The 245661-nt window shown below is 42.4% G+C and overlaps 2 protein-coding genes across 9 annotated transcripts in view; one reads left to right on the top strand and one right to left on the bottom strand.

Moving 5' to 3' along the window:
- Positions 1 to 65876: 65876 nt before the first annotated feature.
- Positions 65877 to 199101, top strand: SACS (sacsin molecular chaperone). Of its 2 annotated transcripts, XM_033948683.1 has the most exons (11): positions 65877 to 66007; positions 82916 to 83480; positions 111880 to 112030; positions 112929 to 113019; positions 148915 to 149000; positions 156331 to 156442; positions 165935 to 166081; positions 169606 to 171088; positions 173255 to 173346; positions 177478 to 177504; positions 185800 to 199101. In XM_033948683.1, exons 2-11 carry the CDS (start codon positions 83458 to 83460, stop codon positions 197349 to 197351), a joined length of 13764 nt encoding a protein of 4587 aa, XP_033804574.1. In that variant the 5' UTR covers positions 65877 to 66007; positions 82916 to 83457; the 3' UTR covers positions 197352 to 199101. The 2 variants fall into 2 exon arrangements, with proteins under 2 accessions (XP_033804574.1, XP_033804575.1); XM_033948684.1 differs by lacking the exons at positions 65877 to 66007; positions 177478 to 177504 and adding an exon at positions 80586 to 80646.
- Positions 199102 to 211393: 12292 nt separating this feature from the next.
- The window catches only part of SGCG (sarcoglycan gamma), a 145141-nt gene continuing 110873 nt past the window's right edge, over positions 211394 to 245661 (bottom strand). For all 7 annotated transcript variants that reach the window (XM_033948988.1, XM_033948990.1, XM_033948987.1 and 4 more), the window contains 6 exons: positions 245210 to 245311; positions 241976 to 242063; positions 234045 to 234164; positions 232144 to 232216; positions 221518 to 221641; positions 211394 to 212237 (listed from right to left, as the gene is read on the bottom strand). In XM_033948988.1, the coding sequence (XP_033804879.1) occupies positions 212055 to 212237; positions 221518 to 221641; positions 232144 to 232216; positions 234045 to 234164; positions 241976 to 242063; positions 245210 to 245311 (690 nt within the window). In that variant the 3' untranslated portion in view covers positions 211394 to 212054. The remainder of the gene's footprint in view (positions 212238 to 221517; positions 221642 to 232143; positions 232217 to 234044; positions 234165 to 241975; positions 242064 to 245209; positions 245312 to 245661) is intronic.

The following is a 245661-nucleotide window of genomic DNA, read 5'->3' as shown; positions in this document are numbered from 1 at the left end:
TCCATGCTGTTTCTCCAGCCCCTTCCCTGCAACCATGCTGTTTTTCCAGCTTTCCCTCCATTCTGTTTCTCCATCCCTCTCTTTCCCTCACTCTATGCTTTCTCCTTCCATCTATTCTGTCTTTCCAGTCCTTCCTCCCTTCATTCTGTTTCTCCAGCCCCCTCCCTTCATCCATACTGTTTTTCAGCCCTCCCTACGACCATGCTCTTTTCTCCAGCCCCCCTCCCTCCTTTCATGCTGTTTCTCTCCTCCTCCAATGCTTCTTCCCCTCACGACCTCCTTAGCTCCCAACACCCCCACCTACCTCCTACCTGGGCCCAGCTGCTGTAAATGAATCTTCTGGCAGCTGGCAGCAGCAACGACGTAAGCCTGCTGCCACCCACCTACTACTCTTTCTGTAAAAAAAGTATTTCCTTAGATTACTCCTTAGTCTATTATCACCTCTTAACTTCACTCTGAAGTTTCCTTTAATTGAAAGTGACTCACCTCGTGCATATTTATGTCATGTAGATAAATATCTCTGATATATCTCCCCTATCCTGCCTTTCCTCCAAAGTATACATATGTTTGATTATCGCTGCAAGACATCCATGTCTAAACCCACCCTTGAGACCACCCAAAGCCAACCCATAACATGCCTCTACCATGCCCATCTTGTGCTCTGAACATACAGAGGCTGGAATACCTCACTAGACATACAAAAAGATGGTTTTGATTATCGGCACTTGGACGTCCTGACGATTAGGTATCCAAGTGCTGATTTAGGATGATTTTTGGATGTCTATGTTTTTTGATTATGAGCCTGATAACATACAGTTTAACAGGTTACAATTTGTCATAGTTACAGTACAAGATTTTTTTTTACTGGTACGAGTTTTATAGTATTTTATTTATTTCCACAATTTATACAGTCTTAGGTGGCTTACAAAGTCACATAATTATAACAAAATTTCTAAACACACAAAAAATAACTAAAAATACAAATATTACATAAAACAACACAAAATTCTTCAAAATACAATCAAAATGCTAGGGAGCGTCCCCATGCCAAGCTCCGTCAAATAATGTCACCCAGTTGAGAATATAAGCCACTTTCTGCCACGAGCTGACTGTTACCCCCCTTTATTTCTCAAATGAGTTCAATACTGTAAATGCACTCCTCCTCCATGAATCCTCTTTTGAAAACCATCTGCCTTAAGGGCATATAAATTATCATATGTATTCAGTTTTAAGCTCTTTCATTTTGCTGGGGCTCTTCTTTTGGCTCCATTATGAAAAAGATGCCCTGAATTACTGACAAGTTTCATGACTGAGTATAGTAACAGTGTGTTGAATTTTTGGTTATACTGTACCTGGATGGTTGTCTCATGGAAAAAAGAACGAGAAAAAGGTAAAATATATTTACTGTATTGCATATATGTCATGGACTTAAATATATTATGGTTTGGTTTATATTTTTAAATTGTAAGGATCCCTTAACTAACCCCCCCCCCCCCCCCGAATACTCTGTGCTGCTCCCGAAGCTCATAAGCAGAGCATTCAGTGCGCCAGCCTGCGCTAAATGCCACTATTGCGGTTTTGTAAAAATGGGGAGGTGGGAAGGGTTAGTTTGCCATTTGCAATACAGTCTTAAATCTGTATAAAATATACTGTACTGCATAAAATAATAAAATAAAACATCTCTGATGAACGATGTAATAGAATACTACCATTCTGACTACCAAATATGTGCTAAAGTTATTTCAGTTTCCACCATCTCGGCAATTTTGTTTCACACATCCAGAACTTCTGTGGCCGATGATTTTAACTCTTCCTTTAAAAAAGAGTCCGTCAGCACAAGTCTAGACAAAATTATGTATCCAGGAAAAATAAAATGAACCGCACAGATCAAAGGCATTTGGAGCACTGGGACCAAATGCCTGCAATTTAATCAGTGATCAGTTGCCAAACTTCAAAGGCAGTGACATAAATGCAGAAGTTTCATCTCCACAGGTTGCTTCACCTACAAAGTAGTATAAGTACAGCCTACTTATATTTGTTGTTGTTATAAATAGTTCTTTTTTTAGTCTTGATTTCAATTATGGTCGAGAGGCTAGATCTGTAGGTTTTTAAGTTCCAAAGCTGTGCTGTGAATTGTGTGTTGGAAAGCTTCCTTAACGCCAGCGGGTTCCACTTTAGCCCTTTCATCTTTCTGAGCATCAGATCCCATGACATCATTCAGTACTGTGGGACTGGTTAGAGAGCTATGATACAGCCTGTAGGGAAATTTCAGCTGAACATCAGCAAGACTTTGCATAGCTTCTAATCTTGTCTAAACCCGGTAACCAAGCCTCAGGCATGATACAGTAACAATTTTAATGTATACGTTTGATTTCCTGGTTACTATTATAAACATGACTTATAACCAAAAAGAGAAAGGAAGAAGAAATTTTGCCAGCCGAATTGCTTAATGGTTAGTGTTCTCGGCTGCCAGATGAGAAACTGGAGTTTGGCTCCTAGCTCAGACATCCTACTCATTCAAGCACAGAAAATCATATATAGGAAAGAGAATGCAGAAAAAACTGGAGCACACTACATAACGATTCCCTTTGAAAGCTAAATGAATCTAGCATATGAAAGAAACTGCAAGAGTAATCAAGCAGGAAAATACTAGAATTTTTATTTCTGATGCAAAAAAATGTAATATAATAGCCAGACAATTTTTCAAAAACACACATATTAAGCAAATTTAACAAGTTTCCCTAGGCTGGTGATCATGGAAGACTATAATCTACATATCAAAAATCCAGATACCATTGTGACTGACTTCCTGGACATAATGACAGCACTAGAATTCTCCCAGGGGATCATGGGTTGGAAAGTTGAATAGGGTCACATATTAGACTTGACTTCCTTGTAGAACACTGGGATAGTGGAGTTGCAATAACACCTCTATCACTTTCTAATCATATTTATTTCTAAGTGAATGATGTCTTCCTGAGTTTGGAAGGAGGCCTTGGACTATCTCCATGTGAATGAAAGGATATTCTCCTTTGGTTTTTTTATTGTGAAAAACTGACTATCAAATAGTAAATAAATAATAGAGAGCATATGGAGGTAGACAAAGAACTAAGGGACCCTCCTTTTACTTAAGCTTAGTGTGCACTAGCAGAATTAGCATGTGCTAAATGGTAAGATGACCTTTTTTTACTTATGGGCTTTTTAGCATTTAGGCCTGGATTCTGTATAGGGTGCCCGGTCTCAGAAGCTGCCTAAGCGGCTTTTGAGAATCGCACACAGGCGGCCTATATAGAATCGCCCTAAACTGCCTAACCACCACGACTCTGTAACTGGCGCCCATGTTACTGGTTAGAGAATCACATTGCCGCTTAGCTAATCATGGCAAGGGAATCTCCCTGCCACGATCAGTTTAGCGGCCACGACACACATCCACCTCCCACCCCCCCTATGAAGACTACCGACAGGAGGCCCAATCCTTCCTGCCAGAACCCCCCAACCCCACAAAGAATGTAGGCTGGAAGGATGCCTAATCCCTCCTGCCAGACCGCCCCACCCCCCAAAGATTGTCGGCAAGAGGGATGCCCAGTCCCTCCTGCCGGAACATCCCCCCCATGCAAAAATTGCGGGCAGGAGGGATTCCCAGTCCCTCCTGTCAGTCACCCTACCTCCTTGCAAACATCGTCAGCAGGAGGGATACCCAATTCCTTCTGCTGTAACCCCCACCCCCCAAAGATTGGCAGGAGGGATGCCCAGTCCCTCCTGACAGAAATCCCGCCTCTAAAAGTAGCCAACCTGGACCCCCTTCAAGCCCATATGGGGATGGCCTAAGGGATCTGGCCAATCGGAATCTTAGGCCACTCCCAATACATCCCAAAATGCACAGCGAGAAAGGCCTAAGATTCCGGTTGGCCCGGACATTTCATCACCTGGACATTCTATCACTGAGAGAATTCATCACCTAGACATTCCATCATCTGTACAATTCATCACTGACATTCCATCACTGGGATAATTCATCCATCACCTGGATACTTTGTCACTGAAACACTTCGTCACCTGGACACTTCATCATGGGACATTTCATAACCGGGACATTCCATAACTGGGACATTTCATCACAGACATTTTATCACTGGGGCACTTCATCACCTAGACATTTCTTTTCCTGGATATTTCACCTCTGAATTACTTCATCGCTGGGTCATTTAATCACAGGCACTTTATCACCTGGGCATTTTATCACTGGGATAATTTATTGCCTGGACACTTTATCACCTGTATTTCTTCACTGGGAAACTTCATCACTGAAACACTGTATAACTAAGACACATGAGGCTATACACTGAATCAGAATAGGGGAAGTGGAAATCTACTATACTCCCCATGAGTTCAAAGGAGGGTGACAATGGGAGGGAGACATAACCCCAGGTTCAGAGGGTTAGAGTTGGAGTTTGATGGAAGTGAGTTTTGCATTGCACAGACTTATATCTGTGCATTATAATAATAATAATAATTTTATTTCTTATATACCGCTGTACCGTGAAGTTCTAAGCGGTTTACAGTAGAAACAGAAGAAATGCAATAAGTAAGATTAATTAAGATGAAGAGAGAGTACTTAGAGTTCCCTGACTGTCCCAAAGGCTCACATTCTTGCTAAAGTACTTGAGAAAAATAAATTAGTTAGGTCATAAACATAGAGTAGAAGAAGGTAGGAAAACAGTTCATTGGAAAATTAATTTTGAATACATTATACATTATATATTGTTCAAGGCGGAATACAAATTATAGGAGATTTGGACATTACCAAAAGAATTGCGTAATAAAGATTATCTAGATAAATTACATAACAGTGATTCATGTACATTACATGGTGTGGTAGAGGATTCAATTATGAAAATTACATATCAGGGAAACAAGTGATAAGAGAATATAGTGGAGAATATCAGTATATACGGTTTACAGATTGGAAGTTACCTAATAATGTCATAAGAAGTTTATTGGATAGTGTGGAAAATGTTTATATAGGAATCAGAGTATGTATGATAGGAAAGGTTCTAAGAATTGATTAATGTGTTATTCTATAGAGGGAGAGCTTATGCATAAAGGGAGGATATTAGTTGGTAATGACTTGTTTTCTGAATAGAAATGTTTTGATTTCTTTTCGAAATACTTTGATGTCTGTTGTATTGATTATTAGTTTGGTGATTATGGGGTCAATTTTTGCTGCCTGTGTCGCTAGAAGGCTGTCGTATAGTTTCTTAAGACGGGTTCCATTATTAGGTGGGAAGGTGAATAGGTTTTGAGTTCTTCTTGATCTGGATGAGAGGTAGCGGTTTAGGCGGTTGTTTAGGTAACAGGGGGCAGTTCCATGGGTTATCTTAAACAGCAGACAATAGAACTTGAATTGAGTTCTTGCTTTTATCGGAAGCCAGTGAGAGTCTATATAGGCGGGAGTGATGTGGTCAAATTTGCTGAGACAGTAGATGAGTCTGATGGCAGTGTTCTGAACTGTCTGTAGTTGTTTTATCATATTGTTAGGACATGTTAGGTAGAGGCTGTTGCAGTAATCCAAGTTACTAATTTATTATACTCATTTAGTTAATCAATTTTCTATATCATTCTCCCAGGGGAGCTCAGAATGGTTTACATTAATTTATTCAGGTACTCAAGCATTTTCCCCTGTCTTTTCCAGTGGGCTCACAATCTATCTAATGTACCTGGGGCAATGGGGGGATTAAGTGACTTGCCCAGGGTCATAAGGAATAGCATGGGCTTGAACCCACAACTTCAGCTCTCTAGAAAGGAAAACCTGTTACTGGTTACTACAAAGCTCCTTTGAGAGCTGGTAGTCTGTGTACCACTAGAGATGCTCCTGAAGAAAAGAAGACCAGCAGCCTTTGGGAGCCAAGTTCAAGGCAAGTGGCCTTTGGAGCAGCTCAGGGAATAAAAAAAGGACCTATGGAGGCACTATTGGTGCCTAAAGGTCTCGAAAAGCAGAGGCAGCCCTCTAGAGGGAGCTCTGTTACTGGTGGTTTCAGAGCCTTGTTGGGGGCTGGTAGTCTGAACCCCAGCAGGGAACTACTCCAGAGGCTCCTCTTGAAGGACAAGGCTACCAGGGCACAGGTGGTACTAGTAGCCCAATGAAGGAATCATTCTACCGGGGTGTGGTCAGCACTAGTAGCCCAACAGAGGAACCAAGTTACTGGAAGGTGGTCAGCACTAGTAGCCCAACAGAGGAACCAGGTTACTGGGAGGTGGTCAGCACTATTAGCCCAATGGAGGAACCAGGCTACTGGGGTGTGGTCTGCACTAGTAGCCCAGTGGAGGAACCAAGCTACTAGGATGCGATTGGTACTAGTAGCCTAATGAAGGAGAAGGCTCCCTAGAAACAGCGGAGGGGGAAATCTTTTGGGAGGGCAGTGGTCCTCAGAGCTCAAGGAGAACAACCAGGAGTCTAGAGCCAGGAGAAGGCCTGCTGGCTTGGTAGAACTGCAGCCACCTACCCCTGAAAGCTTCAACGGTTGGGTGAGATCTTGGAGACTGGGTGAGGGTGGATTGGAAATGAGAGGAGGGATTTAGGCATACAGCCACGCCCACCTATTGACTAAACTGAGAAATTTGGGAGGAGCTTACAGCTGCAGTGTTGGCAGTCAGAACTGAAAGAGGTGTAAAGGTTCAAAACACTAAAATTGAAATGAGGCCTGGATGCACTAAAAGGCTTGCTCTAGCCAAGTGGGTCACTGTGAGCCAATTCAAAGTCCAATTTTAAAACGTCAATCAATGTACTACTGACTTTGCATGCAAATTAGTTTTGCAGAGTTTGGCTATAATCCTATCCTACCAGTTGCTAGAAAAGTGACCTTCACACGTGTAGAAGCCCTAAAGCAGCCTCCTGCCTCTCAGTTGTTCGGGGTAGGAAGATTTTTTATTTTTTTTTTTTTAATGGGCACAGATGCTGTGCGTGTGGTTTAATATTAAGACAAGTGTAGAGAGGGTTCATTAAAATGTTAAGTTTCTAGACTTTAGAACAACTAACTTTGTTTGGATGGGGGATTATGTCAAGGAATTTTCTGGATGGAAACATCTGGAAGTAGGAAAGCAGTGGGCAAAACTGAAAGGAGCTATTGTAAAGGCAACAAACCATTTTGTAAGGAAAGTAATTAAAAGTTAGAGAAAAGGAAGACCACTGGTTCTCAAAAGTAGAAACTTAGAAGGTAAAGGAAAAGAGGTTAGCTTTCATAAACTACAAAAAAAAATCACAGAAAGAGGAAAACTGATAAAAATATCTGGAAAAATTAAGAGAGGCTGGTTGAGAAGTCAGGAAAGTAAAGATGTAAATGGAAGAAAAAATTGACATGGTAAAATAGGGAGACAAAACATTTTCTAGAAATATAAGTTAGGAAGAAGTGCAAAAATGGCATTGTGAGACTCAAAGGTGAAGGGGAGAAATATGTAGAAGCTGATAAAGATAAGGCTGAATTGCTTAATAAATATTTCTATTCTGTGTTCACAGCTCTGGCCGGGAGTGGGGCCGCAGAAGACCAACTGACTTTCCTACCAAAATTCAAATTGGTGACCAACGTACTGCCCTGTTCCCAATCAGGTCAGTGGACCCACTTTTTACAAAGGCAAACTGCAGACCTCACAGCATACCCTGAAGAAAGGCACAGCATGGTGGCTGAAATGTCGGTTTCTATCTGACAAGATGCAGTGAAACCCGGAAACCTGCAACAAGCACAATGGCAGCTGCGAAAACCCTGAGAAAACATAACCCTGGTTCACGGGGAGAAACTCTTAAACACACCAGTGACTTTTTTATTAGGTAAAATAATTTATTCCTTTATTTTAACTTGCTATGTAATTGAAGCTTCTTCATGTTGTCTTGATGCATTTCTATGAGAAGTAATTTTTCAATGTATAGGAAGTATTTTCTTGCATTTTCTCGTATATCTTTGTTGGAGATGTACAGTATATTAAAATAATGTTAATTTTAAAAAAAGCAGACCTGCTATTAGTAAGATATACTGTAACTTATTCAAATTTGCAAATTGAAAAACATACCACTCCTTTTATCAAGTTCTGAAGCTCATAGAATTCCAATGAGTGTCGGAGCTCTTACCGCCACAGCTGGTGATTAAAAACCCTAACACGACTTGATAAAAAGAGGGGATAGTAACGTGAGTAAATGATACAGGGTCCATTCAGTCTGCCCAACAGTCACAATCACTATCAGTTCATTATTGAACCCACAGTTCAATCATAGTACTACATTTTACTCACTAAGTTCCAATTAACAAAGTCTTGCCCTCCCCTACTGAGATATACAGCACTTGCCATTCATAGCGTACAATATGAATGTGGTATAAAATACTCGTTCTTGTTCCTGATCTGTCCTTGCCATTTTCAAGGCTTAGACCATACAGATCCGTACAGCACATAGGGTAAAACCAGAAATCGATCAATGAATTGTAGAAAAATAGAGCCAGCTGCCAACACTTGTGATAATGCCCTTTTTTTTAAAAAAAACAAGAAATTTATTGTAGAAGCATACTGATAACACAGGGGTGTCAAAGTCCCTCCTCGAGGGCCGCAATCCGGTTGGGTTTTCAGGATTTCACCAATGAATATGCATGAGATCTATTAGCATACAATGAAAGCAGTGCATGCAAATAGATCTCATGCATATTCATTGGGGAAATCCTGAAAAGCCGACTGGATTGCGGCTCTCGAGGAGGGACTTTGACACCCCTGTGATAACATTACTTTCTTGTTGCTTGCTTTAAGCCAGGGATCTCAAAGTCCCTCCTTGAGGGCCACAATCCAGCCAGGTTTTCAGGATTTCCCCAGTGAATATGCATTGAAAGCTATGCATGCACATAGATCTCATGCATATTCATTGTGAAAATCCTGAAAACCCGACTGGATTGCGGCCCTCAAGGAGGGACTTTGAGATCCCTGCTTTAAGCAGTGGTATAGTTTTCTTGGATATTGCATACATACCCATACTCAGGTTGTTATATTTGTTTTCTAAAGCAGTTTTAGACAGAGTAGTATATTATAGTTAATTATAAAGTCTTTTTTTTGAGGTTCTGCTAAATTGAAGATACTCCTGCAGTTAAGATGCTCTAAACCCTATAATTTTGATTAGTTGCTGTTTTCATCAACCAGAAAAGTTAATTTTTAACAATGTAATTCAAGTCTGGACTGAAAATTACTTTAATGATACTGTAAAAGTAAAGCCAAATTTAAAAATCTACAGACTACTTAAATTGCTAGACTTGTCCTGATAACTAAAGGATTTTTTTTGTTTTTTTTTACTAAGCTGTGGTAAACGGGACCTTAGCGCTCCCTTACAGGGGTCTTTCCCAAGCATTATGACCATTTTTACTGCAGCCCTAAAAATGGCTTTTTAATTTTTTTTTTCCCCATTCATGGTCATGTGCTACTGTTACAATAAACAGAGATGAAAAGAAAGCCACTAAATAAAAATGTGTAACACATTCCAAACCTATAGTGGAACCTACACTGCTCACATAATCATTAATTTTTTTCTGTTTCAACATTTTACAACTGTATTTACTAGTCATCTTTTCTTAAGAACAACAAATGGCTATATTAGGGAGAAAAAGACCTCAGTGGGCTGAGCATACCAACTTAATTTGTAAATTATGGAGATGCTTCTACTAGCAAGAACAAAGACAGTGAAGGCTACCTCTGAGTTCTAAAGTATTTATTTGTTCCAATAGAGATTCAACACATGTTTTGGCCTACATGGCCTACATCAGTACACAGACAGCCCCAGCGAGAAGGCCACGAAGCAGCCTGTGAGTGTTGGTGCCTGACGCTCCTCTGCAGCAAGATATTTATGGTCGCGGTCGGTGGGGATCGGTTGGGAGGGAAGGATGGAGGGTCATCGGCGGTTCGACTGCATGGCGGTGGTGGGTGCTCAAGGGTTCTGCTGCACGAGGGATGGGAGGGAGGGATGGAAGCTGTGCAAAGGATTCTGCACAGGGGCATGGGAGGGAGGGAAGGATGGAAGCTGGGCAAATGGTTCTGCAAGGGGGATGGGAGGGAGGGAAGGATGGAAGCTGGGTAAAAAGGGTTCTGCTGCACATGGGATGGGAGGGTTGGAAAGATACTGCAGAGGGAAGGCACAAGGGGATGGGTGAGAGGGGAGAAAAGATGTTGCACATATGGGGGAAAGCAAAGAGGAAGAATTGGGGTGAAGTAGAGAAAGGGAGAGATTATCATGTACATGAAAAAATAAGCCCTACCCAAAAATAAGACCTAGTGCCTTTTTTGGGCCCCACATGAATATAAGACACTGTCTTATTTTCGGGGAAACACAGTAGTTATCTCCTCTATAAAATCACTACTGAGTCAACTACTTGTCTCCGTTTCAATCATGGGTCAAAAAACTCCTGTTTCACACAGGTACATTATGAATTTAACTCTTTTAATGATATCCAAACTCAACAATGTCCATGTCTTCTCGTAAGTAGTAACACAGCAATAGGTATCTATAGTAACCACAGCACTTATCTTGCACTCAATCCCAATAGGGATCTCCATTTCATTGACCATGGCATCTTCAGGGGATAGGAACATGCTGTTTTTCAAACTGCTGCCAATCAATTCCAATGCTAAAGACAGGCAAAGATAAAAATAAAACTGTGAGAAAAACAAAATTCTGGCATAAAACTAGTTCAAATCAATTTTCAACTGTATTATAGGAGCAGTCCTAGACCAGTTGATGAGGAATTGCAAGGCCTTTCGCTGAAATACGTTCTCCAAAATATGCTTGAACATATCACCTAAGACCTTTCAGGAGCAGAATGAGGTAGACAAAATATTTCCTACTGCTTTATGCAGTCTCTTTCTGTTTGTCAGTTGACCTGTGAGGTCGGCTTGCAGAAAAACTGCGACCAGTCGTGCTTTGAGGTCTGCAGCTGCTTACAAAAAACAACAACAAAAGAAAGCGATGTTTCCCAAGATTTTCTGCAGCATCTGACAGCAGTAACTGCGCTCTTTCCTGCTGATTGGGCCATGGTAAAATACAACCAACATGAAAAACATGGGCACAGCTTCAAGGCAGTTACTCTCTTCTAACCTCCCCCACCATAGAGCAAGCAAGTCCACTCCTCACACCTGGACTGCAGCAGTCGCATTATCTCCCCAATTCTGCATATAGCGCTCAAAATGGCTCGTGCCCAATTTGCACATGCAAATTAATTGAATAATGAGCCAATTAGCACTGATAATTGGGTGTTAATGATCAATTATTTGCACCAGTTGGCAACAGGTTGAATTTACATGTGCATCTTCCTAGCTGGTATTATGTAAATTTTTTATTTTGGATCCAAAAAAGGGGGCAAGGGCAAAGGTGGGTCAAGGGTATCTTAGAATTTTTGTGCAGTGTTATAGAAAGCGGTAGATCTGCTCCTAATTTAGGCACAAGAATTTACACTAGGTTTCAGTTGGTGTAAATCCTTGTGCTCGAAACCGGGTGTGGATCCCAGCATTAAATGCCAGTGATGTAGCGAGGGTGGGAGGAGCCAGGGGCAGTGACACCCCGTACCCCCTCCTCTCTGCCCCCTTGCTCCTTCCATGCCCCCACACCACACTCGTGTCCTCCCTTCCCACCCCCATACCTCTTTACATCTTTGCCAGTGCGAGCAGCTTCTCTAGCCCACTTCTTTCGCTGGCATTGGCTTTCCCTCTGATATCACTTCCTATCCCTGCGACCCGGAACTGGTTTCAGAGGAAGCCAGACCGGCGTGAGCAGCAAGCTAGAGTAGTTGCTTGTGTTGGTGAAGATTTTAAAGAAGTACGGGGGCGGGGAAGGGAGGGTGTGAGGGGGCATGGGGAGGGCGGAGAGGTGCCAGCGCTCCCACCAAGATGGCACCCAGGGCAGTCTGCACCCCCCTGCCCCTTTACTAGTAGAAGCAGCCACTGTTAAATGCTATTCTATAAATAGCACTCAATTCTGAGCACCATTTATAGAATAATGCTTAGTGCTTTATTTATTTATTTATTTTTTTGGATGACCATATTTGAGCAACATTACTAAATTTAGAACTAAATGGAAAGTGCCACTGAAAATTTTTTCTACTCCAGTACTGTCCCCATCTAATATTGGGGCAAAGTAAGGGTACACAGTGATGGTGTTTTGCCAGTTATAAAGAGAAGGGCAATATTCCATGGCTATTCATATAGCAGAGTGGTTTAAGTTAGGAATGTAAAAAAAGCAGTCTAAACCACTCAGACTTGCCATTATCTACTGTATATGGTGGTGGCAATTGATACTGTCCACATATATGAGACAGTGTTGCTGCCTATTAGGATAGTGGCCCTGAAAATATATAGATTATTTAAATGCTGCAGACTTCTAGGATGCTCAGCTCCCCCTAAATCAAAAGAGTAGTGAGGGAGGTCAACATCCTAGGGTAAGGAGTCACAAACTTTTTATCAGAAGGGAAAAATAAGACAAATTTTTCCCCGTCCCCATGGGAACTCATTTTCCCGTCCCCGCAAGTTCTTTTCCTGTCCCTGCCCCATTTCTGCAAACTCCATCCTCATTTGCACAAGCCTCAAACACTTTAAAATCGTAAGTGTTTGAGGCTTGTGTGGTTAAGGGAGAGCTTGCGGGAACGGGGACAAATTTTCCCCTGTGTCATTCTCTAGTGCTAACTCCCAAGGTGGACTCTAGCATCTGGTAATTGTGATTTGGGTTATTCTTCCCAATGTGTATCACTTTGCATTTGTTCACATTAAATTTCATCTGCCACTTGTACGCCCAGTCTTCCAATTTTCTAAGGTTTGCCTGCAATTTTTCACGATCTGCATGCGTTTTGACAAATTTTAGTGTCATCTGCAAATGTAATCACCTCATTCGTCATTCCAATTTCCAGATGATTTATAAATAAGTTAAATAACACCGGTCCCAGTACAGACCCCAATGGCACTCCACTGTTTACTCTCCTCCATTGAGAAAAATTACCATTTAACCCTACCCTCGTTTTCTATCCGATAACCAATTCCTAATCCATAACTGAACTTTGCCATCTGTCCCATGATGCTTTAATTTTCTCAGGAGCCTCTCATGAGGAACTTTGTGAAAATCTTTCTGAAAATCTAGATACATTGCATCAACTGGCTTACCTTTAATCACATGTTTATTTACACCTTCAAAAAAAGTCAAGCAAATTGGTGAGGCAAGATCTCCTTCCGCTGAACCCATGCTGACTCTGTCCCATTAAATCATGTTTGTCTGCTTATTCCACATTTTTATTTTTTATAATTGTTTCCACCATTTTGCCCAGCACTGAAGTCAGGTTAACAGGTCTGAAATTTCCTGGATCTCCCCTGGACCCCTTTTTATAAATCGGCATAACATTGGCCACCCTCCAGTCTTCAGGTACTACAGACGATTTTAGCGACAGATTACAGATCACTAACAGCAGGTCAGCAATTTCATGTATGAGTTCTTTTAGTACTCTAGGATGTATTCCATCCGGTCCCCTCAGGGATTTTTCTTTAAAGTGCTCTAAAAAGTGGCACTTAAGCAAAAATGAAATGATACAATAATGCACACCCCTAGATAGGAGAAGGATGAAAGAAAGATTTCATTTTGAAATCTATGGACTCCTTTTACTAAGTCAGTGTTTTTCAACCTTTTTACACCTATGGACTGGCAGAAATAAAATAATTATTCTGTGGACCGGCGGTTGAAGAACACTGGGCTAAGTCGTGGGCCAGACCCCGCCCATCTCTACCCATCTCCACCCCAGACCCCGCCCCCATAATAGTACTAATTGCACCTTGCACGTCCCATGCCTCATCTGGAAGCCTTCCCTCTGACGTTGCAACGTCAGAGAGAAGGCTTCCGGTTCAGGCGCAGGATGCCCGTAGGAGCCACTGCCCGTGGCTTTGTGCACTGAATCGTTGAGGAAGAGGGAGCTGGCTCAAAGATAACGCCACATCGATCGCACCGTGGACCGGCAGTTGAAGAACACTGTTTTGGGCCTGATGCACGTGCTGGTCCTGTGGACCGGCAGGAAATTTCTGTGGACCGGCACTGGTCCGTGGACCGGCACTGGTCCTTGGACCGGTGGTTGAAGAACACTGTACTAAGGTACGCTAGCGTTTTTAGCGCGCGCTGCATTGCCACGAGGGCTAAATCCGCGCTACGTGCCAAGAACTAACGCCAGCTCAATGCTGGCGTTAGCATCTAGCGCACATGGCAATGCAGCACGTGCTGAGCGTGCGCTAAAACCGCTAACGCAGCTTAGTAAAAGGAGCCCTATAGGTGCATGTTATAGTGAATATTTAACACCTTTGACAAAGTAGATGCAAAGTGCGTGGACACTTGTACTTTTTTTTTTTTCCAAACGGAAATTCCTTAATTTCCTTGTGTAAGCTGAAATATTTTTGAGACTTGGAACCCTTTAAAGTCTGCATAGTTCACTGTTTTTAGTATGCACAAGCGAGCCTTTCCATATAAGTTAAAATGTATTTCTTAAGCCTCTAGATCTTTTTTTTTATATATATCAATAAGATTTTTTTTCCTCTTTATCCACAGCTAAAACCTTTTCAAATTAGGCCCTGTTTAATGTAAAACATAAAATTAAATGCTATATAATCTACTTATGACATGTTGCCCAAATAGCATCTGCTCAATACAGAAAGGCAGCATAATATAAGAGGTTGTAAATGGGTTGATAAATCTCTCTGATTTGATTAAGTACTGCCAGAGCACGTCTATTGTTAAATCTTATATTTCCCAACAGATTGGAAGCTTTATCTCATGCTGCCCACCCATACTTTTCCAAGTCCCCAGCTGTAGCCCCAAACTCGATGCAACTATTCAATATTGTTATTTGCCGGCAGGATTTCCGTGAGATAAAAGCCTGAAGCTGTCAGCTGTCTGTGAATTAGAAGCATCTGCTGCTGCTTTAATGTGGCATTACAGAAGAGGGCTGAACAATTGTTCCTTGACTTATTTCAGAGATGTTCTGATCAAAATTCAGCAGGCAGTGGTCATTGTTTTCTTAAATTCTGGCTCTGATCAGGGCAGGATTAATTCGTCGAGGGCCCCTAGGCACACAAGTACACTGGGCCCCCTGCCCCACCTCACCATGCGCCAGGCCGAAACAGGAAGCTGCGTCAGAGGGAAGCTTTGGGCAAGCTGCACCGCTTGCACAATTACAGTTCTCGTTACCTTTCTTACCTGCGTTGCTTACTTGTCTTACTTTCCGTCGATGGGGGGAGGGCCGCGTTGCCGATCGGGGGTGGGGCTTGTGTTGCCGATCAATGCTGGAGGGGCCCATCGCCTTTTGGAAAAAACAATATGATGCCCTCCTTCATTGGGCCCTCCTGACCATTTCGGGCCCTAGGGACGTGCGTATTGGGCCTATTGGTTAATCCTGATCTGGCTGTGATTAACTAAAATAGTCACAGGTATTCAGGGACAGATTCTGTAATTGGGTGCCTAAAAAGATAGGCACCTAAAGTTAGGTCCTTATTTCATATCAATCACAGGCACCCATTACAGAATTGTGCCTAACTAAAACCTAGGCGCCTAATACATACCTAAAATATAGGCCAGGGTTTTAAAAACCTACATGACAGGTGCCTAAGTACTTTAGAGCACTGTTCTTCAACCACTGGTCTGTGGACTGGTGCCGGTCCACAAAAATTTCCTGCCAGTCCACAGGGCCAGCACGTGCATCAGGCCCAAAACAGTGTTCTTCAACCACCGTTCCACAGTGCAATCGATGCGGCATTATCTTTGAGCCAGCTCCCTCTACCTCACTGATTCAGTGCACAAAGCCACGTGCAGCGGCTCCTATACGCATCCTGCGCCTGAATCGGAAGCCTTCTCTCTGACGTTACAACATCAGAGGGAAGGCTTCCAGATGAGGCACGGGACGCGCAAGGAGCCGCTGTCCACAGCTTTGTGCACTGCATCAGTGAGGAAGAGGGAGCCGGCCTGAAGATAACACCGGGGGTGGCATAAAATGGCCAAGCGGGAGCAGGCCAGAAGGTAAGCATAGCAGGGAGGGAGGGAAACAACAAAGGTGTGGGGGGGGGGGGGGGGAGAATGATTTTATTTTTTTATGTAGTGATTGAATTATATCAATTTTGAGAATTTACATCTGCTGTCAGTGTGCTTTGTGTAGTTTAATTTTGTGGTTAATCATTATGTGTTGTTAATAAGATTATATTGTGTATCTGTGAAAAATGATTGTAAAAAATAGTGTTACAATTAGTACTATTATGGGGGCGGGGTCTGGGGTGGAGATTTGGTAGAGATAGGCGGGTCTGGCCCATGACTTAGCCCAGTGTTCTTGATGCCGGTGCAGAAAATAATTCTTTTATTTCTTCTGGTCCATAGGTGTAAAAAGGTTGAAGAACACTACTTTAGAGAATCACGCTTAATGGCACCTAACGCCTCCTTTTACGAAGCCGCGTTAACATTTTTAGCGCACGCAGCTTTTTAGCTATGCGTTAGTGTCTAGCGCAGCCAGCAGTTTAGCGCACGCTATTACACACGTTAAACCGCTAATGCGGCTTCGTAAAAGGAGCCCCAAGTCCTTCTCCACCCCTAAACACGTCTACTTTGGAGTTAGGCACCTTTAAGTCAGGTGCCTAACATAGGCATTTATTGGGCACCTATCTTTAGGTGCCTTTTATAGAATTTCCCTTAGTGCCACCACTTACTAGGTACTTCCATTAAATATCTGGGTGTTTGGCGGTGCCCAGAATTTGTAGTTTATAATTTATTATTTATATTCCGCCTTTAAACAAGGCGGATTACAACCATACATACATAATTAAAACTGACAAAAACAGAAAACAAAACTAAAAAGACATATCAAAATCATCAGCAGTACCTTCCAAGTGGCATGGTTAAAACCATATTGCAAACTGTTGTACTGTCTTGTTTTGACTACTGCAACCTTGTGCTCTTAGGAATACCAGCTTCGACTTTATATGCTTTGCAGGTGGCACAAAATTCAGTTGTTAGGACTAAACTAAACTAAACTAAGCCTTAAGTTTATATACCGCATCATCTCCACGGAAGTGGAGTTCGGCACGGTTTACAAAGCTTAAAAATATAAGGAGAGAGCCCCTTTAATGGCCCCTATAATGGCCCCTTTAACCTGGAACGCCTTGCCTTTATATATAAGAGAAGTTAGAGATCTCAGCAGATTCAAAAATAATTTAAAAACTTTTCTATTTAGAGATGCATTTAATGTTTAAATAATTCATTTTTAACAATCCCAATCCCATTCCATATGTTTTTCCCTTATTTGGTTTTTCTTTTCTTCCCAATTATGAAAAATATCAATATTGTAACTGTCTTCTCTTCCTTTCCTTGCCCTTATGTTTCTGAATCTGTTTGTTTTGTCAGTTTGTTTTTAACCCTTTTAAAGTTATAATGTACTTTAGATCTATCTTATATTTTAATGTTACTCGCTTAGTATGTAATAAGCGATTTATCAAATTTTAATAAACTTGAAACTTGAGAAAGATTTACAAAAGCATATGAACAGAGGGAAAATAAACAGGAGAAGAAATGTTATATGTTTTTAGACTAGGAAGGCACCGGCGAGGAAGAGAGGTGCCGGCGTCAGCTGACTGCCTAAAGAATGTGCCTCTCGCCACAAGAGGCACGTCTTGTAGGCAGTCAGCCGATGCCAGCACCTCTCTTCCTCATCAGCATCTCGTGGCACGCCTGGAATCTGCCACGGTACATTAATTCTGAAATGGAAAAATTAGCCATTTTTTGACTCCAGTATGATATGCCTTAGTGCACGGGAAAAATCCATGTAAGGGCACGCTAAGGTCATTTTTTACTGCAACTTAGTAGTAAAAGGACCCTAAAATGGTTTCACTAACAAATTTTCAGGTCATCCCTGTGCAAAATCCAAGAACAGAGCCGCAAGTTAGTTTCTTTTTGCCACCTGGAATTAATCCTTTGGCATCAGTTGTATGACATCCTTGCTTCACCAGTTTCAAAGAAAAAAAAGGATGTGCCTTTGTTGTTTGATCACTGTATTGACAAGAATTAAAAGGATTTAAAAAAAAAAAAAAAAAAAAATTACAATTAAGAATGGAAATGAGCTTTCGAGTGGAAGTGCACCCTGGGCCCAAAGAGATTGCTGAGTTTCACAGAAAATTAGCTTTTCCAAAATATCACCGAGTTCTTGAAAATCAAAATCTTTAAAATCATGCAACCAAAGATTTCTGTATAGAAAGGAGAAATAATTTCTATAGATAGCCTTTCATATCATCTTTTTCCAACCCTCTCCCCCCTCCCCCCCCACACACACAAGGCAAAGATTAGTGCATCTTCCAAACCAATCTTTTCTTTGAAAAATTAATAATGGAGTTATTTATACTCCCGTTGCCAGTTTTATCCCCATCTATTTTGAAGTGCAGCCATCAAAGAAAAAGATCTTAATACACTGTGATCCCGAGCTAGCTACAAACAAGTGGCATTTCCCAGTTCACAAACCATGCAAACAAGACAACCACTCATTTAAGACATCTTAGATCCATATCAGGTATCAAAGAGCATAAGAAAGTTTGGGAAAACTAGAGATGATCTTTTAATCTTTAATATATAGGGGGTTAGCTGAGTAATGGTTCTTTAAATAAAAATATAATTAAGGCTCTTGTTTTTTATATTCATGTTTTATTGAAGAATGACAATTATGGCATTTGCATATACACTTTCTTGGGCATATTAACATTTGAAGATATTTCACACATTGGGTCTTATTTCATAATAGGTCACCTATATGTGGTTCCCTCTCCGTGCTTTGCTCACCTGGAGTCCATCAGACACTTTTCTTCCTTTCTCCACAACTATGGAACAATCTTCTACCCACATTAAGCATGAAACAATCCTTCCCTAAATTTAAAGTCCTATTGAGGAGGTATTTTTTTAGATAAACTTTTGGAATGTGCTCTGTGCCCCTGCTTATATATCGCTCTCCTGGATACCCCTCTTCCTGTGTGTTATCTATCTAATGTATCTTCAAACTGATTTGCCTTTCCTTTTATTTAAATGGCATTCAGTTTCTTATTTCTTGTAACTTGGCTGTATAAACCACTTTGACCTGCTAGCCATATAAAGTAGTATATCAAGTACTCATAATAAATTATTTGTTTGAATTCTTTATTGATTTTTTATCAAAAACAGTGTCATACAAATGAAAGAACAGAAGGTATTACATACATTACACCAATATCCTTATAGGTACCATAAATATCATTCAATAATTTCAATTTCTTATATATAATAATATCTGAATATATCTTAATATATAATACAAATGAAGAATAAAGTTACCCAAATGTCGCTATCAATATTTATTCCTCACCTTCCAACCCCCCCCCACCGGATGTATAATGTATAAAAAGTCTAAAAAGGTATCTATGTAGTTTTAAACCTATTTTATAAAAAGCAACATAGGCATCCATGTATGAGTGTTTACAAAACAGGTCCCCAGATCCAGCCCCTGTAGTACACAGTTGGCCAGTGAACACCTTTAAGCCTGCTCTGAAATTAATGAAAATGTATGTGTGTCTCATAGATTTTACATCATATTGGGGTCCTCTTACTAACGCGCGCTAGCCGATTTAGCGCAAGCTAAATGCTAACGCGCCTTAGTAAAAGAGGGGGATTGTAACTTCATCCCTGCTCTGTTCATACCGCCTCCAGGGATACCATCACGCAGAACTCATATAAATATGTACCATCTCGTCAGTACATATACATACCTATGCCACCGTGCAACTTTACAAAAGGCCTTTTCATCTTATAAATCAGGCTTTACGCATAGAAAAATACTTGTACATTTTTAAAAACATTTCCATGGCTCCTGGATCCAAGATGGCCGCATACCTTTAGAGCTGAGGAACGCTCCTCAGAACTCGTCCGATATAAGGGAATTTTCGGAGAGAAGGGTTAGTACTCACAGGCATGCCGAAGAGATGAGGACGGAGTGCTGCTGCTGCCTCTCGGCACACCGGAGGAATCTCGGTCGGCACTATCGACGAACTACTGAGGAGGATACAAAGTGCCTCACCGGCGTCAGTTGTGGGCCCGCTGGAGACGCTGAGAGAAGGCGGGACCGCGGCGAATCTCCTTGGGCCGGACACCACCCTCAGCCCTGACGCTAGAGCGCCGCCCTCACAGCCTCGGACCACAAGCTCTCCACGGAGTGGGGAGACCCCGTGGATTGGATTGTCCCCTCCTCTGGAGGCAAGTTTACCAGCGGAGAGCCTGGGAGATGGGGAACTTCAGCAGGAGAGCCCCACTGGGGAAACCGAGGCAATATCAACTTTAAGTGAAGGACATGCCCAGAAGGGAAAAAGCCAAGTGGTTTTAACTGACGGTGAGCATTTTTTCACTAATCAAGGTGAAATTTCTATAACCAAACCCACTGAAGTGACTCTGGAATCATTATGGGATCTTGTGGCTAACTTAGGTAAAGCCATAAGTCCCCACTTTCAATATATAGAAGGGAAACTAATTGAACAAACAAAAGAGATAAAAGAACTTCAAAATGATATGCTTTTGTCTAAAGTGACTAGTGGGAAAATGGAACAGGACTTGATATCTTTTAAAAATGTTCAAGAGACATTAATTAAAGATAATATAAATCTTAGGAGAAAAATTGAGTCTTTGGAAAATAATGCTCGTGGTAATAACCTAAGATTGATTAATTTCCCAAGGGTCGCTATGGTGTCCCCTAGAGAAATGGTTAAACGATACTTAAAAGAAATACTGGGAGTTACGGAGGAGTGTTTGCCTCTATTCTCCCAGGTTTATTATTTGCCTATAAAAAATCAAGTTCAACAACATGTGACTAACAACCAAGAGGTATTAGATGTTTCTACTTTACTTGAGACATCAGATAAAGAATTGGCAACTCTGGCTCTTCAGCCAGATAAGGCATGGATTTTGAGACTATTCTTTAAAAACAGACAAAAAGAATTCTATGGACTTAAAATCCAGATGTTTCCCGATCTCTCACGTGAAACGCAGAAGCGCCGACGTGAATTTCTTCTTTTGAAGCCAGGTGTTCTAGCTTTAGGGGCTACTTTTTATTTAAGGCAACCTTGTAAGTGTATAGTGAATCACCGTCAGATTAAGTATGTTTTCTATGAACCTTTTCAGTTAACTAATTTTTTGGTATCATCTCGTCTGAAGGAAGAACATCATTAGCTCTTTAGATTAATATAGGCATTAGCCCTCAGTTCTATAGTTTTATATTAGTGATTATTTTCTTAATATTCTCGCATTTTGTTAATCTTGGATCCTAATCTAGGACTTGAGTAAAGTTAGCATACATATTTTTTCTTTTCTTTTGTTTTAATGTCAATCTGATGGAATATGTTCATATGTTAAACTTCTTTCTGTACAAGTTAATATGCTTGATATAAGTTTGAAAATGATAAATAAATAAATAAAAAAACAACAAAAAAAAACATTTCCATGATTAAAAGACTACAGAAATTAGTATTTATAAAATTATCCACCCAATGCGCCAAAAAACTTATATACTTACAGCTTGTTTGTGTACAAGTTATCCAGACAGAGCAGAGACATTCTTGGATGCATGGCTGGAGAGAGGCTTGTACTTATAGAATGGCTTGTATTTATAGAATGTGATACTTTTAAAAATTCATGGTTATGCATGTACATTAATCTTTAAAATTTGTTCATGCCAACAACTAGCTGTAAATTTAAGGGCATAGGTTCCCTGAGGTAGTTTTCAAAGCAGAAACCACTTTGAAATCTAATCTAATCTGCACAGAGCAAACAATGTGCATACTTTATCTGCCTTTGCAATTATTTATTTATTTTAACTATTTACAGTATATTCTACCTAGGACTAGGCAGATTACAATAAAGATGCATAAAGGAGTTATAAAAACATAAGTACCTTACTTAAACAACACATAAAACAGTACACAAAAAGCATGCTGAATGATCTTCTCCCACTCTGCTGACACAGCTGCCTCCCAGAGAGTTATAAAATTGCCCCCTTATGTACATATATATGTAATCATAATTCAGATTTTCATTATACCCAAATAAAACCAGTAACACCTACCTCTCTACCTCCCTGAAATGAAAATCAAAAAATGAGCCTGAGAGCTAGTCTCGACGGGCGACTATAACAGTGGGCTGGATGGCCCAAGTTGGTCACCCGTGGTGAGACTGCTGAAAAAGGTTTGGAGGGAGGTAATAGGAAAAAGTGGGGGAGATGATGTAGGTGAGGAGGAAGAGGATTTCCTGCCAGATGGCAGGAGGTGATTGGCTGCGAGACGGGAAGCAGGGCATGATGGGTAGGGGATATAGTCTTCATGCCTCCAAGGAACAGTGTGCTTCCCGGTCCCTCGGAAGCAACTTTCCCTCCCACCATCCCCTGTGTTGTTGGGTTCGCTGGGGAGATTCGGGGTTTTAGGGTTGTCGCATCAGCGGTAATCCCGAGCTACAAGGTTTTGGCTCATCGAAAGATGAGAGGGTATTTGAAGGTCAGCTCAGTTGAGTGGCGATGAAGAGGTTCAGGTGGCCCTGAAAAGGGGGAGCATGGAAGTCCATGCCTACCCCTAGGCTCATCAGGGGATGAGCAGTTAAGGGAAAATGAGCTCAGGTGAGTGAATCTGCATGGATACTGGTGGCATTGAATAGGGCATGATGGTCCATGCCACCCCCTAGGCTCTTGCTGAGGTGGCGGAGTCAGGGGTATACAATTTTGAGTGCTTGTCAAATTGCAATGTTTGTAGCTCAGGAGATGAAGCAATTGTTGATTGCTTATTGGTTGTCCCCAATAAACAAAGCTGCGGCCTGGTTTTGCCATCAATAAGGTGTCTGTGGTTTATTTATTGTCCACGTTATTGCTGTGATTATATGAACTTGAGTAAGCAAGTATAGCGAAGGGATTTGTGATGAGGGGTGTGAGGGGCGACAACTTATCCATTCCAAATCCATATGTTATTTACTATGACTAAAAATCAAAAGCCCTAACTTTCCTTGCTTTATAGCAAGGTGGATCAACTTGTCACTGCCGGCATTTGTCCTGCTTTTGTGAAAACAACCAAACTAAAATGGTTGGTGGTGATCCCCGGGCTCTGAAAGTCAAATACCCTGAGGGGTGTGCCTGATTAGTCTCTCAATGGCCACCAATTTATGCCCAAATGTTTGGTCTTGATGCTAACTGCAGTGTCTTCTATATGGGCAGCACCATGGAGTTAGGAGAGATCGAGATCGAAGAAGAAAAATAGGGGAGGAAAGAGAGACTGAGGGGAGGGAGGGATAAGAGGAGGTTGGAGAACTGCCTATATGTGTAGGGTTACCATATGGCTCCAGAAAAAGGAGGACGGATTGAGACATCCGGGTTTCACTTCCAGTGCTTTCAATGGAATTAAACCTAGATGCCTTAGTCTGTCCTCCTTATTTCCATAGCGTTCAATGAAAGTAAAACCCGGATGTCTCAATCCGTCCCCCTTTTTCTGGAGCCATATAGTAACCCTATATATGTGTGAGAGGCATGGTAACCCAACTATCCTAATAGTGGTTCCAGTGTTCAATCACAAAGGAGTGAAACCTGTACAAAATGGCAGGTGTGGCTCTGGCTGCTTTCTTGGACAGACTGGATAGACCCCCACAGGTCTTTGTCCATCATCATTTCTGTGGTACAGTGTTTTCCATGCTAAAGAGCTCCAATTTCTGTAGCCTTTCCTCATGCAAAAGCCATTTCATTCCCTTTCTCATTTTACTAACCCTTCTCTGTAGCTTGTCTAATTTCGATATGAGGCTCATTTAACCCCCCCCCCAAAAAAAAAAAATGGTCCAAATAACACCATAATGTGGAGATGGATGGACAAAAGCTGCCATCATGTTTCTATATTCTATAAATGGCACCTTAACTTAGGCACTGGTAGGTGTCCTACCCAGGGCAAGATTAATTTGTCGAGCGCCCCTAGGCACACAAGTACACTGGGCCCCCTGCCCTGCCCCACCCCACCATGCGTCCAGGCGGAAACAGGAAGCTGCATCAGAAGGAAGCTTTGGGCAAGCAGCACCGCTTGCACAATTACAGTTCCCGTTGCCTTTCTTACCCATGTTGCTTGCTTGTCTTACTTTTCGTCGATGGGGGGGGGAGGCCGTGTTGCTGATCGGGGGGGGGTCCACCTTGCCGATCGATGCTGGAGGGGCCCATCGCTGTTTGGAAAAAACAATGTTGATGCCCTCCTTCATCGGGCCCTCCTGACCATTTCAGGCCCTAGGCACGTGCCTACTTGGCCTATTGGTTAATCCTGCCCTGGTCCTACTAGTGCCTAAGTTAAGTGAAATCCAGTCCGCTTAGTGGAAAATTCTAAATTGTTCAACCAACAATTACAAAAGTCACAGAGAACAAACTTGTTTTGAATCAAGCCAATTTCACCACAAGACCGCAAACACCCAAGGCATTACTGTCGTATTTTTTTCATGCCCTTACTGGGGTGATGTATTCATCATCGATCTTTGTTTAAGGCATAAACATCAAGTTATATTGGTTTTTTTTAACAGGCTCAAGAAAGATAGTGTGTTACTCTATTCATAATAGAAGAGCACTTGGCTTATTGCCCGACGGCTGCCCAACCGTTTCACTCAGCAGTTTCATCAGGGGCTGTGCCTCCTCAAGTATCCACACTTATGAACCAGATTATACTAGCTTTGCTCTTAAAAGCCAGCTCATTCAAAAGTTATGGCCGCTCCGTGTGGCGTACCGGAAAGTATGTATCTTTCTTGAGCCTGTTAAAAACAATATAATTTGGTGTTTATGCCTTAAACAAAGACCGATGGTGAATACATCACCCCAGTAAGGGCATGAAAAAAATACAAAAGTAATGCCTTGGGTGTTTGAGGTCTTGTGGTGAAATTGGCTTGAATCAATACAAGTTTGTTCTCTATGAGTTTTGTAAGTTAAGTGAAAAACATCATTTAAAAGACATATTAAAATGATTTTCATGGCGCCACTGTAGGTGTGGATAACACTAGATATAGTATTAGGTACCATAAAGCACCTATGTAGGTGTGATTCACATCAAAGGTAGGTGCTGAAACTGTAGGCCTTGAAAACCCTGGCCTACATTTCTGTCGCCTACATTTTTCCAGAGGCATGATCTTCTAAACGACACACGATTTGCAGCCACTTTTAAGGTGGCCGCCGACAGCGGTGCCCTTTAGAGAATCCGGGCCACAGTTTATTTATTAGATGCGTGTGTGGAACTGTGGGACAATGCTGGAAAAGGGGCGGCATAGGTACAGAAGCCGGACAAAGAGGGAGGGATAGGGACAGGAACACAGGGGAGAAGTTAGACAGGACGGATAGGGGCGCAGAGGGAAGATGGATGCTGGACGCGGAAAAAGAAGAAATGTGAAATAGACCAGAGATCCTGGAAAGAGGTTTACTAAAAATTAAAAAAAAATCCGAAAAGAGACACTGGGATCAAAGGAAATGGAAAAATACAATGCTCAGACAACAAAGGTAAAAATAAAAATAAAAAAGCATTTTATTTGAAATTTGTCAGGTTTTGGAAATGTCCAAACAAAAGAGTTGAGCGTGCCTGGTCTTCAAACCCCTTTTTATTAATAGTAAATGAATTATATAAGTGAATAAAATAAACAGTCACATAAACAAATGGCAAATGATAGATTCAAATCATGGACGCGAACAGTCTGTGTTTCGACTATGGTGCCTGCACCAGGAGTCCCAAATGATAAAAACAAACCATTATTCAAATCCGAATGCTAAAAGATAAAAACAAACCACAAATGGCATCCAAATTCGGGATGTCAGCTGCTATCTCATACTGGAGTATAATTTGGATGCCATTTGTGGTTCATGAAAAAAGTTAGCCTGTTTCTATAATTCAAAGCCTGCAAAATAATCCTAGAACGTGTGGCAGGTTTTTTCTTCCGAGATGGCAACCTTAGTGCAGACATATGGTTGTCCAGGGGCAAGGTGGGGAAAGGATGCAACAGTAGGTGTGATAAGAGACCTGGGGTGGGGCATGGGGATGAAGCAAGGAACAGGCAGGGGTGGGGCATGAGGCAGGGCAGGTGTCAGGTTTTTTTCTGTCAAAAAAATGGCACTCAGTTACCACATATTAATTCAAGTGGCAACTGCTTACTGCCTGTTAGTAAAAGAGTTTCTTCATCTGCTGGTGACATTAATTAGGATTCCTCCCGCCTTTCCCCTTTCCCACCCATCCCTTGCAGTTCTCTTCTTATATAGATTGTTTCTCAGACAAAGGATTTCTATGCTAATTCACCTAATTAATTATAGAAGGCGGAATTTAAAAAAAGATGCAGAGAAGGGCAACAAAAATGATAAGAGATGGGACGATTTTCCTATGAGGAAAGGCTAAAGCAGCTTGGACTCTTTAGCCTGGAGAAGAGACAGCTCAGGGGAGATATGATACAGGTTTATAAAATATTGAGTACACTGGAATGGTTAGATGTAAATTGCTTGTTTACGCTTTCCAAAAATAGTAGTCCTATGGGGCATGTGATGAAGCTTCTTAGTGGTAGATTTAAAACAAACCAGAGAAAATATTTATTCACTCAACATGTAATTAAACTCAGGAATTCGTTGCCAGAGAATGTGGTGAAAGCAGTTAGCTTAGCAGGGTTTATGTAAAAAAGGTTTGGATTATTTCCTAAAACAAAAATCCATAAGCTGTTATTAAGATGAACTTGCAGAAATCCACTGCTTATTCCTAAGATAAGCATCATAAAATTTGTTTTACTTCTTGGGATCTTGCCAGGTACTTGTGACCTGGGTTGGCCACTGTTGGAAACAGGATAGCGGGCTTGATGGACCTTCGGTCTGTCCCAGTATGGCAACTATTGTATTCTTATGTGAGCCAAATATAGGACAATCGAGCCATTATGATATCGCTGATGAGGTTGGCTCTCAGGCATTGGTGGAATGAGGCATTATGACATCGCAAGCTCAGCTCTGAAATGTTGCTATTCTTTGGGTTTCTGCCTGGTACTTGGGACCTGCCTCCACCCACTGTCTCAGACTCATGGCCGATGCAGAAAGGCTCGTGGTAGAGCCACGTGCAGATGTCTGAGCACATGGCTTCTACCGCAAGTGTAAGACCACAGCATGCAAGAAGCTACCTGCATGCAAACTTTATGTTCAGCAAACCTGCAGCAAATACGGAAAGAGTGTGCTGGACACACGCGCACAAGGTTTTGCAGTAAGTGTGACTTTGTGTGTCCATTTCCAATTGAAAAGCTGAAAAGTGTTAGCATACATCAGCACTTCTGTTTCTAAATATGAGCCTCTCAAAAAATTGCTTACACATAAAATTGTTGCGAGGTTCATATTTAGGCACAGAAGAAAAAGCACCGATATGCGCTTTCACTTTTGGTTTTGTTCTGACGTGCGCACAAATTTGTTACTTTCCATCTGCCTTTAAAACTTGCAGGGGCTTCCTTCTGCTTGCAAAACAAGACAAAAACGGCAGTTAAATCTGAATAATTGGCAAGAAATCCTCTCCACAAAACCTTCTACAGAGGACTGAAAGATGCTCCTGAAGATAAATCAACAGTAAGAGCTTGTGGAGAGGCCACATCGGGTGTACTTATATTGGTGCCACTAGTCACAGGAGTAGAACTTTTAGTCTGAACCTTCTGTTTACCAGTTATACAAAAAAAAAAAAAAAAAATACCTTTATAATTCACTAGATCCAAACTTTCCTTGGGTCCTTGTGGCTCCAAGGTTTGTGCCTTAAGGGGCCCCTTTGGCCATGCCCTGCAGCCATGTGCTGCCGTAACCATGACTTTTTCATATGGAGCCAAAGGTCCCCAGTGACGCCTCATGTTTGTCTCTCTGGATGCCTGATGGAAATGGCACAGCAAAAACCACAGTCTCAAACAGAACAAAAGAAAAGCAGTCCTCAATTGGAAGCCACCGATGGTAGGTATCACCTCTCCGTACGCCATTATTCTAATAGTTCTATTTGAGCCCTTGGGAAAGAAAGGGAAAATGTTTAGAGCTCCTGATAAAAGAAATTGTACACTATTCTGAACTTCTCCAAGATAGGGCGATATATCAAATACCAATAAGCATAAACATAAACCTAATGAATTATGTGCAAAATTGGCACATAATTGTTAGCGTTTACTTACAGAACTGCTCTGCCAATGCACAGCACATTAAAGTCCAGTAGGTTGCTGTAATCTCAATAAAATGCATCAGCAGTAAAGAAAAGTAAATGTCAGTTTCTTGAACTAAACTACGGTAGTTCATTCTAGTGATGGAGAGGGAGGATTTCCGTCTCATTTTCTTTCAGCACTAGTACCAGATATGCCAAGCGGTGGCGTAGTAAGAGGGTGCAGGGGTGCGGACCACCACGGGTGCCAAGTTGGTGGGGGCACTGGCACCTCTCTGCCCTGCCCTGCCTGTTGCTCACACCAGCCTGGTTCCCCTCTGAATCACTTCCAGGTCACGGAGCCAGGAAGTGATGTCAGAGGGAATCCAACGCTGGCGCGAGGAGCATTCTTGTAGAAGCCACTCGCGCTGGTGAAGATTAAGAGGTTTGTGGGGGAGCACAAGTGTGGAATGGGGGGGGTGGTGGGAAGGAGAGAGGGGATGCAGAGAGAAGGGCAGAGGGGTGCCACTACCCCAGGCGCCTCCTACCCTTACTATGCCACTGATGCCAAGTCTTGCATATGGCGTGTGACCCATGTATCCACTCCATTTTCCAGCTCACACGCATAACTATAGCAATCTCATCCATTGCCGATCTCTGTGTCTCTCTTTCCTGAACCTATTTCTGCAGTCTGGCCTGGCATCTCCACTTTCCTGGCTCTTCTAGCCACCAAATGTACACGAGACCGCCACCAGTAGCCCTGAACAGACTCTACTTCCAGCCAATATTTATTTATTCATTCAGTTTTCTATACCGTTCTCCCAGGGGAGCTCAGAATGGTTTACATGAATTTTATTCGGGTACTCAAGCATTTTTCCTTGTCTGTCCCAGTAGGCTCTCAATCTACCTAATGCACATGGGGCAATGGGGGAATTAGGTAACTTGCCCAGGGTGACAAGGAGCAGCGTGGGTTTGAACTCACAACCTCAGGGTGCTGAGGCTGTAGCTTTAACCACTGCGCCACACTCTTCTGTCACACCTGCCTCTTCTGATGCTGCTTCTAGGTTCTGGAGGCAGAATCGGCAGAAGAAAGGTCCTGCGTTGAACAGAAGCAGCATCCGTTTAGTGCCACCTCCGGCAGTCTCATGTAAGTTTGGCCGACCACGGGAGCCAGGGAAATGAGAGATGCCAGCAGGACCACTGGGGAGAGTGTGTCAGGGGGAGGTGAGAGGAAAGGATGCCAGGATGGTGGGGGAAAGGGGGAGGTAGGAGGTGGAGTCGGGAGCTGGTGACGGGCCATGCTGCAGAATTCCGCTGGGGCTAGGGCGGAGCTTCTGGGCCCCCGCCCCCAAAACTAAATAGCATTCCACTGCCTATAGTCTGGGGGGAAGAGTGTGAGCACAGAGTTTAATGCTCTGCAAGAAACTTATTGAACAGATAGGTTTTTAAGCTTCGCCTAAAATGAATGTATGATGAAGAAGACCCTATGATGGGGGGTAGTTCCCAGCTTAAGTGAGCTGCGTGGTAGGATAACAGTTAATCCATAAACATCAATAAAATGCACCAGGAAGGGGAAGGCCTGCCATTCAGAAGAGGAAGGCCTGCCGGTCAGAGGGAGTGAGCATCCCTCTGGATGGTCTTCTATAAAAAGGTACAGGGGAGGATGCGGGTGGGTTTTGAGAGGTGGGGGTGTTAGGGGGATGCCAGCAGGAGGGATTGGGCATCCCTCCTGCTGGGAATGTTAGTGGGGGTTGGCGACAGGAGGGATTGGGCATCCCTCCTACCGGGGATGTTAGGGGAGGCTGCTGGCAAGAGCGATTGGGCATAACTCTTGCTGGGTGTGTTGCGGGGGTGGTGGCAGGAGGGATTGAGTATACCTCCTGCCAGGAATGTTAGTGTGTGTGTGGGGGGGGGGAGGGGGGGGGTTGGCAGGAGGGAGTGGGTATATCTCCTGCTGGCTGATTTGTAGTGGGATTCAGGGGTTCCCTGCCAAAGCTGCTCTCAGAATATCACTATAGATGTCTCCTAGTGCCTAACATTTTTTAAAAAATGAGTTCTTAATCAGTTTTAAACAATGCAGTCAATTACTGCGCCAATTAGGGCATCTACCGCCACCTAACTTATGGTACCATTTATAGAATATGGTATGTAGGGGGAAATTCTATAACCTGTGCCTAAATTTAGGGATCGGTAGGCGCCCTGCCAGTGGTCAGAAACGGCAGGGTTGACACGCCTACCGACACCTAAATAAAAGGCGGCTGAAATGGCCTCTGGAATCGCAACTAGGAAGCCACTAAAAGCCACGTAATGCAAAAACATTAAAATAGATATTTGTTGGATGAACCCCGAAGAAGCACCAATTCTCTCACTCCTTCACTGCCTTGTCTTGTATCTTTCACTCAGCTTTGGTGCCTTCTCTGTTCTGACATCTCATAAGTGAAAATAGCATAAGTTATAATTCTACTGGAAAAGGTACCCAGCACTGGTAGCTATGTTACACAAACATTGATAAAGACAGGTGTTTTGTTGTTTCTTTTTTTTACTATCATCTGTGGTCACTTAGGGGCTCTTTTACTAAGCTGCATTAGGTGTTAGAATGCGCCTGATGCAGCAAAGATGGCTTAACATGGGATGCACTAAAGCAGGGGTCTCAAAGTCCCTCCTTGAGGGCCGCAATCCAGTCGGGTTTTCAGGATTTCCCCAATGAATATGCATGAGATCTATGTGTATGCACTGCTTTCAATGCATATTCATTGGGAAAATCCTGAAAACCCGACTGGATTGTGGCCCTCAAGGAGGGACTTTGAGATCCCTGCACTAAAGCATTCTGTGTTAGGTTTGCCATGTCTGGTGTATTCTGGTTTTTATTATCATTATTTTAGATGTTAGTTCAACCTATAAAACCTAAACATGGCATGGTTAGTTAACATGTAAACTCTAGAAATCAGATTTTTAAAAATAGGAGTTGTAGCCTTAATTTAAAATACTCACCTTTTCTTATGTAGAAGTATGAAATGATAAGGAATAACATAGATAAGGACTAAAGAGAAATATATATTCAAGAATGGCAAAAAAAAAACCCCATGTGAGATATAGTACAATGGGTTCTCCCATATGCTGAACAAGTTGGAAGAGCTCTACACCCAGGGGGCAAACAGATGAAATCATTCTTTCCCTCGCAGGCTCAACTCAATACAACACCCCCTTCTGGGCTGGCCTTCTCTAGATTGCTGGGTGTGGGCATTGGGATTTTCATTGTACATAAGTCCTTAGGCATCTCTTGAACAGTTTGTGCAGGAACGTGCAGGATTGCATGTCATTGTCACTCCACACTGAAAGCACAGGTGGGGATGATGCAGTTTCCCTGCTGCTTTTTACTGTGTGTGTAATAATCTGGGAAGGCAGGACATGGCAGAGAGGAAGGCCCAATGCCAGCAGAGCAGTGAAGTTCTGTACCATGATGCCAATACTTACTCTGGGAGCACCCCTTATGGTCTGCACTTGGGGCAGACTGCCCCCCACCCTATCCCTCCCTTGATACACCACTGGCAATTGGTAGTATATTAAGAGTCTGCATGCAAGCATAAGTGTTTTTCCACCACAGAGGGAAAAATATCCTTTGCACAGTATACCACACCACCTGCTCTACTGCCATTCTAATAATTCCAGTAACTAGGTGTGGGGTTTGAACTCCATCACTAGCAATTAGCTAAATGCTATTTTATTTATAACTAGTCCTGACCCCTCTCCCCAAATTGATTAAACCTGGGTTCAGATTTCTTTTTCACTCTATTTCTCCTATCCTGACCAATTTCCAAGCTCCAAATAGGGAAGGAGTTATCCCCCAGTAATTTCTGCCCCCCCCTAATGGAAATGACAAATTTGCCTGTACACCCCTATAACAAACTTTGAAGTTGGCTCATTATGGTCATGCCACAATTGGGAGGCTTTCTCCATTCTTCAAAGCTAGTAGTCTCTGCATTGAAAGAGAGAAATTTACAAAATATCAACTAGATTATAACTAGAAATGGCCTCATTAGAGAGAGATAACACAATAGAATGAGTTCGACAAAGCTGACAGGACATATGTTCAATCCCTAGGGCTGGAATGTGGGAATGAGAATGAGACCTGAACCCCTGCAGGGTAAGCCAGCTGAGAGACAATCAGCAATTGAGATACCATGAAAGGTCAGCAAGGAGGCTTTGTGAAGAAAGCTACTGGAAGGAGAAGCTCCTGCTGTAAAAAAGAAATAAAGGGTGGAAGAGAACTAAGAGCAGAGCTAAAGGGATAATATAGATTAGGCCTGGAAAAGGCTAGGGGTCATCACTTGTGAGTACTGGAGGGCTGTAAGCTCCAAGATGAGTTCAATAAACATTGTACTGTGATTATGAGGGCCATGCATGAGGCAAGTTCCTGGTCTGTGCTGAGACAGATATAGGAAAAAGCCTTCACAAAAATCTGTGTCAAACAGGAGCAGGAGAAATGTATACAATCGCCACATCAAATTTAAATAGGCATGAAGGCCTCTCAGATCATAGGAAACCAGCTACCAGAACTGTTTTCAATCAGTGTTCAATATAACCATCCAGAAAAAAAATGACCAAACACAGTTGATATCCAAATCACCATCATCAGTCACTTCATGTCACAATCATGTCGCAAATATAACTCCACAAAAAAGGTGCACTATATCTGTAGTGTATATCCACATTCTCACTCCAGTCCAAACACAGCAATTATGTCGTTGTCCAGATGTTAGTAAAGAAGAACTAAAGTTCTTATGCAATGGTTCTTAACAATACATTACAGATCATCAACTGTATAATAGCTGTATTTATTTCAGCAATTAGCGTATCATCTGGTCCAGTAAAACATTCTGTTTCAAAGTCTTACCTCAGGAACCAGCATTCACAAAATGGCAGCCTTATTACCCAAGATGGGCTTATCATCATGACTGAAAAAACAGCTGGCATGGTCCTAAAAAATAAGGAAATTCAATGTTATATCTGTTTTGTGTTGTTTTGATAAAATGCATATATCCATCACTATAATAAAATAAAGCAAATTATCAGTTCCTTATTTTTGTCTAAAATGAAAGAACTTGAGCACCTCTATAGATATGTTTTTATAATGACTGAGAAAATAGCATTATATTTATGCTAGGCACTAAGGGCCGGATTCTGTATCCGGCGTCCAAGTTGAAGGCTCAGGCTGCCTTAAAAGTGACCATCGATTGCCTATTAATCATTCCAGGACGCCGGTTACAGAATTGCCCCAAGGTAAGCGGCTGAAATATAGCCTCGGAAAACCCAGGCCTATATTTCAACCGCTTATCTTGGCTGCTAGACCGCAGCAGGGGGATTCCCCCCTATCCCCCTATGGAATGGGCACCTGGGGCAATCAAGGCCTTAGGCCCCTCCCTGGTGCACGCCAGGATGCACCAGGAAGGGGAAGGCCTGCCATTCAGAAGAGGAAGGCCTGCCGGCCAGAGGGAGTGAGCATCCCTCTGGATGGCCTTCTATAAAAAGGTGCAGGGGAGGATGCGGGTGGGTTTTGGGAGGTGGGGGTGTTAGGGGGATGCCAGAAGGAGGGATTGGGCATCCCTCCTGCTGGGAATGTTAGTGGGGGTTGGCGACAGGAGGGTTTGGGCATCCCTCCTACCGGGGATGTTAGGGGAGGCTGCTGGCAAGAGCGATTGGACATAACTCCTGCTGGGTGTGTTGCGGGGATGGTGTCAGGAGGGATTGGGCATACCTCCTGCCAGGGATGTTAGTGTGTGTGTGGGGGGGGGGGGGGAGGGAGCGGGGGGTTGGCAGGAAGGAGTGGGTATTTCTCCTGCTGTGTGATTTGTGGTGGGATTCAGGGGTTCCCTGCCAAAGCTGTTCTCAGAATATCACTATAGATGTCTCCCGTGCCTAACTTTTTAAAAAAATGAGTTCTTAATCAGTTTTAAACAATGCAGTCAATTACTGCGCCAATTAGGGCGTCTACCGCTACCTAACTTATGGTGCCATTTATAGAATATGGTATGTAGGGGGAAATTCTATAACCTGTGTCTAAATTTAGGGATCGGTAGGCGCCCTGCCAGTGGTCAGAAACGGCAGGGTTGACACGCCTACCGACACCTAAATAAAAGGCAGCTGAAATGGCCTCTGGAATCGCAACTAGGAAGCCACTTTAAGCCACGTAATGTCAAAATAGGTGTGGCCAATCCCCGAAGTGGTGTTAGGCGATCTAAAACGGCTACCTAGCCACAAATCATGCCAAGATAGGCGGCTGAAATGTAGGCCTGGGAAACCCTGGCCTACATTTCAGCTGCCTACCTTGGCCTAGACTGTAGCAGCCGATTGCGGCAGGGAAATTCCTCCCTCCCCCATCAACTGAGTGGCAGGGACTCCCCAAAGCTGCGATTCTGTAACCGGCACCCAGAACAGGTCTGTAAGGGTTGGGCAGGGATGGATCTGACAATGGGGTTTTTTAAAATTGGACTCAGAATAGCATGTATCCATTGTAGAGAAACAACACCTGTTTTTAAGCTAAGATTGACCATTGTTAGAGGTTATAGAGGCTTATTGCTTCAGTGAAGAATTAGTTACATCTAGGTCTTGGCTCAACAGTGAAGTTACAGCTGAGAAGTGCCAACTGCAGCAAGCTGTACTTAGGAGGCGGAAATAAAGATTAAAGATACATGTTAAAGCACATTAGTCAGCCATAGTCCAGTTTCAACAAATAGTTGAGAAGAAAAATAATTTGTATATCATATCATAAACTGCTAGGTGATTAAAGCATCCTTCATATGGTAAGATCTCTGTTCTACTGATGTTATGTGGCAGGAGAGTGTGGCATACTGGTTAGAGCTCCAGCTCCAGCACCCTGAGGTTGTGGGCTCCCTGTGACCCTGGGCAAGCCACTTTATTCTCCACTGCCACAAGTACATTAGATAGACTGTGAGCCCAGCAGGACAGATAGGGAAAATGCTGAAGTATGTAAACCACTTTGAATGTGGTTGTAAACTTACAAAAAGGTGATATATAAGTCCCAATCCTTTTCATCCTGGCTCTCTGGGCAAATATAAAGGCCTAAAGTTTCGTATAATTGCAGACATCTAAGAGCACTATAGAAATTATGACCTGTTATAGTAGTAATTATTTGGCTGGTAGCAGTTTAGGATTAGATGCTATGAAATTCTCCAGATCAAAATAGGAAGAATCTAAAGGGGATATATAGAGGTTACAAGTGTTAATTGTCTTGTGGCATCATTCTGAGCAATCTTGATACTCAACATATAAGAGTTGTAAATTATTCTGGAGCTCCCCCTGGAGACTAGATGCTGCCATTACTGCAGAGTGACAACCTACAGAGCATTGATTACAGTATGCCCGTGAATTTCCATGGCTAATCCAATGAAGCTCCACTGATATAAATGGCATTGCATGCAGATTACATGTAGCTAGGCATGACATATCTGTAGTCTTGATGGATTTCTGAACCTTTTAAGTAGTCAATGCAGCTTGAAAGTCTAATATGCAGAGGCAGTTGCATCAGAATATATTCATTGCAGTGTGTTGTAGATATCCTTTAAGATACTGGATAAACTAAATATGCGTGACTGTATTTTTCCTGATCTTTTTATTCAGAACCAAGTTGTAAGATGGAAAATTCTCTTAAGGATGTATATTCAGGATAACTTTTTCATATATTGTAAATTTTGGTGGGAGAGGATTGGTCTTCCCGATTCCTAAATAAAATATGGTTACCCCTTTCTTAGTTGTATGGACCCACTTTCAATTAAGTGTGTGTTTGATAAAAGGAAATTCTTTCTGTGTGACAACATCAGGGGTTAAATAGTTTGCTCTTCTCAAGAGTCTTTTGGAAAACAACAGTATAGCGGAGAGGGGTAGCTTATGGTTAGAGTAGTGGTCTGAGAGCTAGGAGAAGCCAGGGTTCAAAATACCACTGATGCTCCTTATGATCTTGATCATTTCCTCAGTTATTAAAATTTGGCTGTGAGCCCTCCAGGAACAGGGAAATACCTGACATATCCAAATGTGGGAAGGGGTAAAAGAACACCAACCTCACGGACCTCGCGGATCTTAACTGCAGGTCCTTAAAAATCTTCATTTATTGACAGCTGAGGTTTCAGATTTCATTTTTGTAGGTCTGCATTTTAGCCCCTCATTTCACTGCTGTATCTGTTGCCGTTTCTGACTCCACGGATCTGTGCCATCAGTCTTTTATTAATAATTTTCTTATTATGACCGGGATAGCCATGCGAATGATTACTCGCAATTGGAAGAGTTGGGATCACCTTACTTTTCCTTTTTGGTGGGTGAGCTTATGTTTAACTTATAAATATGAGAAAATGAATGCTGACATGCTGGGGCATAATAAAATATTCAAATTAGTTTGGGGTCCATTGACATCTTTTGTAGATTTGCTATAGTTGTCCTTTATCTTTATTTTCTGTTGTTTTTCACCCACACATCCAGGGGGGGTGAGAGCGGGAGGGAGGTATATCTTTTGTTTTGGTATTATTCCTGATGGTAATGATGGATGGGGGAGGGAATCTTTATCTTTTGTATACATACTGATTGATTAAGAACATAAAAACATAAGCAGTGCCTCTACTGGGTCAGACCAGAGGTCCATCATGCCCATCAGCCCGCTCACACGGTGGCCCATCAGGTCCAGGACCTGCATATTAATTCTCTATCTATACCCTTCAATCCCATTTTCCTTCAGGAAAACATCTAATCCTTTCTTGAAACCCAATACCGTACTCTGTCCTACCACACCCTCTGGAAGCGCATTCCAGGTGTCCACCACCCTCTGGGTGAAGAAGAACTTCCTAGCATTGATTCTGAATCTGTCCCCTTTTAATTTATCCGAATGCCCTCTCGCTTGGTTGATTATTTGTACATAAATTGTATTGTACTTTTTGTTAGCATTAAAAACTAAATAAAGTTAAAAAAAAAAAAAATTAATTTGAGGAAACACTTCAGCTAATGGACCCTAATGCTTCTCTCTTCCTATGCTGAGACTAAAAGTGACACGGACCTCAGGGCAAATGTTTTGCCACTTTTAGTCTCAGCATAGGAAGAGAGAAGCATTAGAGTCCGTTAGCTAAAGTGTTTCCTCAAATTAATTGTTATTAATAAAAGACTGACGGCACAGATCCGTGGGGTCAGAAAAGGCAACAGATACAGCAGTGAAATGAGGGGCTAAAATGCAGACCTGCACACATGAAATCTGAAACCTCAGCTGTCAATAAATGAAGATTTTGAAGCACGTGCGGTTAAGATCCGCGAGGTCCGCGTTTTACCCCTTCCCCCCAAATGTTGCTCACCTTACCACTGAAAAATGTACTTTCAAATCCACTTTCAAAAGCATGTCTGCTATCCCATTAGAGCCCAGACTACTTCTTCATGATTATTGCTTCCAGTAGCACCCAACATTTATTTAGCAGACGTGAAATTATGAAAGAGCCAAAAATCTGCTTTCCATCTGCACAGACATCTCGTCAAAAGCACCAATCTGCAAGAAGGAATTTGAAATCTCTTTTGTCAGAGCTCAGCTGATGCAGGTTTTCATGCTGACTGGGCATAGTTATCAAGCTAGGCTAGTGTTAAATCAGATTATTTTATCACAAGTTGGGCTATTTTAGCACAGGGTCTCATTGCATAAAATAATATCTTGTGTTAAATTAAAGCCATCTTAATAGCAAGCAGCCCAGGCTAATAACTTCACCCTTTGGTGCGTCAGCATAACACAGTAGCATAGTAAATGACGGCAGACAAAGACCCACGTGGCCCATCCAGTCTGTCCAATGGTCTATTTTTTTTTCTTGATATTTCTGCCATAGAAGTCTGCCTGGAACTGTTATTAGGTTCATAAAAGTATGTTATATGAATAAAAGATCCTCAGTTGCAAAGAAATGAAGATTGTGCAAGCGCATGATTTAAATGTCCTATTTAAATTAATCAACAGGAAGTATTGAAACTGCCAGAATGGCAGAAAATCAGCCTCTAAGGGTCATATTTATCGGTGTGGGCTACTGTTAAGACTTATTATACTGCTAACCTGTGCTATTTTAACACATTTCCTGTTTTATGCAACGAAACCCAATTACCAAAATCTGGTGTTAACATCTTAATGCTAGCCCACATTGATAACTTACCTCCTAAATTTAAGAAGCCAATCTGAGGACCCATTTTCTGAGATGGCTAACTTTTAACTGACCAGAGCACAAGGGCGAACTCCGCCCACTCCACGTTGCACCCATACTCTGGACACAACTTAAGACCAACCACCTATTCGGAGATAATCACAGAAAAACAAACAAACAAACCCCAAATAACCGGTCATAACACAGGATCAACATAATCGGAAAACCTCCCTCTACCACAAATATGAAGAAAAACCATCATACACTCACCCAGGTTATCCTACTAATCCTCCTTATTACCAACTGGAAGGTAGTAGCAAATAACATATCCACTCCTCCCACTAGCTCAATCTCAAACAATATCCAACACCACAACAGGAGAATTCCGACAATCAGAAGCACTAACCACCATGCCAGCAGGCCTCACCCCATATCCACATCTTGGGAAAGAAGATCTACGCACCCCAAGACCAAACCTCAACACCTACCTAAAGCACTCATCTACCCCAAAACATCTCACAACCAACAAACAGAAATCACCACTCTAACATGTGCCTACCAAAACATCAGAGCCTTAGGCCCAAAAATAGAACATATTAAAAACTGGATAAAAAACGAGAACATAGACTGCCTCTTCCTTACAGAAACCTGGCTAACATCAGACTCAGATCCTAGAATAACAGAAGTCTGCCCTCAGGGATACAAAATAACAGTGTCTTGCAGGGAGAAAAAAAGAGGAGGAGGACTTTCAATCATTTTCAAAGACTCACTAACCCTAAGCATTCTCGAAAAAACATCCACCCCACACATGGACCTTCTAGCATGCCAACTCTCAAGCATCACACTAAAGAACACACTAAATTGTATGCTCTGCTACATACCGCCGGGAAACTGGTCCACAGTAAGACCTGAATTTGAAAACTTCATATATCAAAACTCACTCACAGCAGCACACAACCTTATCCTAGGAGATATAAATCTACATCTAGAAGACCAAACATCCAAACCAGCTGATAACCTTCTATCATTCCTCGACGCCTTATCCTTCCGAATCTTAAATCCTCAATCCACCCATGAGAAAGGACACCAACTTGACATCGCAGCCTTCATGACCCATCAAACATCCACTTCAGGGGGACTTCCGGTGACGTCACGATCCAAGATGGAGGGTTAGGGACTTTGCTCTGACTCTCCCCTCTTCAGTGCAAAACTTTCCCGTTGCGGGACGCTGATTTCAGAGCGCCCGAGGTCGGACGAGTGTGGGGGAAGCCCGGGGCACTTGCGGGATGCCGACCAAAAAGCGAGTGGAGTCCGGCAGATCGATGGAGCGTGGAGGTGAGCAGGGAGGCCTCCGCCACGTGCGCGGGACCTCGGGCATGTCCGCGCGCGAGTCGGGAGACAGCGCGTCGGAAGAGGAATCAGAGCGCGGTGCTTCCCCGAGGCTACGGCGTGCAGGGTCGGCGGCGGCTGTTACAAAAGCTGACCTGAAACTGTGGGCCACTGAAATTAAAGAGGAGGTGGCGGCTGTAAAAGGCAAAATTAAAGAGGCCGTAAAGGAGATAAGGCAGGACTTTGCAGACTTGCTGGGCAGAGTGGAGGACACTGAAAAGCGCTTGGGGGAGCAAGAAGAGACAGTTCAGGGACTCACGACTCAGGTGAAGGCAGTCCAAAAAGATCTTCTAGACTGCTGTGCCCAAGTGGAGGACCTGGAAAATAGGTCCCGAAGGAATAATGTCCGGATCCGGGGAGTTCCAGAAACAGCTGAATATGGGGACGCTGCGGCTGTGGTGCAGGAGCTCAGCCGGTTCCTGCTGGCGGATGGTGGGGCCCCTGACAACAATACTGGGGACCTGAGAATGGATAGAGCGCACCGAACCCTGGGTCCGAAGACTGGGGATTACCCGAGAGATATTATTGCTTGCATTCACCACTTCCCCGATAAGGATCGTCTGGTGAAGAAAGCTAGAGATTTGGGCGTTATCTCTTGGAAGAATTTGAAAGTGGAGATATTTCAGGATCTCTCGAGTATCACTTTGCAGAAGAGGAGGGAGTTTCGCCCGTTGCTGGAAGTGTTAAAGCAGAATAACTTGAGATATAGATGGCTGTTCCCGTTTGGTCTACTGGTTACTTTCAATGGAGTGCATAAGCGGGTGACGACCGTGGCGGAGCTGCAGGCGTTGCTTCTGAAGGAGGGCCTGGTGAAAACGGGAGATTCTGTGTTGAGCAGAGTGGCGGCGCAGAAGTTGGAGCGGTATCAGTGGAAAGCGGTGCCCCAGAGACGGAGAGGACGGCAAAGCGCTCGACAGGAGGGAGAAGCAGACGAGCAGAGGGCAGCTGCGGCCCCGGACACCTGAGCGGCTGGCTGAGGGCAGTTGCGCTTAACCGTTACTGGGTCCTGGACTTTGCTGCTGATCTAGTGGTGACTTTGGGAGTGTGACTGGGCATGTATGGGTGATGGTCTGGGGAGTGCTTGGGGGGGGGGACATGGTGAATATGAGGTGTGGATGTGGGGACGGGAGGTATCACAAAGGTGACATGGGGGGGTGGTGAAGTCACTTGAAGTCTTGGAGGGAGTGGGGAGAATGGGAGTGTGGGTTTGGTGGGGAGGGGGGTGGGGAGAGTTGGGGAGGAGGGGGGAGGATGGAGGGAGGGTGGGACTGGGAGGGGGGGGACTGGGTTACGAAGAGAGAAGGTGGGGGGAGGTGCAGGGGTGATGGATGTGCTGTCTTTAGTGGGGGATGGGGGGGGATAATGTGCTTAGATTGGGCAGTTTGAATGTTAAGGGGCTTAACATGCCACGTAAACGGCAATTGTTGTTGAAAGAAGTTAAGCGCCTACGTTTTGATATCTGTTTTGTTCAAGAAACTCATTTTGTAAAAGCTGGGGAAAAGCTGGTACAGTTTTGGGAATATCCCGTGAGGGTTTGGGCTTCCAATAGGGTGGAGCGGAAAAAGGCGGGGGTGGGGATCTTGTTCTCCCATAAGTTGAAGGTGGTCCCAGACAGGGAATGGAGGGATGAAGGTGGGAGGTGGCTTATCTGGACTGGTACTGTTGATGGAATTCGGGTAACGTTGGTTAATTTGTATGCACCTAACTCTCAACAGGGTCACTTTTTTGACCTCCTCCTATCTAAAATCTTGTCGGTTAAGGTGGGGCCTGTGGTGGTGGGGGGGGATTTTAATTTGGTTCTTAACCCAGAGTGGGATTCCACGGGCAAGGGGGGTGATAGACTTAAGAAGGATAGAAAATGTCTGGAGAGATTTCTGGAAGTCCTTAATGTGGAGGATGGGTGGCGGGTTCAACATTGGATGGGTCGGGACTACACGTTCTACTCCCCTGTGCATGAGGTATACACTCGCATTGATCTGGTATGTGTGAATAAAGGGTGGGGGGGTAGAGTGATGGATACCAAGATTGATACCATTGGATGGTCAGACCATGCCCCGCTATGGGTGGATCTGAAATGGGGAGGACCTCGGGGGGGAGATACGTATTGGAGATTGAACGATGCCCTGCTGGGAGATCCGAAAATAGTGCAAAAATTGGAAACGGGGATTTATGATTTCTTAGAGTTTAACAATGTGGATCAGTTCTCCCCCATGACGATATGGGAAAGTTTAAAAGGGGTGTTAAGGGGGGAATTGATATCTATAGCTGCCTATAAGAAAAAGTCCCGGCAGCAGGAGGAATTGCAGCTCCGGGAGACGCTCCGCACATTGGTGGATCAACATAAGAGGGGACAGGGGGGCCCGCAGTTGAGGCTCCGGCTTCAGGAAACCCAAATGGCCCTTGGGAAGTTGGAAGATGAGGTGATTAAGTTTAATCTTGAGAAGTTGAGGCTTAAATATTTTGAATCAGGAAATCGGGCTAGCAAACTTTTGGCTCAAAGGGTCAAATTGAAGCAGTCTAGGAGTAATATTCTGGCTATTAAGGAGCGCGATGGCACGGTAATTACTGACGAGGTAGGCATTCAGCGGCGGTTTCGGGAGTTTTACCAGGAGCTCTATACCCCAGAGCTTAAGGGCTCGGAGGTGGAGAGCCAAGCATATTTGAGGGATTTGGGGTTGCCTACCCTATCTAGCTCGGATGCACTGGGGCTGGAGGGGGATATCACGGTGGAGGAGGTGTTACATGTTATTAGACATTTGAAGCCGGGAAAGTCCCCCGGACTAGACGGGTTTACAGGGCTGTTCTATAAGAAACTTTCTCCATTGGTTGCACCCTTGCTAACTAGATTATTTAATTTTCTGAAAGAGGGAGAGCGTTTGCCTTTCTATATGCGCTTGGCAGGGATTACGATACTTCCTAAGCCAGGGAAAGATGTGTCTTTGTGTGGCAGCTATAGACCTATCTCTCTATTAGGAATAGATACCAAAATCCTGGCCCGTATTCTGGCTGATAGGATGGCGACTCATATACCGGACCTGATCCACCCGGATCAGGTGGGGTTCATTGGGGGGCGGCAGGCGGCTGATGGTATTAGGCGGGTGTTGAACTTGGTGTGGGCGGCTCGTAGATCAGGGTCTCCGTGGGTGGCGGTGGCGGTGGATTGCCGAAAAGGCGTTCGATCGGGTGGATTGGGCGTTTATGGAGGCGGTTCTACGCCAGATGGGATTCGGGTCGCGTTTTATTTCTTGGATTCTTACGCTTTACCACAACCCGATGGCTTGTGTCAAAGTTAATGGGGTCTATTCCAAGCCCTTTGAATTGCATCGAGGGACGAGGCAGGGGTGCCCGCTTTCTCCTCTGTTGTTTGCTTTGGTGATCGAGCCTTTGGCTCAAAGTATCCGTCTGTCTAGGCTTGTGAAGGGGGTGCGGGTGCAGGGGGAGGAACATAAACTGTCCCTTTTCGCGGATGATATTTTGGCCATAGTGGAGGGGTCGGAGAGGTCGCTTCTGGCTTTGCGGGATTTGATGCGAGATTATGGGCGGATTTCAGGCTTTAAAGCTAATTTGTCCAAGACGGAGATCTTGAATATTTCGGTACCAGCGGCGGAGGCCCTGGAACTGCAAAAGGGGGTACCCTTCCGGTGGGTGACGGGCCCTATTAAATACCTGGGGATATGGCTTGGGGTGGAGTGGGATACCCTGTTCCGCCTTAATTATCTCCCTTTGGGAGAGACATTGCGACGGGATCTTGATAGATGGGACCCTCTGTACCTTTCCTGGATGGGCAGAATGGAGGTGGTACGTATGATGGTCCTACCCAGATTTCTTTACCTCTTTCAAGTGCTTCCGGTTGAAGTTCCTAAAGCCTATTTTATTCGCTGGCATAGGACGCTTTTGCATTTTATATGGAGGGGCAGGCGCCCTCGGGTTGCGAGATATGCCATGTTCAAATTTAAGGAGGAGGGGGGACTGGGATTACCCAATTTGGAACTATACTATAGGGCGGCGCAGCTTAGGGCGGTTGTGGACTGGCATGCGAACCCAGCTAAATTGTGGGTTCAGGTGGAACTGGGCCTATTGGGGGATCCTAGGGGCATACCGGCTATGTCTTACCTACCGTGGGTGGGCTTGCGGGAGACGGATATTGCTTCTATCTCTAATCCTTTTATACGATGGACGCTTCGGATCTGGAAGGGGGCATGTAGTAAACTGGTGGGTAAGATGCGGGGACTCCATTTTTTGCCTATTCGGTATGCGGAGGATTTTGTTCCGGGTAGGGAGGGTGGAGTCTTTTGTAGATGGGAGCGAGGTGGGCTGAGATGGTTTGGCCAGCTGTTGGAGGGGGAGCGTATTCGTGGGTTTCCTGAGGTCCAGGCCTCTTTCCATTTGGAGCAGCGTGATATATTCCCTTATCTGCAGGTGAAGGATTATGTTATGCGCATTAAAGCGGGGGACCCGACCGCATATAAGCGCTCGAAATTTGAGTTAATGTTGGGGGACCCAGTGCGTCGGGGCTGCATTTCTCAATTATATCGCTTACTGCTTGCTGACCCGGATCGGAAGACTTCATATATGCGGGCTTGGGAGGTAGATTTGGGGATTACCTATACGAATGAGGAATGGGAACAAATAGCATTGCGCATACATCATGTGGCGGTGGCTGCACAATTGGTTGAAAATGCTCTTAAGCTCCTTGTGAGATGGTATGTTACTCCTGTGGTGCTTGCAAAGATGAATGCCTCATGTACAGGGGAGTGTTGGAGAGGGTGTGGTCTGAGGGGTACATTCTTTCATATGTGGTGGGAGTGTCCTCGTCTTGTAGACTATTGGACTCAGGTGTTCCGGTATGTGGGGTTTCTCTTGCAATGTCGATTACCGTTTGGAGCGGGGGCGGCTTTGCTGGGGGTACTCCCTGGGACAGTGGAGGCTACGCAGGACAGGTTGGCTAGACTGGCTTTTACAGCTGCTAGACTTGTACTGGCATCTCTTTGGAAGAGCCACACGATACCTACGGTGGCGATGATGCGAGTGAAATTGGGATGGGTTTGTGAGAAATTTAGGCTTTCTGCTCTACTTACACGCCAAAGGCAACAATTTGAGGACCTATGGGGAAGGTTCCTAGAGATGGAGGGAAACACTGAGTAATTTGTATTGCACTCTCTGACGGTGCTTTTTTGATGTGGGGTATCCATTGCCTCGTTTTCATCTTAGGATTATGTCCTGTTACTTCTTCCTTTCTGTTAATTCATGTGTGGGGGGGGTTATAGAAGATACCGGGGGTTGAGTAAATTAGAGGGTCGTGGGGGGGGGGTGAGGGGGGGAAGGGGAGGGGTGGGACGGGAAGGGGACATGTTATGTGGGGGGGAGGGGGGTATATTAATGTATACACTGTATTTCAGAGTGTGTGGTTGTGCCAACATGGTACATGCTGTACTTGTCTCGCAGTGTTTAAATAAAGAGTTACAAAAAAAAAACATCCACTTCAGAAATTCAAACTTCTAATGGAATCTGGTCCCCTTCCCTGTGGTCAGACCACTACACATACACTTTCAACTTAATCTGGACTAAAAACAAAACCATGCCAAAAAACAAAAAAATAACCTACACCTCACGCAAGCACATCGAGCCCACCAAATTCTGGACAAAAACAGATGAATCAATCCTGGAATACAACTCCAAGGACTTCATTTCACACTGGTGTAATTTGAGCGATAACATCCTTGATGAGCTAGCCCCATCAAAAACCAAAACTAGAACCAGCAGACGATCTGACCAATGGTTTGACAATGATCTACTCCTACTCAAAAGACAATGTAGAAGACTAGAAAGAGAATGGAGAAAAAATAACCTAGAACACACGAAAACCACCTGGAAAAAAAATTAACAAACAATACAAAATACAACTAAAGGATAAGAGGAAAACATACTACACCAACCTAATTGGGAAAGAAACCCAAGAATCCAAAAAACTATTCCAAATATTAAAACAACTAACAGACACAAACCCCTCATAACCACCAACATTGCCCCCCCTCCCTTAGCCACCCTCTTAGCAGAACACTTCAAGAATAAAATCACAAATGCCAGAGCTACCCTCAACTGCTCACCACCTCACCTAATTGAACTCACAATATGCCCCACAGAAAAAGAGTCAACAGCCGCAGACAGATCTTGGTCCCAATTCCCCAATATACAATGGCCCAAATTCAACAAACTCTACAAAAAGTACAGCCATGCATCATGTGACCTCAACCACTGCCCACCATATCTCCTAACAACGTCCAGTATAAAATTCCGTATTCTACTTTTTCAATGGATACAAAACATGCTCACAGATGGCCTTTTCCCAACTAACCTCAGTGAAATCATCATCACCCCGATTCTGAAAGACCCGAAAGGACCAACTGATCAACCGTCCAACTACAGACCCATCGCCTCAATCCCTCTATACGTCAAACTAATAGAAGGACTAGTAGCTAAACTCCTCACCACCTACCTAGAAAATCATAACATACTACACCCAACACAATCTGGCTTCAGAACCAACTTCAGTACAGAGACATTACTAGGTTCCCTTATGGACACAATTAGACAACACCTCAGCACTGGAAAAAGAATGCTTCTCATACAACTGGATCTAACAGCAGCATTTGATCTGGTAGACCATAACATACTACTGCAAATTTTAGATTCAATAGGTATCTCAGACAATGTACTCTCATGGTTCAAGGGTTTCCTTAAATCAAGATCATACAGAGTTAAATCAGATAAAGAAAAATCTGAATCTTGGTCCAACCCCTGTGGAGTTCCACAAGGATCTCCTCTGTCTCCTACTCTATTCAACCTATATACTGCCTCCCTCGGAACATACATTGAAAAACTAGGCTTAACCTCCTATAGTTATGCTGATGATTTCACCATCCTCATACCTTTTGATCAGCCAAAGACCACCATAACAGGCACTCTACACCGAACTATGGAAACAGTAGCGAATTGGATGGAAGACCACAAACTGAAACTCAACCCAGACAAAACAAAATTCATTCTCCTCGAAAATAACAAAACCCCCACTATTACCAATATAGAAATCAACTCGATCAATTACCCCATCCAAAACACCCTGAAACTACTAGGAGTGACAATAGACAGATGTTGCACTATGCAATCACACATAAACAAAACAATTCAGAAATCTTTTGCCGTAATGAGGAACCTAAGACAAATACGCAAATTCTTTGAAAGAGCACAATTCCAGCTCATAGTTCAATCCCTTATCCTAGGTATACTGGATTATTGCAATATCTTCTATCTCCCCTGCCCTGCAATAATGATCAAACAACTGCAAACAGTCCAAAATACAGCTCTAAGACTCGTCTACTCCCTAAAAAAACACGACCACATCACTGAAGCTTTCATGAGCTCACACTGGCTCCCAATCCAGGAAAGAATACTATTAAAATTTTACTGCACGCTATTTAAAACCATAAATGGTGACAGCCCAACCTACCTGAACAACTGACTCATCCATAATACCTCAACCAGACATAGAAAATCTCACACCCCATTCACACACCCACCAATCAAAGACGTTAAACGAAAAAAACTTTACGACGGACTCCTAGCCACCCAAGCAGCGAAACTGGATAACCAAATCTCCAATCAGCTAATTACAACCACGGACTACAAGCTATTCAGAAAAGAAATAAAGACCTTACTCTTCAAGAAATCCCTGCTTAAGTCTTAACACCACGATTCCATCATTCCTCCTAGCTTCTTAACTCCCTGAGAATACCCGCCCTCTCCACTAGTCATGACCACTGATCTCTTCTTATAACAGACCACTGTTCTCTTTATATAACTGACCAACCTTAATTATTTTGTAATCCGCCTTGAACTGCAAGGTAATGGCGAAATAGAAATCTCTAATGTAATGTAATGTAATGTAAATCTCTAATGTAATGTAATGTAATGTAGAATGATGTAAGGGTGAGGGCGTTCAGTTAAAAATCAAACCAGGTGCAGTCAAATAAAAATCAGCTTAACTTAGCTGGCCCAAATTTGGACAGCTAAGCTAGATGCTCAGGTCATTTTTAGAAATTGACTCTAGAGAGAAAAAGAAAAAGTCAAAGTCATGAACCAAGGTAAAAGGAAGAGTCATGCTTGGCAAGAGAAAAGGTCTCATAATTTCAAGCACCAGGGGAGAGGAAAAAGCTCTGAAAAACTAATTCCATATGCAATACTTGACAGACGTTAAAAAATAAATAAATAAATTTTAGCTTCCTCAAATGTAAATGGGCTGGGTCTGGGTGTAACAGGGACAGGCAGAGGTGTGGCCAGCTGTGAAAGCATATAGGTTGTTATTGTTTGCTATCTATCATGACTGCCATTAGCAAAGCTCAACTTACCAGTAAAAGCAGAGGCAGTAAATGCAGCTGGGGAACTGGTAGTTCATTAGTGTGGCCACAGCTCTTTCCAAAACATCTACCAATCCCCCGCCCTATCTGACCCACCCCCCAACATCCACCTCCCCTTGCCGGCACTCCCCAATCCAAGTGTCTGATCACCACAACCTCCCAATCACATTCCATAATGCTCCTCAAAGGCATACCCCTCCAATCCCCCTAATCTCTCCTACTACTTCTACTATTAATTATTTCTAAAGCACTATCAAATGTACGCAGCACAGTACAGAGTCACAAAGAAAGTCCCTGCTCGAAAGAGCTTAAAATCTAAACAGACAAACAGGATATCATGGATACAGTTAAGGGGAACGGTTAATCAGCTGGCTGGGTTGGAGGGCAGAGGGGAGTACAGTACAATCAATCCATTGTGACATCACTGATGAAGTTAGCCTTTATTGGTGGAAGGAGGCATTATGACATCACAATCTCAGCTCTGCTTCCCAAAGACTGAAACTCTTCACACTATTACTACTACTATGAATTATTTCTATAGCGCTACCAGACGTATACAGTGCTGTACAGAGTCACAAAGAAGACATAACATAAGATTTGCCGCTGCTGGGTCAGACCAGTGGTCCATCGTGCCCAGCAGTCGGCTCATGCAGCGGCCCTAAGGTCAAAGACCAGTGCCCCATAGCCTTACCTGCGTATGTTCTGTTCCAGTAGGAACTTATCCAACCTTGTCTTGAATCCCTGAAGGGTGCTTTCCCCTATAACAGCCTCAAGAAGAGCGTTCCAGATTTCTGCCACTCTCTGGGTGAAGAAGAACTTCCTTACGTTTGTACGGAATCTTTTCCCTTTTAACTTTAGCGAGTGCCCTCTCATTCTCTTCACCTTGATATTAAAGTTGTCATTTTCAATTTCATGAGCATAGTGGACTCGAAAGAACTTACAATCTAAACAGCCAAGACAGACAAACAAGATGTCATGAATACAATTAAGGTGAATGGTTAATCAGCTGGCTGGGTTGGTGGGAAGTGGGAAGTAGCAAAGCTAAAGAAACCCCTCCTCTGCCCACAGCCCTACCTTCATATTTCCATAGGAACCCTCCATCTCATTCTCCCAGCCCCCCTCGCCTCCCATCACTCCCAGGCCTTACCTGGAGAATCATCAGTGGTACAGTGGATCAGGGCATTGTACCTATATTCGCTGATTGTCCAGCTCTTCTTTATTGTAAACCGCCTCGAACTACTATGGCTTTGCCAGTATATAAGAATAAAATTATTATTATTATTATTATTCTATTCCTGCCTATCTGGGTTCAGTTCACAAAATTGCCACTATGACCCAGCCACGATGGTAACAGCTCCAACGCTTAAAGGGAGTGTTAGAAAGAAGATACCATGGGAATAAATGGATATACATAATGCCATTTAATGTAGAGATGTTCCTAAGAGCAGCGGTGGAGTTTGAACTTGCCACCTATTTTGGAAGTTTCATGTAAATTTTCATGTAAATTTTTTTTTTTTTTTTTTTTGTCAAGGTTTGTTTATTGAAATTTTTCAAAATACATAATATGGATGCATATAACAAAACATAGTAAATGTGAGGTACAGTCAAACAGTAAAGTAAGCAGATATATGTTCAGATGGCTATAAAACATACCATCAGTAATCCACTCATAAACAAGATAGTAGTGCACCTTATATCTAATAGTAACATCCAGAAGAATTGGTGGCAAGCATGAATCGAAGTAAAATAATAAAAATGTCTTACATCAATGTAGTCTGAAGAGATAAATCATCTTCTTTGAAACAATATATGTATAAATAAAATACAAATAGTTACGAAAGAAATGAAAAAGAAAATTAAATAAAAAGCATTGCTATATGGAAGCAAGAATATCAAGATTGATTGGAGTGCAAATATAGCTTTAATGAGTTCCATTTGGATTGGGAATGGAGAAACTTGTTAGAGGCTTTAGCTAAGTATGTTTCAGTCCGGTAAGTAAGGCAAACCAAGTTCCACCATTGAGAATGTGAGGCTTTAGATAAGTCTTTCCATGAAGACAAGAGAACCTTAAGTGCTAGGGTGAGTAGGAGGTCTAATAGGAAATAATCTGATTCAGGTATTATGTCGTGTAATGAGAAAGACTTCAGTAGAAGCATTTGATATGTCAAGGGAATATCTATATGAAATATAGAACGCATCGTATTCCATTTCATGTAAATTTTTAAGAAAATTTTGTTTGTGCTAAATAGCAGGAATAAATGTGCAGGTTTTTTTCCTGAGGTAATTTTTTTTCAAATACATTGTAAGTAATGGGACTAAAAGCTTAGGGCATGATATTCAGCTGATGGCGATCAGCGTTTTGCTAACTGATGCCATTGGTTAAACCTGGATATTCAATACCAGGCCATGTCTACGCTTTGGCATTGAATATCCAGTTTTGCAGAGCTGGCTAATGCATAGCAGGTTAAATCCAATATTCCACACATAACTAGCTAAGGATTATTGCATAAAATCCCCCTTTTATCAAGCCCTGGTAGGTGGGCCAGCAAGGTAAATGCTCTGATGCTCATTCAGTTCCTCACCAGACCGCACTAAAACGCTCTACCACAGTTTGATGAAAGGGGGCCAAAGATAGGACAACCTTTCATGTGGTCCCATGTATGTTTGCTAACCTGGTTGGTTAAGTGCTAAATATTGGAACTTAATTGCCCAAGTGCTGATCCCATCCTCAGAACACCCCCCAAAATACCGTGTTTCCCCAAAAATAAGATTGTCTTATATTCATTTGGGGCCCAAAAAAGGCATTAGGTCTTATTTTTGGGTAGTGCTTATTTTTTCATGTTCATGATCATCTCTCCCTTCCTCTCCTTCACCCCAATTCTTCCTCTTTCCATTCTCTCCCCAACATGTGCAACATCTTTCCTCCCCTTTCACCCATCCCCTTGTGCCTTCCCTCTGCAGCATCTTTCTATCCCTCCATCCCTCCCATCCCTCGTGCAGCAGAACCTGTGCCCAGCTTCCATCCTCCCCTCTCATCCCTCGTGCAGCAGAACTCTTGAGTAGAGAATGACACGGTGACAAAATTCATCACCATTCCCGTCCCCGCGGATAACCGCGGGAAATAATCCCATGTCATTTTCTAGTGTCTATTTCAACCTCAGTCCTTCTACACTAGCATTCTTCAAAGCAAAGCTTGCGGGTCAGTGGCTGTGGCCATTCATACTCTGATTCTTATGGGAGCCAAGGATAATGAAGCCATTGTGATATCACTGATGTGATTGGTTCTTAGGCACTGGTGGAATGAAGCATTATGACATCACAATATCTGCTCTGGATACCAGAGACTGTCATTCTGTAGTGTCTGTTTCAACCTCAGTCCTTCTACACCAGCATTCTTCAAAGCAAAGCTTGCAGGTCAGTGGTTGTGCCCAATTATACTCTGATTCTTCCCTCTCTCCTTAAAGAATGACATGAAGATGGTTTTCCGCGGTTATCCGCGGGGACGGTAACGGTGATGAATTTTGTCATCATGTCATTCTCTACTCTTGAGCACCCGTCGCCATCCCCGCCACGCAGCCAAACCGCCAAACCCCCGCTGACCCTCCATCCTTCCCTCCCAACCGATCCCCACCGACTGCGACTATAAATACCTTCCGGCAGAGGAGCGTCGGGCCAGCAGCACTCACAGGCTGCTTCACGGCCGTCTCGCTGGGGCCTTCTATATAGTGCATCTAATTTTTTTCAAATTGTGCTTAGCACTGCCCTAGTTGGCGCCTAATTTTTAGGTGTTATATATCGAATCGAGACCTTTATTTTTTATGACACAAAGAAACAATTTTATAATATTTTTCCTTTTTATCTCTCTTGTATGCTCATTTTTTTTTTCAAGAAATTTTTTCTATTTTTTCTTATGTACCATTAGTACCTAGAAAAAAAAAATAATTAAGGGCTCCTTTTACAAAGCTGGGCTAGTGATTCTCACAAAATATGATGGGCTTCATCGTATTTGCCACACAGGAATCACTAATATGGTTTTGTACAAGAAGCCCTAAATGTTTGTTGCATCCAACATGTTTGCTCTTTTCGTGGTTATTTTTCCTGCATTACCTTAATCTAGCTGAAGCTATATTTATATTAGCTATTTAACCATTACGCCAAGTAAAACATATGCAGTTTAGGAGAAATCTTATCTGAGAATGTATTTTATGTTTTTGTAACATTTAAATTCTTTATTGAATTTTACATATCATATCATAACATGAACAGATCTTAGACAACAACAAAAAAAAGAATCATAGAGTATTACATCTTTAGCTCATGGCACTGGCTCAGAAACAACATATTGTACTTATGATTTATTGGCAGTAACTAGGGAATGCTAGAACCAGTATTATGTTCTCGCCTGGCCTATTCATGCTCCTCCCCTGAGGCCAGAGTCATGCCCCTTCCATCTGACAAATGGAAACAGGACCCCAGCAGATGGCACAGAGTCGATGCTATTCAGCGTGCTTTCAGCTGTTGTCTGATAAATGCTGTAAAGGGAATGTCATGTTTCTTTGGACAATAGTACAATAATTAGGGTCTAAATGGACAAAAATATGATCTGAGAAACAGGGTTTACAGTATGTTAAGGATAAGCCCACCTAACAGTTAATGTAGATTTATCATAATAAGCCCAAATAAATGCACATCTAGAGATACTAGTTAGTCCATGCTAATGTCTTTAACACATGCTGTTTTATTGCAGGTCCCATTTTGCACAATAGGACCAACGAGGGGGTGATGAAAAGCTCTCATCCCACCCAAGGGAATGAGGTGGAGCACTGAAACTTACAAGTTATTCCACATATTCATCCCTAAGTTCAACACACTTGGCACATCATGTCTGAAGTTTGGTGACAGGTCAAAAGCGCGCGCCGACAAAGGCGCGCCGAGACAACTGAGCGCAAGGTGGAAGCCTGCGCCGAAGAAAAACACTGTTTTAAGGGGCTCCGATGGGGGGCGTGGGGGGAACCCCCCACTTTACTGAATACAGATCGCGCCGGCATGGTGGGGGGTTTGGGGGGTTGCAACCCCCCACATTATACTGAAAACTTCACTTTTTCCCTAAAAAAACAGTGAAAAAGTTAAGTTTCCAGTATAATGAGGGGGGTTACAACCCACCAAACCCCCCACAATGCCGCACAACGCCGGCATGATCTGTATTCAGTAAAGTGGGGGGGTTCCCCACCAACACCCCCCGTCGGAGCCCCTTAAAACACTGTTTTTCTTCAGCGCGGGCTTCCGCCTTGCGCTCAGTTGTCTCGGCGCGCCTTTGTCGGTGCGCGCTTTTGACTATGAACCCTGAAGTTTCTGTGACCCATTCAAAAATACTCTGAAGTCTGGTCACTGAAATACTGCTCTGCTGCTGCAATCACTTCTGAATTGCTCAAAACTTGTCGCCCTTTCAAACTCTTTTTAAGGTTTGGAAACAGAAACTAGTCAGATGGAGCAAGATCTGGTGAATAGGGTGGATGGTCTATGCGCTGAAACCCCAACTGCGTCAAAACATCCATCGTTTTGCCAGCCTTGTGAGCTGGTGCATTGTCTTGCAAAAACAGAACTCCTTCCCCCAACTTCCCCCTCCTTTTTCCTTTCAATGCCTCAGTGGCATTAGTATTCTGTATTAACAGTTTGGCTCCTTGGAAGACAGTCATCTTCCTGATCCCAAAACACTGTGGCCATGACCTTTCCTGCTGACTTTTAAGTCTTGAATTCCCTTGGCCTTGAAGAACCTGAGTGTCGCCATTGCATGGACTGCTATTTTGTCATAGTGGTGTAACCATGTTTCATCAACAGTAACTAGTCTTTGCTGAAAATGCTGCAAAATCAACTTGGAAGTATCCACTCAATGTCATTTCTCATCAGCATTCAAACATTTCAGCACTCACTTGGCTGACAATACGTTCCCTGGATATCTGTAGTGTCTCAGCAATTGCTTTAGCTCTATGGTCTCAAACTCAAACCCTTTGCAGGGCCACATTTTGAATTTGTAGGTACTTGGAGGGCCACAGAAAAAAATAGTCAATGTCTTGTTAAAGAAATGACAACTTTGCATGAGATAAAATTTGTTATAGTTTATAAATCTTTCCTTAATTGCTTCTGATAATTTAAACTATACACAGCTGAAAGCAGTGCAACATGCAGAAAGATGCAGGAAAGTGATTGCATGAGGTTACAGCAGTGAGGCGGGCAACGTTCCAGAACAATGGTAACATACCGAGGGCCTCAAAATAGTACCTGGCGGGCCACATGTGGCCCCCGGGCCGCAAGTTTGAGACTACTGCTTTAGCTGATATTCGCCACGCTGCCAAAATCAAGTCATGGGCATGGTGAACAATTTCAGGAGTTGACACTGTTTGAAGCCTCCCAGCCCTTGATGCATCTTCAGTCTCAAAATCTCCATGCTGAAAGTTTGCATACCACTTCTTCACTATGGAGTATGATGGGCATTTGCCACTCAACGTTTATAAAGAGTACCCTTGCATGATGGAAAAAGTAATGCTCAATGACCGAGTATATGTTATTTATTTATTGATATTTGCTACATTTATAACAAAAAATCAGGAAAATTATACAGTCACTTTACCAAAACATCCAGCAATAAAATAAATCAAATTCAAGTCCACATAACTGGAGCCGCACTTAACATTCAAACAAAAGATGTAAAAAGGAAAAATTTACTAACCTAATGGCAGGCAGAAAATGGCCTATTCTTTCTTATTAAATTATGCAGTAACACAATCTATACACTCTACAAGGGTCCTCAATCTATACTGTAACTCAAACGGTAGCACAACTTCACCACCATTAGAATACCCTTATTCACTAGAAACTTATAACCAGTTTCAAGGATCCTTAGCGGCACCACTTGGAGCTCACTAACATTTCATTGCTCCAAGCTTTACGTGTCTACTCGTCATCGGGTCCAATTATAATATTTAATCTCTGAGGACTGAGTGGTCTTATGTGCTGGCGGTTTACTATTGGGGGGTTATCCTTGATAAAGCTATTTACAGCGAAACATGTCGGTATGACAATCCCCTTGCCAGAGACCACATGAAAAAGCTAAGTAACAGCTTTTAAATATTATTTAAGTTTGAACTAAAAATTCTATAAATTCTAAAAAATGCAAGAGTGAAGAATAGGATTGAGTATTAAATATTATAATTTAACCCGATGACGAGTAGACACGTAAAGCTTGGAGCAATGAAATGTTATTGAGCTCCAAGTGGTGCCGCTGAGGATCCTTGAAACTGGTTATAAGTTTCTATTCTTTCTTATGTCACTAATTCTCTACAATCTCAAAATTAGTATCTGAATTTTTCAAAACTGGTTTATCTTTCAGGAAAGTATCCAACTGTAATGGGGCCACAAATACATATTTATCATTTCCATAAGTAGTGAGATATGTACATGGGAACTTTAGGAAGAAACTTGCTCCCACCACAAATACATTGGCCTTGGACAGTAGGAACTGTTTCCTCCTAGCTTGTATCTAGACGCATCAGGAATGAGAGCAGTATATGTTTTTACAAGCAGTTGAAGGAACCATATTAAAATGGGTCAAGAGAATAGGAACCTGACTCTGTAAGATCTAAAAAATAATACAAGAAGATTTGAACTCTTATATGACTATGAATCAGGGCTTTTGTAATTATTAAAAAGGAACATATAGAAATTACAAGGCATAATAGTAACAACCAGAATCCTCAGAGGCGTTGGATTTGCAGCTTTTAGGAATCTGATAGCTTCTCAGAACTGAGCCTGCTGGCTACCATGTTTCTTTGTGGCTAGAGCCCACAGATGAATCTGGATATAATATTTCTTAAAACACAAGCCATTTGTTTATACAAAAATAACATGAAAATAGGAAAAAAGAAAACTCTCCACATGCTGGGGCCAATGCAGAAAACCTTGCATTAAACTAGAGCTTTGCACTAAAGCTCAGTGCAGGGTTTCCTAACATATTTGTACATACAATAATTTTGCACATAATGCAGTAACTAAATATTATGCAATTAAGATGTAGGGGGGGGGGGGAAAGTGTCCTAACAGGGGAGGGCACACCAGATACATGAGTAAATGGGTCTACATTAGCAGCAGTTTTATTTTGTACACAAAAACAATTGTATTGGCATTCAGAATTGCATTCACATGTATCTGTGTTATGATAGAATGCTAATCTGTGCATTGAATCTTTGCAATACTGATGTATGCACAGAGTAGCATTCCAGCACATGCAACTCTGAATGCAGAAGCTCCCTTGTCATGCTGAAGCCCTCTTCCTACTCTACAGTATATTCCGTTTTCATTAAACTGAGCAGGAGCAGGAAAGGCCTGCTCTACTGAATATTTATTTATTTAAGTATTTATAGACCACTTATAGCCTACATTCAGGTACTCAAGTATTTTTCCCTATAGGGCTCACAATCTAATGTACCTGGGGTAATGGAATGTTAGTGACTTGCCCAGGGTCACAAGGAACAGACTGGGCTTGAACCTGCAACCTCAGGCCACTCTTCCGTGCCTATATGCTTGGTTTTTGTGCACACAGGGGGAGAGGAGAGATGGCATGGCTGAGGCAGACATGGAAGTCACTGACTGCCAGGTTGTGTGTACAGGACTGCTTCTGTTGGCAGGATATGGGGCCCCTTGGAGCGTGGGGCCCTGTGCGTCCATCCCTGTCTAAAACCGGCCCTGTTCCTGTTTGCTTAAATCACTTTGAAAATCAACCCCTCAAATCTCCTCAGATTATAGCTGTGTCTGCACCTGGAGAGCCTATTCCCTAATAACCTGCTACATTCTGTCCACACTTTCTATGAAGCAGAAGAGTTGCAAATAGGATCTACAGTGGTGTACTAAGGGGGGGGGGAGGTGAAACACCCCAGGCACCTCTCCTTCCCCCTGGCGATGAGAGAGGTCTATGAAATGCACTTCCCCCCACCTCTTCAAATTTTCAACAGTAGTGAGCGCCTGTTTCATCCCTCCCTCTGACATCAGAAGGGAAGCTCAGCTGGTGCGAGCAGTGGGTAGGAAAGCCTTCGGGCATCAATCAGTTCATAAGAGGTAGATTCATATTAAAAACACGGACAGAAAATCAGATTGAGATTATTTACTTATTACCGGGGGCCATATAGTGCTGCCAGTGGCGTAGTGAGGGTAGGAGGTACCTGGGGTGGTGGCACCCCCCATGTCCTCCTCGCCACCCCCCCTGCTCCTTTCGCACCCTCCACACCACACTCGTGTCCTCCCTTCCCACCCCGTACTTCTTTAAATCTTCAGTATCAATAACTCAGAAATAGTGAACTTCCCACTGAAGATTTTTACAATCTTCACCAGTGCGAGCAGCTTCTCTGGCCTGCTGCTCATGCTAGCATTGGCTTTCCCTCTGACATCACTTCCTGCTTCCTGGTCTCACAACCCAGAGGGAGCCAGGTCAGCATGAGCAGCAGGCCAGTGTAGCTGCTCATACTGGCGAAGATTTAAAGAGGTACGAGGGATGGCGGAAAAGGGAGGGCATGAGCATGTTGCTAACAGATAACCTACTAAATTAGATTGAAACAAACCTGAAGCCCTTATTATGGTGAGAGTACCACATAATAACCATTGGGTCAGATTCTACTGAATGTTTACCCTCTTCCTTTAATGAAGGAAGTTTGGAATTTGAACATTTACTTGGCAAACCATCTTTGGCATAACATGGCATGATATGATGGTAGATAGAAAGCAGCATGGGCTATTAGGATTGTCCAAAAAAATCTAAAGTTGGAAAAACTGTGTGAATTGAAGCTTTCTCCATGAAATTGATTGTGCTTGATCAGAAAATAACTTTAAAAAATTGTAAAGCCCACCCTGGGGTCCTTCAAAGCCACTGATTACATAAAGCTCCATTTTTCTCAACATTTGCTACTATTTTTGCATAATGGAGCAAATTTCATGGTATTATAGCTATACTGTATATACTTGAATTTTAACGAAGGTAACCTTTCCCCCCAAAAAAAGAAGAAAAAAAGGTTGACTCGACTATAAACTGGGGATGGGGGGTGTTAATATTCAAGTGCAGTGCCTTGCTCTGCCCAGCTCTTCACCCTGTTCCCTCTCCCTCGCTGCTCTGCATCCAGCTACCTCACTCCCTCCTTCCCCTGCCCTACCAGTCTCTGCACCCTTCCGTGAGACCTGGTGCTCCAGCGGTGGCCTGGACAGGAGGAATCCATCCTGCTTCCTCTCCTGGCCGATTCTAACTATTGTCATCTCCCTCCAGCCTCTTCTGTGTACTTTTAGTTTCCCTGGTGGCCCAGTGGTGAATCACAGCTGGAACGATCTTCCTTCACTCCTGCCTGTGCAGAGCCCCTAGCTAATTGGCAGAGTGAAGAATGGTATACGGCACAAGTTCTGTATCTCAAAAACTAGAACAGATAGGAGAAAACTGCTGCCATTTTTGGAATCAGCAGGTCAAATATACCCAGAAACAGATCTAGCATTTGAGGCACCAAAATGAGTGTTGGCTAGTGTAATAATTTGATTAACCCATTTTGTTCAAGATATGTTTTACTTTTAGAATATATGTTGATATGAAGTTATTTGATGATTACAAAGTATAATATATTTTATGATATTTATATTTCTGAAAATGGCACCCTGTGAAGAAAATTACAATGGCAATAAGAGTATCAACGAAGTCGGCTGTTCTTGAACACTTTACAACAGATGGGAAGCATTTTGTGTATTAGTGTATTATAGAAGATGATGGTAGTGGAAAAAAATATGAGATGCAAATAAAAAAAAAAATATGAGATGCAAATAAAAAAAATATGAGATGCAAAAAAAAAAAAAAAAAAATGCACCTTCAATAGCATCAAATTTAAAAAGACCCTTGCAGCATTTTCATCCTAAAGTGTTAGAAGCTGTGAATCTGAAAAATAGCAGTACAGTGGTGCCTCGCATAAAGAACGCCTCGCCCAGCGAACGCTGCACACAACGAACTTCATGTCATGATTCATACAACGAACTTCGTTTCACACAACGAAGTCGCCCGAGCTTCCACGATCGCTGCCGATGTATTGCATCCTTCCGCGCAGGCACTGCAGGCAGTCGTTAGTCACTGCGCTTAACTTAAGCACGTATCGCGGCAATCGTTCTTCGTTACGAATTAAATCACGCACGCACGCACGTATCACGGCAGTCGTCCTTTTAAGATAAACTCAATATTTTTTATATATCATGGCTTCTAAAAAAAGCAGGAAGGTGATTTCTGTTGAAATGAAACGGGAAATAATTAGAAGGAGTGAATGTGGGGTAAAACAGTGTGACCTCGTCAAAGAGTTTGGCCTCAGCAAGACCACCATTTTCACCATTTTGACAAATTTATCTTTTTTTATGTCATCTTAGCATATTTTATGCTGCAGAACGAATAATTTTTTTTAACATGTATTGTTATGGGAAAACGCGTTTCACATAACGAACTTTTCGCATAACAAACTTGCTCCTGGAACCAATTAAGTTCGTTGTGTGAGGCACCACTGTACTAACATTCCATCTATTTCAGGGCAAAAGAAAGAGCAAATATCTCCTGGAGGCCAAACGCAAATATCAAGATTCTTTGCCTCAGACAAAGTTACTGTAGCAATGACACCAGAAAAGTTCAAAACTCATTGAAATGGCAGTGAAGAATCGTGCCCCGTCAAATGCGTGTACCGACAAGTGCATGCAGGACAATGGCGCCCCGTCAATTGTACTCCATACAGCGGATACTATTTTGTCTTTTTGAGGGTCACTACACTTTAATCCTCATCTAAACTTTACCCTAACACTAGTGCAATTGACGGGGCGCCATTGTCCTGCATGCATTTATCGGTGCGTGCATTTGATCGGGGGCGATTGACGGGGCGCAGTTGTTCTGTGCTCATTTGTCGGTGTACCGTGAAGAATAGTGTACCTCTTTCCTTTTTTTTCACAACTACCCTTTTTAGGCTTAGTTGGAGAAATGGCTAGAAAACTTGGAGTTTCTCTAGAAAGAGGAAGTATAAGGAGAATGAAAATGGAAGAAGCCAAATGGAAGAAGAACAAACTCCAAAAACATTTGAAGGGACCCACTGTCTTTATTAAAATGGATGTATGCACACGTCACAGAGTCAATTATTTTGCTATTGATGTTAAGATTTGTTGATGAAAGCAATAGTGTGATAACTTGGACATTAGGAGTAAAGGACACCCAAGCACATCACACCAGTGAATATCTTCAGAAGTTAGTGGAAGGTGTTTTAGAAGATTTTGAAATTCAAAAGGAATAGGACGTATGTGTTGTAACACATAATGCTTCAAATATGTTAAACTCAATTGAGAAAATGAAGAAAGTTGATGAAGAAACCACACACGTATTAGAAGATGAAGATACCATTCCTACAAATGATCTACAAATGGCACAAATAGATGAAAACAGTGAATCTCAACTTTAGATAGCTATTGTTGAAGAAGCATCTAAGTTCATTACAATTCAACACATGCGCTGTGCTATACATACACTGCGACTAGCAATAAGAGATAGACATGCAGCTATGCTTATTGGCAAGTTGAGGCAAGTGGCTGCTGCAGCCAGGACTCCTAAAACAGATGCTATTTTGCAGAGATGTGCTAGAAAAGGAGCCATCTTGGATCAAGCAATACGCTGGGGAAGCACATAGTTGATGATCAAAGGGTTTGCTTTCTTCAAGATTTGGACAACATGAAATATTTCACTATCTCAAAGCTTGAGTGCAGAAGTGGTGGATTTAGAAAGTCTACTTTCTCACCCTTTTGCTGTCACCATGAAGCTGCAATCTGAGGATTTAATTCCTGGTAAATTCTTGTTGGAGTGGAAAAAGCTTGATGCATATCTTGAAGAAAAGAGGAGGATTAATTGCTAATGGCATTGTATCTTCAATGAAGAAAAGAGAGGGTCTCTTGCTGGATAATCAAATCCTGTTGGCTGCTCTTTACATTGAGCCAAGTTTTGTTAAGCAGTAGCTACAGGAAAACAGGCACTCTATGAAATAGCAGTTCGCATGAAAGGGTTACAAATACAACCTGAAACATCTCAACCACTGGATGGACAAATACGCATTGACACATCAGCCTCTTCAAATGAAGAATTAGACTTTGAAGCCTACTTGGATTTTATGTTTTAAAGTAAAGTGACGCCGCTTAATTACAGGAAAGCAACCAGCTGATGTCCCATTTAAGAAGTTTCAGAAGAAGTTTTTTTTTTTGAAGGATTAAAGGAAGTGGAAAAGTATGGCCGCTCATCAAAATTGACTATAGAAGCAGCCACCCTTGTTTATCCAGAGGTTATTAGTGATGTAGCTAGAACTGTAACAGCAATGCCACCCACCTAAGTCAGTGCTGAGAGACTGTTTTTGGCACTAAAAATAGCCAAATCAGATTTAAGGACTTCTTTGAGAGAGGATTCGGCAGAGGCAAATCTGTTTCCTAGAACAATATATAACCTTACCTCCCCACTCCGAACCTCAAGCTCCCTCCAACTTTTCCGCAAACACCTAAAAACCTAGCTATTCTCAAAACTGTAACACTTCCCCCTTCTTTGGCCTCTCCCACCCTTCCACACTCTCTTCACCTAATCCTTAAACCCTCCACTGGAGTTCCTTTCTCATCCTAATTCCTGTAAACCGTGCCGAGCTCTGCGTCTACGGAGATGGCGTGGTATATAAACCTAAGGTTTAGTTTAGTTTAGATTTAAATATTCAAACCATGCTCTTTAAGTTGATGGGTTGTACATTTTTGAATTAGTAACAAAAGATGATGCAGATTTAAAAAAAATAAAATATTCTATACACTTTATAGCCTTTTTGAGTTTCTATAATTTCTTAAATAAATAAAATAAAGCCACAATGGCATTGCCATAGCCTTTAGATGCCAGCTTTAACAGATTAGGGTTCTAAAAAGTAGCCTGATGATTCACGTTGGCAGCGATGAAATGCCTTGTAAGCTGCATGCTTGCAATCGATACAGAATATATGTGATTAGTATGAGGGCTCTTCAAAAAGTTTCTGCACTTTCATATTTTTGAGGGAAATGGTTGGGCAGGAGAAGTGATAAGAGGGCATTAGTAGGACGTTGGGAAAAATGTATCAGGAAACAGGGTGATTATGTGGAAAAGTGATATAATTTGCTTTTGAGATATTTAATAAATAGTGTTTATAAAAATAAAAGTGCAGAAACTTTTTGATGATCCCTCGTATATTATTCATTTCCTATATAGATATATAAATAAAGGAGTCGGAAAACAACTTTTGGCTCCTGTAGTCGGAGGTTTGATGTACTGACTCCACAGCACTGGTTATAGGCACCACAACTTGGCACTTACTTGCATTTGTGGTCGGTGCTATTCTGTAACTTATATGGGCAAATAAAATTCCTGCATATGTGTGAGGGGGGAGGGGGGCATACACAAGGGGGGAGCTTGGTCAGGCAATAGACAGGATCACCAGATTCTTGTGTGACTTCCTGAACAGTGTAAGTTACATATGAAATTGCTGCAAGATAGCTGCAAACACGTATGGCTGCCATTGACATGGTTAAGTACAGTATTGATGTGGATCCCCTTCCCTATTCCCAAATGGCATGTACCTTTGTATAGAATACTGCTTGGTGCCATTGTTTCTGGCGCTCATTCCTTGGGGCCCTGTTCAGCACTCTTTGCAGAATTGTCTCCATAGTAGTTCAGGCTACATCAAAATCTTTTAGCAAAACACTATAATAATAATAACTTTATTTTTCTATACCGCCAACATCCAAAAGAGTTCTAGGCGGTTTACAGATAAGAAGAACTGGATAATCAGTGATAAGAGTACAGTAAGCATAAGACAAATATAATTGCATAGTTCTTAAACAGATAAAAATTTCTTGAGCAAGTAAGTCTTCACTAGTTTCCTGAAAGAACAGTACGATTTAGTTTGATGAATCAAATTACCTAACCAAGACTGAGCTTTACCCGCTTGAAAGGCCAAGGTCCTATCAAAAAATTTCTTGTAGTGGCAATTTTTTGGATTCGGAAATATAGATAAGCTAATACAACGAGTAAACTTAGCTGGTCTATACAATTCAAAATGAAAAATAAGGTAACGTGGAGATAATCCAGACAACAATTTATAACAAATGTAAACAAATTTGAAAAGTATTCTAGCTTCAACAGATAGCCAGTGCTGGTAATAAGGGCTGACATGTTCTTGTTTTTTTCAACCCAAAGATTAAGCGAACTGCTGTGTTTTGGATTAGTCTCATTCTTCCAAGTATTGTTTTATAGGATCCCAAATAGATTATATTGCAGTAATTGAGAATGGAGAGAATTAACGCCTGTACTATCAATCTAAATGCAATTGGGTCAAAATATTTTTTGATGGTTCACAATTTCCATAATGCAAAAAAAACCATTTCTTAACAAGTATATCAGTATGTTCCACTAAGGTTAGATGGCGATCTAATGTAATTCCCAGAACTTTTAGAGAAGAGACTATAGGGTATTCAAGGCCTCTTAGATCAGGGGTGTCATAGTCCCTCCTCGAGGGCCGCAATCCAGTTGGGTTTTCAGGATTTCCCCAATGAATATGCACGAGATCTATTTGCATGCATTGCTTTCATTGTATGCTAATAGATATAACGCATATTCATTGGGTAAATCCTGAAAACCCGACTGGATTGCAGCCCTCGAGGAGGGACTTTGACACTCCTGTCTTAGATTAAGAATCTTGTCAGTAATTTTATCATTTGGCCTAGCAAGAAAAAATCTAGTTTTTTCAGTGTTCAATTTCAACTTGAAATTGATAGTCCATTGTTCAATCTGATTTAAGATGTAAGTCTTAATCTGCTCCTTTACCTTTACTGACCGTGAGTACTAACCAGGCTCCCCTCCTCTCTCTCTTTCTCTCTTTCCTTCTGGTTCCTCCGGTAATATTAAGAAATGTGTCTGGAATACCCACTAAGCTGCAAGTTGAAGGGAAGCAGTGTGATAGGCAAGCAGGCGGGAAGAGAATGGCAGCAAATGCAACCTGTATCCTTTACAAAGTACAGCTGTGGGGAAACTCCCACAGCTGCAGATCTAGAAGGGCAGTCACAGAAACAGGCCAAGCTTTGTAGGATCTTGAAAGCCACAGAATCATAGACAGACTGAGGAGGCAGGATAGGTGGCCAGCCATGAGTGTTCCCGACATTGAGTGGCGATTGCCCTCCTTCTTCAGGTCATCTCATATTATCTATCCTGAGCTCCACTGTGAAGTCATTACTTGGCTAGGGGTGATTTGGACAGCGTGGTAGACCTCCATGCTAGAAGATACAACCATATGGTGAAGCAGTGGGCTGGGTGGACCAGGCAGTGACGATAGAAATGCCTGTACCTGGACCACAGAAGGGGGCAAGGGGAAAGAATGCTGGTATCAAGCTCTGGAAGGGAGCAAACAATGCTGGGGTCTGGCTGAGGAAGAGAAGGCAAATATTTACTGAATTTTCAACAGGTCTCAGCTAGCTTTAAATGAACACATTCAATTTCTTTTACAAGAAATCTTCTATAGGCAGGGCCTATATCAGCAAGTCTGAATCAGAATCCCCTCTCTCCCCCCCCCCTCCCGGAAAATGTACTATTTCTAGTTTTAATATACATAAACATCTTGGGGTGATGATTGACAAATGCTGCACCATGCAACTGCAAATCAACAAGACAGTCCAGAAATCCTTTGCAATTTACCGTAAATTCTAACTCCTGGTACAGTCCCTAGTCCTGGGACTCTTAGACTACTGCAACATCCTTTACCTGCCATGCCCCATTGTCACGACAGAACAATTACAGAGTGTACAAAACACAGCCCTCAGACTGATCTATTCACCACTGCATACCTAGACACAGACTGGCTCCCAATACAAGCAGGAATATTATTCAAATTTTACTGTCTACTATTCAAAGTCCTGACTGGCGCTGCACCTACCTACCTGAAAGATCGCTTTATGCAGAACAACTCAACCAGACCAAGGAGAACTCAGACACCATTCACTCACCCTCCAATCAAAGGCACACAGTGCAAGATGTACAATGGGCTACTAGCAACACAGGCAGCAAAACTGTTCAACTTACAGATCAGAACTCCAAACTACAAAACCTTCCAAAGAGAAATAAATTAATCAAGACAAACTAGTGCTGTACCTTAATAATCCCTCATCCTGTGAATCTCTAAATAAGTCACAGACCCGTAATTAGTCCCTATAATCTGTTCCTGATCATGTAATTCACCTGGATATGTCCAGACTACCTCTTTTGTAATCCCCCAAGAACTGCAGGGTTAAGGTGGAATAAAAGTCACTAATGTAATGCCCACAGCTAAATAATCATATACTGTATAGTTTTTACAGTTAACACATTTCAGCAGATGCATTTTATGGTTCTGCCTTTAGATGTATAACGTTGAATTGTTTCCAAATTAAATTATCCGTGCTTTATACAAGCATGCTGCTTTGCTCCGCATTGGAAACTAAACAGTTAGTACCCGAGGCTAGCTCGTGTAGTGTCCCTTTAAGACAAAAGCTGTGCAGGGGGAGCTACAGCAACTGCAGTATTTGGGCTTGTATGGATGCCCTGAAGGTGCAGCTCCCAGCCACGCAGCATCCCTCTTTGAATTCTGCTGATTTCACAAAGGATTAAAAGGGAGGGGGAGAGAAAAAAAGGAAAGACCTGCCAGCACACCTGGTGCCTTCAAATCGTATCAGGCAGTGGCTACCTACATTTATTTGAAGATCACTAGAGCAATATCTGGAGTCCCTTTTGCTTGCTCATTCCAAGTAAGTGTTCTATTTTTAATAGGAGATGGGTGAGTGAACTCCCTGCAGCTGTTCATGAGATTACATCAGTCTTGCTAAGATGACAGAATTCATTGTTCTAGCCCTGATTATTTTTCCTTGTTTGATGGCCAAGTGATAATGTAGCTGGAATCATGTTTATTTTTAGCGTCGGAGTTTAGGGGGGTGGGGAGCCTCCAAAGCTGCACATTGCCACCAGAGTTGTTGAAACAAAGCAAACGGAGTGAAAGTTATTGTGGTAGTAAGTAGTGTGAATTTATTGCTGCAGTACTAATATATGAAGTGGCTTTACTGCATGGATCTGCTCCCAGCCCCAAGCACGGAGATTTCATGGTATAGCTGACGCAGCAACTTATACACAGTTATTTATTTATATATTTATTATTATTTATTTATAGTATTTATATACCACTTATAGCCTAAGTGGTTTACAGCTACTCAAGCATTTTCCCCATCTGTCCTGGTGGGCTCACACTCTATAATGTGCCTGGGGCAATGGGGGATTAAGTTACTTGCCTCTGTATGAAATATTTTGAAAAGAACTGTTGTATTATGAATGAGAGGACTCTATTATTATTTTTAGCAAAACCAAATAGGTGTCTTATAGAAGGAATCACAAGCCTTGCTAGTGATAGCTACATGTAATGCTTGTTTTGCTTATATTAAAGCGGCTCACAATGTAGCCTCCAAAAACTGTACATGAAAAACAAGGGAGTGGGACCGCAGAAGACAAATGTGAATAGGGATGGAGGAGTATTAGACTCTGATTGATTTTCAGAGGGTTGTGTTCGTGAGGAGCTAGCTAAAATAAAGGTAGGCAAAGTGATGGGGCCGGATGGTGTTCATCCAAGGGTGCTGAAGGAACTTAGGGAAGTTCTGGTGGCTCCGCTGATTGACCTTTTCAACGAGTCCCTAGAGTTGGGAGTGGTACCGGAGGACTTGCGAAGGGCGGATGTGGTCCCTCTCCACAAAAGTGGAAGTAAGGAAGAAGAAGGGCAAGTCTGACTTCTGTGGTAAGCAAATTAAAGGAAACACTTTTAAAACAGAGAATGGTCAAGTTTCTAGAATCCTGTGGATTACAGGACCGGAGGCAACATGGATTCACTAGAGGTAGGTCTTGTCAGACAAATCTGATCAATTTCTTTGACTGGGTGACCAGAGAATTGGATAGAGGATGTGCGTTAGATGTGGTGTATTTAGATTTTAGCAAAGCTTTTGACAGTGTTCCACATAGACGTCTAATAAATAAACTGAGTGCCCTTGGGATGGGTCCCAAAGTGACGGGCTGGGTCAAGAACTGGTTGAGTGGAAGGCGACAGAGGGTAGTGATCAATGGAGATCGCTCTGAGGAAAGGGATGTTATGAATGGTGTGCCTCAAGGTTCTGGTCTTGGGCCTGTTTTTTTTAACATTTTTATAAACGATATTGCTGAAGGGTTGTCAGGTAAGATTTGCCTCTTTGCAGATGATACGGAAATCTGCACTAGAGTTGACACGCCGGATGGAGTGAATAAGGGCGCAGATTTCGGGCGCAACTTTAAGGGCGCAGATTTCGACCACATGAGAGACTTTGTCCATCAGGAGCTGCAAAACCATGCAGTAACAGACAATCCAGAAACTATGTGGTCAAATCTAATATCCATCCTGAACGAAGCATCTAGCCGCTACATAAATACAGTAAGCAAACGCCGGAGAAACAAAAAACCACAATGGTTCAGCAAGGAAATTTCGGACCTCATAAAAAAGAAAAAAGAAGCATTTATCACTTACAAACATCTTGAGAAAAGAGAGGCAAAAGAAGACTATCTGGTCAGATCTAAGGCTGTCAAAAAGGCAGTCAGGGAAGCCAAACTTCAAACAGAGGAAGATCTGGCACGGAATATTAAAAAAGGGGACAAATCCTTTTTCAGGTACATTAGCGACAGGAAGAGAAACAAAGATGGGATAGTACGCCTTAGGCAATCAGACGGAAACTACACAGAATCTGATTATACCAAGGCAGAACTGCTAAACGAATACTTCTGCTCAGTATTCACCTGTGAAGCGCCAGGAGCTGGTCCACAACTACAGATAAGAGACAGCCAAAATGATCTGTTTCATGATTACGAGTTTACACCCAGTAGTGTCTACCACGAACTTTCAAGACTCAAAGTAGACAAAGCCATGGGACCTGACAATCTACACACCAGGGTACTCAGAGAACTGAGTGAAGTTCTGGCTGAACCACTATCCGTGCTCTTCAATCTTTCCATGCGCACGGGAAAAGTACCCCTAGACTGGAAAACAGCTAATGTAATTCCACTCCACAAAAAGGGCTGCAGAACAGAGGCAGAAAATTACAGACCGGTGAGTCTTACATCCATAGTGTGCAAACTCATGGAAACACTGATCAAGCAGAGACTCGACGAGATTCTAGACAAAGAAAATTTACGAGATCCACACCAACATGGATTTACCAGGGGAAGGTCCTGCCAATCTAATCTGATTGATTTCTTTGACTGGGTGACCAGTCGTCTGGATGCCGGGGAGTCCCTGGATGTGATATATTTGGACTTCAGCAAAGCTTTTGATAGCGTCCCACACCGCAGGCTGATGAACAAACTAAAATCGATGGGATTAGGGGACACATTCACTGCATGGGTAAAGGATTGGTTAGATGGTAGGCTTCAAAGGGTAATGGTAAACGGTACCCCCTCCAAAACATCAGCAGTAACGAGTGGAGTACCTCAGGGCTCCGTCTTAGGGCCGATTCTATTCAATTTATTCATAGGAGATTTGACCCAAGGGCTTAGAGGAAAAATATCACTGTTTGCCGACGACGCCAAACTATGCAACATAGTAGGCAAAGGCAGTGTTCCTGACCTTATGATGCAAGACCTACAGAAATTGGAACAGTGGTCATCAACTTGGCAGCTGGGCTTCAATGCTAAAAAATGTAAAATAATGCACCTAGGCAAAAAAAATCCACACAGAACTTACTCACTAAATGGTGAAACCTTGTCCAGGACCACGGTGGAACGTGATTTAGGAGTGATCATTAGCGATGATATGAAGGCTGCCAATCAGGTGGAGAAGGCTTCGTCCAGGGCAAGACAAATGATGGGCTGCATCCGGAGGGGTTTTGTCAGCAGAAAACCTGAAGTCATAATGCCACTGTACAGATCCATGGTGAGACCCCATCTCGAGTATTGTGTTCAATTCTGGAGACCACACTACCGGAAAGATGTGTTGAGAGTTGAGTCGGTTCAGCGTATGGCTACCAGGATGGTCTTGGGGCTCAGGGATCTCACGTATGAGGAAAGGTTAAAAAAATTGCGGATGTACTCACTGGAGGAGCGAAGAGAGAGGGGGGACATGATTGAGACCTTTAAGTATATCACAGGGCATATAGAAGTGAAAGATGATATCTTCAGTCTTACAGGGCCCTCGGTAACCAGAGGGCACTCGCTGAAAATCAGGGGAGGGAAGTTTCAAGGTGATGCTAGGAAGTATTTCTTCACCGAAAGGGTGGTCGATCATTGGAACGAGCTGCCTCAGCAGGTGATTGAGGCCAGCAGCGTGTTGGATTTCAAGAGGAAATGGGATATTCACGTGGGATCTATAGGGGAGTAAAAGTCAGGGAGTGGGTCATTGGTATGGGCAGACTCGATGGGCTGTGGCCCTTTTCTGCCGTCAATTTCTATGTTTCTATGTTTCTAACATGAAGAAAGATCTGGTGAAGCTTGAAGAATGGTCTGAAATTTGGTAGCCAAAATTTAATGCTAAGAAATGCAAGGTCATGCATTTGGGCTGCAAAAATCCGAAGGAATGGTACAGATTAGGGAGTGAAGAGCTCATGTGCATGACAGAAGAGCGGGACTTGGGTATGATTGTATGAGATGATCTTAAGGTGGCCAAACAGGTTGAAAAGGTGACAGCGAAGCTAGAAGGATGCTAGTAGGATGGCTAGTAGGAAAAAGGAGGTATTGATGCCTCTGTATAAGACTTTGGTGAGACCTAATTTAGAATATTGTGTACATTTCTGGAGGCTGCACCTTCAAAAAGACGATGGCTACTAAAATGGTATGTGGTCTTCATCACAAGGAGTATGGGGACAGACTTAAAGATCGCAATCTGTATACTTTGGAGGAAAGGCAGGAGAGGGGAGATAGATAGATATGTAAAATGTGCATGAGTCGAGTCTCTTTCATTTGAAAGGAAACTCTGGAATGAGAGGGCATAAGATGAAGTTAAGAGGTGATAGGCTCAAGAGTAATTTAAGGAAATACTTTTTTACGGAAAGGGTGGTAGATGCATGGAACAGTCTCCCAGAAGAGGTGGTGGAGACAGAGACTGTGTCTGAATTCAAAAGGGCCTGGGATAGGCACATGGGATCTCTTAGAAAGAGAAAGAGCTAATGGTTACTGCGGATGGGCAGACTAGATGGGCCATTTGGCCTTTATCTGCCTGCATGTTTCTATTTAAGGTCACTGTGTTTGCTTTCTTAATGAGATTTTTTTTTTTAAAAACCCTTTCATTGTAGACGCATTATCTTCTTTTATACTGTAGAGTACAGTTTTCAAATTATTCACCTGTCAGCTCTCTTAAAATGGACTGCTTTGGGAGTAGACAAATAGGATTATTCTGCAATTGCACAAAATATTAACAGTCTAGGGTTAGGTCCATCCTGCTTTTTGGGAGCTTAGGAGTGAATCTCTCAGATTATTTGAGTTCCTCCAAATAGCTACAGTAGTAATTAGCCCCTAATGCAAGCTTACTGCATTGATCCCTGGGTGGGGAGAAGAGACATAAGAGCACTTGTCAGGAGAAAGGGATATGGAGAGGGATGAATGTGTCGGGGAAGGAGGGAGGACTGGATGGGGAGACTGCAGTATTATTTTGATTCATGTTGAATATTAGTTGATCCACTACTGAATATCTCCTGATTAGCCCCTATTCAATGTGAACCAACTAATATTCAATAGCCAAACAGGGAATTCAGTCAGATAATTATCACTTCTGTGTGAATAAATACTTATCAAAACTTTTCAGGACTTCAAAATCTAATAGAATAAACTATACAGATAAATAAATATTCAACTAATATTCAACATGAATCAAAATAATAAGATCATGGGTGCACAAGGAGCCATCATCCTAGAAGGTGAGCTTCAGAAAAAGGGTAAGATTATTCATCTAGATCAGGGGTTCTCAACCCAGACCTCGAGACGCACCCAGTCAGTCAGGTTTTCAGGATACCCACAATGAATATGCATGAGAAATATTTACATACTATGAAGGCAGTGCAAGCAAATTGTCTCCTGCATCTCCTGAAAACCTGACTGACGTGGGTGTCTTCCAAGGAACTGATTGAGAACCCCTGATCTAGAGTGTGAACATCTATTAGTTACTTAAGGTATCAGGAGAACAAGAACAGGAAACTGACCAACAGGGGAGCAACCTAGAATAACCATCTTAGATGACCTGAAATCTACCAGTCAGATTAATAAGAGCATAATTTTCAAAGACATTTCTGGTTTAAAAATTGAGGTTGGGCAGCTTGTGTGATGGATGTGTTAGAGCAGTGTTTCTCAACACGGTCCTGGAATACCTCCTTGCCAATCAGGTTTTCAGGATATCCACAATGAAAATGTATGAAAGAAATCTGCATATAATGGAGGCAGTATATACAAATCAAAGTTTATGCATATTCATTGTGGATATCCTGAAAACCTGACTGGTCAAGGGGTACTCCAGGACCGAGTTGAGAAACACTGTGTTAGAGAACCCTTTATACTCAGTCACAAGTAGTGGCAGTGATCACATGAATCTTGATGCAGGTTTTCATTTGGAGCCCCTCCTCAGCACAAACACATCACACTCTCTCTGCTCAATTAAGTGCTGCCCGATTCAGGGAAAAATTTTCAATTCTATTCGGTTGTTGATTTTTTCATTCAATTCACTTTTCCTGCCCAATTCTGTGTTTATTTTCAAATGGCCAGGTGGGTTTATTTTTGTAGCCTCTTCACCCACTCCACTCCCCTTTGCCCTCTCCAACTCCATGCCAGTGCTGTGGTGTAAACAAAACAAACAAAAAAAGGCTTTTCCTCTCTCTGTTGTTTTAGCTCACACTTGCTGTCTAACAACAGCTCAGGCAGGATACACATTTCAAATCTGACATATTGTAATCACAAAACAGAAAATAAAATTATTTTTTGTACATTTTGCTGTCTAGTAATTTTATTATTCAAATCATGTTGGTTCCAGGCTCTGGTTTCCAAGTTTATTACCTTTTGATGAATCGCTTATACAAACTTTCTAAGTGATGAACAATTTAAAAAGCCACTAGTTAGTGGTTTCACAGATAATTGGGTATAAAAGACAACATACAAATTAAATAAACCGACTAACATTATTGCAGTCAGATTAAAGACAGACATGACTTCTGTTAAACTCACTCGCCAGGGTCTCCTACCCATTTGATGGTTTCTTCTTTATTTGTGCTCACCATCCATCTTCCATCTCTGTACCTTCCCTTCCACTGCCATATCCAACATTTCTGTTTCTTTCCTTTCATTTTTATAACTGTTTATTGATTTTGTAGAAACAGCTTATATAGAGTGCAACAATTAATATAATAACAACAACAACAAAAAAAATCATCAAACAGCACTTATATACTATGCTTAAATCATGAAACAACCCTCCCTTTCAACCCATCCCCTCCTCCCTCCCGTCCTGGATGTGTATGAAGAGTAGTAGAAATAATTCAAATCCGGTAGATATCTGAATATATAATATAACCAAAGCTTTAAAGGTGTTTGACAAATGAATCTAATGGACAAGTCTCTTTAAACTTCTGGAATGCACCCAATTGTTCTGCTAACATTCTTTCAAACTGATGATACATTCAAAGTGTCTCCCACCAAAATGGAAAATTTAAAAGGTCCCAATTTTTCCAGTTCCTTGTAATCAGTTGCAAAGCAACCCCAGACATTATAAGAAGGAGTCTATCCTTATGATCATCCAGTGGACTTTTAGGTATAAGCGAAGTACCGAATAGAATTGTTCCATATGATAGTGGTATAGGAACCCCTAGAATAAAATTTATTTTGCTCCATATGGATCTCCAAAAAGCAAGTATCAGAGGACAGTAAAACAGAAGATGATGTAATGTTCATGCTTTAAGTTGACAATGCCAGCATTTTTTGGAGCGTGTATTATCCAGTTTTTGTAGTCTCACCGAGGTCCAGAATATTCTGTATAGTAAGAAGTATAAAGTTTGTCTCATAGCAGCTGAGGCCATACACCGCACTCTTCGATTCCATAGTCGGGGCCACTGGGTTGCAGAAATGCTTTGTTGTATTTCCAGACTCCAAACATCACGTAGACTAGTTTTGGGATTTTTAGGTAGATATTCATATATTAATTTGTACCATTTAGAAGCCTGATGACCTTGAAAGTCCACTTGAAAACACAAGAAGGGAAAACTTTGTTAGAGTGCGCCATTCAGGAATTCCTTTTTGGATAGCTTGCTTTAATTGCAACCTTTGATAAGCCAAACGGCTGCTGTAATTGGAGCAAGGATACCATTTTATCTTGGAAAATTACATCGTCTAGTGTTTGAATTCCAGCCTGTAATCACTGTTTCCATAAAATTTTTGATTTTCCCACCATAATTTTAGAATTCAGCCATAAGGACTGATATTCTATTTTCTTAGTGGGGATTGGCAATATGAGATCCAGGAATCTCAAAGTTTTCCAAGATTTATGTTTCTTTCCTACTGTCTAACCATCTCTCTCTCTCTCCTTGTCTTATGTCCTGGGTCAAACCTCTCTATTCCCCTCCATGCAGCATCTCTCTCTTCCCACCTTCATTATCATGTGCAACATTTCTTTCTCTTCCCATGCACCATCTCTCTCTGCCCTCCACCTTATGTTCAAATTTCTTCCTCTCTTCCTATGCATGTCTCCCTCCCCTCCACCAGATGCAGGATTTCTCCTTCTCACCCCTTTCTACCACTTTGTTGTATCTCACCCTTCCTTTCCTCCATCCCATGTCCAACAATTCTTCGTCAGTCCTCTCTCCCCAAATGCACAGAGGCTTTCTATCTCTCCTATCCCCCTGTGCATCACCTTTCCCTCCCTCCCATCCCCCTGTGGAGTGATGTTATCAGAGATGCAGTAAAGGGAAGCCCCCAGTGGGGCAGGCCAGTAGCCTATTCACTGCCTGCCTCTGCTGCTGCTGCTTTAGGAGACCCAGACGTATTTCAGGACTCACTGAATTGGTGAGTCTGATTTAAAAAATTAAAAAAAAAAAAAATGAATCGAATCAAATTGATTCACCAAAGTGAATCAGGCAGCACTATCTAATCTAATATTTGTGAGCCGCACAAACCTAAACAGGCTTTAGGCGACTTGTAAGAGAAGAAGGGAAGCTAGGGGAAGGAGGGAGAATGAAAGAAAGTGGGTGGAGGGGAGGAAGAGCCTAGTCAATCTAAGTAAAAGAACATGTGCGAGGGAGATCTTGTAGAAATACTACATTCTCCCCTTCCAGTCCTCTCCCCCTTTCCTTACCCCCATTACCCAACACACAGTTACCCTTCTCTGTGCCTCTGCTTTCTCCTGACAAGAGCTCTTATTTCTCTGCTCCTCACCCAGGGGTCAATTCAGTAAGCTTGCATTAGAGCCATGCACTGACACTTAGAACATGGAAAATTTTAGCTCCTCGATGCAATAAGCAGATAGTATGCAAATTAGCATTGTGTTAAAACATGTGTGTTGTCAGAAAACAGCGTACACTACTGTGGCAATACATAGATATTTGCTGCATTCAAGAGTTAAATGTCTCCTGTCAAGATTTTCCATGCTAATTTGCTATTCCGCAAAGGATGCTCTATGCAGAACAAACTTTACAGAATACTAGCATAGCACGCATTTTGGCCTAGATTATCTAACCAGCGCAGATTTTTTAGGTGCCGATAGGCACCCAAACTCAGTTAAAAATGCCATTCAAATGATGTTTTAAACTGAGTTTCAATGTGCCTACTGGTGCCTAAAAAGTTGGCATCAGAATTGCTTTAGACCACCTAACACCACTATGGGCATGGCTAACGCCAGAAGTGGCATTAGGTGGCCTAAAGTACCTAGGTAGGCATGTTTTACGGCAAAGACAGGCACCGGAAATGTAGGCCCGGAAAACCCTGGCCTACATTTCTAGCATCTACTGTGTCTTTTGTGGAGGTGCAATTCTCTATATGTGACACGCGATTGGCAACCACTTTTTAGGCAGCTGCCGATATCGGAGCCCTATAGAGAATCTGGGTCTTTGTGCCTAACTTGGGGCACAAGCCTTTATGTTTGCCAAAAGATGGTGTACATGCTGGCACCCAACCAATATTCACCTCTTAGTAGTACACCGTTAGTGATTACGCACAAATTTAAGCAGATATATTTTTCATAAAAACCTCGGACCACCACTCCAGGCTCCATGCAGTCACTGCTTGACATGCAGGTTCGTCACAGGTTCTACATATACTTTTCTCTAGCTATCCAACTTCATAATTTCATTTTAATAAATAATTTTTATTTTAAAGTGCAAAGTGCAACAATTAAATCTCAACTCATTTTATCTTGAAGATTACTAGTACTTAAAACTCTACGAGTGCTTAGCTTTTTCATGTGGTCTTAACCATCGGGATACTCAGGCCCGCCGACATGTTTCACTGGAGCTTTTTCAAGGCATTATCCCAACCAATGGCAGGCACATAAATCATATTATTTAATAACATCAGGCCTAAAGTCTGGGAACACCCCTGACTCGCTCATTCCCCTCCCATGGACACCCTCTCTTTAAAGTTGCACTCTATAAAATTTAGATGCACATGTTATAGAACAAGGTGTAGGACAGATCTGCAATAACTCCTAATTATTGCCATGAAGTGTTTGTTAACCCCAATTGTTGCTTGCTAGCATCTAATTAGTTAGTTTATGCCCAGATCTGTGATTCATGCCCAAATGTGTATAACCTATGCAGAATTCAGAATTCAGAAACAACACGTGCGTGCAGGAGGTGATGTATTTAAGCTTATGGATTAGAAGCCAAAGTAAGTCAAAGCAAGAATTAAATGCTAAATGTTCAGTTACCTTTATCTTTCACTTTAATTTATTTGTAACATATTATAGAAAATCTCTTAATTCTCAGATGTATTAGCACAGCCCTAGAGAAGTGACTGAGTCATTAAAACAGCAAAGTCACTTAGGGAGTTCCTTGTAATGCACTGAAAGGCAAATGATCAGCCCTTTCTTCACTTTTACATTTAGAAATCAGCAAATGCATTAATATAGATTATTTAGAAATAAAGCATCCCACTATGGGTTTTTTTTTTGTTATGCTGAACTAATGAAAATTAAGATGTGTGAATACAGATGTTGCAATTCATACTTTCTGCTGCAAAAGCCTGCATGCGTTACTTTCATGAGCACTTGCATTACAGGGAGATGAAGTCAACTTTTTCATTAATGGATGTTTTCTTTCTAGCAGTGTATTCTCTTTCATTCTGACATTGAGAAGGGCATATATACTCATAGCAAGGCTTTAAAGGGATACTGAGAGAGACTTTCTATATGCAGTAAACCCAGTATGTTATTTAATTATAAAATCTGGGATTCCTTGGATCAGGTAGTGCAACAATTTTGGGTGGCATGATATGAAGTTATGAAGATTGACACTAGAGATGCAGTAATGATTAAAATTCTGCATCGTAAATAGATCACATTTGTAATAACCTTTTTTTAGAGGATGAGGCAAGCCTTTGTTTTTTCTTAGTTTATCTCAAATATAGGCTCTGATGCAGTAAGCTGTGCTGTTCTTCAGTACAGTGGTTTACTCCTAATTTTCTCCCCAGTGGAGTAAGGAAAATCAGTGACAAAACCATTGCACCAGAGGGCAGAACAGTGGGTATGCAAGATGCAAAAGAACAAATTGATTCCTGATGTAAACAAATGTGCTAAAATTTAGTGCAATGTTTTTACTCTTCTTCTGGGCCACCCAACATCCTTTGTAGGCCAAGTCTGTTTCCGACCCACCAGCCCCAACTCCGCAATTCCACACAAAAGGTCTCTGGTGGCTCAAGAAAGCCACTGGACCATCTGACCCCACAATAAAGTCCCTGATAACCCAAATGGCCTCCCCAGACCCTTCAACACCAATCTCTAAAGTTTGGGAGACAGAAGCAATGCTAATTTGCTCCTGCCTCCAGCATAGCCATCTTCTAAAAGGGCTGTGAGAGGAGTTTCTGTGTACTAGCAGCCAGCCCGGCTTCTTTCTACACGCGGCATTTGTGATTTGGAAACCAATTCCACAGTACCTGCGTATTATTTAATGACCAGACCCTTGAGAAAGGCTTTGTTAACCGAAACACGGTCCGTGTCGGGTCCGTTAATTTTTAATACGGTTGATGTAGATATTTTTCTTAACATTGACTGAAGAAATAAAGGAAGGTCAAGACCATTGTGTTTCGTCCACAGTTTGTTTTGTTGTTGGATTGCTCCTTTTTCTGTGGAACATTGGGTCTTCCCGTTTTTGCTTCTAACTCCTTCCATTCAGGGTCAGAAACTAAACTGCTGCTGCTTAGTTTCTTTAGTCTCCTCACATGAGTGTTAAGGGAATGGCCAGGGATTCTAAGGGCTCCTTTTACAAAGCTGCGCTAGCGGTTTTATCGCACATACCGGATTAGCACGCGCTATAGTGTGCGCTAGCCGGAAATCTACCGTCCGCTCAAAAGGAGGCGGTAGTGGCTAGCGTGTGCGGCATTTTAGTGCCCTAGCGTGGCTTTGTAAAAGGAGCCCTTAGTCAAAACCCTGGTTTCCTTGCATAAAGGTGCAGTTGCCAGAGATCTGAACCAAAGACAAGAAATTTTTCCCTGGGCTGAAATTTACATAGCTCTGGTTTTCCCTCCTTCCACCCTGTCAGCCAGAATGGAAGAAACAGTCTCTTTTCTGGAAACTGTGGGATAGGGTTGTCCAGAAAAACCTACAGCTGGAAAAACTGTGCAAATTGAAGTTTTTCCATGAATTTGATTGTGCTTGACAAGGAAATCATTTTTTTAAAGCCCATCGTGAGGTCACTCAAAGCCACCCGTCATAAAGTGCAGTTTTTCTTAAAATTTGCTATTAGTTTTGCTTAGTGGAGCAAATTTCTTGGTATCATAGCTATAACTTTGTTTTCACACTGAGCAATGATACATTAATAAAAAGAGATTTTATGCAAAAAAATCTAGCAGTATTTTATTAAATGAACCTTCAATATCTGTACTTTATTTTGGAAAATAACAGAAATGTAACAATGATTATGTGAGAGAGTGCATAAGTGCATTAAATAAATGTGCTGGTAGGCCAGTGTGCATTGCCTTGAAAGCAAAGATGAGGGTTTTATATCTGACTCTATAGGCTATTGGTAATAAATGATCTTCCTTAAAGAGAAGGGAAATTTGATTATTATATTTTAAATGATATAATAGTCTGATGACGGTATTTGAATAAGTTGCATTCTCCTGAGGGCAAGATGATAAATTCTATTATGATGAGAATTACAGTAATCTAGATGGCTGGTAATAAAAGCTTGAAGTGCAATAAGTAAGGCAGCTCTGTCAAGCAAGTAGATGCTGCACTGGCTGGGGGTTATGAAGGGAGGGAAAGAGAGGTGCTGCTGGTGGGTGAGGGAATAGGAAAAGAGAATTGTTGGATATACGTGAAAAGTGAGAGGGAAAGACATGGTGCACATGGGAAAAGGAAGAAAAAAGAAAATTAGGCAGAGAGAGAGAGGCATATATGCATGGGGGAAAGAAGGATGAAAGGTAGAAATGTTGGATATGGTGGTGGAGAGGGAACAGAGGGACAGATTGAAGGGGATGCAAGGTGGAGGAATATTGGACATAGTGATGGAGAGCCTGGAATGCGCTCCCGAGAGAAGTGGTGGAGAGTAAAACTGTAACTGAGTTCAAAGAAGCGTGGGATGAACACAGAGGATTTAGAATCAGAAAATAATATTAAATATTGAACTAAGGCCAGTACTGGGCAGACTTGCACAGTCTGTGTCTGTGTATGGCCGTTTGGTGGGGGATGGGCTGGGGAGGGCTTTAGTGGCTGGGAGGGTGTAGATGGGCTGGAGTAGGTTTTAACAGAGATTTCGGCAGTTGGAACCCAAGCACAGTACCGGGTAGAGCTTTGGATTCTTGCCCAGAAATAGCTAAGAAAAAAAATTTAAAATTTAAATTGAATCAGGTTGGGCAGACTGGATGGACCATTCAGGTCTTTATCTGCTGTCATCTACTATGTTACTATGTGGTATTGTAAGGGGTGATAGAAGGAGAAATGAGCATGGGGCTGGTGGGCAGTGGTGAAAAATGCTGCAAATGCTCCAGAGGATGAGAGAGAGAGAAATGTTGGATGTGGCAGTAGAGGGGGTGGGAGATTTGCCTGGATCTCTCAAGACAGAAGGACAGTGTATGTGAGAGAGAGAGAGAGAGAGAGAGAGACATGTTGCCAATAGGGGTGGAGGAGAGAGGAAGAAAAGTTGGACTCATGGAGGGACAGAGAGAGAGAGAGATGTTGGTTGGGGAAGGGAATGAGGTACAGAGATGAAGCAAGCAGGAGGCAAAAATAAATAAATATTGGATGCACAGTCAGAAGGAAGTGCAACCAGAAACTCATGAAATCACCAGACAACAAAGGTAGGAAAAATTATTTTATTTTCAATTTAGTGATCAAAATGTGTCTGTTTTGAGAATTTATATCTGCTGTCCATATTTTGCACTATATTTGTCTATTTTTCTATAGTTGTTACTGAGGTGACATTGCATATTTTAAAGTCATCTGCCTTGACCTCTTTGAAAACCTTTGGGAATGTTAGACTTAGGGGGTACTTGGCTTGAAGAATTTGAGAAACACTGATCTACACATTACATCTTATGAACTCTAGAAGGAAGTTCTCTTCACCACACTGCAAGTAATTATAGTGAGCATTAGCGGTAAATTTGAGTTTTCTGTTCCATTCTGGCAGGAGGGCAGGAAAGATGTGTAGATACAGCAACTTTTATCCTGTGTAGTATGTAGCTTTATTCTTCCTGAGTGTTTCAGTGGCATCGCGCAACACTGTGGCCAACATGATTTTTTTCCTCGCTCTCTTTCTTTTAAGGCAGTTAACTATTTCAGAGAATTAGTACTAAGTACAAAACAACGCCGTTATAACAGAAATTGGATGTCTAGGCAGGGAAAATGAAAACTGATTAAATGAACAGAACTGGATTACAGTGATTAAAAAAATAAATGTATACCAGATTTATAATCCACTTTAGCTGAAACCATCAGGTATGTGCAGCGTGATCGGTAATGCTAACCATTTATCAGCATCTCCCTCTCCCCTCAGCCTTCGCCTTGCTCCACTTGCCCTCCCCCAGTCGTGGTACAACTTCTGCTTTTCAATCAATTTTGGCTTGCATGGCGCTACTGATGACGTACACAAAGTGCGACGCATGCTAAGTTATAGCTAGGGTGGGAACGTGGTGGGGGATGCTCGATCGATAAAGAAAATGCACAGTAGAGACGGTTTGAGTTCAGTCTGGCTCAGTATCATACAGGCAAGTAAGTATACTCTGCGGGCAGTCCTTTTGCCTTGTTTCCCCACAATCCCGTCCTAGTCCAGTAAACAATAGAAAGAGGGAGCGGCGGCATCTGGGCACTGCATTAAATTATAATTTGGCTCGTCCATCGGGTAATTAAGCTTTTGTAATTCTGTTTCCTCCAGGAAACTAAATCCCATCCCTAACCTTGGGATAATTTTGTGTGCAGAATTCTAAAACTAGTACAAGAAAACATCAAAATGACTATAATATTATGACTTCAAAGGGCCACTGCCTGCATAGAGTTACCCAGGTCCAAATGGGAAATGTAAGACTAGTCCTGGCTGGCTGTCAAGCCTATCATGGGACTTGCAGCATAGATTTCAGTGGATAAAATCCAGGACTATACATCCCACACTGTAAATTAGTGTAAATCCCACACTGTAAATCCAGGACTATACATCCCACATTGTAAATTAGTGTAAATTCAAAAGCAGCATTGGCCAAAAAGACTCTCTCCTAGAGAATGACATGGGGACAAATTTGTCCCCATCCCCGTGGGATCTATCTCCACCACTTTCCGTCCCTGCAAGCTCTGTCCTCATCTGCAGAAAACTCCAATACTTGAGGTCATTCAATCTCTTGCCTTCCAGCTTAAAAAATAAAATAAAAATATAGATATACTGTATATATATATATATATATATATATATAGATAGATATATATATAGATAGATAGATAGATAGATAGATAGATAGATAGATATATAGATAGATATCAGTTTCCTATGACCTAGTGGGAGGCAAAGGCGAGGCAGGGTACTGTGGGTGGGGTTTGAGTTTAGGTGGGGCTGGAGTCATGTGTACTCTTTTTTTGACTTAACAAATCCTGTTTACCTTGGGTAAGTCACTTCATCCTCCATTGCATCAGTTGAAATTTAGATTATAATCTCTCTAGGGCAGTATCTCTCAAACTTTTTTTTAGCTCTGGCACACTAAACAGAGCAATTATTTTGCGGCACATTATAATTGAAATTATAAAATTGCAAAATCAACAAAAAATTAAATCAGTTATTTATTTAAAGTTTTTTAAGCTATGTGTGGGTATTTGTAACAATGATGAAACTAAAGTAAATAGAATAAAATTGCTAATCAATGGGTGTGCTGTTTTTGAGTGTAAATTAACTCAAAACATGGTTTGATAGTCGACAAGCAAACACACATTTCATCATACGCCATCTGCAATCATTCTCTTTTTTCGATTTAATTTCTGTCAGAGCTGAAAGTCTAAGGGCTCCTTTTACTAAGCTGCGTTAAGGCGGAATAGCGCACGCTAGACCTTAACGCCAGCATTGAGCTGGTGTTAGTTCTAGCCGCGTAGCGAGCGGTAATTTCCTGCGTGCGCTAAAAAGGCTAGCACACCTTAGTAAAAGGAGCCCTAAGTTTGCAAAGATAAGAAGATCCAAACGTTAACAAAATCTTGATTGCTTTGTTGCTCATGTTAGATTAACTACTGCTTAAAAACTAAAACTAAAATTACTTGCTCTTAGGTTTCAAGGACCAATCACATCAAAGAATGATGCTTGTCTGGGCAATTGTATCTTTATGCACACAGATGCTTATAACACTCTTGCGTACACTTATAACAGACTCTTGCATACACAAAATACATGTCATCTATTCTAGTGTATACTTATGAATGGAATTTTAAAAAATAAAATAAACTTCTGGAATCTCTCGGGACACACCCGGAATCTCTAGGGCACACCACTATGCCGGAGCACATAGTTTGAGAGAGATTGTTCTAGGGACAGGATATACTGTACTTGTATGCAACTCACCTTTAGCTACCAGTGAAAAACAGGATCCAAAGTAAATAAGGTGTATGATATGAATATCGGACAACATATTTTGCCCTAAGTTTTATGAAATGTAAGCCAGATATATGCTGCGTAGACATCTCAGAGGAGATATGTAAACAGAACAGTATGTAATTGTTTCCTGCAGCAAATGTGAACTGTTACTATCCTATATTTGAAAACATGTATTTGTATGTAAAACTGAACATTATATAGGAGTGTGTGCTTATCCTGCATAGCTGGAGATAGTGTGAGAGCTCCCAGCACATTAGATGGTGTTATTATTGTAACGCACACAGTCATTTATAATTAGAAACACAGCTAGATTCAAGCCAGGAACTGCTGTTACGCATTTAGAGGAAATCACTTTCCTGTGCACAGTTTGCTGCTTTCTTTTGTCTCCTTACTCTTTGATTTCTTTTTCTCTGTTAGAAGTGAGGCACTACCAGTGCATTGGGGAAGCAGATGCAAAAAGGACAGCAGAGTAAAGGAACACATCCAGCTTTGCTTTGAAAGCGGAAACAGGGGAACATTAAAATCTTTTTTATTGCCAGCAGAGCAAAGAAGCCAAAGGAAAGAGTGAAAGAACAAAATGTGAGACCGAATCAGAGCTCCTGACTGACTGAATACCATTTTGTTTACTTTTTAGTTTTGCTCAAGCTTTGTTTTTGGAATGCGAAGACAACATACTTTTTTTTGTTCTGGACAGCAATGATAGATAAGCAAAAAAGATGAGGAGCAGTAGAGGGAAATTACGCTGCATGAATCAGGATACAGTTATGTTTTCCATAAACCATGGTGAATAAAGAGTGAGAGTTATTTTTGTAACTAAGTTGGTAGAACTGAACTCTGATGTTGATATACGGATAAGAAAACACAGTGACCAATACTACAAGATGAAATGAAAGTTAAGTTTCTATGACTTCCACGGCTGCCGTATCTTTTTAGTAAGCACAGATCCAGGAAGAAAAAGAATGCATGCAAAAGGCGCTATCAGGTATGGTCTTTTTTTTTTTTCTACTTTTCTGCTCTTTTCTCCTAGATTTTTAATCATGGGTAACTTCTTTCGTATAAGAACACTAGCTTCTTGCAAACAAGGAAAGTGATTGCTACAGCAGTTAGTCATGCTAGTAATTTTCCATCCTGCTTTTTAAAACTAAGAAATTGTGGTTTGGCTTCAGCCTCTAACTTCTCTGTGGGACATTATAACATTCCAGTTAAGCTTTTTGTTGCAATCAGATTGCTGATCAGATGTATAATGGAAACATGGAGAAAGAGACAATGGACTTATTGGCCATTTTCATCACTACCAGTTAATTAAATTCAGATTACATTTTCCCCAAATAAAGATAGTTGAAAACATGGTCACTCCCTTTCTTCCTTCTCCCATAGTGCAATAAAGTTTGCCTTCCTGTTTGTGGCAAAATCTAAATTTGGCCATGGTTTTCTACCCTTGACATAGAACTGAACAGTCTTAGGAGTTTGCCCTTATTTGCCATAGAATAACAATTGTATTTATTTTATCATTTTTCTCATCTAAGTGTATATCCTTCATTCTTCACATTATGATTCACAGCTGTGGTTAAGAAAAAGTATAGTGCTCAAGCATGGAACATTTATTTCATCATACTGGGTTCTGAGAATTAAGCCTATTAGCTGGTCGGTAACATGCTCAAGCAATATGTTAACAGTGCAGGAACTGGAAGGAAGACAGTGAAGGGACCAGTGGTGCTAAAATGCTTTAATTCTTAAAATAAAAGACTCAAAATGAACGTGTTTTGGCCCAATGGAGTCTTGATGCAAATGTTAGAGAAAATGGTTCAACTACTATGGATATTGCCTTGTTGTAGAAAAATACCAAATCTATTGCCCCTTCCCTTGTTTAAAAGCAGACTGAAAACCCACCTTTTTGATATAGCCTTCAATCCATAATCCTACTCCCCACTGCCCACCAACCCAGCCAGCAGATTAACTGTTTCCCTTAACTGAATCCATGACATCCTCTTTGTCTGTCTTGCCTGCTCTTTCAAGCAGGGACTGTCTTCTTTGTGACTCTGTACAGTGCTGCGTACGTCTGGTAGCGCTATAGAAATAATTAATAATACAGTAGTAGCACTAGTAGTGTGAAGAGTTTCAGTCTTTGAGAAGCAGAGCTGAGATTGTGATGTCATAATGCCTGATTCCACCAATGCCTAAGAGCCAGCCTCATCAGTGATGTCACAATAGCTTGATTGTCTTGTACTCCCCTCTGCCCTCCAACCCAGCTAGCTGATTAACCATTCCCCTTAACTGTATCCATGACTGCCTGTTTGTCTTGGCTGTTTAGATTGTAAGCTCTTTCAAGCAGGGACTGTTTTTTTCTTCTTTGTGTCTCTGTGTATGCGTGTGTCTGGTAGTGCTATAGAAATAATATTAGTAGTAGATTATTTGCACTTAGGAGTTATATACACTCTTTCTATATAACTTTCACTTGGGTGCAAATAATAATCGTGGACAACGACTAAGGCATAAATTTGGTGTTTTTCTACAACAAGGCAGTATCCATAGCAGTTGAACTATTTGCACTAACCTTTGCACCAAGACTCTTGATGCAGGCCATTGGGCTGAAACACGTTCATGTTGAGTCTTTTATTTGAAGAATTAAAGCATTGTAGCGCCATTGGTGGCCTTTACGGTCTTCTTTCTATTGTCTTCCCTGAGAAGGTGGTTTCTCCTGTTATGTTGGGCAGTGCAGGAATCATCATAAAGCCCATCATGCTTAGGCCAAGGACATAACATGGAATTGCAAGAGATTTATAAAATATATTCTAATTTAGGTCTCCTTTTGTTTTCTTAATACTGATAGGGAGTTAAGCCAGACTTATGATTTAGGATTGAGCACAGTTTGGCTTGTCTATTTAACTGATATGGAATTTCTCTGACTCATTTGTATTGTTATCATGGATTAATGTTTCTAATTTTAAATATAGGTCAAATAAATATTCTTATGGTTCTGTTCTGCTGATCTGCCTCTGTCACTCTTTCTCTAGGCAAAACAAAAGCCACAAATAGTTGATGCATGGCAATGAATTAGAATTCGGAGTCCAATCAACATTCTTTATGGGATAATTACCGTAAGCATCATGATATGACAGGCAGTGATGAAACATCATAATCTATATATTAAAGCCAGTTGCATTGTGAAGGTCTAGTTATTCACTTCCACCAACCCATGCTGTACATGCACAGCAGAATGCTACATGCTTCCAAACTCTGGAAACCAGTGAAGCTACCTAACCTTTGTATTCCACTGTGTAGCCTGTGGGAAGACTGTCACTCAGGCTAAGGGAAACAGTTGGGCTGCAGTACTGTGCTAATAGCTTGCATGAAATTCAAACCCCAGCAGCCCACATACCATATATACTCGAATATAAGTCTATCAGAGTATAAGATGAGGAGGAAAAAAGGTTGACTTGAATATAAGACCCGTGGGGCGGATGTTAATATTCATGTGCCCTGCCTCCTCCCTCCCCTACCAAACTCTGCACTCAACCCCTCTCACTCCCTGCCAAGCTCTGCACCCAGCCCCCCTCCCTCACTGCCCTGTCAGGCTCTCCCCCCTATCCCCCCTCCCTGCCAGGCTCTGCACCCAGCTCCCCTCTGTCCCCCCTCTCTCCTGATGTCCTGCAGGCCTTCACAGGGCTTGCCGTATGACCTGGTGGGCTGGAACAGGAAGGATCACTTCCATCTCCTGTCCCGGCCAATTCTGTCAATTTTTTTGCCTCCCCCGCGTACCTTTTTGAATCCCTGGTGGTCCAGTGGTGTACCAGGCAGGAGTGAGTTTTCCATGCTCCTACCCCGTGCTCAGCCCCTCTCTGAATAGCTGCCTCGAGTTCTCGTGGCCCAGCGGTGTACCGGGCATGAGTGAGCTATCCTTGCTCCTGCCCGCTGAGCCGCTCGTTGAATGACTTGCAAGAAGTCCGGGAGGGGGGAAGGTGGGCGATGACCCCGAAGATAAGCCAAGATCCCTATTTTGGGCCCTTTTTTTGGCCCAAAAATCTTGGTTTATATTCAAATATATACGGTATGGTGCTGGCATAGAGCAACATGGGTAAGTTAGTGGGGGGAGGAGAGAAGATCACTCCAGTAGCCTAGAAGTTGAAGCTGGTCATGCTCTAGATTCCATCATTTTCTAATGGGCCTTTTGACCAGTGATAAAGTAAGATAGAATAAGTTTCTTGTTGAGCCATAAATAATATGATTCAATTAGAGAATGACAGTGGCGGTTACCCGCGGCTAGCCACATTTAGCCGCGGGTAACCTGCTGAAACGGGGAAGGAAAAATAGCAGTCGCTGCGGGGACGGGGACAAGGCCATTCACTGCCCTGTGGAGCAGTGAATGGTCTTGTCTCCGCAGTGAGGCATCAAGGATCGCGCGGTCCCCACAGCCCTCACCCGCCTGCCCAATCGATCCTAGTGTTTAGCCAGCTCTCTCCCTTCTCCTCACCTTAGTTTGTAGGCTTTCTTTTTTGGCGACCCGCACGCTATCAAAGAGCCGCGCACCCACGGCTGCTCAGTGTTCAATCTTCTGCTCTGACGCAACCGGAAATAGGAAGTTGCAGCAGAGCAGAAGATTGAACACTGAGCAGCCACGCGTGCGCGACTCTTTGGGAAAGCGTGCAGGTCGCCGAAAAAGAAAGCCTGCAAACTAAGGTGAGGAGAAGGGAGAGAGCTGGCTAAACACTAGGATCGATTGGATAGGCGGGTGGGAGCTGCGGGTGTTCCCGGCTCAAACTGGAAGGAGGGAGTGAAAGGGAAAAGGATTCTGGGCCAAGGGGATGAAGACGGAAAGAAAAACCCACAGCAGGAAAGAAAGGGAAGGACAGGCAGGTGAGCCAGATACTAGAAGCAGGGGGGGGGGGGGGAAAGCTAGATGGGGTTGAAAAGAAGAGACACACTGGTATGGAAGAGGAAGATGGGGGAAATCTGGACACAGGAAGGTAACAGAAAGAGGGGAAATTATGTGCATGGGGCATAGGAACAGAGACATAAAGGGGATATGCCATGGGGATGGAATATGGACACGGGGGGGGGGGCAATGGCAGATACATAGGGGAGATATTAGAAATGGGGAAAATAGGAGCACAGAAGCGAGATGGTTTGTGGGGATGGGACAGGGACCGAGCTCGCCGGCTCCAGTGGCTTGCACAAATTACATTGTAACGTGCCACGAAAATAAGAGGGAGGAAGGTAGATAGATGGGCCATTCGAGAGGAGCTGAAGGGTGGTAGAAAAGAACAGATGGTAAAGGAGGGAGGGAAGGGTGGTGGTGGAAAGGAATAGAACAGACATTGAAGGAAGGTGGAGAGGAACAGACCCTGAAGGGAAATGTGGAAGACAGAGTGGGAAGAAGACAGATGCCAGACTATAGGGGAGCGGAGGGAAGAAGATGGGTACTAGACCAATGGGGGGGGGGGGAAGGGAGAGGCACAGTAACAGCAAATGGAAGACGCAGAGAGAAGACACACAGTGGATGGAAGGAATTGAATGAGAAGATGTGGAAAGCAGAAACCAGACAACAAAGGAAGAAAAAAAAAATTCTATTTATTTAATTATTTTTTGCTTTAGGATAAAGTAGTATATTAGTTGTGTTGATAAAAATTTATAAACAAAGCCCTGCCAGCTGAACATCTCTTTCTCTAGTTCAGCAGCAGGAACTTTGATTTATAAGAAAGGAATAAGCTAAATATTACAGTACTAAGGCTTATATGGATGCAGCGGGGAAGGTGACTGGGCGGTGAATGGGATGGCAGTGGCGGTGACGGGGCGGTGAAAGGGATGGCGGTGATGGGGCGGTGAAGGGAACGGCAGTGACGGGGCGGTGCAGAGGATGGTGGGCCGGGGACGGGGCGGTGACGGGGTCAGATTTTTTCCCCGTGTCATTCTCTATATTCAATTTAAAAAAATCCAACCAAACCAAAAAGAATCAAAGTATTCACTAGCCACAGTTATTTAGATTCTGGGCTCCTTTTACAAAGGTGCGTTAGGGCCTTAACGCACGTAATAGCGTGCGCTAACCGCTACCGCCTCCTCTTGAGCAGGTGGTAGTTTTTTAGGTAGCACGCACTATAGCGCATGCTAATCCGGTGCATGCACTAAAAACGCTAGCGCACATTTGTAAAAGGAGCCCTCTGTTTTTCTTTCAGCTCTTTCAAGAAAGGGCTCATAAACCAGTATTTCTCATGGCCAGATATTAGTGTATGATGAATTTTGAATAGTCAGCCAAAAACTTAATTAAAAAAAAAAAATTCAAATAACAATTACAAGTATACCAGTTGAAGAGAAGTATTAATATACACTGTACATTAGAACATAATAACAAAAAAAATTATATAAGAGAATTTTAATGTCCACTGATAAGGAGGTGAAACATCTTTTAAAAATTGTTTGAACTTAAAGGAGAGTTAAAAAAATGAAATAAAAAATAAAGAAATAGCATCACATTAAGGCTGACTTCAAGCACAACTTAATTCAGATTGTAGGTCATAGTAAGTAAGAGGAGCATTTTAGAAAAGATGTCCAACTCAGAATATGGACATCCAAGTCAGTATCGTAAGAAACAGGAGAATCACCTCCACGAGTCAATACTAAACAAACAGTGGAGATGTCCAAGGATAAAGATGTACTGATTTATTTCAAACTCTGCTTTTATTAATTGAATGACTCAACACACACATGTTTCGGCTCAAATTGCCTGCATCAGGAGTCTTTTAATCAATGTGTCATACTTTGCAGAGTGACAGATGGTATTTGAACATCAACAGTGTATCAACACCTCATGTGCTCTCAGCAAAGTATCTCGAATCTTCCAGCTTCACTGTCACTGAAGAGAAAGCTGGCGATTTTGAGCCAATTGGGGCCTTTTGACCTTCCCACTGCATCCTAAGATGCATTGGGATGGGGAAGCCCTGTCTTTTGTAGCACGCGGGCCCTGTAGGCAGGAAGGAGTGAGCTTCCCTCCTGTGTTTGATCTTCCGAAGGTACAGGCAGTTTCTGGGGATGTGAGAGGGGGACCCATGAATGTTGGGGGGATGTGGGGGTGGGCAAAGATGTCAGGCCATATGGGGGGAGGTCCGGGATGTTGGGAGGATGTGGGGGATGTTAGGGGGAGGTCCGCAACTCAGCTGTTCCTGGCAGGGGGGAATCCCCATCAGTTGAGCTGCCAGGAATCCCCGAAATTGGCTCAGCTGATGTGGATTCCTACTGCCGTGATCAGACAAGGTAGTTGATGGGTACATCTACAAAACTTGCTTTTGTACGTTTTTTTGCGTGGATGTTTTTATTTTTGAAAATGGGTTAAAAAGGTAAATGTCCTAAGGACCAAAACTTATACCTAGCTCATTTTCAAAAATAAAAGATAGACTTTTGGCAGCTTTGAAAATGGATATTTTTCCTGCGCTGGGTTTGTGGAAGTCCTGCACAAAACGTCCAAACTCAGACTTAGGCACATCTTTGATTATGCCCCTCCACATGTCTGAAGACATCTGAACAGGCTCCTCAGAAGAAGCAGCAGTAGTTTTATCACTCAAAAACATTGTCAGCTTTGAGGGTTCAGAAAATATATATTTAACACAATTATGCCAAATAACATATTTACAAGGAAATCTGAATAAGAAACAGGCCCCAATCTGAAGGACCCTAGGACATAATATGAATAATTTTTCTTTCATTCCAATGTAACTCTGGAGACATCAGGGAACACCCAAATTTGAAGATTGAAAAATTGTTGATTTCTGTTCCTAAATAACACCTCAGAACCATATCTTTCTGTCTCTCAGGCAAGGACAGCAACCAAAGTAGCAGGAAATATACAGTATGTTCCAAGTTTATTGTCATTGTAGGTGAATTCAAGCTATCTGGAGCCACATCCAGAATTGTGAGATGTAGGAATTAGAATAGAATAAACCCTTTTTAATTTAGGCGGAGAATCTTCTGCCACCCCAAAATTTCAACATGGCAACAGCAGATAGACCAGTTAATCTTGGAAAATTTATAAACCGAGTATACTAAACTGGAGCTGGTTATGGGGGCATATTGGTGTTTTGAGTCTTTGGATTTTGTTATATGTGCCTGTGGTTTGTTAGGGTTTAATCATGTTGCTGGTTTGCCAATATGATATTTCTGATTGTAGCTTATTTAAGCAATGCAGTCTGACCATAATGCGTGGTATTTGCAGAAAGGCCCATTTTATACAGGAAGCCCTGTGATAAATAACATATTAACTGTATTAGCATGTGCATGACCTCAATAAGCAGCTGTGGTAAGATTCTGCAGTTACTTCTTAGTAATTGGCAAAATTAACACGTGTTACCTGCGTAATCTCTGCATCAACTGTTGGGGGCATTACCATCATTTTGCCGAGCAGGTATTGCAAAGGAATTTTTGTTACCATGCATTAACTGAATGACAGCAAGCTAAGTTGTTTAACTGTAATGGAAGTTTTCTATAGACGGCAGTATAATGCAAGTACACATTAGGGACAAAATTCTATATATGGCACAAAAAAATTGACACTGAAAAAAGTGAGCACTAAGCACTAGTCTAAAAAAAAGGCAATTTGAGTTGGGCACTGTTTATAGAATTGCTAGGCATGAGGATTTGCACCAAATGGAACTAAGGGCTCCTTTTACAAGGGTGCGCTAGCATTTTTAATGTACGCACTGGATTAGCGCGCGCTAGCCGAAAATCTAACGCCTGCTCAAAAGGAGGCAGTAGCGGCTAGCGCGCGGGGTAATTTAGCGCACACTATTCCTCGTGTTAAGCCCTAGCGCAGCTTTGTAAAAGGAGTCCTAAAGCCCCATGCCTAAATTAGGCACCAATCAGGTACACATATTCTTGGAATGCCCATGACCATACCCCCTTTTCAGATGTGCAAACTAGAATTTACACAAGCATCTTTTACAGAATGCGTCTAGCACGATTCACGCATCAATTCTAATTGTTGCCAGTAAGTGATTAGCAGTGCCCAATTATCGGCACTAATTGGTTTGTTATTCAATTAAATTGTGCACAGAATCTGGGCATTTGTTCAATTTTGAGCGGCATTTCTAGAATCCAGGAACGGATGGGATGCTGGATAATGGCTGCTCCCAGGGTCAACCTCCCTGAAGTTTGTCCCAAAGTGCCACTTCCAAATATGTACTTGGGACCGAGGATGGCCAGTGTACGAAACAGGATACTGGGCTTGATGGACCTTTGGGCCATTTGGCTTTAATCTGCTGTCATGTTTCTATGTTTCTATTTTTACAGAAAGGGTGGTAGATGCATGGAACAGTCTCCCAGAAGAGGTAGTAGAGACAGAGACTGTGTGTCTGAATTAGATAATGACACGGTGACAAAATTCATCACCGTTCCCGTCCCCGCGGATAACCGTGGGAAACCATCTTCATGTCATTCTTTAAGGAGAGAGGGAACAATCTGAGTATAATTGGGTACAACCGCTGACCCGCAAGCTTTGCTTTGAAGAATGCTGGTGTAGAAGGACCGAGGTTGAAACAGACACTAGAAAATGACATGGGATTATTTCCCGTGGTTATCTGCGGGGACGGGAAAGGTGATGAATTTTGTCACCGTGTCATTCTCTAGTCTGAATTCAAAAGGGCCTGGGATAGGCACGTGGGATCTTTCGGAGGGAAAAAGAGATAATGGTAACTGCAGATGGGCAGACTGGATGGGCCATTTGGCTTTTATAATAATAATAATAATAATAATAATAACTTTATTCTTGTATACCGCAATACCATGGAAGTTCAATGCGGTTAACAGAAGAAGAGACTGTACATTTACAGCAAAGTTACATACATGGCAATGATAAGGCATATAATATATAGGTGTAACAAGGACAGGCCATTTAGATAAACAGAGTCGATTATGAAAGGCCATACAGTGGCATGGCAAGGTAGGAGGGTTCAGAGATTGGAGGCATATCGAGGGCAGGGGAGGAGGAGGGGAGTTAGAGGAATTTGTCAAAGAGATAGGTTTTTAATGACTTCCTGAACAATTGGTAGGGCGGAGAATTGGAAATGAGGGCGGTTAGGCAATTGTTCCATTTGCCCGCTTGGAATGCTAGGGATCTATCGAGGAATCTCTTGTAGAGGCAGCCTTTTAGGGAGGGAAAGGTGAACAGGTAGGCGTTTCGTGTGCGAGAGGGGACTGCTATTTCAAGGTGCTCAGACAGGTAGATTGGAGAAGAGCCGGTTAGAGTTTTGAAGCAGAGGCAGGCAAACTTTTATCTGCTGTCACGTTTCTATGTTCTTATGACCTTACTGCCTCCTGTGCTGCAGTCGAAACCCCTATGTACCAGGTCATACTGGTTTCTATTAGCTGTGATCTAGGATATTCTGGAGAATGACTTTCCAGTTGCCCATTGTAGACTCAGCAGCAAAACTTAGCACCGCAGGATCTGTCAAAATGCCATTTTGGCTTTGCCTCAGCAATCGTTTTAACATTAATGTGGTTTGTGCAGTATAGTAGTTTGCTACCTGGGGATAAAGTTGCAGAGAAAAACTGATGAGTCACTCGTCATCAGTGTCTCTTGTTTTAAATATGCTACCCTCCCCCTAATTTGTACCTTAAACACTTGCCTGGCTAGATGCTGTGCTGTTTAGAAGATATAATTTTATTGTAAAGGGTATAATATCTTTATTATAGATTTAGATGCTGAATCATTGTTACTTGTCAACAAATACTGCAGAGCTGCAGCAGAAGCGCTCTAGTGCAGCACTTTTTTCAGGAAGTACACAGATGTTAAAGTCAGGCTGCTTAATTCAGGAATTTGTGTTGCCTTCTGGTTCCATTCTCAATCTCTTTCAGACTTAATACAGTATGGTACTCTTCATACACACTTGAAGGAGCCACTAACAAACTTACGTACAGAAATGTGTGTTATACTCTCAAACAGCAATTTCAGAGGAATACAGACTAGGCTGATTTTCAAAAGACTGTGGGCCTCTTTTATCAAACTGCGCTTGCAGTTTTTAGTACAAAAAGCCGCGCTGAATGGTCCACTCTGCTCCTGACGCTCATAGGAACACTATCGCGCAATGGTGCGCCCGGATCTGGAGTACTGTGTCCAGTACTGGTCGCCGTACCTCAAGAAGGACATGGCAGTACTTGAGGGAGTCCAGAGAAGAACAACTAAGCTGATAAAGGGTATGGAAAATCTCTCATATACTGACAGACTGAAAAAGTTGGGGCTGTTCTCCCTGGAGAAGCGGAGACTTAGAGGAGACATGATAGAAACCTTCAAGATCCTGAAGGGCATAGAAAAAGTAGACAGGGACAGATTTTTCAAATTATGGGGAACCACAAGTACAAGGGGGCACTCGGAGAAATTGAACAAATGCTAGGAAGTACTTTTTCACCCAGAGGGTGATGGATACATGGAACGCGCTTCCGGAGGCTGTGATTGGCAGGAGCACTTTTCAGGGCTTCAAAGAAGGTTTGGATAGGTTCCTAGAGGACAAAGAGATTGAGGGGTACAGATAAGAGTTGACGTAGGATGTAGGGATAGGAGTAGAGATAGGTTATAGAAATAGTCAAGGACCACTGCTTAGGCAATGGGCCTGATGGGCCACCGCGGGAGCGGACCGCTGGGCGAGATGGACCTCTGGTCTGCCTCAGCGGAGGCAACTTCTTATGTTCTTATTCTGCATTGTTTCAGGTACAAATGTAGATTGTATATATTCTGAGGACAGGGGAATATGTACTGTATTGGAATGTAACTCATTTTGAGCTACCAATGAAAAGGAATGAGTGAAATAAGGAAATATAATCTATCAGCTATATTTTTCATACTTAAGGAACAATCCTTACATGCTTTTAGAACTTGCTGTATCCCCAAAACAATGATTAGTAGTAATAGTATATTTTTTTGCCCATGCTGAAGTTAAGAGAATACAAGATACAGTACTCAAATAGATACAAGAAACTCTGAATAGTAAGGGATTACTCCAAATCCACTGTACAGATAAAAACAAAACAAAACTAGAACATGAATTCGTGAAGGTAAGTGCCCTTAACCTTAGTCTTCTGGGGGCAGAAGATACAAGAAACTCTGAATAGTAAGGGATTACTCCAAATCCACTGTACAGATAAAAACAAAACAAAACTAGAACATGAATTCGTGAAGGTAAGTGCCCTTAACCTTAGTCTTCTGGACTGGTCTAGCTGGAATCAAGGAAAGGAATTAGCAGCAAAACCAAAGTCATCTTCCTTATGGGCCATACCAAAGTTTTCAGACCATAGGATGGAAGATCAGGCCCCTGCACCAAAGGTGTTCTCCTTTGTTCCGTGTACATCCAGCCTGCCGTGTGTGACAAAGTGGCGGAAGTGGTGTTAGGCACCGTAATTCACATCAAAGGTAGGCTCCGCAAATGTAGGCCTGGAAAACACTGGCCTACATTTCTGGCGCCTATCTTTGCGGGAGGCATGATTCTCTAACTGGCGCTGTCGCATGATTGAAACGCGATCAGCGGCCGCCAACAGCACCGGTTAGAGAATCGGGGCCTTACTCCCTACAAAACAGATGGTGGTAAGGGCTCATGCACTAATGGCCATTAATTGGGGAAAATGGAAAATCCCCATTTTCTGGCTGCGGTAAAGATGGCCTTAGTGCATCGGAAAGACCTATATAAGGATAGACTAAGGCCATTTTTACTGCAGCTTAGTAAAATGACCTCTAAGGGTATTTTTTTTTTCTTTGAGCCCGAGAATGTGTCGCATACATTTTGAAAAGCATATTGAATCACTGAGCCTACAGTGATGTTTTACTCTTCCCTGCTGGGAGTGCTTTGGGCCTGTGCCTGAAGCTCTGGCAGCCTCTGAGTACTGGAGGTTCAACCTCGGAGGAAAGGAGGCACCTAAGTGGTCTCTGATGTTATCAAGAGCAGAATTGGCTATGGTACAACTAGGCTTTGTATTTTATTTATTTATTTATTTTTAATAAATGCCTGTTCTACATTTCCCAGTTCTCCCTGTTTTAGATCTACAGCTGATCAACTCTCCCTTCTATCTTCTTTTTCTTGGTGTGTTTCCTTTATCGGTCTCTTGCTTTATGGCTTCCTTATCATCCACCCACAAGTGCGCTAACCTCCTTTCTATCTTTCTCAAACTATCCTATTTCCCCGAAAATAAAACCTATCTTGAAAATAAGCCCTAGCATGATTTATAAAGATGCTCCTAATATAAGCCCTACCCTAAAAATAAGCTGTAGTTAAGATTGACCTCCGAAGCCCCCAACTCCATCCCTGACACTAGTGCTGCCTGATTTGCCGAAAAAATCGGACTGATCAATTCAGCGACCCCCCCCCCCACTCCGGTAAGACCTGACATACCTCCGCTCCAAGGCCTCCTAAAGCAGCAGCGCTTTGAACGGGCTGCTTCATGGTCTTCCCTACTGGGGCTTTCCCTCTGCTGCATCATAGTGGGAAGGTCAGTGGGGTTCTGCTGCACAGGGGGATGGGAGGGATAGAAAGATGCTGCACAAGGGGATGGGTGAGAGGGGAGGAAAGATGCTGCTCATGGGGGGGGGGGGGAAAGGAAAGAGGAAGAATTGGGTTGTAGGAGAGGGAGAGATGATTGTCGTACATGAAAAAAAAAAAAATAAGACATCCCCCGAAAATAAGCCCTAATGTATTTTTTGGACGCAAAACTAATTTAAGACACTGTCTTATTTTTGGGGAAACACGGTACCTCCCCACCAGTGTTCCTCTAAGTTGTGCAATAGTGCAGCTATGCACAGCAAATAATTCTTCTATGCTTACATTCTTAAGAGCCATGCAGAGCATGACGACATCATTGCTGACGTCTGTCCTGAAACTCCCCATGCCATCCCCCACTTCTGCCCAGCTTCTGGCACCTTTCCCGCTCTGTAGTTCATCACACTTCTGTCCATGGATGCACAGCTCAGATAGGGGAAATGTTCCTCCTGAGCTTTATAGGAGTCCTCCAAGTTCATTCCTGCCAGTAGGGGTGCTGCTTCATTGGCTTAGGGATAGGTGGGTTTTCTGGTGAGCTTGTCTTACCCTTGCTATTGAAAATGTGATATTGAAGACCCCCCTCACACACTGGCAGGAATGTAGATAGAGGACTCCCATACAGTTTAAAGGGAACATTGGGCGGTGGAGGGATGCATGAGGACAGGCAGCACAACACAGAATGGGCACTTCCCCAGGGGAAAATACAGTATATAGTTCCTATTTATATGCAAAAGAAGAAAGGTTACATCTTTAGTATCTATCCAAAGTGTAAGTCTTCTCAAAGGAGGAGAATCAAATCTTTCAAAAACTGCAGGTATAAAAAAAAAATTTTGTTGAAAGCCTGCAAGATGTGGCTGTGTGAAAAGTATGCTTAATAGCAATGAAAAGATGCTATTTCAAATGGTTAATTTGATATTTATTCAGTTTCAAGTTATTTTGTATAGTCATAATTTAAATTCTAACATTGTCTCACATAGCTGATGGTGCCTTTGGACTTCAGTACATTGTTATTCTGGTCACATAAGCTATGTGAGACAATGCACAGCCAGCATTTCCCTGATGTTCATGTTAATGCAGATTGGGTTTCCAGAAGTCTTCACTTATCATATACAGTTCTTTTATATAGACATCCTAGAGTACATATCTTAGTAAATGCATAACTGTCTTATCCTACTCATATATGATGTACTATACTGAGACAGACCAGAATGCTGTCTTTCTTCTACCCCCCCCCCCCCCAGCTGTGTGCATGTTGATATAGTGTATCTAAATTTTTACAAAGCTTTTGACAGAGTCCCTCATGCAAACTTTTTAGAAAACTAAAAAGCCATGGGCTAGAAGGCAATGTTCTGGTTAAAATTGGTTAAACTCGCAGCCCCCCGGCGGTGCTGCCGCTCCCACCCAGCCATCAGAGACATATTAGCCCGCCACTGTTGCACTGTTGGCCGCGTGGTACCAATCCAGTGGCGAAGAATAGGACCTATTTGGATTATTGGAGTTCCTTTTAGGGCTGGTTAGAGATCATGGGTGCACAGGGTGGGGGGGAGGGGGTGGAGGGGAGGGTTTCATTCAAAATTTGGATCTGCATGGAGGATGATATGCTGTGGATTTATCTATGTTTGTTTATTCTTTACCTGTACCCTTGATTATTGTACATGATGTCCTTGTATGGTCATAATTTGTATTTTCTCGTATGCATTGATCCTTTAATAAACATATTTAAAAAAAAAAAAAAAAATTGGTTAAACTGATTAAACTGGTGAAAACTGGTTAAAAGATTAAAAACTGGGTTAAATGGCCAGTTCTCTTATAAGAGGAGGGTGAACAGTACAGTGCCAAAATTTTTCTGGCAAGTCCAACTAATAAAATTAAAGAGACTTCTTTATCCAATCAATCCTGTTATTAAAATATTAGGAGTCTATTTAGATCAGACTTTAACCTTTGACGCTCAACATGATGCTTTAGTTTAAAAAAGTTTTCCACATTGTGGAAGCTTCGTACTATTAAATCTTATTTTGATTTTTTGTCCTTTAAATTGATAGTGCAATAATTAGTTTTGAGTCCATTAGATTATTGTAACATCATTTATTTAGGATCTTATAAGAAGATTATCAGGAGGATGTGAATTATTCAAAATATAGCAGTGCGTTTAATTTTCAATTTGAAAAAATCTGAACACATGAAAGTTATATTGGCTTCCGGTTGCGGTGAGAATACTTTTCAAATTTGTTTGACTGTTACAAAACATTATTTGGTCTTGCTCCAAACTATCTTATAAATCATTTTGATTTATCAGAAACTAATCACTTCAAACGTAGTATCACTTTGTTCTCCTTCCCATCAATAAGAGGTTGCATATATAAAAGATTTGTTGATAGGACTCTATCTTTTCAGGCAGGGTGATGGAATAAAAGCTTTGGTGGTTTGATCTTGATTTCTTCTTATCAGGCTTTTAGAAGATCATTAAAAACTTATTTGTTTGACTAATCTGATTATACAAATTTATCAGAATGTGATCTTATGAATTATGTATATTTGATGTAAAGTCAACTGTGAACCGCATTGAATTGCGAGGCACTGCGGTATAAAAATAAAATGCTTTTTAACATATTTAAAAATAATCTAGAAATGGACTGCGAGAAATTGTAGGATGACCTTTTGAGGTTGGAAGACTGGCCATCAGATGGAATTTAATGTGGACAAGTGCAAAGTGATACACATTGCAAAGAATAAGCCAAATTATAGCTATACAATGCTAGGTTTCACATGAGAAGTCACCACTGAGAAAAAGGATTTGTGTGTCATTGTGGACAGTGCATTGCAATCTTCTGCTCCCTGTATGGCAGATGCCCCCCAAATAAAAACAAACAGAATATCAGGAATTATTAGGAAAGGAATAGAGAATAAAACAAAGAATATCATGATGTTTGCCCCATGGTAAGATTGCAACTTGTGCAATTCTGGTCACTGAATCTGAAAACAAAAATTATATAGTGAAAATGGAAAAGCTGCAGAGAAGGGTGACCAAAATATTAAGTGGATGGAATGACTCTCATATGAGGAAAGGCTAAGAAGGTTAGAGCTCTTCAGCTTGGAGAAGAGATGATTGAGGAAAGGGAAAGTGAATGGAATTTGATATACAGTACTCCCCCGATATTCACGGCGTTCCATTCCAGGAACCCCCGCGAATGTTGAAAAACTGCAAATATGGTTTTTAGCAGGGGAAACAGGAGAGGGCAGCCGGAGAAGCAGGAGAGGGCAGCCGTGGCACCAGCGAGTGAAGGAAATCACTTGCGGTATGCTCCGACTGCCTCTTCCTGTACTAAAGCTGGGCCTCACCAATCAAGAGCTGCTTTGACAGAGGATGCATGGCCCCGCCCCATTCCGCCCACCACCCCGGCCCCACACAATCCTCATCTGTTCAGGGCTGTGTCTTGAGGGTCTCTGCGCATGAGTGGATGTGATGACATCACACGCATGCGTGTGACATTGCATTGCATCCATTCATGCGCAGAGGCCCTCCAGGCGTGGCCCTAAAGAGATGAGGTTTTCAAAACCCGAACAAACGTCTGGGTTTTGAAAACCCATCCGATCACTTGGACAGTCCTCTAAAAAGAGGACATGACTGGGTAAATCCGGAAATCTGGTAACCCTAGTCATGAGGTCAGCACAGCCTTTGGTAGTAGCCAGTCCAGATCACTAGTATTATTTTGGCATTCAAAGAGACACAAAGCAAAGCTGTCCTTTTTACAGATGTGTAGAGCTAAAAAATTCTTTTGAAAATCAGGTTAGAAAGAGTACTTGCACAAATTTGCATCTGCATATTTATGTGGATACATTTTCAGGCAATGCTTATGAATATAAAACAACAGTATAATATCAGTGGATTAGTATTAGACTAATATTAAAAAGTTTTCATAATCTTGCTGCTTTGTCATGATTACAGTTTTGATTGATAGCTTTCACTGCATGCAGTTGTTCTCAGATTTCGTCAGTGGACATTTTTCCACATAAGCCACTAGTCCTTAGAGCAGTGGTTCTCAACCCTATCCTAGGGGACCCCCCAGCCAGTCAGGTTTTCAAGATATCCCTAATGAATATGCATGAGAGAGATTTGCATATAACGGAAGTGACAGGTATGCAAATCTCTCTCATGCATATTCATTAGGGATATCTTGAAAACCCGACTGGCTGGAAGGTCCCCTAGGACAGGGTTGAGAACCACTGCCTTAGATGGAACATGTTCTATTCCCCATCACTAGCACAACCAGCCCCCTTCATTTATGCTAAGCTCTTCCATCTTCTCCCTATACTTTTTTCATGCTCTTCTTTCACATTTGTGCTCTCTCCATAGTACTATTTCATTTCCACTGCTCTACACATCCTTTGTCCATAACCTCTACCTATTTGCAAAGGCCCGGATTCTCAAAAAGCCGCCCAAGTAAGTCGCCTGCAGGTGCCTAGATTGTGCCTACCATTGACTAACTTAAGGGGTTTAATTGGTTCCAAATGGCATGATAATTGGATGTGCCATTAAAAAGCAATTAAAACCTAATCAACACAAAATATTAGGTGATGCTAGGCAGCCTCCTGGACCAGCACCTAGGTCCATGGTGCCTAGCATTGCCTAGTGACGTTGAAGCCTTGAAATGTGCATTTAGGGGCAGCGCCGGGCTTCAGCGACACTAGCCGCAATTCAGGAAGGACCCTAGGCCCTAGAAATATAGACCTGTAAAGTGCTGGCCTACATTTCTGGTGCCTAGGTCCTTGGGAGCTGCGATTCTCAAAGTAGCACCTGTCAGTGATTGAGGCAGGCGCTGCCCTGTTGTGCATATCGGGAAAGAGATGGTGCATATCGGGATATGAATAATAATAATCACTTTATTTTTATACCATAGTACTTTGCAGTTCAATACCGTTCACAATAAGAAGAAAACTAAAATACAGTGACTTTATATCAAAGATACATAATTCATAAGATCACATTATGATAAATTTGTATAATCAGATTAGTCAAACAAAATAAAGAAAGAGGAGAATTGTTGGGACCATTTAGTTGCAGGGAAACATTCTCAGGGCTCCCAATGATTATGCTTTATGGTGAGTTGTATTAAAATATCGTATATATTACAATATAATAATAATAGAAAGTGCATAATATAAAATGTAATTATATTTACATTATACTGTATATATAATAATTAAATATTATGCTCTTGAATCCCCCCCCCAATGGAAAAATAGTTTTGCATGAAACCGGTCCCTGGTGCAAAAAAATGTTAGGGATTGCTTCTCTACATCTCCAGCTACAAAGCTGCTTCTGCCGCCTGAGACGTCTTGTCTGCTCCTTCCTCGTGATCTCTCCTGAACAGATCATAGCAAACGTTTTGATCCAGTCCTTTGACTGATAAGTGCCTGCTGCAGAAGTGGGTTAGAAGCCCTGCCTAAACATCATCAGCTCTCTTTCTCATCTCTTTGGAGCCTGTAGCCGGAGCAAAAAAACCCGAGAGAAGTGCGGCTCTGGCATCAGAGGAGCGTCCCAACAGGCTGCATTCGTGCACGAGTTGGGGGAAGAAGGGTTGGCCTTTTTTTTTTGTCCCATGGTCCGCACTTTAAGGCATTACGCCGGACCACTACCATTTTATCTTTCTACTAGCACTGACTGGCATGCCTGACGGGGTAACCTCTCCCTTTCCCCTCCCTCACCAGCTATGCCTATGAGTAATAGCGTCTAACGGTTCGGATGTGAATGTAGATTTTTTTTTTTTGTACTGAATTATCACTGGCCAGGCCTCCACTCTTCCTCTTACGACGTAATCCCCCCTCCCCCTTTAGTTCCTGCTGCCGGTAGACTGGGCTGCGCGGCGCGAGGAAGCGCACGAGCCGGGATAGAATGTGAGTAGCAGCCTCGCGCGATCCTATAAATACCGTTGTCGAACTAACCGCCAGTGATGAAACAGGGGTGGTAGAATAATAGCACAGAGACGATTTAAGATTCGTGCGTGATTGACACGGGCTGCGGTTGCTGCTGCAGTACAAGGGAAGGAGGGGAGGGGAGGAGAGGGGGGCAGACATGACTCGGGGCCCGGGAAAGCGCCGCCTTAGCAGTCGGGTGACTCGGAAGACAGTCGTTGAGTCCAGCGCTCAGACCGCCAATTAGCCCACTTTCTGCTCAGAAAGACTATAACGCTTCTTTTTTTTTCAGTAGCATAAATGTTTTTCTTATGCAGATTGTTGGACTCTGCTGGTTGGTGGCAGGTAAAGGGAGCTGCGAGGGCTCTAAGTTTTCAATATGTTGCTTGAAACCACTGGTTTGTTGAATTGATGACGAGTCTGTGCTTTTTTGGGGGTGACACGGTTGTTTCTGCTTGCCATTGAAGTGGACAGTCCTCTTCCCGTCTAAACGGATCTCAAGAATCAGAGTGGCAGCTGTTCATCTAAAAGAGTCATTCTGCATCTGAAACCTGTTGCCATCCCTTAGATTTCACAACTATGGGACAGGCGTGTGGGAGCTCTCGGAGAGGGCAGACTAGATGGGCCATTTGGCCTTTATCTGCCATCATGTTTCTATGTTCTATTTGACTAATGTAAATTGGTGCCTTTACCAGTCCTTGCTCCTTGCTCTGTGGCCTTCAGTAGGGTTTGTGCCTCTCTGTTATCAGCTGAAAATAAATGGAACAGAATGCTATATTAATTGTATTGCTTTTGTATACAGTATATGTAACCCTGGTCCTACCTCTAGCCCAGTGTTTCTCAATCTTTTCAAGCCAAGTCCCCCTAAGCCTAACAAATACCAACTGAGTAGCCCCGGCCAAACTCCGCCCCAAACCTGCCCTTGACTCCACCCTCATAATAATAATACTAATTGTAATGCAATTTCTTCCATCTGTTGTTCATATACACACAATATAATCTTATTAATACATAATGGTAACCACAAAATAAATAAAAAAAAGCCCAGAAAGCACACTAGCAGAGAAAATGTTAATTATTTATATTTGGGGGGTTTTCAAAGATGTCAAGTCAAATGACAACTATAGAAAAATAGACAGTGCAAAATATAAATTCTCAGAACTGACACATATTGATCACTAAATTGAAAATAAAATCATTTTACCTACCTTTATTGTCTGGTGATTTCATGAGCCTCTAGTTGCTTCTTTCTTTCTTTCTTTCTCATCCCCCAGATTACCACTGCCAATTTCTCCTTCTATCATCTGTGTCCAACACCATGCCACATCTCTCTCTCCATCACTATGCCCAACATTCCTTCCCCTTCAATCTATCCCTCTGTTCCTTTTTTACCACCATATCTAACATTTCTCCCTCTCATCCTCTCTACCTCACTTCTCTCTATGCCCAATCTTCCTTTTTCCCATTGTGCACCATCTCTTTCCCTCTCACTCACACACTCAGGCCCAACAATTGTCCCTTTCTATTCTCTCCTTACTCTATCCCAAGTTAGTGCCCTCTTCCTCCCTCCTTCCTATGTCCTGAGTTTGTACTCCCTCCCCCTCACTGCCTTCCAGCCTTTGTCCTTCCTCCCTCCCTCCCGTGCTGAAGCCTGCTTCCCTCCCTTCTTCCTGCACCAAAGCCTGCCTACCTGCCACCAATTCCTCCTCTCCCCAGTCCGCTGCCACGCTGCTCGTTGCCTGCCCGCTGTTGCCGCAACTCCGGGAAGGGAAGGGCCAGGTGTGTGCAGCGATTGCACGCCGCCGGCCCACAAGCCTTCCCCTGACATCAATTCTAATGTCGGAGAGAAAGTCCGGGTCAGCCAAGCAGCGACTGGCTGGCCCAGACCTTCTCTCTGACGTCAGAATTGACGTTGGGGGAAGGCTTGTGGGCCGGTGATGTGCAATTGCACGCGCCTGGCCTTTCCCTTCCTGGAGTGGCGGCGGCGAGCAGTGGTGGTGAGCGGTCATCCCGTGTACCCCCAACAGGCAGTCTGCGTACCCTCTAGGGTACGTTTACATCAGGTTGAGAAACCCTGCTTTAGCCAGCTCAGCAGGTCGGTCACAAAAAAAGAATTTCTTTTGTGGGGCACAGTTCCTAGAGTTCACTGAGCTGTGCGTAGGCCAGGATTGGACTGAAGGATCACAATCCCAGGGTTCAATCATATTCACTCAGTCCTTTGCTTTATTACTTGCCAAGGAATCAAGCTGAGACCAGGGTGCAATTGCTAACTTGAACTTTTAATCAAACTTGATTGAAGAGTCAATGCAGAACTATTTACAACTTCTTCTGGTATACAAATTTAATCTGGTCCAAAATAGGCAGAAGTTAGAGTCCTTTCACACATTCACACTCTGTCCTCTCCTGGTAATCACTTCTGAAAAATAAAGTCTTTTTCTCTTCTTTTTGTTGAACCTATTAGGCTCCCTTTTTCTTCTCTCTGGTGTCTGCTCTGCTGCAAACGTTTCTTTAAACTTTCTCCCCACAATCGTTTAGCATTTCAGGAGTCTCCCTCTGTACTAGGTTTTGGCAGAGAATCAGGATAACCAAAAGCCTCGATATCTTCCTGAGTCCTAGGATTCTGGTGGGAGATCAGGTTAATCAAAAGCCTTAATTTTACTCCTTCCTCCTCTTTTATACCTCACCCTCTCCCACTCAGGCAAAGGGGTCTCCAACTCCACCCACCGCTCTTTACTATCCACACTCTCACACAATTCAGTGACTCCCTGAAAAATCCCATACCCTGCATTCTGCAGCAGAGGCATTCGTAAGAACGTTAGCTTTGCTAATCTGGGACAGACAGAAGGTCCATCAAGACCTGGCATTTCAATTTGGTAGAAAATTAGCTTGTCTATAGTGGTTTTTTTACATTACATTACATTAGTGATTTCTATTCCGCCTGTGCCTTGCGGTTCTAAGTGGATTACAAATTAGAAGAGATCTGGACATTTCCGAGAGAATTACATAACAAGGATTCATGTAGGTTACATGATACGGTAGAGAATTACAAATTAGAAGATATCTGGATTTTTCCAAGAGAATTACATAACAAAGATTCAAGTAATTACGGAGTACAGTGGAGAATAACAATACATTCGGGTAACAGAAGAAAATTACCTAACATTGAAGGAAGAAGTTTATTGGATACAGATGGAGGTGCTTATTTAGGAATCTGAGAATATATTGGCGATATGGTTCGAGGAGTTGACTAGTTTGGTATTCACGGGGGAGAAAGCATGTTTTTCTACTACAATGATAATTTCATATTTCCACAAGCAGTAGTACTGCTAATTGAAGACAGCTGAACATATTATACTTTGTTGTGAATTGAAAACTTTTATTTAGTATGTATTTTGGAAATGACAAATGTATTTATTTATATTGTTCTTTGGTAATATAATGTTTTGCATTTAATCTAGTCATTATTCAGCTGAGGTGGTTAATATTTATGTGCTGACCATCACTGGTAAATTAGATCTAAATATTTAATGCTAGGCCCCGGCATCGAGTATCCGGGTCTCACTAGGCATGTGCTGGTCACCAGAATTTATGCAGGTCATGGCTGATATTCAGCTGGGATCCGCATAGGATACCTATGTGAATCATGTCTGAATATTGTTTGGACCTTCATGAGTTCCAGTGACCAAGCACATGCCTAATGAGACCCAGATATTCAGTGCTGATTCTTAATGGTAGTATTGGGAGACTATTGCTAGAGATTGTAGTGGTCATTTTTTAGATAAGCAGCAAGTGTGGTGCTGTTGCCCAGTCTACCCCACTCTAGACCTCCAAGGTGCTTAAGGTAGGCCTGGGGGGGCATATAGGTGGCTAATTGAGAGAGAGTTGTTTTAGGGGGAGGGGTGCTGGGAGGGAGGTCTGCTGTTGTGAGGGGGGTCAGGTAATAAATAAGTCAGGGGGTGTTGAGAGATGTTAGACCTTGTTGGGGGGAGGGAGAGAGGGATCTGGCATTGTTGGCAGGGGGAGAGGGAGGGAGATCATATCTTGTTAGGGGAGATGGGAAAGAGGGTGAGTTATTTTCAGGATTCTATTTAGTAGTTATGTGGGTCCAAGCCAATATTCAGTGCCGGCACCCAAAAGGCTAATTGGGCAAAGTTAAGACTTCTGTGTTTGTGATCCTACATGCCCAGTTAGTTAGGTGGGCACTGGTGCCTGCATAACTCTTCGCTCCTCCCCAGTTCTGCCTCTGGAATGCCCTTCTCCTCAGTTTTTAGATGGATAGTTATACCAATATTCAGTGGAACTGTCTGGTTAAGTGCTGTTGAATATTGATGGGTGTCCCACTGGGCATAATTTAAGCCAGCAACTACTTCAGTCTACTTAAATCATAGTAACATAGTAGATGACGGCAGATAAAGACCCGAATGGTCCATCCAGTCTGCCCAACCTGATTCAATTTAATTTTATTTTTTTTTTAATTTTTTCTTCTTAGCTATTTCTGGGCAAGAAACCAAAGCTTTACCCGGTACTGTGCTTGAGTTCCAACTGCTGAAATCTCTGTTAAGACTTACTCCAGCCCATCTACACCCTCCCAGCCATTGAAGCCCTCCCCTGCCCATCTTCCACCAAACGGCCATACACGTGCAAGTCTGCCCAGTAACTGGCCTAGTTCAATATTTAATATTATTTTCTGATTCTAAATCTTCTGTGTTCATCCCACGCTTCTTTGAACTCAGTCACAGTTTTACTCTCCACCACCTATCTCGGGAGCGCATTCCAGGCATCCACTACCCTCTCCGTAAAGTAGAATTTCCTAACATTGCCCCTGAATCTACCACCCCTCAACCTCAAATTATGTCCTCTGGTTTTACCATTTTCCTTTCTCTGGAAAAGATTTTGTTCTACGTTAATACCCTTCAAGTATTTGAACGTCTGAACCATATCTCCCCTGTCTCTCCTTTCCTCTAGGGTATACATATTCAGGGCTTCCAGTCTCTCCTCATACGTCTTCTGGCGCAAGCCTCCTATAATTTTCGTCGCCCTCCTCTGGACCGCCTCAAGTCTTCTTACGTTTTTCGCCAGATACGGTCTCCAAAACTGAACACAATACTCCACGTGGGGCCTCACCAATGACCTGTACAGGGACATCAACACCTTCTTCCTTCTACTGATTATGCCTCTCTTTATACAGCCCAGCATCCTACTGGCAGCAGCCACTGCCTTGTCACACTGTTTTTTCACCTTTAGATCTTTGGACACTATAACCCCAAGGTCCCTCTCTCCGTCCGTGCATATCAGCTTCTCTCCTCCCAGCATATACGGTTCCTTCCTATTATTAATCCCCAAATGCATTACTCTGCATTTCTTTGCATTGAATTTTAGTTGCCAGGCATTAGACCATTCCTCTAACTTTTGCAGATCCTTTTTCATATTTTCCACTCCCTCTTCATTGTCTACTCTGTTACAAATCTTGGTATCATCTGTAAAAAGGCACACTTTTCCTTCTAACCCTTCAGCAATGTCACTCACAAACATATTGAACAGGATTGGCCCCAGCACCGAACCCTGAGGGACTCCACTAGTCACCTTTCCTTCCTTCAAGCGATTTCCATTAACCACCACCCTCTGGTGTCTGTCCGACAGCCAGTTTCTGACCCAGTTCACCACTTTGGGTCCTAACTTCAGCCCTTCAAGTTTGTTCAACAGCCTCCTATGAGGAACTGTATCAAAGGCTTTGCTGAAATCCAAGTAAATTACATCTAGTATATGTCCTCAATCCAGCTCTCTTGTCACCCAATCAAAAAATTCAATCAGGTTCGTTTGGCACGATTTACCTTTTGTAAAGCCATGTTGCCTCGGATCCTGTAACCCATTAGATTCAAGGAAGTACACTATCCTTTCTTTAAGCAACACTTCCATTATTTTTCCAACAACTGAAGTGAGGCTCGGCCTGTAGTTTCCTGCTTCATCCCTGTGACCACTTTTATGAATAGGGACCACATCCGCTCTCCTCCAATCCCCAGGAATCACTCCCGTCTCCAGAGATTTGTTGAACAAGTCTTTAATAGGACTCGCCAGAACCTCTCTGAGCTCCCTTAGTATCCTGGGATGGATCCCGTCTGGTCCCATCGCTTTGTCCACCTTCAGTTTTTCAAGTTGCTCATAAACACCCTCCTCCGTGAACGGCGCAGAATCTACTCCATTTTCTCGTGTAACTTTGCCAGACAATTTCGGTCCTTCTCTAGGATTTTCTTCTGTGAACACAGAACAGAAGTATTTGTTTAGCACATTTGCTTTCTCCTCATCACTCTCCACATATTTGTTCCCAGCATCTTTTAGCCTAGCAATTCCATTTTTTATCTTCCTCCTTTCACTAATATATCTGAAAAAATTTTTATCTCCCTTTTTTACATTTTTAGCCATTTTGAGTATTATAATCACTTTGAGTATTGTGCTTGTTATTTTTCCAGAATTGCTTAGTTGTTAACCACTTTAAACCTGTAATGAGGGATTTGGCAGTACACAAGAAACAGATAAGACAAGAAATGCACAAAAAGGGATTTATCTTAGATAGTTGGCTGCTGACATGCCACAAATCACATGATCAGAGAAATTAGTATATCAAGGCTTGATACCAATGGTTTCAAATAAACATATTTTTTATGTGCCTTGATAGCTCAGTGTAATACCTAGATTTGATTCATTAGCCCAATTTCTACTGGCAAGGTTTGGAGGTGGTATTGCTTGGCATCAGCATTCACAGCTGTTAGAGATTGGGAGTTCCTGCTTTTGTGTAACAGTGACACCTAGTGGTTGTCTGAGAATGCACTTGTTTCAGGTTCAGCTGTAGTCTGCCTTTCAACCAGAAGGCTTGCTGCAGAAGTTGGGCTAGTTGAGAGGGGATTAAAAATAGGGGAAGCCTTAGATATTGAAGGGATAGACCTGGAAGGCCCTCAACCAGGAAAGAGGGGCATCACCCAGAGGGTGTTTGAGGATTCTTCAAACAAGAAAGAATATTCCTAAAACCAATCCACAGAGTGAAACACTGAGATTAAAATAGAAATATTCCCAACTATGAAATAGAAATAACAAAAATCCAAGCAGATGTATTTTTCCAAATGATTTCAGCCAAATAAACCACTTTCAGAGTCTCCATAATGCCAGATTGGTTTTGTACTAGCAAGAAGAAAAATAAGTTGCGAGATTTAGAGATATGAAAGGGACCAAACAGGAAAAAACAGCTATTCACAGCACCGGAGTAAATACGGTTCTTACCAAGCAGCAAACAGTAACCAAGTGTCTCTGGGCAACCTGAAGCAGTCCAGTTCAAGGTCTCTAGCTTCCTATCCATTAATAACCAGTCATTATAGCAATATGTGAAAGTGTTTTATTAGTGCAGAGAATATGAATTATATTATAGCATGCAAAATATAAAATAGAAACAAAAGACAAAATAATATATCTATAGGGGATTAAAGGTGTTAGTCTACTCAATCCTTCACAGTAAGCTCTGACCAAAACAAGCTCTTATACAAAATGAATTGTACTCATTTCAGAGTGGGTGCAAAAGCCAATAGGGTGTTTGAACAAATGTATGTTCCCATTGTATAATGGGAAATACACATCAAAATTTTCAGGCTGTCTAAACCATGCCCACAGTGCATATGTAAATGCTTCTTTTTACACATGAAGTTATGCTTTTAAAATAACCACCTTAAGCTCTTAATTTTTAATTATTACATGGAGAGATGGTGAATACAAATGTCTCTAGCTGCTCCTATACATTTAAAGTTGTTCTAAATCAGTGGTCTCAAACACGCGGCCCGCGGGCCGCATGCGGCCTCCCAGGGACTATTTTGCGACCCGCGATCTGTCCTTGCCTAAAGCAGGGGTCCCCAATCTGCTTCCCTTCCCACTGCCTCCCCCAAGCCACCGCAATCGGGGAACAGGCCAGCGCCCGAGGTCCTAGCTCTCCCTGCATATCTTCCCCACCTCGGAGCCGACCAATTCTCGCCACCCGACGTTCAATTCTAATGTCGGGGAGGAAGTTCCGGGCCAGCCAATCGCTGCCTGGCTGGCACGGAAGTTCCTCCCCGAAGTTAGAATTGATGTCGGGTGGCGTGAATTGGTTAGCCCCGTGCTGGGGAAGATATGCAGGGAGAGTTAAGACCTTGGCACTGGCCTGTTCCCCGATTGAGGCGGCGGCAGCCTGTTCCCGGATTGCGGCGGTGGCAGCCTGTTACCTGATTGTGGCAGTGGCGGCCTGTTCCCCAATGGTGGTGGCTTGGGGGAGGGGAAGGAGAAGTAAAGAAAGAAAGGGGACAGAGAGACAGAAAGAAAGAAGGGAGACGGGACACAGACAGAAAGGGGCATGGAGAGAGAAAGGTCGGGCATGGAGAAAGAAAAAAAGAAAGAAAGAGGGCACAGAGAGAGAGAGAAAGACAGACATATAGAAAGAATGGGGGCATGGATAGAGAGAGAAAGAAAGAAGGAGGCAGGGTGAAAGAAATAAAAAGTTGGGGGGAGGGAAGGAGACAGATGCCAGACCAGGGGAAAGGAAGGAAGGAGGGATGAAGAGAAAGGAAAGAAAGAGATGTCGGACCATGGAAATAGGGACAGAAGAAGAGAGAGATAGAAGGGAAGGGAAGATATGGAAACATAGATTTTGAAAAGAAAGCAGAAAAATTGAATATTAAGTTAATGCCAAAGATGGATGCAAGGCAGAAAGTGAAGACGGAGAGAAAACCAGTCAAAGGACAAGAAGACCCTGGAAACATAATTAAATGCACAGAAAAATAAAGTCACCAGACAACAAAGGTAGGGAAATGATTTTATTTTTAATATAGTTATTGAAATGTGTCAGTTTTGAGAGAGGAAAGATATTAAACTTTAAATGTGAGGGCTGCAGAAAAAATAGGGTACTTGGAGGGCTGCAGAAAAAAATAGTTAATGACAATTTTGCTTAAGGTAAAACTCTTTATAGTTTATAAATCTTTCCTTTAACTGTTAAAGGAAAGATTTATAAACTATAAAGAGTTTTACCTCATGCAAAATTGTCATTTCTTTAAAAAGACATTAACTATTTTTTCTGCGGCCCTCCAAGTACCTACAAATCCAAAATGTGGCCCCACTAAGGGTTTGAGTTTGAGACCACTGTTCTAAATCATGTTTTTGTGAAAAGATGTATCCTGGTTTCTTTTGTTTATGCCATTTTAATAATTTGAGTCAATTTTTAACAAGCTACTGGATAGGTTAGTCACCTAAAGACTACTAGTGATAGCTAATCTAAGCTGTTTTACACAAAAAATTAATGTTATCCAGCTGCGTTCTAACTAGAGAATGACACGGTGACAAAATTCATCACCGTCCCCGCGGATAACCGCGGGAAACCATCTTCATGTCATTCTTTAAAGAGAGAGGGAAGAATCAGAGTACGAATGGCCAAACCACTGACCCGCAAGCTTTGCTTTGAAGAATGCTGGTGTAGAAGGACTGAGGTTGAAATAGACACTAGAAAATGACATGGGATTATTTCCCGCGGTTATCCGCGGGGACGGGAACGGTGATGAATTTTGTCACCGTGTCATTCTCTAGTTCTAACGATGCCTTGTGAACATTTACTTTTTAAGCAGCTAAATATCTGTCTAATAAAATATATTTAGTTGCTGTGTTTTGTTTTAAATTTTGTATTCATTTTTCATACTACAACAAGTGTATCATAGAAAGTTATGTGATCTCATAAAATATACACTTAATTTTCTTTCATGTACTGCTGTAAATACAATATATCATTCTAAATTCATGTACAATAATAACTGAAAATGTATGTATTACATAATATGTATAACAATTGTTACTAAAATATGTGTATATGTGTTTGTGAGGCAGGTTCAAGGCTGCTTAGCTCTTACTCATTTTGTGTATTATTTTGTTTCCCTCATAGAAAATTATTTTTCCTTTTGTTGACAGGTTGGTCAGAATTACAGTCCTACATGAATATGTTGGCTGCAGGACTTATGATTTGCCACCTTCTACAGCTGTTAAAGATGTTAAGGAGTTGCTCTATACAGAAACAGATTTTCCTGTTTCTGAGCAACATTTATGGCACAATAATAAAGAGGTAAACTAGTTTCAAATAATGAATTCTGTTTTGCATATTGCATGTCATGCAATTTCTTTTAGAAATAAATAAATCAGTTTAGTTTCATCATTATCCTGTTAAACCAGTCCAGACACATGGGTTTTGCTCCCTGACCTTCAGTTAGAGGCAGAGAACACTGTACTTTCAGTAATGTTTTTACTAGCATAACAAGTGGTGCAACACTGGAACTTTTCCAGTATTTTTTACCTCCAGCAAGTGGTGCAGATGGACTGGTGCAACAGAATAGAATGCCTTTCCTAACTGGGCCTGATTCCCCGGGGCACAGCCTACCGCCTGGGATCCAATGGTTGAGTACACAGCTGGAGGAGTGCTCAGGGATAGGTCTATGGACTTTTACCCTGACTGAACAGAAGGAGGTTATCTTTGGGATCCCCAAGCCTCAGCCTCTAGGCCTAGCCTTTGTGAGCAGTGGCTAGTGGTCTTGCAGAGCCATAACCAGCAACAGTGTCCTGAATCCCAGACCTCAGTCTCTGGTACCTGGCTGTGGGAGGGTGAAGCTAGCTGTGGTTCCATGGGGTCACTGTCAGCAGGGGTTAAGTATGATTTGGGGTCATCCCTCCCTTTGCTTCCAGTGCTGTGTTAGTGGCTGGGAAGAATTCTTTGAAGTTTCTTTGAAGAAAAAAAAAGATGAGGGTAGTGCAGAGCAAGCTGGAAATAATCTTGGTCTAGTTGTGCTTGGTGGGAGAATTCCCCTCTGCAGAGAGGGGAATTTTCAAATTAGTTGCAGATCTAAGGAAAAATCCAACAGTCCAAAACTCACCTGTTAGGAGTCTGACTTCAAATTGTATTCACATCTCTACTTAGCAATGTAAGTGGAACCCACATTTTAATGTTATCTTCACATTTTGCCTTTAAGCTGTGTGATTGGACCAAAATTGGAGACCTTATACATTCCCAGAATCATGATGTTTTCCTAAAGCTACAGTCATATGGATTAAAAGGAGGAGGTATAATATGTTAAATATTCATTCTCATTATGATTAAATATATTTCCATGTGTTTAACTCAAACTTCAGTGCTTTTAGGTTATTTTACCTTTTTGGTAACTTATCTGCTTATACTGTATATGTCAATAAAATAGTGAGTTTAGGTCATACCAGAAATATACTGCAGACAAGTTGCACTTGCACAGGTGACACTATTACTTGTGTATTCTTTATTATAGTATACTAGGGTGTGTGCTACATTTTGTGAATAAACCAATGTGTCCATATAGCTAATGCTAATAAATAATTACAAATGGCTGGAACAAAGGCAAGCTAAATCACTCTTAAACTGGGCTGTGGTGATCTCTGTCCATGTCCTAACTAGACATTTTTTCAATTACAAGATGTGTTTCTTGTACTCTAGAAAAGCTGCTGTGGAAAAGTACCATGTGACCTTTCTTGTGAGTGAAGGGATTCTTACTAGCTCTTTATTTATTTATTTTAGATATTCTGCCTCTTAGGGCTCCTTTTACGAAGGTGCACTAGCGTTTTTAGCACACGCAGCGGATTAGCGCATGCTATAGTGCGCGCTAGCCGAGAAACTACCGCCTGCTCAAGAGGAGGTGGTAGCGGCTAGTGCATGTGGCATTTTATTGCACGCTATTCCGCGCGTTAAGGCCCTAATGCACCTTCGTAAAAGGAGCCCTTAGGATAATAGATAATACTGTGCAGAAAAATAATGTACTGAATCTAGGAACAAAGCAAGAACTCTGGGTAGGATGATTGTACTTAAAATATGAAGAGTATATTGTGTACAAAAGTGATGCAAAATACATATAGCACTAAAATGAGAACAACTTAAAGGTGAACTAGAGGCCAATCAAAGCTGCTATTCTCAAGTTTCAGATGAAACTGGATTTGTGATCTAAAATGAGAATGTTGGCTCCTAATCTGGCATCTTCCTCCACCTTCTTCTCTTGAGTGGGAGTACCTCCCCTCCCCCAGGCCTACCTTACAAACCATGGTAGTTTACTGATATAGACGGGGCAGGAGCAATCCCTAGTCACTTCTGCCCCTTCCAGCTCTGCTCTCAAAATGGCTGTTGCGACCTCTAGCAGCAGTCTTGATTAACATAGAATATGATAACACAAAGATCTTACTTATCCATGCCAGAACATTTCAGATGAGTGGGTTATTTTCCCCTTGCCAGCAGATGGAGCCAGTGAAAAACAGCTTAGAGTTGACTTCACTACCCTTACAGGGGGTTGGTGCTGCCTTCAGCTTCTTAGTATTTCTCTGGCTCCAGCAGATGGTGCGTTCATGTGGCCTGGTGTAGCAATTATGAGTAGGCCAAGGAAGTCGCTTCCGAGAAGGTTATAGGCCCAGATTTTCTATAGAGCAGACACTGCAATCAACTACCCTGTGGAGATTGGTTCAAAATATGCTGGTTCTCTCCCCCTGTTCTTATTCTTGTGGGAGTTGTAATTGCAGTGCCTACTACCTTCTCTGCTCATGGGAGGAGAATAGAGAGATGTTTCCTGGGTACTGGCTAATTAAAGATTTTAGATAAGGAATTAAAAAAAAAAATCCTTCAATGCAGCCTCTTTCAAGACTTCATCCTGGTCTGCTATAGTGCTTTATTGGACTGGGACTTGATCAGAGGGTCTGAAGCAGGGTGAATTTGATTTAATTCACTAGTCAGAAAGGCTTGATTTAAATCATGGTTTTCTCATTGTATTCACTGCCACTCAGTACTGCCCCAAAAATGGAATATTTACTTGTTTTAACTCTATTTCTTCATAATAACTGTTTCAAAATGACTGTAACCTGCAGTAATAATAACAAATTTTGCTCAAATATGACAAATCCCGAAGACAGTCTTTTAAGAAATTTGATAAAATTAAAACATTTACCAACTTGAAGATCCTGCCTGTTCAAACATGTTCCTTTTGTTTTCTTCATCAAAGCACTTCTCATGATGTTGTTTTATTCGGGCCACCAGGCCTTGCATCTTTGTTGCAGTGTTTGCATTTTGCACGCATGCCTGCCTTACCCATAGGTAGAGGAACTTCATTAAAATATTCCCAAAATGGGTCTCTTTTATGGCCTGCTGCCATTATAGCTTTTCTCCTCCAAGGAGAAAATAATATGATAAACTTCAGGCTATACACACAAAGATCCCAAGACTTGTGGAGTATTCTGTTCAGAAGTTTTACTTTACCTATTCAGTTCAAGGTTGAATTGCATTACAAGAGGCTGGGTCAGTTATCTAAGAAGTTACAATGGACAGTTTGACAGGGACATTCAATAGAGTTGCTACTATTATCCCAGGACAAGCAGGCAGCATATTCTTGACTGATGGGTGACGGCACCGACGGAGCCCCGGTACGGACAATTTTAGAGTGATTGCACTCTAAGAACTTGGAAAGTTCTAGTAGGCTGCACCGCGCACGCGTGAGTGCCTTCCCGCCCGACAGAGGCGCGCGGTCCCCAGTTTCTTAGTTTCCGCGGAGCTAAGAAGTCGCACTTTTCAACGGCTGTTGAAAATATTTTTTTCTGTCGCCTTCCCGCTCGCGAAATCTTTTTGGAAATTATATTTCCTTTTTTTCTTTTATTATTTTCTTTAAAAAAAAAAAACAAAACCAGTTTTTTTCTTTTTTCTTCATTTCGTCGGTTTTGCCCCGGCGGGGCCTACTGCCGCCATCAAGGCCTCGGCCTTCGATTTGGCAGAAGCCGTTTTTCCTTTCATGCCCCCCCAGCCAGGTTTTAAAAAGTGCCAGCGGTGTGCACGGCCTATCTCTCTTACGGACCCGCACAATTGGTGCTTACAGTGCCTGGGTCCAGAGCATCAGGCTTCTACCTGCACCCGCTGTGCCACTTTGAAAAAACGTACATTAAAAAACCGACAAATCCAACAACGTTTGCTTTTCGGTGCCGATATGTCTGACCCTGCGACATCGACACCGGCATCGGCACCACCTCAGTCGGCACCCACTTCGTCGACGCCGCGCGACACCACGCCGGCGTCGCAACACTCAGGTAAGCCGGCTAAGAAGCCATCTCCGTTGGAGCGTCCTCCGGTCTCAGTAGCAGCGAGTCCAATCCTGCCGACCTCGAGGCGCCCACAGAAGCGCTTCGCTCCTATTGAGCTGAGCCCCTCGACATCGGGTTCCTCATCCTCGGAGAGTAGAGCGGCACCACAGGTACCGCAGAAGAAAAAGGCGGTACCGGTGCCTTCGCTAGACGAGCGGATTGCTGCTGTCCTGCAAGTGCAACTTAAGGAGCAGTTGCAACAACTCCTTCCCGCACTTTTGACACCGAGCCTTCCAGTCCCGGTCCGGTCTGAGCCACCGGTACCGACAGTGGAGCGCCCTCCTTTATCGGCATCCACTTTGTCAGTACCGGTTCACACTGCTTCCTCGACTTCGATGCCAATCTTAGCACCGGAACCGAGAGCTCAACACCAGGCGGTGCAGACTTCGGTACCGACGTAGCATGTCACATCTCCTGGTACCGTGTCTATGAGGTCGGGTAAGTCGGTGCGCAAAACCCGACACCTGGAACTCTCCACTCTGGAGTCTCAAGACCGTGGCTCTCAGATTCGGGACCCTGATTTGTGGGGTGACTCTGAAGAGCCCTTTCTGTCTGAGGGTGAGTGTTCCTCTGATGAAGAGGATCATCTTGTTGCTGATCCCTCTTCTAAGCAGGATTCCATATCTTTTACCTCTTTCTTAAAAGAGATGTGTGAATCTCTTTCTATTCCCTTGGAGGCTGAGTCGAAGAAATCCAAGGCATTCCTTGATGCTCTGGACTTTGACCAGCCTCCAAGGGAATTTCTCAAACTTCCTCTCCATGACATCTTAAGAGAGACTTTTTATAAAAATTTAGAGACTCCCCTGACTGTACCGGGAGCTCCTCGTAAATTGGACTCCTTATACAAGGTTATCCCTATCCCTGGTTTTGACAAACCTCAGCTCCCGCATGAGTCTCTTTTGGTGGAATCCACACTTAAGAAATCAGCGGGAGCTAATGTGTATGCCTCAGTCCTTCCTGGCAGAGAAGGAAAAGCCATGGACAAATTTGGCAAACGTTTATATCAGAATGCCATGTTAGCCAATAGGTCAGGGAACTACGCTTTTCATTTTTCATTTTATTTAAAGCACCTCATTCAAAACATGGCTGCTTTTGAAAAGTACCTCCCTGACCGCAAGAAATCTGCATTTCATGCCTGCTCTTCTTCTCTTCTCCAGTTACGCAAGTTCCTAGTTCGGTCAATTTATGACACATTTGAATTGACTTCTAGGGCCACGGCTATGTCTGTTGCCATGCGTCGGTTGGCATCGCTCAGAGTCTCAGAGCTCGATGTAAATCATCAGGACCGCCTAGCAAATGCTTCCTGCTTGGGTGATGAGCTCTTCGGAGAGTCCATGGATTCCACTACACAAAAGCTGTCTGCCCATGAGACTCAGTGGGATACTCTCCTGAAGACTAAGAAAAAGACTCCACCTGCTCGGCCTTTTCGCCAACAATCTGCCTACCAGTGCCGCTATGCTGCCCGTCCCTTGCCACCGGCTACTCAACAGCCTAGACGTCAGCGTCAGCAACAGCGACAACCACCTAGGCCAGCCCAGCAGCAACAGGTGAAGCCTCCTCCACCACAAAAGTCTACCCAACCCTTTTGACGTGGTTCTCCAAAGCATAGCCAGTATTCCACCATCTGCCAATCTCCCTCGACCCATAGGAGGACGTCTTTCTTGTTACACCAGCCGTTGGGAGAACATCACATCGGATCAGTGGGTCCTCAACATCATCCGCCACGGCTACTCTCTCAACTTTCAGACACGTCCTGCACAAAGTCTGCCAAGAGAGTCTGCTTTGAACACCTCTCAGTCTTCTCTCCTTCTTCAGGAGGTTCAATCCCTCCTCCTCCTGAACACCATAGAGGAAGTTCCTCTAGATCAGAAGGGGCAGGGATACTACTCCCGTTATTTTCTGGTCCCCAAAAAAACAGGGGATCTCAGACCCATCCTAGATCTTCGCGATCTCAACAAATGCTTGGTCAAGGAGAAATTCAAGATGCTTTCTCTGGCAACTCTTTATCCTCTTCTCCATCAAAGCGACTGGCTATGCTCCCTCGATCTCAAAGAGGCATACACTCACATTCCGGTCAATCTGGCCTCCAGACAGTACCTCCGCTTCATGATCAATCATTGTCATTACCAATACAAGGTGCTGCCCTTTGGTCTTGCCTCCTCTCCAAGAGTGTTCACCAAATGTCTGATTGTGGTGGCTGCCTTTCTACGCTCTCACCACATTCAAGTCTTTCCTTATCTGGACAATTGGTTAATCAAGGCCAATTCATCTCAAACAGTGCTCCTGGCCACCAACCAAACCATCCTGTTTCTACAGCTTCTGGGGTTCGAGATCAATCTACCCAAATCTCATCTCATCCCCACTCAGAGACTTCAATTCATTGGAGCGGTGCTGGACACAGTCCTCATGAGAGCATTCCTGCCGTCCAACCGTCTTCAAACTCTTCAATCTCTATGTCAGCAGCTGCTTCCACAACGTTCCATCTCTGCCAAGCAAATGATGATACTCTTGGGTCACATGGCCTCCACAGTTCATGTCACACCCCTCGCACGTCTTCACCTGCGCACTCCTCAGTGGACCCTAGCTACCCAGTGGTCCCAAGCGACGGATCCTTGCTCATGACACATATCTGTGACATCATCTCTTCGTCAGTCTCTACAATGGTGGTTGATATCCTCAAATCTTTCCAGAGGTCTTCTGTTTCATCTACCTCCTCATCAACTTGTCATCACCACCGACACCTCCCCTTATGCCTGGGGAGCTCATTTGAACGAATTCCAAACTCAAGGACTTTGGACAGCCCAGGAAATGAAACATCACATCAATTTCCTGGAACTCAGAGCGATGTTTTATGCCCTCAAGGCCTTCCAACATCTTCTCTTTCCTCAGGTCCTCCTGCTGTGCACAGACAATCAAGTTGCGATGTACTACATCAACAAGCAGGGTGGGACAGGCTCTCGCCTCTTGTGCCAGGAAGCCCAGAAGATTTGGGCTTGGGCCACAGATCACCAGCTATTCCTGAAAGCTATCTACATTCAGGGAGAACAGAATTCCTTAGCGGACAAGCTCAGCAGAATTCTCCAGCCTCACGAGTGGACACTCGATCCTTTAACTCTTCAGTCCATCTTCGCTCAGTGGGGCACTCCTCAGATAGACCTCTTTGCAGCTCCTCACAATCACCAGCTGCCCCTATTCTGCTCCAGACTCTACTCCCCTCACCGTCTGGCAGCGGATGCATTTCTCCTCGATTGGTCCAATCTGTTCCTGTACGCTTTCCCTCCTCTGCCTCTCATGTTACGAACCTTGTTCAAGCTCAAGAGGGAACGAGCCACCATGATTCTGATTGCTCCACGGTGGCCCAGGCAACATTGGTTCTCCCTTCTACTTCAACTCAGTTCCAGGGAGCCTTTCCTTCTTCCACTGTTTCCTTCTCTGCTTACGCAACATCAGGAGACCCTTTTGCATCCCAACCTTCCGTCTCTGCACCTGACAGCTTGGTTTCTCTCGGGCTGACTTCTCATGATACTCTTTTGTCTCAGCCCGTTCGTTCCATTCTGGATGCATCCAGGAAACTGGCCACTCTGCAATGTTACCATCAGAAGTGGACACGGTTTTCTTCCTGGTGTCTTCTTCATCATCATGATCCCACTTCCCTTGCAGTGGAGACCTTATTGGATTATCTTCTTTCTTTGTCTGACTCTGGCCTCAAGTCTACTTCCATTAGAGTCCACCTCAGTGCTATTGCTGCTTTTCATGAGCCAGTTCATGGGAAACTTCTCTCAGCTCATCCTTTGGTGTCCAGATTCATGCGGGGTCTTTTCAATATCAAACCACCTCTTAAGTCCCCTCCTGTAATCTGGGATCTCAATTTGGTTCTTTCTGCCTTAATGAAGCCTCCATTTGAACCTTTGGCTACAGCTCCTTTCAAGTTTCTCACTTGGAAAGTGCTCTTCCTTGTTGCTCTTACCTCTGCCAGGAGGGTCAGTGAGCTACACGCACTAGTTGCTGATCCACCTTTCACAGTCTTTCATCATGACAAGGTGGTTCTACGTACACATCCAAAGTTTCTCCCTAAGGTTGTCTCTGAATTCCATCTCAACCAATCCATTGTTCTGCCTGTCTTCTTTCCGAAATCTCACTCTCATTCTGGAGAACAGGCTCTGCATACTTTGGACTGTAAGCGGGCTTTAGCTTACTACTTAGACCGTACTAAGCCCCACAGATCATCTCCTCAACTTTTTCTGTCCTTTGATCCGAATAAATTGAGACGTCCTGTGTCTAAACGTACGTTGTCAAATTGGCTTGCAGCGTGCATTTCATTCTGTTATGCTCAGTCCGGACTGACACTGGAAGGTTCTGTCACGGCCCATAGAGTTCGAGCTATGGCAGCATCTGTAGCTTTCCTCCGTTCCACTCCTATTGAGGAAATCTGCAAGGCTGCTACTTGGTCCTCAGTTCATACTTTTACATCTCATTATTGTCTGGATGCTTTCTCCAGATGGGATGGACACTTCGGCCAATCTGTTTTACAAAATTTGTTTTCATAATGGCCAACCTTCCCTCCATCCCTCTTTTTGTTAGCTTGGAGGTCACCCATCAGTCAAGAATATGCTGCTTGCTTGTCCTGGGATAAAGCACAGTTACTTACCGTAGCAGGTGTTATCCAGGGACAGCAGACAGATATTCTTGTGTCCCACCCACCTCCCCGGGTTGGCTTCTTAGCTGGCTTATCCTAACTGGGGACCGCGCGCCTCTGTCGGGCGGGAAGGCACTCGCGTGTGCGCGGTGCGGCCTACTAGAACTTTCCAAGTTCTTAGAGTGCAATCACTCTAAAATTGTCCGTACCGGGGCTCCGTCGGTGCCTTCACCCATCAGTCAAGAATATCTGCCTGCTGTCCCTGGATAACACCTGTTACGGTAAGTAACTGTGCTATACAGTTAGGTCAAAGTTACAAATACATAGTTACAAGTTCAAGTAGGTCATCATTGGCTCATTGTTATGTCCCAGGAGTTTTTTTAGACAGTCTAGAAATGTGCTTTTACAATTTCTATTTTAGTTACTTCAGAGTTGGTTCCCTGTCTTAGTATAGAAATGCTTTTAAAAGTTTTCTGAATCTGAGATAGTGTCCACAAGATCATAGTGTAAATGGTAGTTAGTTCCAGCATTTTGCTAATTAATACTACAAAATCTTCAGGAAGGAAATAAAAACCAGGTTATTCAAGAAATATGTCAAGATAAACTCCTGATACAACTAATAACCTCACTTTATCACCAGACCATAAATGCTCCAACCAATAACTTCCCTGTAATCTTCTGGATAAGAATCTCATCCTTTTGTAATCTGCCTAGAACCGCAAGGCATTGGCGGAATAAAAGAAACTAATGTAATGTAATATTGATAAGGTAATTTGCCTGGTAAATGTTGAGGCTCATTTTCAAAACACAAAGACGTCCAAAAATGGCACTTGGACGTTTTTCTCACCAAAACGTCCAAGTTCCAATTTTCAAAACTGACTTTTTGGACGTCTTGCTAGGCTTTTTGTCTGCTGAGGATCCAAAGTTCAAGGAGGCGTGTTGGAGGCATGTTATGGTGGGCTAAGAGCATTCTTGGATGTCTTGCAGTGATAATCTAACCTTTCCCAAGACATCCAGGATGCAGCTTAGACATCCGGAGTGAGACCTGATTTAAAAGCATTTAAATGCCAAAAAGGTACCCAAACTGACCAGATAACCACATAAATTAAAAAAGGAAGTTAATAAATTAAAATGAGGAAGTTAATGAAGGCTCTGTGTCTACCTTCAGGCATGATTCAGCCTGCACATCTCCAGTTTTCTATTGAGTTAATATTTCATCAGGTGACATCACATACATATTAGAGTTCCTCTTTCCTCCCCACTGCTTCCCAGTTAGAGGAGCAATAGTGGACAGAGCCTGCAGAACTAGCTCTCTGCCTCTCTACACTTCTCAGAGTGCCTTTAAGTATAGATTAGGCTTGAGATTTATGAAAAATTTCTGCTACCTGAGAATATTTTAAAGATCCTGGGTGACCTACGTTGGCAGTATCTTTCGGTTCCGCTTTGAGCTCTTCCTCACTCCAATTTGTGTGTCTGCATGGAAGGAACCACATGTTGACTTTGGCAATGTTTTTGGGATGCTAAAGCATTTCACCAACTGGCAAGAGGAAGAAGAGACAGCAGACAGAGGGAGATTGCCACCGCCAAAAAGATAGTGCCTCATTGGGGAGTTTGTTTGGGGCAGATAAACTGGTGACCTTTATTTTTAAAGGCTTGATCTATAGATAGTTCTTGAATGGCCATGGGAGACATTAATCTGTAGGAAAATTCTCTATTTTTTGGTTATCATAGGTCTTACCTCCTGCACCTCCACCCCAAGTGCTTCTTGATACACCTGAGAGATGGAGATGGGATCTCCTTAAGCTGTGATACTTGTAAAATGCTGATTGTCAAGGATTTTATATTCTCGTCTGGTAAAGAGAAGAATAAGTTGTTGGGTCACTTGGGGGCTTATGCTTAGGTAAAACCATAATTAGAAGGGAGCACAGCATTCAAGGACCTCCATGGTAGAAAGATTTCAGCCACTGTTTAAATGATCTTTTTTTCTATAGCCTCTCTTGTTCCAGGCAGCTGTATTGGATCCAGCAATCCCTAAATGGGGAAAATGGCAACCATCCTACAGGTAACAGCATGCAGAGAAAAGAGGTCTTGATTAACCTAAGAGAAGTCCTATTAACTCCTGGATAGGATAAACAGCTGATGAATCTTGCATGATGGAGGAAAGTGATGGTAGGAGTTCCTTTGGTTATATCATCCATATTGCCTGGTTAGATTTAGTTCAAGGCGGGACCACAATGTTTCAGCCAGGCTTTTTGGGAGCTCCTGCACAGAATATTAGACAGAACAATCTTGAATGGGTTGAGCAGTTTCATTTTTTCCTACTACTACTTCCCAAGGGTTAATTGTCTTTTGAAAAAGTCCTGTGATTTCAGGGACCAAAATTCAGAAGCTGGCTGAAGGATTTCCTCATCTCAGGCCCTTCCATCCAATATTGGTCATTATGGGTATACATTCAAAGGACAAGAGTAATACTGTTCTAGCAGCTCTTTTCTTTCTTCAGGAATATAATCTAGACAGGTTTGACAGGGGTGGACACTTGCTTGTTGCAAACTGCTGTGTTCTGGCTGTTCTCTTTCTTGGAAACATGTGGAATATTCTCACTGGGTGGTCATACACCATTCAGGGTGATTTCCCTTTACTCTTGAGTATAGGTTTCAGGAGTAATGTTAGGCTGGAAATGAGCCACAAGATTTTGTCCTGAAAAGAGGGCTTTGATTATGTCTGCTTTAGGCATTCCCATGTAGAATGACAGATCTCTTCTCATGTAGTTCCCTGCATGGATTCATAGGGACATTCCTTTCAAGGGTTATCAGATATATGTCAAATTTGATATCCTGGATCTCTCACTGATGGCTTTAGGCTCTCTCCCCTTGGGTCTACCATGGCCACAGTTACCTGTCAGTCAAGGGATAGTAAATTAGATGTCTGGATATTTATGACTGAGTCAGCATAGGAAAGTGTGACAGTTGCCAGGGCTCTGCAGGTATAGAACCCCTGTGCCGACAATTATAAAAAACAATTTTGTCCTTCCAAGTTTCTGGAGCATAGGGGAGCCTTATTAAGAAAAGTATGTTTTTGTGACTTTGGTCATCCAGGGCATCAAGACCTTAGTCCTAGTACTCAGATCTCCTGTTTCCACATTCTCTTTGAAAATGGTCCTTCTGTGAGTATTAGCTTGCAGGTCAGTGAACTATATGTTGTACCTTGGGCTCAACCCCATATGTGTTTTTGCTGGTTCAGACTCCTTTCAGGGTGTCTTCCATTAGCCCAGTGTCAACAAGGCTACTTTCTTTTTCTCTAGGAAGGAATCTGAACTGGTTATTTTCACAGTTGTTTTTATCAGGGAGTAGATTGGAATTCACCTTCTTGATTATTTTGCATTGTAGAGGTGAACCTGATTAGCTGGGAGGGAAGCTGTGGTCAGAGGCAGCTGAAGTTGTGACATTGCTCCTAGTGGAGTATCAGCAGGTCCAAGTCTAGGTCAAGGGCCAGTTGACAATCTAGCACACCAGCAGTTCTGGTCTCTAGCTTCGGAGAGTGTAGTCCAGGAGGTTGCAGGCAAGGCAACACTATTTGCTGATGGAAACAAAACAGGGGAAGTAGTAGCCCTCAGGTGCCCTAATAACTCTGTCAAATTTGGCCTGGGATGGAATTTTTCTGCAGGATCTTGAACCTGCAGACATGACTGACACCCATATTGATGAGATGAATTTTCTGAGCCAATTGCCTTTGGAATGTACTAGAGGTGTTTGAGTGGACCTCATATCAACTCAGTGAAACTTCAAGGCAAGCAAGTTCTTCAGCTAAAGAAAGAAAAGCAGGAGCCAGGGCAGTTGGATATCTTAATAGAACCAGGACTGACGTACAGTCTCCTGCACATTTTCCTGATGGGTGCCTGAATATGTTGTGACTTCAGTTTTTTCCACAGTCAGATGATTCCTTCCTAGAAGATCCTTTCCATTCTAATTTATTTCTTTGACTGTTGGGAGAATAGGGCACATAGCAAAGATATTTAATCTCAGGTGATACAGCCTTGATGATGTAAAAGAAGACTGCATAGGAGACTTAATTTGGAGTTAGAAGCCTCTGTGAGATTATTTTTGGGAGACTACATTCCCCTTGAGAGATGTATTTTTCCAGCCATTTTCTTTCACAAGAGAGTGAGGTGAAGATAAACTCACAGCTCTTACAGAGAGCAGAGATTGGTTCTGGGCTACAGGAACAGAAGCTCCTTCGCTGCTCTTCCACATGGGATTCTCAGTGGAGTCAAGCATGCAAGAGTTATATTATAGAATCTGTGTTTTAGTCCTGAGGGCTGAGTACTCTCTTCTTTTCAAGGCTCTTAGTGTAGTAGTTCTTAGATCTTGGAGCACAGATTGGTCTCCTTGGGTAATTTTCAAGGAAAGTATATCTCTGTTCCCAGCACACTCCCTCTTATAAGAGTAGTGTTGTGTTTTGGCAGAATCAGAGTTTTTGTCTTTGATTATAAGTTATCAGTTATCTTTCGTTTGTAAGTGACCAGGTCCTTTTCAGTCATTCCAGGAGGTGTCAAAGAGATAATCCCCTTGGTCCACACTAACAAGTTGGTAAGTTTCAAAGGGCTGGCTAGCCCACTTGGTCAGAATACAACAGTCCTCATTGCCAGAGGTAAACTCTCTTCTAGAGGATGCTGGTAGGACAGTGCCTTACCTTTATTGTATCTATTCTCTAATTGCCTTGATGTGGGTTTGGAGGTCTGGAGATTCTACACATTAGGTATTGGAGTTCTGAGAAATATGTGGCTTCTTCCTGCCAGGTCTGGATAGAGCTTGTATACACCCCATTCATCTGAACTGATCTGGCATTGACAATAAGAAAGGAGAAATTTGGATTTACCTGTTAATTTATTTTCCTTCAGTCCTGCCAGACCAGTCCAGAACCCACTCATGGAAGCCATGGCAATCAAGAGGTTTTAGTCTGACAAATTCAGAAAGTTAACAGTAAATAGGTTGTAATCCACTCTGATAGTAATTGTTACCTTTTTGTGTGGAATTCTTATTCCTGGGTTAATGCTGATGAAATGATAATTTTGACTGCACTAGGTTTGGCTCTGGGGGTGAACTGGAAACCCAAAACTTAAAATTTGCCTTCGGAAGTCTTAGTTTTGATATAGGATACTGAGAAGCTGAATGTAGCACCAACTCTGAGCTGTTTTTTCTCTGGCTCCATCTACTTGTAGAGACATAACCTACTCATCTGGACTAGTCTTGCAGGATTCAAGGAAAGCAATGCTTAACAGGTAAGTCCAAAGTTCCCATATACCCTTTGTCGCCTACCCACCCACACCCTCTCCATCCGATCATCAAATATTTTCCTGAGCTCTTCAAAAGCTGCCATTGACAAAGACAGCAGAGATGGCCTTTGGGGAGTATTGGAAGCCCAGTCTCAGCTCCTTGAAGAATGCTGCACCATCTCTGATACTGAGGAGAATCAGCATTCCTCACATTAGAGGTGCTTTGAGGACATTGGTGACTTGAAGCTCTTGACACCATGTTCCAATGAGGTACAATGCTGCTAAGCCTCAATCTCTGTCTGGAGTTTGGCATCACAAGCCCTTAGCATCAATGAAGTTAAGAATGAATTTTTCTCTTCTTCAGGTGGGACTTGGATGATGGCCAATCCCAATATCTGTAATGATTCTTTATATTGAAAGTGAATGATGCCCAATATCAGTGCATCCCAGTATTCGATGTAGCTCTGGAACCCAAGGAGACTGGTGCTGAAGCTGATGGACAGGACTTAACAGTAAGAATGTTTGTAGTGCTACAAAGATTTCTCTTGGATATCTGTGAACACAATTTACAATGAGAGGGATCACAGGTGGACCTCAGCCATTGAAGGCATTAGTTATGGGTATCCATTATGGTAAGGTCTTGTTGAACCAGATACACTTAGCCATTAGGGGCTGTCTTCTGGGACATCTCATCAGAAAAATAGAAGCTGAGAAATAAAATGAATCAATTTTGAATGCATATTTCTCAAATGAAAAATTGGTGACCTAAAAAAACCTAGCTAAGATACTAACAAAGGAAAAAATACCATACAACAGTGTCAGGTCCCCAAAACTAGCAAAATGGTATTAAAATTTGAAAAGCATCCTTGAGGCAAGCTGCAGAAAAACAAAGACTGAGGTGGTCCCATGCATCATTGGCAGGAGGGAAATGGCATGCCTGCACAGTAAGGGGCCAATTCTATAAACGGCATCCCAATTGTAAGGGGTGGTAGGTGTCCTACTGCTGTCTAACCAGCCAATTGGGATGCATATTATCTTAAAAAAAAAAACACCAAACCCCGAGGCAGGCTGCCTACACTGTAGGTGTCTTGTCACAAGTGCAGAGAGGAGCCTATGGATACTTAAGACTTGCCCAAGGCTGGGCATGGGCATGGTTTCACCCTGAAGTGGCCCTAGGCCTAGGGCTAGGCATGGGCATGGTTTCACCCTGAAGTGGCCTAGGGCTTCGATAGGCACCTGAAATGTAGGCCAGCAAAATGCTGGCCTACATTTCAAATAGACATGGCTGCTGAACTGATCGTAGCAAGGAAATCTCCCTGCTGCAATCAGCTGAGCGGCCACAGCAGGGATCCCTCGAACCCCACCGCAAGTTGGTTGGAAGAAGGGATGCTCACTCCCTCTTGCTGGCATCCCCAGCAACATCCCAGGCAGGTGGAATGCCCACTCCCTCCTGCTGGCAACCCCCAAACACATGAATCCCCGAACACCCCCTCTCCTCGAAACCCACTTGGCCCTCCCCCCCAGTACCTTTAGCTGCAAAGCCGGTCAGAGGGATGCCTACTCCCTCCAGCTGTGGATGTAGCGAGGAGGTGGCAGCAGGAGGGATTGGCATCCCTTATGCCACGGGTTGTTTGGGGGTTCCTGCAGGAGGGAGTGGGCATCCCTCTTGCCAGCTGACTTGTGGTGGGGTTCGGGGGTTCCTTTCCGCTGCTGCTCAGCTGATTATGGCTGGGAAACTCCCTTGCTTACATCAACTCAGCAACAATGCGATTTTCTAAATGGTGTCTGTGACATGGATGCCAGTTTGAGAATTGAAGTGGTTAGGTGGGGTTTGGCATCTGTCTGTTAGGACAGATGCAATTCTGTATAGTACGCCTTTGTGCGTTTCTCAAAAACCGCTTAGGCGGCTGCTGAGACCAGGCGTCTTATACAGAATTAGGCCCTAAGTGACTCAAAGGCTGCTAGTATATACTAAGATGGCTTGTGGAAATTTGCTGCTTATTCCTAGGATAAGCTGCACAAAATCTGTTTTACTACTTGGGATCTAGCTAAGTATTTGGAACTTGGCCAATGTTGGAGACAGGAGGATACTGGGTTTTAAGGACCTTCGGTCTGTCCCAGTATGGCAGTTCTTATGCTTAAAAAAAGAATAGCTCATGACATACTTTGGGTAAGGAAACCTAATAGGTAAAGAGATTCATAGGAGAGGGAAAAAGAAAACAGAAATAATAATGGTTATTATTTGTCTGAACTTGATTTAACAGCTAATAATAGTAATTCATTGACTCAAACATAACTCACAGTCAAGCAAGTTAAACACCTAGAAAATCCTTAAGGGGATATTAGGGTGCTCAAAGTGTCATTCTGCTGATCCGTATTGTACCACTAAATGATGCAGTGTGCATTGGAGGGCTCCTGAAAGCAAAGAGTAAACTTAAAAGCCACAAAACATAAAATGAAAAAGAGGAGAAACAATAATGAAAACACCATGGTCTGATAAATAGATATTGTAAGCATACAGAGAAAACATGCTGAAAAGGTTCACCAAACCCTCCCCCCAAACACACATGTTAAACTGTTTATGTGTGCTCTGACTCAGCTAAAAACGGGATTTCATGCAACACCAACTGTAGCAAATAAAAAGAAAAGAAAATAGTAAAAGATACTGTGGTCTAATATAAAATAAATAAATGAGTAAATATTGCTACACCGTTGTGGGCAAACAGCTGATTCTGCTCAATAAACTCCCCAAAATGTATAAAACAGCAGCAACAAAATACAGTGTATAGATTATATGAATATTCAGGCTAGAAGGTGGAGAGTGTGATGCATAGACCAAATAGATAAAATTATCTAAGATATAGCCCCCCTTTTACAAAGCCGCACAACAATGGCACTGAAGCCCATTAATTTCCAATGGACTTCGGTGTGATTAACATGGGCTGCAGCAGCAATCGTCTTCGTAAAAGGGGGGCCATAGTAAGTCTCTACTACTACTACTATTTATTATTTCTATCGCGCTGAAAAGTGTACGCAGCGCTGTACATTTTAACATACAATAGACAGTCCCTGCTTAGAAGAGCTTACAATCTAATTTAGACAGAACATTTCTGGGTTGGGGAGATTATGGAAAAGGAAATGATACAGTGGGTATGGGTATCTGACAGCAGTGAGTGGGAGTTAAGAGTTGAAAGCAGTTTCAAAAAAGTGGGCTTTTAGCTTTGATTTGAATGCTGCTAGGGATGGAGCAAAACGAAAGAAAATTTAACAAAAAAACCCAATGTCTTGCTACTTTAAAAGTAAATAAAACATTTTTAAAAAGGGCAGATAAAATGAAAGTAAACACCATATCACTGTAAAACTAAAGAAAACAGATGACACGATATCCACATTGTAGCCTGCCAGAGCTGCTAAGAGAATGTCAAAACTTTTGGACTTTTTTTTTACTAAAGTGCATTAAGCTCTTAACTTGTGGTTAACACATGGAAACAGGCTAGCATGACCATGTTAACGGATCATGCGGTAGTTTGCCTGCTACCATGTATTAAACTGCATGTTACTGAATTTTTCAATCTGGCATAGGCAGAGAATGGGTGTGGAAGCATTAGTAGCTAATACATTACATTGATCATAAGCTGATTGGCTAATGCAGAGTTAAAGCACCTACTAAATAGGAATCGGTAAGTGATCCCATGTTAACTCTCAGCAGGTACCACTTACTAATGGGGACATTAACGTATGACCAGCAATTAAAAAAAAAAAAAAAAAAATTACTGGGAATTCCCCTTCTTAATGCAGTGTTAGTTTTGGGCTTGCTGCATGTTAAAATCCCTGTGTTAATATGCATTAAGCTCAGAAAGGCTCAAAATGTAACGCACTTTAGTAAATTAGTCCCTTTTGCCCAGATTAGGGCACTGATATCAGTGACTGCCTAAAAAGTAGCTGCCGATCAAGTGTCAATTATGTGATGGCGCCCCATAGAGAATCCTACCTCTGTGAAAGGCGCCGGAAATGTAGGCCAGGGTTTCCAGGCCTACATTTCTGGCTCCTATCTTTGGGCTCCTTTTACTAAGCTGCGGTAGCGTTTTTAGTGCATGCTAACCCCCGTGCTACGCAGAAAAACTAGTGCCAGCTCTATGGAGGCATTAGCATCTTGCGCAGCTTAGTAAAAGGAGCCCTTTGTCATGAACTGCACTTTTGGCAACTAATGCCATTTCTGACTTTAGCCATGCCCATAGTGGTGTTTGTCAGCCTACAGCGCTTATATAAGCACAATTCTGGCGCATATTATTTAGGCAATATATACAACTGGGGAAAAATTTCAAAAAAAGATTTGTTCCCAAAATATCTGAATAGGCAAACAACTAATAAAGGAACAGGCTACTTTAAATACCTTTTTAAACGAGTAAAGGTGCTCAGAATCCAAGATGGAAAAAAAACTTCAATTTGGTGCAATGATTGATTCTACAAAAAACGCTTTTTAGGGGTTTGTACCCCAAATTGAAGTTTTTTTTCCATCTTGGATTCTGAGCACCTTTACTCGTTTAAAAAGGTATTTAAAGTAGCCTGTTCCTTTATTAGTTGTTTGCATATTATTTAGGCACCTGTAGGCGCTTTAATAGTGCCATGTTTTTGCCGTTTTTAAAAGGTGTTTGTTACTTAACTAAGGCGCTGGTAGAATTTCCCCCTTTATCTGAATAAAACAGCAAAGAGGATGTCCACAACAAAGGTATACTAATAGCACTGTCAGCATTGCTGCCTGTTAATGCTTGTGTTTTCAGCTGATTAACAGCTGAAAGAAGTAACGTTAAGAAAAATAATAAAGAGAACTAGACAACTTCAGAAAAAGAAACTAAAGAAAAACATGAGATCTGTTTCAAAAGGGGCATTTTTTTAAAAAAGAGCTAGGGGCATCTCTTTTTATAAGTGATAAGGGAAGCAGAAAAAGAAAAAGGGGTGATAAGAGGAACTGAATACAGTGTATTAATCAGGATACATAATGTGATTTGATTATACTTAATGAACAGACCATAAACATGAAGGGACCATTAGACAAAAATGACTGTTTAACATTCAAAAGCAACAAATAATAAACTATATGCAAATATATAAAAATAAATTTAAAACTTTTTATATAAAATATCTTAGAAAATAATAAACAAGAAACACTGCCACATAATAAAACACAAAAACAATACAACAGTGTAGTAAGGTTGCCACCTCCCCCTAAAATATCATAAGAAAACACTGAAATCCATATCTTGATTCAGGCCAAAATGTTGCATTGTATCAATTGTCTTTTGTTCTTCACATAGGGGCAAGTGGTTCAAATCACCTTTCCATGATCTGGTGGGTACAAGGAGAGCACAGAATCTTAGATGTTCAAATTAGTGATTCTTATCCACCTTTAAGCATCTTTAGTAGCCAATTGTATAAGCAAGGATAATCGATTTCAAGATTTAAGATTCTGTGTGTTCTTTGTATTCATCAGATCATGGAGGGGAAATGATTTGTACAACAGAGTTCCCCTGTGAATTCACGGTTTGCGAATCATAGACCTGGTCATTCATGGTCTGCTCTGACCGCCTCTTCCTGTAATAAAGTCGGGCTACACCAATCAGGAGCTGCGTGTCAAAGCAGCTCCTGATTGGTGTAGCTACAGGAAGAGGTGGTCAGAGCAGACTGCGAGTGATTTCCTTCACCCGCCGGCACTCCAGCTGCCCTCTCCAGCTGCCTTCTGCCTCCCCTGCCTAAAAACCACATTCTCAGTTTTTCAAAATTCACGGGGGGTCCTGGAACGGAACCCCCGTGAATTTTGGGGGAGTGCTGAACTTCTAGATGAAGAATAAAAGATGTGGGGTTTTTTTTCCCCAGTGAATACAATACAACCTGGATTTCAGCATCAACTTATGAATTTTTTTTTTTGGGGGGGGGAGAGGGCACCCCTAATAAGTTGTTTTGTTTTTCTGTTTTACTATGTGCCAGTGCCTATTTTTATATTAATCACTTTATTTCTATTGTATTATTTAGGGGGAGATTATCAATCAGGGCTATGGTTTAGACAGGATATTTTATTACATTCTTCTATTTTAGCACAGGATCCTATTTTATGTTAAAATAGCATGACTTGTGGTAAAAGTTCTTAACGATAACCCACAGTATAACTTACCCATTATTCATTATTATGTTTATGTTTATTAAAACTTATTTACCCCGTTTAGCTATAAAGCAAGATCAAAGCGGTTTACAAAATAATCCAATCATGCGTATTGAAAAGAACTCTTAAACAGATAAAGTAAAATCCAAGTCATTTGAATGTTGAAAATCATTTTTATTTTTATGGTGGTCTCTTTTAGACATTTTGTTTAATTTCCCTTAAGGACCTGATTCTGTAAATGACACCTGCCTTTGTAGGCACCTGCAAAATGGTTGCCTACTGGTAAACGCCTTGTCCAGCATCGCGTTGATTTTTTCTAAAGATGTCTTAAATGTAGGCCAGAGTTTTATAAGCCTACATTTAAGGTGTCTGAGTCATGCCTACGGAAGCGCTTAGGCATGCCTACAGACGCCTAAGGCCACTTCAGCATAAGCCACATCTACGCTGGCCTTAGGCATCCATAGGCGTGCCTAGGCGCTTTCATAGGCATGAGTCAAGACACCTTAAATGTAGGCCTGTAAGACGCTGTAAAGGCGATTAAAAAAATAAACAACAAAGTGTGCCCTGATTGATCTGTTAGATGGTAGTAGGACGCCTACTGCTGCCTCTAATTGGGATGCCATTTTGAGAATCAAGTCCTTAGGGCCTGATTCTGGAAATGGTGCCTGCTGTGTTAGGCACCTGCAAAATGGGCGCCTGCCGCATGTCAATCACCAATAGAATCGCATCTATTTTTGTACAGACGCCGTAAATGTAAGCCAGTGTATTACAGGCCTACATTTAAGGCATCTGACTTGCGCCTATGGAAGTGCCTAGGTATGTCTACGGATGCCTAAGGCTACTTCTGGGGTAAGTCACGCTTATGTCAGTCTTAGGTGTCTGTAGGCTTACCTAGGTGCTTCCGTAGGTATGAGTCAGATGCCTTCATTGTAGGCATCATTTGCCGTATTGATTTTAAAAAAAAAGTGCATCCTGATTGGTCTGTTAGATGGTGGTAGGACGCCTGTCACCACCTACAATCCAGGATGCTGTTTTGAGAATCAAGCCAGTAATGTTTAAGGTCTGTTTATTAGGAATAATCACATCACATTCAGAAAGGGAAGTCCCCTATTTTTTTTAAAAAGAGGCCTTTTAAAAAAACAAAGGATGTCGTTTGTCTGTTTTTATATTGTTTATTTTTTGAGTTCCCCATTTCAGCTGTTAGTTGGCTGAACCAACAGAAAATACTAGCATTAAAAGGCAACAATGTTACCAGTGCTGCTAGCATACTGGTCTATTGTGGACATAGTTACTTTAACTTGTATCATAAAGGCAGCAGTACTTCTGGTGCTTTGGTAGACTACATTGTGGACACTGTCAGTTGTTTCTTCAGTTGTAAGGTAAAATCTGTGATGCTCATTTTCAAAGCACTTAGACACACAAAATACTATAGAAACTTATGGTACTTTGTATGTCTAAGTGCTTTGAAAATGAGCCCTAAGTGTTTACTTTCATGGAGTCAGAGATTGTGTCTAAATTCAAGAGGGCCTGGGATAGGCACGTGATTTCTCTCGGAGAGAAAAAGAGATAATGGTTACTGCGGATGGGCAGACTAGATGGGCCATTGGCCTTTATCTGTCATCAATGTTTCTATGTATCAGTTTGGTCAATGCTTCAGGCTAGGTATAAATAATATTGTATTATCTATATATTGGTATTTTGTTGTTTTGTACATTTTGGAGAGTTCACTGAGTAGAATCAGCTGCTTGCCCATAATAGTTACTTTTATTTATTTATTTTTATAATATTAAACCATTGTGTATAGTATTTTTCTTTTTTTACGTTTTGTAGGTCTAAGTATGAAATCCTCTCCCCCCCTGTTTATAGTCTGAGTCTATAATAATAAAACCCAAAAGCGCGCATGCGCTCTTGAAAATTAGTGATTCCTGGCGCCGTGAGGTGTGCTTCTGTGGCAGTATTCTATTTCACACCTCACGGCGCTTGCAGGGGCTGGAGGCGCGTGCGGTGTCTACAGGTACGCGACTGTGCTCTCTCCAAACCTCCCGGCTCTAGTGGGCGTAGGGCAGCACCAGTGGCAGCAACTGAGTGGTGGACAGCAGCCCCGCTCCGGCCGTTGACCCTCCACAAACCATCCCGGCTCCAACGGCCGTAGCAGCACTATAAACATGCTGCTTCGTGCTCTTCTACTGCCGATTTCCTCTGCCGCGTCTCTGATGACATCATCGGAGACAGACGCGGGAGAGGAAATCGGCAGTAGAAGGCCGCGAAGCAGCATGTTTAAAGTGCTGCCTACGCGGCTGGAGCCCAGAGGTTTGTCGGCGGTGGGAGAGTCAGGAGCAGGCCAGATCGAGCAGGACAACGGCAGTAAAAGACGGGGGAGGGGCCGAACAGAGCAGGGAAGGGTAAGGGAAGAGAAAGGAAAGGGGGGGCGGGGGAAAATATGCTGCTACTGCTACGACACAGGGACTTGGAGGGGAAGGGAAATACCGCTGCTGCTTCTGCACATGAAAGGGGGGGAGGGGATAGGAGGGAAATGCTTTGCTGCTGCATAGGGAAGTGGGATGGAAATGCTGCTGCACAGGGAAATGGAGAAAAAATGACAGACAGACAGCGGGAGGGAGGGAGACAGAAAGAAAGAAAGACACAGGGGCAGGGAGAGGGACAGAAAGACAGACAGAGAAAGGGGGCCAGAGAGAGAGAGAGAGTCAGCGGGAGAGGGAAAGGGGGCTGCTTTGGGGGGAGGGGTGTGCTTGGGGCAAACAGTTTTGCTCTGGGATGAAAGACAGAAGGGGCCATGGAGAGACAGGGAGAGGGAAAGGGGGCTACTTTGGGGGGGGGGGGGGGGGAGACAGAAGGATACAGACAGCGGCCAAGGAGAGAGAGATAAAGAAATACAGACAGACAGATCTATTCTAGCACCCGTTAATGTAACGGGCTTAAAGACTAGTGAATGAATAAAATAACAATTTTTTTGGTATTTTGGAGAACATTTTGAGCATGTATTTTTTGTGTGCTTTTACTACCTTTTTGTCAAACCATGGCATTTTCATTTTTCATTCTCCTCTCTTTCATTTTTATTTTTCTTATATTTGTCTTGTGGCTGTCTTTTAAGTTTACTCTTTGCTTTTTAGAAACCTCGTTGATGCAAATTGCATAATTGAATGGTGTGATAAGGAGCCATGACATGTCAAATTTTTGAGCACCCTAATTTCCCCCTTAGGGTAAGTATTGTATAGGTGTTTCTCTTTAATTTGCTTTTCTAGGGAGTATGACCGAGCTAGTATCCTATTTCTTTTTTTTTCTTTATTCATGTTTTCTTTTTTTCTTCTCTTTCTATCTGTTTATGAATCCCTTAATACATTAAGCATCCTGTCTCAAAATATGTCATCAGCTGTTCCTTTCTGTGCATCATTTTAGTAAGTCTCCTGATTCAAGCTTTGTGCAGAAATATGTTGAGTTTCTGATATTTTTAAGGACCTTTTATTTCATTTATTGCTTTGATACTGGGTTAATACATTTTTCCTGGGGGAATTCTATTCTGTTCAAATATTTGGAAAATTCATAGAGTATTTTATAAATTTGCACATTTTTTGTGAATTATTTTATGCAGAATTATCCCCCTCAATTCTTTCTCTAGCTACAGTTCTCTCCAATCACCCCTTAGCCTTCTCTACCCTCCTCTTGTCACTTCTCTCTCCTAACTCCCATCTCTTTCTCCTTTTCCTCAATCTCCAAACATCTATCTCACTTTTTCATTGTACTTCCCTTCTCCCACTCTCCCGCATACTCCTTCTCATACACTTATCACAACCTTTCCTTCCCTCCCGTCTCATGATTCCCCCACGACTATACATCTAGCTTGCATCAGAGATCCTCATCTCCTTGGCACAACCAACCCTGCCTCCTTGCTTCAGGTATCTGTATCCTTGTGGTATATCTTTGCCTCCTTGCTCTAGTTGCCTTTTCTCCCCTGTGCTCCCTACCTTATTTCAGTGACTGTAGCACCATGACATTGCTATCCACTGCTTGCTCCAGCTTCCCCCTTGCTCCCTATCTAAATCTGTTGCTCCTTCCTACCCTAATTATAGTAACAAGATGATGTGAATGACTGTTCATTGGGTTGAATTTTCTTCCTCTGCCATCTTAGGCCCAATATTTGCTCCATGGAGCTGTGTAGAGGCTTTCGTGATTTAAATGAACAGCCAGGTCTAGAGTAGCAGATGTTCGCCTTCTCTTGCCACTATGATTGGAGGGGGGAGGGGAGAACAAGTAAAGCCACTGATTCTGCGCAAATTCTGTATTATACTGTTGCACAGAATTTTCCCTAGGAGTAATATGTATGTGACCTATTGTATTCGGTTTTATGTTTAGCAACGTGTATTCCTGTATTTTGGTTTATCTTTTACTTATATAATTTATGTATTTATTTATTTTATGCTTTTTATCATTCTGTAATCAATTATTGTTTCATTATTGGTGTGATGGTTATCAGTTTGCCACTTGAGCTCGTTTTATTACTGGTCCTTTGCTTTTGCCTTTGTATTGTGACCAAAGAAATTTGTCAGGTTTGTCTGACAACACCTACCTCTGGTAAAACTACACTATGTTAGATTTTGTATGCTCTAACTGGTTAGTATAGTATTGTAATAATGCTAGTTCCAGTGCAAAAGAGAGGCGAGTCATGACAAAAGGGTTACTTCCCTTCACCTGTGAGGATTGCAGAAGGCATCATCTACATTTTCAACTCCACCTCCTTGTGTAACTGGGCAGTGCCTCAGCTCCTCAGTTTATCTTATCTAATCTAATCAGGATTTCTTAATCACACTTTTCCAGTACAGGTTCAAGACGATTTACAGGATAAGATGCCCATGTAGCAATATGGGGAAGTAGTTACAACATAGAGAAGAAGAAGGTTATATTGTTTCAGGGAGAAGAGTTACAACATATCGCAAAGGAAGGTTACATTTTTACAGGAGGAAAGTGGGTGCATTACACTGTGGTGGACTGCTGCATTGTCAGGGTGAGAGTGCAGAGATACTAAGTTGAAGGGAATTTGTCAAATAGGTAGGTTTTCAGTCTTTTCCTGAAGTTGAGGTAGTTTTGTTCTGTCCTTATGGATGTTTGGCAGGGTGTTCCAGGATCTTGTGGTGACATACGTGAAAAGGGTGTTGAATATTTGCCTGCACTTCACTCCCTTGGATGAGGAGATGATCTGCTGGTGGGTATTGTTTATTATTGTTGCGGTGCATTGGTGTCTCATACATAGTGTACCATGTACATGAAAGTTTAAACATGATTTGGGCCCTTATGGGGAGCCATTGAGGCAGTAGGGCAGAGATGTGGTCATATTTTTTAAAGTTGAATATTAGCCTGATCGTCTATTTCTACATCCAGGCGTTTGATCGTCCAGACTGCTAGTACGTCTATCTTTATACTACATTCTTGTCCAAAAAATCATCCAAGTATCAATCACCAAGAACAACACCTTTTGGATGTGGGAAGGGCCAGCAAAGTGATGGACTGGCTACCCAGACATGGCAACTATGTACTGGGGCACCTTACAGGGCACTGCTGTGAGCTTCACAAAAAGGGTACCTCATAAACAACTCACCACAACTCCCTTGCAGGTCATGGTGAATCCCCCAAAATCTGCTATACCCACTTGTCTACAACCCCAATAGCAGGTGCCACCTATATGGCAGTACAGTAGGGTTTGGGGTTTTGTTTTTTTTGGTCGACTCATATTATTCACCATGAATGCAGTGGTTAGAGTGGCTTATGGGCCTGTGTACTCTTCTCTATGGTTCACTAGCCCACCCCCCAGGCTACTTAAGCCACCTCTATGCAGCTCTACTAGACTTTCCTATATCAGGTGCTGATGTTCTGAAGGCAGGTATGTACGTTTTTATTCCAATTTTTATGGCGGTGTGGGGGGGGGGGGTCAGTGATCACTGGGGGAGTATGTGGGGGTCTGTACTTTGTGTCTGTAGTGGTTATCTGGTCACTTTGGATACCTTCTGGGCACTTAGACTTGTTTTTAGATTGCCTAAGTCACATTTCTTCAACCGCCGGTCCGCGGACTGCTGCCGGTCCGCAGAAAATTCCTGCCGGTCCGTGCAGGACCGGCGAGATCAACTTCTTCAATTTCCTGCCAGGACCGGCAAGATCGAGGAGCTGTCACTCGCGCAGGGCCGGAGAGATAATAGGGAGCCTCATACTGTGCTTTATTCCCTCCCAGCGGTTCTCCTTACATACGCAGCGATTCAAAAAGGAAGCCTTGGAGCTTTTGCTGAGTTGGGCCACCTCTGATGATGCAACTTCCGCTTTCCTCAGAGGCGGTGCGACCCAACAAAGGACCCGAGGCTGCCTTACTGAATCACAGCGCTAGCAAGTAAGGAGAGTTGCTGGGAGGGGAGAAAGCTGCTGGGCATGGTGAAAAAAAAAAAAAGGGACAGCTGCTACTGGACCTGGATAGGGAGAAGGAGAGATGCTGCTGGGAGGGGAGGAGGGAAAGGAGTCTGGGAAGCTGCTGGGTAAGGGGGAAAAAGGGACAGCTGCTACTGGACCTGGAAAGGGAGAAGGAGAGATGCTGCTGGGAGGGGGAGGAGGGAAAGGAGTCTGGGAAGCTGCTGGGTAAGGGGGAAAAAGGGACAGCTGCTATTGGACCTGGAGAGGGAGAAGGAGAGATGCTGCTGGGAGGGGGGAGGGAAAGGAGTCTGAGAAGCTGCTGGGTAAGGGGGAAAAAGGGACAGCTGCTGCTGGACCTGGAGAGGGAGAAGGAGAGATGCTGCTGGGAGGGGAGGAGGGAAAGGAGTCTGGGAAGCTGCTGGGTAAGGGGGAAAAAGGGACAGCTGCTACTGGACCTGCTGCTGGGATGGGGGAGGGAAAGGAGTCTGGGAAGCTGCTGGTTAAGGGGAAAAAGGGACAGCTGCTACTGGACCTGGAGAGGGAGAAGGAGAGATGCTGCTAGAAGGGGGGAGGGAAAGGAGTCTGGGAAGCTGCTGGGTAAGGGGGAAAAAGGGACAGCTGGTACTGGACCTGGAGAGGGAGAAGGAGAGATGCTGCTGGGAGGGGAGGGGGGAAAGGAAAGGGAAGAGAGTTACTGCTGGACAGGGGGAGGAGGGAAGGGAGAAGAAAAAAGGAAGGAAACAGCTTGCAGGGAGATTAGAGGAGGGGAAGGGGAGAGACAGGAATGAGATGGGAAAGGGGTCAGCAGAGAAATTGAGAGGGACAAAGATGCTAGATCTGGTGTAGGAGAGATAAAAATGAAGAGAGCAGTGAAGCTGGAGTGAATCGTGTAAAAAGGAGAGAGGGACATAGGCTGGATGGAAAGGGGAGAGGGGCATAGAAAGAAGACAAATACTATATGGAAGGGGGAGAGGTCAGACAGTAGATGGAAGGGGCAGATGCTGGATTGAAGAGACAGAGAGGGCAGACACTGGAAGGAAGAGAGTGAAAAGAAGATGAAAGCAGAAACCAGAGACAACAAAAGGTAGAAACAAATAATTTTATTTCTATTTTGTGATTAGAATATATCAGATTTGAAATATATATCCTGCTAGAGACATAACTGGGGACTGCAGTATTCTGTTAGCATGATATTTCTATGAACTTGGCTTGTTCAGTTTTCTTGATAGTAGAGGGGATATATGTGAAGGGGAGTGGAGACAGGGGTTTTGTTGGTCCGTGCTCTATATATTTGTATTTATAAAATCACAATTGTTCAGAATATTGTTTCTTTTTATACTTTAATAAAATACGTTCAATATAAAATCATAATTGCGGCTTGTGCATATGGGATCAGATGGTTTGCGGGGACCGAGCTCGCGGAGATGGGGCGTAAAAGGGGTATTTAAATTTTAGTCCTAGTAGTTTGCCGGTCCACAAAATAATTCTTTTATTTCTGCCGGTCCACGGGTGTAAAAAGGTTGAAGAACACTGGCCTAAGTCACAACGTATAAGTTCTGTCTAGGCAGTCTCATCAAACTTTTGATTATCCCTGCAGTACGACTAAGTCTAGGTCAGCCCACATCCTGCCCTAACCACTCCTTCAAAAACACCCCTTTCGGCTCTTTCGTTTCGATTATCAGCACTTGGATGACCTGCCTTTAGGTCGTCCAAGTGCCGACTTGGGCGGGTTATTAAATGTATTTTTCTTTTGATTTATGAGCTCCATAGGGTTTATTTGAGTTCTGCACGTGTGACCAAGACCTGGTGTTCTGGTAGGAATGAATGTCATGGCCCCAATTAGGAAGATATTTATCAGCTCTCCGTCAGCCCTTTTGGACCCAAAATGACCCTTGCTTAAAAATTAGCAAAGACCACTGCTATAGGAGTCGCTTAAATGTTAGTGCTGGTTGCACTCAGGTAGATGGCTTGTTTGGTTTTATTTTGTTTAGGCTATATGTCTATTGATTTGATTAAATGTTTTGTGTAGAACAGAAAATACTTTATTTGTCAGAGTTCCTTGTTCCCTCCTTGTTTTTTCTCCTTAGGGTTATCCATAGCTTTGGTATGAACTGAGGAGCTGAGGCACTGCTGAATGACACAAGGAGGCAGAGCTGAAAAATGTAGATGATGTCTTCTGCAAACCTCACGGGTGAAGGTAAGTAACTAATTTGTCAAGACTCACAGCTTTTTATACTGGAAGGAAGATTATCAAGGTAAGAACCTAATCTTCCCATTTGAACTGGTGAGTGAACTGGCATTAGTCGAGAGAGTTCAAAGGAGAGCAACACGTCTGATAATAGGTATGGAAAACCTGTCATATTCTGAGAGATTGGAGAAGCTGGGTCTCTTTTCCCTGGAGAAGAGGAGACTTAGAGGGGATATGATAGAGACTTACAAGATCATGAAGGGCATAGAGAGAGTAGAGAGGGACAGATTCTTCAAACTTTCGAAAAATAAGAGAACAAGAGGGCATTCGGAAAAGTTGAAAGGGGACAGATTCAAAACAAATGCTAGGAAGTTCTTCTTTACCCAACGTGTGGTGGACACCTGGATCTTTTGCTCACTAAATTTCTGGAGTCGGATGACGGCGGCGACCTTGGGAGACCCTTGAGAAAGCACGATTCACGAAACATGTCGGATCTGGCTCCCCTGGTTGGCTGAGATAAGTACCATTTGCACTTTTGATTATTATCTACCAATATAGCAGAAAGCTGAGGCACTGCAGGAAAGCATAAAAAGGCTAAAGCAAACTAATATTAGTAACAACACTATAGTATGAATAGACAGCCAATGATGAAGCACCACACTATGCTTCCCGCGAGATAAAAATTCTTTTTGCGGTGGAGTGGTGTTGCTGAGGCGTCTTGCACACCAACATAAGATTGCATTCTTTAAATAATATCCAGACCGCGTATATTGAAGGGGATGCTACTGTTTATTCAAGAGGCTGGATTAATATAAGTAATAATAAGTGGTCATCACAGTAGTGGCTATTTCTGAGGTTCTGGCATTGTAATGCATATTTGGAATCAATATGTGGGAGAAGTAATAGATAAACCCATGGGCCCAATATTCAGAGTGATTTAGTCAACTACTGACTGGTTAAATGACTTGGTCATTGCTAGCCGCTAATATTCAGTTGCATTTAACCAACTAAGTGCAACTGAATATTGCAGTTAGTGTCAAACTCAGCTTGTTATGTTGGGCAGGGGGGAGGTCTGGGGATAGAGTCAGCACTTAAGCAACCAGATTTACTGCATAAACAGGACCCTGCATAAAGGTTTGTCTTATTTTTATGCGGTTAGCCATGGCTGCTTAAGTGCTGAATATTGATTTAAGCAGCTATTTTGTATCTGGTTTAAAAATAATTGGATATTCAAAGCCAGAGGCTGCGCAGATCCTGGCTTTGAATATCCGCCCAATGTTTGAATATTGACCCTAAATAATTGAGAAAAAGAATATAATTTTGTACACAATAAATCAGGGGTGCCCAAAAGGTCGATTGTGATCGACCAGTAGATCGCAAAGGCAACGCAAGTTGATCACGGAGCCTCGATAGATTCGCGTTGCCTTTACGTCCTGTTCTCCCTGCTTCCCTAACACCAGGCGCGTACAAGCGCCAGGATCACAGCCTTCCACCCCGACGTCTATTTGCTGCCTGGCTGGCCTGGAACTTCCTCTCTGATGTCAGAATTGACGTCGGGGGGGGGGGGGGGGGGAGGGGGATGGAATGCTTGTGGGCCTGGCTTTGAATATCCGCCCAATGTTTGAATATTGACCCTAAATAATTGAGAAAAAGAATATAATTTTGTACACAATAAATCAGGGGTGCCCAAAAGGTCGATTGTGATCGACCAGTAGATCGCAAAGGCAACGCAAGTTGATCACGGAGCCTCGATAGATTCGCGTTGCCTTTACGTCCTGTTCTCCCTGCTTCCCTAACACCAGGCGCGTACAAGCGCCAGGATCACAGCCTTCCACCCCGACGTCTATTTGCTGCCTGGCTGGCCTGGAACTTCCTCTCTGATGTCAGAATTGACGTCGGGGGGGGGGGGGGGAGGGGGATGGAATGCTTGTGGGCCTGGCACTTGTACGCACCTGGCCTGGTGTCAGGGAAGTAGGGAGAAATCGGCGGTGGTAGCTTTGGCAGTGAGGGGGCGGAGGGGGGGCAGGGAAAGAGAAAGAAGGAGGGGCAGAGAGAGAGAAATAAAGAAAGGGAAGGGGGCATGGAGAGAGGAATAAAAATTGGGACTCATGGAGGAACAGAGAGAGATGTTGGTTGGGGAATGGAATGAGGTCTGGTGGAGAGGAAGCATGCAGGAGGCAGAAAGAAAGAAATATTGGATTTACAGTCAGAAGGAGGAAGTGCAACCAGAGACTCATGAAATCACCAGAAAACTAAGGTAGGAAAAATGGTTTTATTTTAAATTTAGTGATCACCATGTGTCCGAATTTATATGTGCTGTCTATATTTTGCACTATGGCCCCCATTTACTAAACAGCGATTGTGGTTTTTAGCTCAGGGAGCCTATGAGCGTCGGGAACAGTGCAGGGCATTCAGTGCAGCTCACTATGGCCCCCATTTACTAAACAGCGATTGCGGTTTTTAGCTCAGGGAGCCTATGAGCGTCGGGAATAGTGCAGGGCATTCAGTGCAGCTCCCTGTGCTAAAAACCGCTATCGCGGTTTAATAAAAGAGGAGGAGGTATATTTGTCTATTTTTGTATAGTTGTTACTGAGGTGACATTGCATATTTTAAAGTCATCTGCCTTGACCTCTTTGAAAAAACCCCCCTAATATAAATTATAATTAACATTTTATCCCAGGACAAGCAGGCAGCATATTCTCCACATGTGGGTGACGGAGCCCCGTCGTGGACAGCTTTTCAAGCAAACTTGATTGAAGATCTCAAAATTTGCTATTGCTGCACCGTGCATGCGTGTGCCTTCCCGCTCAGCTAGGGGGCGCGTCTCCTCAATGTGGTCCTCAGTTCTTAGTTTTCCACGGAGCCAGAAAGCCCTTTATCCCAGGACAAGCAGGCAGATATTCTCCACATGTGGGTGACGTCATCCACGGAGCCCTGTCGCGGACAGCTTTTCAAGCAAACTTGATTAAAGATCTCAAAGTTTGCTATTGCTGCACCGCGCATGTGTGTGCCTTCCCGCTCAGCTAGGGGGGGGCGTCTCCTCAACATGGTCCTCAGTTCTTAGTTTTCCGCGGAGCCAGAAAGCCCTGTCTCTCTTCTCTGCATCGAATTAAGTGCCTTTCTTGCACCGCGGCTTCTTTTATTGTTTTCTTTATGATCGGAATTCGCTGTACACCCCGTCTTATTGTTTTGTTTAAAAAAAAAAAAATCCTCGATTGTGACCGAGGGACCCCAATTTTTTCCTTGGCCGCTCGGCCTCGCATGGCCATGGCCTTTTTTTCCTGCCTTATGTCCCAGCCAAAAAGTGCACTCGGTGCGGTCGGGTGCTTTCTATCACTGACCCACACTGTTGGTGTATACTTTGTCTCGGTGTTGATCACCCTTCTGCTTCTTGCCACTCTTCAACCTCGGGCTCTTTGTCGACGGTGGGCCAAGATTGCTGAGCTCTTCGCCAGGGACAAGCCAGAGGATAGAACCTCGGTCTCGGCCTCGACCTCAGTCTCAGTCTCGACGTCGATCTCGAAGACCTCGGTCCCGAGTAAGTCTCCCTTGACTTTGAAGACCTCGGCAGCTCCAGCTTCAAAGCCCTCGTCCTCGGGTAAGCTCCTCTTCCTCCCTCAGGTTCAGCTCAGCTACCGAAGAAGCTGTCCTCGGAGTCTCTGGCCACCCAGGCGGAGAGTGTAGTCCTGCTGGCCTCTACGAGACCTCCTCCAAAGCGTGCCTCCACTTTAAGGGAATACTCTACATCGAGGTCGCCCTTGTTGGAGCGCACTGCTTCACCAGTCTGTCCAAACCCTTGGATCTTGGTACCCATGTTTGAGGATATGCTTAAGGCTATCTTGACCTCGCAGATCTCCTCTGCTTTGGCTCAGCTTGCCCCGGCCTCGACCTCGCTCGTTGTTGACCAGCCTAAGCGTCGCGTCAAGGACTCTCGAGGTAAGGTGTGTCGGTCCCACCGCTTATCCTCGAGTGACTCCTCGCCTACTCCCTCGAGGCAGATTTCTCCCACCGCCCAACTTCGCTCGAAGCACTGGCCTAAGCGTACCTCTTCTTTGAGGCAGCGGTCCGCGAAACAGTCCAGGGACTCTCCCCCGAGGTGGGGTAGGTCGCCAGGTACCCGAGAATATTTGGAGAAGATGGAGCTTCCTCACCCACCAAAGGAATCCCTTCGCCTCCCCTTGAATCCGGTTTTGCAGCCGACTTTCTTCTGGAATTTGGAGACGCCGTACGCAATCCCTGCCATTCCATTCAAGATGGAATCCCGATACAGGACGGTTCCGTGTAAGGGATTTGAGAAGACTCAGCTCTCCCACCAGTCCTTGGTTGTGGAGTCTTCCTTGAAGAAGTCTAATCCTTCCAGGGTCTACGCGGCTGTCCCGCCAGGCCGGGAGGGCCGGACTATGGACAAGTTTGGCAGGCGCTTGTACCAAAATTTGATGATGGCAAACAGGGTTTTGAATTACAATTTCAATTTTACATCCTATCTCAAATATTGCATCAAATCCCTGCCATCTTTTCAGGATGATTTGGCTGTCCATCGCCGGGCGGAGTTTCACCGGCTTCTGGATATGCTGTCGCAGATTCGCCTTTATATGTTTCAGACAACCTATGATGCCTTTGAACTTTCCTCCAGGGTCTCCGCTTTTGCGATAGCCATGCACCGCCTAGCTTGGCCCGCATCATTGACATGGACCCTAATCTGCAGGACCATCTGGCGAATCTCCCGTGCTTGGGCAATGAGCTCTTTGACGACTTCATCGAGGCAGCCACTAAACGCCTCTCCGAACATGAACGCTCCTTCACCTCCTTGGTTAGACCCAAGGCGAAGCCTGCTCCTTCTAAGTCGTACAAGTTGCCCCCCCCCCCCCCCGGCGCTATCCCCAGAAGTCCACGACGGCTTTTTCAAGGCCGCCACCCAGGTGCCAGCAGCAGCAGAGGGCCCCTCAAAAGCCTCAGACCCCTGCGGCGGCGAAGCTGGTGCCATCTTTTTGACTATCCCAGTTTGAGCAGGCCGTTCCCCTTCGTCCTCGATCTTTCTCCTCTCCCTATTGGGGGCCGTCTCAGTTCCTTTTGTCACCACTGGGAACTGATTACTTCGGACAACTGGGCCCTCTCCGTCATCAGGGAAGGGTATTCCCTTCATTTCCGGACGGCACTTCCGGACCTGCCCCCAAGAGAGTGTCTTTCCAACAGGTCTCATGTCCCTCTTCTTCTACAGGAGGCTCATGCTCTCCTTCGCCTCCAGGCGGTGGAGGGAGGTCCCTTTGTGTCAGCGGGGCACCGGAGTTTACTCCCGGTACTTTCTAGTCCCCAAAAAGACCGGGGACCTATGCCCTATCCTGGACCTCAGGGTGTTAAACAAGTTCCTTGTCAGGGAGAAGTTCCGCATGCTCTCGCTTCCCACTGGATGGACGAGGGGGACTGGTTGTGCTTGCTAGATCTGAAAGAGGCCTATACTCACATCCCGATTCATCCGGCCTCCCGCAGGCTTCTTCATTTTCTGGTGGGAGATCTTCACCTGCAGTATCGAGTCCTCCCATTCGGGCTCGCATCCTCCCCGCGGGTCTTCATGAAGTGCCTCGTGGTGGTGGCGGCGGCCCTGCTGTCGCAGGGTCTGCAAGTGTTCCCGTACCTCGATGACTGGCTCATCAAAGCACCATCACGGCTGGAGGTTATTTCAGCGACCCAATGGACTATTACATTCCTTCAACGTCTGGGCTTCGAAGTCAACTTCCCCAAGTCCCAGTTGTGCCCCGCTCAGTCTCTGCAGTTCATAGCAGCGGTGCTGGACACGGTTCGCCTCTGCTCGTTTCTGCCTCGGCAGGCCGCCCTCATTCACCTGTGCCGGCAAGTCTCCCTCCAGTCCACGGTTTAAGCCAAGCAGATGATGATTCTGTTGGGACACATGGCCTCCACCGTTCATGTGACTCTTTTTGCCAGACTTCACCTTCGAGTGCCTCAGTGGACCCTGGCGTCCCAGTGGAAACAGGACCGGGATCCCGCCTCCCAACACATCGCGGTGACTCCCTCCTTGAAGCAAGCGTTCCTCTGGTGGATGCTCTCTTCCAAACTTTTCAGAGGTTTTCTCTTTTGCATGCCCCCGCCGCAGAAGGTCCTCATGATGGACTCCTCCGCGTATGCCTGAGGGGCTCAACTAGACGGCCTCCGGACTCAGAGTCTTTGGTCAAGTGCCGACTGTCGCTGCCACATCAACCTGCTGGAGCTTTGGGCCATTTACAATGCTTTGGTAGCCTTTTGGCACTTGCTTCGGGATCGCATGGTTCTGGTGCGGACGGAAAACCAGGTGGCAATGTATTATGTGAACAAGCAGGGGGGTACGGGTTCCCTGTCTCTTTGCCAGGAAGCTCTTCGGCTCTGGGAGTGGGCAATATGCCACAACATCTTCCTTCGAGCGGTCTACATCCAGGGCGAGCAAAACTGCCTGACGGACAGGTTAAGCCGCCTTCTTCAGCCACACGAATGATTGCGCCATGCCTCCACTCTGCGTCAGGTGTTTGCTTAATGGGGGATGCCACAGATAGATCTGTTTGCCTCGCCCATCAACCACAAGTTGCCTCGCTTCTGCTCCAGGATTTACTTCCCGGATCGTCTCGAGGCGGATGCTTTCCTTCTGGATTGGACGGGCCGGTTCCTCTACACGTTCCCTCCTTTTCCTCTGATTCTGAAGACTCTCGTACAGCTCAAATCGGCCCACGCCACCATGATCTTGATAGCTCCTTGGTGGCCCAGGCAGCCGTGGTTCTACCTTCTCCTCCAACTCAGTATCAGGGAGCCTCTGTTTCTGCCTGTATTTCCTTCTCTGCTGTCTCAGAGTCAGGGTTCGCTGCTGCATCCCAATCTGCAGTCTCTACACTTAACAGCTTGGTTCCTTTCCACTTGACTCCCTCCTTCGGGTTTTCTCAGTCGGTGAGGGATGTTCTCGAGGCCTCTCGGAAGAGCTCCACTAGACAATGCTACTCCCAGAAATGGTCTAGGTTTGCGGTGTGGTGTGCTACGCATCGTATGGAGCCACTGTCTGCCTCCTTGTCCTCCGTGCTGGATTATCTGCTCCACTTGTCTCGGTCTGGTCTCAAATCAACATCTATTCGAGTCCACTTCAGTGCGATTGCTGCCTTTCATCAGCCTGTTGATGGGAAATCGTTCTCGGTCCATCTGGTGGTTTCCCAATTTATGAAGGGCCTCTTCAATGTCCATCCTCCACTCAAGCCTCCGCCGGTGGTTTGGGATTTTAATGTGGTTCTGGCTCAATTGATGAAACCTCCATTTGAACCCATTGATACGGCTCATCTGAAGTACCTCACTTGGAAGGTAGTGTTCCTGATTGCCCTCACGTCTTCTCGCTGCTTTCCTCAGGTCCATGCCTATAGAAGAGATCTGCAAGGCCACCACTTGGTCCTCAGTTCATACATTCACCTCTCACTACTGTCTGGATACTTTTTCCAGATGCGACGGTCAGTTCGGCCATTCGGTTTTACGTCATCTGTTCTCCTAAATTGCCAACTATCCCTCCGTCCCATCCTGGTTATCTTGGAGGTCACCCACATGTGGAGAATATGCTGCCTGCTTGTCCTGGGTAAAGCACAGTTACTTACCATAACAGGTGTTATCCAGGGATAGCAGGCAGATATTCTCACAACCCTCCCACCTCCCCGGGTTGGCTTCTTTGCTAGCTATCTGAACTGAGGACCACGTTGAGGAGACGCGCCCCCTAGCTGAGCGGGAAGGCACATGCATGCGCGGTGCAGCAATAGCAAACTTTGAGATCTTCAATCAAGTTTGCTTGAAAAGCTGTCCGTGACGGGACTCCGTGGATGACGTAACCCACATGTGGAGAATATCTGCCTGCTGTTCCTGGATAACACCTGTTACGGTAAGTAACTGTGCTTTCTCTGCGAACAGTGTGCTTTGTGTTTTTTAAAATTTTATTGTTGGTAGATCATTTTGACTTGGTGATTATAAAAGTAGCTCGCAAGCCAAAAAAGGGTGGGCACCCCTGCAATAAATAACCTGAAATTGCTGTGTTAGAGGCACTACAAGCATTATTGTCCTATTTATTTATTTAACTTATTTATAGTCCACTTATCCGCCCTGTCCATTTTAGATGTAGTTACAGTTAATAGTTTTGTCTATGTATATTCTAGGCAGATTTGGTCAAACAACGCCGCCACTTGTTGATTTTCTAAAAGACATTTTAAGAAGATATCCAGAAGGTGGACAAATCCTAAAGGTATGAAATACATAATTTTACTTTTCTTTTTGTTTGAGCTGTAATGTAAACCAAGCCTGAGTAGCATTAAATTACTTATACCACTACTTTAATGTCATGTGACTTTCACAAGTAGGATATAAATAATAAACTGTTTTCATTCCTGTTTTCATTCCCCGTGATAACATTTATTTCTACATTTATATACTGCCTTTCCCATGCTGTTTACTGTAAAAATCTATCATAAAACAACCAAAAATTCTACCAGGTCAAAATTGAAAAGCACTTATCCAGATAACTGGTGCTAACAGGGATATTTAGAGTCACTATCTGTATAAATGCTCTCTGTTCCATGTAGAGCAGTGGTCTCAAACTTGTGGCTTGCCAGGTACTATTTTGAGGCCCTTGGTATGTTTATCATAATCACAAAAGTAAAATAAAACAGTTTCTTGATCATATGTCTCTTTAGCAATAAATTACAATATTATTATTATTAAGACTTGGCCAAAAGGAAAGATTTATCAACTATAAAGAGTTTTACCTCATGCAAAATTGTCATTTCTTTAATAAGACATTAATAATTTTTTTTCTGAGGCCCTCCAAGTACCTACAAATCCACAATGTGGCCCTGCAAAGGGTTTGAGTTTGAAATCACTGATTTAGAGGATCTAGAGGCAAGGCAGAGTTCTGAAATCTCATTCTATAGTTGAAACGATGGTGCAGGGATAAGGGATTTAGATTTGTTGGGAACTGGACAGCATTCTAGGGGGATTCTATTAAAAGATGGACTTTACCTTAACCAGGATGGAACCAGACTCCGTGTGCTAAAACTTAAAAAGGAGATAGTGCAGCTTTTAAACTAAAAAGAGAATTGGAGAGCTAATACGGTAGTCGCTCAGGAGCACATGATTCAGTGTGAGGTATCCTTGAAAGATACTATCAAAATGGGTTTCTCCAAAGGTTTATGTTTTATTAGACTTGATATTTTGCCAATCATAAATAACAGTAAGGCAGTTCACAATAAAAACACAAGTATTAGAAAGGAAATACATTGTAATATAGGAGAGTATAGTTCAAAAGAGAACCATTAGAGAAAAGAAAAAAAAACCTGTGTATGGTAGGGAAATAATGAGGATGGAATGGATTTTTAGGAGAAAGAAAGCTAGAAGCCTTTTTTTTTTTAATTCTTAAACTCATATGAACTTAAAGATACACACTTGATTAACTCTCATATATGCATTAAGTATAACATTTCATTACAAATTAATATTCTGTAATATTTTAAATATTATATAAGAAATCTAATATATAAATTATTCTTATTGAATAGAATAACCTCCCCTCCCTCCCTACCCACCCAATAATACATAGAAGTATCATTACTATGAAACTATTCAAATAATCATGTATTATGAAATAACAACAAGTAAAGCCTACCCATTTCCCCCCTAATCAAATATCTTATCATGGGAAAAGTTAATCATTCATTACAAAAATCTGTTAATGGTCCCCAGATTTTCTGAAATTTACTAAAATAACCTTTTTGCGTTGCTATTGTGAGTTCCATTTTGATTATATGACATACAGAATTCCACCAGAAATTGTAATTTAACCTCATACTTTTTCCAATTGTATGTTATTTGCTGTATTGCTACTCCAGTCAAAATAAATAAAAGTTTGTTGTTATTTGACGAGATTTGACTCCTTGCTCTCATAGTTGTTCCAAATAAAATAGTATCATATGTCAAGGCTACCGGATTTTCTAACATCCTATTAATTTGAGGCCAAATTAATTTCCAAAAAGCTAGAAGCCTTTAAGGGGAGAGGAAAGTAAAGATGGCAAATCGCTGCCACCTACTAAGAAGAAACATAATTTGAAATGTTTGTACACAAATGCTAGAATCCTAAAAAATAAGATGGGAGAGTGTGTGAAGAGTGAGTAGGGACCACAAATGTCAAAAAGTATTGGGTAGGTTAAGGAGGATGTTCTGAGAAAACAAGGTCACTGGAGACCAGCAAAAAAAGCTGGGTATTTTTCTGTGAAATTCAGTGAGTAAACCAAACCAGAGAGGATCTAAAACAGTTTGAGATAAAAGAAAGTTAACAGAATGAAAGTAAACAATTCATCCAAGGAGTTTGGATGTAAAAGGGAGTTAAAAGATGGGATGAATAGCAGCACAGTAAGGTCGGTGAGGGGTTTTGAGGAGTGCAGTGATCACAGTATGTTTGAAGGAAGATGGAGCTCTCAGTAGTAAGTGATTAATTTATGCACATATAAGTATAATTTTCAAATGCATAGTTTGATTCATGGAAACACTTTTTAAAAAGTACCTTCATAGCCCTACAACTTTATACATATTTCTACATAATGTTGAACCATGATACTTAAAATGATGATTTTTTAAAAAACTTTATCTTTATTCAAATTTTAAAGTATAATAAACAAGAAACACACTTGCATAAGGATTAGAAACAAACATTCTTGAGTCATATAATGACTATTTCAGATTAAGCAAATTTAGGAATTAATTAAATAATTATAGTCCACAAAATATGATCCTAGAACAAAGAAAATAATCAAGAAAAATAGGAAAATTATAGAATCTCAATAGGACAGAATAGAGACATTGATCTATCCCCCAGACAAACCAGTTCGTTAAACTGTTGAAGTAGCCATTGAACCAATAATCACCCCTCCCCCTTCTCTAGCCACAGTGAATTCAAGCAATTTGCTTTGGCTCAAAAAACATTCCCCTCAAATGAGACACAGCATTTAACAGAAAACTTCAATACAAAGGATGCAACCCAAGGCTATTACCCTTGGTCTATATAAAGCAGAAATTATTTTCTTTTTTCTGTGTCTCTTTAGGAATATCTGGAAACATTCTAACTGTTGAGCCAAGAAAAGTATCTTTCGTGTGCCTAATAATAGGTATGAAAAATTAAGGGCCTCTTCTATTAAAACTTCACTAGCAGATTCTAGCACGGGGAGCTGCACTTCTCCCAACGCTCATAGAGTTCCTATGAGCGTCAGGAGCAGCGTGGGCCATTCAGCGCGGCTCTCTGTGCTAAAAACTGCTAGCACAGTTTAATAGAAGAGGGGCAAATGTCACTATAAGAGTAATTATCTCAGTTATTACTTCTAGTGAGTTCTCCAGAAAATTTGTCAGGTCTAATTTAGTTTCTTGTTTCTCCACTTCTCTTCTTGCGGTGGAGGCAGTTTGTTTCTTCACACCCATAGAAATACAGTGGACTTGTTATAGGTGGCAAACTTTCTCCTGGTATTAACAAAGTCTCCTTTAAATATCTCCGCACCATTTCCAAGGGAGAAATTATCGGAGATTTAGTATAATTTAGCAATCTCAAATTATTCCTTCTATGCTTATTTTCCATATAATCCTTCTATGCTTATTTTCCATATAATCTAGTTTTTTCTGAAAAAAAAATTCTCTAACAATCTCCAACTCCAAAGACTTTATTTCAGTAATTTGTTCCTCATGTCTCTTAATACTCTTACTTTGTTCCTTCAACATAACTCCTTGTGCATTAACCTGGGAGTTAACAGAGGCACATTCAGAATACAACATAGATACAGCTTTTTTAAGGTTGGAGTCCATAATGGTTTTAAGTTTTTTCAACAGGTCGTATCATCCATACTGAGTTTAACAGGCTTAATAATCTCCCCAAAACTGTTCATTGGAGTAGGTAAGATCTTACCAATTTCTGCATCGGGCACCGTTGGTCGGGCTTCAGCAGGAACTTGTCTGCTCCTACTGGTTCCTCTGGGGCTTTGCAGTTATATCCCCTCATGGGGCTAACTGATTCGCTTCCTCCATTGCATTAGACCGACTCCCAGGTTGGAAAGGGTGCCTGTCTCTGGATCGAGCTCAAAGAAGCTCGATTGGCAACTAAGGTCTGCAAATTCACTTGGCATTCCTCCCGAGGTCTGGGGTGTCCCCATTGACTGACGCTTCACTCCAGCGTCGTCTGAATGAGGGATCTGGAGCTAGCAACCGCCGGAGGTCCTGGATGCAAAGCTCACTTACCTCATCCCCATGTCCAAAATCTCCAATTAAAGAAAAGAAAATCGTCTGAGCAAACACTCAGAAAAGGTAATATTTAGTGGAAAAGAAGGTTTGTAAAATGGCACTAACTCAGAGCTCAGCGTCATGCTTCCGTCCATATTGCCATCTTGGATCTACAATGATGAAATTTTATATATAATGATTTAAATTATGGTATCTTCAGTCAGATTTCTTTTTTGGTATAACTTTTCATTAGCTAGCTGTTTACTTTTTGAGTTATTTTAGCTTATGAAACTTGAGTCTAATTGTGATAATAGTGGATGCTCATATGTCAGTGGTTATTTTTTTTCTATTAAAAGCTTTTATTTTCCATTAACTGTTTGTTAAACTTTTTAAAACAGTACATTGCATGAGAGTGATATCAAAACAAATTCTCAAAGAAACAACCTATAACACCAATCTACGCTTGATATCAACTCCCTAATAAATAAGCATTTCTATACCAAGACAGGGAGCCAACCCTGAAGTAACTGAAATGGTAATTGTAAAAGCCCATTTTGAAACTGCCTAATGCAACCCTTGAGACATAATGACAAGCCAACAATGATTTGCTTGTACTTGTAACTATGACCTAACTGTATTAACTGTACTGATCTACCTGTACTAGCAACTCTATTGAATGTCCGTGTCAAACTGTCCATTGTAACTTCTGGGTAACTGATCCAACCTCTTGTAATGTAATTCCTTGAACTAAATAGGTAAAGACAGAATGCAAAACCTGTTTAACATAACATATAACCTAACAAGTTCTACGCCACAACCTAGAACCTCCCCCATCCTTTCTTCCTAGTGTTGGAACTAATAATTCCCCTTACTTGTAAGACAATGCCATCGTACCACTCCAAACAATGACATAATGTGTTGTATAAAGTTGCTAAAGCCTATTATTATTCCAGCTCCCCCTCTCTCCCAGAGGAGCTTGGAACAGATTCAAAGCCAGGTCCAATATTTAGCCCATTTGGTTTCAGTCTCTTGTACTCTACCCTTCCATAGTGCTGTTAATTCTATTCAACAAATAATAATTACTAATTCTGTTACAAAAATTCTGGTAGGGATGGCACTCTAGCCCATTTCCAGCATGCTGCTAGTTCACACTGAGCTGCAGCCATCATATATTTAAGAACCTAGAGTCCTGCCATCTTAGCCCCAGTGGCTCCTCATGCAAGAAAAAGAGCCTCGGGTTCCTGCTTAACTGGTGCCTCAGAACCCCCTCCATAGCAACTAAATGTTGGTCCCAAAACTGTGTCAACTTGACAAGACAAGAAAAATACCACCTCTCAGCCTCACAACTACAGACCCATCACAGTAACGCCACTCTTCATAAAACTGATGGAGGGGATAGTACACGAGTCAACTGATGAACCACCCTGGAACACTTTCAGCTGCTCCATGATTCCCAATCAAGCTTCAGACAATCATTCAGCACTGAAATGGTAATTGCATCACTCATCAGTGACCTATACAATCTACTAAGCGAGGGCCTAAACACGCTCATACTCCCAACTGGAGCTTGTGGATCATGACCTGCTGCTATCCTGTCTAGATGCCTATGGACTATCAAAAAATGTATTGAACTGGTTCCAAGGCTTCCTGAAACATTGCAGCTACCAAGTAAAGATTGGAGACACACTATCTACTATGTGGGCCAGCAAGTGTGGTGTCTCAAAAGGCTCCCCATTGTCGCCCTTGCTCATCAACATCTAACTAGCCTCCCTAGGAGAGCAACTCAGCAGTCTAAACATCACCCATTACAGCTACACTGATGATATTACAATTGTTTTCCCTGTCACACGTCTGATGCCCTCAGAAATACACAGAATAGACACCATACTGGCTACTATAGAAAACTAAATGGCCCTCTTCAAATTAAAACTAATGCCGAGAAAACAAAATTCTTCTTAGCCATAGCCACCAATTTCTCAGCAAACTCCCTAGCCTTAAGAGGAACCAATTTCCCCATCTCTTCCACAATCAGAATCCTAGGTGTACATCTAGATAGACAACTGTCCATGTCTGCCCAAGTGAACCATGTCGCACGCAAAGGCTTCAACACACTCTAGAAACTCAGATCCATTAGAAAAACATTTTGACCAGGCACCTTTAAACTCCTAGTCCAAGCAGCCTAGACTACTGCAACATCATCTGTTTGGCAGGACTACGCAAACACTTCCAGAGACTAAGGGCTCCTTTTACGAAGGTGTGCTACGGGTTTTACGGCATGCACCGGATTAGTGCGTGCTAGCCAAAAATCTACCACCTGCGCATGTGGCATTTTAGCATGTGCTATTCCGCGCGTTAAGGCCCTAATGCATCTTTGTAAAAGGGAGCCCTAAGCATCGTCCAAAACACTGCAGTAGGCTCATATTCAACCTGAAAAATTCTACCACATCACACCTTTCTACCAAAAATTACATTGCTGAAATAGAGAGCCAAATTTTTTTTTCAAACTCGATTGCCTCTTCTACAAAGCTCTACAAGGTCTACTACCCAACTACCTCACCAATCAGTTCATATTCGCCAGTCCCGGATGATCCACTCAACCTCACATCATTCTTCACCTTCCCCCCAGTCAAAGGATGCACAGAAAATAAATTTATCAACAGACTCTTACCCTATCAAGCAGCCTCCAAAGACCCTGAATGGAGCCAATTTATCAGAACATTCACCTCCTACATGCACTTCAGAAAGCTCCTAAATCTGAGCTCTTTGGGGAAAACGGGATATAAAACAAATTAATTAAATAAATAAAACATACCCCTTCTGCAAACTTGGAGATCCACCTTAAAACCCCTAGGAAAAGCCTTCCATCACCATTGTTCCTCTGTTCCATGTTCCACCTGGTGATCCTCTATTCCTTGTTGCAGCTTACAGACTATGACCATCCTTACTTATTATCCTCCCTCTTTGTAAAGTCCTGCTTAATTCCCTCAGTGGCATCTTCCCAGTTTTCAGTTCTTCATTTTTGTTGTAGCTCGCTGACCCTACTCAGCTACTTTTTCTGTAAACCACCTCGAACTGAAAGGCTATCACGGTATATAAATAAAGATTTATGTTATGTTATGGCTCAGAATGCCAAATCAAATTCTTCATTTGATTGATTTATGTATTTGCCTGTAAAATATTTCTATACCTGAACAGTTTTCATCTTGATTAGGAGTAAAGATCTGTTTTTAATAACTATTTCATATTTTATAGAATTATATGATAGAGATATTATAAATAAGTTATAAAGAATATAAATACATACATGTGCCTTTTGTTTTCAGGAGCTCATCCAGAATGCAGAAGATGCTGGTGCCACAGAAGTTAAATTTCTGTATGATGAGACTCAATATGGGACAGAATTTCTTTGGTCAAAGGACATGATTCAGTACCAGGGTTAGTACTTAGCTTCCGTATATGCTTATCTTCCTTATCATCCAATTAGATAAGTTCAGACTAGTGGGTTATGCCTCTTTACTAGCAGATGGCAACAGAAAAAAAAACCCTGAAGAGTCTAATAACATTGGTATAACAGGTAATGTGGTCAGGATTCTGTTAGTATTTCTTTGCCTCCAGCAGATGGGGCAAGTTGGATATTTCAGGTGGTAGACCTGATTTCTTTAGATGCATGCTGTGTGGCCTGTATCCAGTGGTTGAGGCTGGCCACTTTGGACTCCCAGGAGTTAAATTATCTTATATACTTGAATATAAACCGATCCGAATATAAAGGTTGACTCAAATATAAACTGATAGTTTATATTCAAGTACTGGTACAGGGCAGAAGCGACCCCTCCTCCCTTCCCAAACAGCCAGCCAATCCGCCCACTTTATGGAATGGCCCCCCTCCCAGACCCATCACGGGCCTGCAGTACTGCCCTGGTGGTCCAGTGATGCAGACAGACTGCCTGTCAACCCCCCTTCCTGGATTTACTGCAGGCCTCCAGTACTGCCCTGGTGGTCCATTGGTACAAAAAACAATGTGGAGAAATGTTCCTGAGATGGACTTCTATTAATATTAAAATAATATTAAAACTTGGCAAACCACATAAAAACCTCTGAGGATGCAGTCCGCTGAAAAGCTTTGGACCCTGGACCCAACACGGTCTGTGTTTCCACAGAAATTCTTCTTCAGGGGTCCTTATGAAGTCCTATGGTAAAAATATGTGGATAAAAATGCCAGTCAGAAATAAACTGATCTGTAAAAGCTGTGTGCAGGACTTGGTACAGACAGAAAGTTATTTTTTCACTATGGAGACTGCTGGGCAGGAGCATAAAGGGATCGCTCGTACCCCACCTCACTGGCAGGAGCGATCCCTATACGCTCTTGCCTGGCAGTCTCCATAGTGAAAAAATGACTGCCACATGATCTCGCAGAAGTCATTTTTTTCACTACGGAGACTGCTGGGCAGGAATGTAAAGGGTTCGCTGTTGCCCCGCCTCACCGTTGGACCACCAAGGACTAAGAGGGAGGGCTAATTGCACAAAGTCACCAGGAGGAAGGAATTGATGGCAGCTCCGGCTCCCCATATCACTGGACCACTAGGGCAATACTGGAGGCCTGCGGTGGGTGCGGAATGAGGTTAGCTCAAATATAAACTGAGACCCCTATTTTTGGGCCAAAAAAGTTTGACAGAAAAATCTTCAGGTAAAATCATGGCAACTGTCTTCTTGAATGATGGACTTTTGCTTCTAGAGTTCGTGCCACACAAGACAAGACTTTGTGGGAGTTAATCAAAGAGAAAAGACAAGGAAAACTCACAGCAGGTGTGCTGTTTTTTTTTCATGACAATGTGCTGGTGTACATGTCACAGTAATCACAGACTGCCATCCGAGAATGTGGATTTCAGCAGCTAAACCATTCACCCTACAGTCCTGATTTGGCTCTCTCGGATTATTTCTTGTTCCGAGTTTTGAAGAAATCTTTCCAGTGGTTTTCAAGTGATGAAGACGTCAAGGAAGCTGGGACATTCTGGTTGAAAGCCAAACAGAAGAATTATTTTCAAAGAGGTTAAAGTTATTGCAGGAAAACTGGATGAAGTGTATGGAGCTATCAGGGAATTATATTGAAAAATAAAACAAAATATTTTTGAAAATTCTTTTTTTTCCCTACTGAGGTAGATAAATTATTGAATACCCCTTGTACAACAAGCACTGTGTCTGCTTAAAACCTGAACCAAAAAATTTTCTGACCCTCTTGTAGCATAATAAAAGAGCCACTTGAAGTTGTGCATATTTTTAGAAGCATCATTTTTTTATACTGTAACTGGAATTATCCTCCTTTGTTCATCAGCATTCAGAGGAAGCCTCTATTCCATCTGGTACCTCAGTTTTCAGTGGATGTGGTGGCCATTTTGTCCTTGGACTGCAGGGAGGATCATATTCTTCTCCTTTCTGGACCAAGGTCCACCCCTACCCTCCATCCCCCACATCGCAGGAGTCAGTCCTGCATGAGGAGCTACTGGGGACCACAAGGGGATCCCAGTTTTTCTAAGGCCATAATACTGTGAGGCACCCATAGCACTTTCTGGGCTCTAGACCCCTGCCCTGTGTGGGGCATCTAAGTCCTAAGTGTCTCAGGGTCTAACTGGGGTCAGGATCATCTTGAAGGTCCTTCTGATCATAGTATGTGTCCTAGGTTTCCTGGTTGGGAGTCCAAACATTGTTCAGCACTAGTCCAGCCCTTGACCTCTGAGGAAGAACATTGGGGAGGAGGGAGTACAGATGGTGAAGAGATTTTCCTGGGGTTCGTTGCCAGAATCCAGAGAAATATTCCTAGAGGAAGGGAATGGTTCCTCAATAGTTTGTCTTGCTAGAAGGGTTTGCATTTGATTATTGCTCAAGTCTTTTCCACCTTGTATCTTTATGGCTTCATAGGAGCAGATTTCTGATGGTGATCCTATGTTGGAAGATTTAAGAGAACCTGCTAAGAATTTTTGCTTCCTAGAAACAGATGGTCTTTGTAGAATGGGAAACTGTAGATCTGGACCAGCTTTTTCATATGGTGAAAGTAGAAGCCTTACTCTCCAAGGACAAGCAGGCATAATATTCTCACATCTGTGTGATGTCATCCACCAAGTGCACTGTCACTTTAAATTTTTAGTCTGTGCCCATACCGTCGCATGCCAGTGCCTTCTTGCTTAATGTCAGCTCGCGGGACCATCAGTTCTTCATTTTCCGCAGAGCTGAAAAGCTAAGTTTCAAGTTTTCTCTTTAGTGCATAAAACTTTTCTAATTTTTTATGGCTTCCCGTTTTTCTTTTTCATCATAAGTCTTTATTTTTATAGTGTTCTAGTATTTAACCAGCTTTATTTTTGTCAATTTTTCAATTTTTTGGCCTTCGGGTCACCTTGAGTCCTCTTTTCCTCCCAGAAGCATCAATAGTTTTTGGGATACTTTTTCACTTGAGCTCCCTGGGTCATTGCGCCCTTTGATTTAGCATTGACCATTTTCCCCTCCCTTTCAAAGATTAGTACAGAGAGGCTTTAAGAAATGCTCTCGATGTAATCGGACCATCTCTGGCTCTGACCCACATAATTAGTATGTCTAGTATCTGGGTCCTGAACATCGGGATGTTAGCTGTGCCCTCTATTTCCATATGCAAAAGAGGTTACTCAAAGCCCAAAACTTCAGTTCAAAAAACTTTTCGGTATTGAGTCGGTTGGCATTGACATCGAGCATGGTGGGGGACTCGGAACCTGACACTCAGCCTCTTAAGACCCCAGCATCAACATCAGCGCCATGCTCATTGACACTTCATCTAGGGTGTTGGGTTCCTTGCAGAGGAGGGACAATACATCATCTTCATCAATGCCTTGAGCATCAAAGAATATGGCACATAAGAAAGCTAAAAAGCACTAACATGTTTCCTCTTCTAGGTATGCCATTGCATCCTCCCAAATGTCGACTTCCTCAATACATAGCAAGCATCAATGTACAGATCACTGCTTTCCTTCTATTCAGATGATTTTTCCTTATGGGCGTTCCTCAACTTTGAGGTCTCCCATGCCCCACCAACTAGTATAGCAGACTGCTTCCATGCTGGTATCTCTTACAGTACCAGCACCATCTCTCTAGGAGGAGATCCAGACTATGCTCAGACAAGAGATTTTAATTTAGTGCTGTCATCATTGGCTGGTCCTCTTTTTGAGTTTCTCCATCAGACTTCCATGAAAGGTATGTCTATTAAGATGGCTTTTGTAGTTACCGTATGTTCGTCTAAGAAGATTTCAGAATTGCAAGCACTGTATGGAGCCCTATCTGTCTCTTTTTGCCAGATTTGGTTATTATTTAGTACAGTTCCTCTCATCTGTCAAAATAGTATATCTGTTTCATGTGTATCAGGTGGTTTATCTTCCTTTTTTCTAGAAGCCTTCCAAGTGTAACCTGCTACTTCCCCAAGGTGAAATTCTCAACAATGTAGTCATGTTAGCTGAGAGTATAATTAATATCCTTAAAGAAGTAACAGATTTATATTTAAAATTTCCCTTTCCCAAAATTTTAATACCAGGATAAAATAGGTAAGTAAAAGAAAACTATCAACACACCTGATAAGTGCAATAAATTTTAATGTGACTTTGCACTTGATTTTGAAAACACTAATTTTTAAAATTATGTTGTATACAATAACTATTTTTATAAGAAAATTGATACTTTGTTTTTCTTTTTTTTCTTCTCTGACGGGGGTTCTCTGCCAGATGGATCCAGATAAGTACCGTATTTTCACGTAGATAACGCGCACCCGTGTAAAACGCGCACACGGGTATAGCACGCGAAAAACACAAATTTATGTACAGAAATTTTTGTATACCGCACATGCTGACCGACTCTCCTTTCGCCCGCCCCGACTCTCCTCTGGCCACCCCGACTCTCCTTTCGCCCGCCCCGACTCTCCTCTCCCCCTTGAAGTCCTGTCCCCACCCTGAAAGCCTGATGCCCCCCCCCCCCGACGTCCGATTCCCCCCCCCCGCAGGACCGCTCGCACCCCCACCCCGAAGGACCGCTCGCACGCACCCCCACCCCGAAGGACCGCTCGCATGCACCCCCACCCTGAATGACCGCTCGCACCCCCACAGCCTCCCGACCCCCCCATCATGTAGAAGCTCCTACCGGTGTCCTGCTGCTTCCTCTTGGCGGTCCCGACACCCCGACACGATCGGGGCAAGAGGGAGCTCAAGCCCTCTTGCCCCAGCCAACCGCGGCACCCCCGACACGATCGGGGCAAGAGGGAGCTCAAGCCCTCTTGCCCCCCCGACTCCCTGACACGATCGGGGCAAAAGGGAGCCCAAGCCCTCTTGCCCCGACGACTCCACAACTCCCCGACATTATCGGGCCAGGAGGGAGCCCAAGTCCTCCTGGCCCTGGCGACCCCCCCCCGCTAGTTGTTCGGGCCAAAAGGGAGCCCAAATCCTCCTGGCCATGGCGACCCCCTACCCCCACCCCGCACTACATTACGGGCAGGAGGGATCCTAGGCCCTCCTGCCCTCAACGCAAACCCCCCTCCCCCCAACGACCGCCCCCCCAAGAACCTCCGACCGCCCCCCCAGCCGACCCGCGACCCCCCTGGCCGACCCCCACGACACCCCCACCCCCTTTCCCCGTACCTTTGTGTAGTTGGCCGGACAGACGGGAGCCAAAACCGCCTGTCCGGCAAGCAGCCAATGACGGAATGAGGCCGGATTGGCCCATCCGTCCCAAAACTCCGCCTACTGGTGGGGCCTAAGGCGCCTGGGCCAATCAGAATAAGCCCGGGAGCCTTAGGTCCCTCCTGGGGGTGGGGCCTTGGGCACATGGTCGGGTTGGGCCCATGTGCCTCAGGCCCCGCCCCCAGGTGGGACCTAAGGCTCCCGGGCCTATTCTGATTGGCCCAGGCGCCTTAGGCCCCACCAGTAGGCGTAGCTTTAGGACGGATGGGCCAATCCGGACTTATTCTGTCGTTGGCTGCCTGCCGGACAGGCGAGTTTGACTCCCGTCTATCCGGCCAACTACACAAAGGTATGGGGAAGGGGGGGTGGGGATGTCGTGGGGGTCGGCCAGGGGGGGCGGTCGGAGGTTCTTGGGGAGGGCCGTCGTTGGGGGGAGGGGGGTTTGCGTCGAGGGCAGGAGGGTCTGGGATCCCTCCTGCCCGTAATGTAGTGCGGGGTGGGGGTAGGGGGTCGCCGTGGCCAGGAGGATTTGGGCTCCCTCCTGGCCCGAACAACTAGCGGGGGGGGGGGCGCCAGGGCCAGGAGGACTTGGGCTCCCTCCTGGCCCGATATTGTGGGGAGTAGGGGAGTCGGCGGGGCAAGAGGGCTTGGGCTCCCTTTTGCCTCGATCGTGTCGGGTGTCGGGACCGCCAAGAGGAAGCAGCAGGACACCGGTAGGAGCTTCTACATGATGGGGGGGGGGGGTCGGGAGGCTGTGGGGGTGCGAGCGGTCCTTCAGGGTGGTGGTGCGGGTGGGAGTGCGTGCGAGCGGTCCTTCGGGGTGCGGGTGCGTGCGAGCGGTCCTTCGGGGTGGGGGTGCGAGCGGTCCTGCGGGGGGGGGGGGGGTGAATCGGACGTTGGGGGGGAACTATGTAAAAAAAATTTTGTACAACGCGCTCACGCGTATAACGTGCAAGGGTATGCACGGTACGTAAAAACCACGTATAACGCGCGCGTTATATGCGAAAAAATACGGTACATTTCAGATTTGTCCTTGTTTTCAGGTTTGACTCTTGTGTTGGGTACCTTCTTCTTCTGTGTTCTTGCTTGTAGAATCTCCTACTCCCTATATATAAACAAGCAAAAGGAAAGAAACCTCCTTCTAACTGAACATAAATATTTCCCTTTACTAAAAAAGATAATTCATATTTCCTAAAACTAATCTCACCCACTTTTTATCAAATCAAGGTTTAATTAAAATTTAATACAATTTCTTTCATAAAAACCAAAAATATTAAATAGCAGTGCACAGCCATGTCATCATTGGGGTTCAATTCTATTTGGAATCTTCAGCCTAAGGTTTTCAAACAGTCACATCAACTCAATTTCTTAAAACTTCTCAAAATCACTTAAGCTGAAATGAACATTAATTAAATCAGCAAAACATAAATCCTTTATAATAAAAACTTTGCTGATATCTCTGGTAAAATTTCTTTACTATAAATAAATCTCTACCAACTGAAAAATGCCAATTCACCACACCCAAGCTAGCATAAAGCAAATACCTCAGCTCAAATAACAATATCCTAAACCAAATCAATTATCAAAATGAAAATTTATCTTTACAGACAAATTTTATAATAATAATAATAATAATTTTATATACTGCAAGACCAAGAAGTTCTATGCGGTTTACAATGATTAAGAATAGTACAAATTGAGTGGAACTGTCAAGTTAATACTAGTGAATTGTGATTCTAGGGATCAGTTAAGTTGGAAAGATTGTATAAATTAGTTGCCGAAGTAGTTCAGGAACAGATATGGTTTTAGGTGTTTCCTAAATTTCCTGTAAGTATTAGCTAGCATAAGTAATTGTTCCAGGTCTTTACCCCATAATACTGCTTGATATGAGAGAAGATGTTGGTGGTGACTTTTTGCAGAGACGTCCATCAACATACACCTGTCTCTGCCAACAAAACCAACCCAATGCCCACCTTGGCAGTTTTAGAACTCCCCAGCACTGCTGACTTCTGGTCATCAGACCTCAGAAATTATCAGTCTGGAATTCCAACAGTCACTCATTCAAAAACAGCATTAAACCAGCAAATATCAAAATAAAACCAAATGAAGAATACATGAAGATGTCTTCAAACTCTTCAGAAACTTTAATTTTCTTTATTATTTAAACCTTGGTTACACAAGGGAGGATTAGGCATCAGTCCACTTAAATTGGATGTTTGCAAGGCACTCTTCCATTTTCTGGAGGTCACTTTGCAAATAAGCTCATATGTTTAGTGGTTTGCATAAGGAGGCAAGCAGTCTCTTAAGTTATCTCTGGCACATTGGATTAAGATGATAGTTGGAAGTTGCCTACATTCTTAAGCAAAAAGTAGTCCCATCTAATGAGAAATCAAGCAGCTTCTTAACTGGAAACCAGAACAGTGTTCCACAGAATATTGGTAGATTTGCAACTTGGTTGTTGCTCTGCTTATTCGTTGGGCATTATAAGGTTGATATCTGAGCCAGAGGGGTCAATTAATTTGACAGGGCCATTTTGGAAGGAACTTTGTCCTCTTCTCTGAGGGATAAGTTTGGTACAACCCACTAGTCTAGGAGGATGATAAGGAAGGTGAGATCTATTCTTACCTGATCATTTCCTTTTTTTGAATCCTGCTAAACAAGTCCAGGAGTCTCTGGGTTTGGGATATCCTTGAGTTCTTTACCTGTCATCTGCAAACACTCGTACTTTCACATTATGCAGAAGTGTCCAAGAAGGATATTTGGTATTTTTTTTTTTCAAATATTTTATCTGCTTTTACTATTATTTTTAGCTTTGACATTAACTAACATACTGACAAAATTCTGGCTGCATCATCTTGTATACCAGTGATGTCATTAGAATCTTCTGTTTTTCTTATCTGCCTCCATCTGCAGGTAGGAAGACATAAACCACCAGGCTGAATTGGTTTAGCAGGATTCAAGCATCAATAAATTTCACCTAACTCCTGGGGGAATTCTTTAATTCAGCATAATTCTGCAGACTTTATTTGCCCACATAGACTCAATATGATTACTGCCTTTGAGGAATAAATTAATTGAAGATGCAGTATAGAAAAACACTTTTTCTTAAAGATGCAGAATTTTTTAATTATCATACTAATTTGTTGCTGCCTAGTTAAAGCAGAGTACAATATATTATGGCTAATATTTTCCGAGTGGATGCCTTAGATATAAGTATACCAGATAATATCAATTCTAGAATGATTTTGATATTGAAGGGTTACTTAACCAAGAAGATTAGTTTTTCCAGTATTCAGAATTAGCTTATGAGATGTAGTCCAACTTACCATTACATCAAAACATTGGTTCAGCAATCCACTGATTTGATCCTCATCCTCTGGAACAGAGATTAATAGCAAAATACCACCTGCATACAGACAGTTTCTGAGTTACCAGACACCCGACTTAGGTACAGCTCATACTTAAGAACACGGTTGTGGCTTCATTTGATTTCACTGAGCAGTATTTCCAGTGGCAAAGACTCCTCTACTTCTCCTGTAGCAGATTCGGGAAAGATGCATGACCACATTAAGAATAGTGTGTGGTTGTGCATGCTGTATCTTAGAAGGAATACTGGTAGGGACAGTTGACCCTTTTGTTAGCTGGGAGCAGAGCTAAGCAGCAATAATCTTAAAATCTTCTGCAGAACAGCTTTAAAAATATAACTCGTTCTTAACCCAAGGACTGCCTGTATTAATAAAATGTTACACCTGGATTCATCTGCTGCTGATGACAAGGAAGGAAAAAAATTATTTCTTACTTGATGATTTTATTTCCTTTAGTCACAGCAGGTGAATCCAGAGACCTTCCCTTTCTTATTTCCTTTTCTTACTTAGGTGTTTGGCCTTCTGGCATCATTGAGTTCTAATTGTTGTTAGATTCATATCTAATGGCTGTGAGGAAGGAGCTCTACTTATTTAATAGTTGTTACTAATTGTCCTTCTGCGTTATGAGACATACCAAGGTGCATGACATTCTGTCTGACAGAGCTCAGTTTAATGCTCTCTATCTCCACCTACTGGTAAATGGTCATAACCCACAAATCTCTGGATTCAACTGCTGTGACTAAAGGAAAGAAAATTATCAGGTAAAGCATAAATTTTCCATTTAGTTGTTTTGAGGGAAATAATGCAGTATAGGTACTTTGATATCATTTTGTATGTTTTTCTGCACAGCAACAGCTATAATATTACTTCTTAATTCTTAGGTCCAGCACTTTATGTATATAATAATGCAGTTTTCACCCCTGAAGACTGGCATGGTATTCAAGAAATAGCAAGAAGCAGGAAGAAAGATGATCCATTGAAAGTTGGGAGATTTGGTATTGGGTTTAATTCCGTCTATCATATTACAGGTAAGTGTGAAAAATATGTGTGTGTTTATGTATATTGTTTGGACAGTCAAAATTCTCTGACAATAATTGCCTGAGCCATATAAATAGGTGATGTGATTCTTGTCACGTTAATTTGGAAGTTTCTTTGAGAACATAAGAATAGCCTTACTGGTTCAGACCAATGGTTCATCTAGCCATATATCCCATCTTCATGGAGGCCAATCCAAGTCACAAGTACCTGGCAAAAACCCAAATAGTAGCAGCATTCCATGCCACCGATCTAGGGCAAGCAGTGGCTTCTCCCATGTCTCGACAGCAGTTTATAAAATATCTCTAAACATGTTTTTTTAGGCTCCCCTGGCTGGTATTGTGAACTTGCAGTGGTCTGAGTGCTGCCATTTTTTAAAGTTTACTTGACCAGTGTTTCAGCCATCTTGTGGCTTTCTTCAGGATGGCTGAAATGGTAGTCAAGCAAACTCAGATGTGGCACCAGCCAAACAAAAGAAAGAACAATGCCTCTGAACATGCTTGAGAGCATCCTGGCTGCTGCTAGACTTACTGCTCTTCAGTTTATTTTTTTTTGTTCTGTCACAAGTGATGGGGGACACATCATTGAAGTGGTGAACATTCAGGTACAGTAGGCATTTTTCTGTCCTTGGAGACTCACAATTAAAATAAAAAATCACAAAGAGCTGAAGAAGGATTTGAACCTGGGTTCACTAGTTCTCAGCCTACTACTCTAACCATTAAGATGCTCTCTTACTCCACCCAGATGTCTATGTGGCTGTTTTATAATATGCTGCTGCCACAAAGAGACATCTTTGTCCCTTATTTTGCCCTGTTCATAATTTGGACATTTCAGTTTGCAATGTGGATGTTGCCAGCACATGGACATCCATTTCTTAAGTATTTTCGAGTAGACGGATCCTATTGCAAAATACATGAGAAATGGAGGTACATGTGGTATCCCAACTTGGACGTCTGTATTCTGAGTTGCACATCCTTTCTAAAATGCTGTTTCACGTGTCCTGTGGCATCCACATATTTAAGTAGCAGCATTGTAAAATTGGTATTTACTCATACCATTTACATTTGTGAGTGTCACTGTATATATATGTAGATGCTGTGCAAATGTTCTAAAATTGTCTCTTAATTCCAGAACCCCTGTCCTATCCTCATTAGGAGGAGGAAGTTTGAATCTAGTTTCTATTCTTTGTTTTGTATTAGACCAGGGATCTCAAAGTCCCTCCTTGCGGGCCGCAATCCAGTCGGGTTTTCAGGATTTCCCCAATGAATATGCATTGAAAGCAGTGCATGCACATAGATCTCATGCATATTCATTGGGGAAATCCTGAAAACTCGACTGGATTGCGGCCCTCAAGGAGGGACTTTGAGACCTCTGTATTAGACCATCCATAGTCCTGTCCAATTGTGAAAGTGAAACACATTGTTCCAGAATTATTATGATTTGAATTTTTAAATATTTCTCTGAATTTGGACACATTCGGGATAGTAGCTGGTATAGGATTTGAGTTGGAATCGAGTATGTACCGTATTTTCGCGGATATAACGCGCGCGTTATACGTGATTTTACGTACCGCGCATACCCCTCGCGCGTTATATGCCTGAGCGCGGTATACAAAAGTTTTTAAACATAGTTCCCACCCCGCCCGACGCCCGATTCACCCCCCCAGCAGGACCGCTCGCACCCCCACCCCGAACGACCGCTCGCACGCGCTCCCACCCGCACCCGCATCCACGATCGGAGCAAGAGGGAGCCCAAGCCCTCTTGCCCGGCCGACTCCCCGACGTCCGATACATTCCCCCCCCCCGGCAGGACCACTCGCACCCTCACCCCGAAGGACCGCCGACTCCCCAACAATATCGGGCCAGGAGGGAGCCCAAACCCTCCTGGCCACGGCGACCCCCTAACCCCACCCCGCACTACATTACGGGCAGGAGGGATCCCAGGCCCTCCTGCCCTCGACGCAAACCCCCCTCCCTCCAACGACCGCCCCCCCCCCAAGACCCTCCGCCCGTCCCCCAGCCGACCCGCGACCCCCCTGGCCGACCCCCACGACACCCCCACCCGCCTTCCCCGTACCTTTGTGTAGTTGGGCCAGAAGGGAGCCCAAACCCTCCTGGCCACGGCGACCCCCTAACCCCACCCCGCACTACATTACGGGCAGGAGGGATCCCAGGCCCTCCTGCCCTCGACGCAAACCCCCCTCCCCCCCAGCCGACCCGCGACCCCCCTGGCCGACCCCCACGACCCCCCCACCCCCCTTCCCCGTACCTTTGGAAGTTGGCCGGACAGACGGGAGCCAAACCCGCCTGTCCGGCAGGCAGCCAACGAAGGAATGAGGCCGGATTGGCCCATCCGTCCTAAAGCTCCGCCTACTGGTGGGGCCTAAGGCGCGTGGGCCAATCAGAATAGGCCCTGGAGCCTTAGGTCCCACCTGGGGGCGCGGCCTGAGGCACATGGGCCAAACCCGACCATGTGTCTCAGGCCGCGCCCCCAGGTGGGACCTAAGGCTCCAGGGCCTATTCTGATTGGCCCACGCGCCTTAGGCCCCACCAGTAGGCGGAGCTTTAGGACGGATGGGCCAATCCGGCCTCATTCCTTCGTTGGCTGCCTGCCGGACAGGCGGGTTTGGCTCCCGTCTGTCCGGCCCACTTCCAAAGGTACGGGGAAGGCGGGTGGGGGGGTCGTGGGGGTCGGCCAGGGGGGCCGCGGGTCGGCTGGGGGGGAGGGGGGTTTGCGTCGAGGGCAGGAGGGCCTGGGGTCCCTCCTGCCCGTAATGTAGTGCGGGGTGGGGTTAGGGGGTCGCCGTGGCCAGGAGGGTTTGGGCTCCCTTCTGGCCCAACTACACAAAGGTACGGGGAAGGCGGGTGGGGGTGTCGTGGGGGTCGGCCAGGGGGGTCGCGGGTCGGCTGGGGGACGGGCGGAGGTTCTTGGGGGGGGGGCGGTCGTTGGGGGGAGGGGGTTTGCGTCGAGGGCAGGAGGGCCTGGGATCCCTCCTGCCCGTAATGTAGTGCGGGGTGGGGTTAGGGGGTCGCCGTGGCCAGGAGGGTTTGGGCTCCCTCCTGGCCCGATATTGTTGGGGAGTCGGCGGTCCTTCGGGGTGAGGGTGCGAGTGGTCCTGCCGGGGGGGGATGTATCGGACGTCGGGGGGGGCATCAGGCTTTCAGGATGGGGACAGACCTTCAAGGGGGGACAGGACTTCAAGGGAGGACAGTGCACGGAAGTCAGGGGGGGTGAACGGAGAGTCGGGACAGCGCACGGAAAGTCAGGGCGGGCGAAAGGAGAGTCGGGCAGCATGCGCGTTATATGCCTGAGCGCGGTATAGAAAAGTTTTTGTACATATCATCGTGATTTCTGCGCGCTATACCCCTGTGCGCGTTTTACAATGGTGCGCGTTATATCCGCGAAAATACGGTATTTTATGTATTGGTGAACAGCATTGTTGAAACTTTATTGTGAAAGTTGTGAAAATTGAACAGAATTTTGAAACACAGAATTTTTTTAAATTGGATTTGTGCAGATGTTCCATGTATCTTCAGTGGTGACCAGATTGGCATGTTGGATCCCCATCAAGTGCTCTTTGGTCATAATGAATCAGGCCAATGTTGGAATCTTAAGGATGACAGAAAAGAAATTGATGAATTTGTGGACCAGTTTACACCATTTATTGGCGTTTTTGGAAGCACCAAAGAGACATTTAGAAATGGCAATTTTCCTGGGACATTTTTCCGATTCCCTCTTCGCCTACAACCTTCTCAACTAAGTGGCAATATATACAATAAACAGAAAGTTTTGGAACTATTTGAGTCTTTCAGAACTGATGCAGATACTGTATTGCTTTTCCTGAAAAGTGTGCAGAATGTGTCTTTGCATATTAGGGAGGCTGATGGAACAGAACAACTTCTTTTTAGAGTAACAGCAGGTGAGAATAATACTCTGAAACATGAAAGGTCCAACGCTATTAAAATTCTAGGAACAGCCATTAACAACTATTGTAAAGGAGTTCCTAATAATACGATAACTTCTGTGACATATCAAGTACACATAGAGGTGAAGGATGGGCAAGCTACAGAGACACAGAAAACATCTTGGTTGGTCTGTAATAGTGTGGGAGGTCGTGGTATGTGCAGCGAGCTTGACCGTTTGGCTGATGACTTGAAATTCATTCCAACTATTGGCATAGCTATGTCTTTATCAAACAGTAGGGATGAAAAAGGTGCTACAAGTGAATTTTCTGGGAGATCTTTTTGCTTTCTTCCTTTACCTCCAGGTGAAGAAAGCAAAACAGGTCTCCCTGTCCATATCAGTGGCTTCTTTGGTTTGACTGACAATCGACGGAGCATCAAATGGCGAGAACTGGACCAGTGGCGAGATCCTTCAGCTTTGTGGAATGAGCTTCTTATAAACAGTTTGGTTCCTACTGTATATGCAACTCTTATTTTAGAAGCGATAAAAGAAATGGAGACACAAAAGTGTTCAGATTTCTCTCTGACTGCAGAGCAAATTTATAGAATGTGGCCTGATACGAACAAAATCAGGGTGCACTGGAAGTCAATCATTGAACCATTGTTCAAGGAATTGTTACAGAATGCTGTTATTTACTCTGCAAGCAATCACTGGATAAATGTAGACACGGTACACTTTTCAGAAATAGATGAACATATGAAATACACAGAAACTGTTCTAAACTACCTCCAGGCTTCAGGGATACAGATTGCTAAGGTACCAGCAAATATTGCTGGTGCAATCCAGTTTTCGTCTTCGAATGCTAAGCCAGTAAAGATGGTAACCCCTGCGCTGGTGCGTCAGACACTGAGGAAATCAGGACATAAAGGTTCTACTGATGAAAAACTTCATATTCTAGAATTTGTGCTCAGTGATGAAGCTTATAGTGATCTTCTTGGATTGGAGCTTCTTCCACTACAGAATGGAAACTTCACCCCTTTCTCCTCATCTGTATCAGATGAAGATATCGTTTACATAACCTCAGAGGATTTTCCAAGGTAAAAGGCATGTTTATGCTATTTTATTGAAATTCCATGCTGCTTTTTACGTTCTGAGAAAGAGTACAATAATGTTCATAAATCTTAACTATTATAAAATGATTTGCTGTCAGTTCATGGCTTACTGAGCTTCTGACTGGAGTATATAGTATGCTGTGAATGCATTTTTATATCATGGTGAGCTTTAGAAAATCAATACTAATAATAATGAAAGTCAGTTTGCCACTTTTCCTCAGGGTGAAGCTTTTTGAGAGGCTGTGATAACTGCCTGCTTGATACCTTAGTCCTTGAGGGGGGAGGGCAGACTGGCCTTGTTATTCATATTGTCTTTCCAAAGCTTACTCTGGTTTGAAAGTGTTTTCACAGCATATTTTGATTTAAATATTACAAACTGATTAACCATAGCAGAGCTTGTTTTTTATTTTTTTTTTTTAACTGAGATTGGCATACATTACATGTCATCATTTTTGTTTAACTGATTAAACTTTTATGTTCTTGCCTGTGAGAGAGAATCTTGCGATGATCTCTAAGCTGGGCAAGAAACACATATTTCTGCTCTAGCCATGACAAATAAACACATAGTAACCAGACTTCTCTAAGGACAAGGAGCCCAAGATAATCTCACATGCACGTGATGTATCCAAGGAGCCCCTGATGCAAATGCTTAATAGCGTATATGTCGCTTTGAAGTTGAAAACAGCATCTTACCGTGCATGCGTGGGCGCCTTACTGCCAGCCTCAAATTTGCACATTTTTATTGACTAGCCAATCTCTGAAAGCCTTTACAGCATTCCAGATAGCCCAGAACTCCAGGAAATCGATGTGAAACTCTTTCTCCTGGATTGACTATGAATTCTAAGTGTAAATTCCCCAGCCCAGGTTGGATGCATCAGTCATCAGCACCTTGTAATGCTGAGGAATTTGGAATGAGCAACCTCCTGCTTCTAATCATATTTTAGGAGTGTGATTAGCAATCATTATTCTATAGCATCCTTCTAGACTGGCACAGACCAATGAGTTTACATACCTCTGCCAGCAGGTGGAGACTGAAAATTCCTAACTTCTTAACCAAGTAAAAGTGACTATTCAGTACCTCCCAAGTCAGTCTTTTTCTCAGTTCTATTAAGCCTCGAGGTGGCTGAGTCCCTCCCACTATTCTCCCACCTCCCCTTTTGGTTTAGTGGTACCTCAGCTGTTTTGCTGTTTTTGTTTAGGCAGAGACAGCAGCTTTGAGAGCCTTTGGGGTCTGTCCTCATCTGAGCTGCCTTCTAGCAGATGGAAAAGGAAAGTTAACTTTGGACACCTTATTTTTTGTTTTCTTGAGTGTCCGACAGGGAGAGCTTATCTGGTGTTCCTTGCTTTTGTAGGGTAGCGGTATTTCCTGAGGTGCAGGATTGCCATGCAGGGTTAGGCTGGCATCCACGTAGCTCACCTGCTCTTTTACCCCTGCTTTCATGATGAATGGGAATGACTGAAGAAATGCACGGTCTGCTCCCAGCAAGGAGTATATGTGGCAGGGGCATGTAAATTTTATGCAGAGGCACTTGAATTGGGTGGTCCACTTGATTCTTCAGCATCGGGGCAGGCTACAAACTACAGAGATTCTTCTACCAAGGGTGCAGTGCCTGTCATGGTAGCAACTGTGTCATTAGTGGGAACTGTCTCCATCCAGGCGCATGGAATCTCTTTTGAAGCAGAGTTATGATGTTGTGCTTTGGCAGTGCAAGCAGGCATTTGTGGGGGTCTAGCAGCTCATGCCTGTTTTTGCTGAGCAGAACAAGTGGTAGTTTGAAAGGTGTCCTCTTGAAAACAAGAATTAGTAATATCTAACAATGTAGGGATAAATTGCCCTTCTGGCATATACAGTATATTACTGAATCCTTCTCCTGGGGATTGTAAATACTGTCTCTACTTTGTCCCTAGTATTTGCCTGCTCAGGGGAACAGAAAACTGGCTAGAAAATCAAACCCAGATTCTCCAAATGAGTCCATTGGATCAGCCCAACTACTGTTGAGTTATTTTAAATAATTTTCTTCTAGCTTCTAGACTTGATTGTCATCTATTCTATACAAAATCACTATACATGAATATTTTGAGTTTTCAATTTAATAATGTTAATTTTTTTATTGGTCCTGTGCTAAGAACAGTTTTTATTTCCATTACTAGTTCACTTTTTCCTGGTCTTGAAGGAAGATTACTGTTAAAGGACTTGAAACTTAGAATTCTGACAGCTTTGAAAGAAGCTTCCAAAAGTCGAGGTAAGAATTTAGTATGCAAATAATAGGGGATGCTATCAAGATGTGGTTAAAAAACAAAACAAAAAATCTTTTGCCAAACTGATTTACCTTAGAAGTCACCAACCAAGGTTGCTTACATGGTGAATGACTAATACTATGTGCTAGCCATCTCGTATGAGGTGTTAGTCCATTGGTCCAGGAGTATCAGGTGGCCTGATGCTTCCAGACTGCATATTAGAGGGGCAGTGGTGCTGTCCCTGCCACCCTCTGATGATCACTCCAAGTCCCTGATCACAAAACACTCTCTTGATAGCAAGTCCCCCCCCCCCCCGCCCTCCGGATCAAATTCCTACTCCCCAAAAGACTTCCACCACCTGATGGTCTAAGTGGTCATGAGCAAGAATGATTCCCAGTCCCTGGGATACTACCGCTAGGGGGTGCCATTTTGAAATGCAATGTTGGCAAGGGCCGGAACAACTGGAATTCTTCCTACCCAGGACCCCATAGACCTCTAAGTAGGCCCCTGGGAATGTAGGGAATGTTTTTGGTGACAGAAGGGAGTTTGATTGGGAGGGGTGGAGGGCTTTAGACTAAAGGGGTTATATGAATTTGCTTATTTTGCATCTCATTACTGTATACTCCATGGTGACTTATTTGTCATTGCGTTATGGTAATTTGTCATATTAAGTTTTTTTAACAAGTGTTAAGGGGCAGATAACGTGACTTAGGGGGAAGTTCTCAAGCTGTGTGAGGGCTGTGCTAATCATACCGAGTTGTGATTTTATTCCTGCCAATTTTGTAAAATTACAAATAGGGAGATTTTTGCTAACCAGAAATTTTTCTTCATCCCCAGAAATTAAAATTCCTTGTTTGAATATTTTTATTGTTAAGTATTTTCTATTTTTTTTTTGTATATGATTGCAGGATACAGAATACATTTTCATAATGCTAATAATATTAAGCGTTTCTCAGCATATGTTAAATCACACAGTATTTAAGTACATAATATGTTATATTTGTGTGTTGCTCACTCTGTGTGTCTAACTCCCAAAAAAATGTTATTTGTGCTGCTGGGAGATTTACGAGGATTCTCATTTTCAAAGCAGATGGATATATTAAAATGCTTTTAAAAAAGTCCTCCATTTTATATTGCCTTCATGTCCCTATCACACATACATATAACCTTTATTTGAGCCCCTGCAGTGACTATCATGAGCCAGAAAGGCTTCTTTTGGACCTTGACATCAATAAGCCCCTAATCAGTTACCCTAAGCATCACTCTATGTGATGGCGACTATTATGTATGCTATCAGATCCAGTAGGGCATTTTATATCAGCATTTGCAGCCAATCTAGGAGGCAGAGGTCCTGACTCAGACATTAAATTAACCTTCCAGATACCAAGCAGCTCTTAATCCATTTCTCCCCACCCACCCCACGCACACATACACTTTCTACAGGTCAGAACAGAATGCAATAAGTATGACGACAACAGAAAATATGTGAATCATTTTAGTATTGTCATCTTTTGCTTATGCGGTTCTGCTTGTTAAGAGGGGTGTGGGGTAGGGTAGGTTTCAAGGGCTGGCAAACAAATGTACTGGTAATTCAACAAAAGAGTATACCTTATTTTTTTTTTGCTTTTGTAATTTTGTATTTTTTTTTTAATTTATTTATCAAATTTTCATCATTATCATTTTTACAGATAATAATAAAGAAAGGAAGATTTCAAACAAGTACAACATATCATTAATAATTCATTATCTCCTCAAGTCCACATAATGGGAGAATATATCCTGATATTAGTTAATCGATACATTCAACATAATCCTGATCAAAAAATCAAACATTTATGGTGCTTCAAATATCCTTGCTCCAAACTAATATTAAATCAAGTGTCGACCTTACTAGTTTTGTGAAGTTGTAAAAATTGTTCCAATTGAATAGAGTCCCAGTATACATATTCACATTCTTTAAGTTTAACTAAGCATTTACATGGAAACTTCAAATAAAATGTAGCTCCCAAAGCCAACACCCTTGGTTTCAAAGCTAAAAAAAGCTCTTCTTCTCAATTGTGTAGCTTGTGCTACATCTGGAAAAATCAATACATTATCTCCACAAAATTTCATAAGCTTATTCTGAAAATAAGCTTTCATAATTAAGGATTTATTTATCTCTCTTGCACAAGTTATCAATAGGGTAGATCTAGTTTGAATTATATCTTGTGAATCTTCCAGAAAACCAGTTAAATCACACTCTTTGTTCCAACTGATCCACACCCAAGTCTGCGGGATTTTTCTTTTTCTGTGGGATATAATATAAATTTATTATGGGCAATTTCTCTGCGTCGGCCAACCCTAATACTTCCTTAAAATATTTCCAAATTAATATTTCTGGGGACAATAATTGAGTTTTTTGGAAATTGACCAATCGTAGGTTTTTTGCCCTTAAAATGTTTTCCATTTTCTCAAATTTCATATGGGTAATATGAGAATCTTTAAGAGCTGTTGAAGACACTGCTTGCAATGTAACCACATGAGACTCTGTAGTTCTAATATGTAATTTTGTATGTTTTAGTGAACTGCACACTGAAATGGACAAACATGACAACCACATTACTGCTCAATTGCTTTTGTGTTACCTATTATATAAATTAACTCCTCAATATTCTGTGCTTCCATACATAGGGCTAGATTCACTAACCTGTTTTCTGGGGACGATCTGTGGCTGATTCCAGCAGACCCGATGAATTCACAACACAAACAAATTCAAATTAGGGTGATTGGAGGAATGCCCCCCTCTGACTGCACGGATCGCCAGTGTGCGATCCTGACGCATGCGCAGACCATCTGCTTTCCCTGCGCGTGCGTTTTGTGGTGTTTGGGTTTTTTTTTTCTGGTTTGGTTTTTGTTTTACGCTCACCGATTCCTGCTCTCCCCTTCCAGCCAAGCCCTGCTCTTGCTGCCCAGACTCTCCTGCTCTCTGCCGCCCTTCCCCGCTTTAAACCCATGGGCTCGCACTGCAGGGAAGGCGGCAGAGATCCAGGGCTCGGAGTAGAGAAGACATGGGGGAGAAAGCAGGGCTGGAAAATCGGGACTGGAAAGGCTTCCATTGTTGCTTGCAGGGAAAAAAACCCCCAGGATTGAAGATCGGGGCAGAGTGTAGGACGGCAGTGGAAGATCGGGGTAGAGTGCAGGGCGGCAATGGAATAGGAGAGTCAGCAGAGACTGTGCGACTGGTCCCCAGCAGTCACTTCTTCTCTTGATTGGCCAGCCCAATCGGTGTCCCAAATTTGTTTGTTGAATTGCGTCCCTGCCTACTTTGCATGCATTTCCCCTCATTTGAATGCACGGATTTGAAGCGGATTGCAAGAGAGGTTAGTGAATCGGGCCGGAGGGAAATCTGGTTGCAAAGGGGTTGCAAACCAATCAGTTTGCTTAGTGAATCTAGCCCATAGTAAGAAGTAAGTAGAATAACTGGACCCATAGCTGGTTACACTACTACATTGATTTAAAATGGATTGGAAATTGGTATAATCATTTCATATTTATTTAGCAAAAAGTACCATCTAACAAATTTTATTTATTTGATTTTTTTTTTTTTGCCCCTCCTAGAATGGGTTACAAATCATTTTCCCTATCTGTCCCAATGCAGATCTAAAAAGGATATCCAAATAATATTTCTTTTGAGTGGCAAATTATTATTTTGTTGAGATCATTACTTCTGGTGTGGTGATGAGGTTTTTTTTTTCCACATCTGCACATGTAGCTCCTTTGTTTTTATAGTCACTAAATGGACTATGTAACTTCGTGGCACGTTCCCTAGTCTTTGTATTTTCTGAAAAAGTAAATTGGCAAAAATTAGTGTCTGTTAAGATGCTCCCTTTTATTTTGTATATTTCTAGTCTTCAAGGTTAAAACACTGTATCAACTGTGCACTTAGAAAGAGACAAAATGGTTAGTAAATCCACCATCCCATAAATATTAGGTATATCTCGAGTCACATTTCTGTCCTGCAATGCCTATTTTTACTGAAGCACTTGCTTCCTTTTGTCATTGCTGGACAGATTTCTTTACACTGGTTATTTACTTTTATATCATTTGAATATTGTTCTTCCATGAAATGTCTTCTAATTAGTGTGATTGTATTATAGCACGTCACCATCTTTGGGGCTATGCAGGTAGGATTACTGGTTGCTGAGAGTGATGATTTAATGCATGGAGTTTGGGATGCATAAGTTGATTCTTCCTTTTTTTATAATTCATCAGTCTTTTTCCTCTTCAAAGCAATCTTGGACTAATAAAGAAAGGCAAATAGAATTTGATGCTTATTTTGGAAGCATTGTTCATGTTTTAGACATTCATAAACTGGCATTAGACATCCATATTGTATGGATGTCCAAATCTGATTTTACAAAGCCATCTGGCAAAAAGGGGCGTGGTCTAAGCATATGCTGGATGGGAGATTTGGGCAGGCTAAAAATATGGACATCCATTCCCCATTGCAGAAGGGAAGGGATGTCTATATTCATAAAGATCAATGTCACGGGCACCTTTGGTGGAAGGGTCGGTAACTGTTCGCACTTATTCTGTGTTCACTGCAAACAGGGTAAGTGGTATATTACAGGGAGTGTGCCCAATATTTGTCCTGCATGTACTTCACAGGGCATGTAGAGCCCCAATAGCATCATATTCTATGGAGATGCCCTGCCCCCAAATTCACCTCTTCCTCCTAGCAGGTCCAACACCCTCATCCCCTCCAACAGCAATATGAACCTCTGTGTTGCCTTTGCACTGAATAGACAAGTACAGTAAAATGGATGTCTCTGTTCCTTCTGATTCCATTCCATATTTTGGATGGGTTTGTATCTAAAATGGATGTTCCTGCTGTGTGTAGCACCTACTATGCATTTTAGAACAGGTTCTGCATTTGCAAATCCTATTCTAAAATTAAAGGGGAACTTCAGAAATCATTACTTGTAAATTTGATTTCCCATGTGAATGTTCTTTCTAAAATGCCGTTCCTAATCTGTAAAAAATAATTCGAGAGGAGCATATAACTTCCTGACACAAGAAGGGCCCACTACTCCCTCCTCTTCTGCTGTTAGTTACATGCTTTTCCCTTGAACCTTCTGAAGTGGACAATTTAGAAGAAGGCAAGTGAGAGTAAATGTCTCTACTCCTGCCATCTAAAGATACTGTTCTGACTCAACTCTTAAACTACTTTGTAATCACCCCACCTGTATAAAAATGTGTATGTAGGAGCAGAAAGCATGGAATACATTGACCTTTTCATCTTTTTCCCGAAAAGCTTTGGGAATGGGCGAACAGAGGAAATTCCACCAGTTTTCACAAACTCAAGGGCACAAAAATAATCACAAACCAAAAAACCCTTTCATTAAAAATTGCTAATCTCTCCCCGGGAAAGCTGCTGATGTATCAAATAGTGTGAAATTATTAAATTACAACATTTGTCTGTCTCAATATCAGACTATGGACTTTTCCTCCAGGAAATTGTCCAAACCTTCCTTAAAACCAGCTGTGCTATCCGCTCTTATTATAACTTCTGTCAATGCGTTCCAGAGCTATTCTCTGAGTGAAAAAATATTTCCTCCTATTGGTTCTAAAAGTATTTCCCTGTAACTTCATTGAGTGTCCCCTAGTCTTTGTAATTTTTGTCGAAGTGAAAAATCAATCCACTTGTACCATTCCACCCTACTCGAGATTTTGTAGACTTTAATCATATCTCCCTCTCAGCCTTCTCTTTTCCAAGCTGCAGAGCCCTAACCTTTTTAGTGTTTCCTCATACGGGAGTTCTATCCCCTTTATCATCTTGATTGCTCGTCTTTGAACCTTTTCTAGTGCCACTATATCTTTCTTGAGATAAGGAGACTAGAATCCAACACAATACTCCAGGTGAGGTTATATGATGGAGCGATACAGAGGCATTATAACATTCTTAGTCTTGTTAACTATCCCTTTTTAAAATAATTCCTAGCATCTTGTTTACTTTTCTGGCCACCATACATTGGGCAGAAGGTTTCATCATATTGTCTACAAGGACACCTAGGTCTTTTTCTTGGGCGCTAACCCCCAAGGTGGACCCTAGCATCTGGTAACTGTGATTTGGGTTTTCCCTCCCAATGTGCATCACTTTGCATTGGTCCACATTAAATTTCATCTGCCACTTGGATGCCCAGTCTTCCAATTTCCTAAAGTCTGCCTGCAGTTTTTCACAAGCAGCATGTGTTTTAACAGCTTTGAATAGTTTAGTGTCATCTGCAAATTTAATCACCTCACTTGTCATTCCAATTTCCAGATCATTTATAAATAAGTTAAATGGCACTCCACTGTTTACTCTCCTCCATTGAGAAAAATGACCATTTAACCCTACCCTCTGTTTTCTAACCAATAACCAACTCCTAATCTACAACTGAACTTTTGCCACCTATCCCATGACTCTTTGATTTTCTCAGGAGACTCTCATGAGGAACTTTGTTAAAAACTTTCTGAAAATCTAGATCTAGATACACTACATCAACCAGCTCACCTTTATCCACATGCTTATTCACACCTTCAAAGAAGTCAAGCAAATTGGTGAGGTAAGATCTCCCTTGGCTGAACCCATGCTGACTCTGTCCCATTAAATTATGTTTATCTATGCGTTTCACAATTTTATTTTTTTATAATTGCTTCCACCATGTTAAGAGAAAAGATTAAAGGAGACCTAGAAAGACAAATGAATTCTCAAACTGACAAGCTGGTATTATAAAAAATGAATCTAATACTGTTGTATAAAGAAAAAAAGCTTTTTTTTTTCCAGTGTTTGGTTAATAATATTTCTTTGCAACTCTGAAGAGTTATTACAGTATAAAATGAAACAAAGTTTGTGCACTTACATTACTGGGGTTAATAGAGTTAATGTTTTTAATTCCAGATAACAAATATGATTGCATGGTGTTTGTAGTGTATAAACTCTAGAATTGGCATGCGTGTAAAATATTGGTGCTAATTATGATTTGCAATTTAACAACTAATCTAGAGGATGATACAGTACAACATTCATGTATAAATGACAATTTTAGAAAGGGATTAGTTTTATATGTGCATGTTCATAATATGTAGAAATTGCAAGGGGGTGTGGTTTGGTCATAGTTTTGATAAATCAAAAATCTATACTTGTATTCCCTACTAAATAAAGGGAATGTACTGTATGACCTAATATTTCCAGATGCGGATTTATAGCTGATGCCCAGGCACATATAACATTTTAAAAGATGCTTGTTTTGGCTAGCCCTTTACATGATGGATTGAGGGAGTTATCCTCTTTAATCCCCCATTTTTATTTTTATTTTTCAACTGTGGGCATGTCAGCACCAAAATCCTTCCGTTTAAGAAAACGCTTTGAACGCTGCAACTTTTCAAATTATCATAATCATTAAAAAAAAAAAATCTGTATTTACCTCCCTTTTTACTAAGCTGCGTTAGAGGTTTTTACTGTTGCCCGGAGCACTAAATGCTCTGACGCTCCTATGAGCATCAGAACAGTGTTGAAGCATTTAGCACTTCGGGCCGTGGTAGAAACCTCTACTGTGGCTTAGTAAAAGGTGTGTGTGGGGGGGGAGGAGGGTTAATTAGCGGAATTAGATTTGCAAAATGGCTGACATAAACATGTAAGATATGCTTAGTTTCTTCTGTTGCTTTTTCCAAGGTGTATATTTGTAAATTGACTGTTCCTGCTGCACATGCCAGAAAATAAGATGTGTATTCTGCAGGTATTTTAGAAAAGGCCTTGTATCAGCAGATCATTTTCTGAAATACCACCAGTATAGAGCATGCCTTGATCTAAACATCTCAAGTCTGACTTCTTATGTATAAAATGGAGCTCTATATTTTTAATTTAAAGTTTTCTTAACAGTAACATTGAAACAGTTCAATTGAAAGGGAACCCTAGACTACAATTGCAAGATGGAAAAATTTCAATAATTGACTTATACTGTAATATCACCCCTGAGCCATCTCTTCTCCAAGCTGAAGAGCCCTAGCTGCATTAGCCTTTCCTCATATCATTTTATCATTTTTGTCGCCCTACTCTGTACATTTTCTAATTACATTATATCTTTATTGAGATATAGCGACCAGAACTGCATTCAGTATTTGAGGTGCAGCCATACCATAGAGCAATACAAGGGTATTATAACATTTTCATCTTTATTTTCCATTCCTTTCCTGATAATTCCTAAAATTCTATTTGCTTTCTTAGCTGCTGCCGCACATTGAGCTGAGGGTTTCAACGTATCCTCAACAAAGACACTTGTATCTTTTTCCTGGGCAGTGACTCCTAACATAGAACCCAGCATCACATAGATATGGTTCGGTTCCTCTTTCCCACATGCACTTGCTCACATAAAATGTCATCTGCCATTGTGATACCCAGTCTCCTAGTCTCATAAGGTCCCCTTGCAATTTTTCTCAATCCTCTTGCAATTTAACAACTTTGTGTCATCAGCAAATTTAATTGTCTAACTAGTTAGTCTCATCTCTATATCATTGATAAATATGTTAAAAAGCAGTGGTCCCAGCACAGCGGTCCCAGTACATTAAAAAGTATAGGAGAGAGTGGTGAGCCTTGAGATACTTCACTTAGTGCCGGCCATTCTTCTGATCTTTCTACAGATTTTTACGGTGTATGATCTTTTTGTGAGAAATCCTTTTAGCCAGGAATGTACCTTACCACTTATTTTAAAGAAGTTTAGAATTAGTAATAGGAGTTGATGGTTCACTACACTGAACTCATTGGCTAGGTCAAATTGCAGTATAAGGGCTAGTTGTCCTTTACTCACACAATTTCTGATTTTAGAGGTTAGTGTTCCTAGTAGTGTTTCAATGCTATGGTGTTTCTGATGCCTGATTGGGTGGCATGTAGTTTCTGATTTGGTTGGCTACCACTCTTTCTAGCAGTTTAATATCAAGGCTACTGGTTATCGAGGCTATTGGCCAGGTACTAGTGACCTGGATTGGCTACTGTAAGAACGGGCTACTGGACTTGATGGACCATTGGTCTGACCCTGTAAGGCTATTCTTATGTTTTCATGGTTTAAAGTCTTCATGTAATCCATATTTTTATTCTGATCTTTTAGGATAGGGGTTAGGATTATTTTTCTAGGGTGATTGGGAAATGATCCTTTATCTATTGAGTCATTTAGCCAGCATAGCAGATGGTTGTAGTACCGTTCTGAAGGATTTTTTTAGCAAGAAAGTTGGGCAAGCATCTAGTGCACATTGAGATTTGGTGTATTTGGGTAGTAGCTTTTTGAGATCTGTTTCTGTGATTGGGTTGAAAACTTCCCAGTATGACCGCTAGGCATTTTATTTGTTGGAGGTCTTCTATTTCCTTGGGATTAACCTTGTATTCTAGTGATTTAATGTTATCTATTGTGCTGTTTTTGGTGGTGTCTAGTCTGATGCTGTCTACTTTCAATATAAAGTAGGTTGCTAGTTCATTTGCTGTGGGAGCATTTCCTGATTTATTGGTTAATTTGATTGGTGATCTGAGGAATTTTGTTATTTGAAACAAATTAGATTTGTTTTTTTCCCCTATTAGTTTGGAGTAGTTTGTACATTTGTCTAGTCTTATTTGGGTTTTGTAGATATTTATGTTTTTTTCTCCATAGTATTTTGTCTTTCTCTTCTTGGTGCTTGTTCCATTTTCTCTCTAAGACTGTGCATGCCTGTTTCATAGAAGGTAATTCTTTTGTGAACCAGGGAGTTCCTCATCTGTTGGTGATCTGCTTTTCTTTTTTTTGGTATAGTTCATCTAGTACCTCTTTTATTTTTTTTCATTCCATTTATTCATGGCTTGTGATCCTTCTTGGTCATGTAATGTTTCATCCATTTTTTTTAAACCAGAAAATAGTGCTATCTATTTTCCTTTTGATTCTTTGGTTATTTTATTGTTCCTCTTTGGTTGTTCTGATATTCTTGCCAGAAACTGTTTGACTATATTACTAGTGACCAGTTTGAGGGACCCAACAGTGTTAGACTGTTGGGAATATAACATTAGATGAGCCAGTCACCATAGGCTGAAGGTTAGAGGTCTTGAGGGGAGGGGGGCGGGGTGGAGATGAGGGAAGGTACAGAGGAGCTAGGAAAGAAAAGGACAGGAATTGATTGATTAAGGGTCTAGTTGTGAGGGAAAATGTAGTGAGGATGGTGAGGAAATTCTGATTGGTTGGAAGGAGGGGGGGGGATGAGGATTGGTTGGGAGTGTGTGTGTATTTTGGTCAGGATAGTGTTTATTTTAGTCTGTGTGAGGGGAGCGGGTGGATGGTTGGGAGGCGGTGTGAATATGTTTCCCTCCCTCTCACCCTTTGGGTAGTCTGCATTTGGATTTTTGGGGAGGAAATGTGATGTATGGGAGGGTGTATAGAGGAGTTGGGGGGCAGTCACAGCTATAATATGGGTGCTTGGGCTAAATCTGGGGGAAATATTGTGAAATGCAGCTTGGAGAAATGAGTTAATGTACATGTTAAAGGGGGAATCATAATGGGGAATGAATATGGATTACTCATGGGCAACACCACCATGAGTTGGGGGGATATGACTTGACGATACTGTGGGTCATGCTATGGTTGAAGGGGCAGGAGGTTGATAAGAAGGATGAGCTACTTTCATTACCGAATAGCTCTTGGGAGTAGAGGGGTGAGGGGGATAGCCACATTGTGACTTGGGAAATTAATTAAGAATTGTAATCTTGTTAAAGTTGTTTGAAAATAAAGCTGCGTCCTAACAGTTGTTCCACCAATAACATTGTGGTTGGATTTATTGTATGTGAGTTTATTGGTAGCAATAGTGGTGACAGAGTGCGAATTCTAATGTTATGCTCTATTATCTTTAAATCATTTTTTCTTTTTCTGTTATTTAGTATAAAATTACACCTTACATTCCCCATTGCTGTCTCAGGTCATCCAAATGTCTTGCCCCCTCCCCAATTAGTTCATTATGAATCCATATGTTCTGGTTTTTTTATTTCATCACTCCCACATTTTGTAATGACCTTCCCTTTGTCCATTAGAGCCGAAACTTCTCTACATTTAAATCATTGTTAGAAACCCACTGTTTTAAGTTGGCATTTAATATGCCCACAGGATTTCCATGATTGTCCTCTTGACCTTCTCTCACAATTTCAGGTTCACCAGTCTCCTCTTCTTCCTCTTGTGTGTGTAATTTCTATACTATTATTTATAGTGGCCTTTTCTGTTTATTGTACTTATCTTCTATAATAAAACCCTTACCCATGCATGCGCAGTTGAAACAGCGTGATCCCTGCCACCGTAATTTGTGCTTCCGTGTCGTGTTCCATTTGCGGCACATGCGGCGTGTATCGGCTTGCGGCGCATGTAGCGGCTTGCGGCGCATGCAACGGCTTGCAGCGCATGCGGCAGTGAGAGCAACGGCAGGAGGGTGTCCTTCGAGGTGATGCGAGGCATCCGGCTGCTACTGCTGCACAGGGAAGTTGAGGGGGGAGAGGGAAAAGGGGCTGCTTTGGGGGGGAGGGGTGTGTTGGGGGCAGGCAGCAATCTTGGTTTGCTCAGGGGGTCAGAGAAAGATAGGCAGGGGGTCAGGGAGAGACACAGACAGAAAGAATGACAGACAGACAAGGGGCCAGGGAGAGACACAGACAGAAAGAATGACAAACAGACGGGGGGGGGGGGGCAGAGAGACAGACAGACAGTGGCCAAGGAGCAAGAAAGAAAGACAGACAGACACAGAGGCTAAGGAGACAGAGAGACAGAAAGAAAGACAGACAGACACTTCTATTCTAGCACCCGTTAATGTAACAGGCTTAAAGACTAGTATTTTAATATTTTATTGTAAACTACTTTGATCAATTTAGTTTGTAGAGGCAGTATATCAAGTGCACTGTAAATTGTAAGAAGTATTTGAGCCCTGGCTTTCCAGACTCACAACTTGCTTCTCTAACCACTTTTAATGTTCAGCACTGTCTACATCTGGTAGTGCTATAGAAATAATAAATGAATATGTTAGAAACACTTTAATTTCAATATGTGTATTCTGCTTATTCCACCAAGTCTAAGCACTAAATGCTTCGAAGCTGCTCTGACGCTCATAGGAATTCTATGAGCGTCAGAGCATTTAGCGCTCCCAGACATGGTAGAAACCTCTACCATGGCTTAGTAAAAGGGGGAGTTAAGTTGTTAATGATCAAAAACAAGCTTTAGTCTCATGAAATGAAATGATTCAGAGATGATAAATTTTGGACAGTAAACTGGGAATGCCCTCGTAGCTCTCCATGGACCAAAGATACATTTTAAGGGAGATATGCCATTTTTTCCAAATAAATTTTGGTCTGATTCCAGCCATTAAAATACAGAAAAAATACTCATTATATAATGTAATAGAATATAATCTTTTAACTTTGAATAACTTTGCCGCATTATTGTTTTGATTTATAGGAAGACCTTGTACTCAGCTTCAACTCCTGAACCCGGAACGATTTGCAAGACTAATCAAAGAAGTGATGAATACTGTATGGAATAGGAGAGACTTGGTAGTACAGTGGTATCCAGGCAGTAAAAATAAAAAGCATCCATCCACACAGTGGCTTAAGATGGTCTGGAAGAATCTGTATATACATTTTGCTGAAGATATAACATTGTTTGAGGACATGCCACTCATTCCCAAGATACCATTAGCAGATGATCAGACATTAGTAGAACTTATAAGGCTCAGGCTTCCATCACCAATCATACTAGATAATGAATCTGAGATGCCACTTCCTGAATTTTTATCTGACATCATTGAAAAACTTGGGGGGATTGTACTAAAGAATCTAGACCCATGTATACAACATCCGCTCGCAAAAAAATATATCCATCCTGCAACACCAACTGCTCTTTTGCAAATTATGGACAGGATGTCACTGCAGAAACTTTCTACTCAGGTTGCTTCATTAATTCCAGCACACAAGGATGCACTTAGGCGATTCCTGTCTGGTTTAACAGATGTCAATGAAAAAGAGAAACAGATTATCCATGCACTGATGATATTTAGACAAATTAAACAATCTGTTGAAGAGCCCACTTCTTACATAGTTCTGAAAGGTTGTAAAGTATTGCACCATACTGCAAAACTTCCACCAGATTTGAGACTTTCCATTCCAATAATTGATTGCACTGATGAAGCTACTGTTCGCTTAGCAAACATGCTGAAAGTAGAACAATTACAGAGTACAGATTGTATAAAACTTATAATACAAGATATTGAAAAGGGGTTTTATTCTCTTGAAGAAACAACTCACATTATGTTATGGATTTTTAAGAATCTTTCTTTTCTTAAACAAGAGACTGCAGCTGTAGTTGATTGGCTGATACCACTAAAATGTATTCCAGTTTCACAAGAAAAGCTAGTAGCAGCCAGTGAACTCTTTGATCCTGATATCGATATACTGCAAAGCCTGTTTTGTGCAGAGGAACACATTTGGTTTCCACCTGTTCTTTTTGCAGCATCTTCTGATATTCTTCATTCACTGAGACAAATAGGTTTAAGAAATGAAACTGATCTCCATGAAAAAGACATTGTTCAAGTAGTAAGAACAATTGAAGATTTGCAGGGTAATTCAAGCATTGGCCTTGATGTTCTTTTAAGAAAAGCTAAATCTCTCTTAATTATTTTGAATAAGAACCATGCCCTTTTGAATTCACATGAAACAAATTCAATATTAAAAAAAGTAAAATGGATTCCAGCCTGCAAGGAAAGGCCACCAAATTACCCTAGCTCACTATTTTGGAAGGGAGACCTCTGTAATATGTGTTCCCCTACAGAAATGTGTGACTTGTCTCAAGCTGTGTTAGTTGGCTCATCAGTTCCACTAGTAGGAAATATCCATATAGATATAGAAAAAGCACTTGATATTTTCACAAAACCTAACATAGAAGCCGTTTTAGAACATTTGAAAATTGTGGCTGACTGGAATAGTTCTAAAACTTTTAGTGATGAAGATTATTACCAGTTCCAACATATCTTGCTTGAAATTTATAGCTTTATGCAGGATCATTTAGAGACAGGTAAAGACACTTTTAAAACACTGAATTTTCCCTGGGTGTGGACTGGGAAAACATTTTGTTTACCAACACAAGCAGTGACACAATCAGTGGATGACTTTGATCTCCAGCCATACCTGCATGGTATGCCAAAAACCATGGCTAGATTTCATAAGCTGTTTAAGCATTGTGGTTCAATAGAGCAACTAACTCCAGAACACATTTTTATTGTTGTTCAACAAATTCACAAAACAAGTGAGCAGGTAATGGACAGAGAGGAAAGCAGACATAATCTTAATCTTATGTTGAGCATTATACGATGGTTGTACTGTAATCAAATTTCTGTAGGGCTTAAAACACCAGTACCTATATTTTGTAGCAAAGACCCCTCTAAACTTATAATGAAACCCATTGAAGAATGCTGTTACTGTGATATCAAAGTTGATGACCTCAATGATTTACTTGAAGATTCAGTGGAACCAATAATTTTGGTGCATGAAGACATACCTATGAAGATGGCAGAGTGGCTCAATGTGCCATGTCTGAGTACTAAACTAATCAATCCTGAAAACATGGGATTTGAGCAGTCAGGTCAAAGAGAACCTCTCACTGTAAGGATTAAAAACATTTTGGAAGAATACCCAGCGGTGTCAGATATCTTTAAGGAGTTGCTGCAAAATGCTGACGATGCTAATGCAACTGAGTGTAATTTCTTGATTGACATGAGAAGAAATACGGATATAAAGGAAAACCTTCTGGATCCAGGAATGCAGACATGTCATGGAGCTGCTTTATGGTCTTTCAATAATTCAGAATTTACAGATTCAGACTTTTTGAACATAACTCGTCTAGGAGAGTCCCTAAAAAGAGAAGAAATTGACAAAGTTGGAAAATTTGGACTGGGATTTAACTCTGTTTATCATATCACTGATATTCCCATCATTATGAGTAGAGAATTTATGATTATGTTTGACCCAAACATTAACCATATTAGCAAACACATTAGAGACAAATCCAATCCTGGAATTAAGATTAATTGGAGCAAACAGCAAAAAAGGTTACGGAAATTTCCTAATCAGTTCAAACCATTTGTAGGTGTTTTCAACTGTCAGCTGCCTTTAACTGTGGAATCACCATACAGTTATAAAGGAACTCTTTTCAGATTGTCCTTTAGAACTCAGCAAGAAGCTAAAGTGAGTGAAGTCAGCACTACTTGTTATAATATTACAGATATTTATTCTCTTGTGGATGAGTTTAGTCTGTGTGGACACAGACTCATACTTTTCACTCAGAATGTGAACTCCATGGTTTTGAAGTACTTGAAACCAGAAGAAAATAATCCTGATTTAGCACAAGATACCGTAACAATAAAAAAAAAAATTTGTTCTTCCAAAGTGTTGACAGCACCTACAAGTATATTAAAGGAAGCTGCTAAACTCATGAAGACTTGTAGTAGCAGTAGAAAGCTTCCTTCTAATGTACCAAAGTCATCATGTGTATTACAGATTGTAGTTGAAGAGTTCCACCATGTGTTTAAACGAATTGCTGACCTTCATTCTCCACTTTTCAGAGGTTCAGAAGATGATCCAATTATTTTGTTTGAAATGGCTAAAAATGGACAGACCAAAAGAACTGTTGATGAATTGCCACAGAAAACTGTAGATTCTACAACATGGCTGCTTTGTTCTTGCATGGATTCTGGAGAAGCTTTAAAGTTTTCATTAAATGAAAATGGAAGGCGACTAGGACTTGTCCCTTGTGGTGCAGTGGGAGTAATGCTTTCTGAAACTCAAAACCAAAAGTGGATTGTGAAGCCTAATTGTAATAGCAGTGGAGAAGTGTTCTGCTACTTACCTCTGAGAATAAAAACTGGGTTGCCTCTCCATATTAATGGCTGTTTTGCTGTTACTTCAAATCGAAAAGAGATCTGGAAAACTGACACAAAGGGAAGATGGAATGCAGTGTTCATGAGACATGTTATTGTGAAAGCTTATTTAGAGGCACTTTGTATTTTACGTGATATGACTATCTGTGGTGAATTAATTGACTACAACTATTATGCAGTTTGGCCTGATCCTGACTCTGTTCATGATGACTTTTCTGTTATCTGCAAAGGTATATATGAGGATATAGCTAAAACAAAAGGCAAAGAAGGAATCAAGGTGTTTTCTGATGGATGTATATGGGTTTCCATGAAAAATGTAAGGTTCTTAGATGATTCATTACTTAAAAGGCCAGACATTGGGCCTGCAGCCTTTAAGATTTTTTTGAAGTACCTCAAGGAAATTGGATTAAAGAACCTTTGTGCTGTTGAACTTCCATCATGGGTAAAGGCTGGATTTGAAGAAGCAGGATGTAAAGACATATTACTTGAGAATACTTTCTCTGAGAAACAGTTTTTTTCTGAAGTGTTTTTTCCGCACATGCAGGAGATTGAAGCAGAATTGCGTGATCCTTTAATGCTTTTTGTTCTCAATGAAAGAATTGAAGAATTCTCAGGGCTTCTTCGAGTTACGCCATGCATTCCTTGTTCGTCCAAGGGTCATCCTCTAGCTAAACCCTCAAAGCTAATCCATCCAGAAGGTAGAGTTGCAAAGTTATATGACAGCAAAGATGGGCGATTTCCACATGGTACTGTTCAGGATTACCTTAATCCAGTTGTGCTAGTCAAACTTCTCCAGTTAGGCATGATGAAGGATGATATATTGTGGGAAGACTTGATAGAACGCATAGAATCTGTAATAGAAATCAACAGAAGTGACCACATTGCAGCTTGCTTCAGAAGCAGTATTATATTAAGTCTGATTGATGAGAAGCTAAAACTTAGAGATTCTAGAGCTAAAGAATTCGCTGTAAAATGCCAAACAATTCCTTTCCTTCCATTTCTTACAAAGCCAGCAGGATTTTCATTGAACTGGAAAGGCAGTGATTTTAAGATGGAAACAATGTTTGCAGCAACTGATCTCTATATAGCTGAACATCAGGATACCATTTGTCTTCTACATCCAGTTCTAAATGAAAACTCTCCTTCATTTAAAGGTTGTGGATCCATCTCGTTGGCTGTTAAAGATTTCTTGGGTTTACTTAAGAAGCCATCTATTGGTCTAGTAATAAACCAATTGAAGGAAGTTGCAAAATCATTTGATGGAATTACATTGTATGAGGAGAATATTACCAATGCATGTTACAAATCTCTTCATGAAGCAATGCTGCAAAACGATATTGCAAAAACAACAATTATCACAGAACTTAAAAAATGCAGTTTCATTCTAGTTGAAAATACTTATGTTGACCCAGAAAAAGTTTCTTTTCACTTGAATTTTGAAGCATCACCTTATCTTTATTCATTACCTAATAAATATAAAAACAATTTCAGGGAGCTTTTTGAAAGTGTGGGAGTAAAGCATTCTTTCACAGTTGAAGATTTTGCACTGGTACTTAAATTAATAAAAGAAGAAAGTGGAACAAGACAAATAACAGAAAATAATTTTCAGCTTTGCAGAAGGATCATCAGTGAGGGCATTTGGGGTCTCATCAGAGAGAAGAATACAGAACTCTGTGTGAAAATGTATGGGGATATTTTGTTACCAGATACCAATCTTGCACTTCTTCCAGCTAAAAGACTGTGTTACAATGATTGTCCTTGGATCAAGGTGAAAGATACAGCCGTAAAGTACTGTCATTCTGATATACCTAGGGAGGTAGCAGTAAAACTTGGTGCAGTTCCAAAAAGGCATAAAGCATTAGAGAGATATGCATCTAATATTTGTTTTACTACTCTTGGAACAGAATTTGGACAAAAAGAAAAGCTGACCAGTAGAATTAAAAGCATTCTTAATGCTTATCCTTCAGAGAAGGAGATTTTAAAAGAACTTCTTCAAAATGCAGATGATGCCAAAGCTACTGAAATTTGTTTTGTGTTTGATCCTAGACATCATCCAGTTGATAGAATTTTTGATGAAAAATGGGCACCGCTTCAGGGGCCGGCACTGTGTGTATATAATAATCAGCCATTTACAGAGGATGATATCAGAGGAATTCAAAACCTTGGAAGAGGTACTAAAGAAGGAAATCCATGTAAAACTGGACAGTATGGTATAGGATTCAATTCTGTTTATCATATTACTGACTGCCCTTCCTTCATGTCCAGCAACGATATACTCTGTATTTTCGACCCCCACGCCAAATATGCACCAGGTTCAACATCCGTTAGTCCTGGTCGCATGTTCAGAGATTTAGATGCAGACTTCAGAACACAGTTCTCGGATGTTTTGAATCTTTATTTAGGAAACTACTTTAAACTGGATAAGGCTACAATGTTTAGATTTCCACTTCGTAATCAGGAAATGGCAAAGAGTTCTGAAATTTCTCCTGTTCCCTCTTCAGATAGAATGGTTCAAAATTTTTTGGATAAGTTGCGTGCAGATGGGGCAGAACTCTTAATGTTTTTGAATCATATGGAAAAAATTTCTGTTTGTGAAATAGATAAAACAACAGGATCTCTAAATGTACTGTACTCTGTAAAAGGTAAAATTACTGATGGAGACAGATTGAAACGCAAACAATTCCATGGATCTGTCATGGAAAGTGTAAATAAGAAAAGGCAGCTGAGAGATATACCTGAGCAACAGATTACATATACCATGGATATTGAAGACTCTGAAAGCAACATTACAACATGGCTGATTTGTAACCGATCAGGTTTTTCAGCAATAGATAAGGTTTCAAAAAATGTTTTGTCAGCTCATAAAAATGAGGACATAACACTTTTTCCACGTGGAGGAGTTGCTGCTTGCATTTCCCATAACTACAAAAAACCATACAGAGCATTCTGTTTTTTGCCTCTGTCTCTAGAAACAGGACTACCTTTTCATGTGAATGGCCACTTTGCTTTAGATTCTGCCAGAAGAAATCTGTGGCGTGATGATGATGGAGTTGGAGTACGAAGTGACTGGAACAACAACTTAATGACAGCACTGATTGCTTCAGCATATGTTGAATTATTAGTTCAACTGAAAAAGCGCTATTTCCCAGGCTCTGATCCCACAGTATCAGTGCTGCAAAATACACCTATTCATACTGTGAAGGATACTTTGAAAAAGTTTTTGTCTTTCTTCCCGGTTAACAGACTAGACCTACAACCAGATTGGTATTGCTTAGTAAAAGCTATTTATCGTTGCATATATGAAGATTTGAAACGTCTTTTACCTGTTGTGCGTGCTCCAAATGTTGATGGTTCAGATTTACATTCTGCAGTTATCATTACGTGGGTTAACATGTCTACCTCAAGTACTGCAAAACCATTCTTTGACAATTTGCTACAGGATGAATTACATCACTTAAAGAATGTAGAATACAATATCACAACACGTAAGACAGTTGCAGAAAATATTTACAGACTTAAGCATTTACTTTTGGAAATTGGGTTCAACTTAGTATATTATAGTGATGAAACTGCAAACCTTTATCATTGCCTCATAGATGCACAGATTCCAGTAAGCTATACGACACCTTGTGATGTCCGGTCCTTTTTGATGACATTTTCATCTCCAGATTCTAATTGTCATATTGGAAAGTTGCCATGTCGTCTTCAGCAAACCAATCTCAAACTGTTTCATAACTTGAAAATTCTAGTTGATTATTGTTTCAAGGATGCAGAAGAAAGTGAAATTCAGATCGAAGGACTGCCACTTCTTATTACTCTTGACAGTGTGCTGCAAGTTTTTGATTCTAAGACATCAAAATTCCTAACAACGTATCATGAACTAATTCCATCCCGCAAGGATCTTTTTATGAACACCCTCTACCTGAGATATAGCAATATTTTATTTACCTCTGGTGTTGCAAAAATATTTGACATCACCAGTTTTGCTTCTTTGTTACCATCAGTGTTGCCTAGGGAATACAAGACCAAAATATTCGTACGATGGAAAGAAAATTTTGCGAGTGAATCTTGGCTTAAAAATGCATGGCATTTCATCAGTGAATCTGTGATCATTAAAGAAGAACAGACAGAGATGAAACCAACATTTGATACTGTTGTTGACATTTTGAAGGACTGGGCTTTGCTTCCAGGTACGAAGTTTACTGTCTCAGCTAATCAGCTTGTTGTACCAGAGTGTGATGTCTTGCTGCCTCTCAGTCTTATGCATATAGCTATTTTTCCAAATTCTCAGACTGATAAAATTTTTCATACTTTAATGAAAACAGGTTGCATTCAGCTTGCATTGAACAAAATTTGCTCCAAGGATAACATTTTGTTACCTGTGTTGTCTGGCCATACTGCAAACATTGACAATCCCTCAAGCGTTCTTAAAGCCATACAACATATGGTTCAAACCTCAACATTTAGAACTGAAAAATTAGCAGAAAGTGACTATGAGGCACTGTTAATGTACTTTAACTGTAATTTAAATCATGTGATGTCTCAAGATGATGTAAATATATTAAAGTCCCTTCCATGTTACAAGTCTATCAGTGGCAGATACATTAATATTTCAAAATATGGAGCATGTTATGTACTCACAAAAAGCATACCATTGGCTGAAGTAGAAAAATGGTCACTGTCTTCAACAGCTGCATTTCTTGAAGAGAAAATTCACCTAAAAGATTTATACAGTGCTCTTGGTTGTGTCCTTGTAGATGATCTTGAAGTGTATTCACAACACCTTTTACCAAAGTTTGACCATCTTTCTTACAGTGCTAAATTAGAACACTTGGTATACTTAAAGAATAGACTATGTAACATTGAAGAATCTTCAGGAATAAAGGACCAACTGTTTGACAGGCTTGAAGGACTTCCATTAATTCATGATACAACTAATCGCTTAAAGCCTACAAAACATTTTTATGACAAAACAGTGAAAGTGTTTGAAGTGATGCTTCCTGAGAAATGTTTCATACCTCAAGATTTTTTTAAAAAACTGGAACAATTAACAAATCCTAAGAATCAAGCTGCATTTATTTTATCATGGGTCAAATTTCTACGAAATATAGGACTAAAGTACATTATCTCCCAACAACAGTTACTGCAGTTTGCTAAGGAGATCAGCATGAGAGCAAACACAGAAAACTGGTCTAACGAAACATTGCAAAATACAGTTGATGTTCTTCTAAATCACATATTTCAAGAAAGAACAGACTTGTTGTCAGGAAACTTCCTGAAGGAATTGTCTTTAATTGCCTTCTTATGTCCAGAGCGTGCTCCTTCTGACCTTATCAGGTTACATCCTCAATATCAAGAGGTAAATGGTACACTTCCTCTTATACGATTCAGTGGTGCACAAGTAAACCCAAAATTCAAACAGACTGATGTCTTGCAGTTGTTATGGACCTCGTGTCCTATTCTTCCTGAGAAAGCAACTCCTCTAACCATCAAAGAACAAGAAGGTAGTAGTCTTGGTCCTCAAGAACAGCTTGAACAGATTTTAACTATGCTTAATGTGAACTTAGATCCTTCCCTTGACAAAGTTATAAACAATTGCAGAAATATATGCAATATAACAACTTTGGATGAAGATATAGTGAAAACTAGGGCCAAAGCCCTTAGGAGTATCTATGAATTTCTCAACACAGAAAAACAGGAGTTCCGGTTTCAGTTACGAGGGGTTGCTTTTGTGATGGTAGAAGATGGTTGGAAACTCCTTAAACCAGAAGAAGTAGTAATAAATTTGGAATATGAGTCAGATTTTAAACCTTATCTTTACAAACTGCCTTTAGAACTTGGTACTTTTCATCAGCTGTTCAAACATTTGGGGACTGAAGATGTTGTTTCAACAAAACAGTATGTTGAAGTTCTCAGTCGCATATTTAAGAACTCAGAAGGGAAACAACTGGATCCTAATGAAATGCGGACTGTTAAAAGAGTTGTTTCTGGCCTTTTTAGAAGTCTTCAAAATGATTCCATTAAGGTTAGAAATGATCTTGACAATGTACGAGATCTATCCCTTTACCTCCCAAGTCAAGATGGCAGACTAGTTAAGTCAAGTATTTTAGTTTTTGATGATGCACCACATTATAAAAGTAGAATACAAGGTAACGTTGGTGTACAGATGCTCGTTGATCTTAGTCAGTGTTATTTAGGAAAAGACCATGGTTTCCACACTAAACTGATTATGCTTCTTCCTCAGAAATTGAGACCCCGACTACTCAGCAGTATTCTTGAGGAACAGTTAGATGAAGAAACCCCCAAAGTGTGCCAGTTTGGAACACTATGTTCTCTTCAGGGGAGGCTTCAGCTACTGCTATCATCTGATCAATTTATTACTGGACTAATTAGAATTATGAAGCATGAAAATGACAATGCTTTTCTAGCTAATGAGGAAAAGGCAATAAGACTTTGTAAAGCCTTGCGGGAAGGTTTGAAAGTATCTTGTTTTGAAAGGTTGCAAACAACATTAAGAGTTAAAGGATTTAATCCTATTCCCCATAGCAAAAGTGAAACACTTGCCTTTTTAAAGCGATATGGAACTGCAGTAATACTGCTTTATATACAGCACTCGGATAGCAAAGACATAAATTTCCTGTTAGCATTAGCAATGACCCTGAAATCTGCAACTGACAATCTGATTTCTGATACTTCATATTTAATTGCCATGTTAGGCTGCAATGATATTTACAGAATTGGTGAAAAGCTTGACAGTTTAGGAGTAAAGTATGACTCCTCTACAGAACCATCCCAACTTGAACTTCCAATGCCTGGCACTCCTATACCAGCTGAAATTCATTATACTTTGCTTATGGATCCCATGAATGTCTTTTATCCAGGAGAGTATGTTGGTTATCTTGTTGATGCTGAAGGTAGTGATATATATGGATCATATCAACCAACATATACTTATGCTATCATTGTTCAAGAAGTTGAAAGAGAAGATGATAATTCCACTTTTTTGGGCAAGTTTTACCAGATTGACATTGGATATAGTGAATACAAGATTGTAAGCTCTCTTGATTTATACAAATTTTCCAGACCTGATGAAAGTACTCTGAGCAAAGACAGTGCACCTTCTACTCCAACAAGTCCTACTGAGTTTCCAGCACCTGGACCCAGGATAGCTCCTCCTCATTTCCCTGGAAAAGAAAGCCATAAAACATCTTCAAAACATCAGTCACCCAAAAAGATTAAACTTACTTCTCTGCCAGATATACTGAAAGAAGTGACAACAGTGATGGAACAAGCATGGAAGCTCCCAGAATCTGAACGAAAAAAGATTATCAGAAGGTTGTATCTTAAATGGCATCCAGACAAAAATGCAGAGAACCTGGACATAGCAAATGAAGTTTTCAAACATCTGCAAAATGAAATTAACAGATTAGAAAAACAGGCTTTTGTTGATCAAAATATGGACAGAACATCGAGACGAACTTTTTCAGCAACCTCGTCTCGATTTCAATCAGACAAATTTTCATTTCAAAGATTTTATACGTCATGGAATCAAGAAGCAACAAGCCATAAGTCTGAAAAGCAGCAATATACAGAAAAGTTTTCAACATCTACAGGCTTTTCAGACTCACCACGTTTTTTTGTACCACCGACTTTCAAATCGGTAGGTAATCCTGTTGAAGCACGCAGATGGTTGAGACAAGCTCGTGCAAATTTTTCTGCAGCAAGGAATGATCTTCACAAAAATGCCAATGAGTGGGTATGCTTCAAATGCTATCTGTCAACCAAGTTAGCTTTGATTGCAGCTGATTTTGCTGTAAGGGGAAAATCTGATAAGGATGTAAAGCCAACAGCGCTTGCACAAAAAATTGAAGAATATAGTCAGCAACTTGAAGGACTTACCAATGATGTTCACACTCTAGAGGCATATGGTGTAGATAGTTTAAAAACACGCTATCCTGACCTGCTTCCCTTTCCACAAATCCCAAATGACAGATTTACTTCTGAAGTTGCAATGAGGGTTATGGAATGTACTGCATGTATTATAATAAAACTTGAAAATTTTATACAGAATAAATTATAAAACAGTCAAGCATTTAAACTGATTTAATAAATAAAATTAACATGTAGCTTGAGAAACAAATGTAATATAATTATGTATTGTTGTACATAAAAAAGATTACCTAGCAGTTTAGTACATAGTTTTGAAGGTACTAAAATAATGTACTTTTTGTTGAAAACTATTTAAGATCATTTTTATTGAGCCTTAAATTAAATTGTAAATAGTTTAACATTTCAATATCATGAGTTGCAAAATGTTACATGTTAGCAATTGAATTTATAATACATCAAAAATGAACTGCACTTTATGTAACCAAAGCCTAGCTAATTCATGTCATATCTCTTAAAGTATTTGTTTTGAAAGAGCTGCAAGTGTGCCATGAACTAAATACCACTTTTGTTCCTGAAGCATAAACACAAAAAAATACAAATTAAGACATCAAAACATGTATATTTATTATTTTAAATACATATCATTACATTTACAAAATGAAAGTTGTAAAATGCATCATATTTTTAGTTATTGTGGAGATTTGTAGATTGGGAAATATTTGGAATCACTGTCTTAGATAGTTCTGATTGAACAATGCAAGTTAGCAAATCAGCAGAACATACGGTAATTTGGGTTAGATGAAAAAATGGTAATTTCTGTCAACATTTGTTTTAGCCATTGTATTCTTTTCTTATCAGCTGGATCTGATGATGACTTCCTGAAGATAAGCAGTTCATAACCTGAAAAGGAATATACAGTAAATTTGAAATGTTACTGTTTTAAACTAGGTTAATTTATGTATATATTTTTGCAGTGCCTTGAAATCAGGTTTCTTTATTTACAAATTGTTAGTTTTTACTTATTTTACTTGAAGACTTGTATCATTTGTTGCTGAGGCGTATTTATTAGAGATTGCATATAGATTAATGAGGGTCAACAAAACCAGTAGATAATGTAGTTTCGCAGTCAAGTATGCTTGATACTATGGGACCTGTTTACTAAGTTGTGTTAGCTGTGTAACACAATAATTGGAGGGAATTCCTACATTAAACAGTTAACATGGAAATGTATTTTGGGGTGTGGAGTGGGTGGGAACTATTCATTATTGCTAATATATTACAGTTAATATAAAATAGTTAACATTTTCTCTGTTAACTGCATGGCATCCCTCCCTGAAATGATGGGAATGTCTTCAACAGATATGGGGTAATTCTATAGCAAAAGCATAAATACCAAAGGTTCACCTAAGCGCTATTTTGCAACAACCCACTTAGCTTAAGAAGCACATATTTGCTAGGGGGATAAGGTTTGGGCTGGGTTCAGGCTTACTATGCAACTTACAGAATATGCAAGTCATGCATGTATCGATGACAAGTAGGTGTGAGCATTTAGACTAGTGCTATGAGTGGCATAAGTGCTTTCATTTAACTTTTAGATGCATAGATCCGGTTATGCTAGTATTCTGTAAAGGAACCTAGGTGCCTAAGTTCCTTTATTGAATACGTGCCTACCAGGTGCCCTGTTGTAGAATTGTCTCCTTAATGTGAAGGTTTACAGTTACCATGCATTAATCTTGCCAATTATGATGACTATAAACCTTATTGCACATTAGTAAATAGGGACCAATGAATAAAATCATACCATTTTTTAAAATCAGAAATTGTCATTGTCATGGATTTCATGCATTCATTTTTTTAAATAAAGCTCAGTGCTGTTCAATTAGTGATGCAGTTAACAGATAACCATATCTCCTAACAGACCTCCATAGTGATTTGTTTCACACAGGTATAACAAATCTATAGCTCACCAATATTGTCATAGGTCTGGAAGTTGTCTAATCACTTATCTATATTTATTTACTTATAATTAGGAGGAAGGGGCGATCTAGTGGTTAAAATCCATGCCTCAGCACCTTGAGGTTGTGGATTCAATCCCTGTGTTGCTTCTTGTGATACTGGGTAAGTCACTTAATCCTCTGTTGTCCCAGGAACCATTGTGAGCCTGCCAGAACAGATAGGGAAAAATACTTAGGCCCTCTTTTACTAAAGTACGCTAATCAATTAGCGCGCTAATCGAATTGGCGCATGCTAAACGCTAACACGTGCATGTTAGTCTATGGACGCGTTTAGCGTGCGCTAATCGGTTAGCGCACCTTAGTAAAAGAGGGGGTTAGAGTACCTAATGTAAACCTCATCAAAAAGAAGCGGTATATAAGAAATATGAATAAATAAAATGCACTTATATTTAACTGTCAATAGGAAACTGGATTAGAATATAGTAGGATATGATTCTACCCCACTCGTGTAACTTCAAAAGGACGAGTGGGGTAGAATCATATCCTACTATATTCTAATCCAGTTTCCTATTGATATATATGGACTTGTAAAGACAGGGCTGGATAACATTTAAACAGATAGGTTTTTGCCACTGACTGTTATGCTTATATTTAACTGGGCATGTACTCTTATAACTTGAGTCAGGACCCCATAGCCTGGCCCCATAGTTTTGGCTACGGGGTCCACACTCATGTTATAAGGGGATATGCCCAGTTAAAGACAGGTATGTTTTAAACACTAATTATAAATAAATAAGAATATGTGATTAGACAATTTCCAGACCTATGATGATATCGGTGAGCCACAGGTTTGTTATATCTGTGTAGAATGAGTCACCTCCGAGGTCTGTTGGGAGATATGGTTATCTGTGGACTATATCACTAGTTTAATAAATGAATGGCACTGAGCTTTATTTCTCCCGCCAGAGGACAAGGCCTTGCAAATTAGTCTTTCTATTTTTAAGCATAGCCAATGTGAGCAATGCTCTTTTGTAATTTTGAATACGGCTGGGTTTTGAAATACACGTACATTCTCTATAGATTCAAATACAAGTAAGATAACTAGCAACACGGTTAATTTGAATTACTACAGTACGTCTAATTTTTTTTTTCTCAGAGTAAAATTTAACATTACAGTACATCTAATTGGATTGTCTCTTGGCTAAAAAGATGGTATATAGGTTTGAGGTAGCAATAAATAAGTATTTTTTTCTAGATAACTCGTATATTACCCTAGCTGGTAATTGCTTTCAATAAAAGCATGTGTTGGCTTGCACAGTACATCTAACTTTAACCTTTTGGATGGGCTAAAAATAGGCATTCTAGAGAATGGTTAAGTAGGGAGACTAAACAGCCTATCTCCATTTTGCATTTTTAAATGTACTTAGGGTATTCCACCCTAATTGGATGCAGACTACAAGTGTATTTGTATCTAATTTTAAAAGCAAAACTACCTAGTTAATTTATCTTTGAAAATTTACTAAAAAGTACATATTTACTGAAAAGTGTGTATACATTGTACCCACCATAGGCTACTGAAATTGTTCACGTCTTTCAAAATACCTTCTTTTGGAAAAGGCAAAGAAAATAGTTAATTTTGTTCCTTACATTTGAAAGCATATACTGTACAAGTAAATTCTGGTTTGTTTGTTTTTTGTTGACTCTTCATTATGTCTACAATAAATGCCAATTTCACTAATTGGAAAATACTGCACAGTATATTGAATTTTTTTAAATACATCAGTCAGTTCTTTTGTTTCATGTGTGTTCTTGATATGTGTGACAGCAATGTACAGGTCCAATTTTTATATATGTTGTTATAGTAAGACTTTTTGTTACTTATACTGTATATCAGTGGTGCTTAATGTGTTTGATCTTCCACTGTGGAAGATAGGATATGGCTTTAGTTTGTAATTGTTTTCAGGATTCATAAAACAATGAATGTCTTTGTTGACAGATCAATATGGATTATTTTTAACCATGGAAGTCTTTTTTTTATACTGGCTAGTTTTTGTCATTATCTCATTTATGCATTTTTTTTTTTTTTTTGTAATTATATATTCATTGTAAATATGTGTTTATTTCTGTAGAACAGTAAATTCCCTTAAGAGGATGAAAAGGCAACTAATGATGACATGCTTTTGGGGGGAGTGGGTACCTGCCATAAATGTGGCAAAATCCAGATGCTGGTAGAAGGGCTTTTGCATCTTTACAAAATTTCCATGGTAAGAGTTCTTCAAAAAAAAGTTGCTCAAACAAGTGTGTTACCATGAAATTTGAAGCCTTGTAATTATTTGCGCTGTTGTATTAAGTGCCATAATTTAATAAAATAAATTAGAAAATGAAGTTTTATTCTTCCCCCCTCATTTGTGGTGCTTCTCCTCCTCCTTTTCCCATCCCCTTGACAGATATAACTCAAGAAACTCAAGTTGTTTTGACAACTGGATTGATAGGCTGCCTGCAAAAGTGAAACACTGCTTTTCAGAACCTCTCCAGTCTTGCATCACAGGATCTCCTGTGAACAGTGGTATGCCAAGTTACATATTTTACCACTGAGTTTTCAGTGTACTAATTTCAGTGGGAAGAGCTGAAATTATCACTATCTGTAAAAGGCCCTAGGCTTGTTGGTTCTTGTTTATTTGCTGAAATATTACACCTCATGTGATTTGTGTCCTATATTTTCTTAGATTGTGTGAACAGTGTGTAGAATCAGTGGTGGTAAAAGTGGTGGTCTCTAACAGAAGATACTGAGAAAGAAATTTGGACATATTTCTTATCTTTCTACTTCTGGTCTGTGGCACTCTGAGATGGCTATTCGTGTGAACTGGATGGTGTGGAATGTGGATACTAGAAAAGGGCTGGTTGGAGAGGTAGTTGTCAGTGATAAGCCACATAGTGACAGTATTAGCTGCTTTGTAAACATTCAAAGCAACAGGAGATTCTACCTTATCAAGGCAGATACTAAAAAAAAACAGAGAAGGCGACCAGGTGGTACTCAATATCTTTATTCTATGAAATCTTGACACCTACTGTGGAACCTGGGTTAATCTCCACATCGTGGACAAATTTTTTAGTGATCTTTCTGATTGATGTGTTCAGTGAATGACTCAATCATTATAATTTATAAGATAGAACAGTCAACCATACACTGTATTGATGAAAGCATTAAGACTCCTGAGGCAGGCCTTCGGGCTGAAACACGTATATGTCAAGTCTTCATAGAATAAAATATATTGAGTACCATCTGGTTGCCTTCTCTGTTTGCCTTGTAAACAAACATAATATCAATTTCTAGACTGCATAACCTTGAGGTTCTATACGGTTTACAAAAGATTAAAAGCAATGAATAAGCATCATGAGATGAGTGCAGTGTACTTTGCTCTTTTATGATAATGTCTGTATTTTATCCAAATGTGATAGCAGACACTTTGAGGCTTGTAGCATGGATATGCTATTATACTGAGGCTACTCCAGTTCTACTGGATTTCTGTAATAGAGGTTGATGTCAGGATATCCACAATGAATATGCATTGAAGAAATTTGCATATAATGGAGGTAGTGCAAGGGTATTAAAGTCCCTCGAGGGCTACATTACAGTCGGTTTTTCAGGATTCCCCCAATGAATATGCATGAGATTTGTTTGCATGCACTGCTTTCATTGTATGCTAATAGATCTCATGCATATTTATTGGGGAAATACTGAAAACACGACTGGATTGCGGCCCTCGAGGAGGGACTTTGACACCCCTGAGGTAGTGCATTCAAATCAAGTTTATGCATATTCATTGTGGATATGCTGAAAACCTGACTGGCAAGGAGGTAGTCCAGGACTGAGTTGAAAAACACTGCAATAAACAATGGACTGCCTGGAATTATTTGTAAAAGAATGGAGAATAAAATGTTTGATATGAAGCATCATTATGTTATATAAATCTTTACTATAGATGACTATACTCCGATTGTTGCAGAAGGGTGGCAATCACATCTTTTAGCTCCTCCTTCACCAGTGGAATATAGTGCCCTCTTCAGTTTTTCCTTTGCTAGCGAACTGAGGTGTGTTCTGACCTGCTCTCTCTGTTTTTTTAAAATTATTTTCAGGTATTATACATTTCAGGATGCTTCAGTGTCTAGAGGTCCCCAATTTGGGGCAGCTCTGACTGGGAGCGGATGCAGCATGGGTTGTCTGCTGCTCCAAAACTCCTTTCCCTGAGTTTTTTAAACTTCACAAATTTGCTGGCGGTGACCATCTTGGATTTAAAATTATCTTTTTTTTCTAAAGCCTCCACATGCCTGAAAACCCCTCAATTTGACTCAAATTCAATCATGCCAGTTTTGTGCTGGTCATGCTGTAGGGCATGCAAGGGTGGGTCAGAAACCTCAGGCTTAGCCTCCTCTTCGTACCCTAGGGCTGGGGAACCACGGGGGTCCAGGTGGCATTGAAGAAATCTCTCCCAGAGCCCCCACAATGTGAATCTGTGAAGCACAAGTGTGTAGAAGTGGTGGAGTCCAAGAGAAGCCAGAAAGATGCACAGGACCGCAAGGTGGATGTTGTTCTTAAGAGGCAATTTGAAGTGCTAGCTTTGGGGATCAAAGCTGCAGTGGCAGCCTTGTTTGTGGCTCATGCCTGCCACAGCAGGTTATGGCAGAGTCCTGCGGCAGTAGATTTTGACGGATGCTCTTTATGACATTAGAGTCATGAGTAAGGTATTGGCATATGCCATTTCCACTCGCAGGATGCTCTGGATCAGGCAATAGGTAGGCAATTCAGCCTCCAAGGCCATCTTAAGCTGACTGCCTTTTAAAGGGCAGATGCTATTTGATAAGGGCTTAGATGATCTGACAGCAGACCTTACCAACTCAATGAGGGAGGCAGAGGCAATTTTCATTCTTCATGACATTTCTGCCAGTATTACATAGGTGCCTCTGCCCAGAGATAGGGTTCCAGAGATTTGACAGCTCCAAATTACAGCAATCATTGGGGTCTTGCATCAGCGCACATTGTCAGGCAGCTGTTGGCATTCTGGAGGGCATGGGTAAATTTCCTCAGACTGCTGGGTTATAAATCTTATTTGGGAGATCAGCATCCAAGCGACAGTGCACAGGCTGCTAGATATTCACGCCACAGAACCAGTTCCTGATGAAGAATCAGGCTCTGGCAGATACTCCATATAATTCATAGTACCCCCAAAAAAGCATGAAGACTGGTGAACAATTTTGGACCTCAAGTTTGTAAATTTGGCCCTCCAAGTACCATGCTTCTACATCAGGGCTGCCCAAGTCCAGTCCTCGAGCTCTATTAGCAGGCCAGGTTTTCTGGATATCCATAATGAATATGCATGAGAGAGATTTACCTGCACTGCCTTCTTGGTATGCAAATCTCTCTCATGCATATTCATTGTGGATATCTAGAAAACCTGGCCTGCCAATAGATCTAGAGGACCGGACTTGGGCAGCCCTGTTCTACATGGAGATGGTCCAATCAGTAATTGCAGATATGGCTTTGGGGTTCGATCTGATGGAGGAGTAACTTCATATTTCCATTTTCCTGGCCCACAGGAAATACTTGAGATTTTATGTCTTGCATCGCCATTTCCAGTTTGCAGCCCTACCCTTCGGGTTTGCAATGGCTCCACACACCTTCACCAAGGTGATTTTGGTGGTTGCTTCTCTGCAGTTACACCCATATGACAATCGGCTGATCAGAGCCCCATAAGAGGGCGAGCTAGCTGTGCAACAAGTGGTAGATCTACAGGATTTGGGTTGGATAGTTTACTTCAAGAAGAGTAAGATAAAGCTGACCCAAAGCTTGGAGTATTTGAGAGTCTGCTTTGACATGGCAAAAGGCTGTCTTTCTTCCTGAGCCACACAAACAGAATCTCAGGAAGCAGATTGCAGCTCTATCAATGCAAGATCCCACTGCCTGGCATTACCTTCAGGTCCTAGGCTCAATGGCAGCCACCCTGGAAATGGTTCCCTGGGTGAGGGCACACATGCATCCCCCACATGATTTTCTTCTCTTACGATTGTCCATACAGGATTATTCCCTAAATGCAGCTTCCTTGGACAGTGGAAGCACAGAACAGCTTGTACTGGTGGCTCCAGGTAGACTCCTTGTGGAGGGGTGTTCCTAACAACCAATGCCAGCCTGGCAGGCATCCACTGCAGGGCTGATGGCAGACTGTTCGCAGACAATGCCACAATGGTTGCATATGTGAACAGACAAGGAAGCACCTAGAGTGCACCGTTATGTCTGAATATGCAGATGTTGCTTAGGTGGGCAGAAGCTCATCTTCAGGCAATCTCCGGCGACCATGTAGGCCAATTTTCTCAGTTGGCACACTCTAAACCCAAGAGAATGGTCCCTGGCCCAAAGAATATGCAACCACATTGTGCCATGCTAGGGAAGTCCAGCACTGGACTTGATAGCTTTAGCCAAAAACAAGACAGTGAATCACTTCTACAGCAAGGAAATGAACAAGAATGTGCAAAGCTGAATGTGTTGATTCCGTCCTGGTTGGAAGAGAAGCTGCTTTATCTGTTTCCTCGCTGGGCCGAGTAAAGTGTCAAGACCAACTGTTAGGGGTCACACTATGGGAAAATGTCTCCCCCCCACCTCCCCAAATACCTAGATTGCTTACCTACCACTCTTCCTCTTACACTCTACTTGTCTTGATTATCAATTCCTCCAGGTTAAATATGATGCACTATGTGTTTTGTGTTTTTTTTAATAGCTCAGTATCTATGCAAATACCCTAATACAAAACCACAGTAAAATTATCCCAGCTTTTTGCTGGGATTATTTCACCACCTGAGAGCATTAGACTGCAAAATTATGGCCCACTGCTACTGGATCCACCCCCCCATTCCTCCCAAGTTCAGGTTGAGGGACTCCCACATGACTATATGCCTACAGGGGTTACCTTTGGAAACCCTTCTATTAGGGATCTTCAGGCAACCACAATGCTCAGTCATGCCTGCGCAATCTGGCACCTTCCCTATAATGGCAGCGCTAGCGGGAAAGATACCATAACACTGGAAAGTGGCAAATGTTACACCGATCTTCAGTAAAGGTTCGAAGGGAGATCCGGGAAACTACAGACCAGTGAGTCTGACTTCGGTACTGGGAAAGATGGTAGAGGTGCTAATAAAGGACCACATCATCAATCACCTTGATGGACACAAACTGATGAGGACCAGCCAGCACGGCGGAAGATCTTGCTTGACAAACTCCTTCGAAGACAATGGTGACCCGGTAGACATCGTATATCTAGATTTTCATAAGGCATTCGACAAGGTTCCGCATGAATGCCTACTTTGAAAAATTGCAAGCCATGGAATCGAGGGTGATATACATGGATTAAAAACTGGTCGGCGGATCGGAAACAGAGAGTGGGGGGTTGAATGGACAATACTCAGACTGGAAAAGCGTCACAAGTGGAGTGCCGCAGGGTTTGGTGCTCGGGCCTGTGCTCTTCAACATATTTATAAACAACCTAGAAATTGGCATGAGTGAGGTGATTAAATTTGCGGACAAAACAAAGTTATTCAGAGTAGTGAGGACACAGAAGGATTGTGAAGACCTACAAAGAGACATAAATACGCTTGAGGAATGGGCCGCAAAATGGCAAATGAGGTTCAACATGGATAAGTGCAAGGTGATGCATGTCGGTAACAAAAATCATATGCACAGATACAGGATATCCGGAGTATACTCAGAGAGAGCCCCCAGGAAAGAGAGTTAGGAGTACTTGTAGACAAGTCAATGAAACCGTCTGCACAATGTGTGGTGGGGGCGAAAAGGGCAAACAGAATGTTAGGAATGATTAAGAAGGGGATCACAAATAGATCTGAAAAAGTTATCATGCTGTTATACCAGGCCATGGTACACGCCCACCTGGAATACTGCATCCAACACTGGTCGCTGTACATGAAAAAGGACATAGTACTACTCGAAAGGGTCCAGAGAAGAGCGACAAAAATAGTTAAAGGACTGGGGGAATTGCCATACAATGAAAGGCTAGAGAAACTGGGCCTCTTCTCCCTTGAGAAGACTGAGAGGGGACATGACCGAAACATTCAAGATATTGAAGGGAATTGACTTAGTAGAGACTGTTCACTCTCTCCAAGGTGAAGAGAATGAGAGGGCACTCTCAAGTTAGAAAGGAAAAGATTCTGTACAAATGTAAGGAAGTTTTTCTTCACCCAGAGAGTGGTAGAAATCTGGAATGCTCTTCCAGAGGCTGTTATAAGGGAAAGCACCCTGCAGGGATTCAAGACAAAGTTGGATAAGTTCCTACTGGAACAGAATATACGCAAGTAAGGCTAGACTTAAATAGGGCACTGATCTTTGACCTAAAGGCTGCTGCTGGGGGGGGGGAGAAAGAGGATGAATAGTGGATTTTCTGGTCATCAGATGAGTCTGCCCAGCTGCAGCCAACTTGCTTTCCTTCTCTGTCACTGCAGTGTGTAAAGCAAAGCTACAACATATTGACCCTTATATGAACCCTGGGGAAAGGTGATGACTAGAGCTAGAGTACGGTAGTTGGAATCAATTGGAACCTAAGTTAGGCACCCAGTTACACCAGCCATACAGCTGACATAAATTCAGGTTTCTAAACATGGCAGGGATATGTGTCATAGTATTCTGTTAAGATACTCTTATGCATGTAAATGAGAGTCCCAGCTATGCTCTACCCACACCTACCTTCTTGCAAATACATGCTCTTGCAGAATAATGTTCAGGTGCCCTGCTGGTACTTTTGTTGGTAGGTGTACATGTGCGTGTACATGCTAGTAGGCTAGACATGTGTGTGCACAAGGAGCATGTACACACTGTTACCTAGATTATAGAATTACATACAAAGGTAAAATCTGATGCCTGAAATAGAAACAGCAAGTACTACCCATCACTGCTTAGGTTGTATCCACCTTCACAGAATATTTAGTGGCTAATACTCTTATTTAGTACCACAGCAAGTGAACTGGATAACGTCATCTGGCAATCTTTGTTCAGATTTTCAACAGTACATCAGCACCATCAAGCACATGAAAACATATGGGGTCCTTTTACTATGGCGCGTTAAACTCTAACAAGTTTCTGGAATACAATCGTAATGGCTAATAAATATATGTCAAATACGTATTGTAGGTAATAGTTAGTAGCAGGGAATCATTCAGGCCACATAAACATAAATTGCTGACATGACACACACTGTATGAGAAATCATAATATAATGGAGAAAAATAAACCTCAATTGTGGAAGGCTGGGACTACACAAGTGCCCAAACCTAAGCACATCATCACGGGTTTATAAAAAAACTCCGTATACATGTAAATAAATAAATAAGTCAATCATTTCCTTTCATACAGAATCAAATTTTTCAGGAGCTTTTTGTAGTAACAGCAATGTGTACAAAATTCAATATATTATTCGTGTCCGAAAAATAGTGACCAGAATCCCAAACTTAACTAAATTATTAGCGAGGGCTACAGCTCATTTTCACTTATGTAAACGGTTGTGAAGCCGGCTCCTCTCAAAATGGTGCTGGGCCCATAGCCCAGCACCATTTTGAGAGGAGCCGGCTTCACTATTGTTTGGCTGTAAGAAGCGAGGAGACATCTGGATACTGCATAGATCCCCTGAAGTAGCCTTTTCAGGCGAAACAGAAAGTTTTTTCTGTCGGGACTAGGAGTTTAAAGCCTCTTTTGAAGTTCTACACCTTCAGATGAGTGTATTTTTCCCTGATTGTGACTTTTTGCTCCACGCCTCCACAACCGTTTACATAAGTGAAAATGAGCTGTAGCCCTCGCTAATAATTTAGTTAAGTTTGGGATTCTGGTCACTATTTTTCAGACACAAATAATATATTGAATTTTGTACACATTGCTGTTAATACAAAAAGCTCCTGAAAAATTTGATTCTGTATGAAAGGAAATGATTGACTTATTTATTTATTTACATGTATACGGAGTTTTTTTATAAACCCGTGATGATGTGCTTAGGTTTGGGCACTTGTGTAGTCCCAGCCTTCCACAATTGAGGTTTATTTTTCTCCGTTATATTATGATTTCTCATACAGTGTGTGTCATGTCAGCAATTTATGTTTATGTGGCCTGAATGATTCCCTGCTACTAACTATTACCTACAATACGCGTTAAACTCTAACACATCCATAGACTATAATAGATGCATTAGCGTTTAGCGCATGCTAAAACGGCTAGCGTGCCTTAGTAAAAGGACCCCATAATTAAATTTAGGATGATCTTTTGGAATGACTGAATTCCAGTTGAGCTGAGCCCCTGAACTAGCTCCACTGCAGCCTTTTTGGTGGTGACTAAACTTGAGACAAAATTTATACACTGGGATGGTCCACGAAAGGTGTAGGGAACAGGTGGGTGAATTTTAAAAAAAGTTGGATAATTCTTAAAGATATCCAGAGAAATCTTTTTAAACCACCACCTCATAGAAAGTAGATGGACACAAATGGATGCTAAATAATCCAACAACAAATTATTATATAGAGAATTTTTAGAAAAGTTTATGCTGTTTATAAGACATCTTGCCTTAAAACTGAAGCCTGAGGACCCACTAAATGAAGCCGCTCTACAGCTATTGAAATGACTAGCAAGATCATTAAGATTCACTGTTTTTAATTTAATTTTACATTAAATCATACATCTGAAGTACAAATAAAATTAAAATGAGATTTTCCTTCCTTCAATAATTTCCACTTTGCGTTCTAGGTTTATAGAAACAGAGAAAAATGAAGGCAGACGAAAGACCATATGGCCTATCCAGTCTGTTTATTTTGTAAGATAAAATTCTGACAGTATAAAGGAGTAATGTCTACGAAGGGACACTAGGAAATGGGCTTAGTGTGCCCTAATATGGAACTTTCCTTTCCACTAAGTCAATTTCTGGTATGCCCTGGCAATATGACGCTTTCACATAATTTTTTTACAGATCATGTGCTATTATGTGCATTATTTGTATTTTCATACATTGCATTTTTTGACAAAAATGAACATGAGAGCCCTTAACATATCCTATTTAGGAGGACTACATCGGCCCACACTTTCAAAAGTGCACTGGCTGTGAGTCAGGTGTGTGGTGCAGTGGTTAGAGCTACAGCCTTAGCACCCCGAGGTTGTGGGCTCAAATCCCTCACTGCTCCTTGTGACCCTGGGCAAGACACTTAATTCCCCTCATTGCCCCAGGTACACTAGATAGAGTTTGAGCCCACTGGGACAGATAGGGAAATATGATAAACCACTTAGGTCTTAGTGGTATATAAATAAATAGAAGTCAAATAAAGAGAGTTAACAGAATCGTGGCTCCTGACAAACTTGGGCACCGGTAATGTAGGCCAGGGTTTTAAAGGCCTACATTCCTGGTGCCTAAGTTTGATGGAGGCCTATGTTTGATGGAGAATAGTGAAAGCCCCTAACAACATCTACTTTCACTTTAGGAGCCATGGTTAAGACACAGTTCCAGAGCCTACTTTTCTGAAATGACTGTTTTTTAATGGTGCAATCAATTACCACTGATTAAAACTAATTAAAGCAATTAAGTTAGGGGGCAGTAGGGCATCTACTACTGCCTACCATATGGCGCTGTTTATAGAATCTGGGCCTAGGGGCCTCTTGTGTTATGGACATGTGTATATGCTGACACGCCGAGATTCTTCAACCCCATGACATGCCACTGCCCCAAAAGTGTTAAATAAAAAATAATAATAATAACAGTTTATATACCGCAGTACCTGGAAGTTCCATGCGGTTTACAAAAGAATAAAAGAAGGTACAAATTGAATGAACTTAAAAGAGGTGAAAGCAAGTGATTGATAGGTCAAGAGAACCGTTATTGAGGAGAAAGAGATGTCAGCTGTCTAGGTATTTCAGGAACAGATGTGTTTTTAGGCGCTTCCTGAATTCCTCATAAGCATTGGGCGAAAGCAATTGTTCTAGATCTTTACCCAATAATGCTGCCTGATGTGAGAGAAGGTGTTCATGGTGTTTTTCAGTTTACATCCTTTAAATACTGCATGCTAATTGCAAAACTAACACGGAATGCTTCAGCAGGTCCTGGGTTAAGTCATATTGGGCACGCTAAACCCACACGTTAGGGCTCAGTGCCCTTTAGCAGACATACCCCCTAAACATAAATAGAATGATTATATTGCTATGATTTACTTTTTATATTTCTATAGAAAATTAGTGGACAAAAACAAATGGGAGTTACAAGTTAGTTAATGTTGCTATCCTTTATGCCTTTAAATCTCTATAAATATTATGGCAAACTGAAAATAGACAGGTGGCAGGTTTGCAAAATAGTTTGCAATGAATTACACATAAAAGCACATCATTATGGTTTGTTATTGCCAAAAAAAAAAAAATCCAAAACCCTCAAAACATTGCATAGAACATTTACAGAAAGTGAATGAATTGGCTTTATATTCTCAAATATTCCATAGATTAATATAAGAAAATCAATTTCAATGTTAACAGTTACTAGAAATCTACATCTACTGGAGTGACAGGAAACATTAATGCTTAGAAATTCAGTCTAATAATGTTGAAATAGTTCCATGATTCTACAAGATATCTATGATTTGTCTTAAACTTAATATATAGCTGGCTTCTGAATACCAACCCCTGAAAACTTAGATTTATCCAATCATTTTTTTGTTACTAACATCTTTCGCAGTTCAAATTCAATTGTTCTCTTAATGCAGCAACAGCAAACCAACCAACCATACTTTGAAAGGGAGGGGAGGGAGCGGTTTTTCTGAGTTTAAAATATAGTGTAGAAATCATCAGACCAAGTTTTGTTTAAAGTTCTGTATTTCTATTAAATCTGTATAAAACATAGCAACATATCCAGATGATATACGGCATCTTAGGTACTTGATTGACAGGGACGACTGTTTTCATGGCAAGTGGAAGTCGAATAAGCTGCTGAAATGTATAGTTTTCCATCCGAACAAACACAAATTTCATAAAGTTCTTGAGCGCGGCCAGAATGACCGTTTGTCCCCAGAGGTAATAAGGGGAGTCGCAGGGTTTTAGCAAAAAGTATAATCTGTAAAAAACATTTAAAAGAGAGAGTGATTAGATTGGTTTCTGACTTACTTCTAAAGTCAACCAAAGTGAGCTACTAAACATTTTCAAGTTCACAAAATGAAGATAAAAAAATCCCCCACCCACTCATAAAACCTAGAAAAAGTGTCTTTCTGATTAGTTTATGCACATTTGTGTGCGTGACCAAAAACTTGTGTTTTAGATTTCTCTTTTCAGATTTGCTGGATTATGTATGTATTGCTGTAATCCATTAAGGAATATGTGCAGAATATAAGAGTACTAGTGTTTAAGCCTGTTACATTAACGGGTGCTAGAATAGATGTGTAGACTTTTAGCACAATGGGGCGCTGAGGCATTTCTTTCTTTCTCTCTCTCCCTGCCCCCCTTTCTTTCTTTCTGTCTCTCTCCCTGCCCCCTGTCTTTCTGTCTGTCTCTCTCCCTGCCCCCTGTCTTTCTGTGTGTCTGTCTTTCTGTGTGTCTTTCTTTCTTTCTCTCTCCCTGGCCCCCCGTCTGTCTTTCTTTCTGTCTCTCTCCCAGCCAGCTATCTTTCTTTCTATCTCTCCCCCTTGTCCCCCTGTCTTTCTGTGTGTCTGTCTCTCTCCCGGCCCCCTGTCTGTCTTTCTTTATTTCTGTCTCCCTGCCCCCGTCTTTCTGTGTGTCTTTTTTAGCACAATGGGTGCTGAGGCATTTCTTTCTTTCTTTCTCTCTCTCCCTGCCCCCCTTTCTTTCTTTCTGTCTCTCTCCCTGGCCCCCTGTCTGTCTGTCTTTCTGTCACTCTCCCTGCCCGCTGCCTGTCTTTCTGTCTCTCTCCCTGCCCGCTGCCTGTCTTTCTGTCTCTCTCCTAGCCAGGTGTATGTCTGCCTTTCTTTCTGTCTCTCTCTTCCTGCCTGCTGTCTTTCTCTCTCTCTCTCCCTGCCCGCTGTCTGTCTTTCTGTCTTTCTTTCTGTCTCCCAGCCAGCTGTCTTTATGTCTTTCTTTCTGTCTCTCTCCCCTGCTCTGCAAGGATTTCATTTCCTTTCCAGTCGGTTGGGAGGGAGGATTCAGCTTTTTTTGTGTTTTCCAGCTAGGGCAATTGCGGAGGTAGATAGGATGCGTCCCCGAGATGCAGGCAAGATGTCCAATCGCAGCTCTCCTCCCTTTTAACTCCACCTCTTTGGCTTCCCGGGCAAGCGAACCCAGTCAAAATGTCCATTCCGACCCCCTCGGTCTCTCTGCTCCTTCATATCAGGATTCTCTCTCCCCCCCTCACAAACGCGCTCTCTAACTCAAACTGTGACTGTTTCTGTCAGCTTCGCCCTCACTGGGCCGGTATCGTTCGCCTCTGCTCCTGGACTCTCCCGACCCCCTTTGTTACTCCCAAACGGAGGCAGTCTGTTCCCTCAGAACATGACCGGTTCTCCTTCCAGATGGTCACGCCCACCTTCCAATCACGGCCATCTCTCCCTTCCTTCACCCTCATCTTTCGCTCTCAGAAGGCACGGTGGTGTACTGCGCATGCGGAGGCATGGAAGCATGAAGGCACAGAGGTTCAAGTGTGCATGCGCGCTTATTATTGATAAAATAATTTTCCCTACCTTTGTTGTCTGGTGACTTTATTTTTCTGTGCTTTTAAATATGTTTCCAGGGCTTTCTGCATGCTTCTCCTCTGGTCCTCCTTCCCTCCCCCATCTTCTCCCTTCCTTTTACCTCCTTCCCCTGTCCAGCAGTACCCCTTATCCCTTCCCTGCTCCCCCTGTCCAGCAGTAGCCCTTCTCCCTTCATTTTTCATTCTCCCTGTCCAGCAATACCCCTTCCCCCTTCTTTTTACTTCTTCCCTGTTCCCCCTGTCCAGCAGTAGCCCTTCTCCCTTCCTTTTACCTCCCCCCTGTTCGCTAGCTTTAGTTTAGGTTTAGCTGCAGTTTCATCAGTCAGCCTCAGGGCTTTTGCTACGCCGGCCCACCTCGCATCATCAAAGGGGGCCGCCTAGCAAAGACCCCGCGGCTGCTTGATGAAACTGTGGCTGCTGTCGCTGCTGGTCTGGGGGTGAGAAGAAAAGGAGTCCCAGCAGCATAGGCAGAAGGCAGGAAATCAGCTGATGAAGGCACGGGCGCATGCGTGGCACGCCAGAATGGAGGCACAGAGTTTGAATTGCGCATGCGCGCTAAGGGTTTTATTATGATGAATTAAGTAAATATCAACATTTTACTAAATATGAAATATTTTATAATTATTAGTTCAGTATTTTCTGTAAGAAATTATGTTTTATTTATGTTTAATAAATTCACATCATTTAAGATTGTTCTTGCTCAAACTTTTATTTTATTATGTTAACGTCATCTTGTTGTTTACATTTTAGTGACTAAATTCTTTTGTGATCCAATGAGGATGCTTTTAGGAGCATTATCAAAAGACAAAAGCGTCCAAAAATTGGCATTTGGACATTTTTTTCTGTTCCACATTCAAGTTATGATAATTGAAACAAAGAACTTAGATGTATTGTGGGATGTTTGCCCTCCAAAATGTCAAACCCATAAAGGGGCGTGTTAGTCATGTTTTGGGTGGTATTTAGACAGGCTGTGGTCCGGGTTAGATGGACATTTTGCAGTGACATTTTGCAGGACATCCTAGACAAAACTTAGACGTTCTGAGCTAGACCTGTTTTAGAAGTGTCTAAATGCTAAAAAGGTACCCAAACTGACCAGATAACCACTGGAAGGATTAAGTAATGACTCCTCCCACATTCTCTCAGTGGTCACTAACCCCCTCCTACACCCCATAAATATGTGGGAGGGGCCATCATTGTAATGGACTGCCCACATAGGGGGTATAGAGCAGCCACTGCTATGAACTTCACATAAGGGTGCTGAGTATACATATCACCATAACAGGTCTAGGATGATTCATCGTGGTTGTTTCATTGTGGCCAGTTCATCACGGCTGTTTCAGCACAAGGAACTGGCTGCGAGGAATCTGATTCAGTAGTGTTTGTTGTTTTGTTTTGTTTTTTTTTGGGGGGGGGCAATGCCCCACCCCCATAATTAGACCTCCAAGCATCAGACCCAGAGCAGCAGGCCACAGACCCAGAGCAGCAGGCCACAGGGTGAGACCAGGAAGCAGGTGGCAGTGGCTGGCGGGGAGCCCAGGTACCAATGAGGGAGCTGGGGCATCTCTGTGACGGTGGCTGGCAGGGAGCCCCCAGCCCTGGGGGGAGGAGAAGTCACCTCCAGAACTTTCAGCTGCTCATCACAGGTGCCAATATTCAGCACTTAACTGACCAAGGTCACCATATAAATAGGCCTGCACATAAATCAGTCCTATCTTTATGCAGTGCCCCATAGCCAGTTGAGTGCTGAACATTACACAGCCAGCTGTGGTGTAGCCAACTCTGGAAACCTAGAGATTCAATGCTGAAGCCCAGACATGGCCCAGCATTGAATTTCTGGGCATAACACTGGTGGCAGTCATAAAATGCTAAGCACTGCTGGCTAAATATCGACCCCCTATTAAATTTTCCTCAGAAAAACTGGTAAAGGGTGGTCTTAAATGGCTCTCTCGGCCTGGGCTATGAACTCAGAAGTGATTTCAGCACGTTCTAAAAGTTACATCAATTCTCAGACATTCCTGTTTTTACCCCCACCTATGTAAAAGCTAGCAGAGAAATACAGACAGGCAAGTTTCCACATACATTGTCAGTTTGTGCTTTTAGGATAAATACAGACAGGCAAGTTTCCACATACAGTGTCAGTTTGTGCTTTTAGGATAAATACAGTAGCTACCTGAATGGCACAAGAGAAACTGCACTCATGCCTCACACCCATAATTTTTATGATGCCTTTCTGCAAGAAATTGAGACTCCCTTTGCTTCCCTAGCCCTGCACATTTTACTTTACAGTTGCAGGAATAGATTTATCTACCGTGGAAAGACCATAAAAAGGAGCAGGAAGAATTTATACTGATGAATGGGAAAGACCAATTTTGAGGAAGGTCAGTTTGTGCAGGTTACTGACTAAAATTTCAAGTGCCAGTTTCCACTGGAAGGGAGTTCACTATGTCAGGATATTGTTACAGGAGCAGGTGAGTCAGGCTGGTTTTCTAGTTTTTCTTTCAAGCCTTTCTCTTAATATGAAAACTTTGAATAATAGCTTAAAAACCCAACTCATTCATTCCTTATTATATAAAGCAAAGCAACTGCCCTATACCAGGGGGTGGGGGTGGGGGGGTAGGAGGGAACCTAAATTGCTTACTTGCAATGATTTTCCTCTTTAACAGTAGATGACAACTTCATCTTGGGAAGTCATTTTTAAAGTATCTTTAAACGTAAACAGCAGTTATCTTCTTGAGTAGATCACATACATGATTTCATAAAGCTATCTATGCTTTATACATTGAAATCTCTGCATCTAGGGGATCTCTAAAAGGATGTGAAATGGATGTGGTTTGAATGGAACAAAAATTGATACGAGTATACCCCAGTTTACATTGGGAATCTCAAAGATCAAATGGAGACTAGAACACTTCCTTGGAGTCTCCTAACACACCACATAGGGGATCCCTCAGCACCAATGAGGACAATGTTAAAGTCTAACAAGTCCCTGATGCCAGACTGTAACAAGAATTGTCACCAGCCCTCATGAGATGAGGGATTAAGGACATAAATCCAGCAAAGAAGAAAGTAAATCCATCAAACACAGTACTTAACCTGCAGAGGTCTTTTAATTTTCAGTCCCTGGTCACTCAGGGTAAAATTAAGAATGAGCTTTTCAGCAGCAGTTCAAAACACAATCGCTGGCTTTTACAAAACTGGGGTAGAGGTTTCTACTGTAGGCTGGCAAAGTAAATGCTCCGATGCTCATTGGAGCATTTACCTTGCCGAGTTGCGGCAAAAACCTCTACCGCTGCTTTGTAAAAAGAGTTCAACATTCTTTACTAGACCCCCGGTTCTTATAGGATATTCAGTTCATATCGCCTGGAGTTAGAACTGAAAAACAGCCAAGTTACCTCCAATTAATGCTGATTTTAATTATTCTAACAATATAAATGATGGAATAGCAGTACATAAGAACATAAGAATTGCCGTTGCTGGGTCAGACCAGTGGTCCATCGTGTCCAGCAGTCCGCTCACACGGCGGCCTGCAGATCAAAGACCAGTGCTCTAAATGAGTCCAGCCTCACCTGCGTACGTTCCAGTTTAGCAGGAACTTGTCCAACTTTGTCTTGAATCTGGAGCGTTCCAGTTTTCTACCACTCTGGGTGAAGAAGAACTTCCTTACGTTTGTACAGAATCTATCCCATTTCAACTTTAGAGAATGCCCGCTCGTTCTCCCTACCTTGGAAAAGGTGAACAATCTGTCTATCTACTAAGTCTATTCCCTTCAGTATTTTAAATATTTCGATCACGTCCCCTCTCAGTCTCCTCTTTTCAAGGGAGAAGAGGCCCAGTTTCTCTAATCTCTCAATGTACGGCAACTCCTCCAGCCCCTTAACCATTTTAGTCGCTCTTCTCTGGACCCTTTTGAGTAGTACCGTGTCCTTCTTCATGTATGGTGACCAGTGCTGGACGCAGTACTCCAGGTGAGGGCGCATCATGGCCCAGTACAGCAGCATGATAACCTTCTCTGATCTGTTCGTGATCCCCTTCTTTATCATTCCTAGCATTCTGTTTGCCCCTTTCGCCGCTGACACACATTGCGCGGCCAGCTTCATCGACTTGTCAATCAGGACTCCCAAGTCTCTTTCCTGGGAGGTTTCACCAAGTACCGCCCTGGACATCCTGTATTTGTGCATGAGATTTTTGTTACCGACTTTACACTTATCCATGTTGAACCTCATTTGCTGAGCTTGATTATGTCACATTGCAGATCTTTGCAATTCCCCTGTATCTTCACTACTCTGAATAACTTAATATCATCTGCAAATTTAATCACCTCACTCATCGTACCAATGTCCAGATCATTTATAAAGATGTTGAAGAGCACGGGTCCAAGCACTGAGCCCTGCGGCACCCCACTGGTGACACTCTTCCAGTCCAAGTATTGTCCATTTACCCCCACTCTGTTTCCTATGCTCCAGCCAGTTTCTAATCCACGTGAGTATTTCACCCTTGATTCCATGGCTCGCAATTTTCCAAAGTAGTCATTCATGGGGAACCTTGTCGAACGCCTTCTGAAAATCCAGATATACAATGTCGACCTGGTCGCCCTTGTCTATATGCCTATTTACTCTCTTAAGTGCAGCAAGTTCGTCAAACAAGATCTGCCTTTGCTGAAACCGTGCTGGCTGGTCCTCATCAGACCGTGTCCATCAAGGTGATCAATGATGTGGTTCTTTATCAGCACCTCTACCATCTTTCCCGGTACCAAGGTCAGACTCACCGATTTGTAGTTTCCCGGCTCTCCCCTTGAACCTTTTTGAAGATCGGTGTAACATTTAATACCTTCCAGTCTTCCGGAATCTTTCCTGATTTGATCGACAGATTGGCTATTAGTTGAAACAGTTCAGCTATAGTCCCTTTCAGTTCCTTGATGACCCTCGGATGGATGCCATCCAGTCCCGGGGATTTATCACTCTTAAGCCTATCGCTCTGCCTGTATACCTCTTGTAGACTGACCGTCAACCCTGTCAGTTTCCTGTCTTTGTTTCCAGCATATAGCCTGATGGGTTCCAGTATGCTGTGTATATCCTCTTCGGTAAATACAGACGCAAAAAATGTGTTCAGTTTGTCAGCGATTGCTTTGTCCTCCTTTAGCGCTCCCTTTATTCCATGATCATCTAATGGTCCCACCACTTCCTTCGTGGGTCATTTCCCCTTAATATATCAAAAGAATGGCTTGAAGTTTATTGCCTCCTTGGCTATTTTTTCCTCATAGTCTCTTTTGGCCCCTTTTACCACCTTATGGCACCTGCATTGATGATGTTTGTGCTTATTTCAGTTTTCATACGTTCTTGACCTTTTCGATTCCTTAAACAAAGTTTTCTTTTCTCTGATCACTTCCTTCACCTCTACAGTGAGCCATGCCGGTTCCTTGTTCTTTTTCCTCTTGGATCCCTTGATACATGGTATATATAGATTTTGCACCTCGGTGACAGTGTCCTTAAAAAGGGACCAAGCTTGCTCTAGCGTTTTTACAGTGCTTATCCTCTTCTTAATCTTCTTCCCCACCATGAGTCTCATCCCTTCGTAATTCCCTTTTCGGAAGTTCAGTGCCGTGGCTGTCGTTCTGGACTGATGTTTCGCCCCTGCATCCTGGTCGAAGTGGATCATGTTGTGATCGCTGTTTCCCTGCGTCCCTTCTACTTCTACACCTTGTGCCAGTCCTCGCAGTCCATTTAGAATTAAGTCCAGAATTGTATTTTCCTTGACAAGTTGTTCCAGGAAGCAATCGCCTACAGCATCCAGGAACTTGGTCTCCCTAGCGCAGCTGGAGGTGCCTAGGTTCCAGTCTATCCCCAGATCAAATTTGATCACAGTTTAAGTTGAATTTTGTGATACTAAACTTTTTTTTCTTAAAATATGCCAAAGCCTATTATTGTTTGAATACCTAACATAGTAACATAGTAGATGATGGCAGATAACGACCCGAATGGTCCATCCAGTCTGCCCAACCTGATTCAATTTAAATTTTTTCTTCTTAGCTATTTCTGGGCAAGAATCCAAAGCTCTACCAGGTACTGTGCTTGGGTTCCTACTGCCGAAATCTCCGTTAAAACCTACTTCAGCCCATCTATACCCTCCTGGCCATTGAAGCCCTCCCCAGCCCATCCTCCACCAAATGGCCATATATAGACACAGACCATGCATGTCTGCCCAGTATTGGCCTTAGTTCAATTTTTAATATTATTTTCTGATTCTAGATCCTCTGTGTTCATCCCACGCTTCTTTGAACGTAGTCACAGTTTTACTCTCCACCACCTCTCTCGGGAGCGCATTCCAGGCATTCACCACCCTCTCCGTAAAGTAGAATTTCCTAACATTTCCTTTTAATCTACTATCCCTCAACCTCAAATTATGTCCTCTGGTTTTACCATTTTCCTTTCTCTGGAAAAGATTATGTTCTACATTAATACCCTTCAAGTATTTGAACGTTTGAATCATATCTCCTCTGTCTCTCCTTTCCTCTAGGGTATACATATTCAGGGCTTCCAGTCTCAGCCTCCTATCATTTTCGTCGCCCTCCTCTGGACCGCTTCAAGTCTTCTTACGTCCTTCGCCAGATACGGTCTCCAAAACTGAACACAATACTCCAAGTGGGGTCTTACCAATGACCTGTACAGGGGCATCAATACCTTCTTCCTTCTATTGGCTACGCCTTTTTTTATACAGCCCAGCATCCTTCTGGCAGCAGCCACTGCCTTGTCACACTGTTTTTTCACCTTTAGATCTTCGGACCCTATCACCCCAAGGTCCCTCTCCCCGTCCGTGCATATCAGCTTCTCACCTCCCAGCATATACGGTTCCTTCCGATTATTAATCCCCAAATGCATTACTCTGCATTTCTTTGCATTGAATTTTAGTTGCCAGGCATTAGACCATTCCTCTAACTTTTGCAGATCCTTTTTCATATTTTCCACTCCCTCTTTGGTGTCTACTCTGTTACAAATCTTGGTATCATCTGGAAAAAGGCACACTTTTCCTTCTAACCCTTCAGCAATGTCACTCACAAACATATTGAACAGGATTGGCCCCAGTACCGAACTCTGAGGGACTCCACTACTCACCTTTCCTTCCTCCGAGCAACTTCCATTAACCGACAGCCAGTTTCTAACCCAGTTCACCACTTTGGGTCCTAACTTGAGCCCTTCAAGTTTGTTCAACAGCCTCCTATGAGGAACTGTATCATCTTATTTACTTAAGGCAGCTTCTCCAATTTTTATTGAATTATTACAATCATCTAAGAAATGGTATTTTTCCAAAATAAGGGAATGAATTGCTTTGACACCAATTCCTAAAAATGTAAAACTTGGTCTTTCAGATGTCAGTAATTTCCAGCCAGTGGAATCAATCCCATTATTTGTTAAAGTCATGGAGGGTTATGTTACGGAACAACTTGATTGCTAGCTCCAACATTTTAATATTCTTTAAATCTCACAATTGGGTTTCAGAAGAAATCATAGTATGGAAACGATGGTATCAACATTGAATGCATATGGCAAAGAATTATTGTGTAGGGGACACTGCACTATAGTGATTCAGTTTGATCTGAGTAGTGACTAAATCTGAGATGCCTAATGACTTTAAATCTCATAATATCAAATAGCGTCAAATTTTAATATAAAAGAACCAGTTTCTGATATATTATGCTTACCCTTCCTTCACTGCTCTGCAAGTTGATATCTGTTTCAGAAAGTACTGTAATATTACCAGTTTGAGCGTTAACACGAACACCTCTTGGTGCATCCATACTTAAAGTTCGAGTAGGAGACTCCAATCTGAAAGAAAGAAACTTAGAGAGCTAAGCAAGGCACATTTTTTCAAACATGAAACAACTGAGTTATTTTTCAAAAGAGCACTTAAGGGTAAATTCTATAAGAAGCGCCAAAAAGTTAGGCGCCTATATAGGCACCGTTCAGTGCGATTCAAGTAAAATTGGGTGCTGTTTAGTGAATCGCGCTGAGCGGCACCTATTTGGATACCTATTTTGGAGGCGCCCAATAAATAGGTCAGCTCTAGGCACAACTAAAAGTTAGGCGCCCATGCGAGCGCTTAAGCACACTTAAGAGCAGCGATTCTGTAACAAGGAACCTAACATGAAGCCACACCCACGCCTAACATGCATAGCGCCTATTTTTTTGAAGGCCGCCTAAATTTTTTGAGGCGCCTTGTTACAGAATCTCTCTTTCTTGATAGGCGCCTAAGTTTCAATTATTGCTGAGCTTAATTGAGCTTGTTATTCAATTTAGATAGGCACCTAACTAGATGGACACCTCCAAAATATGTGCCTAACATTAAGCGCCTGACTCAGCTGGCCAAAACCAGCTGAAAATTAGCTAGCATCTACCAGAGGATGCTGAAGATCAATGCTAATTGGCTAAGTTGTCTTACAGATATCCCTTCAAGCCATTCTCCTTTCATAAAATGCCTCTGGACTGCTACTGTGATTTCTTCCTTCAATCCAATGTCTTGAAGTACAATGCTCCTGGACCTTTAACTCCTCTTCCTCCCAACTGCTGCTTTATTAAAGTGTTCCCATATAGTATCCCCAATCTCTCTGCCCTCCTACCTGCTAGTTTAAAGTGATGGAGAGTAATTTTGATCCTCCTGTACCTCTGATGTATATACAGTATGTGTATATAGTATATACAAACACATTTGTGAGAAGAAAAGCTATCATTTCTAAGCTAGCAATAGGACAAATCCTTACTTCCTACTAGCCTTGTATTCTTGGCCAGTTTTAGACATGCTGGGGCCCAGGGCAGAAATTATGGAAGGGGCCCCTGATCCCCTCTATACCCCTCCCCCCGATATCCCCACTTCCCATTACTACCACACATAAAACAACTTTAAATGACTACTTTACATTTTCGCTTTTGTACCCGCACTGCGAAGAAGCTCACCCAGCTTGTTTTGTTTTTTTAAGACAGCGATGTCTTATCCATAAGGTTCCCAGTACACGATACACTTTTTGGGACCTCTGAGGAAGGAGTGTTTCTTTATAACATGGACCGTGTCGGGTCCAGGTTCTCTAACCTTTTTGGATACAAACTGTTTTATGTTCATTTTTAATGTGTGTTCATTAAAGACTTGATGTCTTGTACACTATTCCTGCAGTTTTATACTTTGTTCCTTGTTGGACATATCACTGCAGTTCTGTTGGATTTTTTGTTTGTGTTTTTCTTTACACACAAAACACAGACAGACCTTTACCAAAGGATTACAAATAGATATTGAACTGGGAACACCAAGAAATTAAACTCAGTAAGTATTACAACATAGAAAAAATAAAAACAGATATGCACTTCTTTCTGTATTGAACACACAAGGATTGCTGTGGCTAGTAGGGATCCCAAAGCCCTGCCAGTTGAAGACAACCTCCTCCAGTCTGGCAGCCAGTAATCTTCAAGCTCTGCAGCTAGGGCAGTGTCTCTGAGCTGTCACCAGCTACAGAGCTTGAAGAGTTCTGGCAGTCGAACTAGAGGAAGAGATCTTCAGTCAGCAGGGCTTTGGGAAGCCCACCAACTTAGGTATTTATATTTTGCATTTGGGTAGCAGGAATGGGGCATGACATGAAAAAATATAGTGCCCACCATTTTATTGGACTAATACATTTCTTAATTAGCTTTCAGAGGTTAAAACCTCTTTCTTCAGGTCAGCAAAGTATACTGCTGTTACAGTATCCCTGTCCTGATCTGAGGAAGGGGGGTTGGGGTTTTAATCAAAAATATATTAAAATTAGTCCAATAAAAAGGATCACCTTATTGCCATTTTCTATTTATAAATGTTTATCAACACATCTACAATACTACTTTATTGTAAGGCAAATAAATAAAATAGAAAATTTGTTTCTACCTTTGTTGTCTAGTTTCTGCTTTCCTCATCTTTTCCTCATTCTCTTCCGTCTATCCTCTCTCTGCCTCTTTCATATGGCATCTGCTCGCTTTCTATTCCTCTTCCATCTTATTCCCTCTGTTCCCCCCATGGTGTGGCATCTGTCTTCTTCTCTTCCATTTCTCCTTCCCCCCCATATTGATCTTGCATCCATCTTCTTCCCTCTGCTCTCCCCATGGTGTGGCACCCATTTGCTTCCCTTCCATCTCTCACTCATGGATTTTAGCATCTCCTTCTTCCCCCCTCCCCGATCTGGGGTCTGTCTCCTCTCCCCATGCTCTCTCCTCACCCTTCTTCCATGGTCTTCCTTCTCAATTTATTTTCTGCCTGTCTAGATTAAATTCCCTTTTACTATCGAGTCCTCAATTTCCCTCTTCATTGTGTCTACCTACAGCTTGCCACCTCTTTCCCTCACTCCTTCGAGTTATCTAACTCTATCCTCTTCCCCCAATCCACATGTGCCGTTTTTTCTCTCTCCTCTCCACTTCCTGCCAGTGTCTGCTCCACTCTCTCACTGACCCCTTGCATCCAGCATCTGTCTCTCCACACAATATACCTAAACCTCTTCCCCTTGTAGCGCCATCTCCTTCCCTTGCCCTCACCTTCGCAGACGCTTTTCCAAACCAAAGTTCTCTCTCAGAGGGGCCCTGACATGGCAGCCGTTCTCACTAGTTGCATGTGGGTGCCCCAAAGCTTCTCCTCTAATGCAATCTGGCGGAAACAGGAAGTTGCGTCAGAGAAGAAACTTTGGAGCAGCCGCGTGCAACTAGTGAGAATGGCTACCGCATCAGGGCCCCTCAGAGAGAAAGCTTTGGTTTGGAAAAACATCCACAAAAGGTGAGGGGGAGGGAGGGAGATGGCTCAATAAAGGGAAGAGATGCCTTGTCCACGAGGCCCCTTGGAGCAGTGGTGTCCAGGGCAGCTGCCCTGTGTTCCCTCCCCTAACTTCATTCCTGCTTGTATTCAATATTGCTCCGACTTGAAGTACTTTCAGAATAATGCTGATTCAGGAATAGCAGACTCTTCTTAGGTAGGGCTCAAGAGAATTGGGTAGCAGAGTGATGTTCTTGGGAACAATTTTAAAACAGTCAGAGAAAGAGAAGTTATTGAGACTGTTGTGTTTGGCTCCTTTCTTTTAAAGAGGAAGGTGATGATCTGAAGCTGCCCATCTACTGAAATGTATGTAATCTGGGAGGGGGGAGGGGGGCAATGCTAAGAACATCATGCTAGCATTAGAGCCAATTAATGCTGGACTAGCGCCAGCATTAATCTGTACAGAATACTCAAAGGGCTTTAGCACAGGAAATGTGCATGCCAAAGATGACTGCAAATTGTATTTAAATGTAGTTCAATAGATATTAATGAGGTCATTTGGTATGCCCTCCCAATGCTCAAAGAACAGCATATAAATAAACTCTGCTCTTACCACTAGAAAAGCACCACGAACTCAGAACTAGCATGGGGAGGGGGAGGGGGGTGTGTGAATAGAATTTCTTTTCATTTGTTTGGGAAGCAGAAGAAGCCTCTAAGAATCGGTATTGAAAACAAGTGTCTGTGAGTCTGAGTAAGCCCAAAAGTTGAAAGCACACACTGGCACCTATTTTCTGTGCTTAAATATAAGCATTTCAAGTAGGAAAAAAATTTGAAGAGCTTATATTTTAAAAAAAAAGCACAGAACGTCACCAATATGCGCTTTACATTGGAGTTTGTCTGGCTCATGCACACAAGAACTGTTTGTACCATGAAACGTTTGTGTGCATGCACCAGATGCATTGCTCCCTTTTCTTTTGGTCTCACAGTGTGCATATAATTTGAGTACCATTAGCTTTAAGCACTGGAGGACTATTTTGCGATGCAGTTCCTGCAGTATGGAGCAGGCATTTTTCATTACTAGTCATTAAGCCCGTTACATTAACGGGTGCTAGAATATATGTCTGTCTGTCTTTCTGTCTCTCTCCCTCTCACTGTGTCTCTCTTTCTCCCTGGCCCCCTTTCTCTATCTGTCTTTCTGTCCCCCTCCCTGCCCCTGTGTCTTTCTTCCTGTCTCCCTCCCTCCCACTGTCTGTCTGTCATTATTTCCCTCCTTTTCCCTGTGCAGCAGCATGTTCACCCCATTTCCCTGTGCAGCAGCAACAGCATTTCCCTCCTCCCCCCTCCCACTTTCCTTTGCAGAAGCTGCAGCGGTATTTCCCTTCCCCTCCAGGTCCCTGTGAAGCAGTAGCAGCATTTTCTCCCACCCACCCCCCATACCCTTCTCTTACCGCGAGCTGTCCTGCTCTGTTCGGCCCCTCCCTTCTCTTAACGCGATCTGGCCTGCTCCATTCGGCCCCTCCCCCTTCCCTTCCCGTGGTCTAGCCTGCGTTCCTGTAGCTGGAGTCCTGTTCTTTTTCGGCCCCCTCTTCCCTTCTCGTGGGCTGGCCTGCTGCGGCTGAAGTTTTTAAAAAAAAGTTAAAAAGTGCCGGCGGTGGCTCCTCTCACGATCCCCGCCAGCGTCGGAAGCCTTCTCAGACGCTGGTGCAGGCTCGTGAGAGGAACCAACACCGCAGCTTGAGAGGTGGAGAACAGGGAGTCCAGCGCTGCCGGCCAGTCCTGGCGTTCACGGAGAGAGGGAGTGATGTATGCGCGCATGCGTACTCCTGCCGGCCATGGACCTATGGATCACAGATCACACAGGTAAGAGTGCGCATGCGCGGCTAGGATTTTATTATATATGATAGCCCCAGAGCTTTGAGCAATAGGACCTTATTGTGTGTAGGAGGGAGCAGACTGCTGATTCCAGGATCCAACTTGCCTGACTAGGGATAACAAGAATAGGTTTAATTCTTGTGGCTAGATTTGGCTAGCCAAGTTAGATATATAACACTGCAAATCAGCAGCAGTCTTCTGACTTTCTTCCTCTGACCTAACCCCAGCCTTGGTGTTCCTCATTTATTGACCAAAGTTAGCTGCTTAGTATAGCTAATGTACAAAGAATGTTTCTAAGCTACAATAAGGGAATAACTCGAATAATAAGCGTTAATGGGGAAAAAAATCATTATTATCCTTAATGCAAGATTTTTTAGTACCATGCATGGTAAATAATAAGATGCAAAGAGGGCAAAGGCTTGCAAAGTATGTCATTTTTATGCAAAATGAATAAAACTACTCGGTTTAACCTCACAAGTTGTATTATTCATGAAGAGATACTATTACCTTTGAAGTGGCGTTATCTTTCCTTCCTGAGCAAGGGGGGAGGGGGAAGAATGCAGGGAAAAATAAACCTTCCATCTCCCCAGGTGGGAGGAATAAGGGTGATTCTAAAGCACTCTTAACCCAGAGGTTCCCAGTTTCAAAATGGTGGCTAAAGTCCCCTAGTAGTAGCTAAAGGATCAAGCTGCCAAATAATGTATCACTCCTAGCAGTAGCACCACAAGAATAACTCAGGGGACCTTAGTTGCCATTTTGAAGACCTGAGTTGTTGGGCAGGAATATCCAAAGAATCACTCCTGCCTCCCCCCCAGTAGGTGCTGGGGTCACTAAGTGGGTGGGTGTGGGGATGTTGGATTGGGGCACTGGGGTGTAAGGTATGGATTTTCCTGCACCCACCTGGCCCTTTAAAAGACAGGGGGCCTGACTTGTTGCATTCATTCTGCTTTAATCTATTTTACAGATACCTAGAGCAAGTCTCCACCGTTTATCCATGGATCTGTGCATTGCTCACAACACTAGTGGTCAACTGACCACTGCAGTATACGAGCCCTCCTGGAAGTAATTATAAATTTCACTGTTTGCAGCAGGTATACAGCAAAAGGTGCATGCCCAAGTTGCAGATTGTGCTCCGTGCCTCTGTTATTGCTCTGTGCAAACGGTGCATGCCCAAGTTGCAGGTTGTGCTCTGTTATTGCTCTGCGCCCATCTCTTTAGAATTTGTAACTGATTTTATTAATCCAGACATGATATTGGAGCCCAGATTCCTATAATTTGGAGCAATAGATCCTTAAACACTAGGCACAATTATCTGTCCCAGGTTAGATGTTTGTATAATCAGCAAATGGACATTTTCTCTTTTAAATTGATGCTTGATTGAAAGACAGTAAGGAATCATATCTTTATTGTTCTGCCTCTTTTAATTACTCTGCTGTTTTTTAATCCTCTGCATTATGGAAGGGAAGGAATAGCTTATACAGTGATAAGTTAGGTCACTTTGAAGCGGAGATAAAGCTACAGCTGGTTGCAGTGCTTGGTGAGCAGATGCGTCTCTACCACAACAGACTTCTGGTCAACCGATGGAAAATTTTACATTGAGGTGACTGTCCACTGGATTGACAGTCTTTAGAGAGGAAGTCTGCTTGTTTGGCCCTAAGACTGAAGGATTCCCACACATCTGATGTTTTTGCATCAGTTCTCAAACATATTCAAACAGTTTGCCATCATATGAAAAACTGTTAGAACAGACAATGATTCCAGTTTTGTGAAATTCTTCTCCACTGGTCAGCATGAGGATGATAACGAAGATGAAGATGCAAGTGATGAATCAGATTGCACTGCTTCTAACATAGAAGATGACGACGATGGAGATAAAATATTTTTCACCATACAGAGTCCAGTATTTTAGATAAGAGATTCCCTTGATAACAACTATAGACCAAGTCAAAAGATATCAGGTAATAAGATTTGAAGGAACTTTTAAATAAGAGTGATCAATCCACTTTCTGCCAGTGTAGTTTTTAGCTGTGATAGTTTAAAAGTGATTCACAAGCACACTTGCATGAATGACAGTCATTTTCAAAATTTTGTTTAACTAAAAGCAAAGTGGATTGAATTATAAAGCAATAAAGTTGTTGGGATAAAAATATTAATAATAATTTATTTCTTATATACCGCCAAAGCCGTAGTAGTTCGAAGCGGTTTACAATAAAGAAGGGCTGGACAAACAGAGAAAATTGGTACAATCAGCGAAAGAAGATACAATTAAGAGGGCTGGACAATCAGCGCATATTGGGACAGGATATAGGTACAATATACAATCAGCGAGTGAAGATACAATTAAAGGGAAGCAGAATACAGGTACAATAAAATATAATGGGCCATATGTAAAGATGAGCAGGGGACGGGGGTGGGGGAAGCTAAGAGACCTTGGGAACAAGAGGACGGGCATAGGGGAGTTAGGTTATAAAACGGTTAAATAGGTTAGTTTTTAATAATTTCCTGAAGTCTAGGTAGGATGAGGAGTGCGAGATAATGTTGCCCAGCCAATCGTTTAGTTGACCTGCTTGGAAGGCAAGAGTTCTAGTCAGGAATCTTTTGTAATGGCAGCCTTTTAGGGTGGGGTAGCTGAACAGATGGGTTTTGCGTGTTGGTCTGGAAGGGCGGTCTAAGATTATATGGGGAACCAAGTATAAGGGGGCCAAACCAAGGATGGATTTGAAACAGAAACAGGCAAACTTGAACTGTATTCTTGCTTCCAAGGGTAGCCAGTGGAGTTTTTGGTAGGAGGGGGTTATGTGTTCCCATTTTTTTAGACCATATATCAGACGTATTGCCGAATTTTGGATGATTCGGAGTCTTTGAATGGTTTTTTTGAAAGACCCCAGATAGATGATATTACAGTAATCGAGTAAGCTTAGAATGGAGGATTGCACCAGTAAGCGGAATGAGGTATTTTCGGATGGTTCTTGAATTTCCATAGGGTGGAGAAGCCTTTCCTGACCAGTAGGTCGGTGTGTGCTTCAAGGGGAAGGTTGCGGTCTAGGGTCACTCCCAGAATTTTTATGGAATCTGTGATAAGAAAGACTTGACCATTCAAGGAGATTGATGAATCTTTGATTTTGTCGTTCAGACTCGCCAAGAAGAATTTGGTTTTATCTGTACTGAGTTTCAGTTTGAAGTCTGTCATCCATAGTTCGATTTGCTTTAAGATAGATGCCAGGTGGTTTATTGTCTCGGGAGTTAGGCTAGTTAGGGGAAAGACTATGGGGATGTCGTCAGCGTAGATGTAGAATTTGATTTTCAAACTTTGCAATAGGTTCCCTAGAGCGGCAAGGTATATGTTGAATAGTGTGGGGGGACAGGGGGGAGCCCTGTGGTACTCCACATGTGTTTACCCAGCTGAAGGAATGAGTATTGTCACTGAAAACTTGGTAAGATCGTTTACTTAGAAAACCTTGGAACCATTTTAACACGTTACCTGAGAGGCCGATTGACTCTAAACAGTCCAAAAGAATGGAATGATCAACTACGTCGAAAGCACTACTAAGATCAAGTTGTAGGACTAGAGCACTTGTGCCCTGACTAAACAGGTTATGTAGGGAGTCTAGTAGAGAAGCAATAACAGTTTCCGTGCTGTGACCGGAACGGAAACCTGACTGGTTATCTTTTAGAATGTTGAATTTGTCCAGGTAGGTTACTAAATCTTGGTTGACCAGACCTTCCATCAACTTTGTAAAGAGGGGAATGTTCGCAATGGGTCTGTAGTTAGATGTAAGGCTGATAGATTCTTTGGGTTTTTTTTACAATTGGAGTGATTAGGATCTGGCCTAAGTCCTCCGGAAAGGTGCCGGACTTTAGAAGGGAGGAGATCCAAGTGTGTAGCTTGGCTTTGAAGGTGACCGGGGCAACTTTCATTACATTTGGTGGGCAACAGTCTAGTTTGCAGTTGGAATTGGTGCATCTTGAGTAAAACTTGCAGAATTGTTGCCAGGTGGGGATGGTAAAATTGTTCCAGTATAGATCAGCCCTAGGTTCGTCATAGAACTGAGCAACTGGGTAATTCAGATGGTTGTTTGGGACGGCCGATAGGGTCGATCTCAGATTGGAGATTTTGCTGTTGAAAAACTTGGCCAGGGTATTGGCCGGTGGTGGAGAATCTAAGGTAGGACGAGTTAGGGTCTGAATGTCGTAAAGGTTGACGACTATTTTGAAAAGGTATTTGATGTCGGGTTTAGGGGAGCCAATTTTTAGGGCATAAAAGTTGGCATGTTTGGTGGTTATAAGTTTTTTGTATTCTTTTAATTTTGATCTCCAGTTGGCTCTTTCTTTACTATCACTGTATTTCAGCCATAGTCTTTCAAGTTTTTGAAGTTCTTGTTTCACTGATCCCAGTTCGGCATCAAACCAGCCGTCCAGATTTTTGTTTCTCATTTTCCTTGTTTTCATGGGAGCCATTTTGTTTAGGATCTGAGTGCTCGTGTTGGTCCAGGAGACAGCCGTAAATGAGTTGGGGTCCGGGTTGGAAGAGATGTCATAATGGGACCAGAACTCCACGGGGTTTATTAAGCCTCTTGTGGATATTACCTTCTTAGACCTTTTTGCTATCTTTGGATTGGGTAGGTGTTTTGCTTGCCAGTTAAGTTGGAAATTGCATAGTCTGTGGTCTGACCATAGGGAGTCAGACCAGGTGGCAAGCTCCCAAATAATCTTGGGGTGGATTTGTTCTTTAGAGGAGAAGGTTACTAGGTCTAATTGTGTCCTTTAAGATGGGTTTTTTCAGGGATCGGTATGAAAAAGTGAAGACCTGGTCTAGTGGCATTCAAAGTAATTATGATACTTTTACTTGTTACTCAAGTATTATATTAGTTAATAACAACAGTAATTTTAAAAGACTTCAAATGTTACAGAACGTAGATGTGAGTTTTTTTGGTTAAGACACGTAAATATGATCACACTCCTTAGCTCATTCATTTCTATTGGTTCCTATTCAATACAGGATTTTGTTTAAACTGCTTCGTTTTTTGTCACAGAGCTCATTATGACAATATTCTGTCATATTTTGCCTCAGTAGAATTAACCTGTGTGCCAGGAAGAGCCTCGAGATCATTTTCAGATCATAGGGTTGTAATTCTTACTCCTTCTACAGCATGGCTGGAATTGACCTGTTAAAGTTCTTTCTTTTGGCTTGTGCCTGTGTTGTGGAATAATCTTCTACTGCTATTTGTGCAGAAAGTTCTTAAAAGAAACATAAAGTTTTACTGAAAGCTCATTTCTTCGTGAATGCATTTGGTGTGCAGGTTTCCATGGATATAGAAGGATTTGCCCTAAGACATTTGTTTAAATGTAGTGTATGACTGTATTAGACCACGTTTTTAAATTATGAAACCGCCACGGTCTGAGTAAGCCTGTCAGTATACCAAATTTTAATACACTGTAAACTTTCTTGCCACCCTTTAATACAGGTCATGTTGTAGAGTAATCTTGAAATTCTTGAACAGTAAACATTTTCTCCAGTCTCAGCCAGAGACCACTGCAGTTCTTTTGAAGGAACTTAGCTATTCTTCTGTAGCAGAAAGGTCACTGAATATCAAACAATCACTCCTTCTCTAAATATGGCTTGAAAACTGTGATGTTCACATTTGGGATAAGAATCACATTCTTATGTGATGTTTGTTTTATTGTTGCTTAAAGTACTTACCTCAGCTGCTGAAAATCCTCAGCATTGACAAATGGTGTCTCTACAGAGTGTTCAAAAAGACCACCTCCTGGCCCTGCAAAGAAAAAAAAAGGTAGATGCATTATTGTGAACGTATATATTCTAGCTACGACAGACATTTATTTAAATCTGAAAAAAACATTAACAGAAGCCAAAAAAAAAATTGATCAGTGCATTTATACTACTTCAGAATCCCTATTTTCCTATTCTTTGGTATTTCAGTGAACTAAATGAAAACAAGGTAATTCTTTACCCCCTCCCCCACAAAGCTGTGCTGCAAAAGCCCCCAAACCCTTTAATCCCAATGGGCATTGGTGCAGTTAACATAGCTGCTCACACTATTGGGCTTTGTAAAAGAGAGGGAGACTATATTGAAGGACTGTAAAGAAATACTTGGAAAAAAAAAAAAAACCCAAAAAACCCAAAACATGTAAATTTTTAAAAATTAGTGTGCATTATTTATGAAATGACCCTTGTATGTCATCATCTGTCTCTGCCTCCTTATGTACATGGGGTGTACTATTTGACAAGTTAAGACCAGATTGGTGGAGCATCACAGCAGAATTCATATGCAGGTTATCATGGCCCCTATTGTGCCAAATTGCATGGAGAAAGGACATGCCTTTCAGGATCTTCAATGGGTGGTTATGGCAAGTATACCTGAAACCTATGTAGGGGATACGATTGCTCGCATTCATCTACGAGAGCAATTTTGGATCATTGAATTGGACTCTGTTACACCCCATGGGCTGAATGAGAATTTTGAATGGGGTGCCATATTGTAGAAAATCATTTGACGTTACCCTCGTGTGCTTCAGCTAAGATTAAGGGCCTGTTTTACAAAGCCGCGCTAGCGGCTGTTGTGCGGCAACAGCCCCAAAGCCCTTTAAATCTCTATGGGCTTAGGGGCCGTTACCGCACTGCAGCCACTAGCGCGGCTTTGTAAAACAGGCCCTAAGCCATTGGATGACATCACTTCCGGTTTTGGTAAAGTAACTGCGTTTTTCTGCTGCTTGGCTCATTCATGGCTTCAATCTCTTAGCCCAAGGCTGCTTTTGGCGACAGGTGGAAGGCTCCTAAGGAAGGGATCTACCTGAAACTAGGCTTAATAGAGCCTGAAAGAATTTTTCCACAAGTTGAGATTTACCTGAGCGTTTTCCAAAATGTTTTTTATCGAGATGAACTATGGATGAACTATGGACATTATTCTTGAACTACGTACCATTATTTTCAATTTTTGATTCTGTTGTTGAGATTCACTGGAGACATATTCTTATATTTATATATTTAAAAATTTCACCTGAGAGCACTTTTGTGTTATTTCACTACACACACGTGTATGCCTATGATGGTGTGGGCGTGGCATGGAAAACAGCCTGCTGATTGATTAATGCCTGGACTTCTGTTTCGGCAGTCGTCATTATAGCTTAACAATCACACTGAGGATACACATACTCATTAATTAATTATTTAATTTATTGCTTGGCATATGGTCTACATCTCCCGTGGACCTCAACCTTTCTCAAGTACTTATTGAGGGTTGTTTTGTGCAGCACTTGATTGGGTATTTATCAGTCACTTGATTGACAAACGGCAGGCGTCATTTTTCTATGCACGCAGTGGCGTAGTAAGGAGGAGGCGGACTGACCCAGGTGCCGTCTTGGTGGGGGCGCCAGCTCCTCTCCACCCTTCCGCTCCTTCCCATTCCTCCCCTGCCATGCGTGCGCCTTCAAGCCCCTGCCACCATACCTCTACATCTTTGCCAGGTTATAATATTACTCTCCACACATAGTTGGAAACTTAAAAACAAAGTAATTTTGAATTTTGAACCCTTAAAGTTCCTTTTGTTCCATAAAATATTCTCTCTTTCTAAATGAGTTTACCTGTGATTCGAAGTCTCTCAGCACCAACTGTAACTTCATTTTCTTCTGCAGAAAATAGCATATTCCCTTCCTCAGAGTTCAGCTGAAACTGTTGACCATTGACCTCTACCATGTTAGAGCCTAAAAGGTACAAGGTAATTTATTACTTCATTCACGGTGATTTTTCCATATTAAACATGTGCATCTACTAGTCTAGTCTAGTTTTCGGTTTATATACTGGATCATCTCCTAACGGAGCTTGACTCAGTTCACAAATAATTAAAGACCAGAATACATAAAAATGAGAACATGAAAAAGTGACTGTTACAGTGCTATCAATTCGTTAGTTCAGTAGGTATTGTGTAAACAACAAAGTTTTTAGGACTTTGTGAAACTGTTGTAGCTGACCTATCAATCTAACAGAGTCAGGGAGTCTGTTCTAAATTCTACTAGTTTGAAAGCAAAGGATTGGCTAAGCTTCCCGACAGATTTGATTTCTCTAAAGGAGAGGAACAATAGTTTATATTTCTGTGTAATCCTCGAGTGGCAAGACCTAGAAGTATTCCAATATAAGGGGACCAAAGGGTCAAATATTCCACAGAGAAGTTTAAAGATAACACATGCACATTTAAACTGGATCCTAAAACGAACTGGGAGCCAGTGAGGAGAAACATGATCGTACTTTCTTTTCACGAAAATGAGTACAGCTGCTGTGTTTTGTATTAACTGTAGTCGTTTTAGACTACCCTGCTTGATGCCCATATAAACAGAATTACAATAGTCCAGCTGGGCAAGCACAATGGACTGTACCAACACTGAATAATATTCTTTTTTTATATTTAAATTTTTATTAGAAAGATTTTCCAGAAAGTACAACAGAGAACTTACATCAACCAACTGGTACATCATTAGATCAGACATCAACTACTAAGATTGCTCGATATACAAAAAATGCACATTTTTCTTACAATTTTCACCCCGAGAACCCCCCTCCCCCCACTCATTCAGTCAGCCCCCACTCCCAACCCCCAGACAACCCCCCCCCAGAACACTCGCTCACCATCCGATGAGCCAGCCAGGCAGAGAGAACTCGGTACCCCCTACAGTGCATCCAATAAAGCTCCAAGTGTGCTCCAAGTCAAAGAACGGGTAAGGAACTTATGGCGACGTTTAGCCACCGCCAGCTCCATTCTCCCAATGGACAAAAATCTAGTGGTCCAGTCTGAAATAGAGGGAGCAACATTATTTTTCCAGTGATTAGCTATGAGGCATTTAGCAGCTGCAAGACCCCAACGAAGTAGTTTAGTCTGCCATTGGTGTTCTCGCTCATTATAGAGACCCAAAAGGCACGACTGTGGAGTCACGTCCACCATTTCCCCAACCATAGTAGACAGAGTACTCGTCACCTCCTGCCAAAAGGGAATAATGATCACACAGTCCCACCAAATGTGTAAAAAGGATCCCACAGATGAACCACAACGCCAACATTGAGCAGACACTCCCGGAAACATTTTGTGCAACCGTTCAGGGGTATAGTACCACCTAGTGAGTACTTTATAGGCGTTCTCCTGAACCAAAGCACAAGTAGAAGCCCGGGATACCTCCCCACAAATAACATCCCAATGTTGAGCAGTGAAAGAAAATGCTAAGTCCCCCCCCCATTGCTTCTGAAAGATAGGTTGAATAGGTAAGTGTCCCCTCCAAAACTGGTACCTGTCGGAGCAGCAACCACAGATTCTCAAAAGACTCCTGTTCAGTACTTGACGGCAATCCCCAGCCTTGAGCCTGCATGAAATGCCATATCTGGAAATAGGCCAAATAGTCCCGATCTGGCAAGTTAAACTTCTGCTGGAGCAGGGCAAAAGATAAGATCCCAGAAGTCCCCATCAGATCCCTAAAGATCCGCAGGCCACTTTGGGCCCATCTATGGAAAATCCTGTTATCACTCCCAACTTGGAATCGGGGTTCAAACTGTATCTGGGCCAATGATGACACCAAGGCTCCGTTGCCTAACTGTGCTCGGGCGCGGTACCACTCCGTAGCCAGATGTTGCACAAAGGGATTAGCAAGACCTTGAATCCAAGATCTAGAGTGTCCAGAAGCCCAAAGTCTATATTTCAATAGCATCCTGTCCCCCGGGACCTGTTCCAACATCACCCCACTTTTATGCTCACCCAATTCCCAATCTAATATCAGTTTCATCTGCGCTGAATGGTAATACCATTCCAAATTTGGTAATCCCCGCCCCCCCCATCGAACGGGACGCCCACAGCAAGGATTGGGATATCCTAGGGGTCTTACGTTGCCAAATAAAGCCACGTAACTCCTTTGTTAACCCTCGGAGCTCCCGGACTGGGACCTGCACTGGTAGTGTTTGAAACAAGAATAGCAACCTGGGTAGCACATTCATTTTCACAAGAGCTATCCTTCCCCACCAGGACAGCCAAAGGCCATGCCACCTTTGCAAATCCGCTCTGATGCGGCGATACAGGGGCTGGTAATTCTTCTCGTAAAGCCAGGTAAGATCTTTAGGGATATGAATACCAAGATATTTAATCCCGTGAGTCGCCCAATGAAAAGGAAAACTACCCCGAATATTCTCTTCTTCTAACGGGGTGAGGGTCAAATTCAAGATTTCCGTTTTATCCAAATTAATTTTGAACCCAGAGATTTTACTATACGAGTCAAAAAGTTGCAACAGATACGGGATAGAGACAGCAGGCTGTCCCACGTATAATAAAATATCGTCCGCAAACAGCGCCACCCGATGTTCAACCCCATTCATCACAAACCCACTTAAATCGGGATGATTTCGAATGTGATCGCCAAAGGCTCAATGGAAAGAGCAAACAATAAAGGTGAAAGTGGGCACCCTTGTCTAGTCCCTCTGCAAATAGAGAAAAAGTCGGTATAAGATTGATTGATTTGTAAGCAAGCCCTAGGATCGTTATACAGAGCCCGAATCCAAGCTATAAAAGTCTGTCCCAATCCCATGCAATCTAGTACATCCCATAGAAATCCCCAAAGGACCCTATCAAATGCCTTGTCCGCATCGACGGACATAAACACCAATTTATCCGCGCGATGACTAGCTTCCCATAGCAGATTAAGGGTCCTCCTGATATTATCACTCACCTGTCTACGCTGTATGAATCCCGCTTGATCTTGGTGGATTAGAGATGGCAGCACTTTACCCAAACGCAATGCAAACACCTTGGCCAAAATTTTTGCATCCAAATTCAACAATGATATAGGGCGATATGACCCACATGACAGGGGATCCCTCCCAGGTTTTAAAAGTAAGGTCACTCCAGCTTCCCCCATAGTAGGCGGAAAATGGGATCCCTGTGGAATCCCATTTGCCACTCGTGCCAGAAGAGGTCCTAACTGTTCAGCGAATTGTTTATAAAAACAGCCAGTGTATCCATCGAGTCCCGGCGATTTCCCATTCTTCAACTTCTTAATCACTCCCATAATTTCCGTCACCTTAACAGGTTCCTGTAAATATGCTCGATCTGATTCCGACAAAGTCGGTAAAGGAACAGAATCAAGAAAAATATCCTGAGCTTCCTGATCAACCGGGTCTGGAGGAACGTATAATTGAGAATAAAATGCCAAAAACTCACTTCTGATAGCCGAATCCTCCACCTTCAAAGCTCCCAATGGAGCTCCCCGTATCCGAGTGATAGTAGCTCTATTCTGTTTAATCCTGATATATCTAGCTAAATGAGCTCCCGCCTTATTGCTATGTTCGTAAATTTGAAGTCGGAAACGGTCTCGCATCTTATCAATATCTTCAACCTGGAGTTGGTACAATTCATCTCGCACCCTCTTTAATTGAGTCAGTACTGTTGCATCCCGTGTTTCCTGATGCGCCTTTTCCAGCACAGACAGCCTCTGATGCAACTGGTAGAATCTCTGGGTTCTTTGACGTTTGTATCTAGCTCCCCATTTAATAAGTTCCCCACGAACCACTACTTTTAAGCCATCCCATAATATAGCATCGGTGACCTCCCTGTTATCATTCAATGCTAAATATTCAGTTATAGTGCGTGCTACCGCTGCAACAACTGGTGGAGATCCCAAAAGCGATTCATTAAACCTCCAGTACTTGCAGCCTCCCTGATCCAACACACCAGTGCAGGCCACCCAGACGGGAGCATGATCCGAAATATGCAGGGGCTCTATTTCAGCCCGGGATATCCCTCCCATCTGATTTTGATGGATCCACACCCCGTCCAATCTAGTATATGTATTTTGAGCATGGGAATAAAATGTGAACGTTTTCTGAGACCCATGAAGTAAGCGCCAACAGTCCACTAAGCCCAAGGAAGACATCAGTTTGCCTAAGACCCTAGCTGGACTGTTTAAGGACCTGCGCCCCCCCGCCAGTGTGATCTAATACAGGATCTGGGGGACATTAAAATCACCCCCTAGATAAACCGCTCCTTTAACAAAAGAGCACAGGTTGGATTGAAGACCTCTAAAAAAGGCAACCTGGCCGGAGCACGGACCATATATATTGATGATAGTCATCAGTTGACCTTGTAATACTCCTTGCACGGCCAGACAACACCCCTCTTTATCCCTATATATGTTGTCCACCTGAAGACCCAATCCCTTTCGCACCAAAATGGCCAGCCCTCCCGCCCTTTTAGTGGCTCCCTGTCCTTGGTGTGTCCAGATCAAATCAAATTGGGGTCTTTGAAGAAGACCAGTGTCCCTGGGTCTTAAATGTGTCTCTTGGAGCAAACATATATCCCATTTCATACGTCGTAATTCTCGAAACACCATGCTCCTCTTGCCGGGACTATTTAGCCCATTAACATTCCAGGATCCAATAAGAATCTCCGATTCCTCGTCCCCTACTCTCTGCCCGGCTGGCTCACGCCCTCTATCCAATCCCCTCCCACCCCCCTCCCCCCTCCTTTTAGCCGATCTGCCTTGCTCGGAATCAGCCATTATGAGAAAAGTACGTCACAACAAAGAGGCTCATCTTGATCGCTATCATAGTCTCTACAGTTACACACCCCATGCATCACTCTCCTAGGCGAACTCACATTCACTCAACAATCACACTGTCCCGATACAATCAACCATCAAAGATTATTATAGATCCAGCCAACCCACATAATGAATTAAACAGGAGCATGATACCCTGAAAGAACTCAACACAATACTTATCAAACCATCCCCGAACTAACTCGCTGCCATCAGTATCTAGAGGATGCAGGGTATAATTATAAGCTGGAATTCAAGAAGAACTGACAAGTTCAGGGAAGAACAGCAAAGCAAAAATATAGCAAAACAGGATTCTCGCCCTAACAGTGAGCTGCATCTCCCCATTCATACCACTCGCACATTCGTCAACCCCAACTTTCCACCCCCTACTATCACACAACAAGTATCCAAACATACTGATCAGTAAACTTATAAAAAGCATTGTGAAAAAGCAATATAAGTAAAACCAGCACACAGTCTAAAAGCAAATAATGGTCAGATTATTGCCCATGATGGGCTCTTCATAATCAACCATTCTAATCAGAGAAATGCTCTCGTAATTATAATCTGGGAGTTAGCTGAAAAATAGCGAAAGGGAACTCCTCAGTAACCAACAGTGAGATAAAACCCAACAGAAAAAGTCAATGCCAGGAATAATATAGCAGTTCAGGTGCCTGATGTTGAAGGCTGAGGAATCTCTGTTAATATGCTGACATCCCTCTGAGTAGAATTATCAGGATCCCCTGCTGGACTCAGATCACAACAGTCCCTAGGCATCCGGCAGCCCAAGTCCTTCAGGGCCAGCCAGGCATCAGCCAAGGAATCCACCCGGCGATGTTTCCCATTCACAGTGAGTAACAAACCAAACGGGAAAAGCCAGCGATACCGATATCCCTCAGCCCGCATGAGTTGAGTCACTTCTTTAAAAGCACGTCTCTTCTAAAGGGTCGTAGAGGCCAGATCCTGGTACACCCCTACCGCTACTCCTTGCCAAGTAAAATTAGGATGACGTCTGGCCGCCTGAAGAATCCGCTCCTTGATCGGAAAGTCCCCGAAGCAGGCTCTGATATCTCTATTGCCCGTGCCCTGAACGGGGCCTAGACTCCGATGAGCACATTGTAATACAATAACACTCGTGTCTTCCCGATCCTCTTCCTGCAGCAAGGCATCACAAAAATCCTTTATCACTGTCCGGGCCTCCTTGTAATGCTCCGTATCTGGAAAGCCCTTAAAACGCAAATTAAGGTGCCGAGAATGGTTTTCCAAGTCCTCTACTTGATTCCACAGGTCTTCTAGCTGGGACACCGCCTCATGCAACTCGGTGGATTGTACATGCATGGTGGTCTCCACGTGCGTCAAACGGCCTTCATTCGCCGACACCCGGGTGCCCAGTTCGCTCACCTCTGATCTTATCTCGGCCAGGGCCACCCTTACATCCGCTCGTAGCCCCACCATTTCCTCCTTCAGTTTGCGGAACCACCGCTCCAGGTTCCCTTCCAAATGTTGGGCCTCCGGATCTGTGTCTGCTACTGGTGAGCCTGCATGCTTAGGCCCAGGGTGCTGCGCCATCTTGCTAGGAGCCGTCGGGGACTCGGAAGCTTGCGACTGCGTTTTTACGTTCACTGCCCCCGGATACTGGAATTTCACTAATTTTTTCCTGCTCGCCATGCAATCACACTGATACTGCACCCGCGACACCGCTCTCTCAGCGCTGTAGAAAGATTTGATTAAACTGGCAATGTCGAGCCCCTCCGAAGCTCGAAAATTAAGCGGCCATGCTTCGCGATGACGTCACTTCCTCACTGAATAATGTTCTTGATGGAATAATGATCTAACTTTTCTCAACATATGCAGACTAAAAAAGCACTTTTTTGCCAAATAGTGTATCTGTTCATGGAATGCGAGTGATGAGTCAAGGATAATATCCAGGATTCTGGAAGAGAAATCTATATGTAGCGAAATACCTGTTTTCAATGTGACAGCGGCAGGGAGTTTTTCCAATCTAGGCCCAACCCAAAGCAATTTAGTTTTAGCAGCGTTCAATTTCATTTGAATGGACAATGCCCACATCTGAAGTTTAAAAATGCAGCAATCTATACCTGAAGCTAAATTGCTGAGGTCGGGGTCGATTTCAAATAAAATAAAAATATCATCTGCGTAGGTGAATATAGTCTCTGCAGGCTTGCCAACATCAGATTTTGAAAATAGTTACAGCAATTTCAGTAACATTTATCATATTTCAGGAAACATCCTATATTCCTGTACATTTTAACATACAATAGACAGTCCCTGCTCAGAAGAGCTTACACCACTCAGGATTTTGTAGACTTCACAATCATATCTCCCCCCTCAGCTGTCTCTTTTCCAAACCGAAGAGCCCTAACCTTTTTAGTCTTTCCTCATAGGAGAGGAGTTCCATGCCCTTTATCATCTCGGTCGCTCTTCTTTGAACTTTTTCTAATGCTGCTATATCTGATTAACTTCTGAAGTTAAATGAATAACATGAATATTGATCCAATTGCTTCTAAGGGGTAGCTGGGCAGCAGTGCCACAAGTTCTGCCTTCACTAGTACATGCCACAGAGTTTGAGCCTGCTATTGGTCGTTCTGATAGTAGCCTAAAATCAGGCTGCATGTTGGGGATAGTTAAGACAATATCCTTACACAGAATATAAGGTTGTTATCTGTGAGCAAACTACAACACAACTTGTTCATGCAATCATCCACTAATCTGATTAAGGAACATAAATGTATTTATACTGAATCCATAATCAGTAACATTTTTTTGTAGTCCATTATTATTTGATTTGAAACCCCAAACTAAAACTGATATTGCACTATAGATGGTATGGATTTGTGTAATCAAATCTAAACTGAGATTTAACAGCAGCTAGATTTTGCAAATATGTGGAGAGAAATTGCTTATAATGGAAGGAAAAAATGGTGACTTACCCACTTGTAATCTGCCTGTGACATTCCCTTCTAAATTGCGAGCATTTACAGTTATATTCTGAGTAGAATTCAGAAGCAGTGATGAGTCCTACATAGAACAGGATATAAAAATGATTACAAATCATAGTGATCCCAATCTTTATTTGTATCTTATGTTTAAATCATGTTTATTAAATCAAAGAGAAAACAATCCACAAATACACAAGGCATTCCACAATTCAACAACATGATCCAAATCCTCCCCAAACAATCCCATAGGCAGATCAGGACATGGAATAGGGGTATCAGCTATTCAAAAGTCTACTCCTCGTTGAAGGAGAAAAAAAGTGTCCCAGAATTTTTGCCAGGTACGTTGAAATTGCTGCCCTCTTTGAGAGGTAAAGTCCTTTATTTATACTCTTTCAAGTTTCAGTAAAGTGATCAGCTGGGCCTTCCAAAGATGAAAAGAAGGCAGCTTTGCATCCAGCCAACTGAGGAGAATGAACTTCTTTCCCATCAGAACAGCCCTATTTAGGTGTAAGAAAACCCCCAAATAGAAGCAAGGAATCCATTTTGACTCCACAAGTCCACAGACTGTGCCCAAAAGCTGTATATCCACGGGCGGGTCCAAAATATATGGCCCAAAGATGCCATTGGTGCATTACACTCCAAATAACAACCAGAGGTGGAAAGGTCCATCCTGCAAGCTTTGCTTGGTGAGCTATACATCCTCAAGGCAAACTTGTATTGCAACTCCCAGTGGACTGCGTTGTCTGGGATTGAACATATCCCCAAAACATATGCCTTGTACTGATCCACTGTGAGAGGAAAGTGTAAAAATCCAGTCCACACCGATTAATATTGTTGATAGTTGAGCTCCATTATGATATATTGCAGTTGTCTATGATGAAATTCCAATGGCATCTCTGTTTGGGCTCCTAATGTAAAAGCAGAAGACAATTTTTCCTACACATCTCACTGAGATTTTTCCAGGGGAGACTAGCAACATAATGCTTCAATTGCAAATATGGAAATTTATCAAATAGTGTTGAATGAAGATTGGTGTTGAATGAGGATTTGCAGCAGGAATTCCAAAAGGTTTCATTTGACATTCCTCATTAAAGCACATGTTAAAAAAAGAGATACCCTCCATCTCCCAATTATGAAAAGCAGCAGACAAGGGTTGCCACAAATAGCCAGGAAAGGAGTCACTTTAGGAGAAAAGTACTGCCTCCTATAGATCCACCCCCAGGCCACTGCTGCTGTTGATAACAAATGGGAGGCTTTTTTTAACTTGAAAAACTCTTATTTTTATTGAGAAAAACAAAGTAAACACAAAGATGCTTAAAAGAAAACACCATCAGAACCAACTCCAACTCCAATACAATAAGCTGAACAATACAGTTAGAAGTCAACTGCTTAAAACCCCACCCACCATGAGAAAGAGATACAAGAAATCTCCCCCCAACCCAAAGAAAACCAGAGGTACAGATATACTTGCAACCCCAGAGTAATATCTAATCACAGATGCCCAACGAACTAACCAGAATCCTAGAAATGAAAACAAAATAGCACAATCAGCCAACCCACAAGAGGTAAACCTCCACCATATGCAGTCAAATTTAGGAAGAGTGCCATGTTTAAGCACCGTAAGCTTATACATAGTGTGCCAATGACACAGCTTGTAAATCACCAAACGCCAGTCAGGCCTTTCGGGGTTCTTCCAATTGGCAGCAAGAACCAGTTGCGCCGCCATGAAACACAACTTGGCAAAGCTCAACTCCCCAGGTTCCCAACCAGGATCATAATGACAAAGAAGCACCACCGCCCACAAATGGGAGGCTTTTAAGAGTCTGGGAACAGGAAGGCCCATAGTATGTAACCAACAGCTAAAATGAAGCCCACCTAACAGCTTCAATTCCAAAAGATGGAATAGAAAAATCCCGGGCTTCCCTATACCAGTCGCTAATATGCATACCTGCTGCCACAGTTAAGTATCTCAAGTTTAACAAACCCAATCCTCCATTTCACCTAGGAATCTGAAGAGCTGAGTATAAAAGCCTGGCTCTCTTGCCTTGCCAGAAATATGTCTGCATCACCCTGATTAACCTCCTTATATCCTTAGTTTTAAGAAATAAGAGGAGCATCTGAAACAAGTATAGCCAACATGACACCATTAACATATTAAATAAATGTATAAGTCCCAAGAGGTAATGGATAAGCTCAGTGGCATAATAAGGGAGGTTGATGCCCAGGGTGGTAGCACCTGGCATCACTACACCATGTGCCCCCCACACTACCCCACTACTTGGGCACCCCCCTACTCTTCCCTGCCATTTTGGCATCTCCCCTGCCCTCTGTGTACCTTTGAAATGTTCACCGGCACGAGCAGCTTCTTGCACCTACTGCTTGCACCGGCCTCGGCTCCCTTCCGACGTCACGTGCAGTGCAGGCTTAAAGAAGTCTTCTTTTTTTCAGACTTCTCTGAACTGAAGGAAATTTCTAGGCACTCGGGCTCCACTGGATGCGACATCGGAGTATGCATGCATTCCCTATGGTGTCTATGTAGAAATTTTTTTTGTGGGTGGTGTGGGTAATATATATATTTTTTTAAAATGAGATCCGGGTGGAGATTCAGTGGGAGAATTGAATGTGATACTAGTAGAGTCAGGATGGAAAGATGGAGGGACTGATGGAGACAGAGTTGATAGAGTGATAGACTTGTGGGATTATCTGTGTCTAGGTTTAGCTCATACCTTCTCAAATCAGGTACAGTAGATATTTCTGTCTCTAAGTTTATACCTGAGGAAAAGGAAGGTGAACTGCCTTTTTTTTTTTACTTTCACTTTCCTGCTGAAGTAACACAGGACTTTTGAGATTGCTTTCTGCGCTCCAGCTTAAGGACCGATTCTGATCCCCGATGTCTGGTAATTGCATTTTGCACATTGGCTGACCCCTGATGCAGGCACTGTATGCCAAAACATGGCTGGTGTTGGATCAATAAAGACAAGTCCCTATTCATTGAATCCTTTGTGCTTTGCTATATAAAAGGTGAAGTGACTTGCCTATGCTCACAAAGAGCCTCAGTGGCTTCTCTGGTTCTCAGCCTGCTGCTCTAACCACTAGGCTGCCCCTTGTTTGCCCTCTCTTTGGTGGTAAGGCTGTTACTGATTTCATGGATATTGAAACACCAACGTTGACTGCATTGGAAATGTACACATTTTTGTCTGTATATTTTATTGGTTTTCCACTTACCTTACGAGAATGAATTTCTTTAGCATACAATGGGTAAAGGAATTCCGAGTCCCCTTCAAGCCGAAGTCCTTCACTTGTAACTTGCAAGTATCCCATACCAGTCTGTAAAGATGATATATGAACCATAATAAACCATAACTATTAAAATGACTACTGTTTCTTTCCTTTAATTTATATTCCACATATCCTACAATTCTATGTGGATTATAAATGATTCAGGTACTCAGGTATTTTTCCTTAACTGTCCCAGTGGGCTCCCACTCTATCTAATGTACCTGGGGCAATGGGGATTAAGTGACTTGCCCAGGGTCACAAGGAGCAGTGCGGGATTCGAACCCACAACCTCAGGTATGCACATGAGAGTGTGCGGTGCAGTGGTTAGAGCTACAGCCTTGGCACCCTGAGGTTGTGGATTCGAATCCCACACTGCTCCTTGTGACCCTAGGCAAGTC

This window comes from Geotrypetes seraphini, chromosome 6 (genome assembly GCF_902459505.1).
Source record: "Geotrypetes seraphini chromosome 6, aGeoSer1.1, whole genome shotgun sequence".
In the NCBI taxonomy this organism is placed as follows: domain Eukaryota; kingdom Metazoa; phylum Chordata; class Amphibia; order Gymnophiona; family Dermophiidae; genus Geotrypetes; species Geotrypetes seraphini.
This window is presented reverse-complemented; position numbering and strand designations above follow the sequence as displayed.

Bases quoted from the DNA above. Each gene is read 5' to 3' on its own strand.
- SACS (XM_033948683.1), top strand. From the start codon at position 83,458: ATGCATGCAAAAGGCGCTATCAG. The intron at 83,481-111,879 runs GTATGGTCTTTT...TTTTGTTGACAG, and splicing joins CATGCAAAAGGCGCTATCAG to GTTGGTCAGAATTACAGTCC. The intron at 113,020-148,914 runs GTATAATATGTT...TGTATATTCTAG, and splicing joins ATATGGATTAAAAGGAGGAG to GCAGATTTGGTCAAACAACG.